Here is a 288,358-nt window from a genome sequence, read left to right as displayed (position 1 = left end):
GCTAAGAGTAGTGGGCGAGAAGAGGATTGGGAGAGGTTTAAATGTCAACAAAGATTGACAAAGAAGTTGATAAAGAAGGGTAGGAGAAACTATGAAGCTGGGCTAGCGCTTAATATAAAAAAGGATAGCAAGAGTTTTTATAAATATATAAAAAGGAAGAGGCTGGCTAGGGTGAACGTTGGTCCTTTAGAGGATAAGAAAGGGGACCTAGTGGTAGGGGATGGGGATATGGCTAAGGTATTGAATAACTTTTTTGTTTCTGTCTTCACGGAAGAGGACGTGAATACTTTGCCGGGTGTTAATGATGGAAAGGTGGTAGGACTGGAGGGTCTTAATGACATTACTGTTACTAGAGAGGCGGTGCTCGACAGACTGGAGGGGCTGATTGTGGACAAGTCCCCAGGACCGGATGGAATGCATCTGAGGGTTCTGAAAGAAATGGCGGAGGTGATAGTGGATGCCTTGGTGGTTATTTTCCAAACGTCGCTGGATTCCGGGGAAGTGCCGGAGGATTGGAAAACGGCTAATGTTACGCCGTTGTTTAAGAAGGGTGCCAGGCAAAAGGCAGGGAATTATAGGCCGGTTACTTTAACGTCTGTGGTAGGTAAAATGTTAGAATCCGTCATTAAGGAGAAAATTGTGAGGCATCTTGAAGGGAATTGCTTGATAGAGCAGACGCAGCACGATTTCATCAAAGGGAAGTCGTGTCTGACAAATTTACTGGAGTTCTATGAGGATGTGTCTAGGGCGGTGGATAGAGGAGAGCCGGTGGATGTGGTCTTTCTTGATTTTCAGAAGGCGTTTGGCAAAGTACCTCACAAGAAGTTATTGCAGAAGGTCGAGGGACATGGAGTTGGGGGTAGGGTGTTAGCATGGATAGAGGATTGGTTGTCAAATAGGAGACAGAGAGTGGGGGTTAATGGGTGCTATTCGGATTGGCGGTTGGTGACTAGTGGAGTGCCCCAGGGGTCGGTGCTGGGGCCTCAGCTTTTTACCATTTATATAGATGATCTGGAGGAGGGAACCGAGTGTAGGATGTCAAAATTTGCTGATGACACCAAGATTGGGGGAACGGCAAATTGTGCGGAGGGTGTGGAGAGTCTGCAGAAGGATCTAGATAGGCTGGGCGAATGGGCCAGGAAATGGCAAATGGAATTTAATGTTGGCAAGTGTGAGGTGGTCCACTTTGGTAGGAAGAATGGTAGGAAGGACTATTACTTACGTGGCGAAAAACTGCAGCAGGCGACGGTGCAGAGGGACCTCGGGGTCCTTGTGCATGAGTCGCAAAAACCCAGCTTGCAGGTGCAGCAGGTGGTCAGGAAGGCGAATGGGATGCTGGCCTTCATAGCGAGGGGGATTGAATATAAAAGTAGGGAGGTCTTGCTGCAGCTGTATAGGGCATTGGTGAGGCCGCAGCTGGAGTACTGTGTGCAGTTTTGGGCGCCGCACCTGCGCAAAGATATTTTGGCCTTGGAGGGAGTGCAGAGGAGGTTTACTAGGCTGATACCGGAGTTGAGGGGGTTGAGCTATGAGGAGAGGCTGAATAAATTAGGCTTGTACTCGTTAGAGTTTAGAAGAATGAGGGGAGATCTCATTGAGACGTATAAGACGATGAATGGGATGATAGGATAGAGGTGGAGAGACTCTTCCCGCTCAAAAAAGACAGTAGGACTAGGGGGCACAGCCTCAAGATAAAGGGGGGGCGGTTTAGAACGGAGTTGAGGAGGAACTTCTTCACTCAAAGGGTGGCGAATCTCTGGAATTCTCTGCCCGTTGAAGTGGTGGAGGCTGCCTCGCTAAATATTTTTAAGACGCGGGTTGATGGGTTTCTCATAAGAGAGGGGATTAAGGGTTATGGGGAGAGGGCGGGAAAGTGGAACTAAGCCACGACAGATCAGCCATGATCTTATTGAATGGCGGGGCAGGCTCGAAGGGCTAGATGGCCTACTCCTGCTCCTATTTCTTATGTTCTTATGTTCTTACTTATGCCTGGTCAAGTGAGATAGCAAACACCAGTTCTATGGGTGTAGTATAAACATAGTAATTAGCAGTATTGTAGCATTTCTCTTACCTCCCCACTCCTTGTCTATGAAAATTCAGGTGTTTCTTTGGAAGGGATATTCTTGTCCAAGTATAGACTACCTGATTTCTTTATATATATTAAATACCAACTCAAACTTCACTCTTCATTCAGCTTGTGGAGATAGGTTTTGCATATTCTTTCTTCTGAGAAATTGAAAAGAATGTGCAGGACACTACTAAATTTGATTGAAGATGGAGAGAAGACAAAGTTAAGTTAACATACATAGGCCCAGTGATGCCATATTTGCGTTTGAAAACCCTGCCAACCGCAGGAGGAAGCCAAGACTAGTGGAGGAAGAAGGGATCATAAGTTTTGAAGAATGGGTGTGAGCAGAAGTCACAGCAACAATTTCAACAGGCGAGGATGTAGAAGCATGAGGAGCTTGTGGCATCATATGTGCTGAGTTTACAAAGTGCAAAAGGGAAAGAATCAGATAGACAAAGACTATAGAGGGCATCAATAAGATGGCTAGCTTCTTTTTCTACTCTCACAGATAAAAGGAGAAAAATCCTTCTCAACACCCTTGCCTCCCTCATATCAGCTTCTAATTCTACTGGAAGAACATCCTAAGGAAACAGTTAACTGATTGAATGGGCAGATTATAGCTGAGTAAACTATGTACTCTCTGGCATGCTACTAGCTAGAATTCCCGTAGTATGAGTCATCACTTTTCTAGCCAGAAGCAATTATGAAGTCATCCAGGAATTGTACCTGTATACTACATTATTCTATACTTTATTTTTTTTCTTTCATGTATTGTTGAAGATTAAAAGTAAAAAGAGTACAGACTTTTTTTCTCCCAACTTCCTGAATACTTGCATATTAGTTCAAGTTACAAGTATTGAACTGTACTCCAATGGAGATTTCTTCATTAATAGATGGTTTTGATTAACTAGCAGCCTCCATTCCCCTGAATGCTAGATAGTAAAGATTTAACTGTGCAGACATAAGAATAACACCATTACCTGGAGTCAGGTCACCTTGAAAGATGCAGTTAACCCAATAAACCAGTTACACTGCGCTTTTGCATTAATGCAAGGCTGTGTCAGCATTTTGTTTTGGAAGGATAAAGGGAATGCCACACATGTCTTTCTGTAACTCACCAGGAGCCACTGCGCTGTCAAAAGTGAAAGTCTGCATTATGTCACCATTCCCACTGAGTAGGCACAATAGGAGGAAGTGCCAATGCTTCCTTGAAACAGACGTGCTCACTAAGGAGGTCCCATCAACTACAATGAAAGGTGCAGTAAGTTAATACCCACTCACTCTGTAACTCACAATTTGGGCACTTGATGCCCAATGTATAAGTGAAATATGTGCATCCTTAATTCCTGAGTGGTGGATGGCAATTAAATAGATGACATTATTTTTCTCAACCATGTGAGAACTTTTTTTTTGTTTATTTATTAGTAACAAGTAGGCTTATATTAACATTGCAATGAAGTTACTGTGAAAATCCCCTAGTTGCTCTGGCACCTTTTCCGGTACACTGAGGGAGAATTCAGCATGACCAATGCAACTAACCAGCACATCTTTCGGACTGTGGGAGGAAACCGGAACATCCGGAGGAAACCCATGCAGACATGGGGTGGAACGTGCAAACCCTGCATGGGCAGTGACCCAAGCTGGGAGTTGAACCCAGGTCTCTGACGCTGTGAGGCAGTAGTGCTAACCATGTTGCCACCGTGCCACCTTCAGAAGATTGCAGTGACAATCATAAACAACAGTCATTCTCTTAGCGTAGGTAGTTGGTTCCATGTCTCTCTGTTTAGGTTACACTGCATAGGCTTTTAGTCGCATACACAGTGGTTAAGGGTCTCTCTGTCAAAGTCCTTCTGTCCAAGTTTCAGGAATAATAAGGATGTTTTCATGAGGCAATCTGGCAAAAGCTAGCATGCGTCTTAAAAAAAATGGTGTTTAACAAATTTCGTTGAGATTATTGATGAGATAAGATAAAGGATTGATGAGGGGGATGTAGTTCCACTTTCAAAATATGTTTTAACAAAGCTAAGGCCCATAGACATAAAAGGACAATATCAATATTGATACAAAACTGGTACAGTGACATGAAACAGAGAGTATTAGTAAATCATTGTAACCATTCTGTTTCTCTGATCCTAAGAAATGAGGAAAGCCATTTTGTCTGTCACAGTTTAATGAATTTACATTTCTACTCAATTATTTTCACTATGTAAACACGAAGATGGTACATGTTGTTATATATATATATATTCCTTTCCCCTGAGTACTTTTGAAAGCATCTGAGCTATTTGCCTCAACCACATCCTGTAACAGTGACCATCACACAATCTGACCACTCCTTGAGTAAAGAAATTTATCCTTATTTCAACATTGGATTTATATTTATGGGCCTTGATTTGAATTCTTCCCATTCATAATTTTAAAGACTATTATCAAGTCTTCTTTAAATGTTCTCTTTCCTGAAGAAAAAATTCACCAACCTGTTCAAAGTTACCCATTAATGATAATATCGCAGCGCTGTTACCTTGTATACCTTCTTTGCTCTTGCCCCAGATTTTCTGTGTCTTTTTTGAAGTATGGAGACCAGAGCAATATACAATGCTTGCAGTGTGACTTGGCCACACAAGGTCCCGTACAAGTTTAATACAACTCCACTACTTTTCAATTCTATAACCCTTCACAGAAAGCCCAGTGCTTTGTTAACATTACGTTTAGATTGCAATGTATTCTCTATTACTGATTTCAAGGTGACTGCTCAACAGTTCACTGCATTTATTCTATCTCCCTTTTTGTACATAAAAACACATTAGTTGGCCACCAGTCCTCTGGCACTATCCCCTTTTCAGTGGAACTTTTGTATTTATAAACTTGTGCTCCTACCATCTCTTCCCTAATTTCCTTGGGTAAGATTGGGCACCGATCATCCAGACCTAGGATTGATTAGTTTGTTAAATGTTTTCATCTTTTTTTTACAACTATATTAATATTTTTATTAATATTGAGGCAACACACTGGCACAGTGGTTATCACTGCTGTCTCACAGTGGCAGGCACCCAGGTTCAATTCTTGTCTTGGGCGACTGTCTGTATGGAGTTTACAATTCTCCACATGTCTGCATGGGTTTCCTCCAGGTGCTCCATTTCCTCCCACATTCCAAAGATGTGCAGGATAGGTGGATTGGCCATGCTAAATTCTCCTTCCACTTACCCAAATAGGCACTAGTGTGTGGCGACTAGAGGATTTTCACAGTAGCTTCATTGCAGTGTGAATGTAAGCCTACTTGTGATTAATAAATAAACTTTAAAACTTAAAAAAAGTTCAACTCATGTTCCAGTGAAGCATCTATTTCATTATTGTGTTCAGTAAAAACTGGCATGAGGATCAGTGACTGCTTCTATTACCCCTCCACAGTCTGCAGCTGCAGTACCATCCTCTGCTAGTGGAGCACCCTTCAAAAGTACAGGCCTTCTGATTGAGCCTGCAGCCTCAGGACGCAGCCCACCAGCCTTAATTAGATGGCAGACAAGGAAGTTGGCAATTATAAGGCCATCGTCCAGAATATCACACCAGCAAATCCCAGAATCTTATGCCCTTTAAGAAAAGTTCCATTATAAACTTAAGGGCAATGGATTTTGCACTTAGCCTCTTGGTGAGTACTGGAAATCTAAAATGAAAACAGAAAATGCTGGATATACTCAACAGGTCTGGTAGCATCCAAGGAGAGAAAACAGAGGCCAGAATTTTCCAGCTGATCCCATCACCGGGGTCCTCTGATCCCACTGATACATACATCTCTCAGCTAATGAAGGTAATGCAACTACTCCTATCTACCAATGTAACCGAAGTTCTTCATCCCTAGATCCATGCTCTTAAATCTTTCCTGCACCTCTCTAAACATTCACATGCATCCAAAATTGGGATCTTCAGAATGGAACACAATATTCCAGTTGAGGCCTCCCAAGTGTTTTCTAAATATTCATTGTAGCAACTCTGCTATTATGTGGTCACTTTCTGATTTCTCCAGTACCAATTATTGCTTATTTACTTTTTTCCTTTGATTTAAATTATTTAATACCCTATCCCTCTCTGTAGTAATTGCCAATCTCATGAAATTCTTGTTGCCATTCTGTTTAGAAAGCCATTTAGTTTATCAGATTATTGTAGTTCTGTGCACAAAGCACTTTAAACCCAGATCTGAATGACTGAAACATTTCCTTTTATTCATTCATGGGACACGAGTGTCACTGGCTGACCAGCATTTATTGCCCATCCCTAGTTGCCCTTGAGAATCTCTGCAGTCCATGTGCTGTGGGTTGACACACAATGCCGCTGGGAAAGAACTCCACGATTTTGGCCCAGCGATTGCAAAAGAATGGGATACATTTCCAAGTCAAGATGATGAGTTGCTTAGAGGGGAACTTGCAGACGGTAATGTTCCCATGTATCTGTTGTCCTTGTCAGATTCACCTTATTAACAGCTGTTAGTGAATTGGCAGCCTTTTTCAAAATCATCTTCATGTTTTATTGCATTGACACAAATATTGCTCAATGCATGATGCAGACTTGCCTAGAATCATTTAAGGAAAATTTGAATGCAATTGAATGTTTAAGTCCTTGTTGCCTAGAATGATGTAATTTCACTTGAATGGCCTTCCTCCCATCTCTCCTGAACCTGTAGACTGGACTGTCAGTCTCTATCACCAATATATGTAGCAACTGCAATTAGTAACTCATAGACTCTGCCACAGAAGTTCTGTCCCTCATGCTCTGGTACATACACTGAGCATACTGCTCTCCAACAAATCTACTGAAATCACTTGACCATGTAGGTAGGGTCACAGCAGATGCTATCTCCCTGGCCTTGCACTCAACCCTGGAGCACCTAGATAACAAAGACACCTATGTCAGTCTCCTATTTATTGACTACAGCTCACCCTTCAACACTATTATTCCCACAAAACTCATCTCCAAACTCCAGGCCTGGGCCTTGGCATCACCCTCTGCGACTGGGTCCTCAACTTCTTAACTCACAGACCACAATCAGTAAAGATAGGCAACATCACCTCCTCCAGATCATCTTCAACACTAGTGCCCCACAAAGCTATGTCCTCAGCCCCCTACTATTCTCTTTATACACCGATGACTGCGTGGCCAAATTCCCTTCCAATTCAATTTTCAAGTTGGCTGATGATATTGCTGTAGTGTGTCGGATCTTAGACAATGATGAGATAGAGTACAGGAATGAGAGAGAATCTGTGAACTGGTGCAGCGACAATAATCTCTCCCGCAATGTCAACAAAATGAACGAGATTGTCATCGGTTTCAGGAAGCATAAAGGAGAACATGCCCTTGTCTACGTCAATGGAGATGAAGTAGAAAGGATCAACAGCTTCAAGTTTTTAGGTGTCTAAATCACCAACAACCTGTCCTGGTCCCCCATAGTTAAGAAATCCCACAATGCCTCCACTTTCTCAAGATGGGGACATTTGGCATGTCAGCCATAACCTATTGAAGTGTATTCCAGGACGTTGTGGGAGGCTAGGGAAAAAATTGCAGGTCCCCTACCACAGATATTTGTATCACCGATAGTCACAGGTGAAGTGCCTGAAGATTGGAGGGTGGCAAATGTTGTGCCTTTGTTTAAAAAGGGTTGCAGGGAAAAGCCTGGGAACTACAGGCCAGTGAGCCTCACATCTGTGGTGGGTAAGTTGTTGGAATGTACTTTGAGAGACAGGATTTACAGGCGTTTAGAGAAGCAAGGACTGATTAGGAACAGTCAGAATGGCTTTGTGAGTGGAAAATCATGCCTCACAAATTAGATTGAGTTCTTTGAAGGGGTAACCAAGAAGGTAGATGATGTTGTGTACATGGACTTTAGCAAGGCCTTTGACAAGGTACCGCATGGTAGGTTGTTGCATAAGGTTAAATCTCACAGGATCCAGGGTGAGGTATCTAAATGGATGCAAAATTGGCTTCTTGACAGAAGCCAGAGGGTGTTCGTAGAGGGTTATTTTTCAAACTGGAAGTCTGTGACCAGCAGTGTGCCTTAGGAATCAGTGCTGTGTCCACTGTTGCTTGTCGTTTATATTAATGCTTTGGATCAGAATATAGGAGGCATGATTAGTAAGTTTGCAGATGACAGCGGGATTGGTGGCATTGTGTCAGTGAAGAAAGTTATCTCCGATTGCAGTGGGATCTTGATCGTTTGGGCCAGTGAGTCAACGAATGGCAGATGGAGTTTAATTTAGATAAATGCAAGGTGATGCATTTTGGTAGACTGAACCAGGGCAGGACTTAATGGTAGGGCATTGGGGAGAGTTACAGAACAAAGAGATCTAAGGGTACATGTTCATAGCTCCTTGAAAGTAGAGTCACAGGTGGACAGGTTAGTGAAGAAGGTAGTGAGCATACTTGGTTTCATCAGTCAGAACATTGACCACACACTTTAGAAACACATTTCCTCTAGGAAAACACTATAGAAATGATCCCTATTAAATACAGGATTTGAAACGTCTTGTTGAAGTTGTACAAGTCATTGGTAAGATCACAGTTGGAATACTATGTTCAGTTCTGGTCACCCTATTATAGAAAGGATATTGTTAAACTGGAAAGAGCGCAGAAGAGATTTACTAGGATGTTACCTGGACTTGATGGTTTGAGTTATAAGGAGAGATTGGATAGAGTGGCACTTGTTGTTCTGGAGCATAGAAGGCTAAGGGGTGATCTGATGTGGTCTTTCTTGATTTTCAGAAGGCGTTTGACAAGGTACCTCACAAGAGGTTATTGCAGAAGGTAAGGGGGCATGGAGTTGGGGGTAGGGTGTTAGCGTGGATAGAGGACTGGTTGTCAAATAGGAGACAGAGAGTGGGGGTTAATGGGTGCTATTCGGATTGGCGGATGGTGACTAGTGGAGTGCCCCAGGGGTCGGCGCTGGGGCCTCAGCTATTTACCATTTATATAGATGATCTGGAGGAGGGAACCGAGTGTAGGGTGTCGAAATTTGCTGATGACACCAAAATTGGTGGAAAGGCAAATTGTGCGGAGGGTGGTGAGAGTCTACAGAAGGAGCTAGATAGGCTGGGCGAATGGGCCAGGAAATGGCAGGTGGAATTTAATGTTGGCACGTGCGAGGTGGTCCACTTTGGTAGGAATAATGGTAGGAAGGATTATTACTTACGTGGAGAAAAACTGCAGCAGGCGACGGTGCAAAGGGACCTCGGGGTCCTTGTGCATGAGTCGCAAAAACCCAGCTTGCAGGTGCAGCAGGTGGTCAGGAAGGCGAATGGGATGCTGGCCTACATCGCGAGGGGGATTGAATATAAAAGTAGGGAGGTCTTGCTGCGGCTGTATAGGGCATTGGTGAGGCCACAGCTGGAGTACTGTGTGCAGTTTTGGGCGCCGTACTTACGCAAGGATATTTTGGCCTTGGAGGGAGTGCAGAGGAGGTTTACTAGGCTGATGCCGGAGTTGAGGGGGTTGAGCTATGGGGAGAGGCTGAATAAATTAGGCTTGTACTCGTTAGAGTTTAGAAGAATGAGGGGAGATCTCATTGAGATGTATAAGATGATGAATGGGATGGATAGGATAGAGGTGGAGAGACTCTTCCCGCTCAGAAATGATAGTAGGACTAGGGGGCACAGCCTCAAGATAAAGGGGGCGCGGTTTAGAACGGAGTTGAGGAAGAACTTCTTCACTCAAAGGATGGTGAATCTCTGGAATTCTCTGCCCGTTGAAGTGGTGGAGGCTACCTCGCTAAATATTTTTAAGACGCGGGTTGATGGGTTTTTGATAAGAGAGGGGATTAAGGGTTATGGGGAGAGGGCGGGAATGTGGAACTGAGCCACGACAGATCAGCCATGATCTTATTGAATGGCGGGGCAGGCTCGAAGGGCTAGTTGGCCTACTCCTGCTCCTATTTCTTATGTTCTTTATGTTCTTATGTTCTATAAAATAATGAGGGAAACAGATCGGCTAGATAGTCAATATCTTTTCCTAAAGCTAGGGAAGTCTAAAACTAGAGGGCATAGTTTTAAGATGAGAGGGGAGAGATACAAAAGTGTCCAGAGGGACAATTTTTTCACACAGAGGATGGTGAGTGTCTGGAACAAGCTGTCAGAGGTAGTAGTAGAGGTGGGTACAATTTTCTCTTTTAAAAAGCATTTAGACAGTTACATGTGTAAGATGGGTACAGAGAGATATGGGCCAAATGCGGGCAATTGGGATTAGCTTAGGCATTTTAAAAAAAGGCGACATGGACAAGTTGGGCCGAAGGGTCTGTTTCCATACTGTAAACCTCTATGATTCTATAACCCTATGGCTCTCACCAACTTTTACAGATGCTCCATAGAAAGCATTCTTTCTGGTTGTATCACAGCTTGCTATGGGTCCTACTCTGCCCAAGACTACAAGGAACTACAAAAAGTCGTAAATGTAGCCCAATTCATCAAGCAAACGAGCCTCCCATCCATTGACTCTGTCTACACTTCCAGCTGCCTCAGCAAAGCAGCCAGCATAATTAAGGACCCCATGTATCAGGCATTCTCTCTTCCACCTTCTTTTGTTGGGAGAAGTCTGAGTCACGTATCAACCGACTCAAGAACAGTTTCTTCCTTGCTGCTGTCAGACTTTTGAATGGACTTATCATGCATTAAGTTGATCTTTCTCTACACCCTAGCTATGATTGTAACACTACATTCTGCACTCTCTCTTTTCCTTCTCTATGCACAGTATGCTTTATCTGTATAGCGCACAAGAAACAATACTTTTCACTGTATGTTAATATATGTGACAACAATAAATCAAATCAAATCAAATCAAAGGGAGGTAGAGAGAAAACAAGGAATTATAGATGAGTAAGCCTAACATCAGTAATGGGGAATATTCTTGAACCCATTATCAAGGACTTTATAGCAGAGCATTTCAAAAGCGGCGGCAGGATCAGATAGAATCAGCATGGATTTATGAAGGGGAAATCATGCTTGACAAATCTGTTGGAATTCTTTGGAAATGTAACTAGTTGAGTTGACAAGGGGGATCCAGTCAATATGATACATTTGGAATTTCAGAAAGCATTTGACAAAGTGCCTCATAAGAGATTATCATGCAAGATTAAAACGCATGGGATTAGGGGAAGTGTATTGAGATGAAGAGAAAACTCATTGGCAGAGAGGAAACAAAGAGTAGGAATTAATGGGTCCTTTTCAAATTGACAGGCAGCAACTAATGAGGTGCACAGGAATCAGTGCTGGGACTTCAGCTATTCACAATATATATTAATGATGTGAATGAGGGAACAAAATGTAACATTTCAAAGATTGCAGATGATACCAAGTTGGGTGGGAGGGTGAACTGTGATGAGGGTGCAGAGATCCTTCAGCATGACCTGGACATGTTGCATGAGTGGGCAATTCAACAGCAGATGCAGTATAGTTTGGACAAATGAGAAGTTATTCACTTTGGAAGCAAAAACAAGAATGCAGATTACTACCTGAATGGCTGTAAATTGGGAGAGGGGAGTGTGCAGTGGAACCTGGATGTCCTTATGTGCCAATCTTTGAAGGTAAGCATGCAGTGCGGCAGGCAGTAAAGAAGGCAAATGGTATGTTGGCCTTCATCGCAAGAGGTTTTGAATGCAGGAGTAGGGATGTGTTGTTACAATTATACTTGGTGAGGCCACACCTAGAATATTGTGCGCAGTTTTGGTTTCCTTCTTTTAGGAAGGATGTTTTTGCTCTCAAGGGAGTGCAGCAAATGTTTACCATGCTGATTCTGGGCATGGCGGGACTGAAGTACAAGGAGTGATTAATTAGTTTAAGATTGTTTTCATGAGAGTTTAGATGAATGGGGGGGATCACATAGAGACTTATAAAATTCTAACAGGACTAGACAGAGTAGATGCAGAGAGGGTATTCCCAGTGGTGGGGAAGTCCAGAACCAGGGGTCACAGTCTGAGAATTCGAGGTAGACCATTTAGGACTGAGGTAAAGAGACATTTCTTCACCCAAAGAGTGGTGAGCCCGTGGACTTCATCACCACAGGAAATAATTGATGCCAAAACATTGAATGTATTCAAGAAGTGTCTAGATATAGCACTTGGGCAAATAGGCTCAAAAGATATGGGGAGAAAGCAGGATTAGGCTTTTGAGTTGGATGATCAGCCATAATTATAATGCATGGTGGAGCAGGCTTAAAGGGCCAAATGGCCTCCTTCTGATCCTATCTTTTATGTTTCTATGTATGGAAAAATTACTCTTTGAAATGTGCACAGAAGTTTTTATTGGTAGTACTTAATTACTCTTGGTAACATACAGTGAAGTTATCTGTAAAATAAGGGGTGGTGGGATGTTGTGGCACAGCTGGTTAGGGGCAGCATGGTGGCACAGTGGTTACTGTAGCACCAGGGACACAGAATCAATTACGACTGTGGGTGACTGCCTGTGTGGGTTTCCTCTGGATGCTCCAGTTTCCTCCCACACACCAAAGATGTGCAGGTTAGGTGGATTGGCCATGCCAAATGCGTGGAATCACAGAGATGGAATGGGAGAAAGGGCCTGATTAAGATGCTCTGTCAGAGAGTTGATGCAGACTGTAGGGATTCTATGATTCCGGGGGGAAGTTTTCCCATCCCACCCACCAGGGGAATCGTAGAGGGTGGAGGGGGGAACCACGCAATAATCCATTCATCTCAGGTGGGATTTTCCCATTTTGGGGTGAGCACAGCTGGAAAAATCCTAGCCTATGAATATAAAGCTTTCTCTTAGTACCACAATCTGGCATTACTTTTGGCAATACACCTTTTGGCAAATTACTCCTGAAAATACCAAAATTACACATGGCAGTGCACACTGAAGCTAGTTTGGTCATGTTTACTTAAATTACTCCAGATAATGTAGCACCAGAATGATATTCTGGTGATACACACTAAAACTCTGCTATATTAAAAAAGAATTACTTTTGGAAGATATGGCAAAATGTTCTAAAGTTATTCTTAGTGACTGTAACAGCTGACCTTACTATCTAATACTTACAGTGGAGAATGACAATCACAAACAGCACCTGTGAGAACTCAGCCATCCATCCTGGAAGATGAATGGATTGTAAAGCAGAACCTGGGTGTTCAAATTTTCCTCAAACAGACTCGCCAAGTGGGACTTTGCTGAGAGCAATTATTTGTAGAATCACCCTTCTAAAATACACTTGATAACTTACATTAAAGTTATTATTAGCAACATGGCAACATAAAATGAAATAATTCTTGAAAAAGTACATCAAAATTACTCTTGATAATGTACCATGACATATTCTCTGTCACAAGCACTGAAATTACTCTAACTCATACACAAATGAGACTTGCTGATAAACATTCTTAATTTCTGTTTACAATATATGCAGTTAAATTATTTTTGGCATAAAATATTAAACATACATTTGTAGGATCGTTTAAAATCATGCTTGTTAGCATACACTGAACAGTATTGTCCATCAGAAGGGGTTGGGTGATCTTTAATGGATTCAAAAGAAGTTAGGATAAGCTTAAACTGGAACATGTGAGAGACACAACAGAAGATGAGGCAGGTGCTGAATGTAGAGATGGACTATTGGAGAAGACTTTTGATAAGTGATATTTGATCTGATGGGCATAATTTCAGCTGTTCTATTCTGTAGTTTGCTATTCATTTAAGTTCTTTGTGTCGACAGTTGCTGTTATTTTGCTCTTCACTTTTTGATCTATCCTATCCTACAAGGGGTCTGCTTACTATTAATTTTAAAGAAGGCTTTGACATGTGAAGCCTGTCTTTTCACTTTATATATGCCAGTTGACTTGCCATTTCCAGGATTACTGACTTTATTTCTGATGTGCAGCATTTACAGGACTTTTTGTTTTATTTCTACAAATATGCTGAATTTAATTAGTAGTGTAAACTGTTACACTCAATTGTGAATGTTGCATTACAAAATCACCAACACATTCTCAATTCCAGTACAGTTTTCAAGAAATACATTTCCAAAAGGCTTGGCAAATATTTTGTACAATATAAAATAGAATGTTAGACACTAAATGGATAAAAAAAACATTTTCCTACTCAACACTTTGAGAAGTACTTTACACTTGGTAATACTCACTAAAGTTACTCTTGTGAGGTATACTAAATTTACACTTGATAATAAACAATCAAGTCACTCTATGTAATATTGCCACCAGAGTAGAGAAGGTTCAAATGAAAATAAATTGAGGTTTTAAAATTGATGAAGCATTTCCATAATGAATAAGGAAAGGCCATTTCCACTGGCTAGGGATTTAGTGATAAGGGGCTATCAATTTAAACATGTTACTGAGAGTCAGGAGAGATGCAAAATTGTTGAACCACAGAATGATTTTGCAATTGTGAGTCATTGAGAAACATTGCATCTTTATATGATAAATTGGATAACTGTTCAAAGCAGAGAAGATAAAGGTGTGTGAGAAGAGGGAGAAGTTTTAGATTACCCTGGCAAAGAATTAGCATAGACAAGTCAAATGATGATCATTAATGCTGTACACATTCTTGATTAATTAACTATTGTTGATAATTTTTATTAAAATAGCCTGGTACTATCTGAAATTATTATCAATAATAAACATGAAATGACTATGGGTAAGGTACTCTAACAATTGTAATATACACTGAAATAATAAGATTTCTATTGGTAACATGCATTGAAATTGCTTTAGCTAAGAATGACAAATTATTATTGGTAATAGACAGAATATTAATCTTACTTTGCATAAATTGGTTTATTGAAATTCTGTTGATAACCTGCACACATTATTGCTAGGTAATAAACACAGAAATTATTCTTAATAATATATACTAAAGCAAACCTAAGTTTGCTAAGATGCGCCAATATTATTATTAATACACATCAAAATGCAACCTCAGTGAAGTACGCTGCAATGAAAGTTGCATTACACAGAACATTAATGGGCACTGCACAGGAAGAATGCTTCACGCAAATCTGACATATCAATTTCGTAAAGTTAGTTCCAAAGATCAATTTTAAACCCAAATGCTATTAATCGTGAGTGCAGTGCTCTGAGGTTGTGGGTGGAGGTTAGCTGAGATATTTGGGACTCACAAAAGCGATGATTCTGTGAGCCGTTTCTATCTCAAATTGTTGTCCGTCCTTCATTGCGAGAATTGGGAGAATTCCTTCAGGCAGACAAGCCTGTCGCTGACACACTCGCAGTTGTCAGCACCTGCTTAGCGTCGGGTAAGAAATTGGGTGTCGAATTCGAGTCTCAGATCACTGACAGGCTTCCGATACAAGAGGGAAATCGGCTTCAGTGTTACAACATCCTATCTGATTTGGAGGAAAGGTTCTCACAATGAACAGCTTAAAAGTAATTCACACGGAATGTTCAACCTGTTTATCGGCTCGAGCCGATAATTTATTTTGATAATTTATTAGTGTAAATGTGGCTACACTTATGTTGCAAGTCAATGGCAGCATGTGTGTACTGTTGTGGTGTTTTCCTGTGTTTATATCAGTATTTTAGTGAGTTTGTGTCAGTGTTTCTGTGTATCTGCGTCAGTCTCTCTGCGTGCTTGTGTCAGTATTTCTGTATATGTCAGTATTTCTGTGTGCTTGTGTCAGCGTTTCTCTGACTCTGTCTCTGTGTGCTTGTGTCGGTGTTTTGTGCACCTGTGTCAATGTTTTTGTGTGCATTTGTGTTTCTGTGTGCTTGTGTTGGTGTTTCTGTTTATCTGTGTCAGTGCCTCTGTGTGTTTGTGTCAGTGTTTCTTTGTGTCTGTGTCAGTGTCTCCGTATGCTTGTGTCAGTGTTTCTCTGTTTGAGTCAGTATCTCTGTGTGCTTGTGTCATTGTTTCTGACTGCTTGTGCCAGTGTCCCTGTGTGTTTCTGTCAGTGTTTCTGTATATGTATCAGCATTTCCATGTGCTTGTGTCAGTGTCTCTGTGTGCTTGTGTCAGTGTCTCTGTGCATTTGTGTAAGTGTTTCTCTGAGTTAGTGTCTCTGTGTGCTTGTGTCAGCGTTTCTCTATTTGAGTCAGTGTCTCTGTGTGCTTGTGTCAGTGTCTCTGTGAGATTGTTTCAGTGTTTCTCTGTGCTGGTGTCAGTGTTTCTGTGTGTTTGTGTCAATGCTTCTGTGCGCTTGTATCAGTGCCTCCGAGTGTTTGTGTCAGTGTCTCTGTGTGCTTGTGTCAGTGCGTCTGTGAGCATGTGTCAGTGTTTCTGTACATCTATATCAGTGTCTAGTGTGTTTGTGTCAATGTTTTTGTGTGCTTGTGTCAGTGACTGTGAGCATGTGCAGTGTTTCTGTATATCTATATCAGTGTTTCTCTGTGCTTATGTCAGGGTCTCTATGAACATGTGTCAGTGTTTCTGTATATCTATACCAGTGTTTCAGTGTGCTTGTGTCAGTGACTCTGTGTGCTTGTGTCAATATCTCTGTGTGTTGTGTTACTGTCTCTGTGTGCTTGTGTCAGTGACTCTGTGCTTGCGTCAGAGTCTCTTTGCCTATGTCAGTTTCTCTGTGTGCTTGTGCCAGTTGTTCTGAGTGTTTGTGTCAGTCTGTCTGTATATTTGTGTCAGTGACTCTATGTGCTTGTGTCAGTGCCTTTGTGTCCATATGTCAGGTTCTCTGGGCAGGATTTTATGGCCTCGCTCATACTGAAACCGGAAAATCCCGCTTGAAGGTCAATGGACCTTCCAATAGTCTGCCCCTCACCTGCTCCAGTTTCTGTGGCATACAACACGATGAAATTTCAACCATTGTGCCAGTGTCTCTGTGTGCTTGTGTCAGTGTATCTGGGCATCTGTGTTGCTATTTCAGTATATCTGTATCAGTGACTTTGTGTGCTTGTGTCAGTGTCTCTGATTGCTTGTGTTAGTAACTGTGTGCCTGTGTCAGTGTTTCTGTGTATCTGTATTAGTGTCTCTGTATGTTAATGTCAGTTGTTCTGAGTGCTTGTGTCAATCTATCTGTATATTTGCGTCAGTGTTTCTGTGTGCTTGTGTCAGTGTCTCTCAGCAGAATTTTACAGCCTCGCTCATACTAAAACCAGGAAATCCCACTTGAAGGTCAGTGGATATTATGATAGTTTGTCCCTAGCCCACTCCAATTTCCATGTCACGCAGGTCAGTAAAATTCCGGCTATTGTGTCTGTATGTTCTTGTGGCAGTGTTTCTGTATATCTATGTCAGTGTTTCTGCGTGTTGTGTCAATGTATCTGGGCATCGGTGCTGCAATTTCTGTATATCTGTGTTTCTCTGTGCTAGTGACAATGTTTCTGTGTGCTTGTATTAGTGTTTTTGTTTGTGTCAGCATTTCTGTGTGCTTGTGTCAATGATTCTGTGTGTTTTTATCAGTGTCTCTGCACCCGTGTCAGTGTCTCTGTGTACTTGTGTCAGTGTCTCTGAGTTCTTATGTCAGTATGTCTGTATATCTGTGTCAGTGCCTCTCTGTGCTTGTGTCAGTGTCCCTGTGTGTTTGTGTCAGCATTTCTGTACCTATGTATCAGTATATCTGCGTGTTTGTGTCAGTGCTTCTGCTTTGCTATTTCTGTTAATCTGTATCAGTGTTTCTGTGCCTGTGTCAGTGTCTCTGTGTGCTTGTGTCAGTGTCGCTGAGTGCATGTGTTAGCCTGTCTATATATCTGTACCTGTGCCTCTGTGAGCTGGTGTCAGTGTCTCTGTGTGCTTTTGTCAGTATTTCTGTATATCCGTGTCAGTGTCTCTGTGTGATTGTGTCAGTGTCTCTGGGCATGATTTTATGGCCTTGCTCATGGAGAAACCAGAAACTTTGCCCCCCCACCGCCCCCCCCCCCCACCCCCCACAAGGTCAACAGATCTTCTCATTGCCTGCCCCTTATCCGCTTTGATTTCCACGGCAGGCACAGTGGTAAAATTCTGGCCACTGTGTCTCCACATGGTTTTGTCTGTATTTCTGAGTGCTTGTGTCAGTAACTCTGTGTGCTTATGTCAGTGTTTCTGTGCATCCGTGTCAGTGTTTCTGTGTGTTTGTTTCAGTGTTCCTGTGTGCTCATGTCAATAACTCTGTGTGCTTGTACTCTGTGTGCTTGTGTCAGTGTTTCTGTGTATCTGTGTCAGTGTTTCTGTGTGCTTGTGTCCATGCTTCTGTGTGCTGTGTTAGTGTCTCTATGTGACACCAGCTCACAGAGGCACAGGTACAGATATATAGACAGGCTAACACATGCACTCAGTGACACTGACACAAGCACACACAGGAACACTGATACAAGCAGTGTTTCTGTGTTTCAGTGTTTCTGTATGCTTTTGTCAGTGTCTGGGTGCAACTGTGTCAGTGATTCTGTGTATTTGTGTCAACGATATCTCTTTCTGTCTGCTTGTGTTGGTCATATCCTGTGTTTCCCCTCAAGTCCTTTCTGTGGATTTTTGCTGGTGTTTCTTTATGCCTGTGTTAGTCTTAATATTTCTTTATAATTGTCTTGGTGATTTGTCTTAAGAGCAATGATTTAAGTAGTTCTGTGTATTTGTGCTGTTACTTATTATTGCCATAGCGTTACTGTCAGTGTTTATGGTCGTATTTATGAGTTAATAGCTGTACATAAGAGTATGCACGTAATAAAAACAGATGAAGTGGATAAACTCAGCAAGTCTGACAGCGTCTATGGAGAGAAACAAATTGGCCTAAGTGACCCTTATGCATAACACCAGGGTTTGTACGAATGTAGATGCGTATCCGCTCTTAAGTTTTAGTGTTATCACGTTTCTCCGAGAAATTTAGGGCTTGATGTATGCTTTTATTCTAGACAATAATTGTTTTCTTACTTTTTAAATTTCATTCAGACTTCTGGCGAAAGTCTATTACGAGCTAAACAGCGAGAAAGTTTGAGATCGACTTCTTGTCAATTCCAATTTGCAATTTCCATTTTAAAATCCAGTCATTTGTTGAAGCCGTGCAGGAGGGTGACTGAAAGTGCTGGGGGAATTCTAGATGGGGATTACTGCCAAGTGGATAGGTGCATTGTGAGGAAACAATGTCCGGTACCTCGGTCTGCCTGCAAAACATTACCAAGTTCTGTAACTTTATACAAGGTCTATTCAGGTGAAGATTATCCCAATTCCATTTGATCCCATCTTCCAGAAGAAAAGTACCAACCCCATCACGGCATTTACACAATGAGAATCCATTCAGGACTTGACTCCCATGCTGAGCAGGTGACAGGCCGTGTTATTTCCATCGCCCCTGAGCAGAAGGCAGAGGGGAATTGAGAGGCTTTATTCAGGATGGGGCACCCGGTCTCTAGCGATCCCTCTATAATGTAGCTGGGGTAGCTGGAAAGGGAAGCAAAGTGATGCATGGGAATTCGCTGGTGTTGGTTGCATTGCATGTTGACTGTGATTGCAGCGTTATTTTGGGGTATCTATGTGCTCGAATGTTTAAAAAATAATCTTTGCCAGGGTGCTACATTGACGGTGTCTCATTCTGAGGGGCTGATCAATAAATTCGATGCGAATCAATTCATTCGCCGATTAATATGCGAGGGGCAGGCCATCCCAGCGAGAGAATCCTTCGGGATTTACTTGTTTGTTATTCCCAAGTATTTGGGGGGAAGAATCGTTTATAAGCACACAAGAACACACACAGACTGGGGCTTGGCTTATAAAGTTTCCCCTTCTCATACACACACGCGTAAATTAAGTTTGAAACCGTGTTGTTGCTGGAACACATGGCCTAAGTCCTCACATTATAGAGCAGCAACAATGAAAGTTATTTTTGAAAAAGTGCTGTAACAGTCCAGGATTGTTGCTCTGATACCTTCTTCATGACTTATCAGATATGTGAATGACTTGTGACCCTACTTTGCTGCAAGGGCGTTGCTACGAATCTGGCTGTGTTGAGAAACGTGAGTTTTAAATCCTGAATTCTGTGGAGCGTGTACAGTAAGAAATGTCCACATTGGAATAATTTAGCGAATTAATTCATTTGATTCGGTCAGTTTTCAAATGTGAACAAGTGTGGGAGGAACTTTGACATGTAGTTTATGTCAACATATAACAATATTACACATACCGTACAATATGTACAATATACATTGCAATATAGTCAAAGTGGACTGGTGGACTGTGTACAGGAAATCTAGTGGGAAGTGAAAGGTAATGCATATGAGGGACTTGTTAAAGTCTGGTTTTATTTTTAAATCTGGAGCCCTTATGTTCGCAAAGTATGAATAGCTAGGCACGTTGAACAAAGAGTTTAAAGCTGTTGTGTTTTTCACGACAGCATCAGAGGAACAATATCTGGGGCAGGGTGGGATAGTATATTCTAATCAAGAATATATTTGCTTTGGTGGTTACTTAGCTAGGGTATGGCGTTCATTTTTAAACATCATACTTTCAGGAGATGCGAAGGCCTAAGGGAGAGTGAGGGAGGTTTAATAGAATAGAATTCAGCTCTGTAGAGAATATGGGGGAGCTAGGGTTCGTCTTCTTCGATCAGGGAAGGTGTGAGAGCAGATTTGAAATCGCCGTTCAACATGAAGAGGAGTAATATTAAGTCCAGATGCTGTGTCTACTAGCCGCAGGGTGCTAACTGGAAGGCACAGGCTTAAAATGATTGGCACAAGGACCAGCAACATCGGGAGCAATCTTTTGATCTTTCGCAGGGAATGGTCCTGATCAGGAAATGCACTGCCTGACAGGATGGTGGAAGCGGATTCGATGGGACCTTTCAAAAAACAATTGGACAGATACTCGAAGGAAAAACATTGCGAGAGCTATGGGGCCAAGTGCAGCTTCAACCGGTTTTTAATAAACAGAACCTTTCAATTCTCCGACAAAATATGCTGCTCAATGGTTCCCCAGTTTATTCAAATATTCGTCCTTCCACCTGCATTCCTCGCTAACTTGTCTCTCCCCGCCCACTGCTTTTCATTGCATCTCGCACCACTGCAGTATTCAAACTACTGCCGACCAAGGGTTTGGCATGGTCAAATCTGACAGCTTTCACGAGCTGATGTCGACGTTGGACTTGTCCTTCCGCCCGATTCGAAGTTTGTCTCATCAGACCTTCGACATTCACATTGAATAACACTGATAGCCAGCAGTATTCTTGTGGCACGCCATCTCCAATCATTCCTGGATTTTATTCTCCCTGTTTCACCCGAGAACACCTGCAATCTGTCTCCGGGTGTAAAATCTTTACCCGGCGTCCCATCTCCCCGGCTCACATGGATATTCCTCAGTGACCTCCCCACCGCCAGCCCCCCTCCCCACCCGCCCCCCCCCCCCCAACACACACACACACACACACACACACACTGCCTCAAGTTGCTGCACTGAAACGCTTTGCAAAATCGACAAGGCGAACGGTCACCTCCTGGTGATGGTCCTCTAATGCGGTCCTCAATTCTATCCCATGTGTTCATTGCCAAGGTATTGCCACTTGTGCCGACACATTTGCATCAGTCAAGAATACTTGATTCGGGCGAAACAGCTGAAGGGTAGCTAAAGGGTGTGTAAAGGAGGTGAGTTCTGAGATTGAAATGAGGGTAATTGCATTTTATTGGAGGAAGAGGATACCGACAGAAAAGCTGAACTAGAGACCTTGAAGACAAGGATTAGTGGAGAGATGGCATGGAGTGCGGTGAAAGTTGAGGAAAGGAGATGGGAAGGCTTCTACGGAGCTTTGAGGTGTGCGGTTGGAATCACAAAATGAAATTAAAGTGTATAGATAAGACAATCATAAGGAGCTGTTGGCAATGAAGCCAGTAGATTGATGTTATCAGAATGAATTGGATTGCAACGCGTGTTGAGAGGAGATGGGACGCTTAAAGAGGTGATAGAAGGAAGGATGTGTGGAAGGAAAAGAAGACGAAGGGAAACAGAAAATGCTGGAGCTATCCACCAGGTCTGGCGAGTGAACCTTTCAGACCCGTGACCTTCCATTCGTCCAGACTTGAAACATCTGTTCCCCCCCTCCACAAATGCTACTAGGCCTGCTGAGTATTTCCCGATTTGATTCCAGATTTTCAGCGTTATCTTTTTGTTTTGGTTTTGTGTGGGAGACAAAAAGATAGCTGGAGAACTGAAATAATTGTGTGTGGAGATTGGTAGAGGGAAGCACAAAGCAGAGAGTGCGTTGGGGAGAGAAGAATTGAGCCAAAAGTTGACTTCAGCGGATAATTGATGATGGTTGTGATAATAAGACATTCAGAATGGAAATGAAAGCTGTGTGCGATTGTCAACACAACGGGAGCTACTGGAACCTATCAATGATCATTTTACAACTTTGGATGCATTGAAAGCTCAGATCTATATTTTCCTGTGGTCGCTACCCTCCTGATTACCCCTTTGTTGCTATGAATAATTGTATTACTATTTTGTAAAATGTTTTACAGTCTGTATATGTCTGACAGATCAAAGTATATTTATTAGTGTATGGTGAATTTCCCGTAAATTTCCCGTCTGCAAGTATGCAGTATGTCTAGTTAATACATATGACATATCTGTATGTGGTCATAGTAAATGTCTCCATTTAGATATGGTGAATAGTTTACAGCAAATCCCAAGTATGTCTGCATGTATCTCGTGTATGTCTGTTTTTATGCAATTGCTAATCAGTCACAAATGATCAACACTATTATTTAAAGCAAAATCTAATACGGTTTAAAGTATTTGATTCAAGTTTAGGCTTGTATAAGTTTTTATTTAGCACATGATAAATCGGAACCAAGTAAACAAATCATCAACTAATTAATATTTCAACGGAATAATTGTAATGTATTGCATTTATTTATCTCATTTTATGGTGTCGAATGTTACAAGATGCTTCACAGCAGTTATGGCAAAACTGGGTAGCTAATGAAAGAATGAGATATTATTAGTCTACATGAGCAAAGGTTTGTCCAGAGAGATGGAGAGATAAGAGAGGGAGGCACTTTCAGAGGTGTGGATGGAGGGAGGGGGCGGGCAGGGGGAGGGATGGGGGGAGGCTGGTAAATCTGAAGACAGAGCTTCCAATGATGGGACGAAAAGACCAAAGTGGAGGCTCTGGGAAGGAGAAATTGTGACAGCTGGGACCGTGAAGGGACTTGAGCACCAAGGTGAGATTTCGAAGTTAGACGTGTTGGAGACCGGGAGACAACGTTGATCAGTGAGAACAGCAGTGATAGGGGAGTCAAATTTGGTGGACACAGTTTACAGAGGTAGCTTTGACTTCCGAGATGTGTCGCTGAAGGAAATTGTGGTTCACAACTGTTCACCCAACTCTGACAGCACCAAGGCATTGGGATGGCAGAGAGATACTTACGTGGCAGAGAGATTGGTAATGTCGCGGTTCTTGGGGAAGTGGATCTTGTGTCTTCAGATGATATCACTGAGGCGTGCCAACGACAACTTGCATTTATGCAGCATGTTAACGTTGTAAAATGTCACAGGAAGGCAATCAATTAGAAAATCACAGCGAATCATTGAAGGAGTCGTTAGGACAGGCGACATGACGGCCGATCGAAGGGCAAGGTTTTAGGGAGACTCTGAGTGTAAGTTAGAGTGGGAAAAGGACTGAGGAGACACTTCCAGACAGCCGAAGGTGCAGCTACTAAGCATGGGGCAAAGCATGTGGGGGATATACAAGAGGTTGAAATTGGAAGACTCAACGAAGAATAGAAACCAAAACAGGAATTGCTGGAAAATCTCAGCAGGTCTCACAGCTTTTGTGGAGAGAGAGAATAGAGCCAACGTTTTGAGTCTGGATGACTCAAGAATAGATCCTAGGTTGGGGATTGAAGGAGGGGGGGCAGTCTCCTCAAGTAAGGAACTGAGCGGGGAGGGAGGCTCCTGAGTGCCATTTAGGGCAGGCATGGTGGCACAGTGGTTCAATTCCAGTCTCGGGTCATTGTTGGTGTGGAGTTTGCACGTTCTCCCTGTGTCTACGTGGGTTTTCTCCGGTTTTCTAGTTTTCTCCCACAGTCCAAAAGACGTGCAGGTTAAGTTGATTGTCCATGTTATTGACTCGAGATGTAGAGATTAGCGGAAATGGCTACGATAAATGTGTGGGATTATGGGGATAAGGTGGAAGTAGACCTGATAAGATGCTCTATCAGAGAGTCAGTGAGACTCAGTGGGCCGAATGGCCTCCTTCTGCTCTGTTGTGATTCTATGGATTCGACATATGGGGGAAGGGTGCCCCTGAGATAAGATACTGATGAGGGAGAGAGGATACTCGTAAGGTAGGGAGTAATGGGGTGAGGAGGGTGGCCTGAGCTAAGGAACTGATGGAGGTGAGGGAGCTCTCTTGAGTTTAGGGAAGGATCTCCTGATGTAAGGAACTGATGGGAGTGAGGGAGTCTCTTGAGTTAGGGTGCTGATAAGATGAGGGGGGATATCCTGAGTTAAGGAGCTGATGGGAATGAGATGGATATCCTGTTAATGGACTGAAGGGGGTAACGGGGATATCCTGAGTTAAGGGGCTGATGGAAGTGAGGGGGATATCCTGAGTTAAAGAGCAGATGGGGGTGAGTGGGTCTCTTGAGTTAGGGCACTGAAAGGTTGAGGGGACTGTCCTGAGTTAAGGGGCCTGATTGGGGGTGACCATTGCCAGGCTCAGCTTGGTTAGATAGCAGTGTATCCTGCCAGGCGGCGGAGATTGAAAGAGGCTGGGGGGAGGGGATGGGGGTGAAGAGCACGTTCACTCAGTCAATCCTGTAACCGCACTAAATGGCATTAGGACCGATTGACTGGGGGAGAGATATTAGAATTAATTCGACACTTGTGTAAATAGCCGAACAGGGAGCGGAGCCGTTTCTGATTGAATTCGCCCCGGGTGAAGAATAATCCATCAGCAAAAAGAAGCAGCAGACCCACCGCTTTCGGTGCCAGCCTTTGGCAGTGGAGGTGCGGGGGTGGGGGGTGGGGGGCGAGAGTGCCTGCAATACCTGCTGCAGTTTGAATGACTTCCATGAAGTGAAGGGAAAGCAAGGCTGGGTGGCGCATTGGTACTAATGAAGCCCCAATGAGTGGAGAGCCCGCCTCCTCCACAGCCAGGGATCTCCTGTTATGGTGAAGTCTCGCCCCCTGGAGGGAGCACCCTCGCTGCCTGATTGGCAGCTAGCAGCCGATGAAGTCATGGTGTCCTGGGCTGAGTGGATGATAGAGATGTGGATGGATCAGTGAGGAGGGAACCCCGCATCAACACAGGCTACTGGGCCACTGGATTTATTTATTGATATCTGGACGCATCGCTTTGGAAGACAGGGCTGGATTTACATTGTGCAGAGAGACACATAGCTCTTTTAATTTTTTTTGTCTTTTTTTGTTGGGGGCGTGGAGAGAGGGAAAAGGAGGGTGGGGGGGGGGCGATTCTATTTTTTTTGGAAAATGATGCAAAGTGCAGCCATGGCCACAGAGAGTCCTGGGAAAGGAGTTCGGGAGCTGTTGGGAGTCACGGTGCAACGTAAGGAGCTTTCAATACAGGGGACGTTCAGAGCTGCGGGAAACCTGTTTCATTTCAACACCCCCCCCCCCCCACCCACCCCCCTCCCCTACATCCATCCACCCACCTGCCAACTGAGTACTTTCTGGGGACCTGGGTGGTGGGTAAACCTGTCTTTGCTGATCGAGGGATTACCCGGTAGAGAGGGTGGTAGAAAGAAAAAATCAGAGGGGGACATCGGATGAAACAGGCTGTCTGCAGGAATAGGAGCAAGCAGTGGAAATGAATTTTAGGCTGCAGTAATAAAGGCCAGCATAGGGAGCACGGTGACAGTTTATTATTGATGGCGATTGCGATGTAAACTCCAGATTGGGTCAGGAGTGTTGCAACTTTATCATTAGGAACGGTAGGAGATTTTTTTTCACATGTGTATTTAAAAACGGTGGTTTCCGGTTAGGTCAGTGAAGTACACGGGACAAGTAATGTCCTACCTAGAACAAGAGAGCGCTCCCGTTGCAATGAGAATATCACAGCATGGATGAAGTTCGATGGAAATATCCCATTCACTGGGTAATGATAGGGGTGGGGGGGAGGCGTGGGGAACAGTCACTGAGTAACTTCAGTCCGTGCGAACGCTGAAACAGGACCTGTCACTTCAGCTGAGATTATGGATGGTGTGTAAAAAAAAACCTGTGTATCATCGGCAGAGTAGATTCAATCGTGGGAGCATCCGATGTAAACCAGCAGCCGGGGGAGGGGAGGGGGTGGTAAGGGGATTGTGAATCTAATCCGGGGTAGTGAGGTGGGTAACTGTGATACCACTCAGGGTGAGGGTACCTTATCCATTCCGTACACACGCAGGACCTGAAATGGGGAGTGGGGGTGGGGGGTACCAAAATGGCAAGCCTGCTTGGTGCAAATATTTAGAAGACGTGGGAAATGTTCTGAACATTTTAATATGCAGTTTGTCAGTTCTAATCTGCTACCGACAAGGCCTATTAATAACCCGTAGTATATTGTTAACCTCTCTCTTTCTCTGGCTGAAGAGTACATATATTTATATATCAAATACTAGCATTAATCAGGGTTCCAGACCTGTGTTAAAACTCGCTGGTAAGTCGGTAAGAGTGCAAACCTTGATATATTCAATAGTGAGGATTCTCGTGTCTAGACTGGGAGTAGGGGGATTTTATAATGTGTCTCATGGAGAAAAGTGGATAAAGAAAGATATTTTGAGTTACTACTTGCTAAGAGAATGCTGTCCTCTTAGGGTAACTCTGATCTCTGTCCCGATCAGCAGAATAAAGCTGCAACATCTGGTTAACTTGCTTCAAGCGAGCTGCCAACTGACAGTCGCAACAAGCCGCCCCGTGAAACAATTGGGAACCACCACACTGTGAAGTTAATGGTCTTATAACCTCTTTCAGGTGCCGGCCATTTTGGAGGGGCTGTATCGGATCTTGCAATCCCCCACCCCCATTTCACAGCTAAAGTACTTTCAGGTTTCGATTCAACTTCCTATGTGTTTGATTCATGTTGCCCGGTTCCCCAATCCATAAGGCTTCGGTTATCAATGCCTTCTGTAATGGAATATAAAACAAGTATATTCCACATCGATACAATCTTGTAAAATAATTCCTAGTCCTCACACTCCCTTTCCTGTAATTGTAACTCTTTTAAGACATATTTGTGTTTTTAAAATAAATGCCACAATGGTGAGAACCTAAGCACTTTCCCTCTGAACGCGGCCAAAATCAAGGTTTAAACGTTTGTGGAAAAGATAGGTTTGGGCACCGGGAATTACCTTTAGTCCCTTACTTCGAGTCAATGATGGGGGGGGTCTTCTCAACTTTTAAAATTTTAGACAGGGCCTCACTTCATCCATTTCTCTCCCTCTTTTTTCGTTCATCTCCAGCTCTTTCGGTGACAATTGAGAAGTATTTTTTGTGTGTCTGTATCCGATATATTTCAAATGTTGTCCCCATGTTTTGGTAAAAGAAATATTCCACTCAGAAACCCTCTACCTCTGAAATATTGTCAATCTGCCGAATATGGTCGGCTGAATTTACCGGGAGTTTCACGATGAAGCTGCGCCGGGTCTGTTACACTGCTTGTTTCTTAGAATCGGAATACGAGCATGTTACAGCTCACAGGATCAACGCTGGCTGTTGTGAAAGAATTTCACACTTTTCTATTGAAAGGCGAATTTTTGCGTTTCTCTGCGCCAGGTGGCAATCCTAACTGAAAAAGAAAAATGGTTAGGAATAATAAGTGGGCTCTCTGAGAAATCTAACCTCAGAACAGAAGTGATATTCTCGAAGTAATTAACAGTCCTGTTTAACCAATTCAACTCTGGTTTATCTGGGTAAGATCCCTCAGCAGATGTCACCTTATTTTTCGCGAACGAAGGGTCATCCAGACGTGAAACGTTGACTCTAATCTCTATCCATAGATGCCGTCAGACCTGCTGAGATTTTCCAGCATTTTCTATTTTTGTTTCAGATGCCAGCATCCGCGATAATTTGTTTTTATTTTTCTTCAGATTGTTTTCGCATTCTGTCCATCCAAATTCTTGTGTACATCTTTTTCTTGCCTCCTTCATTTATTTTGCTAAGATTTATTGCACCATGATCTATGGTTCTAAATTCGCCTCCTTTTGTGTTTAATCCTCGCCCTCCAGTTCCCTCACAAATGTATTTGTCTCCCCCCAGCAGCCGCCCCCCCCCCCCCCACCCCCCACTCCTTTATGGAGATTGGCAATCTATCTCTGTAGGCTTTTTTTCCTCCATCAAATTGTTATTAACTTATCTTCTTCTCCCTTTTTGTTGCAGAGATCCCGCTGTGTGCAGGCTGTAACCAGCACATCCTGGATAAGTTCATCCTGAAGGTACTGGACCGCTCTTGGCACAGCAAGTGCCTGAAATGTGCTGACTGTCAGGCGCAGCTGACCGACAAGTGTTTTTCCAGGGGCGGGAACGTGTACTGCAAGGAGGACTTTTTCAAGTGAGTCACTTCGGGTTGCATGTGGCGATGGTCAAGGGGCGGCATTTGTCCAACAAAGGCTGACTGAGGAAAGGAATGGGGTGCGTCGCTTTACAGAAAGAGTGTCAATTCCCACCACATCCATTGCATTGACCCTGGAGAGGGAACATGCAGTGCCCATTGGCCCGCTTGGGACCTTCCACGATGCGTGGCACCACATGGTATAGAGGGGGTGATTTGATATACAGAATTTTAGTCATTATTTGTACTCTGCGGCTAAGTAGTTACCGTTGAATATATAGTGCTGCCTTGGGGCACTTACCGTAATGTTTTACCTTTCCCCCTTTCTAAGTGTGGCCCCTCCAGAGTAACAAACGAAATGTCTACATTGATGTTGTCATTCGGGCCTAGAGAGAAGTCTACAAGATTATGAGAGGCATGGACAGAGTGGATAGTTAGACGCTTTTTCCCAGTCAATTACTAGGGGGCATAGGTTTAGGATGCGAGGGGTAAGGTTTAAAGGCGATGCACGAGGTAGCTTTTTTACACAAGAGAGTAGTGGGTGCCTGGAACTCTTGCCAGGGGAGGTAGTGGAAGCGAGTACGGTAGTGACTTTTAAGGGGCGTCTTGACAAGTACATGAATAGGATGGGAATAGAGGGATATGGTCCTCGGAAGGGTAGGAGGTTTTAGTTACAGGCTTGGAGGGCCGAAGGACCTGTTCGTGTGCTGTAATTTTCTTTGATCTTTGTTCTTCTTCTATCTACTTAGCCAGCAGTCTCACTTCAACGAGATTCAAACTTACACAATTTTCATACGGTCTTTTCATATTAACACTGACTTGTAAAAATCACAAATTGTTCATGTTTGATGTCATTTAATGTTTGATATATTAATCTAGGTTTGTGCTGTACGAATTCCGACAGATTCAGTGACTTATATGGCGTGTGTATTTACAGTTGTAAATAGAAGCCGTATCAATACAATCCCTTCCACACTTACAGGCCACACAGCAGCAATCCGTGTTAATCTGCATGTACAGCTGGTGTGCTACATTGAGTGCTCTGTTGCCCTCATTCTGTGTCACATCAGATTCGCCAGAAAACCGGGACAAAACGCACAGGTCAGATCAGGAAAAAAAAGACAGTTAAAGAGGGGCGGGACTGTTTAAATAACAAACCACAACAGAGAGAGGAGGAATATTTCCTGTTAAGAAGGAAAGGATAAAGCGCTTCCACTGTTTCGAGGGAATAGGTTAGACCGAAATGAGATAATTGACCAGATAGTTTCTGATATCACGAGATGTACTCACATTGGGCTGGGCTGCCCAGGTGGGCGGGTATAGAGTGACGGGTACTTGCTGTGGGCTTAGCATGCTTGTATCAATATTATAAGTCACTACGAGGTGATTCGTGCCAATGTTATAAAGCCTGTTGCATATGTGTCGATAGTTTGCGGTTTCGGCGCTGAGAACTGCATACAATTAATAACTATTTCGATGCACTGTGCCAATTTGAGATCCTCATCAGGCAAATTAGTCGGTCTGCCCAAGTTTGCTGACCTTTAGTAACAGTGGGACGCTCTTGGGCGAAAATATGTTCCGCAGTTTTCGCTCTATGGTCCAGGCCTGTCATCGGTCCAATATTTTAAAGAAGTTCTAGCGGGCGGGAGACACGCACACCACCGGCTCCATTCACCTTTCCAGAGAGTGCCGGTCTCAAGGAGAGGGCATTGAGGAAGGAAATATAACTGATTCGTGGGAAGGATCTGACGGTGAATGTTTCAGCCTTGGCTAGAGTTTGTACATAGCGAAATATTATTATTAAATTAATACTGTTAGAAAGTAAATCGTCCAAAATAAACCGAGATATGCCAAGAGCGAACTAAATGTGTGTTTATTATATATATATATTTAAATATATGTATACATTTAAATAAAGAAATAGAAAGAGATGAGCTCTCTGATAGGTAGATAACAATAGATATCCTTATAGAGAGAGGTACAGATTACAATTTAATACACTTGCTTCGCTAGGATGCTGCAGGCGGACTAGTCAGGATAGGGAAGGAAAGAGGCCCACTGGATTTGTGGGTTGATAGCTGGTGTGTTGCAACTGCGAGAGAAAACTAGTAGCCGGCTACATTTGGAAAGTCTTTTGTGGAACTGAAAATGGCTGGAGTATGAACGAAAAAAATGTTGGCACAGTACACAAGGAAAAGTGATTTGAAACTGGGACCGGTTTTCTTTGTCTAGTTTTTGGACAGACTTTTCATTTAAGCCATTTCATTTTCACTCCAAGACATATAAAGGTACTACCTATAGATAAAACCTTGTGTTTGAGAGGTTTCTCTATGTTGTGTTTGGTCTCTTTAATTCAGGTTTCATGTTATGCTCTCTCTCTCTGCGCTCGCCGTTCTGTTGTATTTCCTCTCCTTCTGACTTATTATCCTGCCCCAAATGCGGAAGATTAACGTCTGCGGGTTTCCCACCGAATTACAGTGAAAATCCCAACCTTTAATCACCTCGCATCAACAACATCTGTCACCCTCAACGCCGCTGTTTTCAGATTTGAGTTGAAGGCAGTGTATGGAGATGAAGGTTTTTAAACACGCAGTGTGTGAAACAAATGCACCTTTTACCCGATAAAGGCAAATTTGGTCCTTCCCTGTTTAAATTGAGATGGAGTAAGGGTTGGCATAGGGTCGGATCTTTGTTTCAAGGTGATTGTGGTTCAACCTGCAGATTGTGTAGTTTCTCTGTGTAAGCGGGACTGTTCCGTCCCCGGCGCTTGGATGTGAGATTGGAGTGATCTTTATTTGGAGATAATGTGCCATCAATATTTCTATAAGACCGAGGCAATTATGTGATCACTATTTAAATTTGGGAAGATTATTTAACCGGGTTATTTTTAAGATAATTGTCGGAATTATACAAACCTTACTCTCGTTTTACACTGTTCACATCTCTACAAGGGTGCAGAGTCTGAACATTGTTAAAAGGGACCGGTTTCAAAAATCGGAATAATGTGCCGTCTTTGATTAAGTCTAAGTGATCTTTTAAATCGGAATATTGCCTGATCTGGGAGGTGGCAGTGGGAGATTTTTGAATAGCGCGTCTGTTGGACGATGGATAAGACGGGTTTTTGTTTAGAATTTGGGGAAGTAATCTTCCAACCTTTAGAAAACCAAGAATCAGAGATTGTTTTGAGATGGAATTGCTATAAAATCTATTGGTTGTCTTGCGAGGGGCTTGTGTGGCACTATCGTGTAGGCGATGGATATTTTACACGAGGAATGGACACTCACCAGGCAATACTCCATAGCCCAGTTAGCGATTCAACTTGGGATTCCCAATTCCTCTATAAAAAACGTTTCACACGTGTCAGCAATAACACCCTTTAGAGAAACCGCAAAAGAAAACTGAAATAAAACAGGGTCTCAGACTTTTGCGTTCATTGCTAGCATGACTAAAAAATGATTTTTTTTTAGAAAACACCAGTTAGAATTCCCACTCTACAACCCTGTCTGCCCGGTTTCAGCTCCTCATGCTGAGATTGGAGCCCACGAATAAAGAAATAAAGCTGCGAATTTATCTGTTATTCACCCCCTTTTTGACCAGGCACAAACGGTGACATTTCATCCGCTGTACGCGTCCATCTCAAACGGAATTAAAGTCGGAGGTTCTGTTTATGTGAAGCAAATATCTGATCATCTGGAAAATAAATCCCTGTTTAACGGTACACAGTTTTGCAACAACAACAGCATGAATGCAAGTTAAAAATAGTTTAATAACCAGGGTCGGGTAAGGGTGGATACTAACGGGCAGCCCGAATCAAATCCAGCTCACAGGCAGCTGAATTAAATCTAGGAAATTCGGATCAGGAAATTGAACCGAAAGCAAAGGGATCAGTTTAGTGTGATCAGGACTTCAGTTCTAAATGTGACTGGATGTGAAATATGAACCGGATTAGAGGGTGAAGTGAGAGCCAGACTAGAGGGTGAAGTGTGAACTGGATTAGAGAGTGCAGTGTGAACCGATTAGAGGATGCAATGTGAGTTGGATTAGAGGGTGTAGTGTGAGTCGGATTAGAGGGTGTAGTCTGAGCCAGAGTAGAGGATGAAGTGTGAGCCAGATTAGAGATTACAGTGTGAGCCGGATCAGAGCATGCAGTGTGAGCTATATTAGAGGGTGCAGTATGAGTCGGATTAGAGGGTGCAGTGTGAACAACATTAGAGGGTGCAGTGTGAGCTGGATTAGAGTGTGCAGTGTGAACCAGATTAGAGTATGCAGTGTGAGCCGGATTAGAGGATGCAATGTGAACCAGATTAGAGGGTACAGTGTGAGCCGGATTACAGGGTGCAATGTGAATCAGATTAGAGGGTGCAGTGTGAGCCGGGTTGGAGGATGCAATGTGAACCAGATTAAAGGGTGCAGTGTGAGCCGGATTAGAGGGTGCAGTGTTATTGGGTTAATAACTATGAACTGGGATTTAGGCTGAGTGTCAGGGGATACCTCTGTGCTTTTCACCGGAACTAACCCACATTCTTTGATAACCCGCTCCAAGTAGTCTTTCTGGTCATTTTGGAGAATCGCTCCCCAGCTCCAAGCCGCTCTGAACCCACTGACCAACTCAGATACTCCGAACCTGTGGGTCTGGGGAACTTCCGCAAAATCTATGTTTTCCTTTGCCTTTCCATTAATAAATCGGGACTGCGAATTGGCTCAATGATTAACGTGGAAATGTTCCATGCTGCACATTAATGCAAAGGATCTAAAAAAAAACAGCTCCTCGTGTAAATATTCCTCTTTGAAAAATTAAGTATATTAATTGCAAACATTTTTGTTCACACATTGAAAGAACTGGTTCCAAGGGCTCTTGAGGAAGTGAGGCCCCACAGCGGAATTCGGTGTGTGGAGACATGACTGTCCACAATTAATAATCAGATTGTTTAGCTGGATCACCCATTCACTATTCGCTTGATGTGCGAGACCTTATATTGCGGGCACTCCATAAAAATGAAAGTTACGAAGCGAATGCTTGGAATGGACTGGGAAAGCATTTAATCCATCTCCTTGCTTGCTCCAAAAAGCACATTCAAATTGAATCCAGTTCATGGTCCTCACAAGAGAGACAAGCAAGGTCCAAGCTGACAAGATAAGGCATCGCGACCCATCTTGGGTTTGATCTGACGCCTTATCCAAAAGGCTGGAATGGCTCAGAAAGAATAATGTTTATAGCAAAGTTCAGGAGTCAGTGAATGGTTCGTTCTGTGTTTACCTGTGGCGAGCTTGCCTCTTTTAAAAAAATCCTACAAAACAGTTACTGAAACAGAAAATGGCTGTTTCAAATGTTACAGAAATTAGTTATTCACAGATATGCGGGTGGACATTTGTGTGTGTGTATGTGTGTGTATTCAACGCAGGGACTGGTAGTAATCGAGTAAACTGGACCCCCTCACACACCCAATTTCCTCATTCGAAGTGGATTTATTTTACAAGCCTGTGATGGCACTGATTGTTGTTGCTCTGGAGTACCACAGTGCAGGAAACATCTGAATTTCAGCAGTCTGGAAACTGAGCAAACGCCTTGGCGAATCAAGATGTACTTGGCGGAACCCTTGTGGAGCTCTGCGATTTTTCTAGGCTCCTGAGCTCCCTTCCTTATCTCTAGAGTGGAACCATCCTTCCCTTAAATTTGGCATTCTTCTCCGGGGCAGCCCTTCCACTGGATTCGGTGTTAAAAGCCTATTCTTGTATGTGTTTTAAATCACCACTTCAGTGACAAACTGGGTTAGATTCAATGGAAGATTAGCCGTATTAGAATGGATTAAATGATTTCTTTTCGGATAAGGAGGCAAGACAAATGAGGTAGGGTATGACGGGACACACACCAAAAATACCGGAGGAGCTGAGAGAGGGAATTATATTCAGTCCTTAGGAATTCTGTTTCCGGCTGAATATTGAGCGTGAATGTGTGCCGGAAAACAGTAAAGTGTTCAAATAGTCCCCGGGATGAATACTAATCAGAAATTGAGAGGGAAATTATCATATATATATATATAAAGGGAAAACAGTGATATCCAGCATGGTTCAGTCCTGGGGTCACTTCTGTTGACCGTATGTAGCAAAGATGAGATTTCAGCCTGGATTTGTAGCCGAGATCAAAATAGGAAGTACTTTGGTTTTAAAAAATCGAGGAAGATCGCACAAGGTAGCGGCAGGTGACTAGCCTCAGGAGTTGCAATTGGAATTCAATGACAGTGAGTGCGATGTGATACATTTAGGTTAAAAAGTGAACGGTAGCCGTCACACTATTCAACAGTAGGTTCAGTGCTGGGAAGGAGCTGCAGGATTTGGGGAAAGGGGGTATAGATTCACATAAATATTAAAGGCGGCATCTCAGGTTGTAAAAGCTGGGGGGAAAGAGCTTTAACGATTGCACAGAATATACAGTGCAGAAATAGGCCCAACCTGTCCATGCCGGGTGTTTATATTCCTCTCCAGCCCTCTTTCATTCTATTCTAACTCTGTCATAACCTTCAATTCCTCAATCGTTTAGGTACTTATTTTGCCTCTTCTGTCAGTGCTATTCACCTTAATCAGTTCCTGTAGAAACTTCCATATTTCCATCACACAGTGGGCAAAGAAGTTTCATCTAAGTTCTCTTTTTGGTTGCTTGGTCACTATGGCACTATAAGGCAGCACGGTGGCGCAGTGGTTAGTACTGTTGCCTCACAGCACCAGGGACCTGTGTTCAATTCTGGCCTTGGGTCACTATCTGTGTGGAGTTTGCACATTCTCCCCGTGTCTGTGTGGGTTTCCTCCGGGTGCTGTGGTTTCCTCAAAGATGTGTGGGTTAGATTGATTGGCCATGGCCATGATAAATTGCCCCTTGGTGTCAGGAGAATTAGCAAGATGAATATGTGGGGTTACTGGGGTGGGATTATTGTCAGTGCAGGCTTGATGGGCTAAATAGCCTCCTTCTGCACTGTGGGGATTCGATGATTTTTGTTGATGGTTCCCAGCACAGATGGAAACATTCTCTGTGTCTCCTCTCTCCCAACACCTTAATCATTTGGAAGACCTCCCCCTACCCTCCCCCCACTCCCACACACCACCCCACCAGCCTTCAGAAGAGAACCAGCCAGTCCATTCTTTCCTGATAGGTATAACCTCACATAATAAAAGCAGAACACGCTGGGTAAACTCAGCAAATTTGACAGCCATCTGTGGGGAGAGAAACAGAATTAATATTTGGAAACCTGCATGATTTCTTCAGAGCTAAAAGTCAGACAGACTTGAAATATTAACTCTGTTTCTCACTCCACAGATGCTGCCAGACCTGAGTTTGTCCATAATTTTTTGTATTAATTTCAGATTTCTAGCATCCATTGTATTTTGTTTTTATTTTAGACTTAACCTCACAGTCAGTTCTGGCATCATCCTTGAAAGTCTTACTTTTATCTTGTCCAGCATATTTCTGTTCCTTTTTTATAATGTGGTGACTAGAACAGCACATGGTACTCCAATTGCGGTGCAACCAAGATTTAATAAATGTTTAGGATAACCTGCCTATATTTCAATTTTATCCCTACAGAAACAAACTCTAATACTTGATTTCCATCTTTTAATGGTCTTATTGAGCTGTGGCATGACTTTTAGTGACTTGTGTATTCACTGTCCCAAAGTTCCATTTAAACTTTCGTTGTCAAACACAACCCGTTGATTTTAACACGCTATCCCTTCTAATTTTTTAACACGGCCGAGCGCATTCATTATTTATCAGAGTGCAGTATATTGCAGAGTGCTGCAAAACCATGCACCCACTCAACTTTGTGAGAATCCAAATTGTTTTGTTCCTCTACCCCATTTAGATGTATGTTTTCAGAATAGTACGTGTCTCCCTTATTTTCACCTCTAAATGTATTGCTTCATACATACCTATGCCGAAATTCATTTGCTAATGTTATCCCCAATTCAAAAAGTTTGTTAACGACTGCTTGTCATTTGTTGTAGCCCCCTTCAGTGTTGACTGTCTGTCTCAATTTAGGGTTGTCCAAAAAGTTTGAAATTATATTTTTCATTCCAAAGTTGAAATTATTGCTAAAAATTGTGAACAACAAGGATAAGGGTAACAACAGTAATCCTTGTGGGACCCCACTTCCCATCCTTTGACACTCAAAATGACTACCTTTAACACTTATTCTCTGCTCTCTATCTTTCTGCCATCAAGCTATTTATTTAGCTGACTGCATGTGCTGATTTTATCAATTAGTCTATTAGATCATATCTTATCAAAGCAATTTTGGAAATCTAGTTATTTTACATCTAATGCATTACCATTGTTTATCCTCTGTTACATTCTCAAAGGAGTTGTTCAAGAAATGCTTTCCCTTTTGAAAGCCCTGTTCATGATTCTTATATTTTTTGATTTCTAACCATTTTTCTGTTTTCCCCTTTCCTCAATACCATGGTAAGCTGACTAGTCTATTTGCCATATTAAATACAGGTGTGGCATTATCTGCTTGCCAGTCCCCTGGCACGTCACCTTTTTTGACGATTTATTAAGTATGAGTAATAGAGTCCTTGCTGTATCTTCCCTAGATTCTTTTAAAATACATGGACACAGTGGGTTCAATTTTCCAGCCGCACTCACCCTGAAACCGGGAAATCCCATTCGAGGTCAACAGATCTTTCCATAGTCCACCCCTCGCCTGATCTGATTCCCGTGGCAGGTGGGACAGTAAAATTCATCCCATTATGTCCATATTGTGTTCTTTCCTCTTTGAGAAAAAAATGAAATCCTTTGCAAAGAATTATATATAGTATAGAATTGTGGATTTTATGTCCTTATAGAATACAAAAGTCAAGACGTAATGAAAAGCCTATGTGATATTTTTAGATGGCATCAAAGATATTGTGTGCTGTGTTGGGCTCCACACTATGGGAAAAGTATTGAGGTTAGAACAAAGAACAAAGAGCAACACAGCACGGGAAACAGGCTCTTTGGCCCAACGAGCCCGCGCCGCCATTTTAACATTATGAGTGTCCTCCTCTACCCAGGGTTGCAGAGAGACTGTAATGCAAACAGACTAGAACAATGTGACAACATGAAAATATGAATAAAGGTTTGAAAAACTGGGTCATTTTTCACTACGTCTAAGCAGATCATGGGAAGATGTTTTAAAAATTATATAAGGGACAATGTGGCTCGAAACAGATTGTTTTCAATAATTATAGTCAAGAATGAGAGGCTGTATTTACAAAATGAAGTATGAGAGCTTTAGAGGTAGGAAAAAGATCTTCATATAGAGGGTTGTCAACCTACAGTTCATTTCCAGGATTCATGGTTGAGATAGAAACAATATTCAAGGTTACATTGAAGAGGTGGACAAAGGAAAGGGGATTGCATTGATATGGGAAGAGTGTGAGTAACTGATTACAAAAATACCCGTGTATAGATGACAAATGTCAGCATAGACTGGTAGGGCCTGAAAGGCTTGTTTTCATGCTATAGAGTCAAATGACCTTTAACCTTAATTTACTCCACAAATTCTAACCATTTATTCTCAGGATATTGGTCTTGCAAGGCCACATTTCTTATCTGTCCTCAGTTGCCATGTGTAGGTGATGGTGAGCCTTGTCCTTGAACTGCTGCAGTCCTGCAACAGTGTGGAGTGGGGAATTCAAAGGTGCCAGCCGATTTAGTGATGATGAAAAAATGGCAATGCATGCCCAAGTCAGATGGTTTGCGATTTGGAGCAGGTGATGCTGATGGTATGGCCAACGCTTAATGAGTTGAAGTAAATTCTGCACTTAAATTCAAATTGCTGGAGAATTTGAATCACATATGGCTTTGAATTAAGATTGCACATAATGGAGTGTCAGCTGAGAGATAAATCATGTTTGTTCCCTCCTTTCAGCAGGCTTGAACTTACTCTAATCATGCCCCATGCCATTACATTTTACAATGCAGTTGTGTGAAGATTTCCACTATGGCACATTGATATGAGGTTAAAAGATCCTGTTTCTTGAAAGCAAATTTTATATTGGGCTTTTCCTTCTTTATTACTTGGGAATGTGTTGCTCTGGCTCTGCATTATGTGTGTGCCTGGCTAAAACAGATGACCTTAACTCAATGATAGATCTTGCGTTTCACTAGTTTGCAGCTAGATGCATGAATTGCTTGCCCCCACGCTTTCTTTCTCCACTTTTGGCAACCAGAACATCAGTTTGCCTCGGCTCATTTGACTTTGAAATTCCCTCCCTAAATCTCATTGCCATCTATCCCTGTTAAAAGTACCCACAAAACTCATCTCTTGGACTTAAGCTTTTGGCCATTGACCTAATATCTCATTATTCTTGGCGGGGGGTGGGGGGGTGGGTGGGTGGGTGGGGGGGGGGGGGGGGGGGGTGATGGCGGGGTAGGGAAATCCTGCCAATTGTTGGTATCATACCTAGCATAAAAGAAGATGGTTGTGGTTGTCAGAATTCAATCATCACAGCTCCAGGGCATCACTGCAGGAGTTCCTCAGTATAATGTCTGAGGCCCAGCCATCTTCAGTTGCTTCATCAATGACCTTCCTTCCATCATAAGATCAGAAGTGGGAACGTTTGCTGATGATTACATAATGTTCAGATACCCCTCAGATACTGAAGCAGTCCATATCCGAATGCAGCAAGACCGGGACAATACCCAGGCTTGGACTGACAAGGAGGAAGTAACATTTGTGCCACTCAAGTGCCAGACAATTACCATCTTCAACAAGAGAGGATGTAACCGTCGCCCTTTGACATTCAATGATATCACCATTGCTGAATCCCTCACCATCAACATCCTGGGGATTACCATTGACCAGGAGCTGAATTGGACTAGCCATGTAAATATTGTGGCTACCAGAGCAGGTCAAACGTTGGGAATCCTGAGGTAGGTAACCCACCTCTTGACTCCCCAAAGCCTGCTTACCATCTAAAAGCACAATCAGAACTGTAATGAAATACTCTTCATTTGCCTGGATCAGTGCAGCTCCAGCAATACCTCACAAAGCTCAATACCATCAAGGAGAAAGCAGCCAGCCTGATTGCTGCCTCTTGCTATCCCTCCCACAACTATTCAATCCTTCCACCAACAATGAACAGTGGCACCTATATTTACCATCAACAAGATGCATTGCAGGAACTTACCAAGGCTCCTTTGGCAGCATCTTTCAAATCCATGACCACCACCATCTAGAAGGACAAGGACAGCAGATACCTGGGAACAACACTGCCTGGAGGTTCCCCTCCAAGTCATTCACCATCCTAACTTGGAAATATTTACCTTTGCTTCACTGTCACTTAGTCAAAATCCTGGAACTCCCTCCTTAGTTGTCGGTGTACCTACACCTCAGGGACTGCAGCAGTTCAAGACGGCAGCTCACCAATACCTTCTCAAGGGCAACTAGGAATGGACAATAAATGTTGATCTAGCCAACGACACCCACATCCCATAAATTAATTTTTTAAAATGGGCTGGTGCCAAATTGTGTTTGATGGCCGCTTTTATGAATTGCTTTGAGGCATTTTACTATGTTAAGGTGGCATATAAATGCAAGCTTTTGTTGAATATTGAATCATTTACATTATGGAATGCAGATATACCAAAAAGAACTATACGCCTGTCATTGCCAGCAATCAATTTGAATACAGCAGCTCTATTTGTTTGCTATAATTCCATTGTTAACCTTTGACTTGAGTTGAATTTAATGTTATCTGCAGCCCGCTGTGAATCTATCAATGGTTAAGAACCTGCAACAAACTGGTATTGAATGAAATGCAGATACTGCACTGCTGCAGAAGCAGGATCATTGCTCTTTACGGAAAGTGACAGGTCTACAATGCAGCAGTGCAGGCAGCAGTGAGATCGAAGAATTATTCTCACCGTTGTTGCATCATGCTGGGAAATGTACCATGCATAAAGCGGAGGATTACATGAGAATAAACACTTTTTTACCTTCACTGACGTGAGTAAGCAGTGCCACAATCAATGGGTTACAACCATTGCTCACAATACCAGGGTCAAAAAACAGGAGCAATTGTTGAATACTGATGTGTTCCAAGCAGGAGGGGGGGTCAGTTCAAAAGCACTGTTTTCCTCTTACAATCTGTCCATAAACAGAATTTGCTTGTTTTTTCATGAATAGGTGGTGGCATATTTTCCCAACCCCTCAGTTTTTATGTGATCTAATTTTATTAATTATCCCACAACAGGCTCAAATTAGGATTAAGTCAGCATGTTAGTTTATAGTATGCATTCAAAATCTAGAAAAAAGAGAATTTGCAACGTCCCACTCCACATCACACAGTAAAAGGGAAAGGAGGTTTATAGCACAATGACCACAGGAAAAACTGAATATTGCTTTGTTTGAGTTCCAAATCCCCAAATCAGAATCCAGTGAGGAATTCTTTCATGTTGATAGAGGATTGGCTGTCTAATAGGAAGCAGAGAGTTGGTATCAATGGGTGCTATTCTGGTTGGCAGTTGGTGACTAGTGGAGTGCTGCAGGGATTGGTGCTGGGGCCTCAACTATTTACCATTTATATAGATGATCAGGAGGAGGGGGCTGAGTGTAGGGTGACGAAATTTTCTGATGACACGAAGATGAGTGGAAAAGCAAATTGCGTGGAGAGTGTGGAAAGTCTGCAGAGAGATCTGGATAGGCTAAGCGAGTGGGCGAGGACCTGGCAGATGGAGTATAATGTTAGCAAGTGTGAGGTTATCCACTTTGGCAGAAATAATAGTAGGAGGGGTTATTATTTAAAAGGCGAAAAGCTGCAGCATGCTACGGTGCAGAGGGACCTGGGGGTCCTTGTGCACGAATCGCAAAAACCCAGTCTGTAGGTGCAGCAGGTGATCAAGAAGGCGAATGGAATGTTGGCCTTTATAGCGAGGGGGATAGAATATAAAAGCAGGGAGGTCTTGCTGCCACTGTACAGGGTACTGGTAAGGCCGCAGCTGGAGTACTGTGTGCAGTTTTGGTCGCCGCACTTGCAGAAGGATATATTGGCCTTGGAGGGAGTGCAGAGGAGGTTCACTAGGCTGATACTGGAGATGAGGGGGTTGGACTATGAAGAGAGACTAAATAGACTAGGTCTGTACTCATTGGCGTTTAGAAGGATGAGGGGGGATCTTATAGAGATGTATAAGATAATGAAGGGGATGGATAGGGTAGAGGTAGAGAGATTCTTCCCGCTTAGAAAGGATAGCAGGACTAGAGGACACAGCCTCAAGATAAGGGTGGGGAGCAGTTTAGATCAGAGTTGAGGAGGAACTTCTTCACTCAAAGGGTGGTGAATCTCTGGAATTCTCTGCTCGCTGAAGTAGTGGAGGCTACCTCACTAAATATACTTAAGTCATGGTTAGATAGGTTTTTGATAGACAAGGGAATTAAGGTTTATGGGGAGAAAGTGAGAAAGTGGAACTGATCCACTTCAGATCAGCCATGATCTTATTGAATGGCAGGGCAGGCTCGAAGGGCTAGATGGCCTACTCCTGCGCCTATTTCTTATGTTCTTATGTTATTCTGTAGACCTTTGGATAATTGACTGGCTGAATACCAGTATTTTAAGATTTACTCTTTTAGGTTGCGTTGATGTCGCAAGATGAAGAAAGCATGCAGAGATTGCATCAGTTCTATATTTGAGGGATAAAATCCTCTATTAGAATCAGGTCAGATTGGCTGAATAGAGCTTGCTTCAGTGTGGTCCATCAGTTGCATGTTAAACAGCACACTGGATGCACCACTCAGATAGGTAATAAACTGCACAAAAGGTCAGGGTCTTGGATCATGTGACATGTGACCTTCTCCACAGTGACTTCAAGAAAGGATGTTTATCTAGCATCTGGAATTTGCCTTTGCTTTTATGACTGATAATGTCTCAGCCATTACGGGTTGAAAGGGGTGCCATTCATGTTGGTGGTCTGGTGTTTGGGATTGTCTCAACAGAATCATGGACTCCACTAGCAAAATTGGCTTATCAAATGCCAGCGGAATGCCTATAGCTCCTTTTGAAATTGGTCTGTACACCCCCAGGTAGAATGTGAGAAGCCCCTTAGGCACAATGAGGTGTGACATTCCTGAAACAAACAAGAGAATTGTTTTGTTCTTGGGATGGCTGTAGACAATTTCAAGACAGAGAGTGAATCATCTTATTGAATCATCATTTCTTCATTGTTCAGAAGAAAAGTCCCATTTGAAATAAGGGCTGGAATTCAGTGGGAATTCCCCATGACAGCAATGGGACCAGGGAACCTCGCCACTGGCAAAAAATGCGCCACCTCCTGCCAGCGGGAAACACACGGCTGGGAGACCGAAGAATCTTGCCCAAGAGCCAATAATAAGGATAACATTTTTAAATATATGCACAGTCTGGGTTTCTGTTCTGTGTTGGAGGAACTCAATGATAAAATTGTTAAATAGGTTTTTAAAAAGGAAGAATGTATACAACAGCCTAATTCATCTGTGTCTCCCTTTGTCTATCTCAAGTGAACCAGAATGTCCTAGAATGGGACATCTCACAATGTGCCTAGTTAGTTAAACATTTTCCTGCACCTTTCACCTTTCAAGTTTTTTTCCATCTAAATTGGTGGAGGTGCAAGTTGATATTGGTGCTGGAAGACAAAAGGACATATTAGACCTTCATGAACAATAGTACCAATAGTGTATCTCCTTAACCAATAAGATTAAAGGATTGAGAAATAAACTGAGAGAGAACTGAAAATGGAGAGCAAATTTGAGTTAAAGTAAGGAAAGAAATATAAAAAGAGAGAAAAAAGACCAGTTTTACACAGAGAAAAAAAAGAGATGGAGAAGAAAGAGAAAACTTAAATATTAAATTTGTCATTTTTTAAAACTGCCAACAATTCATGACCTGAAGGAATGAGACTGCACATTTTAATTTCTCACATTCCAGGACAGAAAGATTGTTTGAGGGCCATTAACAATGATCACCTTGGTATAAGCATACTTGTGCTATTGATTATGGTGCAGATTTTGCTGCAAAGATAATAACATCTGAATGATGTTATTAATAAGCAAATCAGCCAACATCTTGTATTCTGAGGAAGAGATACCCATGAATGCAACATGTTGCTGCTCTGCCATTATCTTAGGAGCATCTCTAAACCCCTTGGAATAAAGGGCAACATGCAATTTAAATTCTGTCACTCTTGCTGTACCTGGTTGTTAAACTTTCCATGTTTCACGTACAAGATCACCCTCTGCACAGCCATATTTAACAGTTTCTCATTTACCAAAGCAAATAACTTTTTATTTCCCCACATTATACTCCATCTGCCACCCTCTTGCTGTATCACATAACCTGTCTCTAACCCCTTGTAGACTATTTGGATCCTCCTCACAGCATACGGTTCCACATAGATTTGTATTGTCAGCAAACTTAGTTGCATTACATCCAGTCACTTCATTCAAGTCATTACTATAGATCTTAAATAGCTGGGGCTCTGAACTAATCTTGCAGTACCCCACCAATAACAGTTTGCCAACTTACAAATAACCAATTTATTCTTGTTCTCTGTTTTCTTCTCTTTAACCAATTTTTGACCCATGCTATAATACTTTACCCCAAACCTATAAGCCTTTATGTGGCAACACCCATTGTAGTGGAACCTGATTTTAATGTATTGAAAGTCCAAATATACCACCTGCATTGGTCTTGCTTTTGTATTTGCTTTTTTTCAAATATATCTTCCTGTAATTTTCAGCCCAAGTCTTCCTGGGTTTATCTTAATCTTGATCGTTCTGTTAAGTCTGAGACTCCTGGGGAGATAGCTCCAGAGAGGTCACATCAAAGGCAAGCCCCAGGAACAATAGGGTTTATTGAAGAACTGTACTCCTCACACTCCAGCCCTTGAGTGGCTGCAGGGATGGTTTCCTGGGCAGGTCACCCCACACCTCAGGCCACCCGGCCCTTCCTCTTAAAGGGGCTACGCCCCACATAGTAACCGTTCTGGACACATTAATCTGAATTTCTTTGTTTGTGCGAAGTGTGACAGCTAGATCCTATAACATATTACTACTTTATGACAGTGTGCCAGAGTACACTAAGCCATGCAGCACAGTAATACTATGCAGCCCTGTTAGCTAGGTCACATTATATATTAGAACATTATGTGACGGAATGCTATCTAGCCTGAAAATACATTAGCATACTTTTTCCATAGAATGTTAGGTCTCTACAAAAGCAAAAAACAATCTGTTCTTTTCTGTTGTCCGGTGCTGATGTTCCCAATGTAGTCCACAATGCGAAAAAATTTTACAATTCTTCACTAATGGGTTTACAGGCAGAGGGAATGCCAGAAAAATCCCCGAATGGCCTTCCCACTGACCTCCCACTCATCCTGACTTTTCCAATATTTTATGCTGGGTGAGACCTAGGCCTGCCTTACATTTTTGCCTTAACTGAGGCCCTTAAGTGATGAATTAAGAACCATTTACGGCCTTGCCTCAATTTTGAAGCAAGCAGGAGTAGTTCAGACGCCAGAATAATCCCAGAAAGTCACCGTGCCCTGGTCTCGGACATGAAGCATCATCCTTTCAACATCATGCACCACTGTCCCACCACCCCCACCCCAGCTCCACAAGGTCTGCCTCCTGAATGTGTTCCCTTTCAACCCCAACACAAGCCTCCCGTCTCTTCATCAAAACCCACATGCTCTTTTTATCCATCCTTTGCTACCCTGAGACTCCCTGGTCTTAGACTCTGGAATTAAGAATCTGGAGACCAATTGTATTCCTGGCAGTGGCCAGCAATGCTTCTGGTACTACTGGGACTGCCAATCAATCAGATTGACTGGCCATTATCTGAGGCACAACTTCTTCCTGACTGAGGGGCCAAAGTCCCATCACCAGCAGTTAAAGCTCCTTGGAGTATTAAATGACTGCAGGGCACCCGAAAAATCTTGGACTTTAATACACGAATATACTATGTGACGGAATGCTTGATATCCTAGTGGTACATTAGGTACTGTGTCATGAAGAACTTAATTTTCCTATGGTACATTAATATGCCCATGACAATAGGAGATTAAGGGATGCTTTAATTGGGCAGTTTGAGATGGGCAAACAAATTGCTGGGATCAATAGAAAGAAATTGTTCATTTTAATGCAACAGTCCAAAGAAAGAATACATAACATTAAAATGAAAGCTAGATATTTCAGGGGCAATGCCAGAAAACAGTTGTTTGCAGTATTGGTAGTGGAAATCTGGACTGTTGATCCCAAAAACCTGTTGTGGATAAGTCAGTTGAAAATTTACTGTGGGATGGAATACTCAATGTTTCTAATGCCCTAAGATTTACTGCATCATGGATTGTTGATGTTATCTGTGGCTTGCTGATATATTGTATCATGGAACCTCCATTGCTATGTTCCCACAATATTTCAATGTGCCAAATGTTCAATTTCTCTATAGCATGTTAATTTTCTCTGTCGTAACTATTCAGTATATAGAAAAATACTATCCAGGGCACACAATGGGCATGGTGGCACAGTGGTAAGCATTGCTGCCTCACAGCACCAAGGACTTGGATTTGATTCCTGGCTTGGGTCACTGCCTATGTGGAGTTTGCACATTCTCCTGAGGTGCCCCAGTTTCCTCCCAAAGATGTGCATGTTAGTTTGACTGGCCATGCTAAATTGTCCTGTAGTGTCAGGGGGACTAGCTAGGGTAAATATGTGGGGTTATTAGGATAGGACCTGGTGAGATTGTGGTCAGTGCAGACTTGCTGGGCCGAATGGCCTCCTTCTGCAGTGTATACATAAACATACTGTGCCAAGGAATGTTCAATGTTCATATACAGCAAAATGATGCACCAATAACATTATTATTCTTTAGAAAATTAAGGGATTATCTAACTGATAGTTTAAGCTGATTTGATGAGGTTGTCCAGAGCAAGGGGACACAACAGCTGGGCCATTTAAGGGTGATGTCAGGAACATTTCCTCATACCAGTGGAAATCTGGAACTCTTTGGAACTCATTCCCTCAAAAAGCCCTTGAGCTGAGATCAATTGAGGATGTTGAAACTGAAATTGATAAATATTTGTTTGGTGATGGTATTAAGTGTTAAGGAATCATGGTGGGTTGATGGGGTTAGCATGCAGATCTTAATTTAATGGTAGAATGGGCTCGGGGAGCTGAATGTCCTCCTGCTGTTCTGGTGCTGTTGCTATGCTCACTGAACTGTAGTACATTAATATACTGGACTATTGTTTGCTTGATGTTCCTATGCTACATTAATATACCACCTTATGAAATGCTCAATGTCTCTGTCATTCATCAATGGGGCAGGCAATGGCCTACTGATATTAGCACTGGACTATTAATCCAGAAACTCAACTAATGTTCCTGTGACCCAGGTTCAAATCCCACTACAACAGATGGTGGCATTTAAATTTGATATTTAAAAAAAACTGGAATTAGGAATCTACTGATGACCATGAAACAATTGTCAGAAAAACCCATTTATTTCATTAATGCTCTTTAGGGAGGAATTCTGCCCTCCTTACCTGGTCTGACCTCCATGTGTCTCCAGACCCAGAGCAATGTGGTTGACTTGCAACTGCCCCCGGACAGCTGGGGATGTGCAATAAATGCTTGTCAGCCAGTGACGCCCATGTCCCAGGAATGAAGGAATTAATTAACCTCAGGGAGCATATTGTCTTTGGATAAGTGGAATGCAGATTCACCGGAATGATCCTTGGGCTAAAATGGTTAAATTACGAGATGAGCTGTGCATTCAGGCTTGCATTCCTTTTGAGTATCAAGGGTATAAAATGTTGTTTTTCTAGGGGTGTTTAAGATAATTAATAAATTTAATAGGCGAGATGGAGAGAACCTTCTCCATCTGGTGGGAGAATGCAAAATGAAGGGTCGTAACCCTAAATGTAATTCTAAGCCCTCATGGGGTGATCTCATTAAGCATTTCTTCAATAATAGTTGGGGAGAAATCTGGACTTCTCTACTCCAGCAAACTATTGAGGACTTATCAATTGAAACTTCATAGCTGACATTGATGGATTTTTCTCTGGCAATGCTATAAAGAGAATCATGATATGGAATAATAGTCATGCGTGATCTAATTGATAGAAAAGGCTTGTGGAGTCTAAATAACCATACCCCACCACCACCCCCTTCATTTCAAGGTTGATCTTTTCTTTTGAAATGCTCGATTTCTTTATTGCACATTAATATACTCCTTTACGGGTCATCGAATAGAATCATAGAATCCCTACAGCGCAGAAGGAGGCCATTTGGTGCATCAAGAATGCACTGTCCACAATCCCATCCAGGCCCCATCCCATAACCCCACATACTTACCCTGCTAAACCCTTGACACTAGGGTCAATTTAACTTAGCCAATCAACCTAATCCACACATCTTTGAACTGTGGGAGGAAACCGGAACACCCAGAGGAAACTCGCGCAGACACAGGGAGAACGTGAAAATTCCACACAGTCACCTGAGGCCGGAATTTAACCCAGGTCCATGGCACTGTGAAGCAGCAATGCTAACCACTGTACTACCGTGCCAGGTCACTTAATGAGACTCTTGAATGTTAATATTCTCCTGAGTATAGAAGTTTTAAAGGATGATCTAATTGAGATTTTTAAGCTGAACTAAGGATTTGATAAGGTGAATAGAGACAAACTATTTCTGCTGGTGGTAAAGTCCAGATCAAGAGAGCAGAACCTTAAAATGAGAACTGAGCCTTTCAAGGCTGATGGCAGAAAGCATGACCTCAGAGAAGGATAATTGGAATTCTCCCCCCCAGATATCTGCTGTGGTTGGGCCACTAGAAAATTTCTTCATAATGATTGATTGACTTCTGTCTGGTAAGAGGTTAAGAGTTATGGAAATAAGATTGGCGGACAGAATAACGATATAGATCAAGCCTGATCTAATTGAAAGGTGGAAGAGGCTTTAAGGGTTGAATGGCATGTTCCTGTTCCTATGTTCCAATAAAAAGCAAAATGCTGCAGATGCTGGAAAACTGAAATAAAAACAGAAAGCACTGGAAATACTCAACAAGTCTGACAGCACCTGTGGAGAGAAGCAGAGTTAACGCTTCAAGTCAGTGCAAAAAGGGTGATATTAAGTTTAAAGTTTATTTATTAGTCGTAAGTAAGGCTCACATTAACACTGCAATGTAGTTACTGTAAAATCTCCCTAGTTGCCACCCTCTGGTGCCTATTCAGTTCAATGCAAATAACCAGCACACCCACTGTGGGTGGAAACTGGAGCACCCAAAGGAAACCCACGCAGACACCAGGAGATTGTGCAAACTCCACAAAGACAGTGACGCAAGCCAGGAATCGAACTCAGGTCCCTCTGAGGCAGCAGTGCTAACCACTGTGCCACCGTGCTGCCCACATGTTATTGGCTGGAGTACTGACCACTGCCTCGCCAAGGCTGAACGTCAATACTCTCATATTTTCTCCTACCTCCCCTGGACTGTGACTGAACCATCAAATATCAAGCCAGTTCTGGTGAAAGAACCTGAAGCAAGGGTGGATTTACCATGCAAGCTGCTCCAAGTTTCGTGACAGCGGGAGGCCACCCACCATTGGCCAGTGGCAGAATCTTCTGGTTCTGTTATTGTCAATGGTATTTCCTGGTGAATGCATCCCACTCCCCTGTGAAAACCATGGTGAGGCTGTGCCATCGGTGGGACCAGAAGATCCCACCAGAAAATATCAGCCAAAAACTCTGCAGATGCTGCCAGGCCTGCTGAGTATTTCCAGCCTTTTCTGTTTTTATTCGTATTCCATTTTTGTTCCTATGTCTTAGCATTCTCAGCATTTCTACGGTAGGTCAATATGTTAAGTCACGGCTGCTTGCAGTTCCTAGAATACACTATTATATTGTGCCTTAGAATGAATTGCTATCCTTCTAGCCCATTAGTATATCATATCATGGAATGATCCATGTACAAATAGCATATTGCATGCATCATGACATGTTATTAATGTTCCTATGGTACATTAGTATTCCATATGGTGGAATGCTCAGTGCCCTTAAAGTATATTACCAAGCTATGTTATGAAGCAACCAATGTTCCTATACTGCAATACCATGCGGTGACATGGAGCACTCAATTTCCCTACTGTATATTCTTATATTTTAATCACTTAAGGTTGATGTCTGTATGATATATTAATATGTTAAGTTGTAGAATGCCTAATGACCCCATTTTCCTTAAAGTACACTGCCGCGGAACATTCAATTTCCTTCTATAGCACTTATATACCATGCCATTGATAGCTCAACATCCTATAATGTATGAATATACTATGCAAGATTTCATGGCCTCGCTCATCGTGAAACTTCAAAATGCCACCCAAAGTCAATGGACCTTCTCATGGTCCACCCCTCACCAGCTCCAATTCCCATGATGGGCAGGGCAGTAAAATTCCAGCCAATATGTCAAGGTATGTCAATAACCCTCTACTTAATTAATCTATTGTGCTATTGAACTGGATTAACCCTAGCTCCTCTTTGGGACTACTCCAGATCAAGTGTACTCCTCAGATGATCCCTTAAGACAGGTCTCACAGATATCTAGCTGTATCTGATCTGAAGAACTGATCTAACTCTGTCATGAAGGGAAGGAAAAAACAGAAAATATTGTTGACTTCCAGATAGCCTCTTTAACCAACCTTAGCTCGATTATCACAGCCTGAATATTATAAGAGTTCAGGTATCTCTCAACACTGACCTCTCCACTGAAGATTAGGTGGAGGTGGATTCTTCAGTTTGGATCCAGAAGACTAGATGGAACAATTATTTTCTAAATTATGTAAGAGTGTATGAAAGAACTGAACATAAAATTCATTTTTCATGGTAATTCAATCATAACGTTTACAATTCTAGGAAAAGTAAGCATAATCTTGTTTCTAATAGAGAATCCAAGTCTTATTAATGTTATGAAAAGATACTTAAGATATCCATCAAAATTTAAAGTAGTAATTTCCTTAAGTCCCAGCATTGAAAGCTGCCATGTTTAATAAGCTATCTCTATCCCAAATATGGGGAGAACTATACACATTACATGACAGTACCATATCGTTTTTTTATTGGGAATGAGCATTGCTGGCTGGCCAGTATTTATTGCCCATCCCTAGATGCCCATGAGAAGATGATGGTGAGCCGCCTTCTTGAATTGCTGCAATCCATATGCTGTGAGTTGACCCACAGTGCCATTAGGGAGGGAATTCCAGGATTTTGACCCAGCCACTGTGAAGGAAGACAATATATTTCCAAGTCAGGATAATGAGTGGCTTGGAAGGGAACTTGCAGGTAGTGGTGTTCCCATCTATCTGCTGCGCTTGCCCTTCTAGATGGAAGTGTATGTGGAAGGTGCTGTCTAAGGTTCTTTGGGAATTGCTGTTTCCTTTACCTTGAGAGATCCTGGAATGAATCCAATGAAAGTGAAAGTCCTACTATGTAGTTCTAATATTTATCCCCTACAACATCTAAACCAGAAGGAAGCATGGACAACATCTTTTGTTTTCGTCATCATCTTTTAATCAAACAGGACACTGAGAGATCCATTCAGTTGCCAATTCCTTGCAATATTCAGTTTCTAGGATTCAGTTAAGAACTTGTTCAGGGTCATTCTTAAGGTAGTGCCTTACAATTTACTAACACCTTGCTGAAGGCCAGTATTTCTTTTCAGAACTGCCTTGTTTTAGAGAATATGCTCAGAGATTTTGTTGTCCCTGAGCACACAATTATGCCCAGCATAATTAACTCTGCTGTTAATTTTTAATCTCTCCTTCATAGGAGAATCACTATTTTTAATCTTTTAACTCCTTTTATAGCTGGATTATTTTATAACCCACTATTAAAGTCATACCGAAAGATAGTTGTGGCATTTAAACCAACCATCTCAGCCCCCGGACACTGCTGCAGTAATTCCTCAGGACAGTGACCTTGGCCTGAACATCTTCAGCTGCTTTGTCAATGACTTATCCTCCAAGATGATGTTTACTGATAATTACACATCCACAACTCCTCAGATACTGATGTTCTCCATGTCCATATACAACAAGGGATGAACAACATACTAGCAGGCTTGGGCAAGTCACATACATGCCACACAAGTGTCAAACAGTGACCATTTCAAACAAGAAATTGTTTAACACCTTTCCTTGACATACAGTTGCATTACCACTTTAGATTCACCCACTTTGGGATCACCACTGACCAGATACCTAACTGGACCAACTATATAAATACTGTGGTTACAAGAGCAAGTCAAAGGCTGGAAGTTCTGCAAGTAACTCATCTGATTCCCCAAAGCCTATCTGCCATCTGCAAGGCACAAGTCAAGGTTTTGATGGAAGGCTATCTACTTGCCTGGAAGTATTGTCATCCCAAGAATGCTCAGAAGAATCAACACCATCTCAGACAAACAGCTCACTTGATTGGCCCCCTATCTTCACCTTAAAGATTCACTCCCTCCATCACTGGCACATCATGGCACCACCTACGAGATGCACTGCAGCAACTTGCCAAGGATTCTTTGACAGCACTTTCCAAACCAACAACCTCTACCACCCAGAAGAATAATATGCAGGGGAACACCATAAACTGCAAGTTACTCTTCAATTTCTATTACCCTGACTTCAAAATATTTCACCAGTTCCTCACTGTTGCTAGGATCAAATTCTGGACAATAGCCTGGTTCAAGAATGTAACTCATGCCACCTTCCCGAGAATAATGAGAGGTGGCCAAAAAACATTTGCCTTGCCAGTGACATCCACATCTCATGAACAAATGAAGAAATATACAATCACATGCATCCCTATATTACATTCACATACTACGTGATGGCATCCAGAATTTTACCACCTGCCCACCACAGGAATCAGAGTGGGCAGGGAGTGGGACATGGGAAGGTCTGTTGACCTCGGGGGAGATTTTACGATTTTGGGATGAGCGAAACCATAAAATCCCACTTGGGATGTTCAATGATTTGATAAGTACATTGTTGTCATGTGGCATGGAACAGTAAAGGTTCCTATAATGCATTAATATTCTGTGACATGGAGCACTCAATGTCTCTATCGTTTATTCATTTCCTAAGTTACAGAATTCTCAATGCCCCTGTTGTACATTGATGCACTGTGTTATGTGGAACCTGAATACCTTGAAAATGTTCAGCTCATCAGAGAGAGCTCACATGGATCTGCAAAGAACATGGCTGATAGAATGAAGTGACTGAAGTATTGAACAGGGGAAAGTGTACACATATTATTTGTATGGACTTCCAGAAGAGACTTGATATAGTCCCTTGTAAGAAACTGTTAACTAAAGTTGAAACCCATATTGAAGAGAGATTATTGACCTAAGCTGAGCAGCAGGAATTCGAAAGCATGAATAATGAACCGTCACTCAGATTGTTAGGATGTGAATAGTGGTGTTGGATAATTGTCTGTGTTGTGCTTTCAATTATTCCTCCTATTTTTTTTTACCAATTCAGATGATGGAATCGAAAACCACCTCTCCAAACTTGCCTCAAAGAAAGGCAACATTGTAAAGAAGTAGAAGCATAAAATTATCAAGAGATATTTATAGATTAAGTAGATGGATGAAATGGATTTTAACATAAGCGAATATGAAATTACCCATTTTAGTGCCAAAAAAGAAAGAACAGGGTGAAAAGTTGGAAACAGTGAAAGTCCAAAGACATTTAGGGCTCCAGATATGTACATTGTCATAGGGCCTGAACAGAAAGCAATCAAAAATGATAATGGAGTGCTAATGTTTATATTCTCTGGTACTTAGATGGTTAAGGCATGATTCATTGAGGTTTTCAAGATATTAAGGGATACAATAGAGTAGATATAGAAAATCTATTTTTCTCTACTTTGGTTGGGGAGCATAGCGCTAAGGGGCATATATTAAAAATTAGAGCCAGAGCTTTCACTTGTGAGATTAGGAAACACTTCTACTCATAAAGGTTTTAAAAATTTGGAACTCTCTTCCACAAATGATATTTGATGCTAGATCAATTGTAATTTTTAAATCTGAGATTCATAGAAAAGTGTTAAGGGATACAGTTAGATTGTAAATCAGCCATGATATCATTGAATGGTGGAGCACATTCAAGGGGTTGGATAGTCAACTTCTGTTCCTATTATACATTAAGATAGCGTGGCATGGAATGCTCAAGGGTCAAATGGAACATTAATGTACTGTGATATGGCTGATATCCTTGTAGTTATCTGACTTCCCTGCAGTACATTAATCTACCATTTAATGTATCATTGAGTGGAATAGTTGATGTTTCTTTAGGACATTAACATACATGTATTGAAATGCTCAATGTACGTACAGTATTTCAATGCAAGGTTTATCAACCTTTTGTGTTTGAGATTCCCTTCCAATTTATAACATTTCCGTGGATCATCTAACACTAGTCTCTTCTTATTACTCTTGTTTTACTTATAACTTGATGACCACCCTCCAGTCTGTCCCCTCAAGTGAAGATTCTCTATTTTCCCTATTATCTGGCGCACCAGGAATACCTCACATAATTATCTTTCTGATTTGCAAGTAATTCCTGACTGTTACTGGGTGTTGGGGGAAGAATGAAATCACATGCCTGGGGTGGAACTCAGGAGTAATCAGAAGCATAAAGAATATCTGGACAGATGGAAAACTTTGGCAACTAATTTGATGTATTATCATAATCACGTCACTGGGGGAACAAGAGACTAATCTTGAAACCGCGGTCTCTTTCTCTGGCAATGACTATCTGTGCTGTTTGCCTAGCAAAGATTGAGTGGCTCATCCATCCATTCCTTTCTTCTGGGATCACACTCTGCATACTGTGTCCAGCTGCCAGGCTGGCTTGCTTTCCTCACACTTTTCTACTCTTCAACCAAAACCTGAGCAAAAATAGGGAGACCTCCAGCTTTGACTCACTGTCATTGGATGGTGTGCCTTGATTGACAAAACATCACAGCCACATCTTGTCCCAATACAAATTCTTTTTGCTCCATTACAGCATTTACTTTTGGATTCACAGTCTGCTTACTTTTGGTGGACGCTTGAAACCATCTCACAGACACGTAGCAGACCACAGAACACCCAGTTTAGAAAGCTTGCTTTAATGTATTATGTTATATAGTGTCCCATGTCGCATGTTGTGTTATGGAATGCTTAATATTCATAATATACTGTATCAGGGAATTCCTTCTGTGGAGTGTCATAGGGTGTAGATAAGTAATGCACAAGAACAAAGAACAATCATAAACAGAAATTTTAAATTGGAAGAAAGCTGACATCAATGGGATGAGTGGGGATCGAGCCAGGGTTAAAATGGATGCCAAGACTAACAGGAAAAACTGGAATGGAACAATGGGTAATCTTTAAGAAGGAGATGATTCAGATACAGACTCTGCAGGGGGGGGTGGGGGTTGAAAACAGGAGATTTGGGCGAGTGCAAATCCAGTCTATTATCCACTCAGTGCAGGAAAAAATGGACTCAACAGCTCCTGACCTGTAGGGGACCTGGCTTCTGCTGCTGCAACCAGCCTCGACCTGACCACCCACCCTCCCCCTCCCTCCAACTATCGCGGGGGCCCACTGCCGAACGCGAACGCCACCCCTCCCGGGAATATTATCCTCGCCAACTCCCCAACCACCCAGACCAATCACCCTCTCCCAATCACTTGCAGAGTGGCAGCGGGGCCCTGCTCCCCCACCACTGATCGCATGCAGAGTGGTAGTGGGGCCCTCACATTGATCAGCTGCAATTGGGACCCCCTCTCCAACCATCGATCACCAGCAGAGTGGCAGCCTCCCCCAATGATTGGCTGCCCCAGTAGGCCCTGACCTCAGGCCTCACCCCCCCCCCCCCCCCTCAGGCCTAATGGACACTACCAGGGTGTCAGGCTGGCAGTGCCAGACTCGCACTACCCAAGGGGCAACTCCGCTTGCCTCCAATCTCTCCAGTGACCCAGATGGCCTCTGGTTCTACCAGCAACGTCATCATGACTGGTTCACATTACTGGGGGAGTTTCCATGTTCCACGTCGGAAATGGGCATGAGACTGACTTTGCTGGATATCCAACACAGGTAAGGTCACAAGAGGCAAGAAATCGGATATGAACCTGATTTCTCTGCTCTCATGCGATCTTACTGGCTCACCCCACCCATCAGCCAGCGGGGTGCAACAGTAAGATCGCCCCCTTATTCCAATAAGGGTGAAATGTAAGGGGACCATTGTTCAGGTTTCTTTGGGTAACAAAGAAGATACAGAGTATAATGAATGATGAAAAGGAAAGATGTATGAGGCACATTCTTCAAACCAGAAGAAGACACTATGTAATAGATGGAGAGGAAAAGTGGAAAGGAAAGTAGACTTGCAAAGAGAGAATATATAAGTGGTAAGGGATCTGCAAGAAATGATAACAAGCCTAACATAAGCAAAGTGGGCATAGGACAATCTAAACTAAAGGAGGACATAAAGGGCCAAGGAATAAATAGAGGTGGAATAACAGTATAAGAGGGTAGTTTAAAAATAGATTGAAACAAATTGCTATTATAAAACATCAACAATGCACATTGCCTAACAAAATAGGGGAACTGGAGAAAGCGATACACTGTGATGAAGCAGATAAACTAAGCATTACTGAAACATAACTTCAGAAAAATCAAGACCGAGAATTAAACATTGCAAGAAATAATATATTTTGATAAGAGAGGGATAGAAAATAGGGAGGTGAATTCACTATATTTATTAGAGATAGCAATGGCAGTAGAAAGCCTGTTGTAACCATAAGTAAGGCAGAAAAAGTATGCCTGGAGATAGAGACAAAGGATAATAAGATATAAATCAGTGTAATTTGGGTAACTACCTTCTACCTAATAGAGGAATAGTGATGGAGGAAGGAAAATGCAACCAACTTTGTGAAATGATAAAAAAAAAGAAAAAATAAGCATGAGGTCTTTCAGCTATCCTAATCTTAATTGACCAGGATGCGAGTTGTGATAAACTCCACATTATTCAATACGTCCGAACTGTAAGTGAATTCATCCCACTCTGGGGGGTCCTGTCATGGCTGAAGACCCCACTGCAGACAACATGGATGTCTATGGAACTGGCATATTGTCATTATTGGTGCTTGGGCTTCCCATCATCTCAAACAAAAACAGCTCACACATGCAAGTCTTCTAGTAGCCTCACAGTCAACAGCCAAGCATCAACCAGATAAAACTGCTAAACACAAGCTGCAATGTGTTTTAAAAGAAATACAATGACTGGTAGAATGCAAAGGCTGATAAACTGTAACATCCAGCTGAGAGGCATGCTCAGTGTTTTTACAATGTGCTGAAGCCTACGTATGGCCCAATATACAACCTTTGCTCCTATCTTAACAACTGAATGTTGTTAACATCTAATGTGGTGAGCCCTGCTGCCTCACAGCGCCAAGGACCCAGGTTCAATTCCTAGCTTGGGTCACTGTCTGTGCAGGGTCTGCACCATCTCCTCGTGTCTGTGTGGGTTTCCAGTTTCTTCCCACAGTCTGAGAGTTCTGCTGGTTAGGTGCATTGGCCATGCTGAATTCTCCGTCAGTGTACCTGAACAGGCGCCCAAGTGTGGTGACTAGAGAGTTTCCACAGTAACATCATTGCAGTGCTAATGTAAACCTACTTGTGACAATAACAAATAAACTTAAAAACTTAAACTTAACTGATGGAAGTGAATTAACAGAACAAGAGGGAGGTGATGGTCTAGTGGTATTATCACTAGACTATTAGTCCAGAAACTCAGCTAATGTTCTGGGGACCTGGGTTCAAATCCCGTCATGGCAGAGGGTGGAATTTGAATTCAATAAAAAAAATCTAGAATTAAGAATCTACTGATGGCCATGAAACCATTGCCGATTATTGGGAAAGCCCATTTGGTTCACTATTGTCCTTTAGGGAAGGAAATCTGCCATCCTTACCTGGTCTGGCCCACATATTACTCCAGAGCTGCAGCAATGTGGTTGACTTTCAGCTGCCCTCTGAAATGGTTTAGCAAGTTAGGGCAACTAGGGATAGATAATAAATGCTGGCCAGCCAATGATGCCTATGTCCCACAAATGAATAAAGAAAAAGAGGTGGGTAAGAGGATAAGAGAATGGAGTTCTTATGTGTATAGAATTCCTTTCAACCCAATATGTAAAAGCCTGAGGGGAGATTCACTACTGGATTTAGTAATGGGGAATGAATCAGAACAGGTGAGTAAATATCGGAGAACATATAGACATTAGTGACTATAACATAATCCAGCTAAATATAATAATTATGAAGGGCATAACATGACACACCAGGGTAATAAGTTGAAGAAAAGTTGGTTTTGGCTGACTGAGAATAGAGACAGAAAAATTAAAATAGTCAACAATATTGGCAAACAATGATTAACCATTGAATCCCTACAGTGCATACAGTCACCATTCAGCCCTTTGAGTCTGCACCAATTCTCTGGAACAGCATCTCACACAGGCCCCCTCCTCTGCCCTATCCCATAACCTCACACATTTACCATGGCTAATCCACCTAACCTGCATATCTTTGGAGTGTGGGAGGAAACCAGAGCACCCAGAGGAAACCCATGCAGACACAGGGAGATGTGCACACTTGACCTAAGCTGGGAATTAGAACACAGGGGTCCCTGGTGCCGTGAGACAGCAGTGCTAACCACTGTGCCACCGTGTTACCACAGCCACGTTGAACAGCAGAGGGAAACATTCAAAATAGTGTTCAGCAGATTCTGTGAAAATTTATTCCACATAAAAACAAGGAGGAACTAAATACAAATAAAATGTAAATGATAATGCTGTAAGAGAAAATAATGAGATAAGAAGCATATGGACAGTAAGGGAGAATAGAACAAGGAAGAAAATGATTACGCGAGAACTCAAAAAACAGTAAGGCAAAGAGAAACTATGAAATTAAATTATTAAGGAATATAAAACCAAAGGTTAAAAGATTCTACAAACTCATAATTAAAAAAGCAAAATTTGCACAGGGATAGGGCCACTAAGGGATGGATAGGTTAAAGTCACCAGCAGATAAAAAATATAGAAATAGTTATTTTCCTTTGGTATTTATCAAGGAGATGGATCAGGTGGACATAACCTCAGAAAATATGATTAGAAATTATATAACCACATTTAATATAAAAAGAGAAGAAATATTAAAAGAAGTAATAAAATTCAGAGGATAAAACCCTTGGTCCAAAAGAATTGTATTTACACCCTTGAAAAGAATCTAGGGAAAAGATTGCAGAAACACTATTATGGATGTTTAATAATTAGCTGGACCACAGCATTGCCTCAGACAATTGACAAATAGCTAATATTATCCCTGTATTTAAGAAGGAGTGTAAAATGTGATTTAATTTTGATTTGATTTATTATTGTCACATGTATTAGCATACAGTGAAAAGCATTGTTTCTTGCGCGCTATACAGACAAAACATACCGTTCGTAGAAAAGGAAACGAGACAGTGCAGAATATAGTGTTACATGCATAGCCAGGGTATAGAGAAAGATCAACTTAATGCAAGGTAGGTCCATTCAAAAGTCTGATGACAGCAGAGAAGAAGCTATTCTTGAGTCGGTTGGTACGTGAACTCAGACTTTTGTGTCTTTTTCCCGATGGAAGAAGATGAAAGAACATCAGGGGTGCTTGGGGTCCTTAATTATGCTGGCTGCTTTGCCGAGGCAGTGGGAACTGTAGACAGAGTCAATGGATAGGAGGCTGGTTTGTTTGATGGATCGGGCTACATTCACATAGGACTCCTATGTCAGACTCCTACTTATTGACTATAGCTCAGGCTTCAACACTATTATTCCCTCGAAACTCATCTTCAAACTCTGTGGCCTGGGCCTTGGCACCTCCTTCTGCAACTGGATCCTGAACTTCCTAACTCACAGACTACAATCAGTAAGGATAGGCAACAACACTTCCTCCACGATCATCCTCAACGCTGGTGCCCCACAAGGCTGTGTTCTCAGCCCCCAACTATACTCCTTATACACCTATGACTGTGTGGCCAAATTCTCCTCCAATTCGATTTTCAAGTTTGCTGACGACACCACTGTAGTGGGTCGGATCTCAAACAATGATGAGACAGAGTACAGGAATGAGATAGAGAATCTGGTGAACTGGTGCGGCAACAATAATCTCTCCCTCAATGTCAACAAAGTGAAGGAGATTGTCATCAACTTCAGGACGCACAAAGGAGAATATGCCCCTGTCTCCATCAATGGGGACGAAGCAGAAAGAGTTGAAGGCTTCAAGTTTTTAGGTGGTCCAGATCACCAACAACCTGTCCTGGTCCCCCTATGCTGACACTATAGTTAAGGAAGCTCACTAACGCCTCTACTTTCTCAGGAGACTAAGGAAATTTGGCATGTCAGTTACGGCTCTCACCAACATTTACAGATGCACCAGAGAAAGCATTCTTTCTGGTTGTATCACAGCTTGGTATGGCTCCCGCTCTGCCCAAGACTGCAAGGAACTATAAAATGTCGTGAATGTAGCCCAATCCATCACACAAACCAGCCTCCCATCCACTGAGTCTGTCTATACTTCCTGCTGCCTCGACAAAGCAGCCAGCATAATTAAGGACCCATGCATCCCGGACATTCTCTCTTCCACTTCTTCCGTTAAGAAAAAGATACAGAAGTCTGAGGTCACGTACCAACCGACTCAAGAACAGCTTCTTCCCTGCTGTTGTCAGACTTTTTAATGGACTTACCTTGCAGTAAGTTGATCTTTCTCTACACCCTAGTATGACTGTAACACTACACTCTGCACTCTCTCATTTCCTTCTCTATGAAAGGTTTGTTTTGTCTGTATAGCGTGCAAAAAACAATACTTGTGTGTTAATACATGTGACAATAATAAATCAAATCAAATCATACCAAAATTGTAGTTTCTTGCGGGCTTGGGCAGAGCAGGATCCATACCAAGCTGTGATACAAGCAGAAAGAATGCTTTCTATGGTGCATCTGTAAACATTGATGACAGTCGTGGCTGACATGCCAAATTTCCTTAATCTTCTGAGAAAGTAGAGGTGTTAGTCCAAAAAAACATAGATCAGACAGCTTATCATGAATCGTATCAAAAGTAGCAGAATCCTTACTAAGGGGAAAATAGAAAATTTGTAGAAACCAAAACATAATAGTACATCTTCAGCATAAATTTCAAAAGGGAGAGTCTTGTTTGTCCCACCTCTTTGAAGAGACTGGACAAGGATAATTCAGTAAATGTAATATATCTAGATTTCCAAAAGGCCTTTGATAAGTTACCACATAATATACTAACGAGTATATAAGAGCATGTGGATTCAGGGGATACGTAGCAAAATAGATAACTAGATGGCTAAAAAGACAAAATAGGGGGTAAAGATAGCTATTCAGAGTGGAAAAAGATAATAAATGGGTCCTACAAATTTCAGTGTTGGCAATGTTGGATCATTGTTGTTCACATTCCTATCAATGAAGCGTTTCTGATTGAATTTCACTAACACTCTTCTATAATCATAAAATCACAGACTGCATACAGTGCGGAAGGAGGCCATTCAGCCCATTGAGCCTACACCAACAACAGTCCCACCTCGACCCTAGTCATCTTACCCATATATTTACCCTGATTGTCCCCCTGACACCAAGGGGCAATTTAGCATGGCCAATCAATCTAAGCCACACATCTTTGGAGCATCAATAATAAATAGTCCAGGTCCCACTCTAGTGCAGGAGTGTGGGGATGCTAACTATTTGTACACTTGGACTTTTGTTTAGATGCCTTCCCCATATCCTCCAGATTCAATAGGAAGATTATCAAGTAAATGCTAGCATCCTTCTTGAAGCCAACTCCACAGCCATTCAAGCTAGACTCCTGAAAAATCAACTTTGATGGACTAGACAGAGGTAGTCATCAGAACCCTAAGTGTACCTCTTTAAACCTCCAGTATTTGATTCTATCTTTGGTACAGGGAAAGAAGCTGATTGGTGAGTAACTGATACATTTTTGTACTTCTAATGAATAGTTTGCCAAGTTAACTTTTGACAGGGCAGCTCAGCCAAGTGGAATGTGCTTCCTGTGGAATGTGGGAAGTCATGGATGGTATGGTGGTACAGTGGTTAGCATTGCTGCCTCACAGTACCAGGGAACTCGGTTCAATTCCAAGTTTGGGTGAATAAAACTTGGAGTTTGCAAGTTTTCCCTGTGACTGCGTAGGTTTTTTCCAGGCGCTCTAGTTTCCTCCCCCAATCCAAAGATGCTCAGCATAGGTGGATTGGTCATGCTAAATTGCCTCTTAGCGTCACAGAGATGTGTACGTTAGGTGGATTAGCTTTGGTAAATGTACGGGGTTACAGGGATAGGGCAGAGAGCCTGGATGGGATGCTTTTTCAGAGGGTGGGAGCAGATTCAATAGGCTAAATGGCTTCTTTCTGCAATGTAGGGATTTTGTGGTTGCATCAATAAGTCTATACTAACACATCTGTAGGAAGTGTCACTGCAGTGTTTCAGAACTTGAGCGGCAACTGGAATCACTGTGGTGTATCTGTGAGGCAGTAAACTATGGATAGCATGTTCAAGGAGGTGGTCACACCTCACATTAGGAACATGCAAGCAGAGATGGAACAGGTAATCACTGGGCAGCTAAGATAACCTGGCAGGAATCCCCTAAGTCGATCTTGTTCACCAACCAGTTTTCCATTTTGGATTCAGGTGAGAGTGATTGTTCTTCAGAGGAGTACAGCAGCAACAGCCAAGTTGATGGCTCCATGGTGACGCAACTACATAAGAGAGAGAAAGAAGAGTAAAATGAACACTTGTGATAGAGGACTCATTAGTTAGGGGAACAGACAGGCATTTCTGCAGTCATAGACATGACTCCAGGATATTATGTTGCCTCCTGGTGCTAGGATCAAGAATATCATGGAAGGGGATGCAAGACAGCCTTCTGGGAAAGGATGAACAGCCTGAGGTCGTGGCCAACATTGATGCTAACATCAGTAGGAAAATTAGAAAAGAAATTATAAAGCAGGACCTTCAAAGCAGTAGTCTCAAGATTACCCTGAGTGCCACATGCCAGTGAGCAAAGGAATTAGAAGATTGAGTGATTGAACATGTGGCTGCAGAATTGGTGTAGGAGATAGGACATCAGGTTTTTGAGACATTGGGGCCAGTTCTGGACCAGGAGAGACCTTTGCAAGATGAATGGGGAGGTGTTGGCCTAGACTGTTAATCCAGAAACTCAGCTAATGTTCTGGAGACCCAGGATCAAATCTGCCATGGCAGATTAAAATATCTGGAATTAAGTGTCTACTGATGACCATGAAACCATGTTGATTGCTGGAAAAACTTATCTGGTTCACTAATGTCCTTTAGAGAAGAAAATCTGCAGTCCTTACCCATTCTGACCTACATGTGACTCCAGAACCAAGGCAATGTATATGTCTCTCAATTGACTTCCAAGGGAAACTAAGAATGGGCAATAAATGCTGGCTAGTCTGCGGTGCCAATGTCCCACAATTGAATAAAAACATAGCAGGACTGGGACTAGCATTCTCGTAGGGAGGTTTGCTAGTGCTATTTGGAAAGATAAAACTAGATTAAAATGGGGTTGAAAACATGAAAGGGGCTCAGATTGGAAGGAAGCAAAACTGGCAATAGGAAATAAGAAAGTAGTAAGTAAGATTAAAAGGCAGGCTAAGCAAAAGACAGCATCAAACAGGATCCAAAATGCAGAATAATGTAAAAAAATTACATTACCTACAATAGGGATATATTCCTCAAAGACACAAGGACCCAACAGGAAAGGTAGATTAACCACGGCAAACAGAAGAAGATAAAGATTGCGTTAGATCAAAGAATGTGGCCTATAAATTTCCAAAGAAGGGTGGTAACTCTAAGGATTAGGAGCAATTTAGAATCCAGGAAAAGATAAATAAATAAAGATAAAGATAAAGAAAGGGAAAAGAGAATGTGAGTGTTGTTCTGTATTATAAAGCAATGCATCTCTGTGTGATTAGTCACATGCTGTGACATCACCAGAGGCATTTGTGGATTCTTATCTCTCTTCTAAGTTGGAATTCAATCAGGCAATACCTTGAGAATAAAGCTGCATTGGTTTATTAAATAACCCACGATGAGGCATCTCAGAAATCCTTCTTGTTGTCAAATCGGTCAATTACACATGCACAACAAATGCAAGTTAGCAAGGAACGTAAAGACTTTGCAAAAGCTTCCTTCAGTATGTGAAAAGGAAAATGTTATCTGGGACAATTGTGAGTGCATTCCAGATATGGGCAGGAGAACGTATACTGGAGAATAGGAGACAGCAGAAAAACTTTGTGTCCTGGAGGAAAATACAGAAAATCTCCTGGAGAAACTAGAGAACCAAGGGACTTACAAAAATGAAGAACTGAAAAATATTAGCATTAATAATGAGGTATACTCAAAAAATTAATTGAATTGAAGGTTGATAAATCCTCTGAACCAGATGAGCTACATTGCAGAACATTGAAGGATGTGGTTATAATAAGAGTTGATGCATTGATGGCTACTTACAAACTTTTATGGATTCTGGAAAAGTTCCTGCAGTTGTGGCCCCACTATTTAAGAAGGGAGGGATGAGGGAGAAAATGGCAAGCTACAAATCTGGTAGTCTGAAGTCAGTAATAGGGAAAATGTTTGAATCTATTGAAAAATATCTGATAACCGTATACTCAAAAAATAATTAAATGATGGGATAAAGTCAACATGGATTCTATGAAAGGGAAATCGTGTTTGACAAATCTATTGGAATTTTTTTGAGGATGTTACCTGGAGCATAAAAGAGAACCAGAGTAAGTAGAAGTAGAGTAAGAAGGCTTTTGATAAAGTCCAAGAAATTAGTAACAAAATCACAGCACGTGGAATTGGTATATTTGTATAGATTGAGAATTGGTTAACAGACAGAAAGCAGAGTAGGAATAAATGAGTCATCTCCGAATGCGAGGATGTGACTAGTGACATATCACAAAGAAGCAATGCTGAAGTCACAGCCATGATTTGGATGTGGAGACTAAATGTAATATTTCCAAATGTGCTGATGACACAAAACCAGGTGAAATGTGAGTTATAAAGAGGATGCAAGGAGACCTCAAGGGTTTTAGTCAGGCTGACTGAGTGTGTGGGCAAGAACATGGCAAATCGAACATAATGTGAACAAGTGTGAAGTTTTCCAAATGGTAGAAAAAATTGCAGAGTGCTTTTTAAATGGTGAGAGATAGGGAAGAGCTAATATTCAAAGGGATCTAGGTGTCCTTGTTCAAGAACCAAAACAGTTAGCATACAGGCGCAGCAAGTAGTTAGAAAGGTAAATGGTTTGTTGCTCTTCATCACAAGGGGAGTTAATTACAAGAGTAAAGATGTCTTGCTGCAATTGTATAAAACATTGGTGAGACTGCACCTGGAGTATCGTGTACAGTTTTGGTCTCCTTATCTGAGGAAGGATATATTTGTCAAAGACGGAGTGTAACAGGGGGTTCACCAGACTAATCCCTGCAATGGTGGGATTGTCTTAGAAGGTGAGATTGAAGAAACTGGGGAGTATTCTCCTAAGTTTCAAAGAATAAGAGATCATCTCATTGAAACGTACAAAATTCTTAAAGGGTGTGACATGGTAGATATAAATAGGATGTTTCCCCAGGCTGGTTAGTAAAGAACTAGGGAGATAGTCTCATGATAAGAGGCAGGCCACTTAAGACTAAGATGAGGAGGAATTTCTTCACTCAGGGTCGCGAATCTTTGGAATTCCCTACTCCAAAAGGCTGGATATAAATGACATAAGGGATAGTGGCTGAATCAGAGGTAGAGGTGAATGGTGGAACAAGCAGATAAATGCAGAATGGCCTACTCCTGCTTCTATGTTCCTAAGACACACACCATCCTGACTCAAAACTATATCACCATTCCTTCACTATCTCTGGGTCAAAATCCCAAAATAACCTCCTAATAGCACCGTGGATGTACCTATACAAAATGGATGATTGCAGTGGTTCAAGGAAGTGGCTTACCACCACCTTCTCAAGAATGATTGGGAATGAGCAATGAACACTAGTCTTGTCAATGATGCCCACCTGAAAGATTTTTTTTAAATGAGGTCCTTAAGAGGTCCATTTCAGGCCTCTTAAGAGCCTAATTAGCCTCTAGGTGGAAAGGACATTCTCGAATTTCCATGTCCCTGACTGAATTGTAGGCAGGAAGGATGGGTACCCCAGCCCCCTGCATTCCTTCCTGATTCACACCATCTTCACCCTCCAACCCCCATAACTCACCCCACCCTATAGCCCAGTCCTATGGACTGGATTGAATTCCAATAAGTCTTCCCACATGACAAAGAGTAGAACCTGAATATAAGATAGTCAACAAGAAATCCAAAATTCTGATAAATGTTTTTACCCAGAGAGTGGGGACAATGTGGAGTTCTTTGACAAACTCAAGGTGAATCTTATAGAAGTATTTAAGTGGAAACAGACAACCAAAAGAGGGGCACTGAAATAGAGAGGAACTGTTGTTAGAGTTAGATGATGAAGGACAAGAGGAGGCTTCAATGGGACATAATGTCCAGAAGGTTCTATCTCTATGTGGTATATATTGTATATTTTTCTGCATAATAAATTTTGCCATAGATGTCTCAATATTGATGTTCTAATCCTCTTTCCACACCTAGTGGTGCACTAAGGCAGACTTCCATCTGTTTCCATAGCTAATATTGTTTGAGAGGCACCACTCCACATAAAGTGTGGCTGACCAAGAGTTTCTCCCACTCTTGGCTTGTTGGAATGATTTGCATGTTGACACTCTCAAACTGTTTAACTGTGTGATGACCACACATTCCTTGGCCATCAAGTCTTGGGATAGTACTCAAACCCAGAGCTTCTTGCTCAGAGGCATGGATGCTACCCACTACACCACAAGATATCCTACAATATCCACAAAATAACTACATTGTGTCATGGAATACTCAATGTCACTGTAGTACATTACAATCTGATACATAGGAGTGATTGGTGTCCCCAAAGTACACTAATGTACCATGAAATGAATTTCTCTATTTCCCTATACTACATTGATATATTGACCTTGGTACGCCCATTGCCTCTACAGAGGAGTCTTTCCCAAACTTGGGTCAGTGGATCCCTAGAGTTCTATCGAGGCACTACAGCTGGTTAGCAAAATAATCAAGTGGTACACAAATAAATTCTGGCTAGAAGTGGGCTTGATGTGATCCAGGCAATGCAAGAGGAAAGCAGCCATCACATGTACTGAGGAATGTTGATAGCGACAACAAGGTTAGACCCATGGTTGCCAAAGGCAACTGGCTGTCAGATGAGCTCAGCCGTATTCAATGAGATTAAAAAATATATTTAAATGCTTAAATTCAAAGGAAGTGATCAAAACCTAAATTCTGCCTTATATAATGAGTATTGTATCATATCATTGTATATTTAGAGGGTCTGTGATTATTAATGCAATTGTAGAGGCTTCCTTTATACAAAGAGGTTTGAGAACCACTGCGAGAGTGCATTCATATATGGTGTCACCAAGTTCTCAACTTCTTTTTAGAACATTAATATATTGTGTCAAGGGGCACTTTGCATATCAATAGTAAATTAATATAAATGGAATGCTCAACATCGCCATAGCAGGCTATGATATATGAATGTTATCCTTACAACACATTAATATACCATGATAGTATATTATTTCACTATAGGCAATGAGCATTCCCTGTGTCAATATCTCTATAGTGTGTTATTACACTATACTTCAGAATGATCAATGGCCCCATAGTATACACTGATATAGGGTGCTATTGATTGCTCTATGATTCTATCGTGCATTCATATACTGTGTTGTGGAACATTGGGCACTTGTACAATAAATTAATATACTGTGATGTGAAGTCATGGGCTTCCACAGGGTACATAAGTATACTGTGTCATGGTTGTATATGTTATACCATGAGCTTCCATAGGGTACATAAATGTACTGTGTCTGATTGTATATATTGTACCATGAAATCAATATCACTATGGTCAATTAATATAGTTTGTCATGAAATACTTAATGTCAATATAGTATGAATTTACTGTTTCTTGGGGCAATTAGTGTGCCTGTTGTACTGTGGCATAGAGTCCTCAATTTTCCTTTCGTACTGTAATATATGATGCCAAATATCACTCAATGTTCCTATGAAGCAATAATATTCAGCGTGATAGGGTTCTTCACATCCCTAAAGTTCATCAACATACTGTGGCTTTGAATTATCCATATCTTATATTAATATACTATATCATAGAGTTCTTGCTGGCCATATAGAATGTTAGCACATTGTGTCACAGAATACTTGATGACCCCGTTTACGTTAATATACTTAGTCATGGATGCTTGATACTCTTACAGTACATTAATATACTGTGTCATGAAGTGCTCAGTGGCCCTACAGTGCACTAATGTACTGTGTCCTTGAACACACAATGGTCTAATACTACATTAATGTACTCTGTCATGGAATGCGTGATTTTCTAGTGTATACATTAATACACTGTGTCACTTAATGTCCCTAAGGTATTGTAACAGAGTGACAGAGGGATGATATGTAAGCCATAGGATATTGAGAACTCTATATTGAGGAAATCATCCATTCATAATATATTACATAAAAGTGATTTGGCTTTAAGAAATTATTGTCTTTAATTGTCATTAATTATATATGTTGATAGACTGCAGTAATAAAAGGCATGGTAATAGATCTGCCCTGGAATGGAATTTGGAGATGTAGAAACTGAGATTAATAAGTATAGACTGAAGACTACAACCTATTCTGCCCTGTCAGACATAGGTCAATAAGCCTTACTTATTTTGAGATCTTGTTTGTGTATTTATTTGGTCACTAGGCCCTGGGTTGCATCTACCAACTTACAAGTACGTGAATGTGTTGTGCCATGGAATGGTTGATGTGACTACACCACATTAACATACCATGTCATGGATTATTCAATTTTAAAAATTTAATTAATGGGATGTGGGCATTGCTGGTGAGGCCAGCATTTGTTGCCCATCCTGCACTGCCCTTGAGAAGCTCGTGGTGAACTATCTTCTTGAATTGCTGTGGCCCATGTGATGTCAGTTCACCTACAGTGTTGTGGTCCATGTGATGTTGGTGCATCCACAGTGCTGTTGGAGAGGGAGTGCCAGGATTTTGACTCAGCAACAGCGAACGAATGAAAATACATCTCTAAGACAGGATGGTGTATGGCTTCTAAGGGAGGAGGTGCGGGGGTAGGGAGAGAGGAGTTGTACAACTATAATTCATTAACATAATGTGAAAAGAAGCACTCATGTCCCTATAGTACATTAGTATATTTTTTATGGAATACTCCATATATCTATACTACATTAATATACTGTTTTATGGAGTGTTTTATGCCCCTATATCAATGTTATAGAATGCTCTATGTCCTATCATATATTAATATATCATGTCATCAAACATGTCTGGTATCCCCGTTGTAGAAGAGGTTGCATTGTGAACAGCACATTTAGTATACTACATTGAAAGATGTACAAGCAAATTGCTGTGTCACAGGGATGGAGTCACCTTGGACAGTGGAAAGGAAATAGATGAAAAGGCAGGTGTTACCTTTATTGTGCTTGAGAGCAGAAGTGTGAGTAATGCGATCAATGTTGTCAAAGACCCTCTCAACCTTTTATTTCAAGTTGAGATAAAAAGAAGATATTTTAGAGGCACTGGTGTGAATGTTAGCATTGACAAAACGCATGGAGCAGAGATACAGAAACTGGGAGAATGAAATAGATTCTTTAAAGGAAGCTGCATCGGAGGAAGTGAAATCTATGTAGCCATGGGAGTCAATCAGATGGAGGAGGGTGATGTTAGTGTATTTTATGCATCTTCATTCAAGAAGGAAGTGGAAAAACAGATGATCCTGGTGAGGGATGGAGGTGTAGAGAGACTGGACGTCTATGGTGAAAATAAGACTGTTAGGGCCATGAAACTGCTGAACTGACAGAAGGCATTGCAAGAGTTATTGATGATGGTCTCAAGAGACTTGACAAGGGGAGAAAATATAGAGCAGCAAGAAGAAAAGCCTGGGACAAGAACAGGCTGAAATGATGAGTCTATCAGTGCAATTCTCTTTATAGACCTTGGAAAGGAGCTAGAGGTAGACTATTCAGTGTTAGGAGCTGTGTTTGGAGATTTAGGAGGGATGGTCTCCGGTGGAAGTGAGATTAGTGGTCTGGGAGACAATGGTATTCAATAATGAATACATTAATGAGTCCAGCAGACCGGATGTGATGTTGGAGAGTTGGCATTCAATTTCTGCAAAGTAAACCACAAGATAAATATAAGCTTGCCAAACAACAACAGCATTACCCTTGGCAGCAGATTTACTAACAGTACTCATGCTGAAACTGAGCGAACAGAATACTACTAATTCAAAGGGAGGTAGGTTCGAATCAGTAAGCAAAGTAAAAAAATTGAGATGGCCATGTCATGTCGGCAGTTCCCATTGAAAATATCCATCGAAGTTAAGAGGTGGGGGGTGTGGGGGGCGGGGGGCGGGGGGGGGGATGGTGCGGGGGGAGGGTAGTGTTACAGGGGTAGGGGGAGGTCAGAAACTAAAAGATCTCTGAAGTTGGAGAAGTGTCCTTGTGTGAAAGGAAGATTTCTGGGAAAAGAAGTCTGGGCGCTGAGGCAAAGGAAATAGAAGAAGAGCTAAGATTTGTGCTAAAATCTTGTCTGCATGTTCTCAGGCTCTAGAGCTGTGCCAGCTTGTTACAAGTGTGTTAATATACTCTGGCATGGAGGATTCAATATTCAATGCCCCTGTAGTATATGAACCCTATGTCATGGAATGTTCAATGTCCCTATACTACCATATTTATACACAGTGTCAAAATGTGCTTGCTATACCGATAGTACATTAACATACTGTATGATGGAATGCTGAATGTTCCTATGACACATTAAGATGCTGTTCCATGGAGTGCTCAGTTTCCTTTGAACATGTTAACATACTGTACCATGAAATACTTGTGACTGCATTACATTAGTAATCTGTCTTGGAGCACCAAGATGAACTTCTGAATGTGTTACCAACTAATGTCACTTGTATGCCATTGTCCACCTCAGCTCATCTGTTGCTGAAACCCTCATCCATGTCTTTGTTGGTCATAAATTTGACTATTTCAAAGCTCTCCTGATCCACCTCTCATTATCCATCCAACATAAACTTGAGCTCATTTCAATCATTGCTGCCTGTATTCTAACTCGCATTAAATCCCGTTCAGCCAACATCCCTGTGCTCACTGATCTACATTGGGCTCTCAATTAAGCTGCAGCTCAATTTTAAAATTCTTGGCCTTATTTTCAAATACTGCCTGGGGCCCATCCCTTCCCCAGCCTCACAACCCTCCACGATCACTGCGCTCCTCTAAATCTTGTCTCACGTGCACCTCTGATTTTAATTTTGCCATCAATCATAGTCATGGCTTCAGCTGCCTGGACCCTAAATTCTGAAATTCTACTCTTAAATTTCTAACTTTTTCACCTCTGTCCTCCATATGGTGCTTCTTAAAAGCTCTTTGTTCAAGCTTTAGCTCAGCTTTCCGAATATCCCTTTTCTAATAAAATAAAATATTAACGGGATGTAGGTGTCACTATTAAAGTCAGTATTTCCTAATCATCCCCAATTTCCCTTAAGAAGGTGGTGTTGAATCATCTTCTTGAACCGCTACAATCTATGTGGTGGAGGAACACCCGCAAAGCTAATAGTTGGGAAGGAAGGGTGAGCTTCCAGCAATTTGACCCAGTGGCAATCATGGAACAGTGACATAGTTCCAAGTCAGGACAGTGTGCAACTCTGGGAGAGAAAATTGCAGGTGATGGAGGGGTGGGGGTTCCCATGCATCTGCTGCCTCTGTCCTACTAGGCTGTAGAGAGCACAGCTTTGCACAATGCCATCAAAGCAGGTTTGGTGAGTTGCAAGCAGGTTTGATGAGTTGCTGCAGTGCACCTTGTGGATGGTACACACTGTAGTGACACGAAGTGCCAGTGGTGAGGGAAGTGAATGTTTAAGGTAGTGAATGGAATGTCAATCAATTGTTTATATAGAATAGCGTCTAGCTTCTTCAGAGTTGAAGCTGCACTTATACAGGCAAGTGGGGAGCATTCCATCAAACTCCTGACTTATGCATTGTAGATGGCGGACAGGCTTTGGGGAGTCAGGAGGTGAATCATTCACCATGAATCCTCAGCCTCTGACCTGCAACTGCAGCTACAGTATTCAGGGCGCACTTACAGGTCTCCAAATGTTAATATACATTCCCGAAAACCCTATAATGCATTAGCATGCTGTGTGTTGTGGAATACTACTTTCCCTATGTGCATCACTATATTGTACAATTGGACACCTGATAATCCTTTGATATACTGTATTATGAAGTGCTTGAAAACAGCAGAGCACAGCAATATTTTGCATCCATGCGTCTCATTAATATATTATTTTGCAGGATAGTCAATTTACCCTACAGCACATAAATATCCAATGCTAGTGAGCATTTGAAATGTCTACAGTATGTTAATATCAGGAATGCTTGATTTTGGTCGGTACATTCATTTTCTACATTACGAATGCTCGTGTCCCTGTCGTACATTAATATATTGTGCCATGGGGTGTAGTGTTAAGCAGAAGAGGTAGTGCCTCTGACTGGGGACATGCCGCATCCCTTGGATGGTCCGCAATCTTTGGTCCTCTCTGCTTACACAACTCTCACCTATGGCTCCAAGTAGTCGCTTGTGCACGGCGACGGCCACACCCCGGCAAACTGCGTCGGCTCGCAGGCTAAACTAGGTGAGGGTAGCCCGTGGATTTGTATCCCGGGTGATAGAGAGAGAGAGAGAGACACCATTCCGCACAGTGCATGAGGATGGCTGTGGCAAATTCATCCGACTGGAGCGGATACCCTAACATCTCCGATTAAGGAAGGTGCAGCAATTCCTTGTGCAAAGTTCAGGTTCTAAGTATGGATAGGTATGGGTTGTAAGTACTGCCAGCATCGGCCCTTCCATCTCCAGAGGCCACACTTCATTTTATCATTTAGCGGTTTTGGCCGGGGTGAAATACGCTCAACACAAAATTCCCTCATTCAAATCAATCTCACACGAGTGCCATTAAATAATATTACACAGCACGCAAACAGGCCATTCAGCCCAACAGGTATTTATGGTCCTCATGACCCCTCGTTCCCTCCTCACTTCATCTAATCTTATCTCTTTGCTGGTAAAACCTGTCCCAGGCTGTTAGTTGGACCTGTTCAGTTGTAGTCTCATCCTTGTAAACATTTGTTGTGCACTGTTCAGTGTTTGGTGTTTGTATATCTTTTTTTTTAAAAAAGGGAGACCACAGTTATGCACTGAATTCAGTGAGTGAGGTCAAAGCAAGTTTCTATATAGATTTAACATAAGCCTCTATTCTTCTTGATGCGAACCTCAATGCTGTGTTTGCGTTTTAAAGCCTCCTTAATCTGCATTGCTACCTTTTAATGATTTGCAAATTTATACTCTCTAATCGCTTTGCGCCTTTGTTCCATCCAGATTCTTATTTTCCAAGGAGTGACTAGGCTCCATACTCCTCCAATCAAAATGGAATATTTTGAACCTACAATGAAAGTCATTTGCCATTAAAATATTCTGCACGTTTACTGATAACATCTTGTATTTTGTCACAGTCTTTCCTCAATATTAACTACAGCCCCAATTTGGTGTCACCCATCTTCATTTTACATTTCTGATTCGTGAATCCAGTGATTTACGTAAATGATGGACAGTATCAATCCCTGTCAAGGACCATTTTCCATTTTCTACTGGACTAAGTAAATATCATTATCCCTTACCCTCTGTTTTCCTTTTAGTAATCAGTGTCTTGTTCATTCATAGACTCATTGAATCACAGAATTAAGCTCATCAACATCCTTAATCCCTCTCCAGGGCATTTTCACAGCAACTTTATTGCAGTGTTAACGTAAGCCTACTTGTGGCACTAATGACTGAACTTCAAAAAAAGCTATTGGTTCATTGAAAACTTAATCAAATTCATTTAGCATGATTTGCCCTTAAGAAATCTCTTTATGTCTCATTATTTTTCATTATTGCTCTCAAAATCTTCTTTCCACAAATGCTACACTGACTGAGCAGGGAAGTAGGTGAGATTCCATTTGCAGGTGTAGTTGGATACCTGCACACAGATAGTTCATGGCATAGAGATATTCCTCAGTAACTGAAGTGGCATTGCAGTTAGGCAGTTCCTGAGTAGCCATTTTTAGGACAGTATTGTTTGACTACAACAACAACCTGCATTGGTATAACACCTCTTAATGTAGTAAAACAATCCAAAACACTTCACAGGAGCAAACAGAAACACAATTTGACACCATGCCACAGATGATAAATTTGCGAAGGGTGACCAAAAGCGAGGCTCAAAGACATAGGTTTCAAGGAACATCTCAAAAGAGGAGGAAGAGAAAAAGAGAGATTTTGGGAGAGAGCTCTGGAGCCTAGTGCCTAAGCAGCCACAAGACCAATGGTTCAGCAACAATGACTGCTAATGTGATAGAGATCAGAATTCAAGGAGATTTTATAGAGATCTCTGAGGGTTGTTGGGCTGGAGGATATTACAGAGATGTTCAAAGTAAAGACCATATAGAGCTTTGAAAATGAGGATGAAAGTTGAAAAATTATGCACTACTGGAGCGAGAGGCAAGGAGATCAGAAGGGTGTAGCTTGAAAGGGACTTGGTGTGAGTTAGGATATGGCAGCAGAGATTTGGATAAGCTCAAGCAATTGGGGATGTTACTGCACTGCAGCAGGAGCAGAAACTCGAATGGAGTGTGGGGTGGTGAGCTTCTCAGTTGCAGTCCAGGAATAAAAGATGATTCCAATCCATCTTCTTCACAAACTCATTGTATTCTCTTTTACAACTGCACATACATTTAACCAATACCCAGTGCTACCTTCATATACCCTGGTGAGGACTATTTAACAAGTAACATACAAATTATGTCTAAAGTAGAATGTTGCAGTTAACCCATTTCGAACACAGGGGTGATGGAGCAATCAGTTTCAGAAATGGAGTCTCAGGGAAGACAGGATTTTGAGGTAATAAAAGACAACATACTTACAGAGAGCTTGATGATAGTGTAGTCATTTGCACAGACAGAAGCATCAAGGGCACGGTTTTGAAGAATGGGGGGATGTTGTGAAGACAGAAGATTTGAATGGAGTAAGGGTTAGAAAAGTTGCTGTGAAATTTATCCACACCTCTGGTCAGCATGTCACAATTGCTGGGAAAGACACTCAGTATTGCTGCATAGAATGTCTGAGTATTCATGGAATGTATTTCCAAGGATCAACGCTACCGGCACTAAGTGATACTCTTACTTGATAAATTGAGCCGACTTTGCTTTCTTTTGGAATAATTAGCCCAAGAGAATGTTGTGAGGGTAATGTTAGTTTTCCTGTTCAATCCGGTGTTGCAAATACATTTGAAAACTTTTGGCAAAGATTTTAAAAGACCAGATGATACGAATGTTGCCACTTGCTGGGAAATCTGAGGCCAGCATCATCGGTGTCAATGAACTGACTAGGACCCAATGCAAACAAAACGAACATCAAATTCTGTAGAGGTCCAGCTTGCGCTCTTCTCCAGTGCCTCCGACTGACAAACTCATTGATCAATGATCATGAATAATGTTGGCATAGTGTCAGAAAATCCAACCTGGTGGGGCATAATTGGCAAACGTGGCATCAAAAATGACAACAGCAATAACTTTCTGTTCCTAAGGAAATGGGCTGAACACAGTCTGATGATTACTAACACCGTCCTCTGGCTGCTAAATAAGAACACTATATATCCTGGGTGTGTATCCTTGTTCCAATCACTGCCGTTTGATTGATTGCCACTTAGTCAGGAGAAAGGACAACGGCAATGATGTCAAAAATCAGCAAAGCAGTGAGAGATGATAAATGTTGGACAGACCAAAGCCTCCTTCTTGCAAAAGTCAATATTCATGCTAATCCTCCTCAGAAGTCTGGGGGAGTTGTGGGGGCAGGGAGGGGGGGGGGCAGTGATGGGGGGTGGTGTGTTGGGGGAACATTCCTATGGTTAACTGTTACCAAACACAAATTAATTTGTTCAAGGGGCTGAATTCTCCTGGTGCAATGGTGCTGGTTGGGATGGGGTAAGGTGAGGAAAAGGGGGCACAGGTAAGGTAGATGGGGAAGACGTGGGAGGGAAACCCAATGGATGTTAAATGGCGCAATAGGCCACCTTGTGGGCATACCACTGATGTTCATTCTCTCGATCTTTTTGTATTGCCAAGAGAAGGAACATCAGTGGTTTACCCACAAGGTGGCCTATTGAGCCATCCACTTTCATTCCCTCCCCTCCATCTCCCACCAGACTTCTGCCCACTTGGGGAGACTGCCAGGTAAATCCACCTGGCTTCCCAGTGGTTTCCCTGGATGGAGATCCCCCCGCCCCTGGCCTTGATGGGTACTCTATGGTACACAAAGGGAACCCCAACCCCCCCACCCAACTCTGCTCCCTTGGCATACTTAGGTAAGGAAAGATGGGAAGAGACTTGAGTTAGCATAATCACCAGCCTGGAGTAGTTGGGCTGAATGGTCTCTTCCTGTGTATTGTAAATACAGTTTCTGGTGAAGCTAACTGGAGCTAATTGAGCGAAACAATCCACAAATGCAGCTTTCAGTGACTTGGGCTAAACTGTCTGTTAGCACCAGGAATGGCTGGTTGGAAATGATCATGATATCGAAAGGTTGCCTATTGAGAAACACCATCTGCGCTTCTCAGGGGTAAGGCACAAGCCATCAAGAAAGTAACAGAAGCATGATAGCCGTTGTGAACAAGTCCAAATACCAAAAATAAGGATCATGTGTGACACCTGGTGGGGCAAACAAAGCAGATCAATGGAAGTCCTTTATCTTATTAATACATTGTGCCAAGGAGAATTCAATGTGCCTTTTGTGCATTAGTCAGAGTGCTGTGGACTGCTCAATGTCCTTATAATACATCAATATTATAACAGAAAATGTCGGAAATATTCAGCAGGTCAGGCAGCATCTGTGGAGAGAGTTAACATTTCAGATCGATGTGACCTTTCATCAGAGCTTCTTCTGCATCATTGTCATGTATACAATAAACATTGTTGCATTGTATAATGAGGCCTATTGGTCAATACTGCACTACAGCACTGCACCGACGAATAAAGCCAGACCAGTAATGTCCTGATGTGTGGTGATACTGTGTGGAAGTCCATATCTGTGGTAGATTAAAACTGCTGTATTGCCGCCAGTAAGATAGGATTTTAAGTGAAATTATGTAATCCAGCATTGTTTGAATTGTGGTACGCTTGGATTTTATATGGATAATATCACCTATTTCCTGTACATTGCATGTAAGATGGCATGATTGTATGTGTGACAAACCAATATTGTATCATGCAATTAATTAGGCAACATCACAAACAGTGATGGCCAGAACTATGCAATTTATCAACTTTATCTGAACATTGAGGTCTGTAATTATTAACAAACATGCACTTCTCTGCATTACTCATTGAAAGGATGCAAGGCTCCCATCAACTAACTGCTCAACCTTGCTGACAATTTGGGTGCAAACCAGAACTTGAATTTGTATAGCACCCATTATATGAGGCAATATGTTAAAATGGACAGGATACAAAATGGTGGTGAGGTAGGAGGGCTGGTGTGGTAAGGGTCAAAGACATGAAATGTAAGCTCAAAGTCTTGTTTTATTTATAGAAATTGTGTAGCTTCCATAGATTAATTGTCCTACGGTTAGCATTTTTTTAATGCAGCAAAGAAGCAACATAAAATATTCATTATCATCTATCAGTAAATATCAACAATTAAACTTTACGGAACCATACACCGCTGACTCATCAGTCATCAACAGATCTTTCTTCATCACAATTAACTCCCTCACCTCAGTCACATCGCTTTATTACTCCACATTTATCCTGGAGGACAAGAATAGCCCAGAGATCCTTGTCTCCAAGGAGCTCCACATTCTCCATTTCCTCCATTCTTACTTCCAAACCAACAGCAAAGAACTCAGGGATGTCTTCGACTGAGGTCACCGCTACAACACCCTCTATTGCTAACTCAGCATTGCTGTCAACCAGTTCCCAGCCAGCCCTCACTCAACCTGTGATGGTGTCTTGTCACCCTATAGCTTCACTTATTTCTCCCTCTCCTTTCAAAGCTGATTTCTTTTGTCCTGATCTATCCTGATCCTTTGAGCGGCACAACCCCCCCTTCCCCCACACTAACACAAACTAACTCCCAACCACTCAATTATCTTTCCTCTTCTCACATTGTGCATCTACCAGTTAACGGTTCCATTTTATTTAGGCCTGGTGTCTCCTTTGGAAAACTATCATTATCAACCCCTCCTTGAATTATCTAGCATTCACCCATAGGGCTTCTCTACATACTCTTCCAGCTGCAATGTTTGTCTGTCTCTATGCAGTTAAAAATGCAGTCGTTATTGGTGCCATGTTTATAATGTGTCTATGGCTACTGCCATCCCATTGGTTTTGTGACCACCCATGCCAGTTACTGCAGTATATTGTCATTCATCATCCTCCTCAACCTTTCCATGACATTCAACACAGTTGAAGGAAAGCAAGAGCTTAAATTTTTACAACACCTCGCATGATCTCAGGACATCCCAAAAGCACTTTACAAGTGTAGTCACCTTGTAATGATGAAGCATACATCAAGCTGTTGGATCCAAGATGTATTTGCATTCAGTTATCTTAATAATTACAACCATGAACTGCAAAGCCCCAGCTTTGTGAGACTGCCCAAATGGTTCTGCTCCTTCCTGTTCTCTTCTTATCCCCACACACCCCACATGCCAAATCTCCCTTCCACCTCACTACATCTTATCCCCCACACCCTCTACCAAGCTTCTCCCAACCACCAATATTTTTACCTGCATTTTTGCCAAGACTTATGCAGTTTCTCCAGACTGACCTTCCATCCACTTCTATCTATATAGTTTTGACTTGTTCATCTCTTGGCTGCCAATATCCCACTCACCCATCATACCCCAACATGTGGATAACCTATCCCAACATATTTAAGAAAACCTCCGATCTCGCCCACGGCTGCGATTCTCTGCTGAGCCCCAGATTCTCCATTCTCGTTGGCAGCAGGCTGGAAATAGATGAGATCAGTAATTCCCATCCATTAAATTTTGAATAGTCACTTTCAAAGTCCTCCAAGACTTTGACCTATCTTTAAAGTATCACCTGCTCCAAAAATGCATTCCTGCTCAGACTTAGTCTATGCATTCCCTTCCTCTTACCCCCACCACCAGTCAGTTGCAGCATCTCAGTTGCTTCAGCTCACTCTCTGGAACCCCAACTCCAAACGCCTCCACCTTCCTCCTTTATCTCTAAAAGCTTTTAAGAGTCCATACGTTGAATCAGATTTTGAATTCTCTCAGTGTGTTAAACAAAATGGAAAAGTTAGTGAGGGAAAAAATTACTGATTTATGGAAGATTGGCTGACTACAATAAAGGAGCGGCACAGTGGCACAGTGGTTAATGCTGCTGCCTCACAGCGCCAAGGGCCTGGGTTCAATCTCCAATTTGGGTCACTGTCTATGTGGAGTCAGCATGTTCTCCCCATGGGTTTCCTCTGAGTGCTCCAGTTTCCTCCAACAGTCCAAAGATGTGCTGGTTAGATGCATTGGCCATGTTAAATTCTCCCTCAGTGTACCCGAACGGGTGTCGGAGTGTGGCGACTAGGGGATTTTCACAGTAACTTAATTGCGCTGTTAATGTAAGACTATCTGTGACACTAACAAAATAAATGTTTAAAGTTTTTAAATATTTTAAGCATTAGCCAGGAGGATGATAGGTTTATAGAAATTGGAAGAGGTTAAAACAGGGGCTGAATGTCCACTGGAGAATTACTATTACTACTGAAACCCAATTCTCAAGTGAGCATCTACCCAAGATGACTGATGCGTGCTTCATTTCTTGAGTTCCTATGTATACAGTGAATATGTGCAGTAAGATAAAGTCGCTGTAGTCCCAGATAACCATAGGTTGCTCTGCGCGCTGAGGGGGAGAGCTGACTGTCGGTGATTTAACCTCAGAATCAGCACACCTCAGACGAGGGGCCTGGTTGAGAAGGTGGGACCTTCAGAAATGATCTCAGCCAGCATGGGAATTGAACCCACACTGTTGGCATCACTCCGCATCACTAACCATGCAGCCAACTAAGCTACAGTACACCTGGGACAGAAACAGGACCAGTAATGTAGGGGCAGAATTGTCTCTGGGTTGGGGTCAGCAGAAGAAAAAAATGATGGTTGCATTATTTTAAGAAAGTAGGAACCTTTGTTGGTAGTTTTAATGTCTTCAATATTGTAAATATTCCCTATCACCCAATATGGTCAGCATGTTGCAATATTGACTGTTGTGGCACAAATGTCTGTGGCACTGACTGATGTATCTATTCACTCTAGATGATGACTCAAGTAGGTAGGCCCTGAAAATGGTAGCTACAAATATGCCTTGAGCTGAATAGCAGGAGTCAAAAGTGATTCACCTAGCAGTAGACATCTTTAATTCAGCCTCTGGTTCACTCAATTGCCAACATCAATTCAAATTGGCCCCAGTGGTGCACTCTTGACTGCTTCCTTTTGCTATTAAATATCCAGTTTAGACAGACAGCGGAGACACGTGGGAGAAAATCTTTATAGCTAGAAAGTGTGGTGTAAAAAAAGAATAACTTATTGCACACAAGGAGATACCTTGGTCACTTCCCACCGCCCATGTCTCCTGCTGATGTGGGCTCATTCTTGGGGTATGGTTCCACATCTACTAGCTGCCCTTTGGTACCTGACCCCACAACCATTCCTCATGTACACTCAGATTGTGAGAGTTTGCAGGTTATTCATCCTTGAATGGACACCTCATTCAGTCTCTCACCCAATATCCACAGAGGCTACTTTCCAGCTGCACTCATTGGATACTGGCAGGGGCCAGTCTCCCACTCCCTAAACCAGATTGCTGAGGTCTAAGATAAACAAATTAGCAAGATCAAATAATCAAGCCTGTTACCTCTCCTCATTTGTATTACCCAATGCTGTTTAACATTTCATCATTCCACCACCATTCCAGCCTCAATTCCAGCTGACTTTATAAAATGTATTTACTAGATGTGGCCTTTGCTGACTAAGCTAGGATTTATTGCCCATCCCTAGTTGTCCTTGAGAAGGTGGCCTAGACCCTGGAATTCTCTCTCAAAACTGCTTCACGTCACTTCCTCGCTCTCTTTACAATGCTCCTTGAAACCCTCCCATTGACAAAACTTTCAGTCAAATCCCCATGTCTCTCCATGCAGCTTGGTATCAAATGTTGACTGCTATTCACTCATGTGAGATACTTTGAGAAATTTTTTTCGACATTAGCACTGCTCAGGTGTTGTTGTGGTGGTGCATTTAATCATTAAACCAAAGGGACATCCATGATTTCAAGCAAAGAGATCTGCAATTTTCAATCTTATTGTTTCTTTAAACTCTACTTCAGAAGATCACATTCCCACCAGTGACCTTTGCAGTCTTTCGATAGTTGCCTGCCAATTTGTGCTGAATCAGGGGCTGTTTTTCACTGTAGACTCACACCCCCTGCAAAAATGGATTTGGCCCATCCATGCCTTTGTAGGAGCATCGTGCAAAAGTATTCAATATAACGGGGAACAAAGGAATTGGAACCAACAAGTCAATCCATTTCTGGGGTTTCTTCCACCCACCAGCCCAACATGTCAACTTATTCCTGAACCCCTTCTCTCTTCAGAAACACACCTAATTTCATCTGGAACCACATTTGTCAGATTTTCTTCAATGATCTCTGCCAGGAGCCTTTGAGATTTGAACTCTTGAACACTCCACTCCGTCTGCATCAATGTGCTCACTTTCTACAGGGGTGTTGGGAATTGAAACTGTGGTGCCATTCTTTGGAGCTGAATGCAAACCGGCTCTGTCAATGGAAGGGCTCAAGGACCATACATGAACAAACCTGAGCACCCAGCCCGTTTATGAAAGGCTGAGCTCCTTAGGTTGTCTATCACCCGAGCTCTGAGTAGTCACTGAACTCAGCAGCAGATCATGCAAGCTCACTCCATTTATCACTAAACTTCAAATCAGCAGCAACAGGTTAGAAGAAAGTTGCAGCCTGAGACTCGGTGCCAACTTCCTTAAATTAGAAACATTTTGCGACTTTAGCACTGAAGGGCTGGACGCTGCACTGATAGGGTCTGTTACTGAAAATTCCTGCCTGTGCTATTTTGCTGGGTCATTTTGGATGCCTCAGGCCAGATTATCTGCGAGGTCAGTCATTTTTCTGTCATGCAGATACTTTAGGAGGGTTGCTCCTCTGTGAAAATGAATACTGAGCAAAGATAGGAAAAACAGATAATGCTGGATTAAGTACTTATTTTCGCCGTATTCTGGTAAATGGGGAAGCACCTCTCTTTATCCCCGTTCCAAGAAGGTCCTGTCCCCAGTCTGTGTTGAGCTGTCCAGTCTCAGGCAGCATGGCAGTGGGCTGTTATGGTTGACCTCAACAACCCTGGGTTCGGATGGAAGTGTTTTTAAACCTCAGCTAAGATTCCCACTTGTGATTGATATCCAATGATTCTTGTTGGGAAGAGTGTGCATAATAATAAAGTCATCATAGTCACAGATGACCATAGGCATGACTGGTGCTAATTTAACCTAAAGATCACCACACTTCAGACTAGGAGCAAGGTTGAGAAGGCGGGCCTTCATGAATAACCTCAGCCAGTACGGGAATTGAACCCGTGCTGTTGGCGCCATTCTGCAGCGTGAACCAGGTGTTCAGTCAACTTAGCTGAATTGAAAATGACAGCACAGTTTATAGAGCAGTAGACAAACAGGTGATGGTGACACAGTAGGATAGACAGTGGGAGACTGTAACACAGTAGCATGGTGGCCATGAGGAGGGCATGGTGGAACAGTGGTTAACACTGCTGCCTCACAGCGCCAGGAACCTGGGTTCAGTTCCCAGCTTAGGTCACTATCTGTGCAGAGTCTTCACGTTCTCCCCATATCTGCGTGGGTTTCCTCCAGATGCTCCAGTTTCTCCCCCGCAGTCCGAAAGACATGCTGATTAGGTGCACTGGCCATTCTAAATTCTCCCTCAGTGTATCCAAACAGGTGCTGGAGTGTGGCAAATAGGGGATTTTCACAGTTACTTCATTGCAGTGTTAATGTAAGCCTACTTGTGACACTAATGAATAAAATAACTCTGACTATGTTTTAAACCATTCACTAGAAGTATAAAGTTGGTGTACGGTGCTTTTGACTCACACCAGTTATAATGTGAATGCAGAATCTTGAATTGGGTCTCCATTTTATTAGGAAATTGTCAATGAGGCTCGACGTCATGGATAGTGATGTCTTTTGGTGTTTCCCAAAGTTTTCTTGAAATTAGTTATGGATTTTAGTTGCAGTCCCTTGAAGTTAGCTCGATGAGCAGTTGAGAAGGCTCAGGATGGATCACCAAATGGATAAGGTGATGGACCTGATGGCTTTCATTGTCCTTGTCCTAAGCTGCGCGTGTATTTGCCTCGATGTTTGAGTATCTGCAGTCAGCCTGCTCTTCTCTGTCATCCGTTGTCTATAGCAATACAAAGGAAAATTACTTTAGACAATTTCCATTCTATATCTAGTGGAAATACTTTCAGAATAATTTGAATAGAAAACATGTCCAATTTGACAGAGACTGGTGCCTATTTGTGGCCTCATCCAGAATAATCAGAATGATGGTGAATGCTCAAAGAATAAATGTCATGTGGCCAATGATACTGTTCTGAGGTTAGAAATGAAGCAATTGTTTGAGACTCAGAAAAGAATTACTCTGGATATGACATGACACTGGAATATTTGATCATTGTCTAGTGGGAGGTTAATCCTGTATCTAATTCCTGACCTGAGATTGCTAATTGTAGGTGCAAGGATTGGAAAGTATTCCATGTCCCCATATTAACATCTGACATCTTGGTGATTTTAAACTTTCAACAAACAGTATTTTGACACAGAGGAGGCCAAAAACTTGGTGTCCTTGTTATTTTTGTAAGTTGATCGGGGAGCAAGGGAGGGAGGTGGGGGATGCAAGCTTCTTCTCAACTGAGCCCCACAAGAGAAATATTATTTTAAAGGAAAGCTAACTCTTCTTTTGCTCTATAAACCAAGAAGGAAAGTCAGGGCTGTTTGCTTCCCCACACTCTGGCAAGAAACACCCTTGGGTTTCATAGCCATTTACTCACTGAGAAGAGATCTACAAGAGCATCAAAATGTCCATGTAGGCTCACTTGGGGGAGTTAGGCTGGAGGGTGGAGTTGTGGATTGGGGAATGGTGGTGGGGGGAGCTGACAGAGATGTGCAGATTAGTATTATGGTTTGTGAAACTGGCAACAAAGTCAATCGCACCCTTTACATTTTTAAACAACCTCCTTTACACACAACTCTCCCAGGGTGCGCTCCTGCAGTCTTTGTGAGCTGGAGGAAAATGTGGGACCGGTACTTGTTGTCCCCCTCTGTTTTCAACAATAGTGATTGGATATGCCAATGGTATGAAGCAGTTGGGCAACCTACGCTGCACCAACTGGGGTGTGGGTGCCCTGCAATCAACATGCAAAAGGAGAAACTCAACACAGGAGATTTCTCTATGATCATTGACAGAGGATCCCAGTGTGCACAATTCTGGTGCAGCCTCTTAGATTACACAGGATATCTGGATTTACGCAGCTTTTGAAGTATGTTACACCACTGTACAGATAAGCACAGCTATGACATGCGTGTTAATAGTTAATGTGTGTTAATACACCCCTGAAATACCCATGTGAAAATCTGTGTCTAATTTATTTCTTCTCGGAACATTTAGATACTCCTTGATTGTTAACCTTTAATTGTCTTTGCTAATTTTTCTGTTTTGATTTGTAATTGTCTATCGCTTGAAATAATAAGAACACTTTAAAAAGCATCCTGATTTATAGCAATGAATCAGATTTAATATACCCCTGGGGGGAAACTGATATTTTTAAAGAGGATAATATTGCCATGCTTGCCATTTCATTATTCTAACACAAAGCCACTTTGTCTCCTAATGTAATATGATTTGATTGAAATAACTTTATGGTACCATTTTTCTCAATGCTATAAAAAGAGAAACGAGAAAGGAAGCATAGTAAATAAAGCCCCATTGAAGGAAAGAGTTTTATATCATTCTCAAGAGTGTCCCTCAGGGCTGTTTATTGTGCAAGGAGCCATTTTATTCCTGATGTCCCATCTAATGTTCCCATCTAGTTGAAGGCCCAAGAGAATTCCCTAAATTTTGAACAGCTTTATCACATCAAATCAAGCCTCCACGTGCCGTGTTAACACCAGAACAGCGGTGCCTTTGACAGTGCATCACTCTCTCTGTGCTGCATTGCAACAAGGGCCTAACTGTCATGACAGAGCCTTGGACTAGGGTTTGAATCACAGCCTTCTGAAACGGCTGATAAAGCTGTCCAGTGAGTCACAGCCGACACTGAGTGCGTTGGCTTTTAAGACCAGTATGATTTTAATAAGTTGGAATATGAAAAAGTAGATTTCATGATTGATGATGGATTTGCTGGAATGTGGTCCTTTCAGTGACTTGGCCCCAATGTGCTGAAATATATAATGCTGCACACTGTTTTTTTCATTATGGGTAACTGTCTCACCAGTCAACCTTCAGCCATTCACTCAGAAATATTATAATCATTTTTCAAAGTTGAAACGATGATGTGATGAGTAAACACATTTGCCGATGGCAAGCAGCCAAAGATATCCAGCACTAAGAGAGGGACTGGCCTGCATTCAGTGATCGCTTTTCAAGTTCTGCTGACACCTGGCACCAGTTCAGTTCATTGAAGATCCTCCCCACCCCAATAAAAACTTCACTCCTGCCCATTAGCATCAGTCGTGGCTCAGCAGACAGCGCTTTTACCTCTGAGGCTGCAGGGCAAAGGCTTGAAGTCTCACTCCACAGACTTGAGCACACAACCTAGGCTGATATGACAGTGCGGCACTGAGCTCATGCTGCACTGCTGCAGGTACTGCTTTCCCACTGCAAACCGATCAGCACTGCTCTTTGTGGGGGAACTTGCTGTGTGCAAATTGGCTGCTGCATTTCCTAAATTATAGCAGCAACTGCACCTCACAAGCACATCCTAGGCTGTGAAGTGCTTTGGCAGGGCCCAAGGGTGTGAGCGGAGCTATATAAGTCAGTCTTCTTCCGAGATCAAAGATAATTGAAAACAAACAGCATTTTTGTTGGACAAACCAGTGAAGCAAAATGACCTTGTCTTTTTTTTCTCTTCTGCTTAATTGCAGACGCTTTGGGACAAAATGTGCAGCCTGCCAGCAGGGTATCCCCCCAACCCAGGTGGTGAGGAAAGCTCAGGACTTTGTCTATCACCTTCACTGCTTTTCCTGCATCATGTGTAACCGGCAGCTGGCTACAGGGGATGAATTCTATCTGATGGAGGATAGCCGACTGGTGTGTAAGGAGGACTATGAGACAGCTAAACAGAACGGTAAGCACTACACTGGTAAGGTATGTCAAGCAACATTGTGTAAGATGCTCATATTGCATTGCTTTTATCCACCTTGGCATATTATTCAACATTGTACTCCTGACGATGCTGAGATCTAGGCACAAACTTAATGTTCAAAATAAAAGCTTTTACCTTTACCATTAAAATACGCATCATGCTTCTTGAAGTTCTCCAACTGTTGCTGTCTAACGAATTGTACTTTTGAAAAGTACAATTATTAATGGCACGGTAGCACAGTGGTGAGCATTGCTGCCTCACAGCGCCAGGAACCCAGGTTCAATTCCCGGCTTGGGTCACTGTCGGTGTGGAGTCTGCACATTCTCCCCAGTATCTGCATGGGTTTCCTCAGGCTGCCACAGTCTGAAAAACGCGCTGATTTAGGTGCATTGGCCAGGCTAAGTTCTCCCTCAGTGTACCTGAACCGGTAGCGGAGTGTGGTGACGAGGGGATTTTCACAGTAACTTCATTGTAGTGTTAATGTAAGCCTACTTGTGACAATAATAAACTAAACTAAATTAAACTATTGGCCAGTGATATATCTGCGACTTTCTTCGGTTGAGCATGTTATGATCACAAAGGCCACAGCGCTGAAAAATGAACAGGATTCCCATGGCAAGCAACACAGGCGTTCTGCACTGGAGGTGGTGGAAGTCTGAAGACCTACACATTAGGACTCAAGTGTTCAGGGATGATGTTTCTTGAGATGAGATCTGCAACTGTCTCTCCCAAAAGCAATTTAGGCCGTGGGTCAATTGAACATTTCAATACTGCCATTGAAAAATCTTTTGGCCAAGCAATTAGGCAAGGGTACAACAGGTTATGGAACCACGGCAGGTAGATGGATTTGAGCCGCAGATCTGCCAATATCGAATTTGATGATGGAGCAAGTTGATTCCTTTGTAGTTCTTGGAGCAGCCTGTTTCAGACATTGGGGCCGATTTAAAAATTCCCGAAAGCGCCTGTGCTACCTCCTTAAATGAGTAGAGTTCGAGGCAAGTCTTTCCTGCTGATTGAATCAATAAGGGTGCCTGCAAACTTAAGGTGGTCTTGTTCTTGACTTAGAACCATAGAACCTTTACATTGCCAAAAGAAGCCATTCAGCCCATCGAGCCTGCATCACTCTCTGAGACATGATCCCGCCCAGCCCCTCCCAACCCATCTGTCCCCGTAACCTCACACATTTACTGTAGTTAATCCCCCTATCCCATCTTGGGACATGAGGCCAAAAGAGAAAATGCTGGAAAACCTCAGCAGATCCGGCAGCATCTGTAAGGAGAGAAAAGAGCTGATGTTTCGAGTCTGGACAACCCTTTGTCAAAGGGTGTGCAAAGATTTTTGGGATACTGAGGGGCAGTTTAGCAGGCCGAATCCACCTAACCTGCATGATGGGGCTTGGAAGGAAACTGGAGCACTCAGAGAAAACCCATGCAGACACGGAGAGAAGGTGTACACTTCATACAGACAAACACCCAGGGAAGGGAAATTGACACGAATTTCTCACCCCTTGCAGGAGGAAAACCTAGTTTCAAAAATACAACATACAAGGAACATGACCAAAACACACTGCCGGCCTATTAATTGTCCTGGTCATTATATTTAAAAAGATGGTAATTCTCTGACAGCTGACTCGTTGCTGAAATTTTCAGATCTAATGTCTTTCGCTGACCTGCAGTCCACCGATTGACTAATATTAATGAGATTAATGACAATTACTAATAACCTGTTGTACAGATAGTTATTAATAGGTCCCTGGAGCAAGTGTTGTGCACTGAGTAATATCGCAACACAAAATACAAATGTGCATTACATCACCTGAGCAAATCAATCAGCTCGCGAAGAAGGCACGATTTATGGTTATTGAGCAATCCTGCCTGTCAGCCGCATAATGAATTAACTCCTTCAGTCCTGTCATAGAATGACAACGCAAACCTGAAGAACATAGCCACCAGGCCGGTAACTTGTTTCCAGCAGAGTTTGCCTGTTCTAGAAGCCTCACCATTCTGCTAAGTGGAGAACGTATTAGAAATCTGGACACGTGTGACTCTCCATTTTCCAATATTCATTTTATGTGGTCGGAAAATCAGTGTGCGAGCTTTTCACCGGTGCTGCAAAACTGGATAATTTATTCGCTCTATGTCTCTTAATTTAACATTGTTGTGCATTGAAAATAGACAAGGTGAAACTGCTTTCTGTAATTCTGTAAACTAAGAGCTGAAAGAAGCTTGTGTGTCTGTGTGCGTGCCCGTGTGTGTGCCTGAGTGTCTGTCCTTGTGTGTGTGTGCTTGTGTGTGTGTGCGTGAGAGCGCACGTGTGTGTGTGTGTCTGTCTGTCTGTCTGTGTCTGTATGTGTGTCTGTGTGTGTGTGTGTCTATCTGTGTCTGCATGTGTGTCTATCTGTGTCTGTATGGGTGTGTGTCTGTGTGTGTGTGTGTGTGTGTGTATGTGTCTCTGTGTGTGCATAAGAATATAAACCAACTATCAAATGGTCTGATTGCATTAGGAATTCACTCCTGGCTCTGAAAACATCTGATTGATCCACTAATAGTTAATCTCCACTGATCAATTTATGGATACTTTATTGATCAGTGAGTGGCTTAATTTCCTTTCAGATATGAGTGAAGGCATAGTACCAAGCTATTTGTGTTGGTTTACAGATACTGGCAGATGAAAAGCATGCCTTATAGGTTATAGGGATAACTCATATGGAACTGGGCTCATTTGCCTTTACATTTTATATTTGCAATTGTTCTGGGCCACTGAAAGGTTACATTCAGACGTAACTACAGCACAGTGTTTGCACTGATGGCCTTGCCATGGGCTCCATGATGTTGTTTTTCTTTGTCTTATATATTGCTTGAGATGGGAACTTCAAAAGCCACAGAGAAACGCAGGAGGTTCTAGGTGAAAAGAGTCCATGATTCATCGTCTCCCATCCTGGTTATAATGATAGTGAAGTTATTGCCTAATCATTGCAATCAATCTCAACTAATTAGCCAACACCAGACCCACACATGAGGTGATGGAAACCCCTGTAGTGGAAGACTTTGGGAACCAAAGGCCGAAAGTCACCTACCATTTCCAATATGTCCCTTATCTTGTCTTAAATTACTTACAGCATAAAACATTATTTTCTGAAAGAAATCCATCTACTTTTTACTTTAATCAGCTTGGACAGTTCCGTAGCCAGGAGCTACTTAAAGTGAACATTAATCTGATAATATTTCACTAGCTTTTCACTCTGCTAACACAGCTGTACCTTACATATAGCTTGCAGCAGTGAAACACAACTTCACAAAAGCAATGGTGTGCACTCAACCAAGGGTTGTTACTGTTCTGATATCAGAATGGATATAAAAAGTGCAAATGAGATATTAAATAGTGTGTTTCCATTTCCCTCTGCTGATGTCTGTTGAGCTTTTGTTTTCATTTATTGCTTCAAAAACAGTGGCTGTTTTTGAATTAGGAAACCAATATTGCGACCACATGCAATCCCCAGCTTCCATGTGTCGTCAATGTGCCCAACAGGGCAACGCAACATGATTCCTCGCCGCCAGGTTAACCATCCAATTATGGAAAGTGAGCGGATTTCTAAGGTGGGAGGCCCAATAAGGGGGCTCCCCGCAGAAGAAGGCTAGCATACCCACTCAGAGAGGTTAATGGTACTGAGGCAAAAAGACAAGCATGAGTGCGCCTTAAAGTGGAGGCGCTCTTGGAAGCCTGCTGAAAATGTAAAAGTTAAAATGAAGAGGCCCACCGTTGTTAGGGCCATCAGTGTGGAGGGAGGATCCCTCCACAGGAATTTGGAGGATCCCTCCACAGGAATGGTTTTGGTCACAACAGTTGTCTTTTCATACTTGTCCCTCACTTGTTAGGCCAGTGGGGGAACCCACTGATGGCCTCCTGAGCCTGCCATGGGAAGGCATCCAAGTTGCTGCAGACCTCCACTCTCAGTTGGGAGGGGAGAAGGGAAAATGCTGTTGGCATTAAAAATGGCCTGTGGGGCCTTAATGTGTCTAATTGCCCAGTCACCTCTGTAAATGGGGTTACCAAGTTCCACTTTCCCAGAGGCAGAACAACAGCGTGGTGCCAGTCACTTAGGGTTTTAGACTTAATTCCTGGCCCCGCCTCTGTGGGACCAGGAAAATTCAACCCAATGTATTTAGCCTCAATGATATGGTCTGTTTTCCACCAATCTGGACAGATACACATCACACAGCTGGTAGAACATTAATATTCCAGTGCACATCTCACCATGGATCAGCTATCCCCCAGATATTTCATGCACAATGTGGTTCATAGAAAGCACAAGCTATCCTCTGGAAGCAAGTTTTTGTGGAGAGCGCGAATCTAAAATATTGGGAAAGTTGTCAAAATTGGAGGAAGTATTGGTTTTGACATTGGGTTAAACAGGTTTCTGTGTGACCGCTTGAATGTACAGCAGTGAGTATTCAGCACTCTCACAACAGTTGCTCAGTATATGTCAGAGCAGTTACAAAAAGAGAAGAGGAAACTCAGGAAGAAAAAAGTGCATCAATACTCTTCATCCAATATGAAAGGCAATGGGGTAAGACTAGTCTTCATCAGTAGCATAATATGGGGTGTCAGTAAATGGGAAGTGCATATTACACCATATCTGATATTCTTTTGTGTGAAAGCCAAAGGAATGTTCATGGAATCTCTTCTGTTCAGAAGGAGGCCATTCAGCCCATTGAACGTACACCGATAACAATCTCACTTGTAACCCTGATAACTTACCCTACTAATCCCCCTGACACTAAGGGGCAATTTAGCATGGCCAATCCACCTAATTTGCACATCTTTGGAGTGTGGGAGGAAACCAGAGCACTGGAGGAAACCCACATAGACAAGGGGAGAATACGCAAACTCCACACAGACAATGACCCAAGGCCGGAATTGAACCTGGGTCTCTGGCGCTGTGAGGAAGTAGTGCTAACCACTGTGCCATCATGCCACCCTCAATGCTTCTTGCTGCTGTACAATTAGAGTTTGGGCTTTATCTCTAATACTGTTTCATCAATGTTCATAGGCAGACTGCATTTCTTATGAACTAAGCTGTTCCTTTTTGCCCTACCATTAATGGAGTTGTTGACTTCTGATCATATGTTGTTGAATTTGTCAAGTAACTTTGCATCGTCTCACAAGGTAGAAGCCGGCATGTGTCCAAAGTAAATCAGTATATAGAAACAACAACATCCAACAATGGCTGACCTTGGGCAATATTTCTAGGCTGGACCTGCCATAGACCATGAAGCTGCTGAGCTGCTTTACCTCCTTAGAACAAAAAAAAGGTTCTGAAATCTTTGTAACTTGCTTCAGAAAATCCTTTAAACATAGTAGGGGTAAATGTATTTACATGACACTTTCTATACAGATGGTGTTAATTCTCTGGGTGCAGACGGTGCTGGCAGCCACCACCTGCACTACTCATGTTGGTTTCTATGTTGATATCATTGCCAAAATCCATGTAGGCTGGGCAGGTGGCGAGTGCAGCGGGCCTGTACCCCAGGAATTGACATTGTCTACATAGCACTGCTGAAAGTGACATCACTTAAGTAAATTTCTCCTCAATGCTTCACTAAGCCATACAAAGAGTTTCTGAATCTTGTATGGTTAAACATTGTGTTTATTGATAACACATAACATACATATTGGGTCTGTGGCTATGAGCTACCTCATGTTCTACACAGATCTCTATCCAGTCCATAACTGACCCTCATCTTAGATTATGTAAACTTTTTATATCATCACTGTTTCCCAGTCCCATATTAACCCTTGCTATGTCAGGCATCCTTATATTACAATGGCCTTTGGTGCTGTTTTTATCTCAGAATAATTTATTCTCTAATGGAGTTTCCATTCCACAAGCCTTGTAAAAGGTGGATGGAACAGAAGACTATGGACTACCAGAACCTATCAGGAACAAGAATAGGTCAAATTGCCTCTGGGGCCTATTCAGGCATTCCATTAGATCACGCCTGATTCATATCCATAACTCCATCTATCCAGGTTGATTTTGATGTGTGTTATAAAAGAGTTGGGCTTTTTTAAAATTCATTTATGGGATGTGGGCATCACTGGCTGGGCCAACATTTATTGCTCATCCCTAATTGCCCTTGAACTCAGTGCACATACTTTGACAAATGGTAGATATCCACACACTTCCACCAGTGTAGATACATAAAAGTAACTCACTCTTAAAACATATTTTAAACAGAAGACATTCGTATTAGTTAACATTTCAGTTACAAGTTTGTTTGCTTTTGTGGGCTGTATAGTATATGAAGATTGCTTCTTTAATGATATTAGATAAATTCAAAATCAAAGCTTACAAAGGAAAATTGACGATCTGTTGACATCCCATTACATTTTTGCAAGGAAATACTTGGACACGATTATAAGTTATACAACACTAACATTATATATTGTACATTTGACTTGACTTGGCTATGCCAATACACATTTAGTCAATCTCTCTAGTTCTACATTCCAGAAAATTTAGGTCATGAAAGCTTGCTACCTGTGTCTTATTGCATATTAAGTCTTGCTTACACATCTCCTCTGTACTTGCTAACCTACATAGTCTCCTGATCCCTTAATTTTAAAATTTTCATCTTTTTTTCAAATTTCTCCATGGCATCACGCCTCCCTATCTCAAGAACCTCCTCCAGCCCCATAGCCCTCAGAAATCTTTGCTCTGAGTAAGCTCTCATCGTTTGAACGTTCCTGATTTCAATCACTCCACCATTTCTGGCCATGCCTTCATTTGCCAAGGCTTTAGACTCAGGAACATCCTTCCTAAACCTTTCTATCTTTCCATCTGTCCTTCCTGCTTTAAGAGGCAGTTTAAAACCTACCTCTTTAACCAAGGTTTTGGTCATCTAAACTCTTCTCTCCTTATGTAGCTTTGTGTAAAATTTTGTATTCACTCCTTTAAAATGTTTTATCATGCTAAAAGCACAGTGCAGATTGTGTTGTGACTATAACATAATCCAGAACCCTTATTTTTGTCACACTAACTCAGTCACATGTTTGTATCTGTGGTTTAAGTTCTCATAAGAACTTGTTGTCTGACAGATGCTGATGCAGAGGCTGGAGCAAAGAGACCTCGTACTACTATTACGGCCAAGCAATTGGAAACATTGAAGAATGCATACAAAACCTCCCCAAAACCAGCTCGCCATGTAAGGGAACAGCTGTCCTCGGAGACAGGGCTTGACATGAGGGTTGTTCAGGTAAAAAAAAAACTTGTGGGAAGTAATTTTGCTTGTTTTAATCTTATTTACAATTTCACTTTAAAAAATACTACTTGCCATAATTCACCCAGTGTCTAGTTTTCACTACACAGAAGATCAGAATGAAAAAGATCAGAATGAAAAATAGAACGTAGAAAAACTATAGCACAATACAGGCCCTTCAGCCCACAATGTTGTGCCGAACATGTCCCTCCCTTAGAGATTACTAGGCTTAACTATAACCCTCTGTCTTACTAAGTTCCATGTACTTATCTAAAAATCTCTTAAAATACCCTATCGAATCCGCCTTCACCACCATTGCCGGCAGTCCATTCCATGCACCCATCACTCTCTGAGTGAAAAACTTACCCCTGACATCTCCTGTAGAAGCAGCATAAGTTGCAGCTTAAATGCAATTGCAGTGAGCCATGATGTCACAATGGTGGGTAGTGTAGACTTCAAAATAGCAGTGAGTGCTGACATCACAGAGGCAGTGAGTGTTGACATCACAAAAGCAGTGAGTGCTGACATCACAAAGGCAGTGTGTGCTGACATCACAGAGGCAGTGAGTACTGGCATCACAAAAGCAGTGAGTACTGGCATCACAAAAGCAGTGAGTGCTGACATCACAGAGGCAGTGAGTGCTGGCATCACAAAAGCAGTGAGTGCTGACATCACAAAGGCAGTGAGTACTGGCATCACAAAAGCAGTGAGTGCTGACCTCACAGAGGCAGTGAGTGCTGACCTCACAAAGGCAGTGTGTGTTGACATCACAAAGGCAGTGAGTGCTGACATCACAGAGGCAGAGAGTGCTGGCGTCATACTAGCAATGAGTGATGATGTCACTCATGAGTGATGATGTATTGAGCAGAGCAATGTGTTGAATCAGTTAACTCCTTCAGTCCTAACATGAATGAATGTTGTTTTCAGGATAGGAGGAATAAAGATGCGGGCACTGGAAAATTAAGCCATTTTGTTTCACATATGCTTTTACTTATTATGACATGCTAGACTGGCACTTGTGAAAAATAATCTTCATTTGCTAATAACTATCTACTAAAACATTTCTTTGAGTATCATAACTATCCAAATAAATTAAGCAGTGATTTTGAGCATATCAGTTTAATAGCCTCACAGTTGTGTGTATTTGGATGTAACGTGGTTGAGTTCTTCAGTTTAGGCAATCCATACTCTAAAATTATTCAGGCTGTAACTGAATCTAAACTAGAACAATGATGGCCCAGATCAGGCACATTCTTTGGGTATTACAGTAAAAGTTCTGTGTTCCATGATACATGATTCATGTTATGAGGTTTATTCAATGCCACCTGCCATTGTATCCCTACATGAATATTATTGGATGTTATTGATTCCTTCTCCATAGAATACCTCCCAATGATGCATTTTGCTATAATTTATCATTTAAAATTGAGTTTTGTGTATTTAGGATTCAGATGAACATTGTGGTGAACAGGAGGAAATGGATTGTAGCAACCCGAATGGTTCTGTTGTGAATGTTGCTGTCCAGTGCTGAAATCATGCATTTAAAATGAAAAAAATCCCAGGCTTGATATGTGCTGAGTTATCTGGTTTGAGCTGCTGTGGTTGCAACAGTGCCACATCTGAACGTTGCACTCCTGGACCACAGAGGGACAAATTCAACCACAGCTTTCACAACAAACCAATCACCAGTGCCTCCAATGCAGTGAGAATATTGAGTGAGGACATCGATTGTAATCAGTCCATTGTAAGATTGAATGCCAAAATTCATTGTTCAGTCTCCTACATAAAAGGCAGTCACTTTGATAAGGTACTGGTGGATGTCAATGGGGCCTAATCCTAGGATAAATTAGGAGAATAAGTGAGAAAACTGAGGAAAGAATTAGCAAAAAATAAATATGGCATTTAGATGTTATGAGGAACTGTGGGGAACAGAGATGCTTTCCTTTATAAGTCCAACATGCTGCACCAGGCATTGGTAAGACATTGCCTCCTTGTGGTAAATTCTGTGTCTTGAAGTTGGTCAAAGCTTCTGCAATGGAAAGGGGAAGTAAATTGGAGGCTGATGTAGCTCAATCTCAGTCAGGAAATGACTGAAACCATGAGGCCTGGAAGATCATAGAATAATAGAATCCCTCACTGCAGAGGGAAGTCATTCAGCCCATCGAGTCTGCACTGACCACAAACCCACCCAGGCCCTATCCCCATAACCCCATTAGTTTACCCTAGCTAGTCCCCCGACACTAAGGGGCAATTTGACATGGCCAATCCACATAACCTGCACATCTTTGGACTGGGGGAGGAAACCGGTGCACCTGGAGGAAACCTGTGGAGACACGGGGAGAATGTGCAAACTCCACACAGACAGTGACCCAAGCCGGGAACCGAACCTGGTCTCTGGCACTATGAGGCAGCAGTGCTAACCACTGTGCCACCATGCCACCCCTAAGGAGCCCTCAATAGGCCTCAATAAGCCAAATCCAAATAACAATCGCTGCCTCTTCCCCTACAGCCCCTCGTTCCTATCATTTTCTTCTTTTAATATGGAAGCCAGGACAGTATTTAAAATGCTACAGCTCAGTGACTGATCCTATCACTGGCTTGTCTTCCTGAATTGAAGAGCCTAATGGCCTGTCTGGGAACCAGTAAAGCATCTTTCATTGGAACAGTTACTAACATTGAAAATTGAACATCAAATAGCTGATTTTGAATTCTATTTTCTTTCTGTCCATTGATCATCTTCTTCATGTCCTGCTACATCTTCCCCTGCCATGATTTAATGAAAGACCTGGCTCAGGAGTTCAAGACTGACGTGGCTGTGGTAGTAGAGGACACTCTAAGAGATGTGTCATCATTTGGGATTGGTCAGTGCCTGAGGTGATGGAGCCACAGCCAATTAGGACATGCTTCACTGGTTCCTGGTGGAAGAGATTCCTCGGGATCATTAGGCAACTCAAGTATCTTCACCTGTAGAAGTCTTGAGCAGTCAGCAAGGTGGCATCTGTCAGGGTAACAGTCTAGGGGTTAGACAGTATGTAAGAAATGATCCCTTGACTTGAGTCCATGATAGGCTTTTCAGTGAATTTTAATCAACAGTGATTCACACTTCAGACCTGAGCTGAGATCCAGCTCCTGCTCCATGCCTACTGTATATGCCCTGAAAATTCATCATGAATCACATAATCTATGATAATCAGTTGATTAAGGATGCCTTTTTGAATTTCCAAATAAAATGTTAAAATTTGGCATTCAGCCCCAAAAGTATCAGGATATACAAAATTATTTGTGCAGTACACCTGATATTCAATTGACCATTAGAACCACATAGATACAATCTGCTTTCAGGTTATAAAACAAAGTACAGTTAAAGGTTGATACATGGACCACTGCGTTTTGTTTAACACAATGCTACAATATCTTAGCTAGAGTGGAATGGGTGTAAATAAATGAAATTCTTTAAACTTCATTCAGGTTTGGTTCCAGAACAGAAGAGCCAAGGAGAAGCGGTTGAAGAAGGACGCAGGCAGGCACAGATGGGGACAGTATTACAAGAACGTGAAGAGAAGTCGTGGAGGGGCAAAGAGTGGGAAAGAAAGCTCGGTGGAGGAAGGGGGTCTCAGCGACAGTGAGCTGAGTTTCAGAGGTGAGTAAGCCCCATTGATACCATTGTATTTGACTGGCTTTGTAGCCTTTTTGCCCAAGTGGTTGATTGAGGATCAAGAGCAATCCCTTGCAGTCATGGTTAAGGATGTCAGCAGGAACTCTGCAGACACAGCGACAGCAACAGATGCAATGAGGTCCCCATTATTGCAGAGATTGTCACTGAGAAGACTTCAGGAATTCTCAAGTCTTGTTTCATTTCCCTGGAGACACCCAGTGAAGACCTGTAATCCCAGAAGAGTCTCAAATCCATGAAAGCTCCTCCACCACCTAAAAGGCAAAAGTCAAAAATGTGATGGAGTTCTCCATTCTCCTGATGGGCAACAACTTAAGAAGCTCAGCAGTTTCCAGCACAATGCAGTCTGCTTGATCAGCGCCTTTTAGCCTGCGTATTCATTTCCTCCCCCATCAATGCTCCATGAGTGCATTATCTACAGCAGTCCTGGCCAAGTATCTCCCAAACCCGACACCACAAGCACCTGAAAGTACAGAACTGGTTGACTCTTGGGAAGACTATTACCTCCAAGTTCCTCTCCAGCCACACACCGTTCTGACTTGGATATCATTTCTGAATCAAGATCTTTGTTCTGGATGGCGTGGAGTTTTTGAGTATTATTGGAGCTGCACCTATCCAGTACCCAATTTGTAATTATATCACTCTCTTACAAATTGACACCACTTGCGCAAGGATATTTTGGCCTTGGAGGGAGTGCAGAGGAGGTTCACTAGGCTGATACCAGAGATGAGGGGGTTGGACTATGAAGGAGACTAAATAGACTGGGTCTGTACTCGTTGGAGTTTAGAAGGATGAGGGGGGATCTTATAGAGACGTGTAAGATAATGAAAGGAATGGATAGGGTAGAGGTAGAGAGATTCTTCCCACTTAGAAAGGACAGCAGGACTAGAGGGCACAGCCTCAAGATAAGGGGGGTGCCGTTTAGAACGGAGTTGAGGAGGAACTTCTTCACTCAAAGGGTGGTGAATCTCTGGAATTCTCTGCCCGTTGAAGTGGTGGAGGCTACCTCGCTAAATATATTTAAGTCACGGGTAGATAGGTTTTTGGTAGGCAAGGGAATTAAGGGTTATGGGGAGAAAGCAGGAAAGTGGAACTGAGCCACTTCAGATCAGCCATGATCTTATTGAATGGCGGGGCAGGCTCGAGGGGCTAGATGGCCTACTCCTGCTCCTATTTCTTATGTTCTTATGTCCTTATGTTCCGAGCTCTGTTTCAAAATAATGCATTTTGTTTTACACCGGTTAAACAGCCTAGTGGAAAACACAATAACAACCTGTTTCACAATAGTAAAACATTCTCCTTATATAGTAACACAGTGTGTAACACTGAGTCCTTAATTGCTTAGTAATAACAATCCCGTTAATGCAGTGTTATACAAAGATATAATACATCTGCTTGTAATATTATACAATATACTGGGGATTATTTGAGCCAAAGAGTGAAAGGAATGCAATACTAAAAAGGGTGGCATGGTGGCACAGTGGACAGCACTGCCTCAGAGTGCCAGCGACCCGGCTTCAATTCCCAGCTTGGGTCACTGTCTGTGTGGAGTTTGCACTTTTTCCCCATGTCTTTCTGAGTTTCCTCCAGGTGCTCTGGTTCCCTCCCAGAGCCCAAAGATGTATAGGTTAGGTGGATTAGCCATACTAAATTGCCCCTTAATGTCAGGGTGACTAGCTAGGGTAAATGTATAGGTTATGGGGATAGGGCCTGGTTGGGATTGTGGTTGGTGCAGACTTGATGGGCTGAATGGCCTCCTGCATTGCAGGGATTCTACGAGTCTATAAGGCACACTTGTTTAAACATCTGGATTCAGAATTCAATCTTAGTTCTAATTGCTAATGATCACAATGTGAATTTATCTGGAGTGGCTAAAGCCTAAAACCTGCAGGTTTAGCACTCAAGTGCTGATTACATGTAATGTTTGTGGCATAAAATATTTAAGCTTACCACACCCACTTGCACTGAAGGTGTGGAGGATACAGGGAACAAGGGAGAGAGCACGTAAGTTTTCTGATATGGCATGGAAGTCAAGTAATGTCCTGTACCTGAACCGGAGAAAGGACATTACCTTGCCTTCCTTTTCCTGTCTTTCTGGCCTCATCTCTTCCTGCCAGTCCTTCTTTATCAGACCCAGAGTGACCCATAGCAAGATGCTGCTGCCCAAGCATTCCATTTCTCCTGGTGACTCCTATAAGTTAGCTGTTAAGTTTAAAGTTTATTTATAGTGTCTCAAGTAAGCTTACATTAACACTGCAATGAAGTTACTGTGAAAATCTCACAGTCGCCACACTTCGGCACCCGTTCGGGTACACTAAGGGAAAATTTAACGTGGCCAATTCACTAAGTAGCTCAGCTTTGAGACTATGGGGGAAAAACAGGAGCACTGGAGGAAACGCACACAGACACAGGGAGAATGTGCAGGCTCCGCACAGAAATTGCTCCAAGCCAGGTATTGAACCTGAATGCTATGAGACAGCAGTGCTAATCGCTGTGCCTCCTTGCCGCCCCTAGAATGGCATAGCACTCGTTCTTCCAAGTGGCTTATAGTTAGAAGCTTCCTGCATTTAGTGATGCATGAGGCAGACAAAGCACATGTGGCTCCTTTCCCAGGACAGCACCTCGCACTAGGTGTCTGTTTCCACACCTGTCTTTTCCAGGAACACTAACCTGTTACCAGAGGTTAAGGTTTGGGCGCCACTCGACATCAAGCATCGCTGGCCAGGAGTGGCTCTTACCACTTGCTGTCGGCATATTGAAATGATTATGAATGCACCTTCCATGGCCATCAAGTCCTGGAGTGGGATTCAAACCCAGAGATTCTGGCTCAGAGGCAGGGCCACTGCGCCAAAACATTCTCAGGTGAAATCTTCAGAGAACTTCAGTTAGGGCAAGTGCTAGCAATGAAAATATTGTGCAGCCTCTTCAGTAAGAGTCAGTCAGCACTTTAGGTGACAATCAGCCATTTAATGAGTCCTTGGGTGACTGTTCCCAATGCAGGCTCTGACTCCTTTCCCTGGATGGCATCCTGCACTAAGTACTGGCTAAACTGACATTGCATCTTCAGCCCCATCTTAGAAGCTCTCTTGTGCCTGATGTATTTGATGAAAGTTGCCCTTGTTATATGGTTCTAAGGCATAAACCTTAAATTAGAATTGAGCCATATCCCTCCTGTTTAAATTAGCTAATCTATTGTGCATCTTCCTGATTATTTTATGTAATGCACGTTGTGTGTTAAAGGATTATCGTTTAACATACAGCATATACAAGAATTAAAAGGAGATACAATTACAATGATAGCCTTCAGCAGTTAATCTGCCTTTCACCACATGCGATGAAATTGTCTTCTAAAGGCAGGGTTCATTTTTTCAAGTGCAATATTAGCCAAAAGCACTAATTATTTTGTTTGTCCTGTATTCCAGATGATCAGATCCTCTCTGAATTGGGTCACACTAATGGAATTTACAGTGGTGTGAGTGAGATGACGGGCAGACAGTTGCTGAATGGCAGTTTCAGTGTCGATGGCATCGGGCAACAGTACCATGACCTGAGAGCTAGCAGCCCCTACGGAATCCCTCAGTCCCCATCGTCTATAGCCTCTGCCCCTTCACACACCCCCTTACTGAACAGCCTTGGCTATATTGACAATAATTTGGGGATTATAGCACAAGGAGGACAGGGAATGAGCCATGCCCTGAGAATGATGACAGGCGGTCCTACTTCTGATATCTCCACAGGCAGCAGTGCTGGTTACCCAGACTTTCCAACAAGTCCTGCCTCGTGGCTCGATGACATGGATCATCCTCAGTTTTAACACACCATACCGCGAGTCTGAGATCCAACTGGAGACGTCCAGAAGAGGACTCGTAGCCACAGCAGCTGCAGGACTTTTGAAGACAAGCAATGTATGTGTTTACAGCTTTGGCTTCCTCGCTCTGTGGAAGTGAATCCAGCTCAAATACAGCACAGAGATCTAAGGACCGAACCACCGGTCTGGAACAAGCACCTACCTAAGTGGACCTTCATAATGCTTGCAAGTGAAGGCCAAAGTATGCAATTTGGTGGCGTTTTATTGACTGAGATGTCAAACCAGATGGAAACAAGTCGGTGGGTCGAGGAGGAGGCAACAATGTCATATGCTGATCATAAAAGAGACACCAGACCTTGAGATAGCCTTACTGTAGGCTGGATATCACTATCATTGAAATTTAAACCTACAAGTAAAATGGCAAGTGGTAGAGTTGGTTGAGACAGTCTGTGTAAAATAAGTTGTAGAAACAAAAGTTCTGTCGCACAACTCGGATTTACTTCCAAAAGATATTTATTTTACTGAGAATATGGGATGTAACCCAGGAGCATAACTTTATTCTTAGAGCTAGATGGGATGTCCAGTCTCTGGAGTTGCTAGTTACAGATACATTGTGTGTGCTGGAAAAGAGAGGAGAACATTTTAAACTTGCCGCTCTGTATGCACTGTTAGGTTTGCATCTCCATACCATGTCTTTCACTCGTCATAGGAATAGGGGTTGGGTAATTCAACCCTTCAAGCCATCTATCCGCCCTGGGTTCTGTAATTCTTAATAACCTTGCCTAACAAGGACATTAAGGGAATTGGATTCTGCTCCAAGCTGATAATGCGTGGCCAATGAAGCACACAGCTGTAAATCACAGCTGTTACACATAGGGGCACCATGATTATGCACGGAGAACCCCACGTGATCTGGAATTTTCCCGTCAATCTTTTGAGATTTTGGGGATCGTTCATTGTTTGGCAAGCAAATTCAAATGGCTGTGCACAAAAATGTTTTGTCTGCAGATCCTCATTTATACATTTCCTCATGCAAAAGAAACCCTAAATGAACACACAGCTGTTGCAGGCTGGTAGAGATTCAGAAACCCTCAATTGCTGAAAGATTCCCCTTTGCCTCCAACCTCCCAAAAGTCCCTTACTTAAATCTGCACAGCTAAGCTGCACAATCTCGGTCTTATAAATGCCCTTCAGCTTTGATCGGCTGTGTTTAAATCTATTAGGAAGGACAGTCTCTCTATGGCTTTCCTCTCATTTTTGCTTGCTGGTGTATGTTTTGTTTTCCTCTCTGGTATAAAGAAAGCTTTGTAAGACACTGTACTTTACTCAATTTATATTCTCCAATTGTAGATGGTGCTGTTGGAAAAGTTTTGCCCCTTATGTTTGTGCCATTTTAGGCCACCGAGATGGACAACCAGCTGAATGCCACTTGCATTTCATACATAATGGAGATCTTCCTTGTTGGTCAACCCAGATATGGTACAGTCTTAAAACTTGACAGTGTTTATTTCATATCATTTCACTGATAGAAGAAAATGGTCTGACATTAAGACAATCTGGCCCTGATGCAAGTTGTACTGATTGCTTTTGTAACAACACAGCTATTGGCAGTATAGGGGAAAAAGGTGAAAGGTCAGTTACTTGTATACTATAGTCGATTCCTGATGAATACAAACCAGTTTGCTACATTAGAAATTTTATTAGTTCCCATTTTTTTATGAAAAGCCAGTTTGCATATCTTAGATCCTCGTGCCATTTAATCACTAATCCAACAGTCCATTTGAAACGATAAAAACAAAGCAATTTAAAAATAAAATACTTTGCAACATGACTTCAAAGCTGTACTAGCCCAGTAGAGAAATTAGCACTTTGTTCAGCATAAAAGATGCATATCTGATGAACATTTAACGCGACAATTGGGAAGCAGTTTTGATATGCGCAGGAATACACACTACATCATAAGCAAATAGGATATATGATTCCTTGGAATTTAACACAGACAAGGTGAATCGTTCAGCTGTTTGGAAATCTACATGGTGAAAGTCAATGGAAAGTGGTTTAGTCTTTTGAAATTTTTTAGAGTGGGTGTGAATGGGAGCTGGTGCAATACATTGGAAATCTATACAATGGGAGTGAACAGTTCTTCCAACACTGAAGCAAGAGTCTTGTCGACCATGCCATCTCCTCACCTACTTTAACTCCTGGATGCAAATGGAAAGTTTGGTTGATTGCAATTCTAACCAATTGGAGTGAATGAGAGGGGTCTATTGAAATCCTATGCAGTGGTAATGAATGGGAAGAGCCTCTGGTCCATCGCACTGTTACACAATGTGAGTGAAGGGAAAGCCCATTGAAATTCCATGCATGGTTTACATTTTTGCTTGCACAAGGTGTGCCGAGCTGATTGCAGGAAGTCATCTCAGACTAGTTTGAGCATATAGCATAGTGCTGGCCCTGGAGTACCTTCGCCATTCTATGGTAACAATGATCTGCGGACCGAGGGTGAAACATGAAGCAAATTTGCTATATCTGTGAGCAAAATATGCATGGTTTTACCTGACTGGTAAAATGCTGACCTATAAATCGCCAGCTTCTTATTTGCTGCCAACCAAACTAATTGCCTAACTTTCAGGGTATGTTTCAATTGACCAGACAATCTAAGTGGAGTCACCGTCAAAACATAAGGCTTTATGATTGCCTTCTGAAGCCCACATTCTAGATTATGAATCCCAAAATAACTCTATCAGTAATATGAAGGGAAGTACATTGAGTCCAGCATTATCAACAGTCAAAGTAGTGAACAATAATAAGACCATCAAAGTCACTCAAGGGCAACTTCTGAAGCTAAGTTTCTCAATTCCTGGCATGGTAGCACTGTGGTCAGCACTGCTGCCTCACAGGTACCCAGATTCAATTCTGACCTTGGGTGACTGTGTGGAGTTTGCACATTCTCCCCATGTCTGTGTGGGTTTCCTCCGGGTGCTCCAGTTTCCTGCTACACTCCAAAGTTGTGCAGGTTAGGTTGATCGGCCATGGTAATTTTCCCCTTTTTGTCAGGGGAATTAGTAGGGTAAATATGTGGAATAATGGGGATGGGGAATTGGTGGGGTTGTTGTCGGTGCAGACTTGATGAGCTGAGTGGCCTCCTTCTGAACTGTAGGGATTCTATGATTTCATATTAACAGAGAATTTGCAATTTTGTTTGACCAATGATCACTTCCACTCATTTCCTCCTTACCTGCATCTATCAGTTCTTTTCAGACTATGAAATTTCAGCTCTAGTGATACCACAGTTCTAACAGTTGGTTTTTATGAGGTTCAGTTTCAGAAACATGCTTCTTGAGTTGTAATCAGTATACTGGAACCTTGACAGCTGTTTCCCTTGGAGAGGTTACGGATAGTCAGTGAGACCATAGGATTAATGTGAAAATTGATGTGAAATGCCTTTGCTGGTTTAACCCTTCATCCTGCAACTGAAGCTTAATTGGGGAAACAAAAGACCAACTTATTTTTAGTAAAATTCAATTATTGGACAATGTTAGACTGGTTTTGTACATATTGCTATTTAGGCTTTATTTGTTTTAGATGGGTTCATGCTTGTAATAATGCAGGGAGAATGTGAATATAAGTCCATGTAGCATTCATACAGGAAAAAGAGTTACAATAGAAATGAGCAATTGGTTTCTTATTAGTCAAATGTTCTTTAGCCGGTCAGCTCAAAGTCTCCAGTGATTCAATGGTCAAGTGCCAACAATTGCTCAATTTGAAAAGCCAACCATCAGTACACCTATATGGTGTACCCTTTCATGTGTTTTATAGATAATTTTTGCACTAAAGTAGAATTATATTTACATTGGTGGTTGTGTGATTATCAAATTGTTTGATCCATCTCAGTTTATTGTAATCAGCCTAAAAACATGTTGAACTAGGGGGCTAGAAAATGGGCATGGGCCCCAAAGCAAGTCAGCATAACAACCTCGGGGCCCACTATCTGATTCAAGCAGGCTACCCCCACAGTCAGATTTTTTATTTTGAGAGAGGGTGTAATTTGGGCAAGATATCTCTGTTCCAAATTGATCCCCTGGACTTTGTCTTGGTATTTAATGGGGTAAGCAGAGAGTAACATGGTGGAACACAGGATAGAACACCCACTGATTACTACAGCGCAGAACAAAGCCCTCACCATTCCTACAAGAGTAGAGGGTTCTCCAGTAACTGCAGAGGCAACCAGGTCACTCCTGGATAACTTGAGTGCAAGTCAAGATCACCTCCAGGTTGCGCATGGATTATATAATAGGGAAAAAGACAGGATAAGAAATATCTTTGACGAAATCAGAATAAAAGCTGACAGTTTGATTTTCATTTGGAAAGGCTGTATCCCAAACTATTGATGCATCAAGATACATGACGGTCATGGGGAAAAGTATTGCTTTCTCAACTTTGTGAAGTTTCTCAATGTATGTATTAATACACGCACAAACCCATTTTAAAACTGAAAGGGTAAGTTAAAATGTATAATTCTATGAATGTTTTTTTCCCTTGATGCACTTTTGATGCATCTCCAACCACCCCTCACCCCCTTATTGATGGTGACCAATGAATGGTCCAGAGACTCACAATGTTGGTTGGTAGCAATATTATTTGACCAATATTATTGGTGTGTCTTGGTAAGAAGTCTGATTTGAGTGTCCTTAGTCAAGTATACCAATCCTTTCCCCACTGAGTCCCATAGAGCTAATTTACCTGGCAGATCTGAGACTTAGACAGCACTAAGGCGGGATCTTCCAACTATTTCCAACTAGCCGAAAATGACAATCACCTCAAGCAAAAAAAAACTGGTCGTCTACATTTTTCGCTTCTCAAACTATTCAAGATACAGTCGTGAACTCTTGCCTTCTATTTTAATTAAGGCAACAAAACTAAAGTAAGATGTTAACACTAGATTTACACCTGAATTTTTTGGTTTTCCTTTCTATCATCATGTTTTTAATTCTCTACTTATAGGTGGGAGAAAAACAAGTCAAAATTTGTATGCAGCTCATAAATCTGCAGAATCAATAATTAGGATCGCTGATCCCTTAGTATCTCCTCCATAGCCCTTCACTCAGCTATATCCTATGAGTTCTTATTTAAAAGGCTGACCAGCAGAACAGCTACATACATTTGCATGGGCAGGACCATCTAATCTGACAATTCCTGTACTACAGGGAGACATCTCCTCTAGGATGATCTGTGGGCAGCTCTGACGAAGGTTGAGGCGTCTACAGCCATCGACTGTAGCAGGAAGAATTCAGTTGTCTTGTCCTTAAAAACAGGAAGTGGACTGGAAATAATAAAACTTTGTCATCATTTATGTGCCATTTAGTAATTTATCCTCGAGGATAAAATAATGTAGCTGGTGCCATAATGAGGGTGCTGATACCTTACATCACTGAAGGAGTTAGGCATGAAGAGGTGCCAAGAGGCAACAAATATATTTCCATAAAAGGAGATGGAAAAGGAAAGGAAGATTCTCTGGGTCAGTTTTGCTGAGTAACTCTTGGTTTTTGATACAAACAAGTTTCTCACAGAATAACCAGAGCTTGAGGAGTTTGGGGGGGTGGCGGGTGGGTGCAGGGGGTATTATTAATTTGAAAATAGCTCTCCCCTGGACTACAAAGTATGCAAGTTTCCTGAAGAGATGTATTTTAATAACCAAACTTGAAACTAATGCAGACAAGCAGATTAAGAGAAAACTAGCAAAGTACTCAACTAAAAATTATCTTCTGTTTATTTAACCAAAGCAAAAGTATATTCCCTAAATAAGATTATATTTGAGGATTTGACAACCAATTGGGATTCTGCATATTAATGCCCTCGTAACAATCACAACTGTACTGTGTGTGAAATGCTTTAAGATGTTTTGGGGAACTGTGGTAGTTTTGTTATCAGTGCAAGTCCTATTGTTATTCGCATCATATCTCTGCTGGGTTGTGATGAGAATTGTACCCAAGAATCCAGATTCACCATAATAAAGTGGCTGCGACCAGCTTCTGTTTGACCATTAATGGTTTTGAGTCTCCTCTTGCACCTTTGAACGGTGGAAGCTGCACCAACTATGATTATTGTTTGATACGTTTTCAGAATTAGGCATGTGAGGATGTTTGTGCAGATGCAGGGTGTGTGCGCATTTGCTCACCTGTTTGGCTGTGTTAGAAAATATCCTCAGCTGCACATCTCGATGGTCCCTAAAGTCACACATCATTTGTCTTGTAGCCATTGTTTCAGATTATTAACATTTGTAAATTTTGTACAGCTTAACAGTGCAGTAATGTTTGCGAATTTTGTTTCACTGTAACTATTTATTGCCATGTGTCTTTGCAAAAAAAAAGTGGTGATTTAATTTGTATATGCCTCCTGTGAATTTGGCATGAAACCTGTACGAAGAAATCTACTTAAAATAAACTTCAAAAGAGTTTATGACTATGTGTGGCATTCTTCCGTAATAATGACCTGGTTTCATTCAGTGAAAGCTACCATTTGGTGTGAAGTCACAGCCGGTAAATAAACATCTAGAGATATTATTTTGATTCTGTTATCTAGTACTGTACGGGCGCATTTGTTATTGTAATTGTGAATTCTAATTGCTAACTGTTTATTTTGGCCAAACACAGTTGTACAGCAATTTCCGACACTACATTCAGAGATACTTTGATACATGTACTTATACAGATTATGGGCTTCTTGTCAACACAGGTTCATTCAATTATAAAGTAGTTGTACCAAACAGCAACTTCTTTTTGTCTTTGTACCATTTCAAACAGTTAGCTGCACAGAAGTATCGCCTTTGTAATGTTTTCTCAAATATTTTGAGAAGTGGCACAGCAGCACGGTGGTAGAGTGGTTAGCACTGCTGCCTCACCTGGGTTCAATTCCAGGCTTGGATCACTGTCTGAATGAAGTCTGCACATTCTCCCAGTGTCTGTGTGGGTTTCCTCTGGGTGCTCCAGTTTCTCCCATAGTCCGAAGAAGGGCTGGTTAGGTGCATTGGCCATGCTAAATTCTCCCTCTGTGTACCCGAACGGATACTGGAGTGCGATGGCAATGGGAATTTCACAGTAACTTCATTGCAGTGTTAATGCAAGCCTACTTGTGACAATAAATATGTTTTTCTGAGATTGCTGTACATTTTTGATTGGCCATCCCAGAACAGCAACTAATTCTGAAAAGAAGTCCCTGTGCAAATGATAACAAAATTACTACACAGTAGTAGAATGATCTGATATAACAGGGTAGCGATGAGAAAGTTGACAATTAACATAAAGAAGAATCAAGTGCTCAATATGGACAATATTTCTGTTCATGAGATTTGAGCATTGAAGACCATTTGGTTCCCTATCCCTAATTTCTCTTGTTTTGTTTTTATTCATTCATGGGGCATGGGTGTCATTGCCTGGGCCAGCATTTATTGCCCATCCCTAGTTGCCCAAGAGCAGTTAAGAGTCAACCACATTGCTATGGTTCTGGAATCATGTATAGTCCAGGCCAGGTAAGGACAACAGATTTCCTTCCCTAAAGGACATCAGTGAAACAGATAGATTTTTCCAGATAATCATTTCATAGTCATCAGTAGATTCTTAATTCCAGATATTTTTTGCTGAATTTAAATTGCATCTACCATGATGGGATTCGAACCCGGAACATTAGCTGAGTTTCTGGACTAATAGCCTGGTGATAATACCACTAGGCCATCACCCATTGTTATCTTTGTGCTTTCTGCCATTTTGAATTGATACCTTTCTTGATAAAATTCCTGGTTTATATCATTTTAGTAAAAAATAAATATTGTATCAATTCTGTTTTCAAGGCCTTTGATGCTTAGAAACCAGAGAGACGCCAGACCTAAACTAAACACAGAACATCCTGGAAATATGCAGCAGGTTGGGCAACATCTTGTGTAGAGAGAGACAGTCAACATTTCAGAGTGATGATCCTTCACCAGGACATCAGAACAGATCCCAGGCATATCTTTACCTTATAACTGGCTACTCAGAAAAGTGAGCTAAACATTGGAAAGTTTTCTCTCCTTCTCTGTACATCAGCAACTGGCTTGAAAGCTCCCCATGCCCTTCCCAGAAGTGTGTTGGAACTCGCAAGGCACTGCAATGCTGCATCATCTTTGTGGCTCATTTTATCCAAAATTCAGCTGCCAAATAGTAGCTTGGCAGTTAAGCTGCTTTCATTAAACCTTTACAGTGATGGATTTGGGTTTCAATGCAAACTGACAGCATATAAATAAAGAGTCTCATCCAGACAAATAGTCATATTGAACTATGGATGTTTAGCATCTCACCTCAAAATTAGGGAAACCAAGAGCAGAACAGTAAATACTTTACTGCCCATCTCAGTTTATAGGAAGAATTTTAAGGATGGTGAGTGATGGGCCGACAGTCCTCCAACACAACCAGGTACAGCGCTGTTGTGGCCATACTCAGCGCTCTGCCTTGAACTCAGTCCAGAGACTGTTGGAAAGCCAAGTACCAGGGCTCCTGGAGTCTGGAGGATAGGGGACACCCTGAGTGGTTGGAGGACTGGAGATTAGGGCATTTGGGAGGGGGAAGGGGTTAGGGAAGGCCAGAGCTCCAAGGTTCTGGAGGGGAGGGTGTCCCCATATCTGAAGAGGCATTCAGACTGATGGCTCCATCACCCACCGCCCCCCCCCCCACCTCCCCCCCCCGCCCGCTGCCACCCCCCGCTCCCCAGCTTGCAGACGGAGAAAAGTTATCTTTTCTCTGTTTCCCCGCCTTACTCCCACCAGCCTTAAAATTGAGGCTGGCTGGGAAAAGGCCCTTATCTGACCATTAAGTGGGCACTTTGGGGCCTTAATAGGTAAATAGTGGATTTCACATCCAAGGCTTGCTCACCCTAGTGTGAAATTGTATCCAGGCTTGGATGACAGGTTCTTGGGGGGAATCCTGCCCCTTTAATTTTACACCTCCACCTCCCCAATCTCAGAAGCCACCTCAGAGGAGTGTAAAATAGTGCCCTGTGTGTTTTTCAGAATATCAGTCCTGGATACAGTAGAGAAGTCTGGATATTACCCTTGTGCCTCAACCTCTACGGGAACATTGAATATAGAATATGGCTCACATTCCCAATCTGATGAGTTAGCCTCTACGATATGAATGGTCAAGGTTTAAAATAAGTTTAACTGTTTGAGTGTTCGGCAACTTTGAGAGTGCAATGGTTTGTATGCGTCCACCAGGCAGGAGCTGATGATGTCGCCCACCAATACATTTGTTGACGATATAGAGCTGAAGAACCATTGAATGGTTACAGCACTGGAAGAGGTCGTTTGGCCCACTGAGCTGATGCCAGATCTCTGAAGGAGTATATGAGTTGGTTTCACTTCCCCAGCCTATCCCTGGGCATCTTTCTTCATTTTGGATATGTGAGAAATGATTGGATATGTGTGGAAAAGAGAGATGGAAAAAGATGAGTGATGGAAAGTTTGGAGAAAGACAAGGCGGCTGGGTAATTAGCCAAGCACATAATGGTGTATCAGTAATTTGTTGAGTATATGAATGCGTGACAAATGACAAAACTAAATTGAACCTGCCCTGTCACCAACATGGTGAAAAACACTATCTCTGCTCATTCTCACAACCCAACAATTGCAGGCATGCAATCTCTTGAAAGGGGTAGTAAATGTGCCATAGATCAAATGAGGAAATGATTTTCTAATCCCTAAGATAATCAAGGAAGGAAGCTCCAGGAGACCAAAGTCTTCCAGTTGACACCAACCGCCAAGGGCCCACCTACAGTCCATATACAGAGATGTTGATCATGCTCAGGAACCTGTCCAGCTCCTTTCTCAATGCTTGAAGTGAAACTGAACTAACTGCACATCCATTCAACAAATTTCAGAGCCTGCCAGCTCCCTGTGGAAAGAGGTACTTTTAAGCATCTGCTTCTGTGCTTTGGCATCCAGTAGGTGTGGCCCCTGTGCCTGCCCACTCCTTCCAAAGCTACCTCACTCGAACAACCTATTCATATGAACAGAGTCTAATCCTTTGAATATTTTAAAACTCTAAATTATAACGATCTTTCTGTGTTTCAAAAGCCACAGTTCTCTGAGCTTGTTCCAATAGCCAAGTGCTCTTAAATTTGTTATTAATTTAGTGACAAGCCACTGAAATATTTCCAGGTTTTTGCTGCTCTGAATAAGTTTATTCTCTTTTGTGGATCCGGTCTGCACTGTGGGCGGAGCTTAACACTGCCGGAACGATCGGAGATTTGAACTATGCGTGCGCAGTTTGATAAAAATCTGAAACAGCGCGCCCAGGCGCGAAGGTACAAAACCAGCAGAGGGAGCCGGTGGGGGGGGGGGGGGGGGGGTGGTGGAGTGAGACGCAATTGGACCCCCCTAGGAGGCAGGCCCCCCCCTCGGCAGAGCACACCCCCCCACGATCCATCCACTTTGGGAGGCAGGCCCCCCCTGGCAGACCACCACCCCCGCCCCACCTCACGGGATCAGACCATCCCTCCTGGGAGGCAGGCCATGCCTCGGCAGAGCAACACCCAACCTAACTCGATTGCTGCTCTCCCTTCTGACCTGCACTCGCTGGTGTGGAGATGCCAGCGTTGGACTGGGGTAAACACAGCAAGAAGTCTCACAACACCAGGTTAAAGTCCAACAGGTTTATTTGGTAGCAAATGGCCACTAGCTTTCGGAGCGCTGCTCCTTCATCAGATGAGTGGGAGTTCTGTTCACAAACAGGGCATATAAAGACACAAACTCAATTTACAGAATAATGATTGGAATGTGAGACTTTACAGCTAACCAAGTCTTAAAGGAACAGGCAATGTGAGTGGAAAGAACTTTAAGCACTGGTTAAAGAGATGTGTATTGTCTCCAGACAGGACAATTAGTGAGATTTTGCAAGTCATGAGGATTACAGATAGTGTGACATGAACCCAAGATCCCGGTTGGGTTGGCTGGAACCCAAGATCTTTGGTAAGTGACCTCCAAGGCAGCCTTCATGACACACAACAGCTCAGAGTCGCTGAGCAGAGACTGATAGCCAAGTTCCACACACATGAGGACGGCTTCAACCGGGATCTTGGGTTCATGTCACACTATCTGTAACCCCCACAACTTGCCTGGATGTGCAAAATCTCACTAACTGTCCTGTCTGGAGACAATACACATCCCTTTAACCTGTGCTTAACACTCTCTCCACTCACATTGTCTGTACCTTTAAGACTTGATTAGCTGTAAAGACTCACATTCCAATTATTATTTTGTAAATTGAGTTTGTGTCTTTATATGCCCTGTCTGTGAACAGAATTCACACCCACCTGACGAAGGAGCTTTTTACTTCTTACCATCTCTTCAGCCATATATCCAATATATCCCATCATTTCGACTCTGACTAGCACCGGTAGTAATCCTAAGATCACTACCTTTGTGGTTTGAATTCTTAACATTTCTCCTAGCTCCCAGTGTTCTGCTTTTAGGATCTCATCCCTTTTTTTAACTATGTCATTTGTACCAACATGTACTTTGACCACTGGCTGGCTGTTCGCCCTCCCCCTTCAGAACGTCCTGCAGCTGCTCCAGAACATCTTTGATCCTAGCACCCGGGAGGCAACGTACCATCCTGGAGGCTCATTTGTAGCCACAGAAACGCATGTCTATTCCCCTTACAACTGAATCCCCTATAACTATTGCACAAGCACAATTTTTACACCTCCCCTCTGCAGCAGAATCAACCATAGTGCAACAAGTTTAGCTGCTGCTTCTTTCCCCAAATAGGTCATTCCTCTCAACAGTATCCAGAGCGATATATCTATTTTGCAGCGGAATAGCCAGAGGAGATCCCTGCACTACCTGCCTATCTCTCTTGCTCAGTCTGGTAGTCACCCATTCCCTTCCTGCCTGCGGAGTCTGAGCCTGTGGTGTAACCACCTCTCTGTACGTGCTATCCATGATACTCTCTGACTCACGGATGTTTCATAGTGTCTCCAGCTGCCGCTCCAGCTCTGAAACTCAAGCTTCCAGGAGCTGTAGCCAGAGACACTTCCTGCACACATGCTGACCCAGGGGACTGGAACTGTCCCCAGCCTGCCATATGGAGCAAGAGGAGCAAACCACAGCTTGGAGCTCTCCTGTCATGTCTTACCCCTTTAAATTAAACTTTTGAAAGATGTTTTATTTCAGATTATGTCCAATTCTCTTGGGCCTTTCTTTCCTGCTCCTTGTTACTACCGAGTATAACCTTTACAAACTATAAACCACGGAAATTACACGGAACCACTGTTGTGGTGTACAACAACAACAGCTGCAATGCCAAGAGTGAAAAGAAATAATTACTTACCAGTCACCAACCAATCACTTACCTGCTGGCTGTGACAGCACGGCTTGATTTCCTTCTACCTCTCCCTAGCACATCCGCCTCTCCTGAAGATAAGCACCACTTTCCCCTCGGCACCGAGTTCCCATTCAATCCTAAATTCCCAAAACCCTACATTGGCTGAACTCACTCCGGCTGCAGTTTCTCTCCCACTGGCATGCGCAGGCTCACTGGGATCTTCTACTGGTGCCCACCATGGCAGATTGGAAAGCCCGCTGGAAGTTAATGAGGTGCAGATGAAGATCTGACCACCCATTATCTGATTCTCCACGGTGGCAGCAGGAAAACACGCCATTGCGAAACACATCTGGATCAACATGGCATGAAGGTGTCAGGACTCACTTGTACAATGTATGGGGTCTGCCCCTGGAGTTCCAGATGGAGGTTGCCAGCCACCCTGGATCCTGGAACACCACTGAAGTGGATGGAGGGAGTATTTGCAGATGGACCTTCCAGATTTGGTGTCCTGGAGGGGATTCAGAATGCTTCCGGAGATCTATCTTCCTTCCTGAGAGATCCCTCTTCTTTCTTTAATAGCGAGTCAATGATGTTAGACAGCTTTTCAATATGGTACTCAGATAGGATCTGGACTACACGCCATCAGGCCTGGCCCCGCCAGGGAATACAGCACAAAACATCTGGTCATATAATTAATGAAGAATTGGTGTGATTTCCTGTCAGGCTCTGCTGTGGGAAACACTCCATGTTCCCACCCTTGCCACGAGATTCAGTCCCAGAATGGGAGAATTCTACTCAAAGAATGGAAATACAGGTGCTGTCCCACTGGTTACTTAAATTGTCACATTGTGGATGTTCCTAGTGCACTATGTTATTAGACCATTCAACAAATATGGAATATCCAATGTAATAGATGGAGAGGAAGATAATTTGTGGTGGAGGATTGACTGAAAGGAATCTGACCCAGTTAGGAATCCTTACAATTATGCCACAGCCAAAGTAGTCAGAATGAACTCAATTTAATATTTTGATTGAGTACCGAGGGCAATGAATTTGACAGTTTTAAAACAATTTGATTGTGGTTAAAGTTTTCTTTCATTCATTCAATCAATTTTACCACATTAATTATTGTGATTTGCATGTTATTTTTTAAAAATCACACTTCTAAATGGTGATCATTTACATGAGCACTTCACATTGCTTACTCAGCATATAAGTTGACTCCCATTTTGGAAGGATTCTTAAAGGTCAACTTATACGCCACAATCTATGGTACTTTCCTCATGCTTACTTGCACTTTTTTTCATTTTTCTTTCGATTATTTGTTTTCAATGAGATTAACTTTGTAGTTTATGTTATTTTAATGCATCTTTCACCGCAAATAGATCAGATTAATAATTAGAAAGCTTTGATATTTCTGGATCTTAAATATGTCAACCCTGGTGTATACGAAAGATTGCTAAACGAGTGGAAAAGTTTGAGTTTATCACTAAAAGAGGCGGAATGGATACTTCCTTAAGCCCCACGTCTTACGATGATCCAGACTTATTTTAACTTCAGCTACACTCTAGGGAATTTGGGTGGATACTAAGGCGCAGTTTGACAACAACAGCATGGGTGCGACCGGGATGCATTGTCGGAATTAATGAGAAAACGTGGCCTGATAGTTTGTCGCATTCCTTTTCTGCTCATTTTCTTTCACAAGGAAACTAGATGCCAATTTAACAAAACCAAGGATCCGTGACGTGAGGTGTGGCCGAGCTTTCAGTTTCTGGAATGTTCTGAAGATATGATGCATTTTTGTCCTTCAGCTTCCTGAACTAATGCAGATCATTTTGTGCCAGGTAACTGATTGCAATTTTTTTTAGTTTCCTTCCAGATAATTTTTAGTACCATTATAAATAGCTTTCAAATATAAAACAGTATTCTGAAAACTGTGCCATTATGAATCTTAATAACTCCCTATGGTTATATGAATCACCGTAGGTTAATACTTAGCTGAAATGATATGGCAGATTTACAGCAAAATTGAAAAGATTTGGAAAAGTTTACCAGTACTTCCATTTATTTTTATATTTGTTCACATAATGTGGGTGATACCGGCAAAGCTGTATTTATTGCTAAGTCCTCAATTACCCAGTCAGTGATGGTGGACATTTTATTTGAACACGCTGTCGTCTTTATGGTGTTGATGATGCCTTTTTTGGTAGTGAATTCCGGGGTTTTGCTTCAATAATAATGAGGGAATGGTATTATAAATTGGGATGGCGATTAAATTGGATGACAACTTGGAGGTGACGGTATTCCCATGACTTTCTTTTGCTTCTGCACTCCTTGGTGGTAGGCATTAACCATGGATCAGTGGTAGCGCTTTTGTCAAAATTAGATTATTGTATGTTTAAGCCTCAGAACAGTGTCAAAGCCCCAGCCTCTTTTGATCACGCAGCACTGATGGAAAACCACACCATCAGAAGCAATGTCTTTCATATGAGATGCAAAACTAGACTCTCTTTTCTCTCAGATGCACCTAAAAGTTCCCATGGCATGACATCAAAGAAGAGCAGGGGTCTTCTCCCTGGCATTCTGGCCAATATTTATCCCTCAACCAACATCGTGATGTGGTCTTTTTCTGATTGTCGTTTGTGGGATCTTGTTGTACATAATTGACTGCCATATTTGCTACTTTGCAACATGACAAGTGAAGTCGTGAAATCTGCCCAGAGGGGAAAACAGAGAGAGAAAATGAGTGAGAGAGAGAAAGAAACAGAGTAAAGAAAGAACAAAAGAAAATGAGACTGAGAAGGAGGGAACAAAACAGAGTGAAAGAGAGAAAAAGAGTAAAGAACAAACGAAAGAGAATGAGAGTTAGAAAGACCGAGAGAAAGAAAGAGAGCAAAAGAGAGAGACAGAGGGAGAGAGAGAGAGAAAACCAGAAAGATAAAAAAAATACAGACGAGTATTCTAAATACCCCATTTTATTGTTTTGTTCCCTTCTGGAAAGAGGAAAATAAGGGAAGAAAGCTTTGGATATATGTAGCACCTTTCATGACCTCAGGACATCTCAAAGTGCTTTACTGCTAATTAATTATTTTTGAAGTGTAGTCACTATTGTATTGAGTGGTGATGCTTGAGACCAGTGTAGAATCCAAAGTGAAAATGCAAGCATATGGTAATTACACTAAAGGCATTGTTAATGGAACCTTATTACTGAGCGTACAGGATGGTTCCAAGTGCTGCATCAGAGGAATGTACATTTGCCAGGAATACTGACCCTTTGTCTTCCTTGTACCATACACCAGCAAAGCCCCTGGAACATAATCATTGGAAGAAATAAATATCAGGTGGAGCAGGAATTGAAATGATGAATACACATTTCCTTTTCCAATAAAGATTTTGAAAATAGAACACAATTAGCAGGGCAAGAACCAGAATTCATCGGTATATGGACATATACAGATCAAGAGATGGCACGACCAGTATTATCTCATTTTCAAGGTTTTTACAGCATTTAATACGTCAGCATTAAGAGATTTCAGTGAGTGGATTGTGGCAGCTTTTGTTTTGCTGTATTTAACAAATATGCATCAAGCACTTTACCCATCTCTAGTTAAGGATCAAAGTAACGTTTAAACATTATTTAGTGGGTTGTTTAGACAGGTTTTTGGAAAATAAAGCAGATTAAAAGATTTACAAGTGTTTTAGGCTGTGAGCCAGCACTTCCAAATGGCCAAAAAAGCTGTAACACATCCTGGAGTGCTCTTAGACACCGGCACAAACCAGTTAATCAGAATTGGCTTGGGGGCAGTTTAGTTTGACATTTGTTTCCCCACTCTAATTCAAATAAATATCATGGAAGCCCACCCCCACATCCCATCACCTTCCAAAATCTATTAGTTGCTGTGGTATTTTGTTCCTCTGTTTACCACAGCTGTATTATAGCTTGATTCTGCCACTTCCTTCATTTACACAGCTCACAACTGAAGGTCAATTTTCATCATTTCCGTGGGGATGTAAATAATCTTCCATGCTAATTTTCCTGAACAAAGCATTTGGGGTTTTTTTTGCATTTGCATTGAACTTAATAAAGCAGGCTTACTGACAGTTTTATGTTTATTTATTAGTGTCACAAGTAGGCTTACATTTACACTGTAATGAAGCTACTGTAAAAATCCCCTAGTCACCACACACTCCGATGCTTGTTCAGGTACACTGAGGGAGAATTTAGCATGGCCAATGCATCTAACCAGCACGTCTTTCAGACTGTGGGAGGAAACTGGAGCACCTGAAGGAAACCTACACAGACACGAGGAGAATGTGCAGACTCCACACAAATAAATCCCCAGAGGCTGATAATCTACATTCCAGGGTACTAAAGGAGGTGGCTATGGAAATAGTGGATGTATTGGTAGTCATCTTCCAAAATTCTGTAGATGCTGGAACAGTTCCTATTTGGGGAAGGAAAATGTAACCCCACAATTTTAAAAAAAAACAAGGGAGGAAGAAAACAGGGAATTGCAGACTGGTTATTCTAACAACATTAGTAGGGATAATGCTAGAGCCTAAAATAAAGGATGTGATAAAGATAAAATACCGCAGGTGCTGGAAATCTGAAATAAGGCCAGAAAATGCTGGATAAATTCTCCTCTTCAGCCCTGAAGAAGAGTCATATGGACTTGAAATGTTAACTGTTTTTTTCTACACAGATGCTGCCAAAACTGCTGAAATTCTTCTTCATTTTCTGTTTTTTATATTATTTAAAGGATGTGATAACAGGAAACTTAGGAAAATATCAAGGGATTAGACAAAATTGACATGGATTTATTAAAGGTAAATCATGCTTGACAAACCTTTTGGAGTTTATTGCAAACATAACTAGTAGAATAGATAAAGATGAATCAGTGAGTGTGGTGTGTTTAGATTTTCAGAAAGCTTTTGATAAAGTCCTACCCAAGGGGCTAGTGTGCAAAATTAAAGTGAGTGGAACTAGGGATAATATATTGGCATGGATTAAGAATTAGTTAGTCGGCAGGAAACAGAGAGTAGGAATAGACGCGTCTCTTTTGAAGTGGCACGGAGTGACCACTGGGGTGCCATACGGATCAGTATTTGGGCCCCAGCTATTCACAATATAGATCAATAATTTGGATTAGGGAACCAAATGTATTATTTCCAAGTTTGCTGATGACACAAAATTTTGTGGGAGTAAGTGTGGTGAGGAGGATGTTATGAGGCTTCAAAGTTATTTAGACAAATTGAGTGATTGGGTAAAAACGTGGCAGATGCAGTATAATGAGGATAACTGCAAAGTTATTGACTTTGGATGGAGAATCAGAATTGCAGGGTATTAATTAAACATTTCCCAATCTATCATCATTTATGTACAAGGAGACCTGGGTGGCTGAGTACACCAGTCATTAAAGGCAATGATATGTTGGCCTTCATTGCAAGAGGATTTGAGTACAGGAGCAAGAGTGTCTTACTGAAGCTGTACAGGGCCTTGGTTAGACTACACCTGAAATGTTGTGTGCAGTTTTGTTTTCCTTAACTAAGAAAAGATATATTTGTCATAGAGGAAGTGCAGTGAAGGTTCAGCAGATTGATTCTTGGGATGGCAGGATTGTTGCATCAGGAGACTGGGTTGACTGGGCCTGTGTTTACTGGAATATAGAAGAATGAGAGGGGACCTAATTGCAAAGAATAAAATTCTGACAGGGCTGGACAGACTGGATGCAGGGATGTTGTTACTTCTGGCTGGATGGGGTTTAAAACAAAGGGCTACAGTCTCTGGATACTAGCTTGATTTGATTTATTATTGTCAATGTGTTAGTATACAGTGAAATGTATTATTTCTTGTGTTGTATGGACAGAGTGTTTCGTACATAGAGAAGGAAAAGAAAGAGTGCAGACTGCTGTGTTACAGTCATAGCTACGATATACAGCAAGATCAACGTAAAACAAGATAGGCCCATTCAAAAGTCTGATGGTAGCAAGAAAGAAGCTGTGTATCCTCAGACAGTGTGATGTTGTGGTCACCATTCTCCAGAAGGCTGGGTAGTTTGCTGCGGACAATGGTCTGTTTGAGGTTGTGCAGTTGTTTGAAGGTAAGAAATGGGGGTGTGGGGATGGATCTGGCGAGATGTTCAACTTCATCAATGACATGTTGAAGACTCTGGAGAAGATGTCGTAGCTTCTGTGCTCCAGGGAAGTACACAAGGGCTCAATTTCTGGCCTGCCACCAAAATGGACCCATCAGTCTCACAGCAGACACAGCAGAATTCATCAGGCAAATGAGGCTGCGGAAGTTCTTCCACAAACCCCAAGAGACCAACAGCGAACATAGTGAAACAGCCTATGAACCAGAACAGCCGACAGAGAGATCTGCAATGCAGCACCCGAAGAGGAAAGAGTCCAAATGAACTCCTCCAGATGGCTGCTGCCCTCGACTTGACATGTATGCCCAAGCCATCAGGAGGTGCGTCAACACCAGATTCATCAACCACACTCTCAAGACAGCTCCAAACATCACCTAAGCACAACACAATGCCATCCATGCTCTCAAGACCAACCGCAACATTGTCATCAAACCAGCAGACAGAGGCGGGGCCATCGTCATACTGAACAGAACGGATTACTGCAAAGAAGTGTACTGACAACTGAACAGCGAGGAATACTACAGTTACCCACAGATCTGACCAAAGAACACATCCGTCAACTCAACACTCTTGATCAAGACTTTGATTCGGACCTTCAGATCACCCTCCATGCTCTCATCCCACGTACTCCCCGCGTTGGAGATCTCTACTGCCTCCCAAAGATACACAATACATCTCGCCAGGGCCATCCCCATACCTCCACTTCTTGCCTTCAAACAACTGCACAACCTCAAACAGAACATTGTCTGCAGCAAACTACCCAGCCTTCAGGAGAACAGCGACCACAACACCACACAACCCTGCCACAGCAACCTCTGCAAGACATGCCGGATCATCGACATGGATGCCATCATCTCACGTGAGAACACCATCCACCAGATACATGGCACATACTCTTGCAACTCGGCCAATGTTGTCTACCTGATACGCTGCAGGAAAGGATGTCCCAAGGGATGATACATCGGGGAGGCCATGCAGACGCTACGACAACGGATGAATGAACACCACTCCACAATCACCAGGCAAGACCCCTTCCTATTGGGGAGCACTTCAGCGGTCACGGGCACTCGGCCTCTGATATTTGGGTAAACGTTCTCCAAGGCGGCCTTCACGACACATGACAGTGCAGAGTCACTGAGCAGAGACTGATAGCCAAGTTCTGCACACATGAGGACGGCCTCAACCGGGATCTTGGGTTCATGTCACATTATCTGTAACCCCCATGACTTGCCTGAACTTGCAATATCTCACTTACTGTCCTGTCTGGAGACAATACACATCTCTTTAACCTATGCTTAATGCTATCTCCACTCACATTGTCTGCATCTTTAAGACTTGACTAGCAGATTAGCTTCAAAGACTCACATTCTAATCAGTATTCTGTAAACTGTGTGTGCCTTTTATATGTCCTGTTTGTGATCAGAAGTCTCCATCACCTGACAAAGGAACAGCAAAGATCAAAGAACAAAGAACAAAAACAGCCTGGGAAACAGGCCCTTCGGCCCAACGAGCCCGCGCTGCCATCTTAACAGTCCCCCCCTCCACCCATGACCCTTATCTAATGTTTTATGGCCACCCACATTGAGGGAAACTAATTTAGGGACAATTTATTACTGCCAATCAGCCTAATAGCACATCTTTGGGGTGTGGGAGGAAACCGGAGCACCCGGAGAAAACCCATGCAAGCACGGGGAGAATGCGCAAACTCCCACAGACACCAGCCCAAATCCATGTGTCTGCACAGCAATCAGTGATAGGCACCGAGCTGTCGTCTTGCCCAGTATCTGGTCCAGTTTAGGCACACACTAACATCATGAAGCACTAGGCCAATCTCAAACAACCAAGAGCAGCCCCAGTACAACCCATCGCGTGTATGCCCCTCGTTGGACACAAGGTGGACCGACTTAAAACCTGTGAATGAAAAAGAGAAAAAAACATTATCATTGTACCATATCCATTTACCTTACCAGGGACGCCCCAATGCTAATGACCCTTATTTAAAACAGTCTCCTATATCCACCCATCTCCAACCCACTCATGTGCCTGTCTAAGTTACTCTTAAACAACTCTAGCGTGTTTGTCTCCACCACCTTACTTGGCAGAGCATTCCATACCCCCACTACCCTCTGTGTGAAAAACCTCCCTCTAATATCTGTGTTATACCTCTCCCCCTTCACCTTAAGCCCATGGCCCCCTGTCCTGTGTGTCTCTATTATAGGAAATAGCTTACCTCTGTTTACTCTGTCTATACCCTTCATAATCCTATATACCTCTATTAGATCCCCCCTCAGTCTCCGTCTTTCAAGGGAAAAGAGCCCCAATCTATTCAATCTCTCCTCATACCCCAGTCCTTCCATACCAGGCAACATCCTGGTAAACCTCCTCTGCACTCTCTCCAGAGTCTCCCTGTCCTTCCGGTAGTAAGGCGACCAGAACTGGACGTAGTACTCTAAATGCGGCCTAACCAATGTTGTGTACAACTGCAACATTAGACTCCAGCTCTTATATTCTATACCCCTTCCTATAAAGGCTAACATACCATAGGCTTTCTTCACCACACTCTCCACTTGCACTGCCACCTTCAAAGACTTGTGCACTTGCACCCCCAGGTCTCGCTGCGATTCTATACTCCTTACAGGCTTACCCTTTATCATATAACTACCCCTTAAATTATTCCGGCCAAAATGCATCACCTCACATTTATCCGGATTAAACTCCATTTGCCATGTATCTGCCCAATATACCAGCCTATCAATATCCTAAAGCCCCGAAAGCTAGTGGCGTTTACTACCAAATAAACCTGTTGGACCTTAACCTGGTGCTGTGGCACTTCTAACTATATTCTCCTCCTTCCAGAGAAGGGAAACAAGGTCATGTATTTACACCAACCTTCTGCTTCAGCAGGGATTCCAACTGTTCCTGATGTCTTTTTGTTCTTTAGCTTAATTTTAACGGGTGGAAGATGCCTGAGTGTGAGCTTGTTTAAATTGGGTGGCCGTTGCACATCAGCTACCACACAGGCTTGACGGAGCAGGGCCTTGGTCCAGTGGCAAGACAGTCCAAAACTGCAGGAGGCCAAACGCCACTTCCGGGTTCTATTTTCACCCACTCTTCTAAGTAGCGGACTACTGCCTCCAGGTCCTCTTTACACCCACTCGACTAAACCATTAACACTGGTTAGGTCCCAGCTGCAGTATTGTGGTCCATTTTGAACCCCATGCTTTAGGAAGGATATTAAGTTCTCAGAAAGAACATAGTTCTTACGAAATGACACAGAGGAGATTTACTAGAATGGTACCTGTGATGAGAGAATGATGTTATGTGGAATGACTGTAGGGACTGTAGGGAATTTTCTCCTCAGAGCAGAAAATGTTGATGTAAGATTTGTTAAAAATCCTCAGTGTGCTAAAAATTGTGCTGATGAATCAATTTAAAATTGTCAGTTGGATTTGCACTGTGGCACATTTCCGTGTAGTGTAAGTTACATATATTAATAAACAAGGCCTTGACCTTTGCAGACAGAAACATTAGTATACCAACACACTAATTAAGAACAGGAGTTAGCCCTTCACATCTGTTCTCCCATTCAATAAAATCATGGCTGATCTGACTGTAATTGTAACTTCACATTTCTGCCTAACCCCAGTAACCTTTCACTCCCTTCTTAATCAAGAATCTATCTAGCTCTGCCTTAAAAATATTCAAAGAATCTGCTTCCACTGCCTTTTGAGGAAGAAAGTTCCAGAAACTCATGACACTGAGAAAAGAAAAATTCTCCTATCTTAGTCTTAAATGAGTAATCCCTTATTTGTAAACAGTGACCCCCTAGTTCTAGATTCTCTCCACGTCCACCCTGTCAACACCCCACAGGATCTTAAAGACTTTGATCAAGTCATCCCTTACTCTGCTAAGCTCCAGTAAATACAAGCCTAACCTGTCCAACTGTTCCTTATAAGACAACCTGCCCATTTCTGGTATTAATCTAGTAAACCTTTGCTGAACTGTTACTAATGCATTTACATATTTCCTTAAATAAGGAGACAAGTACTGTACATATACTCTAGATGTGGTCTCACCAACGCCCTGTAAACTGAAATATAACCCCCTAATTTTTTAATCAATTCCCCTGACAACAAATTATAACATTTTATTAGATTTCTTAATTACTTGATGTATCTGCACACTGGCCTTTTTTGATTCATGAACTAGATACCCAGATCCCTCTGAATTTCAGAGCTCTGTAATCTCTCACCTGCTAGATAATAAGTTTTGTTTTATTCTTCCTCACAAATGGACAATTTCACATTTTTAAACTTTATACTCCATTTGCCCACTTTTTTTAACTTATCTATATTCCTTTGTAGTCTCCCTATGTCCTCTTCACAACTTACTTTCCTATTTTTCTTTGTATTATCAGCAGACTTTGCAACCATACCTTTGGTTCCTTCGCCAAAGTCATTTATGTAAATTGTAAAAAGTTGAGTACCCAGCACTGATCACTATGACACTCAACTCATCATATCCTGCCAACCAAATAAGACCCATTTATGAAAATTTTGTTTCCTATTATTTAGCCAATCTTCAGTCCATGACAATGTTACCCCCTACACCATGAGCTTTTATTTTCCACAATAACCTTTTATGTGGCATCTTATCAAATGCCTTCTTGAAATTTAAGTATATTACATCCACCAGCTCCCCTTTATCCACAGTACGTGATTCCTTCGAAGACCTCCAATAAATTGGTTAAACATGACTTCCCTTTCACAAAACCATGTTGATTCTGTCAATCAGGCAGAGTTGTTCTAAATGCCCTGCTTTAACATCTTTGATAATGGCTTCCAACATTTTCCCCTGAACAGTTGTTAGGCTAACTGGCCTTTAATTTCCTGATTTCTGTCTCCTTCCCTTTTTGAACAAAATTTGCTATTTTCCAATTCAATGGAACCTTCCCCAAATAAACAGAATTTTGGATAATTTAAGCCTTTCACCCTAGCTATTGCTTTCAAGACCCTGGGATGAAGTCCATTCAGACCTGGGAATTTGTCAGTCCACAGATGCAACAATTTGCTCAATACCCATTCTCTAGGGATTGTAACTCTTCTGAGTTCCTCAATCCCATTTCCTGACTTACATTCTAGGATGTTACGTGAATCCTGGATGGTGAAGACTGATGTAAAATATCTGTTCAATTCATCCACCATCTCCCTACTTTCCAATATTAATTCCCCAGTCCCACTTTCTATAGAACTGATGCTTACATCGTTAACTCTTTTCCTATTTAAATAATTACAAAAGCTTTTACTATCTTTACATTTGTAGCTAGTTTTCTCTTGTATTCTAATTTTTCCCTCCTTATTAATTTTTTCATTCTTTGCGTTCTTTATATTCTGTCCAATCCTCTGCCCTACCACCCAACTACCACAGATGGTGGGTTATAGAGTCATAGAATCATTATGGAGCAGAAAGAGATCATTTAGCCCATCAAGTTATTCCTTTGGAATTCCTCTTTCTCATTGGAATGTACCTATTTTGTGTATTCTGAAATATCCCTTTAAGTCTGCCACTGCACCTCCATTGATCTATTGCTTAATGTCATCTGTCAGTTCAGTTTAATTAGCTCTGTTTACATGCCCTCATAATTGCCCTTATTCAAGTTTAAACTACTCATCCAAGACCCAATCTTTTTTGCCTTAAACTGAATTCAAAATTTAATCATATTATGATCACTGCTACCTAGGAGTGCCTTCACTGTGGGGTTATGAATTAATCCCATCTCGTTAGGCAATAGCTGATCTAGTATGGCCTATTCTCTGGCTGGCTCCAGAATATGCTGTTCAAAGAATCATAGAATTATTACAGCACAGAAGGAAGCCATTTGGTCCATCATGTCTGTGCTAGCTCTCCAAATGAGCATCATGACTTGGTGCTATTCTGCTATCTTTTCCCCATACCCCGGCACATTGTTTTTATTCAATTAATCATCTAATGTCCTCTAGAATGCATTTATTGAACCTGCCTCTACTACACTTCCAAGCAGTGCATTTCAGACCTGAATTACGTGCTGTGTGAAAAAGTTTTTTTTCTCACATTGCAATTACTTCTTTTACAAATCATTTGAAATCTGTGCCCTCTCATTCTGGATCCTTTTATGAGCAGGAAATGTTTCTGCCTATCTACCCTGTCCAGCCTTTAATGATTTTGAACACTTCTATCAAATCTCTTAGCCACCTTCTCTCCAAAGAGAAGTCATAACCTCGCCAATCTACTCTCATAACTGAAATTTCTCATCCCTAGAACCGTTCTTGTAAACCACTTCTGCACTCTCTCCTATATGTTCACATTCTTCCTATAATGTGGCACCCAAAACTGTACAGTACATCTTCCAGATGAGGTCTAACTAGTGTCTTGTGTAAGTTCAACATAACCTCCTTGTTCTTATATTCTATATCCCTATTAATAAAGCCCAGAATACTATATACTTTATAACTGCTTTCTCCAGGTAAATGTGGTAAGAATCTAAAATTGGTATGGGAGTAGAGGTACCTGGATGTATATGTGCACAAATCATTGAAGGTGGCAGGGCAGGTGGAGAGAGCAGTTAATAGCCTCTCTCTATGCTGTAACAATTCTGTGATTTTGTGATTCCACCTGTGCTGGTCCCAAGTATACCCAGGCTCCCTTTTTTTCCTACCAAAATGCATCATTTAACACTTCTCCACATTGAACTTCATCTTCCACCTATTTGCCCACTCTACCCACTTGACTATTCTTCTGAAGTTCTACAATATCCGCTTCACATTTTGTAATACTTCCAAGTTTAGTGTTATCCGCAAACTTTGAAATTGTCTCCTATGCACCAAGATCTAAACATTTGTATATAAAGAAAAGCAAAGGTCTCAATAGTGATCTCTGGCAACACCATGATACACCTGCCTCCAGCCCAAAAATATTCATTGACCATTAATCTCTGCTTCTTGTTATTCCGCCAATATTGTATCCATATTGCTATGGTCCCTTTTATTCCATGAACTGTAACATTTCTCACATGTCTGTTGGTTGACACTGTATCAAATGTCTCCTGAAAGTCCATGTATACCACATCAATAGCATTAACCTCATCAACCCTCTCTGTTACCTTCTCAAAAAACTCCAGCAAATTATTTGAATATGATTTCCCTTTTAGAAGTCCATGCTGGCTCTTTCTAACAAGCTCACATTTTTCCATGTGATTATTACTTCTATCCCAAATAATTGTTTCCAAACACATGCTTACTATTGATATTAAACAGACTGATTTGTAATTGCTGGGATATCTTTACAGCCTTTAATGAACAAGGGCAGATTCATAAAATCTGAATTTCATGAATTCAGATTTAATAAATCTGATAAATAATTGTCAATTCTCCAATCCTTCGGTATCTCCCCTGAGTCAAGGGAAAACTGGAAGATTATGGCCACTTGCAATTTCCATTCTCACTTCTTTCAACATCTTTTGATGCATCTCATCTGGCCCCAGTGCCTTGTCAAATTTCAGAATAGACTGTCTATCCAACACTTCTTCCTTATCAATTTTGAATGCTTCTAGAGAAAGAATTTCCATGTCCTGGATAGTATCCACCACCTCGGTAAAGACAGATGCAAAGTATTCACTTAATACCTCAGCCAGGATCCCAGTCTCCATGTGTAAATTCTCTTCAGGTTTCTAATTGCCCATAATAACTCCTCTTACTCTTCATATGCCTACAGAAGACTTTGGGATTCCCCTTTACGTTGGCTGCCAATCTTTTCTCAAAATCTCTCTTTGCTTTTCTATTGAGCTTTTTCACCTCCTCTGAGCTTTCTGTATTTCTCTTGGTTTTCAAGTGTATTTTCTACCTGACACCTATTACAGACACACTTTTTCTTCCTTATTTTAATTTCTATCTCCTTTTTCATCTAAGAAACTATCCTAAAACATCCTATGAACTGCTACCTTGCCCATTTGATTTTTCTAGTTTATATTTAGATTAAAATCCACCATGGTTATTTCCATACCTTTCTGACAAGCTCCAAATATCTCTTTCTTTATTCTCTGTCCTACTGTATAGTTACAATTAAGAAGTCTGTACACCACTCTCACAAGTGACTTATTGCCTTTATCATTTCTTACCACAATCCAAATTGCTTCCACCTCCTGGTTTCTTAAACTTAGATCATCCCTCTCTAATATGCCATCATTAATTAACAGGCCACCCACCATCTTTTCCTAACTTCCTGTCCTTCCTAAATGTCACATACCTTTTAATATTCAGGTCCTCATCTCTGTCATTCTGCAGCCCTGTCTCTCTAATATCTATCAGATTGTATTTATTAATTTCTATTTGTGCTTTCAGTTCATGTTTTCTGTTTTGAATGCTACATGCTTAGATATAGAGCCTTTAGTTTTGTCCTTCTTTTATTTTTGTAACATCTAGCCTTACCTACTGAATTACTCTTAGATGTGTATTCCCTGTCCCTTTCTGCCATGGTCTGTTTACCAGTTCCGATATTAGTACCTGTCTTGTCTCTACTCTTTAGTTTAACACATCTTCCCAAATTTGATTCGTTGCCCCCAATATTTAATTTAAAATCCTATTTCCCCACTTATGCAGCTCACTAGAACACCAACCCCAAAAGTGTTTAGGTGTAGTCTGCCTCAATAGTACAGATCCCACTTCCTGCAATACTGAGTGCCAGTGCCCTATGAACAAGACTTCATTTCTCCCACACCAAACACTGAGCCTCAAATTCATTTCTCTAATCTTTTTGTCCTTTGCGAGACAACAATCCAACATTTTGACTTGATTTAGTTTATTATTATGTTTATTAGTATACAATGAAAAGTATTGTTTCTTGCACGCTATACAGACAAAGCATATCGTTCATAGAGAAGGAAATGAGAGAATGCAGAATGTAGTGTTATAGTCATAGCTAGGGTGTAGAGAAAGATCAACTACTAAGGAAATTTGCCATGTCTGCTACAACGCTCACCAACCTTTACAGATGCACCATAGAAAACATTCTTTCTGGTTGTATTACAGCTTGTTATGGCTCTTGTCCAATACCGCAAGAAACTACAAAATATCATGAGTGTAGCCCAATCCATCACATAATCAATGGTCCCATCCACTGATTCTGACTACACTACCCGCTGCCTCAGCAAAGTCGCCAGCATGACCAAGGCCCCCAAGTACACCGGACGTTCTCTCTTTCACCACCTTCCATCTGGAAAAAGATAAAAGATCTGAGGCCACGTACCAACCAACACAGGAACAACTTCTTCCCTGCTGCTGCTGCCAGACTAAAAGTGGAAGGTGGTGGAAGAGAGAATGTCCGGTGTACTTGGGGGCCTTGGTCATGCTGGCGACTTTGCTGAGGCAGCGGGTAGTGTCGTCAGAATCAGTGGATGGGACCATTGATTGTGTGATGGATTGGGCTACACTCATGACATTTTGTAGTTTCTTGCGGTATTGGACAGGAGCCATAACAAGCTGTAATACAACCAGAAAGAATGTTTTCTATGGTGCATCTGTAAAGGTTGGTGAGCGTTGTAGCAGACATGGCAAATTTCCTTAGTCTTCTGAGAAAGTAGAGGGTTGATGGGCTTTCTTAACAATAGTGTTGGCATAGAGGGACCAGGACAGGTTGTAGGTGATGTGGACACCTAGAAGCTTGAAGCTCTCAACGATTTCTACTTCATCCCTATTGTTGACGACAAGGGCATGTTCTCCTCTATGCTTCCTGAAGTCGATGACAAACTTCTTCATTTTGTTGACATTGAGGGAGAGATTATTGTCACTGCACCAGTTCAGCAGATTCTCTATCTCTTTCCTGTACTCTGTCTTGTCATTGTTTGAGATCCAATCCACTACAGTGGTGTCATCAGCAACCTGAAAATCGAGAGGAATTTGGTCACACAACATAGTCATGCAGTCTTGGACATTATTACCTTTGAGGTTTTGCTTCTTAATTTGATGTCTAACTCCTCATACCGACTATGCAGAACCTTCTTCATTGTCCCGCCTATGTCGTTAGTACTTCCATGGACCATAGCCATGGGACTGTCCCCCTCCCATTGTAAGTTCCTCTCCAGCCCTGAGGAAGTGCCCTGAACTTTGACATTGGGCAAGCAACATAGCCATCTCAACTCTTGTTCTTTGCTGCAGAGAGTGATGTCAATCCCCCGCATGTACATAAATCAGTTGCACCTGTTTCATCTAAACAAAATAAGTGATAGCCAATCAGCGGTTCATTCCTCAGGGCAATGCCTTGACAATCAGAGTCAATCTGCCTGGTTTAAATTTTCAAACAATACGTGGCAGGTAACTGTCAGTCACCATTAACTTCATTTTCCATAGCAACACCTCTACAAATCAGAGTTCACTTACCAACCAATCAGCACTCTCTTCTCATACAGCATAAAATTACTGTTTCTCTGCAATTGGTATTCTTCTGATTGCCTGATGAACACAAGACAAAAAGCTTTGGCAGAATGTCTTTTTTTCAGCATATTTCCAGGGTGTTTTGTATATTCTACAGTGAAAACATCACAAATTATCTGTTTCACATTTTTTGCCATTTCTTACTGCCCATTATAAATTCCCCAGTCTCACCCTCTACAATACAAAATGCACAATTAAATTAAACTTTTCTTTCTTAATTACCTGCAGAATCACTTACTATCTGTTTTTATATATCTAGGTAGCTTGCTGTTCTACTGTAATTCTACACTCCTTTTTTTTAGTTATTCTTTGCTGATTTTTAAATTCTGTCCGATCCTTTGAATGGATCAGAGAGTCTTTCTTTCTCACTGGAATATAACTTTCCTGAGTTTTATGAAATACTTTGGGCCAAAGAGCCTGTCTCCGTTCCATATATTCTATGATTCTGTAATCTCCTCAAATGACTGCCACCGAATCTCTACTGTCTCTACTCTTTAAACTAATTTCCTGTAGAATCCCAACAGCATAGAAGGAGGTCATTAGGCCCATTGAGTCTGCTCTGCCATTCAATCATGGCTAATAAGTTTGTCATCCCCATTCTCCCATCTTTTCCCCATAAGTTTGATCCCATAGTCTTAGACCCACACTTCCCACTCTCAGATTGGGTGCAAAATTCAATCATGTAATGATCACTGCTACATTTAAGTTACTTCATATGAGTTCTGGCTCATTGGGAATCACCAAGTCTGGAATAGTCTGCTCTCTGGTTGGCTCTAGGATGTACTGCTCTAAGAAATTGTTTCTAAAACCCTCTAGGAACCCATCTTCCAAATTACATTTACCTTGGTCCAATCTGTATGCAGATTAACATCTCCCAGAATTATTGCAGTCACTTTCTTGCAAGCCCCTTTATTTCTTCCTGGATATTCCACCCTACTGCATAATTCTTAATAGGGAATCTATAAACTACCCAGCAGAAACAATCTGTTTCTTAGGCCAGTGTGTTTCAAATTCAAGAAGCAGCATTAATTGATTTAGTTCTGGGAAATGGACAGGGAACAATCATCACACAATCAGATTACGTTGTTGAATAATAGAACATTTCATTTCTTACACCTAATGGCAGATATAAAGGCATTGGATTATGTAGCAATTACAGTAGGAAACAAGCCACTTGGGCCAATTAGTCCAGGATAATGTTTATCCTTCATGTTAGCAATCTTTGGTCACTTATTAAATGAGCAAAAGAACATGAACAGGCCAATTCAACCCCTCGAGCTTGTTCTGCCATTCAATTAGTTCATAACGGATCTACATCTACCTTTGAAAACCTTTGTCTAGCAGAAAATCTATCATTCTTAGTTTTGAAATTTTCAACTGATTTAGTCTAGACAGGTTTTTGGGAGGAGAGAGTTGCAGATTTCCACTTACCCTGTGTGTAAATAAGATCCTCCTGACATTTTCCCCGAATGACCTAGATTGGCCCCAGTGACACATTTCAATCACAAATCCAGGAGATCATTTTCCTATCATAGGAGTCTGATCATTCAATATCCTGCAACATAAATCCTCATAGTATTTCTGAACAAGATTCCCCAGGTAATGATAATTTTATAATCAGTTGAGTGCTTGTAGCCTCCAAAGGTCAGAAGCCACAGGAAGGCCTTGTTGTGGCAGACTAGAGTGAGTTCTACCCTGCATTTAACCTGTGCTACACTTGAGCTGGGAGTGCTTGGTGCTGACATTGGGACTAAAAGTAAAAGGCTTGAGGTGGTGGGGGAGGGGGGGTGATCATTTTAACAATACTATTATCCTTCACTTTAATTAATACAAAAATGAAAATGTGTTACATTTTGTTATCAAATTAAATATGTGGGAAGTGAAATGCATATTTGGCTGCGGCCACAATGTGATAGAGGGTTCGTTTAAGAATTGCGGATGCACTTAACTATCAAGTGATCTTCATTAAGTGACAAAACAGACTAAACAAACTGAATGGGCTATGGTTAGATGTTTGAAGTGTTGCTCTTCTAAATTATGTCACAATGCCATGTGACAATATGCAGGTCCCACTGTATTGATGACTAACACAATAAATCTAACTACTGTGCAGTCAAAAGACCAGCTTTAGCAGTTTTTTTTTATTTGGCCAATTATTTATTACACTGTTAATACATTGCCCTGGCAGAATTGATTGGCAAGATAGCAGGTGTAAAGCACTTTATGGCACCATTAGCAGACAGGAAATAGATTTTAAAAATGAAAAATCCCCTCATCAATCTGAAGTAAAATGTACATCTTGACTCTAATTTAAAATTTGGAAACAATATGTTTACTGCACTTTGTAACAAACAATGCTATTTTTGATCGGAGAAGTACATGTTCTGATTTATTGGGAGGAGGTAGTTTCACCCAAGACCAAATTCAAATTCTAGGAAATATACACTCAGTGGTACAAGATGATTTCACTAGAGTAGGTATAAAATGTTTCCACTTGTGGAGAAGCGCAAAACTAGAGGCTAAGGTAGTCACCAAGAAATCACGTTTCTACAATAGTTTAGGTGAATACCATTGATACATTTTAGAAGCAGCTAGGGAGAGAAAATTGGGGGTTATGCTGATACGAATTGGATGAGGAAGGGTGGGAAGAGGATCGAGTGGACTCTATGGCTTGTTATTCTGATGAATGTTCTGTGTAATTCTGTGCAACAAATTCTGCCTCAGTCCATCTGTTGCTGAAACCTTCATCCACATATTTGCTTCCACCATCTTCAATTACTGCAATGCTTGTCTGGTCAGCCTTCCATTTTCCACCCTTCCAAACTTAAGCTTATTGAAAATTCTTCTGCCTGTATAAAGCCAGCACCAATTCACCCATTACTCCTGCACTCATTGAGCTGCACTGCAGGTGATAAGGAAATAACAGATTTAATAGATGGGTAATTTGTACCCTTTTTCACTGTAGAAGATGAGACAAAATATCGATGAGAGAAGTGGAACCAAAAACAAATCAAGGAAAAGGATTTGGAGCGCATGTAATAAGCTTTAACTAAAGTACATCTGGGTTTTGCAATGTAGTTTAATCTGTATTGTTTAAGAAGTCTCTCTGATGCAATGTTGATCCTGACAAGCCTCTGTGATTACTTCAAATGCATTAGGAAAGTTTGATGCCTTAGTTGTCATATGCAGGCCTCTTTGTAAGCTGATGTGAACTATCAATCTGACAGGTATTGCAGAATCCATTGCAGATTGAAAATTTGGAGTCAAGTTCCACCACTGCTGGTACATCAGACTTTTAGCTTTACTTCTTAAAATCACTGATATTTTTGAGGCTTCGACATGGGTGTAGAGGCCATGAGAGAAGATTTAGGCTACATGTAAAATGTACAAACCCTCCCTCCCTTACCTCTATGTTTACGAAAAAACAGAACTGTTGTTAAAGTGAAAAAATATATTTTATTGATCATTGTGTTAAGGTGAAAAAAATTTGGAAAAGTTGAGGTAGTTATTAAACAAAATGTCATAATACAGCTGCTAAAGTTAAATGTTTAGTTAAATGTTAACATGGTATCAAAGTTTTGTATTTATAACACAGTTTGGGTAATAAATATTTTGCATTAAACTTTACAAACTTCTGCAACTGCTTTATTGAAATATCAAAACATAACACTTAAATACGAAATTCTACAAATACTTTATTGGAATATCAAAACAACATTTAAGTTTGAGACAATTATAAATGAATAACGTAATTGAAGGAAACAAGACAGAAATATATTAACAATAGTCACAAATTTGAAAAAATTACACAGAACAATCAAAAAATGAGCATGCATTCAAGGGGGCGGTTGAGGTTGAAGTAACAGTGTTGAAGGGAGAGGAGAGGAACCCTAATTCCACCTGTGTCACCCCTGGACAATTTCCCCTCCATGTGATGTATGTTAACATCTTGCATCCCTGATGGCATTGCATCTTGCCCAGGCTCTGGATGGGGTGGCTCTTGGCCAGAGGGTGAAGTAGGAGGTGTCACCACTTTATTGGTGATCCCTTGAAGGAACTCAGTAAAGTTGCTCTAATGAAATGCTTCAAGATTTCTATTGTTAATGACTTTTATGAGCCCTGAGCTCGATCATACCATACCCAATGCAGACTGAAACTTTGGCAAAGATAAGTTTTAAAAAACATTTTACCAATTTTTCATTAAGATATATACATACTCTAGCTGAACACAAATCATGGTCAGAGAAATTCTGACTTGCCTTCTTCCCAACTAAATTTTCAGATGCTAAGTTCCAAATTAAAACTTATGAATACTTTCAAGAATGCCAAATGTAAAGTTATGTAATCAAAAGATAGTACCAATTTCTACAGTTTCAGATTTAAAACAAAAAACAAAACTTATGTTCACTGAAATATTCAATCATTAAAAAATCAAATTAAAAATTACATGTTACAGGAACCAATAACAATAGAATTGCCTGTTTAAAAGAAAGAACAATAAAACTGCTAAAAATAACTTCAACTTACCTTTTAAAGTGTTGTATTACCTGTCGCTTCCTCTGTCTTCAAGACAAACTACTATTTTAAAACACTGACTTCAATGCATTCCCTTATACCCCCATCACAAGGGGTTATAGCTTCACTGAAACTACACCCTACTCAAACCTGTGCACATCGTTCAATGCAGGCCCAAGGCTGATGGGCCCAGAAAGTTCATCAGGAATTTTTAGCGCCATTAAGTGGACACTTTTCCTAGTTTCCCAAGCATGACAAGGTTTGTTGGGCAAGTTGTCATCATTTTGAATCATTGGTAGAAAGCTCCTCCCAGTTATTAAGGTTCAAGCTGCTGTGTTTCAAGGAGAACTTAGTGTCTTTGAAGCATTTGCTTTGACCTCTCCTGGAATGCTGGCCATTTGAGAATTGAGAAATTAGGACCGGGTGGGATGACCTTTTGTGACATTCGGACATCGTGCCCAGTCCATTGAAGTTGATTTTGTAGTTTTGCTTGAATGCTGTGGAACTGGTTTCAAACACACTAGCAATTTTTTACAGTCCTCTCATTGTATCTGGAAGAGACATTGCTGATGGAATTTCTCTGGTACTCTTGTGGAGCTCTGATACAAAATCCAGGTCTCACTGCAATACAGGAGCTGGGTGGGGATAATTGCTCTATACACTTGTTGGCGGTGGGTGGAGAGGGGGCATCTACTCACTGCTGTAGTACGTAGAACAGTAAATAATCTCATACGACGTTAAAGTCCAACAGGTTTATTTGATATCACGAGCTTTCGGAGCGCTGCTCCTTCATCAGGTGACATCACCTGAGCAGCGCTCAGAAAGATCATGATACTAAATAAACCTGTTGGACTGGTGTTGTGAGACATCTTAGTAGGCTCACCCCAGTCCAACGTTGGCATCACCACATCGTAGTATGTAGAAGGCTGAGCTGGCACAGCTGAAAGATTCTAATCCTCCTTTAATTGGCCATACTATCTAATACATGTAACTGAGAAAGTATAATGGAAACCCAGAGGACTTGTTCGTCAGCTTGATCAAATGTGCTCCTCAATGATATATCATTTCCTTGAAGATGTGAATTAGTATAAGATAGGTTTGATCCACAACGGCAAGTCTGCTTGTCATTTACTGTCATTATTCAAACACTTTAACTGGTAATTTTACAAAAAAAAATTCCCACCAGTCCAGATTTATAGTAATTTAAACTTAATCCAAAATTGATCGTTTCAGTTCTAATTGAACGACAAATATGTTACAAACCATTTATGCCTTACTGCTTTTATTAAGGTAATTTCCTCAGCATGACAGGTGCTAACCTTGACTGTACTAATGATTAAGCTTAACAAACTAATGCTGTGTGATAATTTTGTAATTATTTTATAATTTCCATTCCAAATTTAGTGCCCATTGTATAAGAGCAAACATGCAAATGGTTCATTTATTTTGAGTAAAGGCCCCTGTTGACAGCATGCGAAAGATGCAACTAAAATGGCAATGGAACATCCAGCTAATTCATCTACCAAGTCACAGCATCTAAATGCTTCTGATAAAATGCCGAGGTTTCTGTGTCAACAACCATACCAAGAAGTCACAACATCAGTAGTTACACAGCCACCAGCCCTAATCGAGGATAAAAAGAGGCCACCTTTCTGTTGCGACCAGGCTATAGGAAACACTTTGGGCGGGATTTTCCCCAAGACCAGAAAACACTGCTCGAGATCAACAGGCCTTTGCACGATCCGTGTCCACCCACTAAAATTCCCACGGATAAGAAAATTCCACACTTTGATTAGGAGGACATGCAGTAAAATGTCAATCTTTATCCAATGTTGTCCAAAGGCTAACTGTAAAAATGAAGGGACAAACAAAAAAATCAATCCTACTGCACAATTTTGTTTTATTCATTCGTGGGGTCACTTGCTGTTTCTAAGTGCTCTCGAAAAGGTGGTGGTGGTGAGATGTCTTTATGACCAATTGTGAGCTTGTAGTCTATGCAACATTTCTAGGGAGGGGGATTCCAGGTTTTTGACCCAGTGACATTATGGAGCAGTGATACAGTTCCACATCAAGATGGTGTGTGGTTCAGGAAATTTATAGGCGGTGGCATTCCCATGTGTTCGCTGCTGTTGTTCCTCTAGGTGGTAGTTTGGAAACAGTTGTTAAGGGGGCCTGGAGAATCACTGCAACACATTTTTATATGGTTCACAGTGCTGCCACTGTGGTGTTGGAGACAGCAGATGTCTGAGGTGGTGGATGGCATGCTATCAAGCATGACACTTTTGTCTTTGATGGTGTGGTGCTTCTTGAGTGTTGTCGGAGTTGTAATGGGACTAGTCTAATTCAAAGAAGAAATATTTACTTAAATCTTACAGGTTACCACACTAATTACCATGTTAATTCTTAAGGATAAAATTCCATTAAAAATTAATCAGTCAGCTCAATTGTATTTCCAAGTCAACAGTTAAGTTTGAGAATAGATTCTGCTGACTGTTAGTTGCTTGGGTTGGATAGGCTCCATATGGCATAAAAGCATCTTAAATCAAATGTTTTTTTAACTCCTGGAATCCAATTCCTTATGTTTTTTCAGAATAAATATACCTTATTAATAATTACACCTTTGTGGTAGGACTGGATGGGATGTAGGAGTGGCAATAAATGAAAACCTTGCAGTTGGGTAAGACAACCTATGATAAAGAAGTGGACAAGCTTTAGTTTTTTTTCTTGTACTCACTTGCAATGATATCCAAATGACCTTTCGCCAATGGTGCAGACAGCACCACAATAACTTGTCATAAGTATGGACATAGCTCCAAGTTTGCATGAAATAGACAATGTTAACGTGACTGTGGAAATGCCATACAATGCAACGTTACTGAAGCTGAACCAAGGGGTGCTGGACCTGCTAGTAGTATGACAACTCTTTACAGATGGGCAGGCTGGATTGAACAGTGGGAAGAGGATACACTTGCAACATCCATTGTTGTAACTTGGATTTCATTAAACAGGCATGACCTAAAAGGACAAGAGAAGCCTTACAATCCTTATAATGGTCTCACATTTTGTATAGGTAGATCTTTTTATACAATAAAGCCAGTCTGACCCTCAAGGTGCTGATTTGAAGCAAGCATCTTAATTTTAACGTTAAATTAAAACTGGTCCAACTATTTCCAAATTGCTGTTAATAAAAAAACTCTGCTTTGAAGTATGTTATTTTGACAAAAGAAATCTTCATTTGAATAAAGCATAAAACACTGCTATTGTGAATGACTGTTTAATTATTGCATATTGTAATGTAACAATCACCACAAAATATATTTCAATACATTTTTGTTTCTGTAGTTTTCCATTTGGAGTCATGCATCAGGCCTGGGTTTAACCTTTTGATGCGGCATACTGTCGCAGCATCTGTGAGATGTCCTCAGAATCAGTCACTTCTTCAGGTAGGCATCCGTCCCCATCCTGAATGGTGGGATCAGCCCCAGAATTCAACAACAATTCCACGATATCAGCAAATTCACAGGCAGATGCTGGAAGTAGGCACAGAGTGAAGTGTCAGTGAATGTACACTACATATAAAGCACCATGTTCTTTCTTAATGAAGGAACTGACAGAATAGAGGAATTCTTTTCAGAATCAGCACAGGTGCAAACAACACTGTACTAAAGCTAAAGATACCACTGAATGTAGCAAATCATTTTTATATTCTTGGCCAACAAGTTACTGTCTCCATTCAGCATCTCCCCATGACTGAGACTGGGAACTCACTGGGAATTTATGGGTGTGAATATATGACCTATATCTTTCAGTTTTACAGCTGTCCGAGGCTAATCAACATTCCCAATTCCAGCAGCTCTCTTTTTAACTTCATGCTATATTTCTGGTAGATGTTGAAGTAGGGTCCATGTCGATGACAACTTTATTCAACAAATGCAAGCTGTTTTTCATCCTGTTTAATTTATAACCATAACTGGGGAAGGTAAAAAAACAAAAACGAACTGTGATCTTCTGCTTTATTTTGCTGGAATTTTCAGGGGAGCGCAAAGAGACCAGAAATTCAATTAGGATATCACCAGATGTCAATTACATACCTAGATGTGCACTCTCCTGAATATTCTTTTGCTTACACTCTCCAATAACAGACATGATTTTTTTATGACTATCCATCACCATGGTTTTTTAAAAATGTGAAAACTTCAAATGATTAACGATAATGAGTAGTTGAAAGACATCCCTAATTACTAAGGCAGGGCAGTCAAATTTGATCAAAAATACCAGTGTCATGTGGGATCAGGTAACTATTACATATTGCCAGAAGTATAACAGTCTTTACAACGTGATTATGGGAGAGAGAAAGGGAGGAAAAGGCAAGAGGTTGAATGAATAACTTGCATCTTTGGTCATACGATAAAGGTACATTATTGGCAAAATTGTTTCCAAATTCAGTAATTACATCATTTTAATAGTGGTAATTAATTCAGGTCTGAGAGATTCCTGGGCTCATTAACCTGTTCCTACCAGTTCTCCTGGTGTCATCAATATTCACAGCTTAATCATATGTATCCATTTCTAAATGTAGGGAGCTTGGGGTACCCATCCAGGGACAAAAGATTAGTTTATAGCAGTTAGGTTCTGTTTGAAGAATGAGCTCTACAGGGAGTCACATCATCTTTTGATATAGTGCAATTTAAAACATTACAGATTTCATATGGTCTTTCTCTTATTGAAAGTCAATCCAATATACTGAGTGAGGCCTGATAAAGATAATATCAAATGCTATTAAATATCCTGATCGGCAATGCATACTATAAAACACTTGTTCTTGTACCATAAGAACATAAGAAATAGGAGCAGGAGTAGGCCATCCAGCCCTTCGAGCCTGCCCCGCCATTCAATAAGATCATGGCTGATCTGTCGCTGCTCAGTTCCACTTTCCCGCTTTCTCCCCATAACCCTTAATCCCCTCTCTTATCAAAAACCCATCAACCCGCGTCTTAAAAATATTTAGCGAGGCAGCCTCCACCACTTCAACGGGCAGAGAATTCCAGAGATTCACCACCCTTTGAGTGAAGAAGTTCCTCCTCAACTCCGTTCTAAACCGCCCCCCCTTTATCTTGAGGCTGTGCCCCCTAGTCCTACTGTCTTTTTTGAGCGGGAAGAGTCTCTCCACCTCTATCCTATCCATCCCATTCATCATCTTATAAGTCTCAATGAGATCTCCCCTCATTCTTCTAAACTCTAATGAGTACAAGCCCAGTTTATTCAGCCTCTCCTCATAGCTCAACCCCCTCAACTCCGGTATCAGCCTAGTAAACCTCCTCTGCACTCCCTCCAAGGCCAAAATATCTTTGCGCAGGTGCGGTGCCCAAAACTGCACACAGTACTCCAGCTGCGGCCTCACCAATGCCCTATACAGCTGCAGCAAGACCTCCCTACTTTCATATTCAATCCCCCTCGCTATGAAGGCCAGCATCCCATTCGCCTTCCTGACCACCTGCTGCACCTGCAAGCTGGGTTTTTGCGACTCATGCACAAGGACCCCGAGGTCCCTCTGCACCATCGCCTGCTGCAGTTTTTCGCCCCGTAAGTAATAGTCCTTCCTACCATTCTGCCTACCAAAGTGGACCACCTCACACTTGCCAACATTAAATTCCATTTGCCATTTCCTGGCCCATTCGCCCAGCCTATCTAGATCCTTCTGCAGACTCTCCACACCCTCCGCACAATTTGCCGTTCCCCCTATCTTGGTGTCATCAGCAAATTTCGACACCCTACACTCGGTTCCCTCCTCCAGATCATCTATATAAATGGTAAAAAGCTGAGGCCCCAGCACCGACCCCTGGGGCACTCCACTAGTCACCATCCGCCAATCCGAATAGCACCCGTTGACCCCCACTCTCTGCCTCCTATTTGACAACCAATCCTCTATCCATGCTAACACCCTACCCCCAACTCCATGTCCCTCGACCTTCTGCAATAACCTCTTGTGAGGTACTTTGTCAAACGCCTTCTGAAAATCTAGAAAGACCACATCCACCGGCTCTCCTCTATCCACCGCCCTAGACACATCCTCATAGAACTCCAGTAAATTTGTCAGACACGACTTCCCTTTAATGAAACCGTGCTGCGTCTGCTCTATCAAGCAATTCCCTTCAAGATGCCTCACAATTTCCTCCTTAATGACAGATTCTAAAATCCCAAAAGTTTTTTCCATTCTGCACATAATGTGTATTACACGGCTACTAGCTAGTAATTACCAAAATAAGAGTGCAAATCATGCATCATTTACAGTAGCAATATGTTTGGTCCAATTCATGATCACTAAATCTTGCTAGTGATAAATAGAAATAAAAGAGAATGTTCTGCATTTCAAAATTTATTGAAAATATAGGATACCTGCAAGTGATTAACTGAACCCAGCTTGGTCATAAAATACCAAACAGTTTCTCGATGTTCCTCTATTAATGATAGTTATTTCTACCAGCTCCAATTTATAATATATGTTTCCAGATGCAAGATTATATTAACAGTTTAGTCCCAACATCCCACACTTCTCCAATACCTAGATAAACCTTTAGTAATATGGCTAAGATGATATGCAGTAAACTTTAATTATCTTTGTTATTGCAATGATACTATCTCTGTAGGAGAATTCATTCCATCCACAAAAGCTATGACAAAATTAATTGAATTGATAAAGCTGAAATAGATTTTTTGGACCAAACAGTTAGTGTTTATCCTTCACATGAGTAGTCCTAATCCTAACAAGCGCCCAGACTGTTCTTATGTCTCCTAATTCCCCTTTCCAACAACCACCTATCTAACCTATTAAATGTTAACACTGTCCATGCTTCAGTCACCAACTCCAGGGGTAGATTCCATGGCTACGCATGTGCTAAATCTCTTTCACCCAGATATACATTTATGTCTCCACCACCCCATTTTAGATCAATCAACTACTAGAAATAGTCTGTTTCAAGTTACTCAGCATTATCCCTCATAATTTTTGACAATTCCACCAAATCACCCATAATCTCATCTGCTGTAACATAAGTAATCCCAAAATCAGGCATAATTTACCATCAAGCTGTTTATTTTAACAATAACTAATTGGATACTTATTTACAGTAAAAATTAGATTATCTATCTTTTGAAACCACATTTTCTACACACTGATTCTATCTTTCTCTTTCTCAACTGTAGAAGCTACACTAGCCCAGTTTTATTTAATACATTGGCCACTTGTGGTGAATAAGCCATAGATATGTGGCAAATTGATACTGTTTATTTTTAGTACCACATAATACTAAGTTGTGTTAAAATTCCAGCAATGCATATGTGTCCCTGTGTCATTCATTTGACTGTTATTTGTCAATTGTCCATAATTGCACAAAGAAGAATCTGCTGTTAAACAGCAGTGACATACCAATCAATGGTATGTTGGAATTCATTGCAAGAGGACTTGAGTGCAGAAAAAAGGATGTCTTACTGTAGCTATGCAGAGCCTTGGTGAGACCATGCCTGGAGTACTGTATGCAATTTTGATCTTCCTATCTAATAAAGGTTATATTTGCTACACAGGGAGTGCAGCAAAGATTCATCAGACTGATTCTTAAGAGAGTAGGATTGTCATATGAGGTGATATTGGTCAACTAGACCTGTATTCACTGGAATTTAGCAGCATGAGAGGGGATCCTGATTAGGATACGGATCAAAAATCCCAAGCATGTTATGAAGTCAGGCTACACCGCAACAATTTGTTATTTTGGCATTGTGAGGATGTGATGTTTCACTCCAAGTGTAATTCTACTGGCACACTAGAAAGCTTTTATCAAAGCAAACTTAATTTAACAACACATTAACTATTACAAATAAAATTAGCTTAACATTTAACGATTGAACAATACTTAAACAAGAGATAATTCTTAACTGCTAACCTATCCCTTTAAGTTCTGATTCAAGCAATATTCCTCATATAGATTTAAACTCCTCTTCAAAATTGTTTAGAAAAACATGGGGTTACATGCTTGTACTTTGGTTGCCAGCCTGGAGTTCCAGAGAGTGAGAAAGATACATCTTGCTTCTTTCAGAACCAGGGAGGAACTGCTTGTTTTTTAAAACATGAAAGAGAAACTGTGTTTTTCCTGCAAGCTTAGCATTCCCATTAAACATATGACTCTGTCTCTGTCAATCAACCTAATCAAAACTCTTCTCCAAATTCCCAAGAGAAAATACAAGTAAACACTAATGCATTAACTCAGTTTAGACAAACACACCAGTAGCTAAAATGAATTATAATCCTGCAGTTTCAGCATGGGGCTACATGTGTTTTCAGGCAAATTGACTTTTACAGATGCATCAAAGAAAGCATTCCTTCTGGTTCCATCACAGTTTGCTATGGCTCCTGCTCGGTCCAAGACTGCAACAAACTACAAAGTGTCGTAAACAAACCCCAGTCCCTTACTCAAGCTAGCCTCCCACCCACTGATACTCTCTACACTTACCACTGCCTCAGAAAAACAGCCAGCATAATTAGGATCCCACACACCCCAAACATATTCTCTTCCACCTCTTCCGTCGGGAAAAAGATACAAAGATCTGAGGACACATACCAACCGATTCAAGAACAGCTTCTTCCCTGCTACCATCTGAGCTTTGAATGGATCTACCTCGCATTAAGTTGGTCTTTCTCTACACTCTAGCTATGACTGTCCCTATCTCACCGAGGGGTTGAGGGGTGCCTAGGGAGATGTCTATCTCAGCATGTGGAGACAAAGTCCGGCGGATTGAGCGGATGAGACCAATGGATCGTCCAACGGTCAAGAAGGCGGTCTCTACAAGCGTCGTGGAACGCGAAGAGCAGGACAAGAGACAGAAGATGTCCTGGTCATCCACTGTGCCTCATCCCACCTCTAGCCGCCTTGACTCTTGTCTTGGCATTGGATCTAGATGGGAATTGGGAAGTGAGATTCTCTCCCTCACTTCATTCCAAATCAAGCACCAATCTCGACACCATCATCATCAGTGTCCTGTTCAACCCCTGAAGTCCTGTGGTGATGGGCGAGCGACAAAGCAGCAGGTGGGAGCTACAGTCACAGACCTGCATGCAGGCGGCTCAGGTCTAATGGTCATTTTCCGTTGACTAAAGCAGCAGTGGAACTCGGCGTCTACCTGAGCAACTGAGCAGTTCTCTTCAGGAACGCACTGCTCACCTCTGTAGGAGGAGGAAAGGGCTAGAAAAGGTGCCCTAAACATTGCCTGCTTCACTGCACCATGGCCAGTTTACCGCGGCTGGCAGGGATCCCATCTTGTGGTCAAATAAACAAAATAAAACACAAGGTGACACCGCTCACCACTGGCACTTGGAACGTGCGCATGCTTTTGGACAACCCTACAGCAGACAGGCCAGAGAGAAGAACAGCCTTCGTTACCAGAGAGCTTGCAAGATACAACATTGACATTGTAGCCCTGAGCGAAACTTGTCTTGCCAACATAGGTCAGTTGACTGAAACTGGAGGTGGATACACCTTTTTCTGGAGCTGTCGTGGCAGCAATGAACATCGTGATGCTGGAGTTGGATTCACCGTCAGGAGTCACCTTGTTCGGAAACTTGATGGTCTACTCAAGCGTGTGAACGACCAGCTTATGACATTACAACTTCCGCTACAGAACAGAAGTCAAGCCACCCTGATCAGCACCTATGCCCTCACAATGAACAACCCGGACAAGATGAAAGACAAGTTCTACAAAGAACTAGACACCCTACTATCAGCAGTAAGCAGTACCGACAAGCTGATCTTGCTTGGTGATTTCAATGCAAGAGTAGGGTGTGACTCTGCAATCTGGCAGGGAGTCATTGGGAGGCATGGAGTGGGCAAGTGTAACTGTAACGGCCTACTCTTAATGAAGACCTGCGCAGCACTCGACCTCCTCATCACCAACACAACCTTCCATCTGCCTACCCAAAACAAGACCTCCTAGATGCACCCCCACTCTAAGCATTGGCATCTTATCAACTATGTCATTGCCAGGAGAAAAGACAGGCAGGATGTCAGAGTAACCAAGGCTATGTGTGGTGCTGACTGCTGGACAGATCACAGGCTCATTGTCTCCAAAATGAGGCTCCACATCAGACCCAAGAGGTGACCACAAGGAAGCAAGGTTATGAAAAGAATCAATGCAGCCAAGCTAAGGAACCCCAGCATTGCTTCAGCACTGGCTGAAGACTTAGAAATCAAGCTTGCTGACCTACACCTTGCAGGCAGTGCTGAGGATGACTGGGAACGCTTCAGGGATGCTGTCCAGACATCTGCGCTGAAAATGCTCAGGCCCTCTACCCCAAGCAGTGATGAACGGCCCATCTTCAGCTGCTAAGAAAAATGCTTTTACCCGTGCTCGCAGGACAGTCCAGAATAAACTGCATAAAATGCAGGATGCCTGGCTGAGCGCAAAGGCAGATGAAATACAGGGATACGCTGACAGAAACGACTTTAAACGGTTCTATGAAGCCCTCAACACTCTCTACGGACCTCAATCTCTCGGGAGTTCCCCCCTCCTCAGTACAGATGGTACAACTCTCATTACAGAGAAGGCTCAGATCCTGCAGAGATGGGCTGAACACTTTGAAGCTGTCCTCAACCAACCATCATCTATTAACGATGAGGCAACAGACAGGATTCCCCAGGGTGATATCAACAGTGCCATGGATGACCCACCGGTAGTAGCCAAAGTCACGAAAGCTGTCAGCCAGCTATCCAGTGGCAAAGCACCAGAGGCAGATGCCATACCCACAGAGATCCATAAAGCTGCTGCTCCTGCACTTATCGAGAAGTTCACAGAGTTGTTCCAGTCCTTTTGGAAGCAAGGATCCATTCCTTAGGAACTTAAAGACGCTTCAATCATACACCTCTACAAGGGGAAGGGCAATCGTCAAGTATGCGATAACCACCAAGGAATTTTGTTGCTCTTCATCACAGGAAGAACTCTCGCAAGAGTCCTGCTAAATCGCCTGGTCACTCATCTGGAGCTAGGCCTGCTTCCAGAGTTACAGTGTGGCTTTTGCAAAGGTTGTGGGTCTATTGACATGATTTTTGCTGCGCACCAACTTCAAGAGAAGTGTCAGGAGCAGAATTGCAAGCTCTACGCAACCTTTGTTGACCTCGCGAAAGCCTTCGTCACCGTAAGCCAAGACCCGTGGCGGATCATGTCAAAGTTCGGCTGCCCCCCCAAATTCATTCAGATGGTACACCAGTTCCATGATGGCATGATGACCTGAGTACTGGATGGCGCAGAATCCTCTGAGGCATTCCCAGTCACCAACAGCGTCAAACAGGGCTGTATGCTCGCACCTACACTGTTCAGCATAATGTTTACTGCCATGCTGAATGATGCCTTCCGGGACTGTGTTGCCAGAATCTGCCTCAAGTACAGAGTAGATGGAAAGCTTTTCAACCTGAGGAGATTTCAAGCAATTACCAAAACAAAAGAGACTATTCTGAGAGATTTCCTCTTTGCCAATAATTGTGCCCTGTACACTGGCTCAGAGCCAGAGATGCAAGTCAGTATGGACAAATTTTCCACGGTTTGTGACAACTTTGGACTCACCATCAACATTAAAAAGACCAAATCATGAACCATGCTTCTCATGCACTGTACACAGAACCCATAGTCACAATCAAAACTACAGGCAGTGGACCAGTTCAAGTATCTTGGCAGCACTCTCTCCCAAGCAGTGACTATTGATACAGATGTTAACTGCAGAACAGCAAAGGCAAGTTCTGCTTTCGGTAGACTGCGCTCCACTGTATGGGAATGTTGACGAATCAGCCCAGCAACAAAACTGAAGGTCTGCAGCACTGCGGTACTCACTACCCTCCTCCTGTATGCCTGTGAAACGTGGACTGTGTATTGAAGGCATGCAAGACAGCTCAATCGTTTCCCCATGGCTTGTGTTCACAGAATATTATGAATCCGATGGCAAGACAAAGTACCAGACACTGAACTCCTCTCTAGAGCAAGTCTACCATCAGTCCACACACTGCTGATGAGACCGCAGACCCGGTGGGCAGGTCATGTCATCCGTACGTCAGACGAGCGCATACCCAAGCAGCAACTTTTTGGGAAACTCTCTGCTGGAAGATGCTTGCATGGAGGCCAGAAGAAACGTTTCAAAGACGCACTCAAGGCCTCCCTGAAGTTGCCTGACGTTGACACGACCACCTGGGAAATGCTGGCACAAAACCGCCCTACCTGGCACTGCCTCATCCACAAAGGCTGTCAAGCTCATGAAACAAGGTGTATTGCTGAAGCACAACTTAAGCGCGAGCTGCACAAGTCCAGAGCCACCAGCGCAACAACTACAGTGTCAACACAAATCTGTCCAATATGTGCCAGGACATTCCGTGCCCTAATTGGCCTGATCAGTCATCTTCGGACACACCACAACCAGCCTCAAAATGACTAATGGTGTCGAGGTCCTCACTGATGATGATAGATGAACAACAACGACTGTGACTGTAACACTACATTCTGCACCTGCTCCTTTTCTTCTCTATGAATGGTATGCTTCATCTGTATAGCTTGCAAGAAACAATACTTTTCACTGTACACTAATACAAATGACAATAATAAATCAAATCAAATCAAATCCTTGCAACAAAACACTGCCTGTGACAAGAAACATGAAATAAATGATTTTTAAAAGGCCCAGTATCATCACACCCATTAAAATGTATAAACTTTTGACTGATTGGATGGGGAAATGTTGTCTCCGCTCACTGAGGGGTTTTAGAACAAACGGTCACAGTCTTAAGATATGGGGTATGCCATACAAGACTGAGATAAGGAGAAACTTCTTCAGTTAGAGCATGGTAAACCTGTGGAATTCTCTATCATGGAAGGCTGTGATGGCCAAGTCACTGCATGTGTTTAAAAAGGAAAGAGATTAATACTCTAAAGACGTCAAGCGATATGGGGAGTGTGTGGCAGTATGGTATTGACATAAAGGATCAGCCATGATCATAATGAATGATAGAACTGGCTCAAAGAGCAAATTTGCCTACTCCTGCTCCTGTTTTCTATGTTTCAGTCAAACCAAGTTTATGTTTATCAGAATATAATTAAACTGTCAGGTTTATAATGAATTCTGGTCACTTGCTCAATGAAGCAAGAGAAAGTCTTCAGTCTGTTACCTTCTCTAGGTACCTCTAAATGATGATACATTTAGATCTGTGGGACTGCTCAATAAAGTTCAGTGAAAGCAGGGATGGCTTTCAGAAGGACCATAATTGCTCTTAAAATTTTCTTGGGAAACCTAGTGATCCGGGAATGCTGACTTTAGAACCTGGTTTTGCTTAGCTGGTAGTTGGTGGTTTCCACAAAACAACTGAAGTGTATGAGCAATGGATAGTGTTGCATGGTAGCCAAGGAATTGAAATGGGCAGTTTTTGCAAGATGTGGCAATGCAGCAACTTCCAAATGTATTCAATCTTCATCTCCAAAGATTTTTGAAATTGAGAGGAATAGGGCACTATTGGCATTAAAGGAGATTACTAAAAGTTGGCCACGAAACAAAGGTCCATTAAATGTCTAGACATCATGTTCAGAAATGGCAGGCCACAGAGCGTAAACAAGGCAAGAGTGCAGAAGTCAATACTTCGAATGTGTCAATTCGTTTTCCTCCCTGAGTCTCCTAATATATCAATTTTGATCAAATGTAGACATTTTAATGTTGAAGAATCCTTTTGAAATGCTCAGAAAAGTACTGTCATAAATTATACACTTGACTTAACAGATTGTCACCACCCTTTGAGAGTGCACACAATAGATTTCCTTTGTGTAAGTGAAAAAGCTAATCTGCAAAACCATTTTGGAAGCTGTTCCCCTGTCTCTTGCAACGAGCTTATCATTCTTGATTAATGACAGTTCAAATTTTCAAACCTATTTTCAAAAGAGTTGGTGCAGACTTGATGGGCTGAATGGCTTCCTTCTACACTGTAGGGATTCTGTGGTGCTATTTAAATGGAAGTTGTTGTTATACACACCCAAATAAACTAGGTCAAATTTATATTAGTTCAAGCCACGGATGTGACTCTTCTAATCCTATGTACTGTAACTGGATATAAAGGGATAAAATTAGATTTACCTTCTCTTCGTAACACCATAAATTCTTCTGAGACACAAAAACACTCCAGTTCAGATGGATTGTTTTTATCAGCGACAGTGACACTTACGAAGGAATATAATCACCTTTCGAACTCTATATTAGAATGCATTTTGAAACAACTCCTCAGCATCTTGCAACATTTTAATTTCATTTAGAGATGTGGGGGCTGGGCTAACTTGAATTTTGTCTTGGGAAAAATTGCTAGGCCAGACACCCTTTGTCAGTTCACTCCATCATTCTAGGTACATAATAATGATGAGTCATTTTGATATCAATCAATGTGAAGTTATGCAGAAATAACTTGCACCTGAGTAGTACCAAGGAAGTTGAAACACACATATGCACACAAACTAGAAAATAGCAAAAAACTACAATCAGCTCTTAATTCTTTTCACCGCTGCACAAATTACTAGTTTGAGAATTATGAATTAAACTTGATTCTTTCTTTTCAATTTCAACTGAAATGGGTTTCACCACAAATGTGGAGAGGTTGCAGAACAACATCCACTGACGATGGCATGAAATACAAAAAAAACTTTATGGTGAAGGATTCACCAATTTATTTTTTAAAATGATAGATTTTTCCCTCGTGCAAAGACTACTTCCTGTTAAATAAAACGGCCCAAAACCTCTGATCAGAGTCGGACCCCAAAGGGACAATTCTCCCAGCCCGTTGCTCTGCTCTAGCAGTGGGCAGGCAAACATCAACTGAGGCAGTTTTGCGGGTTTCTCGCTGGGCGCCATTCTCTTTTACGCGCCTCCCAGCTGAAAATTTCCAGAGTAATTGGTGCGGGGCTGATAACAGTATGGAAATTGCACTTTCCATTTCATTCGCGGGTCTGGGACTGAAGTCTCCAGACACATGAGCATCTCCATGCCCCACCCCTGCTCTTCCCCTTCTCTCCCCGCACGCCAGGAGTGGTTCACTCCAGCAGGGTTTACAATTGCTCCCCACTAATGAAAAACAACCTCACTGGAGTGAAGAGGCAATTGATACCCCCCCCCCCCCACCCCCCCAAACAAGGTCTGGAGTAAGGGGTGTGCCGTTTGGGCAGTGCCAACCTGGCTCCTGGCACAGCCCAAGGGGCAAACTGGTATTGCCAAAGGGGCACCTTGGCACTGTCCACTGGGCATTGGACAATACCAAGGGAGTGGGGCCAGAGCAGGCACGGAATTAGGGGAGGTCGGGACTGCCAGGGATGGGGTCAGAACTTCTGCATGGGGATTGGTGAGGGGGGGGGGGGTCGAGTAGATTGGGAGAGGAAGGGGGGCACAGAGAGGGGCCTGGAGAAGTCTATGAGGACAGCAATCGGGGGTGAAGGGGTCACTGGGCCAGCAATGGTGAGTTGCGGAGTTGGCCAGTGATCAGGAGGCCAGCATTGCGGGGCCATTGACAGATCAGTGCATGCACAACGGCCTGCTCAGCACAATGTTGCCGACTTCTCAGGTGGGAATAGATCCTATTCCCAGATTTTCAGAGTGAATCCTGCTAGGGCACTATGTAATGCTCAAGAGTGTCGGAGATTTGCTCTGAAAATCACACTGAAAAAGAATCGGTGGAAGTTATTCCTGTTTTCACACAAATTGTGGACTTTCAATTTTTTTTGGAGAATCTCAGCACATATGTCCAGCATTAATCAGACAGAAAGCTACCCACTTATCTTAGTGCACTGAAAAGGCTTCAACTTCTGATCCACGATGTAGAAGAACGACCTCAGCAAAGGAATCCTTGCATAGCACATTGCACCCTTTTTACAGTGCTAGCTGCCATAAAATAAATTTAAATGTCTGATGTGAATATTCACAAATGGGTGAATAGATGAATGGATAAATGAATGAATCGTTAGTTTGGGTGAAGGAGGTGTGTAGGAGGAATGCTTGGTGAGATGGCAGGCGAGCAGGTTGGCAGTAGCTAAGAGGGTAGGGAGGATAATTGGGTTGACACATTAGGGCTAGTCAGGTTGGGGGAGAAAATCGAGTGTTGGGGTCAGGTCAGGTCAGTGGGAAGTCAGGCAGTCAGGGAGGGTGAGGAAGGGCATTGAGGTGATTATGCAACTGACCTCCAATGTTAGATAAGGACTTTTCTGTCCAACATTTCCCGCGTAATTATTCAGATATCTAAGTCAGAACTGTCCAAAGTTTCTGACCCTAACACAAGACCCTAAATTTCTGACCCTATCATCAAGGAAGAAATATCTGGATATAAATTGTCCCATTGCTAAGACGCATCATGGATTCATGAGGGAAGGTCATGTTTGACTAATGTGGTGGAATTCTTTGAGAACACTACATGTGCAGTGGACAATGGGGAACCTGTAGATATGGTGTATCTGGATTTCCAGAAGGCATTTGACAAGGTGTCACACCAAAGACTGCTACATAAGATAAAGGTGCACGTTGTTACAGGTAATGTATTAGCATGGATAGAGGATTGGTTAACTAACAGAAAGCAAAGAGTGGGGGGTAAATGGATGTTTTTCTGGTTGGTGATCAGTGACTAGTGGTGTGCCTCAGGGATCAGTGTTGGGACTGCAATTGCTTACAATTTACATAGACGATTTGGAGTGGGGGACCAAGTGTAGTGTCAAAATTCACAGATGACACTAAGATGACTGGCAGAGAAAAGTGTGCTGAAAGTCTGCAAAGGGATATCGACAGTCGAAGTGAGTGGGCGACGTCTGGCAAATGAAATGTTGGTAAATGTCAGGTCATCCATTTTAGAAGGAATAGCAGCAAAATGGACTATTATTTTATTGCAGCATGCTGGTGTGCAAAGAGACCTCAGTGTCCTTGTGCAGGAATCTTAAGGAGTTGGTTTGCAGGTGTAGCAGGTAATTAAGAAGGTAAATGGAATTTTGTCCTTTATTGCTGGAGAGATGGAGTTTAAAAACAGCGAAGTTATGTTACAGCTGTATAATGTACTGGTGAGGCTACACCTGGAGTACTGTGAACAGTTTTGGTCTCCTTACTTGAGAAAGAATATACTGGCACTGGAGGGGGTGCAGAGGAGATTCACTAGGTTGATTCTGGAGTTGAGAGGGTTGGCTTATGAGGAGAGACTGAGTAGACAGAGGCTGTACTCACTGGAATGCAGAAGAATGAGGGGAGATCTTATAGAAACATATAAGATTATGAAGGGAAGCAGGGAAGTTGTTTCCACTGGCAGGTGAAACTAAAACTATGGGGCTTGGCCTCAAAATAAGGGGAGGCAGATTTAGGACTGAGTTGAGGAGGAACTGCTTCACACAAAGGGTTGTGAATCTGTGGAATTCCCTGCCCAGTGAAACAGTAGAGACTACCTCATTGAATGTTTTTAAGACAAGGATAGATAAATTTTTGAACAGTAAAGGGATTAAAGGTTATGAGCACGTGGGTAAGTGGAGCAGAGTCCACGAAAAGATCAGCTATGATCTTATTGAATGGTGGAGCAGGCTCGAGGGGCCAGGTGGCCTTCTCCTGCTCTTAGTTCTTAAGAGTCAGAAACTTTATCATAAGGTCACAAGGAGCAGAGGAATTGCTCATGGGAATTTTAAACTTCTCATGCAATTCTTATGGAATTGTTGCATTGCAACCTCTGTGGTAACCCATTATTAAGTGTTTCCTGAGCATCCTTATGACAAATCTAAGCATGAAGTTAAGCTGATGGGGGAAGTTCAAAGGAGATATGGGAGTAAGTTTTTTTTTAAACACAGAGTGGTGGGTGCCTGGAATATGCTGCCTGGGGTGATGGTGCAGGCATATACTATTGGGGCGTCTAAGGGGCTTTTAGGTGATATGCCAGGAATAGAGGCATATTGTCCAAGGGCAGGGTGGAGGGATTAGCTTAATTTGGAGTCAAGTTTGGCACAATAATTGTGGGCCGAAAGGCTCGTTCCTGTGTTGTACTGTTCTATGTTCTAAGTCAGATGGTTGTCGGTGACATCCCAACACCTGGAGTAAATAAAGTAGACTAGATTGTAGTACAAACTGTGGGATCATCCATCTCAGTTATTTAGGTGTAGATTAAAGCCACCATTTCATTAATCAAAAAGGTTTCTCCTATCTAACATCCATACTTCAACCAACAGAAGGTTAACTCTCATTATTGTTTTGGAGGTTGCTAAACATTCAAAATAGCTGCTTCAATTGCCTACCCAAGAATAGTCATTGCACTTCAACTTTATTTATTGTATATGAACCATTTCCAGAAGCTCCTGAATTGATAAGGCTCTCTATAAATTCAAATCTTTTTGAACAAAGCACTCGCAAAACCTGTTTTTCTGTTTTTCCTTGGGACAATTGAATTGCACTCCTGTATCTCATTTCCAGTTACCTACAGCCCATACATAATATAAAACTCTTTTATTTTTACTAGTGTGAAATGTAATTATTTGGGAAGGTGAAATTATTAGCAATGCTTATTGATTTTGTGTTACAGCTACACTTTACCAAAGGGCAGCCTCAGCACATTCCACAGATAGAAAAACCTTCAGAATGGGGCTGATGAATTGGAACAGCAATTCGGATAAGCAAGAAAATAGCATATGCTCCTTGTGCTCATACAAGGTTTCATGATCTGTACTCAGGCACAAGGCAATATAAAAACAGCTCTCTAATCTATTCCATCATATAAAGTGGCAACAATAATATAATACCTCCAAAACATGACCCTAATGATGTGAAACTACTTACTTCATGTGGAGTTCTTTTTGCCTCTGTAGACTGCTAATTATTCATATTTACCAGTGAAAACTGAATGTTCAACACAAATACAAGCGTCATTCAAGGTCACATCAGAACAACAGGTTTAAGATGTGAGAATGCATCTGAAACATTATAAAATAAATCATCCAACAGCTTTCATGTTTTCTTTGCCCAAATTTTATGCCAGACATTTTCCCAAACAAATTATTTTTCCCTCAACTATACCTGCTAATTAACCAAAAATCCTCACCCTTCCCCCATCACTTCCCCAATTACCTAACTGACAGGGTGATTAAACAGCATGCATCCCAGCCTCAGCCAAAACCACTAACTGACCAATAAAGTGAGATATTGTGCAAACTTTACTTGCTCTCACATTCTCCCTCCAATCGCCAAGACATCTTTGAAATGGTTGCACTCCCCTGAATCTCCTGATAGGATAACAGGTCAGCTTCCAAAGCTAAACAGAAAGCTAAGTCTTAATTAATTGAAAACTCCATCAGTTTTGTGAGAAACAACCGCATAAAGCTCTTGGAACAAAGACAGTCCAGCGGGTTGGATTTTGCTGTAACAATAATGGTGAGCACTATTATTTATGTGTAAATCAGATAACAACCACAGTAAAGAACAAAGAAAATTACAGCATAGGAACAGGCCCTTCGGCCCTCCAAACCTGCACTGACCATGCTACCGATTTAACTAAAACCCCCTACCCTTCCGGGGACCATATTCCTCTATTCCCATCTTATGCATGTACTTGTCAAGATGCCCCTTAAAAGTCACGATCATATTCGCTTCCACTACCTCCCCTGGCAACGAGTTCCAGGCATCTACTACTCTCTGTGTAAAAAAATCTGCCTCGTACATCTCCTTTAAACATTGCCCGTCACACCTTAGACCTATGCCTCCTAGTAATTGATTCTTCCACCATGGGAAAAAGCTTCTGATTATCCATTTTGTCCATGCCCCTCATAATCTTGTCGACTTCTATCAGGTCTCCCCTCAACCTCCGTTGCTCCAGTAAGAACAAACCAAGTTTGTCTACCCTCTCCTCCATACCAGGCAACATCCTGGTAAATCTTTTCTGTATCTCTCCAAAGCCTCCACATCCTTCTGGTAGTGTGGTGACCAGAACTGAACACTATATTCCAAGTGTGGTCCAACCAAGGTTCAATAAAGCTGCAACATGACTTGCCAATTTTTAAACCCAATACCCTGGCCGACGAAGGCAAGCACGCATCTGCCTTTTTGACACCTTCTCCATCTGCATTGCCACTTTCAATGACCTGTGTACCTGTACACCCAGCTCCCTTTGTCTATCAATACTCTTAAGGGTTCTGCCCTTTACTGTATATTTCCTATCTGTATTAGGCCATCCAAAATGCATTACCTCAATTTGCCCAGATGGAACTCTGTCTGCCAGCTCTCCAGCCATGTCTCCAACTGCTTTATCCTTTGATAGTCATCATCACTATCCGCAAATCCACCAACCTTAGTGTCATCTGCAAACTTACTAATCAATCCAGTTACACTTTCCTCCAAATCATTTATATATATTACAAACAGCAAAGGTCCCAGCATTGATCCCTGAGAAACACCACTTGTCACAGCCCTCCATTCAGAAACACACCCTTCCACTGCTACTCTGTCTTCTTTGACCGAGCCAGTTTTGCATCCACCTTGCCAGCTCACCTCTGATCCTGAGCAACTTCACCTTCTGCACCAGTCTGCCATGAGGGACCTTGTCAAAGGCCTTACTGAAGTCCATGTAGACAACATCCACTGCCCTACCCTCATCAACCATCTTCGTCACTTCCTCAAAAAACTTGATCAAGTTCGTGAGAGACGACCTCCCCTTCACAAAACCATGTTGCCTCTCACTAATACATCCATTTATTTCCAAGTGGGAATAAAGCCTGTCTTGAAGAATTCTCTCCAAATAATTTCCCTACCACTGATGTAAGGCTCACCGACCTGTACTTACCTGTACTATTCTTGCTACCCTTCTTAAACAAAGGAACAACATTGACTATTCTCCTGTCCTCTGGGACCTCCCCTGTAGCCAGTGAGGATACAAAGATTTCTCTTAAGTTCTCTCAAGACTGAAGCAATTTCCCTCCTTGCCTCTTCAGTATTCTGGGGTAGATCCCATCAGGGTCTGGGGACTTGTTTACCTTAATGTTTCTCAAGAACCCTAATACCTCCTCCCTTTTGATCTCAATATGACTCAAACTATCTACATATCCTTTCCCAGACTCATCATCCACCAAGTCCATCTCTTCGGTGAATAGTGATGCAAAGTACTCATTTAATACCTCGCCCATTTCCTTTGGCTCCATGCATAGATTCCCTCCCTTGTCCTTGAGTGGGCCAACCCTCTCCCTGGCTACCCTCTTGCTCTTTATATATGTATAAAAAGCCTTGGGATTTTCCTTAATCCTGCTGGCCAATGTTTTTTTCATGACCCCATTAGCCCTCTTTACTCTTTGCTTAAGTTTCTTTCTACTTTCGTTGTATTCCACACTTGCTTCATGCATTCCCAGCCTTCTAGCTTTGACAAATGCTTCCTTTTCCTCTTTGACTAGGCTCACAATATCTCTCGCTATCCAAGGTTCCCAAAGCTTGCCATACTTATCTTTCATTCTCACAGGAACGTGCCCGTCCTGAATACCTATCAACTCACACTTGAAAGCCTTCCACAAGCCAGATGTTGGTGTGCCCTCAAACATCTGCCCCCAATTTACACTCTTGAGTTCCTGCAAATATTGTTGTAATTAGCCTTCCCCCAATTTAGGACCTTAACTTGAGGACTACACTTATCTTTATCCATCAGTCCCTTAAAGCTTACTTAATTGTGGTCACTGTTCCCAAACTGCTCCCCTTCTGAAACATCAACTCCCTGGTCAGGCTCATTCCCCAATACCAGGTCCAATACCATGGCCTCTTCCCTAGTTGGATTATCTTACATACTGTTTCAGGAAGCCCTCTTGAATGTTCCTTACAAACTCTGCCCCATCTATGCTCCTAGCACTAAATGAGTCCCAGCCAATTTGGAAAAAAATAAAATCTCCCACCACAACAACCCTGTTACTTTTACACTTTGCCAAAATCTGCCTATCTGTTCCTCAATCTCCAGCTGGCAACTGGCTGGCCTATAGTAAACCCCCAGCATTGTGACTACACCTTTCCTATTCCTGAGCTCTACCCATATTGCCTCGCTCTATGAGCCCTCTAAGGTGTCCTCCTGGAGTAGAGCTGTACATGACAAATCACGGAAATCCGGAAGCTGCCCCTCCAAAGCTTCCTGAAAAGGGTATCTTGTCAGCTGACTGATGCATCAGTCATGCATGCATCAAAGGCCATAAAATTATATTTACCTCAAAAGACTAAATTTAGCAAAAGAAAATTACTGCTTGTCCATTCCTGTCTAATTGCTTTTCAATGGTGTGTAAGCCTTAACTACTACCAAACAAAAAGGAAGCATTTATATCTGTGGAGTTCCATTCTTTCAGATTTTAATTATTCTTAGATATAAAATAATGTGTTCTTTTACTTTGTCTCTTATTTCCCTCTCAGTCCAAGCTCTCTTTTTGCATTGCTTTCTTTATCTGATACGACATTTAATACAATGCTGTATTCCAACTTACATTTCTTCGTTCAGACTTGGTTGTTCATTTTTCAATCTGACTATTAAGGAGATCCATTCAAGTGCCAGATGCCTTGTAAAGTTGTGCTTATTAAGATGAAAATTATTTTTTATGGGCACTCTGATTTTTGTTTAATGAAAAGTTCAGAGTACGCCATTTCAGTACATAATGTACGCCTAATTATGCAGCCTTATGTACATAAACATGTATTGTTAGGACTGATCAGAAACTAGAAATTAGAAATTAATAAGTATGATCTGATGGCCATTACAGAGACATGGCTACAGGATTACATAGATTGGGGCCTGAATATTGTAGGGTATGTGACATTTAGGAAGGTTAGGGAGGTGGAGGGGTCACTCTGTTAATTAATGGTGATATGAACAAAGAACAACACAGCATAGGAAACAGGCCCTTCTGCCCTACAAGCCCGCGCCGCCCATTTTAACATTCAGTGAGTGCCTCATTCCAATCCTTCTTCTAACTACGACTTTTGTCTATGCGTCTTGGACTCCACAATAAAGGGGTGCAACTTTAGAAAATTATATGTGCGCCAGATTAAGGGACAATTTGTTAACACCAATCAGCCTAAAAGCACGTTTTTGGGGTGTGGGAGGAAACCGGAGCACCCGGAGAAAACCCTAGCACATTAGCAAGGGATGACCTAAGTTCAGGAAATCAGGATCTAGAAGCAGTTTAGCTTGGGATGAGAAATGATAAAGGCAAGAAGTCACCTGTGGTAGTGGTGTACAAGCCATCTAATTGTAACTAATGGTAAGACAAGAGTATAAATAGATGTTGGGAGCTTGTCAGGAAGGCATGACAATAATCATGGGTGATTTTAATGAACATATAGATTGGAAAAACTCAGATGGGTAAAGGTAGCGTAGATAAATAATTCACAGAATGTTTTCTATATAGTTTCTGAGAACAGCATTTTCAGGAGCCAAGTGTTACGATCCCAATTGACATCATGATTGGATGTGAAGATTCAAAACTGGAACCCTGGCTTAAAACATCTACTTTTTTAAAATAAAATGTGGTGGAACAGAATCAAAGGACGCCGAATTAGTTTTAACAACAAGAAAAAAAACAATTTATTATACATGAAAAAATTGGATCACTATACAACACTCCTTTACTCTTCCCTTAGTTTAACAATTACATACAGATTTTCAGATTAACATGGATTACAAGGTACATTTTAAACTACAATGGTTTCAATAATGTAAAGTCCCTTTAAGCAAACAGATGGGTCGTGATCAAATACACACACTCCACTCTAAAACACATCTGTGGATTTCTCCTCAGAATCCCCCTGGACGATTGTCAGGTGAGAGTTTCCAATCATTAAAATCTAATGTCTTCCATTAGCTGTTTGCATTCCAAAATCCAGTCCAGGTTTTCCAAATGACTGTTTTAATCAAAGCTTCCACTCCACTTTTAACAGTGAACCTAGTATCCAGGTTACACACCACCCCTTCAGGATTTCTTTGTCTTGACTGATGTAATGCTCAATAAGAAGTCTCACAACACCAGATTACAGTCCAACCAGATTATTTGACAGTCATCTCACAAGTTTTCGGAAACGGTGTTCCTTCGTCAGGCGTGTGGAAGGTTCTGATCAGAGAAGGGCATATAAAGTCACACACAGATTACAGGATACTGATTAGAATGCAAGTTTTTACAGCTAACCTGCTATTCTAGTCTTAAAGATGCAGACAATGAGAGTGGAGATAGCATTATCATAGGTTAAAGAGATGTGTATTGTCTCCAGACAGGACAGTTCAATTAGGACACCTAATTGTCTCCAGGCAAGTGTTCCCATCCTGTTGGCAAACACTTCAGCAGTCATGGACATTCGGTCTCTGATCTTTGGGTAAGCGTTCTCCAAGGCGGCCTTCATGACACATGACAGCACAGAGTCGCTGAGCAGAGACTGATAGCCAAGTTCTGCACAATGAGCACGGCCTCAACTGGGATCTTGGGTTATGTTGCACTATCTGTAACCCCCATGACTTGCCTGGGCTTGTAAAATCTCACTTACTGTCCTGTCTGGAGACAATACACATCTCTTTAACCTCTGCTAATGCTATCTCCAGTCACATTGCCTGCATCTTTAAGACTTGAATAGCAGGTTAACTGTAAAGACTTGCATTCTAATCAGTATTCTGTAAACTGTGTGTGACTTTATACACCCTTCTCTGATCAGAACTTTCCACACACCTGACGATTTCCTAAAGCTTGAGAGGTTACTATCAAATAAACTGGTTGGACTCTAACCTGGTGTTGTGCGACCTCTTACTGTGTTTACCCCTGTCCAACGCCAGCATCTCTACATCGTAATGTTTGATTCCCAGACTTTACATTAAAATGACATCCAACGTTTGATTTACCTCTTAAGTCTGCTTTCCCACTTAAAATCTGGTTACTGCAATTGTCTCTTTAACTCAGAACGTTTTGCTTATGTTTTCTTCAATTCTTCTGAACAATATCTTGGTTTCTGTTCTCATGACTTCATTCTTTCTGTCCCAAGTCTTTGGCTACCAGGACAGTAATGGTTCTTCAGGAAATCCGCCTCTTGCAGCACCTATTCTGTCCAGTCTTCTGGCAGAGTTGAGAGATGTTCACTCCCTAGTGCTCTGTCTTCAACTGCCAACAAGCTCAGCTAAGCTAAGAACAAAAAACCTTTCTACCTTAAAAATGTTTTCAGTTGCTAAGCAACATCCATATACTTATGCCTTTGATTGATTCTTCATGCCGTAACAATAGAATTGCAGCTGGAATTGAAAACAACCCCCACACATGCTGGATAAGTCTAACTATAAGGTTTCGCTCTTTCTTCCATAGAAACTTAAATTGAAAACAATTAAAACAATATCTAATTTTTAATGTTTGCTGATATAAATATAAATCCCTTAAAATTATTTGTTTTCTTAAGCAGGAGGCAAACAATAATAGACCTGATATTGTGCAATGTGAAAGGATTAAATTGATAACGTCATAGTTAAGGTAATCCTAGGTAGCAGCAATCACAATATTATTGAATTTTACATTCAATTTTAGGGAGAGAAGAGTGGGTCCAAAATTAGTTTTTTTAAAACTTAAATAAGAGCAATTCTGGGGACACGAAAGAGGAGCTAGTTAAAGTGAACTGGCAAATTTTCAAGGAATAGATCAATACAGGTTAAGTAGCAGATAAATGGATATTTAAGAATACACAAAGAGAAAAACTCCAAGGGGAGGGCCCATCGTCAGTGGTTAAATAAAAAAATTAAAGACAGTTTTACACTTAAGGAAAAGGAATATGTTTGCACAAAGGTGGAAGGTTATAAGACTGGAAAGAATATACAGAACATAAAAGAACGCCAAAAAGATTGAGGAGGAGGAAAAATTAAAGAGAAAAGGCTAGCTAATAATATAAAGACAAACAGTAAGAATTTCTATGGATATTTAAATTGGAGAAGAGTTTAAAAAAAGTGGGCATTGGTCCTATAGAAAGTGCATCTGGAGAACTGATAATGGAAAGTAAGGAGATGGTGGATGAATTAAGCAAGTATTTTGCATCTTTTTTCACTATAGAGGTATGTCCCAAAATAGCTATAAATTAGAAAATGGAAGGGAGGAACTCAGGAAGATTGTGATCACCAGGGAAATGATGTTGAGAGCAAACTGTTGGGTCTGCAGGCTGACAAATCCCCGAGTTTGGAGGGACTTCATTGTGAGGTCCTGAAAGAAGTGGCTAGTGAAATACATTGGTTTTCATTTTTCAGAATTCCTTAGATTTGGTAAAGGTTCCTTGAGATTGGAAGATAGCAGATGTAACTCTTTAGTCAGAAAGGAGAGACAGAAATCAGGAATTACAGGTTGGTTAACTAACATCTACCATAATTAAAAATGTTAAAGCACAGCAGTTGGAAAAAAAAATCAAAGCAATCAGGTGGAATCAACATGGATTTGTGCAAGGGAAATCATGTTTAACCGTGGAGGAATACTGGAGGAATCACGTGTTGTGTATCAGGGTAACATGGTGGCACAATGGTTAGCAATGCTGCCTCACAGTGCCAGTGACCTGGGTTTGATTCCAGCCTTGGGAGACCGTCAGTGGGGAGTTTTCACATTCTCCACATGTCTGCATGGCTTTCTTCCAGGTGCTCTAGTTTCCTCTCACAGACCAAAGATATGCAGGTTAGGTGCATTGGCTATGCTGACTAGTGGAGTGCCCCAGGGGTCAGTGCTGGGGCCTCAGCTTTTTACCATTTATATAGATGATCTGGAGGAGGGAACCGAGTGTAGGGTGTCGAAATTTGCGGATGACACCAAGATTGGGGGAACGGCAAATTGTGCGGAGGGTGTGGAGAGTCTGCAGAAGGATCTAGATAGGCTGGGTGAATGGGCCAGGAAATGGCAAATGGAATTTAATGTTGGCAAGTGTGAGGTGGTCCACTTTGGTAGGCAGAATGGTAGGAAGGACTATTACTTACGGGGCGAAAAACTGCAGCAGGCGACGGTGCAGAGGGACCTCGGGGTCCTTGTGCACGAGTCGCAAAAACCCAGCTTGCAGGTGCAGCAGGTGGTCAGGAAGGCGAATGGGATGCTGGCCTTCATAGCGAGGGGGATTGAATATAAAAGTAGGGAGGTCTTGCTGCAGCTGTATAGGGCATTGGTGAGGCCGCAGCTGGAGTACTGTGTGCAGTTTTGGGCGCCGCACCTGCGCAAAGATATTTTGGCCTTGGAGGGAGTGCAGAGGAGGTTTACTAGGCTGATACCGGAGTTGAGGGGGTTGAACTATGAGGAGAGGCTGAATAAACTAGGCTTGTACTCGTTGGAGTTTAGAAGAATGAGGGGAGATCTCATTGAGACGTATAAGATGATGAATGGGATGGATAGGATAGAGGTGGAGAGACTCTTCCCACTGAAAAAAGACAGTAGGACTAGGGGGCACAGCCTCAAGATAAAGGGGGGGGCGTTTTAGAACGGAGTTGAGGAGGAACTTCTTCACTCAAAGGGTGGTGAATCTCTGGAATTCTCTACCCATTGAAGTGGTGGAGGCTGCCTCGCTAAATATTTTCAAGAAGCGGGTTGATGGGTTTTTGATAAGAGAGGGGATTTAGGGTTATGGGGAGAGGGCCGGAAAGTGGAACTGAGCCACGACAGATCAGCCATGATCTTATTGAATGGCGGGGCAGGCTCGAAGGGCCAGATGGCCTACTCCTGCTCCTATTTCTTATGTTCTTATGTTCTTAAAGTGTCTCTTAGTGTCTCAAGATGTTAGATTAGGGGGATTAACAGGGTAAATGCATGGGGTTATGGGAAAAATGCAGTGGCTGGGCCTGGATAAAACGTCCTGCTGGAGAATCACTGTAGACTCGATGGGCTGAATGGTCTCCTTCTGTACTGTAGGGATTCAATGAACTGATGCATGGACTGTACTTAAATATACAGAAGGCATTTGATAATTTGATAATATGCCATGTCATAGGTTATTGCGGAAAATAAAAGTTCATGGTTTAGGGGATAACATACTGCCATGGATTGAAGACTGGCTAACCAACAGAAAACAAAGAATTGGCATAAATGGGCTTTTTTCTGGTTGGCAGAACACAATGAGTGGTGAGCCACAGGGATCAGTGCTGGGACCTCAACTTTTTATAGTTTAGAGAAAATGACTTAGATTAAGGGTGTGAAGGTATGGTTGCTAAATTTGCTGACGATACAAAGATTGGTAGGAAAATAAATTGTGGAGAGCATGCAAGGAGGCCAGAAAGGGACATAGACAGGTTAAGTAAATTGGGCATAAATCTGGATGTAATGTAAACATGAAATTATCCATTTTGGCAGGAAGAATAAAAAGCAAGCTTACTATCTAATTGGTGAGATTGTAGAGCTTGAAGGTATGGAGGGATCTGTGTGTCCTAGTGTACAAAACACAAAAGATTAGTATACAGGTACAGCAAGTAATTAGGAAAACTAATGGAATGCTATTGTATTATTTTGAGGGGAATGGAATTTATTACAAAAGTAGGGAGCTTAGGCCTCAGTTGAATAGGGCATTTGTGAGACCACATATGGAGTACTGTATAAAGTATTGGTCTCCTTATTTAGGGAAAGATGTAAATACACGAGAAGCCATTCAGAGAAGAGCTACTAGACTTATACCAATAATGGACAGGTTGTCTTATGAGAAGACTTTGAACAGGTTAGGTTTCCATCCACTAGAATTTAGAAGAATAAGAGGCCACTTGATTGAAATCTTTAAGATCTTGAGGGGCATTGACAGGGTGGATGTGGAGAGAATGTTTCCTTTTGACACTGAACATAGAATTAGTGGCCATTCTCTAAAAATAAGGGGCCACTCGTCTCAAACAGAGATGAGGAGAATCTTTTTCTCTCAGTGAGTTAAGAGTTTCTGGAACTGTTCTTCAAAAACAGTGAAAGCAGAATCTTTAAATATTTGTATGACATGGCTAGATAGATTCTTGATTAATAAGGGGGTGAAAAGTTATTGGCGGTAGGCAGGAATGTGGGGTTGAGGTAACAAACAGACCAGCCACGAACATATTGAATGTTAGAGCAAGCTCGAGGGGCTGAGTGACCTACTCCTCTAATTTGTATGTTCATATGCATGTACATATACTAAAAGATCAATATAATGTCGGTACTACTTCCAATCTCTGCAACACAGGAATTGAGTGGAGAGAAATTATCCAGGATTCCTATACTTGACAAATGCACTGTGGACACCAGAGTCGATTGTGATACTCTCCCCTCCACAACTGAATAATCTGACTGTCTACGGTCAGATGTACAAATTGGGCACTAGGATGAGATAATGGAGGGTGCCAACACTCATAGAACTGTATTTGGCATGGTCTCCAGAGAAATGAAAATAATCGAAGCATGATAAAACACATCTGTATCCATTGCTCATCTCCGGTGATAGCTTCTTCCTTGTAGTGAAAAGTTGCCTTTTTGGGACACAAATAATTAATCACATAAAATAAGACTGTAGGTAGGGGCAGCAGATTCCCTTCTCTCAGAAACAACAGTGAACCAGTTGGCTTTTTATGACAATCTGGCAGCTTTCCTGGTGATTCTTTCTCATGCCAGATCACAAAATTGCTAAATTTATTGAATCTGAACCCATGACCTCTGGCGCTGCCAACCCGGTGTTATAACTACTTCCTTTCCATTGCAACAATTAATTTATACTGCAGTAGCATTGCCCCATGTGACTTGTGCTGCAGTGCCAATGGCCCATGTGGTGCTGCATTTTAATTTTACCAAATGTACAGAAAGTGTGTGTGTTCTGCAAGTTCTCAGTACGCAGATTACAAATGTACATATTTATGAAGGATGAAAAATAATTTCAGCACCAGAAGGGTTAAATAATACGGTAAAAGCATGTGTCATGCAAAATGAAATACTGACTTTATCATTGCAGGCTGCATATAAAAACGGAAAATGCAAGCCTGGTTATATTAGAAATCTGGATGCAGAAAATGCTCATGTAATGTGCGTGTAACACTCAGGAGGTTAAACAGCTAAATTTATGGTGCTCCGGGACCCCCATTTGTCAAGTGACAGAACTTTGGCCTTGCACAGGGAAAAGGGAAAATGAATGCTCATTTTTTGCAAAACTTCATCAACTTGCATTATTCCAGTCGTTCAGCTCCCTGTGCTGATTCTCTGTCCCTTGCTGTCGAGGTCCGTCCTGATGGGAGTGAGGCAGCACAAAGCGGCAGATGGTGTCTCTGAAGCAAAGGGCTCCGAGGACACAGAACCCGCCTCATATTCCTGATGTGGCCCCCACCCCCACCTTCCTCCGAGAACAGTTGTGATTTCCTCAGGGACTGCTTGTGGGCAATAAACTAATCCCAGGAGGGCTCTTGTCTACACAACAGGATGCTGCTGGTTTGAACACACACACACACGGTGTTTGCTGGTTCAGAGTCATCATTGCTGCGACAAAAGTCTAACACACAGATTAGAGAATTGGTCCATTAATAAAATTTAGCACAAAATTACTTTGGTGATTTAGTAGATAATGTAAAGGTGCTTATTCATTAATTTGTTTAATTTATAGTGTGAGGTCTGAAGATTGCTATGAAAATGTAGAGATTGGATTTATTTGAGCTGTAGTTCAAAAAAAAAACACTGCAATACCGAAGTATAAACTTTATTGCTAAAGCGTACTGAAACCCATTTGTTAGTGCACAATACTTGGTACTGTATCAGAGATAATTTTCCTTGAATCCACAAATGTTTCAGGCACTCTTGACAGGAGGCTGCTGTGTTCTGAAATTCACCTAAAAACACCATATTGCGTTCATTTATAAACACATTTGCGAAATAAAACTGCTAGAATGTCAGCAATACACATTATGCAATAATGCAAATGACATCTCTTACCTAAGTAAAAGCAAAGAGAATATCAACTGATACAAGATCAGTTGAACAGAAGCCTAAATCACTGAATATTGACTGTGGCTATGTAAAAAAAAACATGTACACCTGGAATTGGGGAAATGTTAAATTATGGCAACTGGTTGCATCGACTGGACTGGTATTCCCATGGATAGAGAATACAAAGGGGTGATCCAATTGAGGTGTTTAAAATGATCACACAAATTGATTGGATGAATATTGAGAAACTATTTGTTCTATTGGGAGAATCCTGAACAAGGGGACATATTATTAAAATCAGAGCTAGGTCATTCAAAGCTGATGCTAAAAACTAATTCTTCACACCAGGTTAGGGAAAGTTTGGATCTCCCTCCCCACAAAATGTTACTGAGCCTGGTGCTCACTGAAGATTTCAAAACCGAGGTTGATGGATTTTTGTTAGGTGACGGTATTGAGGGATACCAAGTCAGGGCAGCCATGGTGTAACTGAATGGCAGAATAAACCCAAGTGGCCAAATGGCCTATACTGCTTCCTATTTTTCCAGCGCAATGAAACTGCATAATTTTCTGTTAGTAATCCAGTGTCACAAATGTCAAACACTTCATGAAAATATAAACAAAAATGATGAAAATATTTGTACAGAAAATTCACTGCCATCTATGATAGCCTGTTGTGTTGGAAGTGTCATGATGCATAGTTGAATCTTTAGATAATAAGCTTAAATTAATATTTCAAGTTGCTGGCCTAATGCATCCTGGGAAGCACAAACCAGGAAGGTGAAGCCATTGATTACATCTTGCCATACAAATAATTGAACACAATACACGTGGCTATGGTCATAAACTGGCTAAACAAGAACAAAATATTCAGAATATTAGGTATTACTGCCAATTTTTTTAACTAAGCAGTTCACGTGCTCTAGTGGTCAATGTATTTAAAGGTAAATATTGACATTCTGCTTCTTAAACAAGAGTGGCATAAAATTTAATTTATTTATTAATGTCACAAGTGGGCTTACATTAGCAATGCAATGAAGTTACTGTGAAAATCACCTAGTTGCCACACTGAGGGATAATTTAGCATGGTCAATGCATCTAAGCAGCGCGTCTTTCGCACTGTGGAAGGAAATCGGAGCACCTGGAGGAGAACATGCAGACTCCTCACAAAGAGTGACACAAGCCAGGAATTGAACCTGGGTCCCTGGTGCTGTAAGGCAACAGTGCTAACCACAGGACCATATTGTAGTGTTACAACTTCAATCAGCAATCTATCTCTCTAGATGTCAAGTTACACATTTACAGTTTGGGATCTTAGTTCAGATTAGACTGTAAAATAGGAAATATTCTTCATCCTGAAGTCAGAGGTTTGTTGGAGATCTGTTATCATAGCTATCCTTGGAAAAATAACTGCAATCCTTGACACATTTCTCTTAATGCCATCCAAGATTGCAGGCTCACTCAGGGCAGCCTTCAGTACAAACTCTGGGGAAAATTGCATTCTGCTCAGACCACTCTGACCCAAACTCAATGTGATTATTCCTGGCTGACAGCATAGCAGGGTCAAAGACTGGGGAGCCTGCAAGACTAGGGGACTGAAATTGACATCAACACATTATTCCCTTATTCTCTCACTGAAGGTCACAGATTGGTTTGCAGTCCTGATGGTTAACAAGGGCATGACAGGACAGTCTCCATTATCAGTCCAGCTCTATAAGTTCAAAAAAAAAGTGGCTAATTCATACAACAACCCAAGTTTCTAGACTACTGAATCTGCCAATGTTTTATTTATTCCATTACTGCAAATGCTTCCGTTAAATATTACTGTATACTTAGACATATTCTCTCCAGAAACAACCAAGTTTGGAAAGACAAAATCTATCACTGTTGTTGGCTGACTTTTGCAGTTCAAACAGACACAGTACAAAAATTTCACATACCCATCATGGCATCTTATTAGAATGCTAGCAACAACATTAGGCTTTCAAATAAAAATCTTCAACTGGATATAAACTGTAATGCACAAATCTGTTGTGTGAGATGTAGAATTGATCAAATATGTGGTTAACAAATGGTGCTACGGACAACCACAGGAATTAATTCCAAGTCCTGAGTTGAAGGACAGGTCTGTATTTTTCCTAGAACATTATTACTGCTGAAGACACAATGCAGATTGTTCACAGGAATTTCAATTTAGAAAGAAGGCAGGAACATGATTAAAGCTGTTATTCACCTTTACCCCATTCCAACTTGGAGTCAGCAGCCAGCCAGCCACCCACCCACCGATATCTCATACCTCTCCAACACACATGACAGCAAAAGGCTGCATCTGCTGCTAGGCTCTCCCGCTAATGTCGCATTTAATAAATCTACAAGCTTGACTGAAATAGCCATAATAAGCAAAATCTTTAAGTGAGTTCATAAAATCACAGAGTGGATACAGCATGAGGTTGACATTTAGCCCATCATGTTTGCAGTGGTTAGAGCAATTCACCTAGTCCCACTCCCTTGCCTTTTCCCCATAACGTTGTAAATATTTTCTCCTTGAATAATGATGCAATTGTCTTTTGAAAACAGCAACTGAGTTTATCTCCACTGTCCTCAGGCACTGCATTCAAGATCTTAACAACTATCTGTGCAAAACTGTTCTCCTCATGTCACTGTTGCTTCTTTTGCCAATCGCCTTAAATCAGTGTCCTCTGATTCTTATCTTTTCACCAATGGGAACTGTTTCTCTCTATGCCTTTTTAAAAATGTATTCTTTCTTGGACGTGGGCAAGGCCAGCATTTGTTCCCCATCCCTAATTGCCTTTGAACTGAGTGGCTGACCAATTCATTTCAAAGGGCAGTTAAGAACCACATTGCTGAGAGTCTGGAGTCATGTGTAGAATCATAGAATCTCTATAGTGCAGAGGGAGGCCATTTGGCCCATCAAGCCTGCACCAACAACAATCCCATACAGGCCCTATCTCCACAATCCCATTCCCCTACTAATCCCCCCGACACCAAGGGGCAATTTAGCATGGCCAACCAATCTAACCGACATATCTCTAGATGTGGTAGGAAATCAGAGCACCCGGAGGAAGCCCAGGCAGACACGAGGAGAATGTGCAAACTCCACACAGACAGTGGCCCGAGGCTGGAATTGAACCTGGTTCCCTGGTGCTGTGAGGCAACAGTGCTAACCACAATGCCATCATGCAGGCCAGACTAGGTAAAGATGGCAGAATTCCTTCCTTAATGACCACTACTGATGGCTAGCTTTATATTCCAGGTTAGGATTTGAACCCAGTGCTCCAAGAGAATTAATCTTTGCCTCTGTATTACGTAGTCTAGCGACATCACCACTACTGCACCACCTTTCCCTAAATCTCCTAATCATATCTGTTGTGAGTTTTAAAACCTCTACCAAATCTCCTCTCAGCCTTCTTGTTTCCCAAGAAGAACAGTCCAATCTGTCCATCAAATTGAAGTCCTTTATCCCTGGAACCATTCTCATTAATCTTTTCTGCATTGTGTCTAATGTCTTCACATTTCTCCTAAAGTGGATACAATACTCCAACTGAGGATCAAACTGTTTTATACAGGTTTATCTCACCTTATTACCTTTGTACTCTATGCAGGGAATTTCCTTGGTAGGGAGGGCCACCGTGTAAAGGTCCATTGATCTGGGGTGGAACTTTAGGTTTTGGGCAAGCGTAGCAAGAAAATCCTGCTCTATTTCTCCACTTATAAAGCCTAGGATTCCAAATACTTTATTGACCACTCTCTCAACCTACTCTGTCACCTTCAATTATTTGTGCACTCCTAGGTTACACTGTCCCTTTGGAATTGCACCCTTTATTTCATATTGCCTTGTCCCGGCCCCTCAGTCTTCCTCACAAAATTACCCACTTCGCAGTTCAGTGTATTAAACTGTCAGCTGTCCAGCCACGTCACCAGCCTACGTCCTTTTGATATTTAAGGCTATCCTCATCACTGTTCACAATACTTTAAATTTTGTGTTATCTGCAAGTTTTGAAATTGTTTCTGATATACCAAAATCTAAGTCACTAATATATATCAAGAGAAGCAGATATCCTTAACTGACCCCTGAGATGCCCCATTATAAACCTCCCCAAATCTGAAAAACAAAACAAACAGTTCTCACTACTCCATGTCCTCAAGTCTATCACTAGCCTTCTCATAGTTTGCTGCAGCAATTCTTAAAAGTTATAAAGTACTGACAAGAATCTTGCAGAGAATTGGAAAGATTGAGCAAAGCAGGCACACATTAATCCAACAGTTGGCCCTCCCACTGCCCCCTACCTCATTGCAATATACCCACAGCATGGGCAAAACAGGGAGAGGTACCTGTCCGCAGGCTAACTGAGGCCCTTATGTGATCAAATGATGACACCTGCCACCACTGGCATTTAACAGACAGCAAGAAGTCCAGTCTGACAGGTTTCCCTGCACAACTTGGTGGTGGGCAATGGGGAGGCCCCTCCTTAATTGGCCCCAAGGCCAAGGGGCCAGTTAAGGAGGGGCCCCCCCATTGCCCAAGGTGTAATCCCACCAAAACACTGCCTGACAACACCCTTCCTACATGGTCTCTCAAACCCAATCCCAAATACTTAAAGGTCCAATCCATCGCAGCATGTCACATCACTCACATGCTAAATCAACAGTGGCCACTGCTCCCACTGGCACTACTGGTGCATTAAGATTTGCCCACATCTGATTGGTTGGAAGCTTTCTGAGGTAGGACTTCCTTTTCTATGAGGGGTGGAAATACTGCCTTAAAACTTCTAATGGGGCAGTAATTCCTCCCCTGGCTGGGTTACCCACCATCCCAACATTTTAGCAGGCCTCCTGTATCATTCAGCCCCATAAATCTAATCCCAGAAATTCAAATATTAAAAAATGACATGGATTTTTTAAAAAAAAAGAAAATAAATATCTTCTTCAGTTAATGACTTTATCCCAAGGAAATTAAGGAAAATTCTCAATTAATTCAGAGAATGGAAGGGAGAAAACTGAGGAAGCAAGAAGAAGTATTTGCTGGAAAGAGAAATAAGAGGAGAAAAAAAAAGAGGGAAACATTTCAATTTGTGACATTCAGCTTTGTCTGAAATCTGGGATATAAAGTGGCAGCAGAAAAGTCTGTCAATTCCTTTAATTTGCTCAAGGTGAAAACTGAATGTACTTGGAAATTGGTGGAATTTGAAAATTCCCAGAACTTTCAACAGTAAAAATGTTAATAGGTAAAATATCAAAACAAAAGTTCTGGTAATTCTAAAATAAGACCATAAGACATAGGAGCAGAATTAGGCCATGGCCCATCGGGTCTGCCCACCATTCAATCATGGCTGATATCTTCCTCATCCCTATTCTCCTGCCTTTTTCCCATAACATCTGATTCCCTCATTAATCAAGAGCCTATCTATCTCTGTCTTAAAGACACTCAATGCCCTGGCTTCGCAGCCTTCTGCAGCAAAGAGTTCCACAGATTCATCACGCAGGCTGAAGAAATTCCTCCTCATCTCTGTTTTAAAGGATCGTCTGTTCAGCCTGAGGTTGTGCCCCCTAGTTCTAGTTTTTCCAACTGGTGGAAACATCCTCTCCACCTTCATTCTATCCAGGCCTCGCCATATCCTGTAAGGTTCAATAAGATCCTCCCTCATCCTTCTAAACTCCGACAAGAACAGATCCAGAGTCCTCAACCGTTCCTCTTATGACAAGCTCTTCATTCCAGGAATCATTCTTGTGAACCTCCTCCAAGGCCAGTACATCCTTCCTTAGATACTGTGAAAGGCTGTGGTCCCAGCACCGGCCGCTGAGGCACACCACTAGTCACCGGCTGCCATCCTGAAAAAGACCCCTTTATCCCCTCTTTCTGCCAATCCTCTATCCATGCCAGGATCTTACCATTAACACCATGGGCTCTTAACTTATTTAACAGTCTCCAATGCAGCACCTTGTCAAAGGCCTTTTGGAAATCTAAATAAATCACGTCCACTGGTTCTCCTTTATCTAATTTACTTGTTGCCGCCTCAAAGAACTCTAACAGACTTTTGTCAGAAATAACCTCCCCTTGATGAAGCTATGCTGACTCAGTCCTATTTTATCATGTACTCTGTGATCTCATCTTTAATAATTGACTCTACAATGACTGAAGCCAGGCGAGCCTGACCTTTAATTTCCTGTCTGCTGCCTCCCTCCATTGACACTGAATTTATTACAAAACATATATCACGTAAAAGTAAATTACTGCTGGAATCTGAGACAAAAAGAGGAGATGCTGGAGAACCTCAGCAGGTCTGGCAGCATCTGCGGAGAGAGAACCCAATGTTTCGAGTCTGAATGACTCTTCATCAGAGCTGCAGAGAACTGGAAATAGGATGAGATTTATAATGTTGTGGGGGTGTGTTGGGGTGGAACAGTTGGGGCTGGATATGGTCCAGTGACAGGCGGAGGCTAGGGAAAGATTGACGAAGATATCATGGGCAAAAAGACAAAAGGAACGTAAACGGTGGGGACAGTGGTGCTTATAGTGGCACATTAAGACATTAGAATGTGTTAATGGCTGGATAGAGGGCCAGTGATATGTGGGGGTTAGGGAGAGATTGACAACGACGGTATGGAAAAAAACAGAATTTATTACATTGAGGATTTGAGAAGAAAACCGTTTTAAGTTTTACTTTTTTTTAAACTTTGGTGTCAGTGCAACAGAAAATTAAAACAGTCTCTTGAAGTTTTGGTATCTCCCACTAATCCTGGAAATATTTGTTTTAAAAACACTCCACTGTCACCTTTGATATTTTGTTTTCTAAATTTTCAGGCTTGCATATATAATTAAATCACTGGGAGTCAGGTATGTGTTCTCACAGTTAACTTTTAATTCTCAAGATCCCAACTGCATGGATTTGAAATTGTTCTTCTCCTCTCAGAGCAACACTCAAGCACTACTGAACTGGGGCTTTACTGTTTTTAATTCAATTGAAATCCATCCTGTGTGGTATTGGTGATTCCCTCCTTTACTCCCATCAAACTGTTAATTCTTTATACATTTAAATAGGATATAACCTGCCTAACTGCAGAGATGATTTCAATGAGTTTCACAATGGCTATCAACTTCAGGAAGCCACTGTGCCTTTAAACTATTGACGTGCAATCTTGCTCTTTGGATTTTACGCAATTAAAAGACCAGAATTCAGGAATAAGGGGTAGAGGTTGATAGGATGAGTACACAAGAAAAGCTAAACCTAGTGGATTACTAACTGGCTCTAATCATTTCAGCACTGGTCTGTACCAAACTGACTTGCACATGAGCACTTCTTTTAAATGCAAGCATAATTAAATAAGAGGGTGCGGTTAATGATTATACACCCATCCCACATTCCTCCCAAATTAAAATTAATACCAGGAAATGTAGAGATAGTTCATACATATGCATCGACCTCGGAGATGTGACCAGACAACATACAGCCTTAAGCTATCAATGTATGTGGGCTCACGGTCTCTGTGGACATCCCTCAGTCTCAAAGAATAATTATGTTTCAGCATGATTTGTCAATGAGGTGTAATAGCACACTACGATAAAAGTAAAATACTGTGGATGCTGGAATCTGAAACAAAAACAGAAAATGCTGGAAAATCTCAGTAAGTCTGACAGCACCTGTGGAGAGAAAACAGAGCCAACGTTTCAAGTCTGGATGACCCTTTGTCAGAGCAACTGTCCAGACTCGAAACATTGGCTCTATTCTCTCTCTGCAGATGCTGTCAGGCCTGCCAAGGTTTTCCAGCATTTTCTGTTTTTGATTGGTGTATTTACACTCTTGTGCAGGCACATGGGACAAATTACAGATTCATGGGCAAAACACAGAAGGGACAGAAATCTGCTTGCTATTTGGGAGCAATGCCATTGGCAGGTTGGTTAACTTACGAAGACTGCAACAGGTAACAGAAAGTGGAGGTACCTGGAAATATTAATGTCACGCTTACTTCATAGTTTCATTGTGACTATATGTGTCCCAAAACTGATGACATAGAGACAATTAAAAGTTGAAGCTGCAGTGGATGTGGTCTATTCTCTATTTCAAAATCTGGTGAAAAGATCTTTTACAATGCAAGATAAATTTAAGTGTCAAGTAATAGGCTTACCGTAATGTAAAGCTGTTTGTCCTTCACTATCCTGTAAGTAGAAGAGAGAAGTATCACTATGCATCATTCACATCATCAGAAAAATGACTAAACAATGGATCATGTAATGAACATTTATACAGCGATAATAACTGAGTCATGGCATGAGCTTATGATGACAACTGGATGTAAAGGTAATGTTAGAAAGGACTGGCAAGTGGCCAGTGTTAAGCTATTGGCCTTTTACTTCTGGAATCTGGTTTCAAATTAAGAATGAAAATCTCCCCTGCTGACTAGGGAACACATGAAATCTGCAAGCAGTGTGAATCCAGTTTGGGATGGCACAGACCCACAATGCTAAGGAACCAAAAATGGATCAGTAAGCAATTCAATACAATCTTCACAATTATCTGCATTTTTTTAAACCTGAATTCTGCAATTTTGTATGAGAAACCTGGAAATAGTGAAAAAATTACTTTGAGTGATAAATTTTCCTACTAATAGGAAACCTCACTTAGACGAAATCAGGATGCATGATATGAAAAATATAACAATTAAGAATGTTCTTCTTCATGCTGAACATGAACATAGTTTTGGGAGAGTACTAAGGGAAGCTCACTATCGAGTTTGTGTTTGAACCTGGCTTCAGAATATTTGGTGCTGACTCTGAGTCCTGAATACAATAAAATTTTCACTGCCAACTTTAACATTTCTCACCTTAATGGTCAATAAAAATAATTAAAATTAGCTCATTAGCCTAAAGTATTTAGCTGTTCCATGCTTTTCTTTCGCCTACCTTTGCACTCGCATTAAGTGTATGAGCTACGCAACCAACCAGACCAACAGGGTGACATAATAAAAAAAACTGTTGCAGCAATGGTAGGTGATAGTGTTCTCTTGAATGTGTATTGCCCTTGGGACCCCCAAAAACATCTGCATGCTATTGTTTTTCTTTAATTGAAATGCTCTGTCCTGCATGGTGAACGGTTACTTTCTTTTAGTCCTGTCTATTGGATTAGTCTGAGGTCACTGGATTGGGCTACTTGCAGGGAATGTTAAAAAAAACAAAGCTGAAGTTTGCTGAGCAAAGTTGCAGAGTGTGTAATTCTTTTATGATGACGCTTCAAGTACCTTACCGCAGCAGTTCCCTGAAGATGCTCTATGGTTAAGTGTCATAATGAAGGTGAATTGAAATGTAATGTAATGTGTTTCTGTTCTCTCATCCAAGGCTTTCTAGCTGTAACATTGATTAAAGGCAACGCTGCCAAAACAAAACCGCAACATCACAGAAACACACAGTGAGTCACACTGCATCTGACACCACTGCAATTTCCAGAATGCTCCTTAGCCAACGCAAGAGAGCATGTTTTTTCGTTTTTTTCTTCTCTTGGTTGCCCTTGCCATCCAACTGCTACTCCTAAAGGTTTAGGCTTTTTTTGTGGTGACTAGTGGGGTGCCCCAGGGGTCGGTGCTGGGGCCTCAGCTATTTACCATTTATATAGATGATCTGGAGGAGGGAACCGAGTGCAGGGTGTCGAAATTTGCTGATGACACCAAGATTGGGGGAAAGGCAAATTGTGCGGAGGGTGTGGAGAGTCTGCAGAAGGATCTAGATAGGCTGGGCGAATGGGCCAGGAAATGGCAAATGGAATTTAATGTTGGCAAGTGTGAGGTGGTCCACTTTGGTAGGAAGAATGGTAGGAAGGACTATTACTTACGTGGCGAAAAACTGCAGCAGGCGACGGTGCAGAGGGACCTCGGGGTTCTTGTGCATGAGTCGCAAAAACCCAGCTTGCAGGTGCAGCAGGTGGTCAGGAAGGCGAATGGGATGCTGGCCTTCATAGCGAGGGGGATTGAATATAAAGGTAGGGAGGTCTTGCTGCAGCTGTATAGGGCATTAGTGAGGCCGCAGCTGGAGTACTGTGTGCAGTTTTGGGCGCCGCACCTGCGCAAGGATATTTTGGCCCTGGAGGGAGTGCAGAGGAGGTTTACTAGGCTGATACTGGAGTTGAGGGGGTTGAGCTATGAGGAGAGGCTGAATAAACTAGGCTTGTACTCGCTAGAGTTTAGAAGAATGAGGGGAGATCTCATTGAGACGTATAAGATGATGAATGGGATGGATAGGATAGAGGTGGAGAGACTCTTCCCGCTCAAAAAAGACAGTAGGACTAGGGGGCACAGCCTCAAGATAAAGGGGAGGCGGTTTAGAACGGAGTTGAGGAGGAACTTCTTCACTCAAAGGGCGGTGAATCTCTGGAATTCTCTGCCCGTTGAAGTGGTGGAGGCTGCCTCGCTAAATATTTTTAAGAAGCGGGTTGATGGGTTTTTGATAAGAGAGGGGATTAAGGGTTATGGGGAGAGGGCGGGAAAGTGGAACTGAGCCACGACAGATCAGCCATGATCTTATTGAATGGCGGGGCAGGCTCGAAGGGCTAGATGGCCTACTCCTGCTCCTATTTCTTATGTTCTTATGTTCTTATGGAAGGAGTCTGGTATAAAGAGTTTCAAAATGGCTTGGATACCTTCCAGGAGACCATTTTTCAAGCCTAAGCCTAAACAATGAGAATCACAAGCTTACTCTACTACGTGAATAGATGACATGAGGTGGGTTACTGTCTAACAGTAAGAATTATGGAGATGCTGGCATTGGATTGGGGTAAGCACAGCCAGAAGTCTCACAACACCAGGTTAAAGTCCAACAAATTTATTTGGCAGCGCTAGCTTTCGGAGTCTCAAGCTCCTTCATCAGGTTAGCGAGGACTTGTGTTCACAAACAGGGCATATAAAGACAAAAACTCAATTTATAAGATAAGGTTGGAATGCAAGTCTTTACAGGTAATCAAGTCATAAAGATACTGACAATGTGAGTGGAGAGAGAGAGAGCCAAGCACAGGTTAAAGAGGTGTGTATTGTCTCTGGACAGGATAGTTAGTGAGATTTTGCAAGCCCAGGCAAGTCGTGGGGTTTACAGATAGTGTGACATGAACCCAAGGTCCCGGTTGAGGCCGTCCTCATGTGTGTGGAACTTGGCTATCAATTTCTGCTCAGCGATTCTGCGTTGTCGTGTGTTGTGAAGGCTGCCTTGGAAAACGCTTATGTGGTTTCACAGTAAAAAACCAAAGCATTGGAAAATTATTTCCCCCTGTCTATTCCAAGATGCTATGTTCATTGTAATATCCCACCTGCTGTTCAATGAAATCAATTAGTTGAATTCAGATTAGAGATTGTCTCTAAGATCATTTGATCAGTATGGCTTTGTATCACAGCAATTAGTATGTGAACCATGGTTCAAATCGTTTGCAGCATAAGAGCAGGAGTAGGCCATTCAGCCCATCTAACCTGCTCTGTTGTTCAGTGCGATCATAGCTGATCAGCCAATTTGATAGCTTTTCCCCACACTATCGCCAAATCCCTGCCATTGATAGTTAGAATCTGTCAATCTATGCTTTCAACGTATTCAAAAACTGAGCTTTCATAGTCCTCTGGGGTAAAGAATTCCAAAGATTCACAATGTTCTGAGTAAAACGATTTCACATCATCTCAGTCCTAATTGGCTCCCCGCTTATTGTGAAATAGTTTCCCCTGGTTCCAGAAGATTCCTCAATCAGTGGAAACATCTGGTTGTATTTTCACCTGAGTCAGAAGGTTGTGGATCCCATCCAGGACAGCAGCACAAAAAAATTACAGCTGGCAATCTGCTGCTAAACTAACGGAACGCTGCACTGTTGGAGGCCCCATCTACCCTTTGACGTAGGTGTTGAAGATCCCATGGTACTATTTCAAAGAGTTGAGGAATGTGGGAGGAAACTGGAGCAGCCAGAGGAAACCCATGCAGACACAGGGAGAACATGCAAACTCCACACAGACAGTGACCCAAGCCAGGAATCAAACAGGGTTCCTGGTGCTGTGAGGCACGAGCAGCAGTGTTAACCACTGCACCACTGTGCTGCCTCTTATAAATAGATCAGTTCATTTCAGAAAATAATAATTTAATGCGAGTGACATTAGCAAAGGCAGCATTTATTGCCTATCGCTAATTGCCCTTAAGATGGTGATGAGCTGCCTTCTTGAACTGTTGCAGTTTATATGGAGTAACTACACTTACAATGCTGTTAAGAAGGAGTTCCAAATCCAGTGATCCAGCAACAGTGAGGGAACAAGCAATATATTTCCAAGTCAAGGTGGTGAACAACATGGAGGGAAACTTGCAGGTGGTGATGTCCTCATTCATTTGATGCCCTTGTCTTTCTAGTTGGGGTTTGGAAGATGCCGCTGAAGGAGGTTTGGAGAGTTGCTGTATTATATCAGATAGTACGGACTGCTGCCACTATGCACCATTGTGGAGGGGATGAATATTTAAGTTGCTGTGTGGGATGATGATCTTCCAAATGCAAAATCTTTTTCTTGGTTGATGTCAAGCTTCTTGAGTGTTGCTGGATTTGAATTAATCCAAGCAACTGGAGAGTACTCCATCAAACCTAATGTGTGTTTTGTAGAGTCAGGAAATGAGTTACTCCCCTCAGAACTTCCAGCCTCTGTAGTCACAGTATCTATAGGGCTGATCCAATTAAGTTCCTAGTAAATGGTAACCCCAAGATGGTAATAATAGGTGATTCAGCGAAGGTAAAGCTGTTGAATGCCACAGGAGATGGTCAGATTTTTTCTCATTGCAAATGGCATTATCAGTCCAAGTTAGAATGTTGTCCAGGCCTTGCTGCATGTGGGCACAGGCTGCAGCAATATCTGAGGAAATGCGATAGGTACTGAATACTGTGCAATCATCAGTGAACAGTCACTTCTGATCTTATGATGGACAGAAAGTTATCAATGCAACACTGAAGATAGTTGAGCCAAGGATACTACCCTGAGGACCTCCTGCAGTGACATCCTGAGGCTGATATGATTGACCCCCAACAACCAAACTATTATCCTTTATGTTAGGCATGAATCCATCCAGTGAAGAGCTTTCACCGACTTCCATTGAGTTCACTTTTGCTAAAACTTTTTGGTATCACAATCAGTCATATGCTATCTTGATATCAAAGGCAGTCACTCTGACCCACCTCTGTAATTCAGCTTTTTTGATCATGTTTGGCTGTAATAAGGTCTGAAGCCAAATCCTGGTGGAATCTACATTGACCACTGGCGACAGGTTATTGCGGAATATATGCCACTTGATAGCAATTCAATGACTTTGCAGATGACTGAGTAGACTGATGGCAGTAATTGGTCAGATTGGATTTGACCTGCTGCGTACGGACAGGACATACCCGAGTAATTTTCCATATTGTTGGGTGAATGCCAGTGTTGTAGTGGAACTGTGTGACTAGGGAACAGTTACTTGTGGACAACAGGTCTTCAGCACTACAACAGGATGGGTTCAATGCCCATAGCCTTTGCAGCGTGCCCTCAGTCATTTTTTGATATCATATGGAGTGAACTGAATTGGCTGATGACTGGAATCTGTGATGTTGGTGATCTCAGGAAGAGATGAACCATCCATTTGGTGGTTCTTGAACTGTTCCAGTCTATATGGAGTAACTACACCCACAATGCTGTTAGGAAGGGAGTTCCGGATCCAATGATCCAACAACAGTGAAGGAACAAGCAATATATTTCCAAGTCAAAATGGTGCACAACATGGAGGGGAACCTGCAGATGGTGGTGTCCTCATTCATCTGATGTCCTTGTCCTTCTAGGTGGGGTTTGGAAGGTGCTGCTTTATGGAAGGTGTTTCAGCTTTATCTTTTACACTGATGCACTGGACTCCCCCAGCATTGAAGATGGTGATATGATTGGCGCCCCCTTCTCTGATTATTTGCTTAACTGTGCCACAATTCATGACTGTATGCGGTAGGACTGCAGAGCTTTGATCAGATCAGTCAATTGTGGGATTGTTTTATTCTAAATTATCGTGTGCTGCCACTTCCACTGTTTGGCATGCATGCAGTCCTGTGCTGTCGTTTCATTATGATGGCACCTACTTTAGGTGTGCCTGGTGCTGCTCCCGACGCCCCTCATATTGTGGGAGATTGTTGTGAGCAAACTGCTTGCCATGTTTGCCACACTGCAATAGCGACTACTCTTTAGAAGTACTTCATTTGCTATGAAGTGCTTTGAGATTTCCAGTGGTTATGAATCGTGCTATATAAATGCAAGTCTTTTTATTTCTACACTCATAACCATCATATGCAAGGTGCTCAGATTTTTAACCAATAATTCTTTACAGTAATAACCTCTGTGAGTATTGGTGATCCAGATAAAAAAGCAGTTGTGGCCAGCACGGATTTCCTATTTGCTTTGAGTACAAGGAGCAAGTTAAAATACTTCATGAACCCTGATCCTAGAACTATCTGGAATAGCTTTGTAGCTCACGAAGTGAGGGACAATCATGCTGCAAAATGCAACACTGTTTCTTGCACTGATAAGCTCTAAAGTGCAAATCAAAGGTTAGAGAGTAGAAACGGCTTAAAACTAAATATTATGTAAATACATCGTTGCATAGAGACCTCCAATTTGCTTCATTAATCGGACTTAGCTTCAATTTTCCTTTGTGGTACATTTCTCACATGAGTCAATCTGTCGTAGTGAGGAAGATTACCTGTTTTGCCAAATGGAATGTTTTGCACTGTTTCAAAAGCTCCCTCTGAGCTTGAGTGGATGGGCAATCTTGATCCATCCTAACCAAACTCAAATTTAAATGCTTAGCCCATTAAATATAATCCACACACTGTCAAATTTCTGCTGGATTTAGAGGGACCCTTTAGAAGTCTAATCACTTTTGTGTAACCAGGACTGAATAAAACAGATAAATGAGAAATGGATAGAAAAGTGGGATAGAAAGCTATCTATCCTTTGGGATCCACCTGAAGCTTAATGAGTGACCACCTGGTGCAGTTCACATATGGACAAGGCAAGCCTTAGGCTGGTGTTGAATTTGTTGATTAAAGTCCAATCATATTATTTTGTCCTGCTAGCCTAGAAGCACCAGACCAATTGTATTTTCACCCTTCTGCAAACCACTGACAAAAACTACCTCAGCGCAGAGTAGGAATTGAGTATGAGCATTTTGAACAGTTATGCACCATGCCAGGAAGTGCCAGCTATTTATTTCTCACGATACAGCGGCACAGAAGTTATTTGGGTAACACTGAAGCGGCAACAATATTGGTTAGAATAACCAGCAAGATGTAGGAAATCTTACAGATTGAAGAGAAGTGCACTGGCCTTCAGTCTTTAATGATACCAAATCTTGCAAAAATTTTGCCAAGCTTTTCAAAGGTTTGTAGTCGATCAGAACTTCACTTCAGGCCATTTTGAATGCACATCACTAAGAAAGTGCAATAATCAAACTGACCAGCAAAATCTCCATGCAATTGTTGCCATGGTGTTTTAGGAGACAATGGTGGTGTATTTCACATTCATGCACAGAATTGACATTGTTCCACTTTTTCTTCAATCTGAGCATCCAGGCCCCATCATAAAAAATTCACTGGACTGTACCAGGTTGTCCTTCAAGTAATTGTTCAAGAACTCTTCCTAGCAAACTAGGAGGAATTATCATTTGGATTCCCAATAATAGACAGCCATCTTGGACAGTTAACTCAAACTTTCTTGACACATATAGTGTGGGTTAGGAGAATGAACAAGGTAAAAGTATGGGGCTATGGGGATAGAGCCTGGGTGGGATGCTCTGTTGGACAGTCAGTGCAGACTCGATGGGCTGAATGGCCTCCTTCTGCATCGTATGGATTCTACGATTGCCACTCAAAGACTGACTTTTCCCAGGGACTCTATCTAGGAACTGCCAGAGGTAACCCCCTGATAAGGCCATCTGAGTTGAGCAGAATAGATTAAAAGATGAGAGACAGACTAAAGGTGGACCACTGTCCCTCTTTATATGGGACTGTGAATAAAGCTGCTAGATTCATGTAAAAATGCCTTTTCACAAGTCAAGATATGACAATTGAAAATACAGGTTCAGTATCTTAAAACTGGCAACTTGGGACCCAGGCAGTGCCAGATTTTAAATTATGCCAGAGTTTGGTTGGGTGCTTTGGGCCATGGCCGGTTCACGGCTATGATAGGTTGAGTGGAGTTAAGGGTCATTTGGCGCTCGGGAATAGACCAGCGTGCAAGCGACAAAGTAGATAACTAGTCTGGTGCCACACTGTGCGAATGCAGTACTGAGCCAAATTGTCCAGCTAAATTATTTTTTTGAAATTTACTCAATTAAAATTGCTGTACGACACATTCTAAAAATATCTGGATTTTGGACAGCGAGAATTGAGACACTATACCTGTATAAACATCAACTGTGGAGAATGCTCCAATGAAGTCAAACATCATGCTCTGGGCAGACAGCTGTGGAAGAAATGTGTTGCCTCATATGGCATTAGTTATAATAACTTAAAGAAAATAACTCAGCATTGGTACTATACCAATCCTAAATCTAGTTTATTTTATGCCTTCCTCCTCTAAATCTTACTATCAGAAATATTAATGTTCGAACTAAGGAACCAACATTACTCACAAACCTGTGTTGTAGAGTCAAGGGATAAACAGCAATTCAACAAAGTTTCCCTCTGAAGATTTGCCAATTTCTGTTTAACAAGAAGTGAAGCCCATACTTCAGCCACTTGACATGCAATTATCAATCTCGTAACCTGTCCAATCCCCCACTTCTTATGTCCTACACATTTTTAATACACAAGCTGGGCTTCACCTTAATCATAATATTTGATTCACAGTGACTTCTCTCCAACTTTTCAACTCTCACACATCTTACATCAGGGTTCTTGGCCACTCACCTAACTGCCCTGCTATTAAAACGATCATTTTTACTTATTTCTCAATATTAGTCTGGACAGCTCCCTACCCCCAATCCTAACATCATGAACAGTGGTTTGAAGTAGGCAGACTATTATCCTTGTTGATAAGAAGCATGCATGAACATTATAAAAGCATAGAATCAGCCTTCACTTGTGACACTCCTCAAGTCAAATGGTCTCCGAGAACTCATGGTCCAATTCAGTAGGACAGGAAAGTTGACCAGTAAATAAAAACAGCTCTTAGTTTATGTTAAAGGGATGTAGTTGAATGTGGACACAGTCCCTCTTCAGTAACCATATCCATTTTTTAAAAACTGTCCAGATTTTTATAATAGATATTTACTTGCAGGTTGTTCTGTGTAGCATATGGTCAATCCCGCAACAACGGAATGACAATCAGAATAGAGAACAACTAGAAGTAAGGACTAAAGCACAAGACACAATAAGCATAACAGATTTACAGGCAGCTATATATTTTGTTCTATGGATCAAAAAAAAATGCTTTTAAAAAAGTGCTTTAAAAAAAACCATCATATTAACCCAGTAAGGCTCATGCCTCAATGTCTACATCCTATAGGGTTTACACACAGTTCCAATGTCTTAATTGCTATCTTCCAAAGCTGTAATATTACAACAGCTGACTCGCGTAACATATATTGTGCATAATGTCACAGCCATGCATTAGTATTCACACACCTATCAGAGATCAAATAGCCATCCACTTTTGGGGATCAGTGAATGAACAAACCTCTCAATTTTTGACACAGGCATCCTGCTGACTGTCTGAGGCTGGACCAGGTGGTTCACAGCCTTGATGTTATAATGACCAAGATGAGATTTCAACCACCATCACCTAGATCACTTACTTGCACGTCTGTAATATCACCTGGCTCCATCTCTATCTCAGGTAACCAGCAAATGTGTTGCCTCCATACTGGATTATTCCAATGCACTCTTGGCTGTCTGTTAACTTAAGGCAAACAAAACTTCTGCTGCCTGTACCATATGTTGCACGACGTACCATTCACCCATATCACCAGCTAACCTACACTAGTTCCCAATTAAGCAACATCTTGATTTTAAAATCTTCATCCTTGCTTTCAAATCACTTCCATGACCTCATTGCTTTATATTTATGTAATCTCCTCCAGCCCCATAGTCCTCTGGGATATTTGTGCTCCTCCAGTTCTTTTGCATCTTTGATTCTAATAGTTCTAACACTGATGGCCAAGCTTACAATTAAGCAGCGCCTAAGCTCTCGAATTCCCTTTCTTAACCTCACTATTTGTCTTCCCCTATTCCTTTCTTTAAAACCTATTCTTTCAATCAAATGTTTGGTCATCGACCCAAATATCTCCTTAATTGGAGCGGTGTCAGATTTTCTAAGATAATGCTCCTGTAAAGCACCTTGGCACATTTTACATTAAGGTGCTGTTGCTGTTTATGTGAAGAGAGATGTTCACCATTTATAGTCTCTGAACTTTCTCACTTCCATTTTCTGTCAGAGCCTGAACACTATTGTTGAAGCCCCATTTATTGTAGCATCCTCTTCTTAAGTGAGTTTTCTTTGCGACATGCGCCACCTACAGGAAAGAAGAGGCAAACAGGGACAGTGTCCCTATGTGCACTGTTTCTAACGAAAAATGTAAACATGCCTCAACAATCTCATTGAAAGTGGGCTTCACTGAATCTCTTCTTACTCTTGATGGAATTGCCAACCCATCAGAGCACTACTGTGAGAGAAAATTTATGTACAATCCACAAGAAAAACACAGGGATGCACCTCAAGGAAATGTTATGAGTGAGGTTTTTTTTATTCAAAAAGAGTGCAACACAGATTGCACAACTGCTTAAATACATGGAGAGGTGATTATACTGCAATGCAACGTACATTAAAACAGGACTACATTTTTATTGGAGGAGAAATCTGCAGGTAGTTGTCACTATTGGCGTACAGGCAATATAGAATTTATCCCAGAACCCTCCCAATAAATAAGGCTGCAATTAGGAATTACACCTGACACAGTGCAGTGCTTTTAAACAATCTTGCGGTTGATCTAATTGCAGCACAGATGGGAGGCAAGCCTGGAGCTGGTTTATTGATTGGATTAACTGCCTAATTCCCAACAGCTAAATGGAATATTAAAAGTCTCTGATGGCCCAAACCACAATAGAACACTTGTTGCATTGAAGTGCCATTGTTTGTATATTTATGAAAAGATTGCAATAAAATATTTTTTTAAAATTAAAGGCTTTTCCCTTTTATGATCAAAAAAAATCCTAAAGGGATACTACAAAGAATTTACAGCACAGAATCAGGGTAAGCAGTCTAAACCAGTATTAATGCTTCACGCAGCCTCCTCCCAGCCGACTTCATCTAATCCTATCAACATATCCTTCTATTCCTTTCTTCTTTGTGTGCTTATCCACCTTCCCCTGAAACATGTTGTTATGATTCACCTCAATCATTCTGCATGGTAACAAACTCCAAATTCTAACCACTCTCTGGAGTTACTCCCGAATTTATTGCATTAGTAAGTCTCTTGTATCTGATCTCTGCACAAGTGGTAACCTCTTCTCTAACACCCTATCAAACCTTTTTCATAATCTTAAAGATGTCTCTTAAGTCACTGCTCAGGCTTCCCTTTACTATATTGCAGTACTGTGGTGTTGCCATTAAAGAACTCCTTAACAACACTCAAACTGACTGTTGAATGATGCTATCTCAATTTTGGGTATTTTTTAAGCTGGATATTTGTTGGTTTCCATGTTTCAGATTTTTCCACAGAAAACTGATAACTCCCTCATCACTGGGAGGTATTTCACTTACCCAATCCCAGTTAGTTAAAATTTCATTTTTTGGAATACTCCAGTCAGTGGTTTCGCAGGGAGAAGTCTTATAAGTGAAGCAAGCTTTTAAACCCTTATACATGGTGCTAGAAATAAAGAAGCTAATAGCAACCATAACACAAAGATAGAGGCTGGAATTCTCTGGCTATTCATGCTGGTGGGATTTCCAGCCAGCGTAGAGTGATGTCAATGGGTGCACCACCTCCTCCTGGTAGGAAAAACGCTTGTTTTGTCACTGACATGCAGCATAGCAAATGACTCCTGTACAGTGAGTTTAAAGGTCTTCCTCACCAGTGAACAGTATTATTGACAGTGGGACATCGCCTAGCTATGAATTTGCAATGGTGAACTTTAAGCCTGAAGCAAAACATGACCATAGATAAGAGTGACAACCCATGAGCCCGCTACATGGGGTACCAGAGAAAACCACAGATTAAGTTATTCTTCTTTCCTCTTACTTTTGTGTTTTCCATCACTTTCAATTTTCATTTTGCTCTGTGCATCTTTTTCCTTCTTCATAGCTCAGCTGTGTTTTACCAGCACTTGGATTTGCCTCACCTGACCAATTCTCTTGCTTTTCAAGTATTAACTTTCAAAAAGGCAGTAGATTATCACTGAATCTAATCCAAGAGTGCATTTCCAATCATAACTCTGCATAAAAATAATTCTCCTTCCTGGTTCTTTTGCCAATTATCTGAAATTTGCATCCTCTCGTTACTAACCATCCTGCAGAAGGAATAGTTTCTACTTCTCTATTCTTATTATTTAGAATCATAGAATCCTACAATGCAGGAGGCCGTCATTCGGCCCATCGAGCCTGCACCAACAACAATCCCAACCAGACCCTATCCCTGTAACCCTATTTACCCTGCTAGTCTGCAATTTAGCACGGCCAATCACCCTACCCCATTCATCTTTGGATTCTTTTAATTCTTCATAGTTTAAACTCATTCATTAAATCTTCCCATAACCCTGATCAGCAATTAGCTGATTACTGATGTATAAACTTTGTGATTACATCAATTATTCATCACAAAGTATGTTAGTATATCAACTCTCGTGCAATACTGAGAAGTACAACAGTTTCTGAGGTGCCATCTTTCAGTTCACACTAGATAGACAGTCTTTCTGCCCGCTTTAATTAACTAGATGGATATATTTGAAGACAAGCAGGGGGTTCTCAGTGTCCTGTCTGGATCATCACTGAAAACAGAAAGGCTAGTCATCGATTCTAATTGTATGATATGCTGAACGCAAACAGACTTCTGAATTTGCCTATACAAAAGTGACTACACTTGATAGGATGTGAAGCAAAGTAGAAAATCCTGAGAACATACAATACTATGTAACTGCAAATTTTGTCTTTCTATTGTCAGGAGAAAAGACAACATAAACCTTATTATAGTAAATTATACAACAGCAAGTATGACACAGGACTGATTGCCAGGTAATAACTCTGGGCTTCAGGTGTTGGTTAAGAAGCAGGTGATCTTCATTTTTAAATTAATAATAATTTGGGATTATTCCCTCATACTATCTCCTGGATATTCAATCTTTCACTGCATATAAGTCCTTTATTCTTTGATGGGAGGTGGACGTCATCGGCAAGGTCAACATTTGTTACCCATCCCTAACTGCCCTTCAGCCAAGTGGTCTGCCAGGCCATTTAACAGGTCAGTTAAGAGTCAACCACATATTATGGATCTGGAGTTACATGTAGGCCAAACTAGGTAGGAATGGCAGATTTCCTTCCCTAAAGGACATTAGTGAACGAGTTGGATTTTTATATCAATCACTGATAGATATATGGCTAGCATTATTGAAATAAGTTTTATATTCCAGATATATGAATTGAATTTAAATTGCACCAGCTGCTATAGTAGGTATGGCATGGTTTGATCAGAATGATCTTCAAAGATATGCATTAACTGCTAAACAAGCCACTTGAAACACCTCAATTAGATTATGTCCCATGAACCTAAATTTGCAATATTCCATTATCATTCCTTGGCCTATGTTAGTTACCACTTCTCCATTTCCCCCATGCTGCCTCCTTTTGTGATCTTTGAAAGCCATCTGAACCCCGATGTTAAAGTAAACGTTAAAACGAGTGTTAATCTGAAATCATACAGCACAGAAGGAAGCCATTCTCCAATCATGTCAATTAATCCCATTCCCATTGCCCCAGAAGCTTTGCTGGTTCAACTATATAAATATGTTTGCAAAACATATGGAGAAAAAAGATGCTTATATCAAACATCAACAGGAACTGAATAAAAATTATCAAGAAAAATGCAGTCATTGCTTTGTCTGCATGGCAGTCCTCCAACACTGCAGCTTGAAACGTTATTGTCACACTGGTCAACTACTAGTGATTACTACCAAGGATGCTGTGCTATTAATAAGCAGTTTAACTTGGAGCCTATAAAACACAACCTCACAATTCTCTTCGGTTGCTCATTGTTTGGCTCTCTGGCAGCTTCAGAACCCAAATGCTCAACAGCAATCTTGGATACCATATTGGAGGAATAATACCCTGGCTGTTACACTTACTTGCTAATCAACTATAAATAATCACACAGATTTAACTCGAAAGTTGTGGCAGCCAAAGCCAATGGCAGGGCCAGGAAATTGTGATGAATTTCTCAATCCAAAGGCGGCATGGTGGCACAGTGGTTAGCACTGCTGCCTCACAGCGCTAGGGACCCCAGTTCAATTCCGGTCTCGGTTGACTGTGAGGAATTTGCATGTTCTCCCCAAGTCTGCGTGGTTTTCCTCCGGATGCTCTAGTTTCCTCTCATAGTCCAAAGATGTGCATGTTGGGTGGATTGGCCATGCTAAATTGCTCCTTAGTATCAGGGGGATTAGCACAGTAAATGTGTGGGGTTTTGGGATAGGGCCTGGATGGGATTGTTGTCAGTGCAGGCTCAATAGGCCAAATGGCCTTCTTCCGCACTGTAGGGATTCTATTCTGTTCTGAAGAGATCTTTCTCTAACCTGGGATTATTTATAAAAATTGTATGTGAAGCTCACAAACATAAAAATATTCCTCTTTTGTGACTAATTCTCATCCCCCACCAACCCATCCATAAATAAATGCAGATTTTCAGAAACTATTGGAAACCAAGGCAGGATTTTGTAAGCTGAGGGCATGGTGCTGAGAGAAAAGTCCTTCCTGTGAGCTCTCCAAGGTTCTGAAACAACTTCTCCCACTCACCCGACGAAGGGGCAGCGCTCCCAAAGCTTATGGCTTGTGCTACCAAATAAACCTGTTGGACTTTAACCTGGATTTGTGAGACTTCTTACAGTATGTCGCCAGTCTATCATGCAGCTTGCTGAATTGAAGTGTTTTGTGTATCTGTAATGGTCCTGTTCCTAGTTAATGGAGTAAATGTTGGGATACATTATAACATAGAAACATTTTAATGACCTAGTTTTAACTCCACATGTAATTGTTACTGTGTTGTCACTAATGTTATTGTCACAAAGCTTAGATTGATATTACTTAGAGCTGTGAAAACTAAAAAAGAGAGTGCAGGTCTTATTGCTATGATGGAGGTGAAGAGACAAAGGTAGTAGGGTTGAGGCGGCTTTTAGAACATAAGAACATAAGAAATAGGAACAGGAGTAGGCCATCTAGCCCCTTGAGCCTGCCCCGCCATTCAATAAGATCATGGCTGATCTGTCGTGGCTCAGTTCCACTTTCCCGCCCTCTCCCCATAACCCTTAATCCCCTCGCTTATCAAAAACCCATCAACCTGCGTCTTAAAAATATTTAGCGAGGCAGCCTCCACCACTTCAACGGGCAGAGAATTCCAGAGATTCACCACCCTTTGAGTGAAGAAGTTCCTCCTCAACTCCCTTCTAAACCGCCCCCCCCCCTTATCTTGAGGCTGTGCCCCCTAGTCCTACTGTCCTTTCTAAGCGGGAAGAGTCTCTCCACCTCTATCCTATCCATCCCATTCATCACCTTATATGTCTCAATGAGATCTCCCCTCATTCTTCTAAACTCTAACGAGTACAAGCCTAGTTTATTCAGCCTCTCCTCATAGCTCAACCCCCTCAACTCCGGCATCAGCCTAGTAAACCGAGCAATGTCTTTCTTTGCAATATTCAATGACTAATTGGGAGAATTATACTTGGCTGTGCTGAGTTGACTGGGCTTGGGCTTAGTATTTGCAAAAGCTAGAAAGAAGGAGAAAGCCAAGCCCCCACAGGTAATCAGTGGCAGAGCAAAATATGAAGATAGCAAGCTAAGCTCTGATGCTCCCATATTTAATACTCTGCTATCACTTGTTGCGCACGTCACTTAAGCTGCTAATGTCAAACAAAGTGGGAGTGTTGGGGGGTGGGGGAGAAACAGCAGGGGAGGGGACCAGAGGCAGGGGGGGGGAGGGGAGAAGAGAGAGAGAGAGAGAGAGAGAGCAGGGAGAGAGAGCGGGGGTGAGTGCGAGACAGCACGGGGAGGCACAAGAGAGCGGGGGGGGGAGCACAAGAGAGCAAGGGGGGGGAGCACAAGAGAGCGAGGGGGAAAGCACAAGAGAGCAGGGGGGGGAGCACAAGAGAGCGGGAAGAAGGTGAAGCATCAGACAGGGAGAGGGAGAAAGAGGCACAAGGAGATGGAGGCGCGGGGAAAGGGAGAAGGAGGCACAGGGTGAAAGAGAAAGAGGCTCGGGGAGAGGGGGAATGAGGTGCGGGGAGAGGGAGGAGGTAGGAGGATGGAGATGGAGGAGGGGAGAGGGAAGAAAGCAGGGAGAGGGAAGTTGGAGGCGGGGTAGAGGGAAGGAGGAGCTGGAGGTGGGGAATGAAGGCACTGCAGAGTGGTGTACCAGAGGAGGAGGAAGAGATGGAGATTGATATTGAACACGCAATAGAACTGAACTGGGAGCTTATTTATTTCTGCCACACTGTCCACAATTCATTTCATAGTGTGAAATCTCAAGCATTGTATGATGCAGTATACTTATCGACTAGCTCCCCTCAATGGTGGTAACTGGTGTTTGTAGGTAGATCAGCTGAATTATGTTATGTCAATTACACCTCCGTGAAATATAAATATATACATTATCGGACACAAATATGCCACTAACAAGAACAATCCCTACAACGCCATCATGAATGCTTTGGAAAAATATACTGAAATAACACTATTATTAATTACCATGGTCTAAAAAGCCATTTTTTTTTCTTCATTCTTTCACGGCATGGAGGTGTCACAGGCATGGCCAGCATTTTTCACTCATTGCTAATTGCCCTTGAACTTAGTGGCTTGCTAGGCCATTTCAGAGGATATTTCAGAGACAGCCACATTGCTGTGGGTCTGGAGTCACATACAGTCCAGTCCTGGGAAGGATGGCAGATTTCCTTCCCTAAAGGGCATAAGTGAACCAGATGGATTTTACAATTTGTGATGGTTGCCATGGTTATTGCCATAGGCTAGCTTAACATGTGAAACTTATTCATTTAACTTAAAGATCACCTGTTAGTTCCAGCATGTTAGCAGGACCGCTGGACTACTAGCCCAGTGACATTACCACTGCATCACTGCTTCCATGAATCTGTTTAATAAATAATGGCAATTTTCTAAAGAATTCCACATTTTTAATTGAATCTACATTTAAACGGGTAATAATCCTCAAAGCTAGGAGGTTATTTCACTCCAGAAAGGAATACATTACAAAGAAAATGAACATACTGTACACAGGACTGTGAAGGAATGCTACTTGTGTTTTTATCCCATCACCTAGTCCTGGAAGCATCTTTGAAAAGGTTACCAGCAATCTCAAGTGCAGATTATTTGACGCAAGAAAATGAAAACACACTTGAAGCATACATCACTTACAGACAATGTTGGGAGCTTGCTTTCCCCAATTTAGGTCGATATGGGCACAAGTCCCAAGGGATAGGGCCCTATAATCTACATCAATGCTTGTGTAAAAAGTATGGATATTGATTTCAAAATAATTTGCCCTGCCTCTTATCCAGCAATATCAATTACTTTTAGGGCTAGGTCAGTCATAGTCCATGCTTAAAAACTGACAAATATGAATAATACTGAACGACAGATCGATTGAGCATAAGGGTTCTGTAAATTTGACACACTCCCTCCTGGAAACCTCAAAGCTTTCAACCTGAATACAGACACTATTAAATACCATGGCTTGGGAAAGGGTTAAAGCCACAGCTGCTGTCTAATATTATAAGGTGCTAAAAAACATTCGCAATCTGAAATCTCTTTGCTTCAAGGGAGTCCTGACAGAATTGATTTTATTTTATCTTGCCAAAAAATAACTTGATATAGATTTGAACTTCTCAAGCAGATGAAACATTAAAAGACTTGGAGGAGTGATGAAAGGTATAAAATGTTGCTTTAAGACAACCTCTGATAGCAAATATAGCATCAGAAAGTGCAATAGAAAAAAGTTCCTTCCTGATTCACATTTTTGCTTTTGTTTCAAGGTTTTCAGTTATTGTCTGTGAAGACTTGGATTGTACAGTCCGGACTACTAAACTTGGCTCTGATCTTTCTCTTTAAAAAAAAACCAAATAAATATTTCCACCAGAGATGCTAATGGGATTGGATCAGAATTGGTGTTAAAAATGATGTGAAGTGTGGAAAACTCAGTTGCTATGTAAACTGCAAAGTCCCACATTTAGGAAATCCCATCAAGATAACAAGAATAATCCCCTCAATGAATGCTTTGGAAAAATACATTGAAGTAACACTATTATTAATTACTATTGTCTAATAAGCTGTATTTTTTCTTCATTTTTCATGGAATGTAGTTGTCACTGGCATGGCCAGCATTTTTCATACATTCCCAACTGCCAAAATTCCTAAATTGAATGGACCTCCCCTGCATTAAGTTGATCTTTCTCCATACCCTAGCTATAACTGTAACACTATATTCTGCACTCTCTCATTTCTTTCTCTATGAATGGTATGCTTTGTCTGTATAGCGTGCAAGAAACAATACTTTTCAATATATGCTAATACATGTGACAATAATAAATCAAATAAAATCAAATCATGATGGTTGTCAAGGTCATTGCCATGAGACTAGCTTAATATTCGAGACTTATTCTTTTAAAGGTTACCAGCTGCCTCCACAGCATTAGCCAAGATCTCTGAAATACTAGCCCAGTGATATTACCACTATGCCACTGCTTCCATGAAACCATTTAAAAAGTAATGGCAATTTTCTGCAGCAATAGGTGACAGTGCCTAGGTTAGAGAAAAGAAAAAGCAACAAGGAAAATGATTCTTGATAATTACCCCAGAACAGTTGTAAGACAATGCAATAGGACCAAGGCTGACAATGATTTATCATTCTGCTGAGATTCTTTGAGCTATAACGTGACTGCCAACTTGGGTGGCGATGACAGGAGCAGTTCTCCAACAAGAATTAACAATTTCAAAAGAGACAAAAAAATCAAAACCATGACTCCTGCGTGGAGTATGTAATAATAAGATTCTGATCAATCCTCATTGAACAAAACAAAAAGTCTGTTTAAGGGATTTACTAGAGTTGAGGTTAAAGATTCCAGTAACTTCTGCAATGTCCTCATCACAGTGATATGATACAGGTTCTTCTCTGCAATGCCGCCACAGTGAAACATAGGCCAGGTGTATGTACACAGGGAGGACAATTCTCTAAAGGCACTTACTCATGCCTTGGCAGCTGGTTAACATAAGTAGCAAACTAAATTCTCTGCAACTTTAAGTAGTATTTCTCTCCATCTTCATTTATCTCTCTGTAGCATTCAATATGGCTGAATTCACTATCTTCCTCCAATGCCTCTTCTCCACTGTCTGCTTCAGTGGGACTGTTTTTCCTTGATTCTATTATCACCTATTTGATTATAGTCAGGGCATCAATATCAATTCCACTCCAACACCATCACTTTGGGAGTCCCCTAAGATTGGCCTCAGTCCACTTGTCTTTGTCAGTTACATGCTTCACTTCAGCAATACTATTCAGAGATATGATTAACATGTAAACTGATTACCGAGGTTTACCTCTCCACCATCTCACTAACTGACAACCAATTCTGGATGCCGGTAACCAATGGAGTACATGGACCTTCTTAAGTACTTTTGTACAACTCAGTAAAGGCAGTAAGATAGGGCCAACTTATATACAAATGCATAAGAATTTACGTGCTGCTTTGTAGCTTAGAGGGACAGTGGCCACAATTTTGTCCAGTGAGACTTCAGGAAGAACTAAGGGGGTTGTTTGACAATTGGTCATACAATGGTGATTTCACATACTGAGTTGTATTGAAAGTCTGCTGACAACTGCCCAATTCAATTTTCTGTTCAATCATACACCCCTCTACATGGGATAAAACCTTCATTGATGATCACAACCCTTTTTTAGACAGTCTTTGCACTTCTTGTAAGAACATAAGAAATAGGAGCAGGAGTAGGCCATCCAGCCCTTCGAGCCTGCCCCGCCATTCAATAAGATCATGGCTGATCTGAAGTGGATCAGTTCCACTTTCCCGCCCTCTCCCCATAACCCTTAATTCCCTTGTATGTCAAAAACCTATCTACCCGTGACTTAAATATATTCAGCAAGGTAGCCTTCACCACTTCAACGGGCAGAGAATTCCAGAGATTCACCACCCTCTGAGTGAAGAAGTTCCTCCTCAACTCCGATGTAAACTGCATCCCCCTTATCTTGAGGCTGTGCCCTCTAGTCCTGCTATCCTTTCTAAGCGGGAAGAATCTCTCTACCTCTACCCTATCCATCCCTTTCATTACCTTATACGTCTCTATAAGATCCCCCCTCATCCTTCTAAACTCCGACGAGTACAGACCCAGTCTATTTAGTCTCTCTTCATAGTCCAACCCCCTCATCTCCAGTATCAGCCTAGTGAATCTCCTCTGCACTCCCTCCAAGGCCAAACTATCCTTGCGCAAGTGCGGCGACCAAAACTGCACACAGTACTCCAGCTGTGGCCTCACCAGTGCCCTGTACAGTTGCAGCAAGACCTCCCTGCTTTTATATTCTATCCCCCTCGCTAAGATTGGCCTCAGTCCAGTTGTCTTTGTCAGTTACATGCTTCACTTCAGCAATACCATTTAGAGATATGATTAGCATGTAAACTGATTACCGAGGTTTACCTCTCCACCACCTCACTAACTGACAGCCAATTCTGGATGTGCTGTGTTCTATGGTTGTTTGCCATCCTCTGTCTGGTAGATGTACATTTCTTTTTCCCTCCATTTATCATGGAACACAAGCTGCATTGAAATGTCTCTAAACCAAATTCATTAGTATTTACCCACATCCCACTCCCCATTTAAACTACACAACATATATCACCTGTTGGCATATCTCATAATATGGTAATGTCATTTACCCAGTGGCTGGCTTCTTCATTCATTTTGCACGTAGAAAACCTTCCTGTGTGTCTAATCTTGTGAGCCGATAGAGCGCTCCAGCACAGTCTCTGATGATCTTGTTATGTTCTAATAAAAACGTTCGATAGCGTCCTCTGCTTTTAGCTCCCAAACAGAGTTGGATTTTCGTGACCCAAGCACTCCAAAAACACGAATGGTTGTTTTACTATGCTGAGTAAATAGCTTAGTCTTGAGGTTTTTTTTATTTTGACCAACCCATCAGACAAGGGGTCAGATTTCTTTTTTGGATCATGAGCTAATGCTCTGTCCGAGGTCTGATGGCATCAGGGAAATTGGATTGTATCCACATTTAGTGGCCCCATATAGTCATCCTATTACTGGAGCAGCCACAGAAAACCTTTCAAATAACAGAAAATATTCTGGATACTGCAAAAAAAAACTGTTTAATCCCCAAAGCGATGCTTTAAGTAATAAAATGACAAAAATATATTGCTTGTGCTGCAAATCTACAAAACACAAAACCAAAACCCCTGAACTCTAACCTCGAGTTCTTCCTGCGCTGCACCAATTTAAAGCTGGGATTACTTACATATCACAGCTATTCGCCCACTCCAACCAAATCAAGATAACTAGGACACAAGTGTAAACTACCATTTTGCAACATGCTTAAAAGAGCAGTATGCACCTTGCTTAATCATTATTCACCATATAAGATTCTTACATCAATCCCCACGGACACACTTCCCCCCCAACACCACTCTCCACAAACTGGCAGACAGTACTTCCTCTCACTGCTCCCCACATACTGAGAGATAGTGCTCCCCCAACACTAATCCCCACATACCAACAGTGGGTGATTCCCCCAAGCTGCTCCCTCACAGACTGACAGACAGTGCTCTCCCCACACTGTTCCCCACTGACTGACAGACAATACTCCGCTACACGGTTTCCCATAGGCCTCATTAAGATGGTTCAAGGAATGAGAAACTTCAGTTATGCAAGTAGACTGGTGAAACTGAGACTATTCAGCTTGGAGAAAAAAAGATTAAGAGATCTTATGCAGGTGTTTAATAGTAAATATGGTGAAAATGTCCCCTTTGTTAAAGACGCCAATTTAAGGTGAATGGCAATAAAAAACAGGCAATAAGAAAAAACTTTTTTAAGCCAGCAGAACATGATGGGCTGAATGGCCTCCTTCTCCGCTATAACCATTCTATCAGCATGACCCAGTAGTCACGCCATACTGCTCCCCAAAGATAGCGAGACAGTGCTCCAGCCACTCTGCTCCTCACAAATCGAGACAGCGATCCACCCACATAGCGGCTTATGCAAGTTGCTGTTCAATTGTAAAACACTTTGTGAAGTGGAGTCATCTAAAGCTTCCATCCCTCTGTAAACATTTAATAGTGGTTAAATGGAAGGATAAAAGGATGCTTAAGAGCAGCTCAATAAAAATACTGTCAGACATCAAAAAACACTTTCACATGTGACAGAAGTATTGCAGTCTAGACCCCAAAGAGTAAATAAGTCTTAAGATGTATGAATCATAAATCACAAAGCATTTCTTATATGACAGAAACTAATCTGCCAATTAAGTGTACAGTAACAGAGGCCTATGAATACATTACAGGACCGTTATGCTAACAAAGAGAGTGCAATTATCCCAGTGAAGATGTAAAAAACCTTGTGTCATAAATGACCTTAAATTTCATTATTTTAAGCCAACAAAAACGTTGCAAAAATTAAGCTGAATCAAGTATATGAACCCCTCTTGCTGCTGAATAAAGCAAAGATGTAATACATTTAGTGACTAAGTAATCTAAATGACTGTCCCATTGACAGGTAAAAGCCGCCATTCTGGTAAGACTGTTGTTCCTGTAACAAAGTTAACAGCATTTGGGTGGGGCAGGGCTGTGTGTTGGCATAATAGCCTTGCATTTCTAGTCCTCATGTTCACACTTAGCTCAGTGAGGAGGAAAAATGGCTCCTCCCTCAATCAGCAGGACAGATCCTGCATGAAATGTGTTTTGGCAGCTTCAAACAGCCATCAAGGACACATCCAAAAAATGAAACTGCCCCCAGTCTACCACAAATTGCTAGTTTTACAGAGACACTTAAGATGGCTAATACAAGACATGAAAAGATCATGTTGCTGCAGAGAGGAATATTTTTCTAAAGTTGGGTTAAGGGGACAAAGGGGAGTGAGATTCCTTAGCACCTGACCATGTTAAACGATTGCAAGTTCTAAATGGAAGTAAAAATGGATCTTTGAAATAGGAGAATATTCTACCCCAACACTAAAATCTCTCCAACTAGTGAGCATAAAAACATAAAGAGAATAGCAAGATTAAAATGCAAGGCTTTAAATCAGATCCAAAAGGATCAGTTTCAAATTCTAGAAATCTGTCCCTTTTCCTGGTGAACAATCTTCATCCTTTCCTTCAGTTTTTTTTACTATCTCAGTGTTTTCACAATCATTCATGCAAGTCATTATCAAATCAGCATATTCCCCTGTTAAAGAAACTGCCTCGGGCATTGGTGCACAGGAACATTCCAAGTTCAATCCTAAGACTACGTTGAGCTACTTACCCTCAGCTTGAGTAGCTGTCAGAATATTAGAATTGGCCTCAGAGCTCTGATGAAGGGTCATCCAGACTTGAAATTTTGGCTCTAATTCTCTCTCCACATATGCTCAGACCTGCTGAGATTTTCCAGCACTTTTTGTTTTCACTCAAGAGGAAGCCATCAGGTTTCAGGGGAGGAAGGGCTCAAAGAAATTCAAATCACACACCAAAGGGAAATAGTCTTCTGCTTGTATGCTGGAATATAACAAGAGGTCTCACAACACAAAGTTAAAAGGCCAACAGGTTTCATCAGCTGAGTCACCTGATGAAAGCACAGTGCTCCAAAAGCTCGTGATATCAAATAAACCTGCTGGACCTTAATCTGGTGTCGTGAGACCTCTTACTGTGCTCACCCCAGTCTAACGCTGGCACCTCCACATCATTGCTGGAATAACTTGGTCACTAACTCAGTCACATGCCAGTCCTTTTCAGAAAACTCACTCCAGAGTACTCTTTCAAAAACAAATCCTCTTAGGATTCTCTCCCCTCACTCTCCTGTCCCTGTCCTCTATTCCTGTGGTATTGTCCATGGATAGATTGAAGGTCTCAGGCTTGGTTTCAATGGTTGCTAAGATGGAATGATGTTTAACTTGTTCCCTCTATTTAAATGCTGATTTTCAGGTTCTCAATGAAGGATATTTATTGCAGGGAGTGTCTGCAGATTGGGAGTTGTTTGTAACTCCTTGGTACCTGCACCTGGGCGCAGGCCTGGTAAGCAAGGCATGAAAAAAATCAGCAGGAAATTAGTGAATTATTGAATACTTTCAGCATGATGCCAACTGTACATACCATTTTGTTGTCGGTATTGTTCCATCAGAACACCAAATTAATTTCACCCAGAGTACCAGGTTGGATGTTGCCTGATAATCCTTGGCTTCTAAGTGTTGTGCTTTATCTAAATGTCAGCAAGGCCCAGGAGGTAGAAATCTATATGCAGATGTGCATTGTATGTTATGGTTTGCCTTTGAGAATGTTTTGAACTGACTGATGTACTTATTAGTTTTGAAAACCATAATGAATTCTAACATTTCCACTCTGAAAGAAGGAGTGATTTGCCATTAGTTTAAAGCATGGTCAATGCTCACTTACAACGATAACAGTTTCAAGAACAGCAATATTAATCATGAGAATATCCACAGAAGTCTAGTGGTTTACTGCTCCTCCTGGTGCACCATAATATTTTAAGAATGAATGTTCTGTGCTGTCCTTTTTGCAATCCTCCCTTTTTAAAAAAAAACTGACTCAAGCTTGTGTTCAGGCACAATTCTGCAAGAAATCTTTACTATTTGATTGTTAAAGAAATCCTTGTCAGGATATAGGAAAGGCATCAGTTAAAGGATATTCCATTACAAGGTTTTAGACTAGTAAAATAATAAATTTTACAATCTTTTAAAATGAAAGGACGGATGGCAGATTAATAAATTAGATGATGGATGGATCAGAAGATAAAGCGATGAATGGCTGACAGATAGCTCAGCCAATTCTATCTGCTTAATTAAAATAAGAATGCACTTGTTTTTTTAAAAGCAAGGATTTCACTTTACATAACACTGAAATGCAGTTTGTGATACTGGGTACACCAATGAACACCGTGTAAGAAATCATTTAGAAAATAAAATCAAGCAAATTTAACACTGAACAGATTTTGTTCACCTGATGGTTTAGTTGGCAAATGTACTGCTGGTGACCCACTTGATCCTACAGACAATGAAGCATTCCAAATTACCTTTCCATATAGAATCTCCAGTACAGAAACAGACCATTTGGCTCAACTGTACCACAGTGCTACTTATGCTTCACACGAGCCTCATCCTACCCTACTTTATCTTATTTGAAGCATAACCTTCTGAAATAGCTCCTCAGAGACTGGATTTACAAACTTAATTCCACTCCTGACAGTGTTTCACGTACAAAGTCAGAATCTGGAATTTCAGTAGCCCCAACACTCCTCTATCTATATGTGAGACCCTTGTTTGGACAAGCAATCATTACCATCTTTTTGGCGCCTACGTCACCTGGTGTTCCCAGGTGGTCTCCCACCCAAGTACTCGTCTAGCTTCTGAGATCAGGCATTTTCAAGCTAGTATGGCCATAGGCCAGGCAATCATTACCTCAATCAGGGAGCTCATACTCCAAGACGCCAACCTCATTATACTTCCACTCCTTTCTCACTCAAGTATTTACTTAACTGCCCTTTATATGCATCTACCTATTTACCTCAACTTTTCTAACTAATCTCAAGGTAAATAAATTTCTCTTGGATTCCTTACTGGATTTATTAGTGATTATTTTATATTTATATCCCCTAGCCTGGAAGCTCCACAAGTATAAATTTGTCTACCATAGTCTGTCCTGTGTTAATTCGCTTCAACAAGCACAACAGTTTTAGCGTAAGAATTGAAGAAGGTGCTTTATTCTTTTTGTTTAATCTTCTGCAGCAACTGAGTGCTTTTCATTTACTTCCAAGCTTTACTTCATGAAAATAATAACTAATTAACTAATCAAATAAATAAGATTAGACAGACATGAAAAGACAAATGGCGCACTGTAACTGCACTTATAGAAAGCACTGCAATCCTGGGCAGCCACACTTGTGGTAAGAGTTTACAGCCTGAGAAACTCTAGCTCAGAACTGTTTAGCTGAACAGGGCATCAAGAAGGGCTAAGAGTTACTTAGGCATTTTGTTCCTGGAGGTAGTGACAGCCCCTTAGCTTAAGCAGTATTTTAGAGTTGGTCAATGTTAAAGGATAAGTGGTGCGACTATGAGTCAAACAGTTATGTGAATCCAAGGTGCAGTGATACAGCTGGGGAGGGTGGTGGAATTTGCTGTCCTATCCATGACGGGGATCATAGCGGGCAAGGGGTTGGCCATGCAAAGGTCTGTTGACCTCGGGGGGGGGGACTTTACAGTTTTGGGGCAAGCACGATCAGAAAATCCCGCCCTGGGACTTTGATCAACGAGTATAAGATGCTTCCTACCTGTGTGGATGAGAACAAGAAGCACAGGGTGCATTCTGGTGCAAGCAACCATTTAGGTGATGGGAATGAAAAGAAATGTGGGAAAGATATGGAACAGTACAATCACGGAAAAGATACTGTTCTTTACAGCCACAGCCAGCAGTTCTGAATTTTGGTTTGCCTGTTTGGTGCCAAGGTTAAAGATATTTCCTTGTGGCTGAGTATGAATTTGGAGTAGGAGCAGGGAGGGTTCTAGTGGTCATGGTCCACGTAGGAATCAAAACACGGGCAGAACAAGGAATGATATTCTGCTGAGAGAATTTGAAGAGTTAGGACCCATAGTAACCTCAGAACCTCAAAGATAATAATTTCTGGGTTGTTGCCTGAGCCATGCACCAATTGGCACAAAGTCAAGCAGATTAGAGAACAAAACACATGGCTCAAACAGGAGGTGTGGAAAGAAAGGGTTTCAATTCATGGGGTTCTGACACCAGTACTGGGGAAGGAAAAAACTGCTGCTCCACTGCGATGGGCTCCACTAAACCGAATTAAGGCCAGTGTCCCACAGATCAAATAATTAGGGCTATGGTTAGGGATTTTAACTACAAGTTGTGGGGGCTGGTGGAAAGAGATTTTGAATTTTATGGAGGAAAGTTAAGGCAACAGAGCAGTGCAGCAACATGAGTGAAGACAAAGAGTGGGCCAGGAAAGAACAGAGTTTTTAATGGTGCTCCAGTGAATAGAGCAACGAATAGTAGTTAAAAAAAATTAAAGGTTCTTCATCTGAATATAAGTATTTACCGTACGACAGATGAACTAATGGTGCAAATGGTGCAATAAGTGATGCTTTAAGCTCATCATTATTAGGTAACCAAGATTTGGAGATAAATAATTGAAGTAAAGCTATTTTAGTTCAATCATTGTGTAATAAGGTAGGTTTAATTCAGAACTTCATTTAAAAAGTTCCTCTGGGACCATAATAAAATTGACTTCCATCTGAAATTTGAGAGCAAGATACTCCAGTTTAAAACAAGAACCTTAACCTTTGCTATAGCTGTCCTGAGCATTGCTGAGACCACATCTGGAATATTGTGTACAGCTTTGGTTTCCTTATTTGAAAAAAGATACAATCGCATTAGAGGCAGTTCTGAGAAGGATCAATCAGCTCATTCCTGGGATGAGGGGCTCATTTTATGAAGAAAGGTTGAATAATTTGGGCTTATACCCCATTGAAGCTTAGAAGAATGAAAGGTGACCTTATTGAAATGTAAATGACCCTGAGAGGATAGATACCAGGAGGATGTCCCACAAGTGGAAACATAGTTTAAGAATAAGTGCTAGAATTTATGACAGATGAGGAAAACTTTTTTTCTCTCAAAAAGTTGTTAGTATGTGGAATTCTCATGAGACCACAACCAAGTCATCCATGATGTTACTGAATGGCAAAGCTAGTCCAGTGCCCAAGTTCCATGTTCAAACCCAAATACGTAGCTACGAAGGGAGAGTTGGCTACAGTTGGTTGGGTAAATAGACCAAAAGGCATGGTGATAAATGGACAGTGGGAAATATTTAAAGGATAATATTAGATTAAAAGGAAAGGCTTATAATGTTGCAAAGAACAACAGTCTACCTGGAGTGAGTGGCAATCAGTCACTGAGGTCTCAGCTATTTACAATATATATTAATTACTTAGATAAAGAAATGCAAAATAATGTATTCATGTTGTTGACAATATAAAAACTAAGTGGGAATATGAATTGTGAGGAAGCCACAAAAGAGGTTGCAAAGAGATAAAGATAGAATAGTGGTTAACAGGATTGCAGGTAATGCATAATGCGATGAAGTATGAGGTTATTCACTTTGTTAGTAAGAGCTGAAAAGCAAAATATTGTTCAAAAGGCATGAAACTTTGAAGTATTCAGGCTCCAGAAATACATAGGTATACTTGTGTAAAGAACACAGAAAGCAATTAGGAAGGCAAATGGCATGTTGAGTTTACTACAAGGGAATACAAGAATAAGGGTGTCTTGCTGCAATTGTGTAGGAGTTTGGTGAGTCTGCATCTGAAGTACTTTGTGTGTGGTTTGGACCTCAATTTCGAAGGAAAAACATGCATGCACTGGAAGCAGAACAAAAGTTCACTAGAATGGTTCCTGGAATGGAAGGTTCTCTATGATGAGAGGTTGAGTAAATCAGGCTTGTACTCTCTGAAGTTAAGGAGAAAAGGTGATCTCATTGAAACAAACAAGATTTTGAAAGGAGTTGACAGGATAAGCGCTGAGAAATTACTTCCCCTGGCTTGGGAATCGAGAACACCAGGCACAATGTCAGGATAAGAGACCAATCCTCTAGATGAGGAGAATTTCTTCACTCAGATGGTTGTGAAATTTTGGAATTCTTTACTCATGAACACTGGGGATGCTCCATTGATGAAAATATTCAAGGTTAAGATGGGCAGACATTGATGCATTAATGAATCAAGGGATATGCAGAGTGGAAAGCAAAGTGGAGTTAAGGCAGAAGAGTTGAACTGAATGACAGAGCAAGCTTGAGGCATTGTTTGGTCTAGTCCTGCTCTAACTTCTTACATTTTTATCTATCCACATTTCCATGTGTTCTTTAATTATTGCTCCAGAATTCAAGCATTACTCGGCTAGTGGCCACCTCTCTGTTCTATCAACTTAACCTTCTTACTCTTTACTCATCCTTTCAAAGGTAAATTTGGACTAAGTAAGAATACTCAGCCCACCCATCCAGACTGACCCAAAGAGTCTCCTCACTAATGCACCACTAATCATTCTCGGGTTTTGCATTTAGTACTTCCACACATTTCTCTAAGTTCTATTTCTGGAGGTGATGATTCATGTTAGAATGTGTGTGGACTGTACCAATCTACCTCAAATTACCCTGGAAGAGTAAATTAAAAAAAAAAATGAAGCTAGCATTTCCACATAATTGTGCAGTGGCAATATGAGTGGTATTCTTCATTAATGGGATGCTGCCGTCAAGCCCAAAAGGTTTCTGCCTAACAAAGGAGTAATGTGATATATGAATTTCAGTGCTGGTATGATGGCAGCATGTAAACCATATGTCTTAGAAAAGACGGATTGCATCAAACAGCACATCCCTTCAGCTGTTCACAACAGGCAGAGTATTGACTGTACTCAACCAGTCTGTGCTTGAAAAGCTCAGCACATAGTATTCAACATTAGATGAGATTCTACAATTGGACAAATTTTATCAAATAATCCGCATGTACTGAGAATGACATAAACAATCAGTTTATTATCAGCTGAGTGTACAATGTGGCTTATTTATCATAGAATAGAAACATAGAATCCCTATAGTGCAGGAGGCCATTCGATCCATGGAGCCTGCACCAATAACAATCTCACCCAGGCCCTATCCCGTAACACCACATATTTACCCTGCTAACCCTCCTGACACTAAGGGGCGATTTATCATGCCCAATCAACCTAACCCGCACTTCTTTGGATTGTGGGAGGAAATCAGAGCACCCGGAGCAAACCCGCGCACACACGGGAAGAATGTGCAAACTCCACACAGGTAGTCACCCGAGGTTAGAATTGAACCCAGGTCCCCGGGACTGTGCAGCAGTGGAGCTAACAACTGTGCCGCCCTGTGCTTGCTAGAAACTACATATATTCATTCACAGGGCCCTATCCTCTGCAAACAGAAAGAATATGTCCAGGCATTGCATCGTTTTCAATTAAACAAAAGCATGGGGAACAATTGGTCCCTGGTGCACTCCCCATGGCAAAGTCTCAACCAATCAGCCCTTGTCCTGCAATATAAATTGTTGTTCCCTTTGAAATCAGTCCTGATGATTACAAGATGAAAAGCTTCAACAGTATGTTTCATTTCAGCAATATCACAAATAGAAAGGCAAGTGTGTTTAATGACATGATGTGGAATGCTGGATAACTATTAAGTAGGAATACCTGTTCTATTAACCTTATTGACTGAACCGAATAGTTTGCATGATCTTCCTTCTGTCATCATGTTTGTTCTACCTTAAGGCAGGTCATAGTCTTTCCATGCCTGTCTATCCTGTGCCAGTCTTTTAATTAGCCAATAACTTCCTACAATTTTAAAACACTAATATTCTTTTCCTCTTTTTCATTGAAATCCTCCCTCCATAACATCTTTTATGGCCTGTTTCCTCTTAAGATGTGCCCTAACCGGACTTTATCTGTTCTTAATTCCATTCTACAAATTCCATTGATCATTCACTCTTCACAGCATTTCGTTTGTTACTTTTTTTTCTGTCCAGCTCATCTATTCCATACTCCTCCAAACCCACATTTCCAAGCTATTTAGCAAGTTGGTGTCCGCCTTCTCCAAGGTCTAGGCTTCAAACCCATTGAAAACAACATTCCAAATCAAGCTCTACAAATCACTTCTGGAATTGCTTATTCAGCTTTCCATTTAGTAACAGTCTCTTCTTACCAGATGCAGCTTTTCCCATTGTTCTCCTTGGTCTTATTTCTTTGTTATATATTCCATTTGCAGATATTATGCTTAATACTTGAATTCTTGCATCTGTTCTGGTTATTATTCTTCTATGATTATATGAATGTGCTATGAAAATTTTGAGAGATGCATTACATTGGTTTTGTCATCGTTCACTTTTATTATTGCAAAGTTTATGCCTACTGTTATGAGTCTAATAATGTTTATAAACTTTCTTCTACGTTTGCCACCTTCACATCTAACCAATGTTGCCATTCATCTTTTAAACATTACATTGGATTGTCTTCATTTCTTTGATCCTCTTCCGTATGTTTTCCAAATAATACAGCTTCAACATGACAACAAAGCACCTGGGAAACATTACACGCAGGGTGCACACACAACTAAATAATGTGCCCCTTTTCTCTCTATGTGCCAAACAACTTGAAGGGACACTTTTTTAATACCATAATTTAATATGTTTTATAAATACATGTGCTGATGAAGAAGATTAACTAACTTGATGCTTAAATGGATTAGCAGAGATAAAATATTGGAGCAGTTCAGGTGACATCATAAACCATGGCAGTGAAGTTCAAGCAGTTTATGTATGCCACTTAAAACAGACTATAACACAACTGAACACACTTTTATATCTTTATTCTTTATAATCAATAGTTTGTTTAAATTGAGAATTGCCTACTTCTAGTTCTAATTTGAAATATTAAATAAACAGATCCTGCCTTGGCCTCACACCACACCTCTGTAACTTCATGAGTCCCTAAAGCCCTTTGAGAAGTCAGCACTCCTCCAGTTCTGGCCTCATGAGCATCTTTGATTTCCTTCACTCCTCCACTGAAGGTTATGGCCTTCCGCTGTGAAAAGACCTCTTTATCCCTCTCTCTTCCTTTAAGATGTTCCTTTTTGATCAACCTTTTGATCAACCATCCTAATATCTTCCTTTAGTAGCTCAGAATCAAATCTGGAATGATAAAACTCACGTGAAATACATTGGGCTGCTTTATAAAGTTAAGCGTTTTATGAAAATGTTGCTGTCCTCTAATTCTGACCAAACATAACCTCATAAGCAATGGCTAACGTCTGTGTAGTCAAATTATCAGGAGCCAGGTAAATCATCTGCAACCAACATATGCAATAGTGCCCAAATACTTTAAACACAGCGTACACTTATTTCAAATGAAAGAGTTCCGCAGCATTTAATACAGAAGGGATTTGAGAGGGCTGAGTTACATGGTAGTAAACTTAATGGAATGGTTCTGATGCTGTAAGTGACAACAGAGAAACAGAAGCACTCAATTCAATGATTCTTTTAAATTGACTGCCAGACCTTTGAAATATAATTTACAGTTTATTTTTAAAAGTAACACTTATTTTTGATTTTTTTATTATTACAAGATGGTGTAAAGTAGGTGAAAGGGTAATAAAGGTTAAAGTTGTGATGGACTTGCATAACATAATACCCTTACATTATAATGCAATATCCCCAGGATTTATTTTTGTGGAGTGTTACTGGAAAAGGCATTATATTTAGGGCAGGCCACTTGACACTGTGCAACATCCTGCAAAATCCTTATTGAAGTGCAGTTTATTGCTAAGCACTAAGATTCTGCAGAGGAAATTGCACAGGCTAAGAAAATGAGGGATATCAGCAATAATAAATCACTTAAAGATAAATAGAGACATAAAGATCATACAGATGTTAGAATACCTAAAATTAAATAGAGCTACTTGCCTGTAATAACTTGGTTCTGCTGATGGGCTTGTGATTTCAGGCTCATGTAATGGCATTTGCTTGGCACTTTTTACTAACAAAGGTAAAATCACAAGACAAATCCCAAATATTGCTAATGGATGACTGAAAGGGTTAATGCATTTCAGACTCCATCAAGGTCACAGTCGCACACACAGATAAGCACAGCTTCCACGGAACAGCACATCCCTTAATTTCATGGTGCTTCTAACCATGGTCAGCTTTCATCCACAATTCAATAATGTGTCAACTCCTTCCTCAGCTCCGATATTCACTGCACAATGCTTCAAATTTAGTGTGAAAATCACTTGACTGTCCCAGGGCCACAGGCTGTGTTAAGAGGATCAGGCAGGAGAGTTATCTAATCAAATCAGAGGAGCTCAATGAAGAAACTCCAGCCTGTTTCGTACCTCTTAACATTAACCTTGCCAATCAAAAAGCAAGCAGGAGCGTGCCTGTGCACATTAACTCTTACCCTGTCCTTGAACCAGCACAGAAACCAAACCAATAAGGCCTTCAATCGCAGTGCCAAGTGAGCCCCAGAGATACCTCCAATTCCATTAAAGGGACTCTTGAGAAAGGCAGAGACTAACCCCCCCCCCCTCCTGAAATGCAAGGTCTTGAAAGGAGCTAATACCACATGCATTTATTAATGCCACAAAAGAACAACAAATTAAAGAGAATAGGCCATAGATATTGGTCACCGACTGTAACTCTTTCAAGCCAATTGTTAGTGGATCAATTTCTTTCACTTGTTTACTTAAACATACAAGCATCCTGGGCTTTTAAGGTTATCTAGTTAATCAAATAACTAAAGACTGAGGTCCAAATCAGTTAGCTACATGAATTAGCTAACCATTTCAGTACTGAGCCAATACATATCCAAGACAATGCAGTCCACTATTTATCACATTCTATTTGTCATAATTGCCTGACTGAATGGGTTATATCACTAAAAGAAATTCAGCAACGACCAGTTAACCATTATATGAAAATGATTAAATTTAAATATAATCCAAAATGCTTGAATGAAAAGCTGCATTTTCCATCCTGCTGCATTGGTAAAGTTATGACAAATCAACTGTAGACAAGTTCCTCAAGGGACAAACAGTTGAAATAAAGCAGACAACTGCATTATACAGCCCAACATAAAGTTCAGTGCTTCTATTGCAAATATAACAATAATTGTTCATATCAGCATGATGTGAGAAGTGAAGAAATCTAGCTTGGAACATTGCCTTATTTTTAAATTTGTATTAATGTGCTCATGTAATTGCTTCTCCTTCTTGAAGTGCACTTAGAGGAGGTTTACTTTACAACACAGTTTGTGTTTTCACTAATTTTATGTGACTATTTTACTTATAAGCCAAATTTTTATGGTCTTAGATCATAAACTCAACACAGTTACCAGAACGGTAGATTACTCAGTTAAAGATGTGGTACGCTTTTATGCAATGTGCCATTCCTACAGTGACCTTGCAGGATAATCTTCTAACATCTCCTGAAGGCAGGCTAGGATTGGGCATCATGGATTACAGCAGCCTTCCAGTACCATGCCAAGACTGCCATTCAATATATGTGTGTCTAGATAGTGAGTGTTGACAGCTTATTCAGGGATAACAATGGTAAGCCGCATTGACTGTTGTCCAAACATTTGAAGCACTAATTAGCAATCAGGAGCAGGAACCTTAGTTTAAGCAGAGTGTAACAATTCCAACATTGCTTACTGGCACTCCAATCAGGATTGATTAATTCAGCCTGAGTCAGAGATCATACCTGAAGCTTTTGTAGGCAGTAAATTGACACTTCTTGGCCCACTGGCGAAGGTCAAGCATCCAATCTAGTCCAAGACGGGTGCAATGCCTTATCTCGTCAGCTTGGGTCTATTTGCTTCCCTTGTGGTGATCATGAACTAGATCCAATTGAATTTTGAATTTGGTTTTAGGAGCAAACAAGGAATGGATTTGGGTTTGCCAGTCCACTCTGAGCATTAGCTTTGTAACTTAAAGGACGGAGTAAAAAATTTTTTAAAAACCATTTGGAAGAGGAAAAATAGTTCAGTTTTTATTTATCGATATATGGGGCAGAATTCTCCTATTTTGAGATGACATGCTGTAGTGAGGGAGGGAACATAGAGTATTTTCTGCTGCGGCTATTAATGGAAAAATACACCAAATCTTTCAGCCCCAACCTCATTCATTATGTATCCAGATGTTTCATGTCATTTGCAGTGGTGGGGCATGGATGGAGTGTAATCTGCCATCATGATTGGGTACCATATTGAAAAGATGCCCAACATCTCTGGTCCACTAATGAAGAAAGAAAATGGACCTCCTAAAAATGAAGGCAGAACTCTGGGACCATTAATAGGATGCAAATGAGATTGATGCTGTCTTCTGCCATGTTTTCCGACCTGCTATGGTAGGCATCAGCGGAAGGTTGCACTGTAAATTCACGCCAGCGTGAAACTGATCTCTGGCCCTCATGCCATATTCTCCCTCTATGTCAATCATGCTGGCAGTGGCTTGGGAGAATTCCACCTGTGTTTTCTTTTTAAATCACAACAGACCTAGGAGACAGCAGTTTTGTTGCTCATTCTATTCACTATTTTGTTTTCTCCCTTTGTAAGCTCAATTAGATTCAGCTGACAAAAAGGACAAATTGCTCTGCAATAGATTGGCTGTATTATAAAATGGCTATTATCAGTTACCATAAACCTCATCCAAGTTGGCAGTCAAGTTATGTCATGTGAAACTCATTCAATTTCTCTTTTCTGCAAAAATAGGCCTATTTCAAATTAATAGTTAGAAATATAATCATTCAAGTGACTTTGTAAACGGAAATGGACGTGTTTCGTTGTTTTCTCAGATATTGGTGATTCAAAACATCCTAAGTACCAAATTAATTTTTCTTCAAATGTATTCTACTGCAAAGCTCTTTTGAGCAGCAAAGGCTTCATCAGGATTTTATCACATCTATTAATGAGAGTGATTTTGGGTCAGTGATTATGATGCACAGCAGTATCACGGCAAGTACTTGCATGATGGTATTATAAATCTTCAAAAATCTATTTTTTAAAGACCACGTTTTAAAATAAATAAATCTGGAACTTAAGGCTACCAGACAGTTTTTGCGGATTGAAGCATCTTATCTTTTAAGAGGGCAAAGTTACCTTTTCTGACATTGACTCGCTATGCTTTTTGCCAGACGATAAACGAAGTTCCAGTGACACCATGATGAAAATGCAAATTTGCCTCGTCACATCCAAAGGCTTTGGCCATCAGGAAAAAACCCACAGGCGGGAGAAGACTCAAGACCCTTAAATTGCCATAATCCCTTATTTGGAACACGATGTGAGGTCACATGATACAGTAACCATCTTGGCTCCCTGCTTTAGATATAGCAAATAGTTCAAAATGCTTTTCAAAGACATCTTCAAAGATGCCATCTGAATTTCATCAGAAAGAATGAGGAATCGACAAGCAAAGTTATCGATCGCTGCAGCTAGTTAAGTGGCAAAATAGCTACCTACAATATGTTGAAAGGGAAACTAAGCCACCTTCCAATCTGTTCCATCTTCATACTTACCTGTGAAAACAACCTCTGATCCAGGTCAATTCGAGGGATCAGACACTGGGAGAACATCGAAGCTTCACAAAAAAGACAGTCACCCAAGGCTGGAATCAAACCCAGCTCCCAGGCGTTGCGAGGCAGCAGTGCCAGCCACTGTGCCCACATAAACAAGAATGAATGAGATCTAAGATTTTGTAAATCCCCTGCTCTTTAAATTTTAAAAGGATGTGGCTGTCACTGAAACTAAGAAAATCTCTGCTGACCTGCTTTGATTGATAGGCCATCTGCTGAAAAACATCACTTCTAGTCACACAGTTTTTCAGAGTTGTTTGTTGACAGTGCCACAAGGGCTATTATGTTATTATTTATACTTGGTTAAGTTTCAAAAGCTAAAATTCTCTCAGCAGAGGTTTTGAGTTCACAGTTTGATTGACTATTTAAAGGGTCTGTGAGTGAATCAGCTATATTTGACATTGGTCTAAACAGAAGTTTGATTTTACAAGAGATTAACTGCTGGAAGGGGTTTAAAAGCCTTGAATGGGTTTTATGGCTAGGAGTTATATTTCACTATCAAGTGTATTAGATTGTTAGAGTTTATTTTATGGTAGCACAACGGTTAGCACTGCTGCCTCACAGCACCAGGGACCCGGATTTGATTCCCAGCTTGGTCACTGTCTGTCTGGAGTCTGCACCTTCTCCCTGTGTCTGCATGGATTTCCTCCACATGCTCCAGTTTCCTCCCAAAAGACGTGCTGGTTGAATGTATTGGCTATGCTAATCCTCCCTCAGTGTACATGAAAAGGCACTAGAGTGTGGCAACTAGGGGATTTTCACAGTAACTTGATTGCAATGTTAATGTAAGCCTACATGTGACAGTAATAAATAAACTTTAAAAAAACTACATGGCTCCTTAGGTCTGCTAGTGGCAGATACAGTATGAATGGTTCTGGAATGGCATGGAAGACATGAAGGGCCATGGGGTGGGTGAGGGGGTATGCAGGCTAGAAGGACTAATAACTTCCAAAATAACTGGGGACCTTCTAATCACCCCGCTTGGCATGTGCCCATCCCACGGGAATCCACACTCTGCTTCTGGGGTTGGTCAGCCTGACTCCATTCTGCACCCATCCTCCCTGGAGTGAATGTTGGCATTTTGGGGCTGTTTTTAACCAAGGCTAGTCTGAAGAGTTGGGAAATTTTCCAAATCAAGCTACCCACCTGAATAGCCAAAATCCGGCCTATTTGATTATCCATACCTGTATCAATTTTTTGTCCCTCCTTTACTAAGTTCTAAAATCATCCCAACCTTCAAGTTTCCCACTCGTTTTGGCAACATTATAAACCTCGTCCTTTGATCTAATATTATCTTTAGCTCATCTTGTTAGCCATGGTTAGAGCACTTTTTCTGTGAAGTTTTTGTGCCTCAAAGGAATAATTATTTGTTGCAAATTAGGTGTTAATTCTCTAAACACCAGCCATTGCTTGTCTACAGTCATATCTTTTAATGCAATGTCGCAAACTAACTCAGTAAACCTGCTCCTTATAGCTACATATTTTATTTCATTTAGATTTATGACCCTAGTTTAAGAATTATATCACTTTAAACTTAAAATAAAATTTCACCAATATAATGGTTAGTCTTCCCAAGAGGCTGTTTATTACAATTTAATTAACCTTCTCATTGCACAATGCTAGAATAAAAATACCCTTCTATTCAGTTCATGGTTCACTGATATACTGATCGAGAAGACCATCCTGCGGGCTTTCCATGAATTAGACCTCCATATTATTACTGCAAATTTGGTTTACCCAATCCATATGAGAACTAAAGTCCTCCATGATAACTATATTAGCTTTATTACATGCACCTCTAATTTCATGATTTATACTCTGTGCTACAATTACTGTTAGGGGAGGCCAATAAACAGCCCATACCAATATTTTCTGCTTTCTGCTGTTTCTTAGTTCCACTTAAATGGATTCTAGGTTCTGATTTGTTTAGATCCATAAGTAATTTTTTTCTCCTCCTAATTTTTCATTTTGCTTGCTTCTCCTAAATGAGTAAGAATCCAGGATATTTAGCCATGTCTCCCTACTGGCTATACAATCAAGACTATTTATTTCTGTCCACACTATTAATTCATCCAATTCATTGCAATGATTTGCACAGTTACAATGAGCATGACCTTATCGGCCGTTCACGACGTGCTCCTGCTGCAGCAAGGTGTCTTTAGCCTTGATGTTTTCTAATTTTCCCTGACATCACCTTTGTTGCTTTCACCCTGCTTATTTTTAACCAAAATGTCACTCTTCTTTGGAGCTTTGAATTTCCCTTGCTGCTTTTGAATGTACCCTTTCCTGGTTCTTCCAACCAAACCCCTGCTCCTCTCCCCCTCCAAACCCCCCCCACCTCCCCTCCCCTCCATCCTCCCCTCCCCTCCACCCCACCCCGCAACCCCCGACTTTATTAGTTTAATACCCTGTATGACATTAGTGTACCTTTAATAGATTTTTTTTAAAATTATGCTCTTTGCAGCTCCCTCACCTTCAGCTCTCACTGTTGCCGGGCCATTTGCTGTAAGTCCTTTTATTGCTACTTTCAATGGCTTAAATGGTGTTGTTTGTTTTTATTCTGGGGTTTTCTATGACCCTGCATTGTTAGGAGGAAGGCTGGTTGGCAGGTCATATATTTTTGGACAGTTTTGTTTTCTTCCTAGTGAATTTAAGGTTTCATGTTCTGTTTGGCTGGATGCAGTATTGGTTTAGAAGGGGAATCAAGGTGAAGAATGATCAAGACTATTTATTTCTGTCTACACTATTAATTCATCCAATTCATTGCAATGATTTGCGCAGTTACAATGATCTTATCGGCTGTTCACGACGTGCTCCTGCTGCGGCAAGGTGTCTTTAGCCTTGATGTTTTCTAATTTTCCCTGACATCACCTTTGTTACTCTCACTCTGCTTATTTTTACCCAAAATGTCGCTCTTCTTTGGAGCTTTGAATTTCCCTTGCTGCTTTTGAATGTACCCTTTGCTGGTTCTCCCAACCAAACCCCTGCTCCTCTCCCCCTCCACCTCCCCTCCCCTCCATCCCCCTACCCCCAACTTTATTAGTTTAATACCTTTTCATTCTTTCCCCGGTTTTGGAAATTCCGCTGATCAGCTGAAAGCAAGGCTTCTTACCTCCTTGGACTAGAAAATCTGCTGTTGGTGGTTTGACCAAAGTCTTTCCCTGGTGTAATGGGAAGGTGCTCTTACTTCAAAATGTTCTGGGTGTATCCAGAAGGCTGCTAGAAGTTATAAGACTGAGAAGTCAGGGTTTTAATTCTCCAACCAAAGGACTCAGTTCCAATATCACGTAAGCATTAAGTCCTTACTGTGTTAAACCTGTGGAAAGGGTTTTGTCTATGGGAATTTTTTTAAAAAGAACATTTTAGATATATTTATTAAGGGTTATATATTGTTGTGGTGGTTTTGTTTTGTTTTGTTTGCAATTGATAAAAGTTATTGCTACTTTTCTTTCTATACATATCAGCTATATTCTTAAATAAACTTTGTTTGATAAAAGCTCCTTAGTAGGTTATTTGAAATATATCATGATTACCACAGCCAAATTCAAAGTGCAAAACTTATGATCCAGGTGGACTTCATAAAACACTTTGGCGTTTCTGGTCTGTATTATAACATCTGTATACTGCTTAGTTATTCTACTCAAATGTAGGTTGAAAGGGGCCACACTGGGCAAAAATCTCAAACTAAGGTTTATTTTTCTTCACAATTCTTTAAAATCTAAATTAGTGAGATTAACACTTTTCATAACCATTTAAATATGAACAGCCCCCAAAACTAGACTACCTATCTGCCTACCCCCGGTTCTGAAAAGGTTTCCAAATTCCTATCTCCTTGTATCCCCGGAGACAGCTCCAAATCCATTAAGTAATTTTCAAGGGGAAAAAGTAGCAGAAAATTAACGTGAGCATGCTAAGAGGTTTTAGCCTCACGTATTTCAAAGAAGGAAAATAAATCAATCAAACTGCCTGAATTGTCACTGCACAGTGCAACCCTGTCATAATTTGGAAATTAATGAGGAGCACCCAAAGAGCCTTCCAGTCCTGAATGATGACATAATTATACAGTAAACAGATTGACAAATGTATTTTGGGAAGTTTAAAAAGTGCAAAATGAAAAAATAGCAGTGTTATGATCATATACCTGATTAGTTAAAGACGTAAAATATAGAATGCACTTTCATTTTTACTCTTAAAAATGTCCAAATATTTCTACTATAAAATTAGAATTAATTCTTTTGAAAAGTCTTCAGCTTTTTACTGGCAGTGGTAGAAAATTGTATCAACTCAAATTCAGAAAATAATTTACAACCTTCTATTTCATGAAGTATGATAAGCATGCAAAATACTCGACTGGCTCCTTTTAAACATCAAGCTTTGCTGGTGTTATTTGACTGTTTTGTGGTGAATATAACATTTTCATGGCTTTAATAGACACAATGGGGACACAAATGTGTGCACATTCTTCCATGGTATCCAACTGCTGCTACATCAAAATAAATGTCACGATAGAGCTTGACTGCATAATTAATCTAAAATACATCCACATTTAGTGATAAATATAGCACTTGCCATGAAGACGTGCTTTTTGGCAAAGAACGTTCTTTTAATTTACTGGCTGGAAGCATGAATTGAACATTTAAAAGCAGACTTTAAATGAAAAATAGATGAACATGATGAACTCACAGCCAAGATGACTATCTAATTTGTATTACTGTACATTCCATATTCCAGTCTCACTGAGATGGATACAGGAGGATAGAATTCTCCCATTTTGAGGCTAAATATAGTGGTGGGTGGCTCTGGTCTTGCCTGTCCCATGACCAGGAAAGGTGCCAGGTTCTGCGCTCAGAATTTCATTAACTAGGCATTGGCGCATTCCCCTCCCACTCTCTTGGTGGGCCATGAGTTTATTCTTCCACCTGCCCTCAGCTTTCACATTCAAAGGTCCAGGCGCCATATTTATACATTAGTCCAACACACTCATATCACTCTCTCCAGCCTGCCTATCTTCACCAGACCATGCAGGATGTCAACTGCTTAGAGGCAAAAGGCTAGCAGCCTCAAGGAAAATTCTGCTTTTCAATTCAGCCACGCCCCCCCCCCCCCTCACTTCTTGCACAATACTCCATCCACATTTCCCACTCTCCCCCTCCCACAGTCTTCATCAGTCCACCCCCTGCCTCACATTCCACCTTTGCTGCAGTGGCTGCATGAGTCCTGCCGTGCTATCCAGACACACACTAATGTGTGGCACCAAGGGAGAAGACCCCTTTACATTTCAACTCTAGGTGCAATACTGAACCAAAACAGGACGGTCCCTGGGTTCAGCAGCACTCTCCATGTAGACCAGCTCAGCATGCAGACAGAGAGCAGGAACCAGTCCTGGTGCTCTTTAACAATTGGGTTTCACACAGACATGATTTTCCACAAGATTAGAAGGCCAGATGTGACACCAGTGGGCAGCTGTTATAATGAATATTCATGAGATGCAAATGGAATTCATGCCACTTGCCAGTCAGATGGCCAACCTGCTGCTGAGAGGATTGTTATGTGATTTTACACTAACAGGTTTCAGTTTTTTGGCCCCTCCAGATTCTCTGGCTCGCCCACCATCAAACCCATCTCATTTGGACTGAAAAATTCCTCCCAGAATGTCTGCAAAAACCAAAGGCAATGGCCTCAGGCAAGTGTGAGAAAACCATATTTCCTATTCCAACATATGACCCATGGGCCACAATCCAGCATGCCATGCCTCAATATGAGCCCATGGACTTACTGTTCAAAATACGAGTAAAGTCAAGCGAAAGATCTACAAGAAACCACTCCTCCAATCACAGGCTGTTTCTCTCCCACCAGTAAATCTATCAGCAGCAAACTGCAGTTGAGTAACAATCTGTGATTGAAAGAACAAGGTAAAGGTGCGTGGCTATATTGCATTCTCTCTCTTGCCTCCCCGTGCAGATGTGAGCCCCCAGAGGAGCACAGGGGTCAAGATGGCAGAGTGGCCAGAGGGACTACAAGTAACAATAGTTGCAGCAACAGAACGCACCTGCCAGGTGCCCATGACAGCTGGAGTCTCCGACAGGGCTGAGTGAGGAGGCGGGTGATGGCACCTTCAATGCTATCCCTAATTCCTTTTCGCCGGCCCAAGTAGGGAGTGAGTCTGTATGTATGCATGTATGAGTGATTGCAAGAGTACACAAAGGTGTGTCAGAGTGTGTGTTCATGCGTGAGCATGTTAAAGTTGATGCATATTGTATTAGGCTGGATTAAGTATAATGGAGCTAATTTCTTTCTTGGTTAAATTTAAGAAAACCTGTCATATTTATTTTTTTAGAATTACAGTGCATAAACAGTAAAGTACTCAAATGAATTGGCTAGTATGTCATTTTTCATCCAAGAAACCTGTTGTAGTTAAACAAGGAGTGGGCAAAGATGGGAACCATTTGATTCTTCCTCACCAAACTAACACAAAATATTTCGGAATTCACTTTATTGATCAACTTTACCCTTGTAAAATAAACAACATTATACTCTACTTGAAAAACAGTATTGGTTTGTGTATTTACAGCAGTAATACTTCCAGAATGGTCAGGAAAAAGATAATGTTGAGAAATAAACAATTGTTCGCTGTAAAGAATAAGCTTGAGGCACAGCATTCTGCCAAAACTGGGGAATCCATTCATGATTTTTAGAGTGAGAACAGTGGAATGTTTCAATGCACTGTTTAAGAGAAAAAATTTGCTTGCTTAAAATATTCTTGCCAATTGTGTGGGTACAAAGCAACTGCTTGGTGTAAAATTATGAGCAAGATCATTGGATCATAAGAAATAGGAAGAGTAGGCCATTCATCCCATCAAGCCATCTGATAATATTATGGTTGATCAACTTTGGCCTTACCTACCTTCTCCTGCTTGTCCCTTGTGTAAACCTTAACTGTCTTGTCAATCAAAAATCTGTCTAACTCGGCCTTGAATAGTGTCAGGGGATTAGCAGGGTAAATATGTGGGATTACGAGGAAAGGACAGGGTGGGATTATTGTCAGTGCAGGCTCAATGGGCCGAATGGCCTCATTCTGCTCTGGAGGGATACTATGGGTGGCACAATTGCACAGTAGTTAGCACTGCTGCCTTACAGCACCAGGGACCTGGGTGACTGTCAGCGTGGAGTTTGCACATTCTCCCCACATTTGCATGCGTTTTCTCCAGGTGGTCCAGTTTCCTCCCATAGTCCAAAGATGCGTAGGTTTGGTCGAATGGGCATGCTAAAGTGACCCTTAGTGTCAGGGATTAGAGGGAAAATATGTGGGGTTACAGGGATAGGACCTGGGTGGGATTGTTGCAGGCTTGGTGGGCCAAATGACTTCCTTCTGCACTGTAGAGATTCTATTCAGTGATCCAGCCATGTCAATATTCTCTGAACTGCTGCCAATTCAAGTATATCCTTTTTTACATAAGGAAACCTAGCCTAGCACAACTTCTGTACTGTTATCTCCCTACTCCTCGCAATAAAGGCTAACATGCCATTTGCCTTCCTAATTACTTGCTGTACCTGCATGCTAACCTTCTGCGATTCATGTACAAGGACACCCGGAATCATTTGTACTGCAGCATTCTGCAGTCTCTCTCTTTTAAATATTTCCCTTTGCTATTCTTTCTGCCAAAGTGGACAGCCTCACATTATACTCCATCTGTCAGATTTCAACCCACTCACTTAATCTGTTTATACCCCTTTGCAGATTCATAGCTGCATCCTTTTAGAAGGATGAGGGGGATCTTATTGAAACTTACAGGCTTCTGCAAGGCCTGGATAGAGTGGACGTGGAGAGGATGTTTCCATTCGTAGGAAAAACCAGAACCAGAGGGCATTACCTCAGATTAAAGGGACGATCCTTTAAAACAGAGATGAGGAGGAATTCCTTCAGCCAGAGAGTGGTGAATCTGTGGAACTCTGCTGCAGAAAGCAGCGAGGCCACGTCACTGAGTGTCCTTAAGACAGAGATAGATAGGTTCTTGATTAATAAGGGGATCAGGGTTATAGGGAAAAGGCAGGAGAATGGGGATGAGAAAAATATCAGCCATGACTGAATGGCAGAGCAGACTCGATGAGCTAAGTGGCCTAATTCTGCTCTTTTGTCTTACGGAACTATCTATCTTGTGCTTCATTAGCAAATTTGGCAGCAACATAGTCAGTTCCTTTATCCAAGTATGAATTGTGCGCCCACCTTCCCTCAGTAGCCCATTTGATCTTTTCAAGGTATCAGCTGTCACTGGTGTATGGACCATTGGTGCAATACAGCTCACACCAATAAGCCATTTCATTAGGTGAGCCTGAACGACTAAAATCATGAAATCCATCACAGCTGAATCAGGTCCAGCCTTGACATGACATGCATACTTCACAGTAAGGGGTCTGGATATCAGAACATCATCAAACAGGAGATTGAACCTAGAACCTCCTGGTATGTATGCCTTAGTATCCTTATTAATGTAATACCTTATTAAGCCATAGGAGGTACAAGAAGTGTTTTTAATACCGTCCCAGTGGAATGCAAAAATATCCACATATTAAACTGTATTCCTCTTTAGTAATTTTTTTTAAAGCTATGTTCTGATTGAATTCAGAATGCTCAAAATGCATGTTTATTATGATGGGATAAAAGAAATATTGATGAAGTTTGTTTTATTTACAGTACCCATTGTGTGACTATTTGACTTTTCTCAACAATATTTTTTAAAACAACTAATTCTAGGAAACTGTCACTTCTTTGGAAATTCATATAATCCTCCTGATATATTTTACATTTAATTTTGATGAATTTGCTGGGCTTGAGTTTATCGATTATATGTTAAGTACATTAATCTGTGATTGCAGTGATTAATTATCTAGTCAAATTTTAAGAAATATGATTAAGAGGAGATTAATGTTGCTTTGCTGAACAACTCTGTATATAACAGACGGGTTCACATGCCAATTTGCAGAACTCTTAAAGCCACAGAAACAGATTAAAATAAATACAACATATTCATGTTGTGAAGTTAAGGAAAGACAGTGCTAGTAGATTTTACACATTACAATCAGTAATGGAGAAATTCATTAAACTATTTTTTCTGGGATATGGGTTTGAGTTATAAAGAGGCTGGGTAGACTGGGACATATTTCCCCAGGAGCGTAAGAGGCTTAAGGGTGGTCTAGCACAGTTAAGGTAGATAGTCAACATCTTTTCCCAAAGTTAGGTGAGTCTAAAACTAAACAGCATAGGTTTAAGGTGAAAGCGGAGAGATACAAAAGGGTCCAGAGGCCCAATTTTTTCACATAGAGGGTGTTGAGCGTCTGGAACAAGCTGCCAGAGATAGTGGTAGAGGTGGGTACAATTTCATCTTTTAAAAAGCATTTAGACAGTTACATGGGTATAGAGGGATGTGGGCCAAACACGGGCAATTGGGACTAGCTTAATGGTGAAAAACTGGGCAGCACGGACAAGTTAGGCCATACGGCCTGTTTCCATGCTGTAAACCTCTGTGACTAATGAGGTGAATCTTTGTTGGATCACTCAAATGTCAAAGTTTGATCAGGTGTTTCAAGCAGAAAGGGAACAAGGTTTTGTTCCAAGATTTTCTTCCCTTTCTCTCTAGAAAGATTGCAAGCCAAGGGCTTCCTGACATTCTCTGGCACCTCCCCAAGTAGCTATTAAAATAATTAGACAGCATTGATTAAAACTATTTGACTCTGAAGGGCATCACAAGCTTGTCCAATGTATCTTTACAGTGAGAGCATCAAACATAGGAGCAAGAACCTGTGTAGTTTCCCTTCTCCTGAAATTCAGGAGCAGAGAAGTCAATTCAGGTTCCTTGACAGGCAACAGCTTACTAAGCAAAGGCTGGAGGTTGAACCTGGCACCTTCCTGGTTTCTTTACCTCCAGCAGCTCCACAAAGAGCAGTGGCTCTACCAACTGAATAATCAGCAGTATCTGTCTTTTTACAGTTCAGGTATAATCAACAGCTGATCAGGAATTACGATTTATCTTACAGTGCTGTCAGTTCTGTTCCTCTTGGGGAAGGTTGAGAGAAGAATTGGTAGAGGTGTTCAAAACCATGAAGGCTCTGGACAGAATGGCTGGGAGAGAAACTGTTTCCATTGGCCAGAAAGGGAGAGAACCGGAGGATATGGATTTACGGTTAATGACAAAAGAACCAGAGGTAACAGCCTGGATTTTCATCCTCGATATAGGAAGCAGGAATCAGGGAAATTCCCAGCTCAGCCCACTCACCTGGGGAAAAAGTACTTGCAAAGGCAGGATATGGAAGTCCCATAGCTTGGTATGTGGGTATTAGGGACATGGGGTGGTGGAGAGGTTAGATGAGCATCTGAGGAGGACCTTTTGAATTTACCTTTGAAAAGATTCCCTCATCCAGATTCCTCTGAGGGGGCTGTGAACCACGATTCTTTAAAAACCTGGCTAAACTCCATGAAAACTGCAGAGGAGCAGGACATGTAGCTGGCCAGATCGCGAATGGCGGATGTGGGATTTTGATAGGATCCGCATCCTTTTAAGGCGCTTACAAAAATCAAACAGCCCAACAATGGGGTCCAGATTTGGGACTCACCCACCATTTTTACAGGGCTCCTAGATCATCACAACTCAGTGAAAACATTGGAACACAAGTTTTTTTTTTGTATACTGTGATTCATTAGGATCTGAAATGTACCACCTAAGAAAGGAATAAAGGCAGAGTCTATTGATAAGCACCAGTAGATAGAAAAGAATGCTGAACTATAGGGACAAGGTAGGGGAACAAGACTAGCTGAATAGCTCTTACAGGCAAATCAGCACTGATACAATGGGTCAAATGGCCACCTTCTGTGTTGGAACCATTTTATGATTTAACTACAAGGTCTCCTATGGTTTATGAGAAAATGCAGCCACACAATGTTACACTGAAGTTAAAAAAGCAAAGAAAACTACAGAGAGCTAGATTTTGGTTTCAAACTGGATTTTAAAATGCCACCTTATGTTCCAAGAATCAAAAGTGGCATTGAGTTTGCATGTGCCGCTGACAGGAAAATTATTGTGGACTTCATATTTTGACGCAGGCAGAAATAAAGAATAATCAAGATAAGTTGAGAAATGGATGTGAGAAAAAGCAGCTACAGCATCCGAAGTGACCCATGATGAGGTGTAACTTTACAGCAAGTAAAGATAAAACCTTTCAGATATGTGAAACAGAATAAGCACTTGCCCTGTTACTCAACTAGAACAAAATTAACCTAGGGCCCCATTTACTCAGCAGTCATTCATTTATTATATCACTTTAAAATAGTCTGATAGCTATTGTTATAACAAAAAAAGATTGAAACACATTTATTTTGCTTAAGAGCTGTTGGTGTGTACAATAGGATTCTTAAAATTAAACCCAATAGCGTGTCGAGTAAGGTACAGGGGACTGGCAAAATACAGTGGAAATGACAGCCCTGTTGACAGAGATGTCATGATGTGGAGATGCCAGCGTTGGACAAGGGTAAACACAGTAAGAAGTCTCACAACACCAGATTAAAGTCCAACAGGTTTATTTGGTAGCAAACACCACTAGCTTTCAGAACATTGCTCTTTCATCAGGTGAGTGGGAGTTCTGTTCACAAACAGGGCATATAAAGACACAAACTCAATTTACAGAATAATGATTGGAATGCGAGTCCTTACAGCTAATCAAGTCTTAAAGGTACAATGTGAGTGGAGAGAGTGTTAAGCACAGGTTAAAGAGATGTGTATTGTCTCCAGCCAACATACCTTCACGACACATGACAGCGCAGAGTCACTGGGCAGAGACTGATATCCAAGTTCCGCACACATGAGGACGGCCTCAACCGGGATCTTAGGTTCACGTCACACTATCTGGAACCCCTACGACTTGCCTGGACTTGCAAAGTCTCACTAACTGTCCTGTCCGGAGATAATATACATCTCTTCAACCTGTGCTTAACGCTCTCACCACTCACATTGTCTGTATCTTTAAGACTTGATCAGCTGTAAGGACTTGCATTCCAATCATTATTCTGTAAATTGAATTTGTGTCTTTATATGTCCTGTTTGTGAACAGAACTCCCACTCGCCTGATGAAGGAGCAGCACTCCAAAAGCTACTGGCATTTGCTACTAAATAAACCCATTGTACTTTAACCTGCTGTTGTGAGACTTCTTACTGACAGAGATGTTGCCATAGATTAGAAAGTTATATTCATGGTTAAAGGGCTCATTTGCAATACAAATGCAGTTTGCGGTAATTTGGATCAATGTGAGATCTGATCAACTAGGAAGATAAATTCTGGTACTAATAGACCCTGCAACTGAGGATCAGGTGAACTTTGGAAGTAAACTGTGTCCTTTGGGGCCTGACTTCTGATTAGTAAGATTTGAAAGTGGTATTTTACACAATCTACATTTCTTGGATTAAAATCTGCTCCGCGCCAAACACATGCTTCAGGCAAAGAATGTTTACAAGACAACAAAAGCACTGAATTAAAACAAATTGAAAAAGCTTAATATCATCTTACCTTCTACAATAACCACACTGACTATGTTACTGTACTGCAACTGCCGCACTTTTACTGCCTTGTCCACCCAAGGCTCGTATGCTTCTGCCCGAGGTCAACGGAAAATGCTGTTCTGCAAGCCTCACCCACCCCAATTCTGGGGCAGGGAAGGCATAATATTCTAGCCAGTTTCTTCAATAACATTCAGGGAAGGACACTGCACAGGCCAGCAACGTATTACACAAATCTGGAAGCTTCATCTGTGCTCGTGAAATTGGCAGGATAGGAAGGCACAAAGTCAACTTCAAATTAGGGAGATGAAAATAAAAATAAAATTTAGCCAGCCTCCCAACTCTCAATTGCTGTCCACATACAAAGGTGACAATGGGAAGGCACCATGATAACTTCTCAATATCAACAACTCAATCACATTGCAGAATTAGGAAGAATGGGCACTTAGTCAGAGCACCATTGAATCCCTACAGTGCAGAAGCAGACATTCAGCCCATCAGGTCTGCACTAACTCTCCAAAAGAACATTCCTCCCAGCCTGACCAACCCTGTAAACCATTTAATCTGATAGCTGTAGCTAATCCACCTAACCTACACATCTTTGGATGCTAAGGCAATTTAGCATGGCCAATCACGCAACTTTGAACTGTGAAAGGAAACTGGAGAACTTGGAGGAAACCCATGCAGACATGGGGAAAATGTGCTAACTCCACACAGTCACCCAAGGCCAGAATCAAACCCAGGTCCCTGGCGCTGTGAGGCAACAATGTTAACTACTGTGCTGCCCAAGAGCTAACCGTGGAACAAGACTGAGCACAAACTCAGAAAACGAAAGGAAAAATCTAGGAAAAGAAACGAAGGAAAAGAAAACATTAAAAGTTAACTTTGAGTTGAATTAGGCTAGCACACCAAATAAATCAACTATTACTACATTAAGATAAGAAGACTACAATGTTGGCCAGGCCAATAAAAATTGGAATATCTGAAGCTACCTTAATGTTTTTTTCTTCCATTTGGTCCAACAGTTCTTGATCATTTTAACCAGAAAATTGACATGGGCACATATTCTGAATGCGATATCTGTGCTTTAGTACCTGTAATATTTCCATCTTTCTGCAAGCAAACTGAGCCAACTCTTGGCAAGGCCAGGTTGACAGGAATTGTAACTCTTTTTGTTTCAGTGAATGAACATACAGAGCAAAAGTTAATCAGATTCATTTCATTTGATATATCTCTACATAAACATAGAAAATAAAGAACACACCACAGATCCTCACATCTCATTTATATTTTAAGAAAACATTCTGACTGTTCCTTTAGAGAAATTTTGACTCCCAGCTCGCAGTCTTCATAAAGCTTTTGCAGCTTTCTGGTTAAAAGCCCCTCTGCTGGTTTCTTTTTCTGTCTTTTACTAAAACAGAAATTAAGGGAATTTTAAACACATTGAGCAGGATTTTCCTCACCCCCCCCCCCCCCCCCCCCACCCATTGCCAAGTCCCACCATTGGCTGGCAACATCTTCTGGTCCCACCATTGTCAATGGGGTTTCCTGTTCATTGTCAATGGGCCTGGAAGATCCAGACGGAAAATTCCAACTGATGAGTGCAAGACATTTTTTTGATTACTTCAACGTACTGAAAGATTGCAACCATTTGCCATTTTAACCACCTTTTGGTAAGTCATGCCATAGAAACTTGTGGTAACAAACTGCATAAAAATATTAAAATACACTCTGAGACCTCCCCTGTCCCCCACCAAATTTTTGTGGGAAAAGGGATCAGGAACATTGAGATTTGCGTGCAAAATTGGCTCTCTCTCAATCACAAGCAGTCACATTCTGAAAAGGTATGACAGCACCTGATGAAGTTCAGCATTGTAGACTGCTGGAGATCATTGCACATACTCCTTGTGACCTCAGATGGTATTCTTTTAACCATGTAAGCATATTTCTACTGCAACTGCTCAAGCATAGGTTGAATCTATGAATGGTCGTGTGTATCAGCATAAATTACCAGCTTAAAAATAAATACATTCTCCCGTTCCTTCTATAAAAAAAGTAATTTTTTGATTTGCACAATCTATCTGTGCATGGATATGCTAGTATATTTTTGCAAAAATAATTTATGACTTTCACACAGATCTTCTTTTACCTTTTCAATAAATGAATAATGTTACCAGTTACTATAAGCTCTTAAATCATTAGTGAAAATCACTAACCCATTAGTTCACTTCCCCATGAATTATGTTTTCTATGGCACATGCTGTAATCTGCGGCCGGCTGGAACTGCGAATGAGCATAAATTATTTTTGAAAAGGCCCATTAGTGGTTGTATGCTTGATAGTTGTCTATTGCCTCCAGTAAATAAAGCAAACATTAGTCATGAGTCTTCTCTTCTCTGTTGATCTTTCCTCTCTTCTTCAGAAATTGCTGATGTTCACCTAGATAGCACTGGGGGGGGGGGGCTGGTGGTGGTGGTATCCGTCCTCACCTCAAGTCATCCCACACATCAGAACAGAACAGGAATCAAAGCTACAGTGACCCAGGTTTGCATCACTACCGACCGTATCAGGCTGTACATTTATCATCATAACCACTGAAGGTTCTATGGCTTCATTTTCAAGTGCAAAATTCAATAATTACTCTCAGTAAGTTGGCTGAGTTGCCTCCCCAAAAATGCGACTAGTATAAATGCCAACAGGAATATTACATGGACAGATTAGTCTGATAATATCCAATGGTGGTTTGTAGCATATTTTTGTCATCTGTTTTGGTTCATATGCCTCTTCCTACAATGGTACTGGTCTGCTCCATTGCTCAAATGACAAGCATGCATGTCAGGTCCCAACACAGGAGTGTGTCTACCCTAAGCCAATCAATTGGAACAACTGTAATGCAGAAAGCACACTGTTAAGGTGAACCAGAATGCCACTCATCTTTCACATTACATATGAGTTCATGGGCAGGGCACACTTACAAACCTGAAACATTAATGTGCTTTTCACAGAATATTACAGTGCAGAAGAGGCCTTGCATCAATGCATGAAATGCCCTGACCTGCCCACCTAATCCCACTTGCCAGCACTTGGCCATAGCCCCGAATGTTATGGCATGACAAGTACTCATACAGGTGCTTTTTAAAGGATGTGAAGCATCCTGCCTCCACCACCCTCCTAGACAGTGCACTCCAAAATGTCACCGCCCTCTGTGTAAAAATGCTTTTCCTCAAATCTCCCCTAAACCTCCCACCGTTCATTTTTAACTTGTGTCCCTCGTAACTGACCCTTCAACTAAGGGGAACAGCTGCTCCCTATCCACCCTGTCTACGTCCCTCATAATCTGAATACTGCAATCAGGTCACCCCTCAGTCTTCTCTGCTCCAACGAAAAGAACCCAAGCCTATCCAACCTTTCTTCATAATTTAAATGTTCTATCCCAGGCAGCTTCCTGGTAAATCTCCTCCGCACCTCCTCCAGTGTGTTAATGTCCTTCCTATAATGTGGCGACCGGAACTGCACACAGTACTCCAGCTGTGGCCTCACCAAAGTTCTATACAGCTCCAACATGGTCTCTCTGCTTTTGTAATCTATATAAATCTATTTGATAAAGGCAAGTGCACCATATGCCTTTTTCACTACCCTATTTACCTGCCTTTCCGCCTTCAGAGATCTATGGACAACACGCCAAGGTCCCCTTATTCTTCAGAACCTTTCTCCCACAGATGCTGTCAGTCTTGCTGAGTAGTTGTAGCATAAGAACATAAGAAATAAAAACATAAGACCATCAGAAATAGGAGCAGGAGTAGGCCATCTAGCCCCTCGAGCCTGCCCCACCACTCAATAAGATCGTGGCTGATCTGAAGTGGATCAGTTCCACTTTCCCGCTTTCTCCCCATAACCCTTAATTCCCTGTCTGTCAAAAGTAGCAAAAACCTTGTAGCAAAAGCAAAATTATTTGGGGCGATTCTCCCAAAAAAATTCTAAGTGCTGAATTGGTGGGAAAAATAGTGTAATCATGACTGTTTTTTCAATGGGAGTTCAAACTTGAATCTCCCCACTCTGTGCAATGCAGAGATCACAATTGTGAATCTTATTAACAGCTCGGGGGGAAGGGCCTAGACAGGCAAAAGTCTAATTCTGCACATGCACAGTGGCCCTGATTTGTCAGGCTGCACTTTACTGGCCAGCTGGATCACTGGCCAGCCGGGGACCCTCGCAGTGCTGTTCCTCCACCTCTCCACCACTCAATCACGGCCCCCAAGACCATTCTTGGGCCAGCCCTGATTATACCCCCCCAAACCCATCCTGGAGCACTCCGATCTCCAGCACCTCCCTCCCAGCAGTGATGATCCCACTCCCCCCAACTCTGGCAGATTTCCCCCTCCCCAGGAAGCACACCCCCTACCCACGGGACGGGAGGTGATCCCCTCCCCACAACAGACCACTCCCATCCCCTCCAAGCCAGCCCCAATCGCTAGCCTCTCTCCAGCCCCAACTGATCCCCATGGAGTGTGGCAGCAGGACTACCCCACCCCACGGATTGCCTCTTAGGACCCGCTCCCTTCCCACTGCCAGATGCTCAGTATTAAGGTGACCCCTGGGCATGGGCACTTCGCCCCTTGAGCAGTGCCAGGGGCACAGGCTGGCACTGATAGAGTGCCCAAGCCCAGCGGGCACCGTCCCATCTGCACTCCAGCAGGGTCTCCCGGTAGTTCCCTAAAATGGGGAGCTATTCTAAACCCTGCCAGAGTGAATTTGTATTGGCAGGTGGGAGATGCTATCGGGCCTGGAGAATTCAGTCCTGGACCTGATAAATTACATTAAAAATAGATTTAAAATACTTATCTGGTCTTCCCACTGGTTTTCCGCGTGCTCCCGACCATACCTACTCCCCGGCAGTGGGAGATGTGCATGCATCAAGTACACGTGTGAATTGGCGCACGAGTGTTTGTCTGAACCCAACCCATCAGAAAATTTGCAGGTCAGAATGGGAGAATCGCTCTCATTGACTCTGGGTTCCAAAGAAAAGTCATATTAGACTCAAAACGTTAACACTGTTTTTCTCTCTCCACAGATGCTGCCAGACCTGGGGCTAACTCCCCTACTCTTTCTTGAAATAGTATTGCAGGTTTTTTTTACGTCCACTCTAGGGTTTCAATTCAATTCCTAATGTGAAAAACAGCACTTCCAATAATGCAGCATGCCCTCTGTACTGCAATGGAATGTCAATCTTGATTTTTCTGCTTAAGTCCTAGATTTGGACTTGAACTCATAACCTTTGGACTCAAGTGAGAATGTTACTGACTGAGTCAGGATGACACGCAATGAAAGACTCCTGTTCTACTCAGGAGGTTGAAATGAATGTATGGACATATACACTGTCTTACAACGTCTATTTTTATGTGTGCAAAATTGTTGAAAAAAATGTGTTGTTACTGGAAAATGTTAAAAGCATTTCAATGTGTTGTGTTTTTTTTCTCTTTAGTCAGGTCTGAAATAGTCTGCACATTCTGATGCTTGTAATGGAAGCTGGTGCATATATTTTACAGAGCTCTGAGGTACTGGATGGCATGAGATCGAGATTTTCATATGCTGCTATTATAAAATTTCAACTGCAAAAGATGCAGAGGAATTTGATGTATTTTATACTTGCACTGTGTGCAGTAAATTGCTTTTTCTATTGGCGCAGTCAGGAGATAAATTTTCTCCCTTTGTTCTTAACATTCTACCTTCAGTGCATAGACTGCAGGACGATAGCTGAAACCTTGCCACGGATACCATTAATGTCCCTTGTATAGAGAACAATCTGTGCACTAAAGGCTTTTTATTTTAACAGAGTGCTGCATAGTTAAATGATGGTAATGTTTAGGGCAATTTATCACTGCAAGTAAACAGTAATATTATGCTCAGGACTGTTAAATATGTCAAGCTCAGGCTAGTGAATGCAACAGCAAAAATGGCAGTCTCAGTTACTGCTCATCTCTGTATATAAAAATGAAAACACAACCAGAGGAAAAACGTTTACATATGTGTCACAAAGTAAGGTGCGAGATGGAGACTAGGAATTGAAAGTATAATGTATACTGATGTTGAATGTCATCTTGCCTTGGTCCTTCTTGAAGCAGAAAATAATTGTGATGGAAACACTATTTGGGCAAGGGAGATCTACACACTATCAAAAGGCATCATGCAGTGCAATGTGCTTCTTTATACACATAAGAACATAAGAAATAGGAGCAGGAGTAGGCCAACTAGCCCTTCGAGCCTGCCCCGCCATTCAATAAGATCGTGGTTGATCTGTCTTGGCTCAGTTCCACATTCCCGCCCTCTCCCCATAACCCTTAATCCCCTCTCTTATCAAAAACCCATCAACCCGCGTCTTCCATTCCTGGGGGAATTTCAACATCACTTAGTTTGAAAGAAGTCTGCTAAATACCAGCTATAATAGCCCATTCCCTAGCATGAAAAGTCCTGCTCAAGTATCATGTTCAACATAGTCAACCCGCTTAAACTAAATAAAAGTCATAGTTCTACATTAATAATGAAGCATAATTACACTGCAATATTCAGAGGAGTCTATGTCAAATACTGTTTGTCTTTTATACATCAGTGTAAAATAGATCGGACTTAATTACTATATTCTTGTATCTGGAAGCAGTCATTGCAAGTGAGAAGTGTCACTCCTACCGAGCTGTCTCAAGGATAGGATTGAAAACCAGTGCCAGGGAGAGAAACCATGAGCCCTGGTTCTTCTTCTGTTTCCAGGTCCCTAATTCTTCCCACCACCAGCCCCAACCCAAATCTGCCCTCCTTTAACCCCCACCCCTCACATCCTTTAGCCATCTAGATATGGGAACCACAGTCACAGTGGGGTTTAACTGTTCTATTTAGGTTTAGCGAAATTTCTTGGCTTTTGTACTCTCTACCTCCATTTAAAGAGCCCACTGAAAGCTCAGGTTTCAGTACAAAACACTTTATAACCACTGCTTTGTTAGACAACTACACACAACTTGGTTATTCACAGTACACAACCACCTCTGCTTCTTTGAACCAGGCTCTTCGCAACATCCAGACAGCAACACTGAAAAAATGAACCTCGCAAGCATTGTAAACAACAATCCTATGTACAAATCTTGAACTGACAGTGACATATTCTATTGATGCATCACTCCTGGTTTTGTTTCCAAGCTTCAAAATTTATATTATTTTGAACAACAACCATCCAAGTAATTCCAAGAGATTTCACAACTTTGTTGAACTCCGGTGGCAATCTTTGGTAAGTGTTAGTGTTAATGGGTTTCAACAACTGTCTTCATGTGAAGCCTGCATATTTGCATACGTACCCATATATTCAAAATTCTGTTGGACTGTCCTGGACACTACTGAAATTCTACTCAGCTTCTCGGCAGCTATACTGACAGCCTTGGGCTTCTAGGTCCTTCTTCTGCATCCAAAATACCTGCAGTAAATTCTGTGCCAAATTAAATTGTCAGTAGACACTAGGTGGAAGGACACAACCAGCACACAAGGATGATACATCCAGCAAGGAAAGGCTTTCAATGGTGATCAGGCTTCCAGATCTCAATTTACCATCCTCTGCTCCACCTAACTGGAAGGACCGCGAGGGCAAAATCAAATTCTATTTATGGCCAAAATTTGTGCCCTCAAGATGCCTGGCCCATCTGCCTCGTGCCACCACCGCTTTCTTGCCTGGTACCACTCTACCCGACATCTGTTGTTACCAAAATTGGCCAGGTGAGCAAAGCCAGGAGGAGAGACAGAGGGAGCTGACTTTAAAAAAAAAATCACAAAATGGCTTGGGCCCAGGAGTTGGTTTTGCTGAATTGAGCATGTGAAATCAATTATTTGAGCCCAAAGAGGAAACTTTACAGGGAAAAGTGTGGCAAATGGGGAGGGGGTGATGTGAAGGGTACCTGCTTTGAAACAATTGTTGCCAACCTGTTTACGCTCCAGTTAGGTCTAAGGATTAAGGAAGCAGTACTCTACGACAATCAGGCCCAAACAGAAATTCACAAGTCGAGAAAGGAATCTTGTGTGTCCTGCTACTCAACCAATCATTGCTGTTGTTCAGTACACAGCAATCACTGGCCAATTAACTTGTCAATCAGGATGGTCTTCATGCCAGATTGGGCATTTTAGACAACGTCCATCTATATTGACAGGTCACTTGGCCAATGAGCCCGGGTCCCCCAGAGGCACAAGCCCAAGTGATTAGGACCGCCTACACCCCTCTCTTCCAGGACCTGCTGAAAACCAACTGATACCAAGTCTCTAACACATTTGCCACGGCAGATCTTCCCCTAACTCAAACAATTGTCATGTGTGTAATCTTTGTACATCTTCATAGCATCACACTAGCGAAGAAAATAAAAGACAGCCAAGATGGCTGTACTTACACAAGGGAACAGTAATAAAACAGAAATACCCAAAATGACTAAGTTCCTTTCCTTGATTTCAGATACTTACAATTCTACATAAATAAAAGAACAAAAATAGACTTCAGCATGGTCTTATAAATTACACTCTGTTCATATTGGTTTGCAAGCATAATATTCTTGAATGAAAGCAAAGATCGAACCTTTCCACCCAACTAACTAACCAAGCGCAACAGCCACAGATGTTCACAAATACATCGGTAAAAAAGATTGATGGCAAAATTCTGCAAGAAAATCCTCAATTTAGCAACACTATGTGGATCATGTATAAAAGCATTCCTGTTGAGATCAATACAGACAATACTTAGGAGATTATTCCTTCATGTCATTTTTGCTATTGATCAGGCTTTAAATGGTTTTTACTTTTCAAAACAATTGATCTGCCTGAACTATTATTGCAATTCAGTTGAGTTGGGGTTCAATTATTCCCAATACTGTGGTTTCATGCAAATTTCACAAGCGTTCTGATTTGTAATAGTCAATGTCTGGTAAGTTTACAACAATGATTATTTAAAAGTGAACAGGAGAAAGTGGATTTGAAAAGAAAAGTAGAACTATTTAATCCATCGTTCTGCATTTCATTTAAAAATGTTAATAATTATTTATCACTCTACACACAGATTGACAATTAAGATACTAATTTCATTCTCTCAAGTTATGGCCTTATACAGGAATTCACAAGAGTTGAATGCCTTCCAATGTACTTAAATTTCAAGTTTTTTCCAGCGATTCTGAGGCATGGCTACATTAATATATTCAGAGAGCTGAGAACACAATTGTGCATCCACTGCATCTAAATGAATAAGGAAATTTCATTTTGGACTGCTGCAACAAAAACAGAAACATAAGCCCAGAATTTGCTGTGGAAATAACGCTGAGGCTAATGGCATTATCAATACAAATGGCACAGTAACTTTAGGCAAGGACAATTAAACCTAAGAATTCAAAACTGCTGTTCAAGATGCATTGCTGCTCCAAATGCTTTCCAAAGACGGCATTTCGTCATCTGACCTATCATTGAAAGATACTGAATAATGTGAAGTTGCAGAACTTACCTCATAAAACAGACTAAGGGAAAGTTAAGGTTTGTTCATTCCCGTTTAAGCATCATTTAAACGCTTAGCAAGTCTTGATTACTTTTGTCAAGCAAACTCTGACACTAAAAATTAACTTTAACAAGTGTGGAATTTCATTCCTTCAGGTTTTAATAATTGCTAGAGATTCATAAAAATATAATTAACTTCATCTTTCAACTCTCCCAATCCAATCTCCTTTTAATTTTTATTTTGCTTTGGGTACCTAAGTTGACATTGAATCCAACATTCCGACACTTTGTGATTCAGACTCAGCACTGCTTGTTACAATTCTGAAATCCAATTAGTTAAGCCAATGAACAATTTTTTCTGCTGTCCTCACAGGATGCCGATATCCTGCAAAGGGCACTGCATTTTTTGGATACTAATCAAGAAGCAGAGTACTGCAAAAACAGAAAATGCTGGAAATTCTCAGTAGGTCAAGCAGCATTACTGGAGAGAGAAACACAGTTAATGGTGGAACTTTACCTTTTTTTCTGCAGAGTGTGGCAGCCAGCAGGAAAAGCACCAACAGCTACATTCCCCACGTTATCATTAAGATTATAATTCAAAAAACGTCAAGGGGTGGGACCTATAACGTCACACTGATTTGGGCAGAGTCTGATTGAGCCTGCCCCACCCAACAACTCGGTTTTTAAAATGGAATCCCCAGCACTGCCCAGACATGACCCTCTCCCAAGTGATACATTCACCTGAGCTTCTCTAGAAGGTCTGCCCTCCACGTGCACTCTTGGGAAACCAGTTGTAATTTGCACCACCGCATGTGAATGTATTATCAAAGGGTGGGGGCAGGCTGAGGAAAGGCGGGGAGGGATTATCAGAGATTCAAATTTATTACAATAGTATTCCCGATGTTGAATGTGGGGATCCCAGGATTCTGGCGGGGGAACAGACACAATCACAGTGAGACTGTTCGCCAACATAAAACGCAATTTGGGCCGCTTTCTGCTCCCTTCACCAAACCTACCCAAAAAGAATGGGAGTGGAAAAGCCCAAAGCATGTTTCAGGTTGATAACAATACTAAGGTAGAGTATGGTAGAATTGTCAGGATGGGACACAGTTAAAAATGGAGCTTGTGCAGGATGGCAGTGAGACGGAGTATAGATGACAATATTGGTTGCAGTCTTTGGGTGAAGTCTGAGCTTGTGAGCAACTGATTAGGAAAACCATATTGGAGAAGCCAAGCCTCGAGGAGATGAGGTCTAGAGTCTTACAGTCAGAGGATGAAAAATAGGGGAGAAATGGAGATGAACATAGAACATAACAGCGCAGTACAGGCCCTTCAGCTCTTGATGTTGCGCCGACCAGTGGAACCAATCTAATGACCCTCTAACCTAAACTATTCCAATGTTATCCATATGCCATATGAGGCAGACAATGATGCATAGCCAAAAGTGGTTCAGTTACAGAGTGGGTGTGAAGGAGGAAACCAAGTTCAGAATCAAGGGGGACCCCAGAGCTCTGCACTTCCTGGTTCAGCCAGAGGTGGAAATCAAGATGGTTGATTCAGAGGTTCTACTAGAGCTCTAGCCGATGGCCTCTCACCACCTCTATTCAGTTAATCAAACAAAAATAAAACTTTGCCCCAAACGTAATTGAGCAAAACCTTATAATAGTCATCTATAACCATAACATTACAATTCAACTCTAATGGAAGTTACATTCTTTCCTTCCAACATCATAGGAAACCGTGTGCAATGTATTCAACAATCTCAGTCTATAACTCTCCCTATAACCTGCGCTTTTCATGCCTTCCAAAATATTCATCCTGCACTCCTCCAATTCCGGTCTCTTGGATATCCTCAATTTTCATCATTCTACCATTAGTGATTGTACCTTCAGTTACCTTAGGACCAACACTCAAGAATAATCTCCCTCAAGTGCTCTGCCTGGCTCAATCTTCCCATCTTCCTTTAAGACACCCCTTAAAACCAAAAACTTTACCAAGCTTTTGGCCATTTTTCTAATCTTTCTTATGTGGCTTGATGCCAAGTTTTGATTGATGGCGTTGCTGTGAAGCACCTTGAGTTAAAGGTGTTTTGTAAATACAGGCTGTTGTTACTGGTCTTAAAGGACATGTACCAAATGCCTTTTGTGGCAATATGCTCCATATATCCAATACTCTATAGGATAAAATGTTTCTTCTGATCTCCAATCTCCCCCAAAGAACTTTACATTTTAAATCAAGCTCTTCCTTGTGTTCACAGTCTGCGTCAAACAATCTACTTTAATGATGCATCTTCACATTATCATGCAAGTCATGTGCCCCAAATTCACTTTTTCCCATAAAACTAAATATTACAAGTCTCACCATAAAATCATCCTTATTATATCATGTTACAAATGGCCAAAGTTTCCTCTGAGCAATACATTTTCTACATTTTTACACTTCAAACGTACACAAGATTAGAATCATTTCTTTCAACTTTTCAGCAAAAGATCCTTGGAATATACCCTAGCATTTGATTTCCTTTGCTAACATCTTTACATAAATTGTTATTTCTTGCACAGAATTTACACAATGGCAATGAGATCTATTTTCTCGTGACTCACTCAGTAAGGAAGTTTCTCCTGAATTTATTTGGAGACTAGGAGGATTATTAGAGTAAATATGTCGTTAGAGAGATAGGACCTGGGTGGGATTCTCGTTTGGCGAGTTGGCGCAGACTCGATGGGCCAAATGGCCTCCTTCTGCACAGTAGGGATTCTATGATTCACCTGTATCTAAGCGTTGAGCGTATGATTTTGTTTTATTCATGCAAGGGATGTAGGCAGCGCTGGCTAGGCCAGCATTTATTTCCCATCTCCAACTGCCCTTGGAAAGGTGACAGTGAATTGCCTTCTTGAGCTGCTCCTGCCTATGTGATGTAGGTACACTCACAGTGCTGTTAGGGAAGGCGATCCGGAGCTGGACACTGAAGGAATGGTGATATACTTCCAAGTCAGGATGGTGAGTGACTTGGAGAATTTCCAGATGGTGGCATTCCCATGTGTCTGCTGCGCTTGTCCTTCTAGATGCTAGTGGTTGAGAGTTTGGAAAGTGCTGTCTAAGAAGCCTTGATGAATTCCTAAATGCATCCTGTGGATGGTACACACTGTTGCTACTGTGCATTGGTAGTGGAGGAAGTGAATGTTTATAAATGGTGTGCCAAATATGCGGGGTGCTTTGTTCTGAATGGTGTGCTTTTTGAGTGTTATTGGAGCTGCACTCATCCACTTAAGTGTAGAGTACTCCATTACACTTCTGACTTGTGCCTCGTAGACTGCAGACAGACTTGGGAGAGTCTGGAACTGAGATACTTGTTGCAGGATTTCTAGCCTCTAACCTGTTCTTGTAGCTACATTATTTTTATCGTTAGTCCAGTTACTTTTCTGGTCAATAGTAACCATAGGATGTTGATTGTGGATGTTTCAGTGATGGAAATACCATTGAATGTCAAGAAGTGATGGTTAGATCCTCTCTTGATGGAGATGGTCATTGCCTGGCACTTGTGTGGCACAAATGTTACTTGCCACTTCTCAGCCCAAGCCTGGATACTATCCAGATCTTGCTGCATTTGGGTATGGACTGCTTCAGTACCCGAGAGTCATGAATGTGCAGTGTTCAACACCAATCAGCAGCCAACAACCCCACTTTTGACTTTACGATGATAGGGAGGTCACTGATGAAGCAGCTGAAGATAGTTGTGCCTAGGACACTACTCGAGGAAACTCCTGCAGTGATGCCCTGAAGCGGAGCTGACTCACCTCCAACAAACACAACAATCATCCTTTGTGCTAGGTATAACTACAATCAGTGTAGACTTTTCCACGATTCCAAGTGGGTTCAACTTTTGCTAAAGCTTCTTGATGCCACACTTGTCATATGCCCTTGAAGTCAAGGGCCATCACTACCACCTTACCTCGGGCTTTCAGCTCTTTTGTCTAAATTTGAATCAAAGCTGTAATGAAGTCAGAAGTTGAGTGGCCGTGGCGGAAACCCAAACATGCCTCCAGTGAGCAGGTTATTGGTAAGCAAATAATGCTTGTTAGCACTGTTGATGACCTCTTCCATCATTTTACTGATAATTGAGAGTAGATGGAGAGTAGGCATGTCCCAGGTGCTGAGTGTCTTCGACTGCACACACAAGGCTCTGTGCTCCCCATAGCGGCACAGGGCGCAATTTGCAAATGGCAAAAGATACCATTCCCTCAATGTCCAGATCATATGTGGTCATGCAATGTGCCTTATGCAAGTGTGTGCCCATTTCCCCGGAGGATTTATAATAGTTACACTTGGAACATTCACACATCTCAGCTATTTTGAGGGACAGCAACAGCTGGAAGGATGGCTCCTCAGGGGCCGAGGGTACTCACTGGGGGGTAACTGATGACACCATCAGAGACCACAAACACCCACTGAGATCACTACAATGAGGCTCATGGTCGATGCGCGCCCCAACGAGCCGGTGATTGGCCTTCTCAAGATGCGGTTCCAGTGTCTGGGCCTGTCAGGGGAGACCTCCAATACAGCCCCCAGAGGGTGTCACACATGATCGTGGTCTGCTGTGCTCTGCGCAACCTTACATTACAGCGGGGCAAGCAGTTGGACCAAAGAGGCGGCGGACGAACTCCACATCTCCTAGGATGAGGAGGATGTTGAGGAGGAAGAATATTTCTTGAATGGTGAGAGGTCGAGAAGTGTTGATGTCCAAAAGGACCTGGGTATCCTTGCTCATGAGTCACTTAAAGCTAGCATTCAAGTGCAGCAAGCAATTAGGAAGGTAAACGGGATGGTGGCCTTCATCGTTGGGGGATTTGATTAAAGAAGTAAAGGTGTTTTGCTGCAATTGTATAGAGCCTTCATGAGACCGTACCTGGTGGATTGTGTACAGTTTTGGGCTCCTTTTCTAAGGAAGGATATGCTTGTCATGGAAGGGTTGCAGTGAGGGTTCACATGGCTAATCCCTGGGACTGTAACAGTAAAGTTGCCATCGTCCCAGATTGCTCTGTCCTTTGAGGGAGAGCTGACTGGTGGTGATTTAACCTGAGGACCACAACACCTCAGGCAAGGGACAAAGTTGAGAAGATTGGGCCTTTATGAATAGCCTGGGATGGTAGGATTGTTGTAGGAGAGTTTTAGAAACAGGCCTATATTCTTTAGAGATTCGAAGAATAAGAGGTAATCTCATCAAAACGTACAGGATATGACAGGGTAGATGTAGATAGAATGTTTCCTTGGTTGGTGAGTCAAGAACTGGGGGACACAGTCTCAGAATAAGAGGCAGACCATTTAAGATTCGGACAGTGATGGATCTTTAGAATTCTCTACTCCAGAGGGCTGTGGAAGCTCAATTATTGAGCATGTTCAAGACAGAAATCAATAGATATCTGGATACAAATGACTAAAACCTGGTGTTGTCAGACTTTTCACTGTGTTTACCCCAGTCCAACGCCGGCATATCCACATCATGATACAAACGACATCAAGGGATAATGGGGAGAGGGGTGCAGAGGCAGATGATCAGCCACAATCTGTTTTGAATGGTGGAGCAGGTTTAATGAGCAGAATGGCCTTCTCCTGCTCCTATGTTCCTAAATCACCAAAAGGCCTTCTGCTGGCATTTATTTTAAATTAGGAAAGATCATGGAGGATAAGGGAATTCACACACCCTACATACAAAATATTCTGATTATGGACTGGAAGGGACCATTCAAATTCTGTCCATTTCATAGGTTTTGGGATCTGGTGGAAGTTCTTCCTTAAATCAATCATTACATCAGACGTCTGGGGAGATCCAAGTTAAATATTCTGGTTAAGTGGAAATAATTAAATTATCTCCCCTTCAACTACACTCAAGATGGTATTTAGGAATTATGACTCTCCCAAATGGAGATGTGTCAGTTGGTAAACCTGTGGTGGGATAACTACCCAAAAAACTACCCAGAAGATAGTATAATTCTTAATGGAAAGAATTTGCCTCGACTCCTGCTACCCTCACCACATCTATGAAATCAAAGTTTTCTTTCCAGTGTGCACATAACTAAAGTGGTTTCTCATGAATTGCTTGCTGCAATGATTATGTCCCCTGCACTAAAACTGGGGTTTCAATCAAGTTTTATCATTCCACTTGAAACTCAATTTGGTTTGGCCAAGGCAAGTTATAATGCCTGGTTCTGGAACACAATCAAATTTCTCCCTCCGCTTTTGGAGAGTGAGCCAAAATAATCAGTGTAGACATTGGAATTATATTGCTGCATTTGTGGTTGTTCCTTTTACATTAACAGAGTAATGCTCCAAATCTGTATGTTGCTACTTATTCCCCAGTCTGTGTAATTATGCTCCAAGGTTGCCTGAGAAAGTGAAAACAAATAACATTGAAAAAGGTAGAATGATTTATGACAATTTCAAACTAGTTTACAAAATTTAGGTTACAAGAAGGAGATAACTCCTTTTTAAAAAGGTCACATAACTGTGACCGATTCTATGGCCATTCCCCAACGGGGAATTCAAGATAAATGGCAATTTCTCATACTATGACAATCATGAAGCCTGGTCGCTATAATAGCACTGTACAGAAGGAAACTTCAGGTAATACTGTGAGATGGGTCAAAATTCTTTCTCCAAAAAGGCTGTCATGTTGGCCGTTAGGCCATGTCAAATGTACATCTGCAATTATGGGATAGGAGCAGTGCAGCATTTTCAGATAGTCAAATTTAATCTAATTTTTGACTCATCTTTACCACTTAGCAATGAAACTATAGACTGTGGGACAAACAATCCAAATGGTTCCTTATGTGGGGGGGATAAAACAGAAGTATAGTATTTTGTTCAATGATATTATCTAAAATGTGGCAGTTTTAACAGCTTTAGCAAGCACCAGTTCTAAATATTGAAAGTCTGTGTCAAGATTTATGACTAATAATGGCATTTTTGTCCATTTGTTGATTTAGTAAATATCATTTAAATAATATGCGCTGTTAATATTACTGGGAAACTAGTCTGGAGCAATTCAGGAGCTCAACAATGTGAGCCAAGCTGAATTAACAAAGATACATTCATTTAGCCCAGGGCAGTTCTGCTGTTATGCTTCAACTATCTCACCCTCACTGTCAAAACTCAATATCTTTTGCAGTACCAAATCCCCCACTTAAAATTGAGAACACAGAAATAGATCGGAAGGAAAGACGCTAAAGTTGAACATCAAATGATACAACATATTTGATGGATACACTTGCTCTTCAAATGAAAATTCATGTGCAGTGCACGAATAATATTACGGGTTCTGCTCTATAATCAAACCTTGGGATTCTGCAACATTTGGTAAGGGGCATGAATGAATGGAAATGCATAGCCCTCCCTCTGGGATGTGAAAAACAAAGATTTGAATACTTTCAAAGCAATTCAGCATTTCATAGAACAGGAAGGTAAAATATATATTTAAAGAATTCAGAGCCTTCGATATACTTTTAAAATACTCTTAAGAAAAGCAATCTCAGTTGAGACCGATACCTTTTTTTGAAGGAAAAATTCCAAAATCCCAATTATTTACGGAAAGAATGAAGCCACAAGATTGTAGAGTTTAATTAATTTTTTTTAACCATACAAAAGTCAAACAAAACAAACACTAAATACTAGTTTAGCTAATTTCCTACATTTTAAATCCAGGAATCAACACAAGTTAAACCAATTAACAAGTAAATTTTGGTGTAAATTATAAATTACACATTAAATAGAAGATACAACTAGAATGGATCTTATGAATTGGCTCAGCAGTGCATGCAGCATATATATCGGCAATTTCTGGCACACAATTCTTCAGAACTCTGTCTCCCTCATGGATAATTTCAATTCCTCTTCTTTCTGGATTTAACCTAACACTCAGCTGACAGCACCCAAACCCAAGTTTCATAGGCATGCTGTTCACCAAAATGCAGACCCTCCTCAACTCTGCTAATGATGATCTGGATAGCGCAGATGCATCAATGTTATCTTCATATAACAGAATCAACTGCAGCAAATATATATTTGCTTATTCTCATGTCTTCTTTAGCCGGTGAACTCATCATCTGCCACTGAATTCTGAAGAGCCTGTGTCCTTTTATATTAATTCAATTTTAAAGTTTTGGTTTCTATTCTCAGTCTCAGTCTTAATTGTCTTAGAAACTAAGAGGGCCAATTTCTTTTCTCAGTTTTCCTTGATTTCTGTTCACGGTTTCACTTTTCAGTTCCCCTGTCCAATTAGGATCTGTCTCAAACAAAAATCTTTGAAACTATGTATTCCATCACAATAGACATTTCAGTGCCAGCACAATCCCTGGTTCACACAGTCATTAACAGATATTAAGCAGTAGAATATCATCGGAAATGTAAACTATACTGATAGACAGAGCAAGACAATATTACAAATCAGAAATTATACTAAAGCACCAATATCAAATAAGCATGTGGCAGCTCTATCTGACATTTACTGAAGCCAGTCTTAGAATATTGAAGTATAGTACCCAAGTAGACTTTTTCAGTAAATTCTGAAGATGAAACCTGTAAACTGTTTCTCAAGTAAACAAATTAAATATTAGACTTATCTACTATCAAACATCTTGGTGCAATTAGCAGCGTTGCCTCACAATGTCAGGGATCTAGGCTCAATTCCCAGCTTGGGTCACCGTCTGTGTGGAGAGCGCATGGATTTCCTCTGGGTGCTCCGGTTTCCTTCCACAGTCCAAAAGACATGCTGGTTAAGTGCACTGGCCATGCTAAATTCTCCCTCAGGGTACCCGAATAGGCACCGGAGTGTAGTGACTAGACAATTTTCACAATAACTTCATTTCAGTGTTAATGTAAGCCTATTTGTAACACTAATAAACAAATTTTTATTTTGCATTCTACCCATCATGATTGAAACAATTACAAGTAGGTTAGGGAAATGAACTACTGGACATTTACAGAACTCAGATCACGTTCTGCTAATTGAAGTTGCTCCTGTAGTTTTGAAAACTACTAAAATAGCCCCTTTGCTCCAAATAAGCGACTATTGCACGACACTGCATAATACATGTAGCAGGTTAGATGGGCAATTTATTGGTATTTCAAGCATAATTGTAAAAACTGGTGGGCTCTTTTTATCTCAGCACTGTATTGGGTAAAAGGGTTCTTTTGCATATACACATGCACACACACATATGCAGAATTATATGTAGAGACACTTCACATGCATGTGGTTTCACAGCTGAAATCACTCAGGTGTTCTAGACCTTGTGATGTTCAGGTGAACACAGGAAAAATTACAACTTCTGCTTAGAACTATGACTGTTATAATAACCATTATAAAAAAGCAAAATTGAATAGAGTATTTTGAAACTAATGGTCATGAGAACAAACCTCATCAGCAGTCTACATTTAATTCCAATTACTGATATATGAAAAATAGCCAGCCCTGAGCTAACACAGCTTCAGCTAATTCCATGCACACGTACTCGGGAAATTTTGCCCTAACAACCCACAGAACAGCACGAGACTGCATGCCCTTTAGAGGGAAAATAATGGGGGAATCTTGAGCAAGGGAAAGAGTTAGTAAAAAGATAAATACACGCGTTTGCAAGTGTAAGCTGACAACTGCTGCTCTGAGCAGAATATGTGGATGTGCTCTCCAGCATTCCGTTAAAGAACATTGGGCATTTCCCAGAATTTGGCTTCATTCTGAACTCAGAGTCCAAAAGATTGTGATATCGTTAATGAGGTGGTGGCTTCTGGTGCTTGAATAGTAGGAATGGGTTGGAAGGGAAAAAAATGACTCAATGGAAAAATACTATGAAAGAAACAAGGCAAATAGCTTTCAGAGTGAAATCCCAGTCATTCTTATTTTGATATTAGTGCATCTCCCAGCAGAGCAGCTAAAAGGGAGCAAGGATCCCACCAATCATGCTAATGAACGTCTGGCAGCTCAGTTAGTTCCCAGTCCTTCTGTTTCTCAATCTCCACAGACTGTGCTAATCCCTCACAATAAACTGCTTGTAGCCAAGCCAGATATTTATTACTATTGATCAGCCATGTCCCAGTTAAGACTTTTGTTCTCTGAGCTCTGGACTCTGACCTCAATTAAGTTATGAATTTCAATCCAATAGACTGCCTCACTAACTCCCCTGCTCTCTCTGACTGTAGCAATTATAATTAGCAAACACAGGAGTCATGGAAAGAGCAACTCATGGATCATGTTATTTTAATAATAAATAAAGCTTTGGTGGCAACAAACACAGAAAGTATCTTGAGGAATTATACATTCAACTATTTAATTGGAAAATTTGATTTTTTCTGCCAATATCAATTTCTAATAAATCTAAAGCTGCATAAAATCACTCATGGGAGTAGACATAATGTTCATAATATTCAACAAAGATCGACATATCCATTAGAACGGTAGCATATTTATACATTAGGTTAAAAAAAAATCAAAATAGTGTCCTGCTGGTACATACTCAGCACAAGATTCAAATGCTACTTCTAGATATTAAGGATTTTGTTTCTCAGTTAATATTATAGTTTAAACTAAATTACAGGAGAATACACCTTGATTTAGCACATGAACAGCTCAGTTCCGGAATACCATGTCTTGTTATCAAGGTGGAAATTGCAAAGCCCGGGGAGAGAACTTGCTGCACATCAGGAGCTTTCATTCCTTTGTAGCCAAGACTATTGATAAACTCTAAGAAAAAGCAACCCGACCGGCTAAGATGTCAGAAGACACTCGACAAAATCTTATGAAAATATGGTAGAGTGTTGTTTCTGGTGCAAAAACCGATGTGTTTCTCTCCAGAGAAACCGGTTGATTTTCACTCCAGATCTTACAAAAATTCTGCCAAATGTTTCACACTGTGATACAGGGAATTGGGCCTCAATACAGCAGCAAAACCGCACTGCTCACATATCAGGGTGCCATCTTTAAAAGGTACTTTAATCAAAAGTTGAGTAAATTCCCCCACCCCAAGCTCACGACTGAGGTCTCGGGGCCTCCACTCCTGATTTGAGTTGGCACTTCTCTACCCCGCTGCCCTTCCACTTGCCTGCTCCTCTGTCCGCTCCGGCTACCACACCATCTAAATGAAATCACTCCCCCCCCACCCGAAATAAGGATCCCACTGGGGTCTATCTCTTGGCACAGGTTCACACTGCCAGGCTGGCACTATCCCAATCTGGCAGTGCCAACCTGTGCCAAGTGGCAGTGCCAGGGCACTGCCTGGCCATGTCCCTCTCCCTTGGAGGCTATACTTATCTTTATGATCCTGGGAAGATCCCCATAGCAGGTTCATATCCAGGTGAAGCTGTTGTAAATGGCATCAGTATGCCATCATGCTGGCAACTGCTGAATATAATGGGGGGGTGGTTTCAGCAGTCAGAGTGCTAAAAAAAAATCACCCCACTCATCATTCATCTGGTTGAGCTTCAGGCTAAATAGGTACAAAATATAGCAACTGTAGCTAGCTTACGGAGAAATAAAGGTACAACAAACAATTTCTCAATAGTGATTGGGAATGAGAGACATAAATTCAATGTATTCTTAAATCTGGAACTGAAAAATCTTGTTGAAACTACTGTTGATTGTCATAAAACACCCATCAGTTTCATAATGTCCTTTACAGAAAAGAAATAGATGGTCTTTACCTGCTGAGGCCTGAATGTTACTTCAGACCCACAATCTAGATACCAGAAACAAAAACAAACCATCTAAAAATACAAGGGTAGTAGATGCAATTTCCCTGCAAGCCACACACCATCTTGACTTGGACCCTTATCACCATTGTTTCACTATCACTGGGTCTAAATCATCAAACTACCTGCCTAACAGCACAGTGGATGTATCCACACCAGATGGACTGCAGCAGTTCAGGAAGACTGCTCACCACATTCTCAAGATTAAGTGGGGATGGGCAACAAATGATGGCCTAACCAATGAAAGAATAAAAAAAACATTGTAAGCTTGTAAATGCTTTGCAACATCAGGTGGTGATCCAATCCACAGACTACTTAGCCTCTGCTCTGTTCTTTGGTGCCTGTGTTAATACGGCTTTTCAAGTTAAGTTTCTGATCATTTCCAGTATGTTAATGGTGAGGAACTTGCAAATGATAGGAACAACAAAAGTTAGGGAGAGGTGGCTGAACTTTTCCTCTGCAGGATGATCGTTACCGGCACGTGTTGTCCAGGCCCTGTTATAGGCTAAGATAGGCTGCTTATTATCAGAGGGATTGTGAATAGAGTTGAACACCACAGTCTTCATGAACACCTCCGCTCCTGACCTTATAAGAAAGGGAAGGTTTCTGTAGGAGCAGCTGAAGACATTATCCTGGAGGAAAGCTCCCCACCAGCCATGTCCTGGAGCTGTGCTAGCCATCCATCTTTTTTTGTACCAGATATAAATCCAGCCTCAGGAGGGTTTACTTCTTGACTATCACCAAGTTCAGTTTTGCTAAGGTTATTTAGTGCTGAGTAATGGCACATTGCTCATAGAATGCTGAATAAATATCAACACTGGGTATGGAAGTTTTAAAAAAGGCAAATACTCTACCCAATTTTATGTATTAGTTGCTAGGATGGACTTTCTACATCTTACATAAACAGAAGATGCATTTTTCTCTCTATGATACAAAGCAATTAAGTTTCTTGATGCTGCTGTCAGTTTTCTATGGTTGATCACTATGACAAGATCTGTGCTCCCTACTCAGTAAGTTACAGTTTAGGTAATTCCAACATGAAGGAAGAAAATATATTTTCATGCGTTCTTAACAGATTTAAATAATATCTGCACTTCTATATGCTCTTCAAATTATGAAATAAGTCATTTAATAGGTAGGCCATCATGGTAACTCACGGTAATGCACTATTTCAAAGTTACTTTTTAATTATTAGCAGTACTGAATCTTCCACATTCCTTTATACCATAATAGGAGATCTTAATCTAAACAAAGCATTAGCATTTCAGGCCTATATTGTGATACAAAAGGTTAAGTATAATTGTGCATTCAAAAGGGTAACCAGCCCTACATAATCCTTCGATACAATTCAAACGCCTGGGACTTGATAGTCCACGGTCAACTTCTATTCAAAGTGCTACAAGCTGGCATGATTGTATGCTCACCATGATGCTCATGTCAACACCGAAGGGTAGGAAGCGTGTGTAGCTAATGGAGGAGGTAACACTCACATAATTGCTATTACAACCATAGGCTTTGAACACAATTCCTTTATAGTTGGTGCATTGATGTCACATTGTACTTAGTGTAAACTTCATTGCATGTTCCCACCTTCAATATACTCACAGCATTCCAAAATCCAGAACTATGATATCAGCTCAGAACTATGATATCTCTGACATCTTCCTGCGACAAGATAGCAAGCTTTGATCTGATTGCCACAATTGAGGCTTCAGCACAAATCAGATTGCTTGTTGAAATGTCCTTTGTTATTCTCCAAATTACACAACTTGCTACAAAACCTTGGGATCTTCAAGAGGGAACAAATTCAGAACCCTTTTAAGACTGTTAAAGAGCATTGATTAACTTTTACAGGCAATTTTTTTTCCTCAAGGAAATTTCTGGTGATATCATTTAAGGCCAAGTTATTGAATGTGACAGTGTCAGAAAGCTGAATTAACAAACACACTGTTAAATTACAAGACACCCCAGGTCAAATGGTCATTCTGCTAATAGGAGTAGTAACAGGCTCCTTCACATTATTACATGCAATAACTCCTTCACTTCACTTCCAAAGATGTTAGCAACATGAAACAATACATGTTTCAAAAGGGGCAGCAACCAGAAAAGGACGGTCAAGGTAACAAGTAAGAATTTTTTTTAAAGTTTGCTTAGGGCACTTTCTTTCATAAAAACATATTTTGAAAAATGTAAGTCGAACAAGGTTTGAGCAAAGAAGCCATCAATTTCAAAAACAAGCTAACAATGAAAAAGAAGATGGGGTTCATTCAGATCCAATTCTATTTTACAAATTGGTCCAGTGCTGCATGAAGCCAGCCCACCTAAATCTCTGAATTAAAGCAAAGCTTTAGGCCTCAGGCCACAAAGGGAGTGCACTGATCTATAAAAAGGCTAATGCATTGCTGGTGTCCTGTTTCATGTTTCTGAATAGCTGCTGTTTCCACATCTGAATGTTTTGTCCTGTGTACACCTGTAGCAGATAAAGAACATCAGACAATACCACTGCAAAGCACACAGATTATGTGTGATTAACAAATTACACTTGTTTGCTGTGTTTAACCCTTCTCATTTTATGTTTCAGTAGAACACACCCTACTCTATACCTAATGACCCACTATACTTGTGGATTACATAGGCTAACGATGCAAGCAAACTATATTGGATTTAAATCTCAATGCCTTTCATTTAGAAAGGAACATTTCTGTATAAATATGTATTACATAAAATGCTATGCATTATATTTTGGCACTCCTATAACAAACTAGAAACTCACAGAAAATCTTGCTGTACTCTGATTGAAGTAGTGTGGTGTGATTTTGAAATGTTACAAACATCCAGCCATTAAAACATTTATGCTTATTTTTTATATAAAGTCTGTGAGTCATGGTTTGATCAGCAGAAAATTCGATTTTCTAGGGATACTTTGAAGTTAAATTAGATTTAAAATAGCTAACATCCCATATTGAACAGTCTGGTGATATGGATTCCATCTCGCAAACTATTTTTCAACTGATTCAGTAAGTAGCATTTGCAAATCCCAAGTTTTGAAAGATAAGAACAATAGAAGGAAGCTACATTATTGCAGGTATTTATTTGAATCTTTTTGTTTTAAGTTGGACATTATATTATTACCATTTGGGGACGCTGGCTACTATATACAATGCAAGTTCATTTGTGAAAGTCCCATTTTCACTGAATGTTCCCATTCAAAAATTATATCATACACGTTGGGCAGATTCTCCAGCCTCCCGGCCACTTGTTTCTTGCCACCAGGTTGTTTACTAGTGGCAGGATTCTCTGGTCCCGCCGCTGTCAATGGAAATTTCCACTGACGTCACCCCACGCTGACAGGAAACCCACAGGCAGGGGTGTGCTGCCAACAGGGCAAGAGAAGCCCGCCGACATAAACGGCCAGAGAATTCCGGCCAATATTTCTCATAATCCCAATGTCACAAATCAGTACATCATCAAATTCATTCAAAGACCTCAAAACTGTGCAAATTCTGTTGTCCCTTTCTCCACAACCTACAATCTTATGAAACCCCATCATGGCTTCATCTGTACAATATTTTGCAATTTAGCTCACCATGCCTCTTATGTCAACCTGCCCCTCAGATCAACTTAAACTGTGACAACCTCCCATAGCACGTAAATTGCTGTGGTACTGCAGGATGACTACGATCCCTTGTGAAATCCACGGCAAAGTATTTTGTGCCCTTAGAAACAAAAAACAAATTAAACAAACAGTTGCTGTTATGCTGTGAAGTGGTTCAACTTCCCCATAGACCTGATCAAATTTTGATTTTCATTTTGCTTTGCATCATTGCCTGAAGTGATGGGGCCAACAGCAGAGTTTTTAGAATAGGCCATCTCCATTTGTTCAGTTCCCATGAGCTCTCACATTTATGCTGGTACCTTGACAACTGTCAAAAAACATATTTATCCAATGGTTGGAATTATTATGCATTTATTACTGTAAAATGTTACAAGGGTACATTTATGTCGGGCACGCAGCAAGATCTTGCAGCACTTACACTCAGTGCAGTAACATGATTCAGTTGATGCATTGAACTGTTCAAGGGCATCAGAAGCCACTATGTTAGAATAAAATATCCTCATAATCATTGTCAAATTCGGGTCACATTTTCCCTAAATGTAGCAGTAACATTGACCACGATTCTTCGATTGCAAACTGCAATTTTTCTGGTGGGTCACGGTGGGAGATGCGCATCCGCGTCCTCGAATGGGGATCTGCACATGCGTCAGGAGCGCATGCACATCTCCCAGAGCTGGCAAACAGTTGCCGGCCAGACCACGCTGGAAACCGGCAGGAAGACAAGTGAGTGAGTTAAACTTTTTGAGTGTATTTTAAATATGCACACATGTTCATTATCGGGACTTTTCAGGTCCTGATTGAATCTCCGACCCTGCCAGGAGTACTTCATTCTGGCAGGGTTCAGACTACCTCCCCACTTTTGGAGAACCAGCAGCAGACCCTGTCAGAATGAAGGAGGGGCAATCGGGACCCCCAGGGATCAGGCTGCAGTGCCCCCGGGGCATGGGCTGCCTAGCACTGCCCAAGGGCAAAGTGCCCATGTCCGGGGGCACTTTAGCACTGCCCATCAGATATTGGGCAGTGTCAAAGGGGCAGGACCTAGGAGCGATCAGTGGAGGTGGGGGGTCCTGCTATCAATTTGCAGACAGGATCGTTCTGGGATGGAGGGAGGGTAGCAATTGGAGGGGCGGGGAGATGGCCTGGTGGAGGGGTGGGGATCTGCCTCTGGGAGATACAGGGGGAAGTCACCACTGCTGGGTGATGAAGCCTGGACATCGGGTCCTCCAAGACGGGGTGAGGGAAGGGGGGGCATCAGGTCTGGCCTGGGAATTGCTGTGGGAGCCACGATCAGGCCGTGGGGAGGTTGGGGGGAGGCAACACAGTAGTGGTCCCAGGCTGGCCAGCAAAACAGGAGTTGACAGTTTGGGGCCACTACGCATGTGCAGAGCTCCAGAACTGTCAAGCTCCAGCACGAAAAGGCCCTGCCCCATGGGATTTTTAATGATATTCACTTCTGGGACCTCTTCAGTGCACGGACATCAGAGATTGAGATAAGAAAATGAACTGCCAGAACAGTCTGGATTTAGAACAGTTTTCTCGCCAATTCAGCACTTTTGGAAGAATCGCCCCTATTATTTCTATTTATGTCACAGAGTAAAACCTGCCTTTTAATTTCCTTACTTCTTGCCCCAACTCCAATAATAAACAGCATTAATTTACATTCAGGTAATTTCACAACTATGATGAGAATTTCTGCTCAGCTCTGGTCACCATTTTGGAGTTAGTACCAAAATAAGACAGGAAGAAAAGTACTGGCCACAGGAAGAAAAGTATTTTAGCAAGATCTATATTAGAAATAAAGCAATTTCATAAAACCATAATGTTACACTTGGTTAGGTCAGGATCACATTAACACACCTCCCTAATTCCAGATAGTTTTCTGTGCTGCAAAAAGATGGCACACAAAAACCTCAAGAGACTAAAAATAAATTGATTTTCTTGTACCAAAAAAAATCATTTAAATCTTCGCACTTTGTTTTCAATCAACTTTCCATTTACAAAGAAAGGCAAAGAAAAGCATCTTAGCTCCCATTTGCAATCGGGAATGCATCATCTTTTTGCTAGGATTTCCAGTAAATGACAATTTGTGAAGAGGGTTTAAAATGTGAACAAAAGACTGAAGTGACATTGTTCAACTAAACAACATTATCAGGGTAATTGGCTGCTGTGATAATTGTGGTTAATACCCTATTCACACCTGTGGCCAGCAATGGAATGTGGCCTGACTCCATCCAGATAGCTTGGTCAGCAGATCAGAAAGAATTTAACAAATTTTCATCTTGCAACTTACAAAATTGTAAAATTAATCAAGGATTCTCAGAATAGAGAAACTAATCACGAGAGGTGATCCTGAAGAAATATGAAACACCTTCAACATATAAATGCTACAAAGTGAAAAAGTATTTTACATGACTGGAAGTGCTCCCTGTGCACCAAGACTTCTTCAAATCATCCTCTACATATTTTAAACTCTCCTTAGCAACAAAATTTAATCTTGCCCATCTGTCACTGAAAGATTTAATATATATTAAGGTAAGCAATTTGGCACCAATAGGTCTACTGTTGAATCTAATGGGATCATTGCCGTTGGAGATGTGGCTTAGCATTAAAGTGAGCAGATTCAAGTGGTATCGACTGTTCATTGTCCAATTTAAATTTTCTCAACACAGGTGGCTAGATAACCTGGCAACAGAAGCGCTCTTAACTTATTTGCATATTGTGTACGGCGATAGAATGATGACCCACGAAAAAAGACTATCAAAAGGCATCATTGCAGGGCATGGAAAATTCACAGGTTAAAGAAAGTAACAATACTTTCAGACGTGCAAGGTTACTAAGACCAGAGGTTACAGCTCAGGACAGTTTGCAACTGGAATCAGGGCATTGGATCCATTTGAAACAAAGACAGATGCTGCTTTGAGAATCCAGTAAGTTTGAAATCAAACACGTATCTTGTGATGTTCCCTAACAAACAGGAAGGTACGCAGTTGCCACAAACTGCAAGTTTGTGCATTTGCTTTAAAGTAGATGAAATTCTTGCAAAAACTGTGCAGTGATATAAAAAGCCAATCACTATTGCAGAATGAGGAACTAGCTATAAAGTAAAGATTGCTTTTAATTACTGTCCGAGTCCATAAGGAAAATAACTAAATGTGCGTATCATAAGTGTAATACATTTCTTTATGCTCTTCTGCCAACAGCTTTTTTAAAAAAGTAGACTGGAGCTCTTCATGTAACTGAAAAATGAATTATTAAGAAGACACTGAGTAATAAGCAGTTATCACAATCTGTGCAGCAGGTAGTAAAATTAGACTATCATTGGTAACTATCAACTCCTATCAAAATAGAACGATTACACAAGTAGATTAGCACCCTGACAACAGGTCACTCCAGCAGCCACTTCATGTCCTCTAAAGTGATCTCATGTAAACAATCAAAACAAGGGTAGGCAGTGAACGTGACTTTACTAGCATTGTCCACATGCTGCAACAAATAATATTAAAACTTAAACAGCTGTTACCCACAAGCATCACCTATAAAAACAAACAATGGTACATTCTCACACGCTACAAGAATTGGAATGTGCCATTCACTGGTACAGTAGCTCTTTGATACTGTGGGGATTGTTTCACCAAGATTCAAACTGATTCCAAAAACCAGAAGTGCAGGGTTAAATATTTCTGCACCACTAGCTCAGCATTTTTTAAAATTCAGTCATGTGGATCATTCTCTCTCTCGAGAGAATGGAAATACCAACAATGGAGGTGTTGTGTCCTCAGGGTGTTTAATGGGTTAATTTCCCAAGTGTAGAGTAATTAGATGTGTTTACCCTAGAAGGGAAGCAAACCCAATAATTCACCATTACTCATACCAAAATGTTCTACTTTTACATATCTACTTATATTTCAATTTAGAAAAAGCATGCACAATCTTTAGTATATCAAGAGCTAAAAGAACAGCAACAAACATGCAAAGTACAAGAAAAATGTTACACTGTCCTTTCACTGATAATAGACCAAAGGTGCATCTGCTACTTTATTTTGTTAAACTACATTCAGTTTGCAGAACAATACGCAGGTCCACACAGCAATGAGGTTTCAAGATTCATCCTACTGCTATTGTTCTTGTAATATTAATGTAGGCTGTAATAAACAGGGAAAATAAATTATATTTTCGCACAGGCAACCACAACTATAAAAAATAATATAAAAGAGCATTCAACAGTGACAGGTCAGCTCACCTGACTGTTGATTTCAGCTTTTTGTTGAAGCAACATGTCAACCAAGTCTTTATGTCCTCGGTCACATGCCCAATGTAGCAGGGCTCTTCCCTATGAAAGAAACAACATACAGATATTTAGTATAAATGGGCACCCATTTATCAAATCTGCACTCAGCCATAATTCCAAAATAAAAACCAAAGTCTTAACATAAAATGCATTAATCTGAGTTTTGAAAAGTGCTAGGTTTGCAAAGATCCATTCCCAAAATCTTTGACATTTAGTGCCATTTATTCCTCTGTAATTATCCATGTGGCTCTGGATTTCATAGGTAGTCTTGCTGTTCAGAGAGCTGGCAGGAACACCCATAGCTTTAGACAGCACAATGCCCCAGGAGTGCTATGGTTCAGGTCAGAAATTCGAAAGTGCTTTATGGAGCATGCCTGGATCACATGTTTTGCCTCCTGAATTTGGCTAGGATAAGCATGATATGTTCCACTTCACGTATGATTCAAATGACCCACTGGGGAGCTTTTATCAAACAAAGTTAATTTTAAAATATAGTTAATATGTATGGTCAGAAAATTTGCAAGAACGTTTGTCAATTACAAACAAGAAACAGAACAACCACTATAATGTATAACCCTTAACAAATATATGTAATGTGTTTCAATCAAACCAATCCCACAGACTCTTTTCAAAGGTTTAACACAACAAAGACTAATGCTCGTGCAATACTGGACTTGGGTCCTTTGGATAAAGTCTGCAGTTCTCTGGAGAGAGTCAGAACAGTTTGAAGTCAGAACAGCTTCCCAAAACACCTGGGCTCTAGACAAGTCATCAACAGCAGATCAACCACCCCCTCCCCCACCCCCACCAACCCAGATGATCAGCAGAATTTCCAAAACCAGAGAGGGAGACAGAGACTTCAGCTTCATGCCCTTTCTAAAGCTAAAATCAAACCTGCAGCTCCAAATTGAAAATGAAAAAAAAACTCCAATCACCTGACTTGCCAAACAGTTTTTCTCCTAGCAATGCAAAGTCATAAACATCCTAGTAAAAATAAACAAACCCCATTTAAACAGCAATAAAATGACTGTCATAGACAGCCCAGCAACAATGAGAAAAACAAACTAAAAATGTTTACAACTGCAGAGTACTTGATGAAAGAAAACACTTCTTAAAAGGTACATTAACATCACAGGAGTCAATACACATAGTGCACAAAATTGATGAGCATATTAATCAAATACTGAGCTCTGCAACTTTAAATATGTCTTTAAAAAAAAAACATTCATCCTGCTGACAGCAGCCTTATTAGTTTCATGCAAAGTTTCTTGTACTATAACAGAATTGTCACTAATATATTGAGCAGGTAAGAAGGGTAGTAATCTTTGTTTCTTCAGAAGGAATTCTTCAAAAATGCAGCTAATGAAACAACAAAAGTTACTCCAACTTATAAATCAAAGAAAGGGTTTAATAAAGAAATATCATTACTTCAAATGCAGGGCCTCATCCTAGGCCAAGCTAAGTTTCTCACAATTCTACATAATTTCTTATTTATGGTGAATCAGTTGGTCAGCTGACTATTACATCACTCTGTGATTAGTTCCATGTTTTACTGGGTCTGCTGACCCTTACATCTTGTTTCCATTGGTCACATTACTTCCAATACAAATTTGTCACTTGTTACATTCCAACAATCTTGTCAAAGTTGGAAACAGAGAAACACTTGGGTGGATTATTTGATGAATTGTTGTTTTAGTACAGGTTAACTCCACTTTGGAGCAGGTTCCCTCTGCAGATCCTGCCTATAATTTCAGGATCAAAGTGCAACAGTCTTAAAGTGGAGCAACTATTAAGTTAACACATTACATGGGTTGAAGGTATGACACTTTTTCATGGTATGAAAAAGCCATTATACCACCTATCATCAGAATCAAGAATCTCAGCAACATTGCCATACAGAGATGTTAAGGAAAGCATAGGCATTTTTAGACAAAAAGGAACATCAATCCAAAACATGCATCTTAGTGTCTGGTATCAAAAGTATCAGTATGCTCAGACAGTCAAATAAGGATAGCCATAGACCAGGCAATCCAAGAAATGAACAAAAATTAAAATAGGGTACGTTACTCTCAGAAATAAATGATCTGGAAAGAGATCCAGATTTAGTCAAAGAATAATCCAGAGCTGGAGTCAGAAATAACTGAATTGTTCTGGGGTGATATCTGAAAGCAAATAAAGTTCAATTCATTACATCCCCAAGGCGCTCTCAAAACACGTCAAGCCAATAAATTACTTCTGAACAGTCACTGCTATTGTTATGTCGGACAAATCCAAGCTCTATCAACCTACTCCTAGTCATCAGCAAAGAGATGGAAGTAATTGTGAATGATGCCACCAAGTGACACTTCGCCACATGGACTCCTGCCGACCACGGCAAGGTCAAAAAGACAGGCTAAAAGATGAAGACGTGTAAAATTGCCGGCACCAATGCACCCCTCCTCGGTGAGCTCAATGCATTCAATGCCCATTTTGAGCAAAAGGTTGGCGAGAGCACGCCTTCTACCCTGGAAACCTTGGACGAACCTGTATCAGATGTCACCATTGCAGACATCACAGCAACCTTCTCGAAGGTTAACCCACAGAAATCAACTGCCGTGATGGGGTACCGGTAGAGCACTCAGATTCTGCACAGACCAGCTGGCGGGGTATTCGCAGACATCTTCGATCTCTCTTTACGCCAATGTGAGGTCCCTACCTGCTTCAAAAAAACAACCACCATCTTGGTACCAAAGAAAAGCCAGGCAGTGTGCCTTAATGACTGTCGTCCAGTGGCTCTGACATCCATCATTATGAAGTGCTCTGAAAGATTAGTCATGGCACAAATCAATTCCAGCCTTCCAGATTGCCTCAACAGGTCCACAGAAGGTGCCATTTTCTGACTCTACAATTAAACCTGGAACACTTAAATAACAAAGACACTTGTGTCAGATTCCTTTTTATCAACTGCAGCTCAGCCTTCAATACCATTATTCTTATGAATGTCATCTCCAACTCCATGGCCTGGGAGTCAGCATCTCCCTCTGCAATAGTTCCTGAACTTCCTAACCCAACCTTAATCAGTAAGGATAGGCAACAACACCTCCTTCGTGATCATCCTCAACACTGGTGCCCCACAAGGCTGTCCCTTCAGCATCTTACTACATTCCTTATACACCTAAGACTGTGGCCAAAATCCCCTCTAACTTGATTTTTAAGTTTGCTGATGACACCATCCCAGCGGGTTGAATCTCAAACATTGACGAGACAGGAGTACAGGAAAGAGATAGAGAATCTAGTGAATTAGTGCGACAACAATATTCTCCTCCTCAATATCAACAAAACAAAAGAGATAATAATTAACTTCAGGAAGCATAGTGGAGAACATGCCCCTGTCTACATCAATGAGGATGAAGTAGAAATGGCCGAGAGCTTCAAGTTTTTAGGTATTCAATTCACCAACAACCTGTCCAGGTCCCTCCATATTGATGCTATAGTTAAGAAAGCCCATCAACACTTCTCCTTTCTCAGGGGACCAAGGAAATTTGGCATGTCCACTACGACACTCACCAACTTTTACAGATGCACCATAGAAAGCATTCTTTGTGTTTGTATCACAGCTTGCCTTGACTCCTGCTCTGCCTAAGACCGCAAAAAACTACAAGTGTCGTGAATGAAGCCCAATCTCTCACTCATGGAATTCCTACAGTGCAGAAGGAAGCCATTTGGCCCATCGACTCAAATCGCCTCCCACCCATTGACACTGTCTATACTTACCGCTGCCTCGGTAAAGCAGCCAATATAATTAAGGACCCCACACATCCCGAACATTCTCTTCCACCTTTTTTCCATTAGAAAAAAGATACAAAAGTCTGAAACATGCACCAGCTGATTCAAGAACAGCTTCTTCACTGCTGTCATCAGACTTTTGAATGGACTTCCCTCGCATTAAGTTCATCTTTCTCTACACTCTAGCTGTGACTGTTATACCACATTCTGCACTCTCTCATTTCCTTCCCTACGTACGGTACACTTTGTTGGTATATCGCATAAAAAACAATACTTTTCATTCTATACTAATACGTGACTATAATAAACCAAATCAAATCAGTTTGAGTACCACCAGAATCATTCAGCTCCAAAATAGCCTTGTTTCAAACATAGTCAAGAAGCTGAATTCCAGAGGTGAAATGAGGAGTGACTTTCCTTGACATCAAGGCAGTATTTGACCATAGTCCATCAATAAGGTTTTCATATTTAACTTTGCCTGTACAATACAACATTTAGAAAATAACATTTCCTCCTGTCCTGTCATGCAAATTCCAATTTATGAAGAAAATGAAGCTAGACAAGTAGGCTAGAACTAGGGACCAAGAAATGTGGGATAGGACCAGCTTTCACAGAAGAAAGGGATGAAACATTGGAATGGATGGGAAAGTGCAGGACTGTGGTGAAACCCTTCAGCAACTAGTTACATTTTAGCTATGCAGCAAAGGACGAATTTAGTCAAATCCATAGTAAGGGTGGTGGATCTGGTTAGGTTCAAAAGGACAAGACAATTAGATTACACAAATCAGGAAGAGAAAAAAGAGACAGATTATTGGAACTGGACTCAGACAGAGCAGCCACTTTACCCAGTACATAAGAGACCACGTTTGACTTTCTCCATGGAACTAATAAACTTCATCCACAAAAATCTGATAGTTTCGGTCCTTCTAATCTCTTCAACTAGTTCAGTTGGGCTACTTTGATTCTGCAAATGTATGCAATTCTGGTTGTTGTGAAATGGTCTTTGAATGCTGATTTTGTCCGTTAATTGTGCATAATCATCTTAGCTTGAATTCCTATTGAGGTGCATCCAAATTCACCTGTCATTCATTGACAAACCATCACAGTCAGGACATCCTCCTGCCTAAACAAAAGTCAAGCAACCTATACAAATCAAAACACAACTTAATACTATACAGGGTGCAAGCATAAATATAGGTTTGTGATAAAGAAGGGTTAATCCCTCATTGGAGATCACATGTCATATTTGCTTAAGGTTAACACAATTTCAATACCACAGCATGATGCAAATCCAAGCAGTTGCTGAAATTACATCAGTCAAAGAGTGAAAGAGTTGTTATGCTTGAAAAGACAGATATTTGATCGGTGTTTTCAAATGAACCCTGCTGAATTCTGCATGTCTCAATCCATGAATGTGTAAAGACTTCAGCTGTTCAAGTGTGTGACAAATTTTATTCTTTTTTTGAAAGAAAGGTCGGAGGGTATGAGAGAGAAGAATCTTGCGTACTGGCCGTTTTAGCTTGCTGTGACATGTTGCAACAGGATGCTGCCCTCTACTGCTCATGTCCGGCCAACCTGATTCAGGAAATAGCCTAATATGTTCTCCGTTTATCAAATCTCACAATTAAATTCTGAGAGAATCACATACATAATTTACCATAAATAATACTGTGAAACAACAAAATTTTTGTGTGATTTTAAACTATGGTCTTATTATGCCAACCAATGCAAACAGCATTTTAGCATTGATGTGAGACGGCTGTTACAGTTGGATAGGCTCCATTGTTGACAAGTAGGAAGGCAGTGGTACACTGTACACACATTCAAAAATTTCTGTTAGGATTCTGCAACATTTGGTGGTAGAAATTGAGTATTTGACAGTGGCATATTGGCTAACACACTAATCCTTGACGGAAAAGGATTTGGAATTTAAATTACTTTCTTTTCACAGCATGGACTCAGTTGGTTTAAAGGATTGGTGTACAGCTTTAAAACTTGTTCTGTACTTTGCTGCAAAGCTAGATTTTACTCCTTAGACAGCCAAGCACGTGTATAAGAGAATCCATACACGAGTGATTTGCTTCATTGGCCATCAAGGAAGAACAATGTTCAGATGAAAATCATTTGCGTTGCTTTTTTTTTAAACAAAACCAGCAAAATAATTTTAATTTAATAAATAACTGCAATTTGCAAATCACTTACTTGGTTACCAAAATCAACAGCAATAAACTCGAAACAAAAAAAAACTCTGATTCTGTCTAAATCAGGAAGCAGTTGAGAACACCAAACTTGGATTGAATCAAAGTTCATCCACAACTATATTTCAGCTCATTTTTTTAAAATGCCTCAATGGACTTTTCCTTCCAGGTACTACTATTAGAGAAAGATCAGTCTCAGTAGAACATGAGGATTGTGACTGTGACCATTCTAGACAGCCACTTGTACCCTGAGAGATCCATTCTTCGTGGCATCACAATTCACACTGCATCTGTTGAATGGATCATTAACTTCAACATTGAACTACAGAAGTTTTCTTAGTCAGGCAAATAATGAATGGTGTTAGTGCAAAACTAGATTTGATCTTTCTATATTCATACGTGTATTCATTAGCAGAGGACAATATACCTTATTATGGCTAAATATAGAAACAAACTTGTGTTATACGACAGATATACATGTTATAGAATCAGAGAATCTCTACAGTGCCAAAGAGGCCATTAGGCCCATCAAGTCTGCACCGACTTTCTGACAGAGTATCTTACCCAAGCCCTCTCCCCCACCTTATCCTCATAACCTCACACATTACCCATGGCTAATCCATCTAACCAACACATCTTTGGACACTAAGGGGTAATTTAGCGTGGCCAATCCACCTAACCTGCACATCTTTGGATTGATGTAAATTTCTACAAAGTGAATAACTCATTGAGAATGTAAATATTTTAGCAAAATGGTAAAGTGCATCGATGATTTGTCCAATGTAACCAATGGAGCAAAGTCATTGTCACTGAAGAACATACCTCCTCATCCTTCAGATTAACATCCACATTCTTGGATACAAGAGCCTTTAAAATATGATCAATGTTGTTCTCTCTACAATGATCAAATATAGTCTTATCTTCTTCCCTGTAAAAGATGAAAATATTTTCATTCAGGTTTAAAGGAAGATCAAGAAAAAATCCAAAATGGATAGCAAAATGTTAACACATCTCCTTCAACAGTCTAGTCAATGAGGGCATTAAACTCTTATTTTCCCCAAAATCATAATGAAAAAGGGTCTTCATCGTACTTTCAGTCTCTGAGCATCATGAATATTCAACAAAAATTGAATTAAATGGGCTCACAACATACCTACTAGTTTGACATCAGGTCAGTCCACATTGTCAATTCAATGAACTAACGAAGGAGAGCTGTGCTATCCAGCTTGTCATTTTTAAAATGGGAAGTTAGAACTAAGGCTCACCTACCTCTTCTGGTGGACATTAAAGATCTTATGGCACAACTTGTATTTTCCTTCCAAATTAACATCCTTCCTTAATAAGTTGCCACCAAAGGAAACGATTTACACTGTGTCGTTTGTGCAACCTTGCAAGTCCAGAATCGCTGCTATACTTGTCTTATTTGTACTTCTAAAAGGACATTTGACCAAGTTCTATATAAATTATTTTTTTTAATTACTCATTTGGTCTCAAAATGGAAGCACTGATCAGTGGATTACTGGACCTTCTTCTCTATGGGTTATCAATGTTTAAGACACTGGGGGCAATCTTACCAGAATTTGTCAAAGCGTCAGGCTCACTCAGAAAACTGGTGTGTAACTCTTGAGTTGCACAGACCAGTTTTCTCTCCAGATTTTGTGCCTCTCTAAAGCAAAAAAAAATGAGTGGGCCTGGGTTATGCCATACTCTGGCAGGACAGGACTCTTAGAGCCAGCAATAGGCTCCACAGAGATTGGGGCACCATCTTCAAAGAGCGTCCCAATCAGAAATAAAAATAAGCTTCCCCACCCTTGATATTTCTCCAACACTACCCCCCATCCCACCCCATCCCCAATTATCACTGGCACCTCAACCCCTCACTGACTGACCTCCATCCTCTACCCCTCACAACACCACATGTAAATGCACTCCCCCCCCCTCACATTCTTCATGGGTCTCCCACTAGGACCCTTCCCTGGCACTGTCCCCACAAACTGTGCCAGAGGCAGTGCCAGGGAGCATTTCCAGTACTCTGCTGGGTCATGACCTTTCTCCCCAAGGGCTATACTTACTTCTGCAAGTCCAGAGGGATTCCCTTGACAAGTTTACCTCTGGGCAAACCTGTAGTGAACCTCAGCGACATATGAATATTTAGTAAGGACGAGGGATAAGATTAACATGCATTGCGGGATGGTCCAGTTGGATAATGTGTCCTGGAGCCTCAAGGGTATTTTGGACCATTTAATGTAGAAATTTTGGGCTGCATTTTAATGCCCCCAGCAGATATGTTTCCAGCAATGAGGTACTTATTACCCAAAAGTGAAAAATGGCAGGAAGTGCACTGTCTCAATAGCAATGGTCAGGAGTTGTCACATTTATTTTCTTTTTTTTAAACTTTTTTTCTACCTAATTTCTCCAGGAAAGCAGAAAACCAACAGGTTTAAGTTATAATTTGTTTGCCATTTCAGTGGGCATTAAATGTCAACCACATAATGTGTGACTGGAGTCATGTGTAAACCAGAGGGGAGGGCCAACAGCTTTCCTTTCCTGAAGGACAAAAGTGCCTTCGACAATCCGGCAATTTTCTTGGTCAATCTTTTTCTAGACTAGCAACAAGTTCCTAGATTTATTGGATCATATTTCAAGACTTGGCGTGGTGATGATCTGAACACTGTCAGGGTTGTTGAAGTACTGTCATATCCTTGAGGTATCTGCACCACATAGCAGGCTGTCTTCACAGTAACATTTTGATGTGCCACTTTACATTTCATTTCAGTTGCCTATAGACTAATACTGTTTTATAATGATGTCAAGTAATTTACTGATTATTGGGGATGGGTGAAGCGATGTAAAGGGAGAGAGATGGCTTCTCAAAAATTTGGAAAAGCTTACCATTAATGTGTTATAGTATGGCCTATTGAGGAAATTAAATAAATCCCACATATTGCTTTTAAGTTTCAGTCTTAATTACAACTAATCCATAGATTGGCATGAAGGATGTAATTTGACTGCACTATTAGCAGTTTGCTGCGTGTAGCTTTTTCAAGTGCCCTTTTTCCTATATGTGTTCTACCTCACTGTCACACACTTCACAGTATATCACACAATTGATTTCCTATAAAGTTCCTTTCCGAAAGGCAAATTACATTGTGCATAAATTACTTCATTTAGTGCTACAGTGCAATAACTTGTTATGTTTCAATGTTAATATATGAATGCTATATTGTCAAAACAATTTGAATGCTGATCCTACATTGTTGCAGGGTTACACAGACTTTGGAAAGCAACATATAACTAAATAGAACAAGTTCTTGCAATTGTACACGCCCAGCATTGCAACACTGGGAAAATATAGTAAAGAAAATATCCATCAATGTTGCAATGAATTATTGGCATAAACAAGAGACTCAACCTTCTACTAACATGATGCTGTTGAAACATGACACTTGAACAGAGCATGCTCAGGAGCAAGTCCAAGTGGGATTCCTGCAACAGTTATTGTTTATATTGAGATGCCCTCTGGGAGAAATTTTCACTTAATCTATAATTATCTTTACGCTTTAATCACTTCCCTACTTCAGAGGGTGCGATGTTCAAGCTGCAAGAACGCTCATTAACTCAGCGCATCTCTTCTCCCTTGTCACCGTTACTGTTTAATTGCAATGTGCGACTATTATCTATTGCAGCAACTGTGATTTTTTTTCATAATGGGGGGGGGGGGGGGGGGGGAGGGGGGGCGCTGTCTCTGAGGCATCAGTCGCAGCCGATTCACAGCTTTTTAATTATTTTGTGGCCAGACGCTTCTTGCAAGTTGAATAAATTGGTAACTGAGTTTATTCCCTCTTGCACCCAGATGTCAAGTCCTGGGAAGAGGGAGGGAGGAGCTGGGTGGCACAGCGGTGTTCGACATTCTGTATAATCTATGAATAGCCCTCGACCCCGACAATAAATCAGGATTATCTGCCAAAACAGTTCATCTGTCTGCCAGAGTGACTAATCAGCCCATCAGCAAAACTCAATGGGCATTAGTCACGAGTGATCCCAGGGCCCAGCTGTCTGCAGGTGTTAGTGGTAAAATAGCAGGGTGTTCAGATAAGTTACAAAACAAACAGTCAGCAGTCATGAAGTTTGGTGGAAAGATTAAAGAATTGGGAAGTTAAATCTTTGCCCTTTTTCACTTCCATGGCTTCATCAGGGTTCTAAGTGTACTTAATGTATAAATTTGGGGGGGGATGAGTATTGGGGTGGAGGGAGCACTCTTTTCTGTTTTTATATGATATATAGCCATGAAAAAGGAATATATTTTACTTTTATTGTTCCTTCATTGGATGTGGGCATCACTGCCAAGGGAAATTTGCTCCCCATCCCTAATTCGTTGAACTGTGTGGCTTCTCACACTTCAGAGAGATGTTAGGAATCAACCATGCTGTGCGACATATTGACAGTGATCAGCACTGCTGGCGCAGGGACCCAGGTTCAATTCCATCCTCGGGTTACTTTCTGTATGGAGTTTGCACGTATTCCCTGTGTCTGCATGGGTTTCTTCCATGTGTTCTGGTTTCCTTCCACACTCCAAAAATGTGCGAGTTAGGTTGAATGGTCATGCTAAATTGCCCCTTAGTGTCAGGAGGATTAGCAGCATAAGTATGTGTGGTTACAGGGATAGGGCCTGGGTAGGATTGTTGTCAGAGCAGACTCAATAAGGCAAATGGCTTCTTTCTGCACTGTGCACTGGGGATTCTATAATTTGAAGTCATATGCAAGTCAGACCAGGTAAAGGTGCAGATTTCCTTCCCTGAAGGAGACTGGTGAACAGGTGAGTTATTACATCAATTGATTATAGTTTCATGATCAGTATTTCTGAGATGAGCTTCATATTCCAATTTATTAATGGAATTTAAATTCCACCAGCTGCCTGGGCCTCTGATTACTAGCCCAGTGGCATTACTGCTATGTCATCACCTCTGCACATCCCCCCTCTGCCTGCAGCATAACATCTAACAGGTACGATATGCAAAGCACAATAAGCATAGCTCCCATCTAATGGGTTAATGAACAAGAAAACCTTTACAAGAGATAGCTAAAGAGTAAGTAATCTAAATCACTCACACCATTGGAGTCATTATTGGATAGTGATAAAAATGTCAGTTTCCACACTACAAAAAGCATCCTTTTTTTTAAGCTCATCTAGAAGAATTTCTGTAGCATCAGAGTCCTTCCTCGTGTCTAATACTTTGATCTTCACACCACAGCCAATTAAACATCGGTTTGTTAGCGAAGCCCTCTTTCATTCATAAAACTGGTTCTCAGAATACAATGATTATCTACCCAACATTTCTTGGTGCATTGTTGGCAGTATAGGATGCTTGGAATTGGAACACATTCCAAATGAAAAATCTAACCATACAAAGAAAAAATTTGGTAAAGTGCTCTATCAAAAGATAGATATCTCAAAAGATGTGCAGTTAGGTTGATTGGCCATAGTAAATTGCCCCATAGTGTCAGGGGGATGATCAGGCTAAATACGTGGGGTTATGGGGTAGGGCAGAATTGTGGTCAGTGCAGACTCGATAAGCCAAATGGCCTCCTTCGGCACTGTAGGGAATTTATGATTAGTATACAGTTAAGATTGTATCATCCAATGAGTTTTTTGAAGAATGAAAAGGCCTAGAGGGTGAATGACAAGGAATCAGATGGCTTTAGGAATCACTATCTACCCATCTGCACCCCATCCATCCCACCCACCTACCTACCCCCAACCACCACCCCCTTTCTATTTACAACATAAATGGCCATCACTTACTCACAGAACTTAAGGATTAATTGTTTTTCATTCTATGTGAATGTTCTCTCTGCAATGTTAATACTGCACCGGTGGGAATGCACTATTCTACCTTCAGGTGTCAGGGTCAAGCCTTCAGATCAGGAGTAAAAAATCATGAAAATTATGATCTAGATAACCTCTGCCCCATCCAACTATCCCTTACCTACATCAGATGGTTTTACTACTGAGTGAAAATGCCAATTTGTGCTAATTTTGGACAATTTTGTAATGTGCACATTCCCTCAGAATTAGAATGTCCAAGAACATTTTGCATTACTTTTATCCCATTAGTCTGAGTTGGACTGTAGGTTAGGTTCCAGTAGGCAATTGATAAGTGTGCTAAACCATCTCTCTATCTAATTCCCCAAATAGTACCGTTTGAGCCTATGGTGACGCTCTATTTTTTACTCCTGCCTCCCAGATGGAGCAGCAAAGATTGAATCTTGCTATGTGGGGAATCACAAGTGCAAACATGTGCTCTGTCACCATGGCACAGTGCACTGGGAGCTCCAAAGCACTGTGCGATCAAATATTCACCAATTACTTCAGCTTCATTAAACAACATAAACAACATTTTTTAAACAACCTGTATTATTTTTCTCCGTAATTTTGAATGTAAAAACCCCTTCTGAAACAACTGAAGTTATTCTCTAATATTCTAGAAAATTTTAAAAATTTTTTGTAATTCAACCTAGAAACTCCCAGTTTAAGCAATCTTCCACCTTGGAATGCAATGATAATTGCATAAAGCACAATTCTTCTTTTAAATAATGTTTGTATTCCTACTGCAAAGCTTTGGCCATAGATCATGCAATCCAGATTTAATTCGCCAGTAAAAGCACCCGTTTTGTTGTGGATTTATTGAGACGATCTGGGATGGAGAAAGCTTCAGCCAAATAAAGGTTAATTTGATGCAAAAAATAAAACTGAAAGGCTGCTTTCCTCCTTCTAATAAATAGCACACTAAGAAAAGCTGAAGCTGACTTCCACAATTCAGCAACTAAAAAACAAAACTGCACTGCAAAGGAAAGAAAGACAGTAACATCTGATTATTTTCATGTTTAAATCCATAGAATAACTTAGAAAACCAGCTTTGAAGTTAGGCCTTTTGATGGGAGAATCCAAGGAGATACAACTCAATAAAGTAGGAAACTGACCAGGCTTCATTTGGACTTGAATAAATCTTGAATGAAAAGCATTTGCAGGGTTTTTGGGAAATAGCATTGTAGTGGGAATAACTGGACAGTTCTTTTAAAGATCCAGCATTGACATGGTGGATTGAGCGATTTCCTTCTGTGCTGTATATTTTTATGATCATACAATTCTAACTTCAGCTATTATCCGATTCAACATGCCATCACTGTCACTGCAAAGGAAAATCTTAATTCACACAGAAGCAAAATTGGCAGCAGAACATCAAAAAGAGACACACACTCATGAGAGCTTGAAATTTAATTTGCAGCAAATATACACCACCACATCCTTCCATCCTCATCCCCGTTGTCCACGCATAGTTCATTGCAATGCAGGCTTATCTGAACTTTTGCCTTTCAAACCAAAAGTAATCTGACCTAGAAGGGTTATGCGAAGTAGCCAGAAAACTAATGGTTCCAATTCTCAAAAATATAAATCTAGCCCCAGATATAGTATGTTCATTTGTGAACCAAAATCTCTTATACTACAACACAAGATCATCCCAACTCGCAGCAAATTCTTCATGCACAAAACTGGCTCACGATTATTGCAGCCCTGGTGGAAGATTAACCACTTTGGCATCATGCAGATTTAACCATTCTAAGCAAACAACAGTTACTTTTAAGCATCTTTAGGGGAAACAAGAGCGAGTCAATACCAAAACAAACCTTAGTTGTGATGAAGCATTACAGCACAGCATTAATTTGCCATTTTTTCTTTTAGATGCTTACAAAGATGTTACTCATTTCAAATAATTTCCGATTCTTAAAACCCTAAAATAATTAAGGACAGACATTACTGTTGACAATGACAGAATGAACACAATGAGCTCATGTCTGTATTAAAATAAAGCCTTTAACATCTCTTAAAATGCCTACAAGCCATACACCAAATGAATCGAGCATTTAGATGCTATTACTGACAAGACAATCTTAACCTAGTCTTAACATTTTTAATTGTGTCAAAAATGTTTAGACTCCTGTGGGCTCTTGAGACAAACGAAGGCTCACCTTCAGCAACATCCTCATCAAATCCCATCACCTTTCCCCCTCATCTCTTACACCAAATGCAAAGAGCTCAGGGATGCACGTTTTCAAGGATGAGATCACCTGAACAGGCATCTTTTTCTTCCTGCCCTTCCATTTCCAACTTCTCCCACACTGTCCCATTAATTTTAACTCAGATTCCTTCCAAAACTACCTTCACTGTCTGATTCACTTTAACTTAACACTGTCCTAAACACTAAAGTTTATCTCCAATTTGTTCCTTGCCCTCTTCTGAGGAATCCACCAATTGCTCATTAATTTACTCGCCATCAATTCTTGATCCCTTCTGGACTCTACATTATCTGACATTATTAATGGTTTTGAAAGCAATAACCTCACCTTCAAAACTGCATTTACTGACTTGCTTAAAATATAGATACACAACGCAGTGGCATTCTTCATTCCTCTGAAATTATTTAACATTCTTTAACATATGACATCCCAGCTCTATACTGACCTACCTCAGAACTCCTACTTCAAAATCCTCCAGTTAAGCTTTCATCTTTCTCACTGGACCAAGATTGCTCATGTAAAAGTCACAAATTTAATGCTGCAACTGTAAATACAATACATTGTCTTACATCACAACTCTTAATTTCTCTGCAAGAGTTGAGATGGATCATGCTATTGTCATCAATTTTTAACCTTTGTCTAGCTCTTGCATGATTTCACTTCATTCTGCCCAGATGGATCCACACATCTCCAACAATGGCTTCAGAACCTGTCTCCAGATTTCCTTCAGGATAAAATCTTACTCCACTCCTCTTTCCCATCCACACACAATGCCTTGGTAACAGACACAGAACAGATTTCCATATATATGGTAATGATACTCAGCTACAGGTCTCACTAACCTCTCTCGGCTCCATTTACGGCCCTACACTGTCAGGCTGCTATTTGATTTCAGGTCATGCACAAATCAAACCTTACTCTAAAGTGAGCATCATGGGCAACATCAAGTGGGCAACACAACGGCATATTGGTTAGCATTGCTGCCTCCAGCGCCAGGGATCCAGATTCAATTCTGTTTGGGTGACTGCCTGTGTGGAGTTTGCACATTCCCCCGGTGTCTAGGTGGTTTTCCACAAGGTGCTCTGGTTTCCTCTCAAAATCCAAAGATGTGCAGGTTAGGTGGATTGGCCGTGATAAATTGCTCATCCGTGGCCAAGATGTGTAAGTGGAGTAAATATGTAGGGTTATGGAGAGGGCCTGGGTGAGATGTTTTGTCAGAGAGTCACTGCAGACCCAATGGGCCAAAGGGCCTCCTTCAGCACAGTAGGAATTCTGTGATTCTCTAATTTGCTGAATGTTAAACTCTTACTATTGTCAGACACCCTTTGGTGTCCTTCCTTGAGCGTAAATTCTCATTCTTTGTATTTTTATTCCCTAAAAGCATTTCGTCAGACTTCACGGAATTAAATTGCATCTATCAACTGTCTCTTCTTTCTGCTTACCGATCTATACTGTCTTGAGCTCTTTCAAAGATCTCCACCCTGTATGCCAAATCTTTAACTTTGCGTAATCAACAAATTTCAATATCAAGTTTGCTACACTCAAGTTAAAATAATCGATTTCACTAAATAGATAAGTGGTTCCAGCATTGACCAAGTTAGACTTCCAACCCTTCTTTAATCTAAGCAGCACCCATTAAGCTTTTGCTTCCTGTCCATCAACTAACATGCTGCTACGTTTCCTTAGGGACCATACTCTTGAATTATTATAGCAAACCTTCTATGAGAGATTCCTTACATAACTTGTTTTTGGAAATTTATTTAAGTTGCATCTGCTGCACTGTTTATCCAATTAGCCATCTGAAGAAACAATTAAAGTTTTTAAAAATGCACAATTAACAAATTTATTCCAACTGACGTTGCTCATCCCCATGCATTTTTAGATAATCACTTATATAATCTTGAATTATGGATTCCAAGTTTCTGTCTTTAACAGACATTAGACTGACTAATCCATAGTTGTCCAGAATATCTTACTCTTCCTTCATGAACATGCTCTTCCCGTGTCTGCATGGATTTCCTCCAGGTGCTCGATTTTCCTCCTACAGTCCAAAGCTGTTCAGGCTAGGTGGATTGGCCATACTAAATTGTCCCTTAGTGTCTCAAGTACCTTTACCTTAATTAAAAAGGCAGGTATAATGCCAGGGACCTGTGTTCAATTCCGAGCTTGGATGAATATGCAAACTCCACACAGACATTCTCCCAGTGCGTGCGTGGGTTTCCGCCAGGTGCTCCAGTTTCCTCCCACACTCCAAAGATGTGTGGGTTAAGTGGACCAGCTATGCTAAATTGTCCCTTAATGTCAGGGGGACCAACAGGATAAATAAGTGGGATTACATGGATAGGATTTGGATGGGATTGTTGTTGATGCAGGTTTGACGGGCCAAATGGCCTTCTTCTGCACTGTAGGGATTCTATGATTCCATGAAAGATGTGTAGGCTATGGGCATTAGCGGGATAAATATGTGAAACAGGGATAGTGTCTGGGTGGGCTGCTCTGTTGCAGAGTCAATGCAGACACGATGCACTGAATGGCCTCCTTCTGCATCGTAGGGATTCTATGAACAATGGCTATCCTCCAGGCCAACACCGCGACTTCTATATTGGTGGAAGTTTAAGGTAGGTTAATGGTTATCAAATTTGATCAGCACTGGAGGCCAAAAGTATCTGGTTTAAACAGAAAGAAATAAACTGAAACTACAAAAAACAGCCACCTAACAGGTTGGAATTTGACCACACTTTATTCTGATTGTTCCTTCATCATGTGACATTCTCATCTAAGTATTCTATGAAGGCCCCACCGTCACTTAATTTCCTAAGAGGAGGTTCCCCTTAATGAGCGCGCCTCTATGATGATTCCGGAGTCTTGTTAGTCATCCAGTTGGCACCTTGCAGTTATTTCAGCCTCTAATTCTCTGATGTAGTCGAAGGTTCTACTGCAAAAGCAGATACGCCATTTCACTCCAGCCCTGGGGAAAACTCTGGCAAGTAAACTAGCAATAAACATATCTCTTTCTTCACACACTTTGAATAGTTTAAGCCAGTGTTACAAACCTCTTCAGCTTTAGTACAATAACCTTGATATATCAGACGTGGTTCTTTTCCAATCCACTAGCCAAGTGGGATCCCAGCTCTTCTTTAGCCAGCTGCTTGATTCTAGACAGAACCTCTTCAACAGCAAGGACTGCATACTCATGTTTAACGACTGACTTTCATGCCAATAACCTAACACGCTAATTTCTCCATTTAGAGTCCTGTGCTCTCCTGCCAGTGTTAGTGCTGGACCTGACAACTGATGGGAAATCTTCGGGCTTTACGTGCATATTTTGTGTCAGTCCTTCATTCTCTTTATATTTTCAGTATACATTTTTGAATACAAAGAGAAATATACTGGATAGCTAATTAAGAAATGCAGTGTACAAGGAAGGTTGGTTGATGAAGTGTGTGAGGGAAATGTGGGTTCGTTGTCTATTAGGAAACCTGGCTTTCAAATGTCATATTAGACTGCAATTATACTTTCTCTACACTGCATGCCTTGCTGTAGTTTTCACTGAAAAACAGTAACAGGTTATACAGCCACAAAATTCAATAAAGCCAATTAATAGCAGATATTGAACACTTAAAACTAGCACTTTGTTTTTTTTCTGTTATCTCAGCAAATTATTTCTATAACAAATCTCAAAAATCTATCCAACAACAGATAATGATCTGACCAGCAACAGTAGTAGCCAGCAATCTATGGTGATGATGAATCATAGAATGCCTACAGTGCAGGAGGCCATTCGGCCCATCAAGCCCGCACCAACAACAATCCCACCCAGGCCCTGTCCTTGCAATTGCCGTATTTATTCTTCTTGTCCCCCTGACACTAAAGGGCAATTTAGCATGGCCAATTCACGTAACCCACACATCTTTAGACTATGGGAAGAAACCAGAATGGGAATCAAGTAGATAGGGTTGTTAGGAAGGCATACGGTGTCTTGGCGTTTATTGGTAGGGGGATTGAATTTAGGAGCCGCAGCGTCATGTTGCAACTGTACAAAACTCTGGTGCGGCCGCACTTGGAGTACTGTGTGCAGTTCTGGTCCCCACATTATAGGAAGGACGTGGAGGCTTTGGAGAGGGTGCAGAGGAGGTTTACCAGGATGTTGCCTGGTATGGAGGGGAGGTCCTATGAGGAGAGACTGAGGGATTTGAGGTTGTTTTTGTTAGAAAGAAGGCGGCTAAGAGGGGACCTTATTGAAACATATAAGATGATTAGAGGTTTAGATAGGGTGGACAGTGATAGCCTTTTTCCTCGGATGGAGAAAGCTAGCACGAGGGGACATAGCTTTAAATTAAGGGGTGGTAGTTATAGGACGGATGTCAGGGGTAGGTTCTTTACCCAGAGGGTGGTGAGGGATTGGAATGCCCTGCCTGCTGCAGTTGTAAATGCGCCTAGTTTGGGGGCGTTTAAGAGATCCGTGGATAGGTTTATGGATGGAAAGGGATTGGTTTAGGTTAGAGGGTCATTGGTTTTTAACTGGTCGGTGCAACATCGTGGGCCGAAGGGCCTGTTCTGCGCTGTAGTGCTCTATGTTCTATGTTCTACCCAGAGGAAACCCACGCAGACATGGGGAGAATGTGCAAACTCCACATAGACAATGAGCCAAGGCCGGAATTGAACCTGGGTCCCTGGTGCTGTGTGGCTGCGGTGCTAACCATTGTGCACTGTGTGTGGTGTAACCTTTCTGGTAATGAGATTAGCAGATATCATCAGGAAACGGCTTACCTAGATGACAGAGAGTAGTGAAGGTATACAATCTGCTCATTTCAAGAGTCACAGAATAAGAGAGATGCAGACAGCCCGTATACAAAGACGGGGGAATCATAGAGGAACAAGGGTATAATTGTCAGCAGCTGTAGAAGCAGGCAGGATAGTTTAACATCTAACAGCCAAGAAGGCATTGTAACATCCAAGAGCTGGAGAGGCCAGTTTTATAGCTGAGTCTGAGAGACCATTTTAACATGCAAGAAGTCTTGGAGCCAAGATAGTGCAGGAACCTTTACAAAGACAATTTAAATATCTTAGCTGGATCAGGAAAAGTCATTTCCCAGACTTGGTCATCCTTAATTTGATTTGATTTATTATTGTCAATGTACTAGTATACAATGAAAAGTATTGTTTCTTGCACACTACACAGACAAGGCATACCGTACATAGATAAAGAGTGCAGAATGTAGAATTACAGTCATAGCTAGGGTGTAGGGAAGATCAACTTAATGCAAGGTACGTCCATTCAAAAGTGGTAACAGGGAAGAAGGAAAGGAGCAGGGAAGAAGGTTGGTGCGCGGTCTCAGACTTTCGTATCTTTTTCCGATGGAAGGAGGTGGAAGATAATATGTCTGGGGTGAGTGGCGTCCTTGATTATAGAAATGTAGAGAATGTAGGTGGTTAGGAGGCTGGTTTGAGTGATAGACAGGGCTTCATTCACGACCTTTTGAGGTTTCTTGCAGTCTTGGACAGAGCAGGAGCCATACCAAACTGAGGTACAACCAGAAAGAATGCTTTCTCTGGTGCATCTGTAGAAGTTGGTGAGAGTTATTGCGGACATGCCAAATTTCCTTAGTCGCCTGTGAAAATAGAGGCGTTGGTGGGCTTTCTTTATCTCTAGCATCTGCATGGAGGGATTAGGACAGATTGTTGACTCTCTGAACACTTAAAAACACGAAGCTCGCGACCATTTCTACTTCGTTTCCAATGATGAGAGGCATGCCCTCCGCGACGCTTCCTGAAGTCGACTATCTCCTTCGTGACATTGAGGGAGAGATGATTGTTGTCACACCAGTTCATCAATTTATCTCTTTCCTGTACTGTGTCTCATCATTGTTTGAGATCTGCACCACAATGACGGTGTCATCAACAAACTTGAAAATCAAGTTAAAGGGGAATATGCCTTGTATTGTGTGGTAACTATAAGTTGGATTTGAATTATAGATTTATTTAATTTGGAAGCAGAAAGTGCTGTAAAATTTCAGCAAGTCTGAGAGCATCTGTGGCAAGACAATAGAGCAAACATCTCAAGTCTAGAAGACCTTTCATCAGAGCTGCTCTGATGAAGTATCATCTGAATTTGAAAAGTTTGCTCTACCCTTTCCCCACAGGTGCTGTCAGACCTAAGATTTTCCAGCATTTTCTGTTTTGTTTCAGATTCCAGCATCCGCAGTATTTTACTTTTATCTTTGTCTTTAACTCACTGCCACTTCTCTTCCAGGAAAGCTTTTCCTGAAGAAGTACTGCTCTTCTCTCCGATAGGGCTCTGACGAAGGGTCATCTCAACTCAAAACATTGGCTTTATTCTCTCCCCACAGATGCTGTCAAACCTACATTTTCTGTTTTTGTTTCAGATTCCAGCATCCGCAGTACTTTGCTTTTATTGAATTTGGAATGTGAAAGTTTTAAGGAGTTCACGGATCGTAAATAGGTAGGTTATATGCTTTGGAAAAAGAGACAATTTATATAAAATGTGTGTGTTCAGTAGTTCATTTATTTAATTGACTTAAAATGTTACAGCCCTAGTTGAAAGTACTTGTCTTTTCTTTAGTTTAATAATTAGTAATTAGGTCTTTAGTAATTATTACACAATGATTGGGTTGTTTATTCTTACCGGTGTTGCGGGTGTTTCAAGACACCATTGCAGATGCTTGGTTTGTGACAGAATAATTGATGCAGTTTCTTCAGTGCTTATAAGTATTGCATTTTTACAACGAGTTACAACAGTGATGGGCTTGCAGCAGAATAATGAACGAAATAGGGCGATTCAGAAACAACAGAATCATAATCACAGCATACACCAGCAAGAGATGAATTTGTCAGTATGTGCAAAGGTTTCAGCTCAGCAGAGGCTAAAAATGACAAATTATGGTGCTCCAAATGGCACTTCTGTCACGCACTACAGTTTGTGTCAACAGCAATTGAATCTTTCTCAGGTGCCTGGGAGAGCCCTGGACAATCTATCACGTCCTATATATAACTGATGCACTGATCGAGAGCACTGGCAAGTAACCACTTCCTAAAATAAATGCGAGGAGCAGTCAATGTTTATGTTCGACATTTCCTGATGTTTGGCTGTGCCAAATACTCATACAAATTACATCATCCAATGCAATAGTGAACATCAACGGGAGTGAATCTTGTAACTCAATACACATGAATTCAGTTAACGATGGTCAGGTCGTTCTCTTCCAGACAATGAAACATTCTAACATCAACAGACCAACTGTTGGTTCTAGTCTACTGTGCTTGGTTTGCTCAAAAAAAAAGTTATGTATCAAAATGAGGCCAATCTAAATCTCCAGTTATGTATCACAGTAAGTAGAATAGGGAACCTTGAAAAGCAGTGATTGAAGGATGAGAAAATATGATAGGTGGAAATTTCAGTGATTTGATTTCATTGCAAATATAATAATACTAATGAAAGTGAGTGTCAGTAATTAAATGCTTAAAACATTTATATAATTAAGTTTTGTTTTTATTCAAATTATTAAGTGATCAGATTATGAATGATAACAGTGTTGTGAATATTAATTATTTACCAGTAATTACTATGATTCACTTTTAATTATTACAGTTCATTACAGTCTTTTGTGGACTTGACTTGAACCCAAATAAAGCACATATGCTGTACCCATGTGAAAAAAACTCCTGACTTTTGGCCTAAAAACACGTCTCAAATATTTGATCTTTGCACAAGCACGTATAATTTGAGTTCATGACTAATTACTAAATTTGACTTGCCTGATGACTTGTTGTTTCTAAAAATATTATCTGAAAATTTATTGTCTTATCCCAATATCTATCCAGACATAACCAAAGAACCACCAGCAATTGTTTTTCTTCTCATTCCTGCATCTCCACCTCTGGTATCCCTCAAGGTTCTATCCATGCTTGCCTTCTCGTTCACACCTACATGCTTGGTCCGTGGTGACATCTTCCAAAACATATTGGGCAGGATTTTATAGCCTCCCTTGTCCCAAAACTGTGAAATCCCGCCTGAAGTCAATGGACCTTCCCATTGCCTGCTCCAATTCCCATGGCGGGCAGGACATTAAAATTACAGCCATCAATGTTTCATATTTATGCTGACAACACCCAGCATTACCACATCTCCACCTTTCCCATACCCTATCTCTGATTTGCTTGTCCAATATCTAACAGTGGATAAACAGAAATTACCTCCAATTAAATATTGGGAAGATTAAGACCATTGTCTTCAGTCTCTACCAAAAACTCCATTCCCTAGCCATTGACTCCATTCTTCTTTCAGGCAAATGTTGTAGGCTAAACCAGATTGGTCACAATCTTGGTGTTAGATTTGACCCATAGTTGAATTGCTAATTGCATGTTTACTCCATCAACAAAACCAGATAAAATACATCAATATATCACCTCACTCCCCTGCCCACCTCAGCTCATCTACTTCTGAAACCATCATCATGCCTTTACTGCCTCGAGAATTGATTATCCCAACACTTCCTTGGCCAGCCTTTCTACTTTTTACTCTCCATAAATTTGATTTCATCCTGAATTCTGCCGCCTGTATCTTAATTCACTCAAGTCCTGTTCTCCCATTAGCTTTGTGCTAATTGATCTATGTTGACTTCCATCAGACAGCACCTTAATTTTTTTTAAAAAGTCACTGTTTTCAAATGCTTCTATGGCCTCACCCCCCTCACTATCTCTGCAATCTTCCATAGCCCTACAAGCCTTTACGATTAGTGCACTCTTCCAATTTTGGTCTCTTGCACATCCAATTTTAATCGCTCCACTATTGGTGGCCATGGCTTCAGCTGTCAAGGCCCAACATTCTTGAATTCCTTCCTTAAACCTGTCTACCTCACTACCTCCCCTTTCTTCCATTAATAAGTTCCTTGGAAAAAAAGTCTCTTCACCAAGTATTTGGTCACCTGTCCTAATGTCTCCTCTGTGATTCATATTTTGTTTGAAACAATTTGGAAAGTTTAAAAGTACTATAAAAATGCAAACTGCCGTTGTCACACAGCATTTGAAATGCTTGGCTTTTCCCAGTCCTTGTGAAAATTTAAGTATTCTGTTCTCGCAGTTTTGTTCCTGCTACAATTTTCTCTAATCTCTGTATTTATACAAATTCCTACTCCCCATAACAACTGCATCACCACTGACTGAAGGTTGGCAGTCAACTCCTGCCAGAATCTTGCGTCATTTGATATTCCTTAACTCTGCTCATGGCGTTTCCACTGTCTGATCACCCTCACTGAACTATTTCAATTCTCCTGTTGTAATTGCATATTTCAATCAAGATTGGTACTCTTTCCTTTCCCATTTCCCTTTCATTTTCATTTTTGAAGCTGCTACAGCTTAAATACTTAACTCTCAATCATGCCCAGCTCGTTATCAGGTCTCCAAGATCGTGACGTTTAGCCAAATTTGTCTTTCTAATTCACTTGTGCTATTTCTTATGCTACATGCAAAAAGAGCTGCTTGGGGACTGGAGAAATGCAGCTGCTATCATTATCTTTTCTGCCCATTTTTAAGTGATCCAACTACATACCAGTAAATTTGACATTAATTATGGATAACGGTATGGAAATTCTTACTAAAGATAATGAAGCATCTGGAGATTTAAATCATCAAAGACAACCATGGGTTTACGCATGGATGGTCTTGCCAATATAACTCAATGGTTTTCTTTGAGGGTTTGATAAGGTTAACAGTGAATGTGATGCAAACAGCAAAATCTTTGACAAAATTCCTTTGGAAAGGCTGGTGCCAAAAATGAAGAAATTAGGAATCAGAAATGTTTTACAATTGTCATCAGCCTGGGTGAATGTTACCAGTGGGGTCCCATAGGAGCCTGTTTTGGACCTCTCGTACTTAATATCTTTATAAATGACCTTGAATTCAGAGTTACAAGCACAGTGTTGCAGATAATTTCAAACAGATGTCACAGAAAGAGTGATCAGCGAATTACCTTCTGGTTAAGATAGTAAAGGCAAAAAGCTTAAATTAATTAAAATAAAGACAGGTGATTAGTGAGAAAAATATGTTTTGTTCTTGAATTTACAAGTTATAATCTTGATCTATCCTATATTCTTACAATAAGGTTTTGACCACTGCAATGCAACTTCAGCCAAACATCACCCAATTGTTTTTCTTATATTAACTTGTTACATTTACCAGTTATTAAGATATATAAAGTCGGCAAGGAATTTATCAAAAATCCCTATCCAGATCATGTCAAAGATACTACCGACACAGATCCCTGAAAAAGAGGGGTGATGTTCCCTTGTTAACTTTTATAATTGGTTGGAAAATTCCTATTTCTTGACATTTCAAAATGGAGTTGATAATCAAATGTAAATATTTTGACATTGAATAATGCTGGCATTGATGCGAAATTTCATTGACCTCTCTATAAATTCTGGAAATTAGGGAGTATAATGGATAGATGCAGAGGGAGGGACTATCAGCCAGTAGCAATAGGCTAAAAACTGAATGACCTCATTGTTTTTAATCATTTAAGGCAGTTACATTTATCAAGGTATACATGCCCCAAAACAAATGAAACACAGTTAAAAAAGTCTATCTTGTTTCAAATGATGTGTGTTTTAGAATCGCACCATCGAACCAACTTGATTAGGCTTTACTTTCTACTCCTGTTATTGACTTTATCTCAAACTCAACATTAAACATGATGATGTCACAACACATAGATCACAAAAGGTCAGAACAGTAAGGAAATGAAAGATGTTCAACAGTCATTAATTCATTTAAGTTTTGGTGGAGTAAGGTAGCCCAGCACTATTTCCAAAATGGGCTCCAGCCAATCTCTCATTGCTCACATTTCCTGCCTCATGTGAGGAATAGAAATTATAGAATATCTGTTGATCTGTTAAAGATTCAATTTTTAACAATTGTGAATTTTGCATTTAGATTTACCAAATGAATGCATGATCTTGAATTTTGAGAACTGCATAAAAGCAGTGCTAAACACAATTATAGGATTATCCATTAGAGATATTACAATGTATAAACACCTCATTTAGAAATTAAATTGTTCAAATAGAGGAACTGAAATTAAACAAAAAATTCAACCCATGTGACAGTATTTATGCAGAAAGAAATTACAGAAATTATATAGTACCACGGATGCATACCTAAGTAACTATTCAGCTGTGTTCTTTACGTTCTGTGAACCACTTAGGACATGTTTCTATACTAAAGGTACTACGTAAATATACATTTTTGTTGTTGCTATGTCTGGAAATTTATACAAGTACCTACAGAGCAGTCAATTACATGCTTCTCCTAAAAAGAATATGAGAGTGTGAATGTGTGTAAAACTATTTCACCAACATACCTGATCATCTCCTCCTGATAAAGGCTGCTGACTGCAGGCCCACCAAACCGTAATTTCTGATCAGATTCTTTCACGGAATCCTGAAACACAACCAGATGAAGTTAGTACAAACTCAACACCTGCAGCTTTACAGGTAATGTTAGAAAATCTATATTTTCATCTTCTGTACTTTTGCCAGTTACACTGGACCAATATTTTTGTGAAACTCATCAGCCTGTCTATTTGAAATAGGAACAGCATATTAATTGTAAACTTACCAACTGCTTTCTTTGGAAAATTGCAAAAACCTTCAAACCATACTTAACTGAAATTCCATTAAAGATAAATAGGAATCCATGAGGAAAAAATGATGATTCTCCAATCCAATCCCCAAAGAAATATCCATTCCCTCAATGACCTTCAAATTTTGTAAGGAAATCTTAGTTTATCCTTCATTTTCAGTGACTTTTGTGCAATTGATGCTCCTATGTTTATTTACAATAACAAGGATAAAATTTTCATTAAAAATATGACAGAGACAAAGCTGGCACGTAATGTAAAGATCAACACATACAAAAATTATTAGAACTATTTCAGCTCTCTACAGTGAGAATAAAGTGATTCCCAATTAGTTGTAACCAAATTATCTTTTTCCTGCCCCATAAATCCACGTGCAGTCACACGATTTCACCCTTTCTAATGCATCAATGTCTTATAGAAGCATCAAAGACAATTCAGAAGTGTGAAGTGCAAAACCCAATACAGGCACACAAATTGCCTCTCATTCCATAATACGTGTTGCCGCTGAATCTTTCTTCACAGAGAAAAGTGCTACTTGGCTGAAAACAGATCCAGCAGTAAAACTGATGCTTGCTGAAGGAAAAACTCCAACTGCTGCAGTTTGAAATATAGTGAGGAAATGGAAGGAACATAAAAAGGCACAGAAGGGAAAAAAGCAATGGCAGAAAAAAGAGCAGCGAGAATGGCAACAAAGTAGAAAGAAGTCATGCAAGCTAGAATACAAAAGAATCAAGAGAAAAATCTGTCAGAAACAGAGGCCATGCAATGATAAATACAAAAACAATAAGGATTTTGTTGAGTCATTTGCAAAGTGACTGTAAAACCAATCTAGGTTGCCAGCTTACTTTAGAGATTGGGCAATGCTCTCGAAATTAAAATATCATAGAAACAGGTTTTCCAAAGAAAACAGAAAAGTTTATTTTAAAGGTAATTTTGTATTTAATCAAAGAGACCAAACAGGTTTAATAATTGTGGAAGATGAGGGTATGGATAATCTATAACATCAACTTGCATACATGTGGTACTTTGGCATGGACAAGCATCTCAAAAATATTTCTTGGAGACATAAACAAAAATTAATGCAAGGGGGTAATAAGAAGCTTTGGCAAAGCAGTTTTTAAGGAGAGACTTGAAAACGAATGATGTGGAAGGGTTTAGGGTGGGAATTCTGAAATATAGGGCTAATTCATTTACTTACAGAAATCATGGAATCATGACTGTGGAAGTTGGAAATGCACATTGCTTTAGATTCATGCTTACAATTTGAAATAGTTGTTCACAGACCTGTCCTATAGCCTGCAGTATGACAAACAGCTGCAAAAGCAAACTGCCAATATTATGCACTATACAAAAAATAAAAAGGCATTTTCAAAGAATATTTTCATGAAAAGGTCATTCAAATACAGTGAAGTAAACCAACCCACCTCTGAAATGAAGGCAGTTAAATTGCAGAACTCCAGTAACTGTCCAGGCTAACAGCAATTAAAAAAAACTACATAACCCCTGTAATAGATAATTACTAATCGCCTGTCAGAATCATTTTGTATGCTCATGTTTTCAATAAGAACAATAGGAATCAGTTATCCTCTACAGTTAACTTTTGTACGTCAATTGGTTATTTTCTCTCCAGGTCCTTTGCAATATCATGTGCTCTGCAGAATGGAGTGACATTTCTAAAAGGTTTACAAAGCTTCACCAGAGGTCATAGTTATACAGCCCAACAAGTCAGCAACATCAAACAATGAAAACGCTGACAGTTCTGCAATCATTTGTATGCATTTTTCTCCCTAAACACAGGCTTGAAAAACATGATGAAATAAAACTGGCAAATAAACATTTGAACTTCTGTACTCTGCATTTCTCAGATGAAGAATCTCAGCGAAGCAAGCATTCCCAGGGCTCCCCAATGAAACCATTCGAAGTGACTGATAAGAGGTCAAAATCAATTTGACATCTGTCAATTGGTTAGTGTCTTATTAAACGTTTGAAAAGAAAAGAAAATATTGTCAATGAGAGTTGCTGTTATTTCAAAACAGCAGAAAACACAAAGAATCAAGAAATAAAAGTGGATCAATATTTTGGAACGGTTTTGGTTTGTTCCATGATATTTTCAATCTTTCACTAGCCACTTGGATTTTATGAACTGTTAAGTTTTAAAATATTTTTCCCAAGTTAACAACATGTCATATGCTTTAATATTCTTAAAGTTTTAGTATTTTCTCAGCCAACATAAACAAAAGCAGGTCATTGCTGTTGGTGGGGAACAAAATGACTGCAACATGATTAGTCACAATCTTTTTTTTCATTAAAGACTGACATCAAGTCCAAAACTAGAGTCATAAATATATGTCAAATCAGTAATAAATCCAATGAAGAACACAGGAGAAACTTTGTTTATTTATTAGTGTCACAAATAGGCTTACATTAACACTGCAATGAAGTTAGTGTGAAAATCCTCCAGTCGCCACACTCCAGCAGTGCCTGTTCAGTCACACAATGGTAGAATTTAGCATGGCCAATGCACCTAACCAGCACTTCTTTTGGACACTGCGAGGAAATCAGAGTACCTGGAGGAAACTCAGGCAAAAATGGGGAGAACGTGCAGACTCCGCACAGTGACCCAAGTCCGTAATCGAACCCAGGGCCGTGAAGGGGCAGCGTTAACCACTGCGCCACGCTGCCACCCAAAGTCAGAAAGTGTGGGAATGTGAAACTTGCTGTCAAGGAATGTTTGAAGTTTTTTTTATATTCTTTCACAGGATATGGGCATCAATCGCTAAACAAGCATTTGTTGCACATCCTTTGTTGAGCTCAAAGGTAGGTGAACCTCCCTAATAAACCACTGTAGGTTACCCACAGTGCTCTTCAGAGGGCAGTTCTAGGATTTTACCCAGCGACAGTGTATTAATGATGACATAGTTTCAAATCAAGATGGTTTGTGGTTTAAAGCAGAACTCAACAGGTAGTGGTATTCCCATACATCTGCTGCACTCAGAGGTGGCAGGGTTCACAAGATGCTGTTGAATTATATAACTAAACAATGGTGCTGTCAAGGGGGCCTTGGTGAGTTGTTGTTTCCACCACCAGTGCACTGCAATGAGCTTTTAAGGTGGAGAAGACAGGGTGCCAATCCAACAGGCTGTTTTATCCTGGATGGTGTACAGCTTCTTGAGTGCTGTTGGAACTGCATTCATCCAGGCAAGTATAGAGTACCCCATCATACTTCTGACTTGCGTCTTGTAGATGATGGACAGGCTTTACCTTGTCAGAAGGTGAGTAGAATTTTAAGACTCTGGGCCTGATTTTATCATTTTCACTCTAATTGCTGGACCTGGACACAATTCAGATCCAACTTGGAAATCTGTTTTCAGGAGCCCCCAAACGCACTCAGCCTAAAAAAAAACTGCTGGTCTGAATCGCACTGAGGACGGGGCTTAGCATGCCTGAAATGATCGGAGCTCTGAACTGCACATGCGCAGTCAGAAACAAATTTGAAAAAAGCACGCCCATGTCAGATCGCTCCTGGGCTGCGAAAAGCGGAAAAAGTGGCCCTTGAGCAAAAAGCAGGAGCGATGCTCCCACAGACATCACCCCATCCCCACAATATAACCGTCCCCATTATCTACCCATCCCTCCATCCAGACTGATCACAACCCTCTGACCCACTTCCCCCCCACTCATCGCCCACAGAGTGGCAGCGGACCCACTTGTCCCCCCACAGTCCCGACCCTCCCCCCACCAGAGATCCATCTAGCTTCCCCTGCCAGAGATACGTTACCCGCCTCTCATCCTCCCTTCCAGAGGATGATCTGGCCTCACTCCCCTCACCCACTCCCCAGAGGCACATATGACCCGCTTTCTCCTCCCTCCCCCAAGCAGAGAATGATCTGGCCTGCCTCCCTCCCCGCACCCACACCCCCTCCCTGCGCCAACCAGACAACAATCTGCTTTCCCCCCACCCAACCCGACAACGATCAGGCCTCCCTTCTCCCACCAGAGAATGATTTGACCTGCGCCGTCACCGCCACTGCCACTGCCATCACCATCACCACCACCAGTGGTGAGTCAGAGAGCTGTTGGAAGCTCTGAACTCACCTCTTCAGCAGCTGGAGCGTGCGAATCACACTTTTATTCAGCACGTCCATTTTGGTGCAATTCCGGATTGGCGAATGTGGTGGTAAAGTGGAGGGGGAATGCTGATAAAGTTGAGTGGGCAGTTCATTAATTCAATTGAAATGCATTTACATCGCCTTTGCACCCGTTTCAGGCGCAAATCGGATTGTATCCATTCCTAGATCTCAGTAAAGTGGCCATCTGCATGGACAAAGGCGCAGGTCGCGTTAATGGCCTCACACCCGATTTTACCATGTTTTCACACCCGGAAACGAGTGCGACGCAATGGTAAAATCAGGCCCTCTGACTTTGCTCTTGTGGCACACTATTTACAAAATTGTTCCAATTCAGTTGCTGGTCAATGGTAAACCCTCAGATGTTGATAATGGTACATTCAGCAGTGGTAATGCCATTGAATGCCTGAGAGATGTTTTGATTCTTTCTTGCTGGAGATCATTATTGCCTGAAACTTGTCTGGTGAAAACGTTACTAGCCATCTATCAGCCTAAGCCCGAATGTTGTCTAGGCATTCTTCATATGGACATGAACCCTTTCAAGTATCTGAGAAGTTGCAATGGGAGCTGAACATTAGCAAAATTCTAGTCAATGGAAATGCACACTGAATCAAATGCTGCCTTCATGTCAAGGGCAATCACTTCACATCTGGTTTTCAGATTCTTCGTCCATGTAATGAAGTCAGAAGCTATGTGGCTCTCGCTAACTGCATTGATGCATTGAAGGAGAAGCTAGACAAATACATGAGGGAGAAGGGAATAGAAGAATATGCTGATGTGGTTCAATGGACAGGGTGAGAGGAGGTTTGTGCAGAACACGAATACCTATATTGATCAGTAGGGCTGAATGGCCTGTTTCTGTCCTATAAATTCTAAATCATTCTGTGCAATTATTGATTTCAAGTAAGTTATCAGAATCTGTTGTACAAATATCTGCAATAATTGTGAATATGCACCAAAACCCATTTTGTGAAAACCTGTTCTCCATATGGAGATGATTAGCACACAGTAACACTACTCTTCAACCTGATTCACTTTTAGGCATAGCCTCGATAAAGGCCAAATACAATCGTAGAAAAAAAAATGACAGGTCACAGAGATAGCAGCAATTATATGAACTCATATCCTTCAAGAGTTTTGAATCACAGTTCCCTTTCTTGTAAAAAAAACTGCATAGGAAATAATGGCGAATTTCAATTATAATATAGACTGGGGCTAGTAACATGTCCTGAAACGTATACATGACAAATTTCCTTACAGCCTGGATCTAGTCCTGGGGAATGAAGTGGAGAAAGTAAAGCACACTTTAGCGGGAGAATTGTTCAAAATATGAAGTTGATAAGATCGTTATGTTTTGGGATTGTGCCTTCAATTTAGGGTAAAATGGAGGAATGGAGTCATTGTACAATCTGTTCTGAATTCTGCTGACAGTAAATCTGGGGGGGCTTGACTTAAACTGTAAAAGGGGGCCTGGGGCACTTCACTAGAAAGAAGGTGGGAGATGTTCGCAACTGTGGTTAACAGCAGAAGAATCTATACTGACAGTGGATCAACTGTGAGTCACTGATGGCCCAGGATGGTATTAAGAATGTCAGAGAGGGGGAATAAAAGCTATTATGTAACGGTAGAGGGTACACCTTTGAGCAAAAGCAAAATATGGCAGAAATCCAAAATAAGAACAAAAAAACTGCTAAAAATATTCAACAGATCAGGAAGGAGGATTCTTAGAAATCTTTCTCAGCGTAGGCAGTAAAGCAACTGAAGATAATAGCATTAAATAGTGTCCTTTAGAACTAGCATTGTACTGGCCCCCTAATAGCACTTTTTACACAGATAAAAATTACATTGTACATTAATTATACTGTGTCTTGATCAGCAATTCCACATAATGGCCTTGAACGAGAACATTATTTGATAGATTACAATTCATGCCTTTTGAAGTTTATATGGAGTCAACAGTAATTCGCATTTTTCAAAATTGCCTATTCAGTTCGATCCAGATCTATGCACTGCACACTTACCCAAAACCCTCTCAATATTCCATTAAACTCAATACTTCTGATGACTTAAATGAGAAAACTTTGAAATACCAAGTGGCAGGTCTAGACATTCTATCATAGGATTCCAAAGGGTCAATTCGATTTTAGTCAAATCAAAGGTGATTACATCATGCCTTTGGAAGCAATTTGTCAATAAAATCAAGACTGAAATCCCCTCTTTGCTGCAATTCTACATGACAGTCTGTCACAACACTGCCCCTGTGCACTTGTCACTGACAGACGGTTACAATTGTTATGCAAATGCACAGCTTACTTTCACAGATATGATCCTGTAATTTTTATGCAACTATAGAATTATTGGTGTTCGTTGTATGCTGTAGGATATGGTGTTCACACAAGTTGGCAGATACCAAATGCACTGATCTATGACAAGCTTTCCTATTATGATTAAGCCTTCAATATTTGTGGTATTACATAAAAAAGTAGGGATGCAACAGGGGATAGCAAAATTGTTAACTAGCTGCAGAGGGAGGTTTATTGATCCAAGATTACTTTGCCAAGATTTAAACATGACCAACAAGTGATTGGCTGGCAGTTCTAACTGAATGGGCATCTCATCTTAATACTGGAAGGGGGATGGTGGGACCCCTCCGGAAGATTTTGTCCGCTGAGTGTTATTACTATTAGGCCCTTTTTAAGTTATACTTGGTTCCAAACAATATAATTTCCCAAACTTACTAGTAACATGCCAAATGTGAGTGTGTTTTGATAGGAAGCATACAGTACAATATGAAAAAAAAACGCAATATGCTCTCAGTTTTACAGATTTTTCCCTGCACTCCATCACATGGTCTATAAAGCAGGAACTCCATTTTGAACTACTCATGTACATGCAGTTTTCTCCTTCGATGCACAGAATCAGAAGCAGAGTTTAAACTTAGTGGCCCAGATATTAGGGGCAGCAGAAATTATCAGAATCAAAAGCACTCTATTAGTTTTAAATCACTTAGAGTTGTCCAAGGCCATAAAAGAAGCCTATGTCAAACAAGATTTTATATTTTTAAAATAAACTTGACAACAGAAATCTTCTGATAGCCATTTGTACACATAAACTCAAACTCTGTGCACTTGCTCTCATAGGCCCTTTTTAAGTTAAGCTTGGTTCCAAACAATATGAAAGAATCACATGATGTGCAGCTGAACAACACAGAGTATGACTGGCTCAAATTCTATCATGATGTAGAGATGCCGGCGTTGGACTGGGATAAACACAGTAAGAAGTCTCACAACACCAGGTTTAAGTCCAACCAGTTTATTTGATAGTAATCCCACAAGCTTTCACAAACGGTGTTCCTTCGTCAGGCGTGTGGAAGATTCTAATCAGAGAAAAGCATATAAAGATGCACACAGTTTACAGAATACTGATTGGAATGCAAGTCTTTGCAGCTAACCTGCTATTCAAGTCTTAAAGATGCAGACAATGTGAGTGGAGATAGCATTAGCATAGGTTAAAGGGATGTGTATTGTCTCCAGACAGGACAGTAAGTGAGATTTTACAAGCCCAGGCAATTCATGGGGGTTACAGATAGTGCGACATGAACCCCAGATCCCGGTTGAGGCCGTCCTCATGTGTGCAGAACTTGGCTATCAGTCTCTGCTCAGCGACTCTGCGCTGTCTTGTGTCGTGAAGGCTGCCTTGGAGAACGCCTACCCGAAGATCAGAGACCAAATGCCCATGACTGCTGAAGTGTTCACCAACAGGGAGGGAACAGTCTTGCCTGGTGATTGTCGAGCGATGTTCATTCATCTGTTGTCGTAGCGTCTGCATGGTGTCCCCAACGTACCATGCTTCAGGACATCCTTTCCTGCGATCATCGACATAGATGACATCATCTCACATGAGAACACCACCCACCAGGTACACGGCACATACGCTTGCAACTCGGCCAACGTTGTCTACCTAATACACTGCAGTGTTGTTGGAGCTGAACTCATCCAGGCAAGTAGAAAAGTATTTGATCACACTTCTGATTTGTGCTTTGTACATGGTAGACAGGCTTGAGGAGTCAGGAAGAGAGTTAATCTCTGCAGAATTCCCAACCTCTGACATACTTTTACAGTCTTAGTATTTAGCTGGGTAAGTGGATTGGCAGAGAGAAGGATGGTTGGGTTGCATCATATCAGCAGGATAGGCAGGTCAGACTGTTGGGGGAATAGTTGGGATGTTTGGTCAGGGGGTAATCGGGTGGTCACAAAAGTGATGCGGTGGGGGCAGAGGGACAGTTATACAGTTACCCAGATGTTAGAGACTAGGTTTTAATCTGACTTACATTTACTGGGTAACTACCACAAAACTGTCCAAAGACAATAGTGGAGAGTCCAGGAAAGCAAGCAAATTTCCTAATGGAAGTTGAAACTTCCCAGTGATTCCCACGTGGGTCAGTGTGTCAGGTATATCCACAGGGTCCTGACTTCCTGGAGACTGAAAGATTTGGCCTTTAAGGCTCACATAAACAAGGTATGGCACAACAAATAAATTAATATAAAAGGGGAAAGCCAATAAATCCACGATAAGTGGAAATATTTATGCTATTTCTGGCACAGATCTTCATCTAATGCTACACTAAAATCTGTTGCCCTGAAAAACTCAAAATTCCCTTTTCAATCTGCTTTCACAATAAAATGCAGGCTGAATGGGCTAACTTAACCACAGCATCCTGTGATTTAAAATGCAATTCAAATAACATGAAACTATTGGCAAATAGGCAATCAATAATAACCTACAATCAATGTGAATTCTCAAGTGATATATCAATATATTAGCATAAATGAAATGCACTGTCCATAATTTGTAAAAGTGTATTTGCAAGTGAGGTTTAAATTGACAGTCCTCATTGCCATTATTTTACTGCCACAACAAACATTGTTTCATTAAAATGGGCTCTGCAGGCATATGTGGAGTGGCAAAAATCATTGACAAGTTTATTGCACTTCAACTAAAACTGCTCTTCACACAACATAAGCTTTCACTCAATAAAAAAGCCACTACTGCTGTATCAGCTCAATTTCGCCTCTTGTCCGAGACTCTCGGCTACTCAATATAACCACTCTCAGGTTTAACTGACAGGATCTAATTATAACTTGTTAGTGTAACATTTGCAGACAGACAATTCCATGTTTTGACAAAAAGAGAAATTGCAAGTCTGAGCATGCAAAGATACATCTCACTGCAATTAATTCACAACAAAGCTAGCGAAAGCTTGATAGTAGCATAGTCTTGCCAACAGAAATATAGTAAATGTACAATGGCAGGTTTGTGAAATTTTCATATTATGTCCTCTTGAACTGTGGAAAAATAACTAGTAGCAAAGGTAAGTGCTGAATTTTGACTAGGTTTCAGAGTTAGGTCAAACTTGAAATCATAGATTGTTATGTTTCAGATGGAGACCATTTGGCCCATCGTGACTGTGCTGGCCATTTGTTAGGTCTATTCATTTAAACCCACTTCCCTGCTCTTTCCCTATGGGCCTGCAAATGTTTCCTCTTTGAATATATCCCCAATTCCTTTACGAAAGTCACTAATATGCCTCTACTTCCTTTTCAACAACATCCTGTAAAGCTTTGGCATCTTTCAACGCAGTAAAACATTCTAAAGATGTTTCACAGAATCATCATCAAACAATATTTGACACGGAATCACTGTAAGGCGTTGGTAGTAAAGGCCAAAAGCTTGGTCAAAGGCAGACTTGAAGTAGCCTCTCTAAAGAGAGAGGTTTTATGAGGAAATTCCAGGCTAAAGGTTAGGTACAACTGAAGGCACAAGGGCAAAGGAAATTGAAGAAGCACAAGAGGCCAAAATTGGAGGATGGTAGTGTGGAAGAAATTGGAAAAAAGCAGAAGAGGTTACAGGATATGAAGGGCCAAGGCCATAGAGCAGTTTAAACACAATCAAGAGAACAAAGTCTGCAGATAGTGCATTCTAGGTTATAACTCACTGCATTAAAAAAATTCACATTTCCCCACGATTCTTTCTACTCAAAGTCCTTCATAATTTTGAACACCTCCATTAAACCGCCTCTGAACCTTCTCTTCTCCAAGGTGAACAATCGTTGCTTCCTAGTACACAACTGAAATCCCTGGATCCTGGTACCATTCCTACAAACCCTCTCAAAGGTTTTAGAAGATGACATACCAGATTAGGAAGAAACATTTTATTGCCAAGGCTGACATGTCCATAACAGATTCACATGAGCAATAGACAGGGGTTACTATTTTGTTACTGGGATCATCAATCTATTTACAACACCTTCAATAGTCTTGCCACTGCTAATGTTTTGCAATCTTTGGTTGACCAGGATTTCAATGCTTTCTTGATACCCAAATTGTTGTAGACTGTATGGTTCACAGTCAAAGGCTCAAATAATGAATGATGATTGAAGGGATTTTTAAATTTATTTGTCACATATCATTTAATCCTGCATCAAGAATTTGCAAACAATGGCCACTTATCTGTGCTGGCCATTGTATTTTAGACAGCCCTGTGCAGTAAAGTTTCCCAAACAAGTCTATTGATACTCCAGTTGGTGCCTTTACTAAAACTGCTCGTTGTTGAATGTGAAGCTTAAAACAAACCAACCGCTGAGTAATGCAGTTAGACAAATACATTGCACAACTTATAGGATTGTAGTTATCTTTCATAGAATTGACCAGTTGTCATGGTTTGGCATATACGCTGTCCCTCATTTGTCAAA

General features: G+C 41.3%; 2 protein-coding genes across 2 annotated transcripts; one reads left to right on the top strand and one right to left on the bottom strand.

Moving 5' to 3' along the window:
• Positions 1–25,425: 25,425 nt before the first annotated feature.
• Positions 25,426–107,499, top strand: lhx4 (LIM homeobox 4). Its single transcript, XM_080195935.1, has 6 exons — positions 25,426–25,501; positions 28,312–28,483; positions 86,119–86,321; positions 93,438–93,595; positions 97,067–97,238; positions 100,694–107,499. The coding sequence occupies exons 1-6, from the start codon at positions 25,426–25,428 to the stop codon at positions 101,083–101,085; spliced, it is 1,173 nt and encodes a 390-aa protein (XP_080052061.1). The 3' UTR covers positions 101,086–107,499.
• Positions 107,500–137,820: 30,321 nt separating this feature from the next.
• acbd6 (acyl-CoA binding domain containing 6) lies at positions 137,821–281,625 on the bottom strand. Its single transcript, XM_080196776.1, has 7 exons — positions 281,576–281,625; positions 277,459–277,468; positions 277,202–277,281; positions 258,571–258,676; positions 251,738–251,827; positions 173,605–173,635; positions 137,821–138,092 (listed from the first exon to the last, which is right to left on the bottom strand). Exons 1-7 carry the CDS (start codon positions 281,623–281,625, stop codon positions 137,938–137,940), a joined length of 522 nt encoding a protein of 173 aa, XP_080052902.1. The 3' UTR covers positions 137,821–137,937.
• Positions 281,626–288,358: the final 6,733 nt, after the last annotated feature.

This window comes from Carcharhinus amblyrhynchos, chromosome 9 (assembly GCF_965287045.1).
Source record: "Carcharhinus amblyrhynchos chromosome 9, sCarAmb.v2.hapA, whole genome shotgun sequence".
Lineage (NCBI taxonomy): Eukaryota > Metazoa > Chordata > Chondrichthyes > Carcharhiniformes > Carcharhinidae > Carcharhinus > Carcharhinus amblyrhynchos.
The sequence above is the reverse complement of the archived record's forward strand: the minus strand, read 5'-3'. Positions and strand labels throughout refer to the sequence as shown.

Excerpts from the sequence above, each read along its gene's own strand:
- lhx4 (XM_080195935.1), top strand. The coding sequence starts at position 25,426 with ATGATGCAAAGTGCAGCCATGGCCACAGAGAGTCCTGGGAAAGGAGTT. Across the intron at positions 25,502-28,311 it reads GTTGGGAGTCACGGTGCAAC|AGATCCCGCTGTGTGCAGGC; the intron begins GTAAGGAGCTTT and ends TTTTTGTTGCAG. Across the intron at positions 86,322-93,437 it reads TGAGACAGCTAAACAGAACG|ATGCTGATGCAGAGGCTGGA; the intron begins GTAAGCACTACA and ends GTTGTCTGACAG.
- acbd6 (XM_080196776.1), bottom strand. The coding sequence starts at position 281,625 with ATGGACGTGCTGAATAAAAGTGTGATTCGCACGCTCCAGCTGCTGAAG. Across the intron at positions 258,677-277,201 it reads TATCAGGAGGAGATGATCAG|GGAAGAAGATAAGACTATAT; the intron begins GTATGTTGGTGA and ends CATCTTTTACAG. Across the intron at positions 251,828-258,570 it reads TTAATCTGAAGGATGAGGAG|GGAAGAGCCCTGCTACATTG; the intron begins GTATGTTCTTCA and ends TTTCTTTCATAG.